The 288,358-nt window shown below is 41.9% G+C and overlaps 5 protein-coding genes, 2 long non-coding RNA genes and 1 pseudogene across 12 annotated transcripts; 2 read left to right on the plus strand and 6 right to left on the minus strand.

Annotated features, from left to right (window-relative positions):
* Positions 1–1,960: 1,960 nt before the first annotated feature.
* Positions 1,961–36,163, minus strand: bptf (bromodomain PHD finger transcription factor). Of its 5 annotated transcripts, none has more exons than XM_076265291.1 (32): positions 35,478–36,163; positions 33,224–34,046; positions 31,488–31,708; positions 28,791–28,982; positions 27,413–27,631; positions 25,922–26,092; positions 25,669–25,808; positions 25,065–25,414; positions 22,589–22,720; positions 22,090–22,219; positions 19,678–19,816; positions 19,254–19,574; positions 17,116–19,078; positions 16,401–16,525; positions 16,104–16,232; positions 15,001–15,151; positions 14,771–14,810; positions 13,508–13,736; positions 12,810–12,977; positions 10,300–10,436; positions 10,012–10,126; positions 8,651–8,910; positions 8,236–8,497; positions 6,725–7,839; positions 6,520–6,602; positions 6,172–6,397; positions 5,192–5,523; positions 4,903–5,076; positions 4,391–4,583; positions 3,859–3,943; positions 3,479–3,665; positions 1,961–2,963 (listed from the first exon to the last, which is right to left on the minus strand). In XM_076265291.1, the coding sequence occupies exons 1-32, from the start codon at positions 35,956–35,958 to the stop codon at positions 2,954–2,956; spliced, it is 9,303 nt and encodes a 3,100-aa protein (XP_076121406.1). In that variant the 5' UTR covers positions 35,959–36,163; the 3' UTR covers positions 1,961–2,953. The 5 variants fall into 5 exon arrangements, with proteins under 5 accessions (XP_076121406.1, XP_076121405.1, XP_076121408.1 ...); XM_076265290.1 differs by having other exon boundaries at positions 14,690–14,810; XM_076265293.1 differs by lacking the exon at positions 27,413–27,631 and having other exon boundaries at positions 14,690–14,810.
* Positions 36,164–46,176: 10,013 nt separating this feature from the next.
* On the minus strand, positions 46,177–76,615 carry grb2b (growth factor receptor-bound protein 2b). Its single transcript, XM_076265295.1, has 6 exons — positions 76,487–76,615; positions 74,248–74,549; positions 55,587–55,684; positions 49,931–50,053; positions 48,893–49,061; positions 46,177–48,536 (listed from the first exon to the last, which is right to left on the minus strand). Exons 2-6 carry the CDS (start codon positions 74,323–74,325, stop codon positions 48,351–48,353), a joined length of 654 nt encoding a protein of 217 aa, XP_076121410.1. The 5' UTR covers positions 74,326–74,549; positions 76,487–76,615; the 3' UTR covers positions 46,177–48,350.
* Positions 76,616–83,257: 6,642 nt separating this feature from the next.
* On the plus strand, positions 83,258–87,508 carry mchr1b (melanin-concentrating hormone receptor 1b). Its single transcript, XM_076266649.1, has 2 exons — positions 83,258–83,324; positions 86,472–87,508. The coding sequence occupies exons 1-2, from the start codon at positions 83,258–83,260 to the stop codon at positions 87,506–87,508; spliced, it is 1,104 nt and encodes a 367-aa protein (XP_076122764.1).
* Positions 87,509–102,568: 15,060 nt separating this feature from the next.
* Positions 102,569–103,591, minus strand: LOC143103052 (uncharacterized). Its single transcript, XR_012982709.1, has 4 exons — positions 103,558–103,591; positions 103,058–103,147; positions 102,867–102,937; positions 102,569–102,740 (listed from the first exon to the last, which is right to left on the minus strand). It is a non-coding gene; the product is annotated as an uncharacterized LOC143103052 (long non-coding RNA).
* LOC143103053 (uncharacterized) lies at positions 103,591–104,233 on the minus strand. Its single transcript, XR_012982710.1, has 3 exons — positions 103,979–104,233; positions 103,736–103,865; positions 103,591–103,621 (listed from the first exon to the last, which is right to left on the minus strand). It is a non-coding gene; the product is annotated as an uncharacterized LOC143103053 (long non-coding RNA).
* A 3,333-nt stretch (positions 104,234–107,566) lies between these two features.
* Positions 107,567–169,050, minus strand: usp43b (ubiquitin specific peptidase 43b). 2 transcript variants are annotated; one of them, XM_076265296.1, is made up of 15 exons: positions 168,239–169,050; positions 160,781–160,930; positions 144,728–144,831; positions 135,241–135,333; positions 132,803–132,938; positions 130,550–130,694; positions 125,045–125,210; positions 120,334–120,445; positions 116,391–116,494; positions 114,418–114,495; positions 114,115–114,244; positions 111,621–111,975; positions 111,123–111,281; positions 109,932–110,042; positions 107,567–109,162 (listed from the first exon to the last, which is right to left on the minus strand). In XM_076265296.1, the coding sequence occupies exons 1-15, from the start codon at positions 168,869–168,871 to the stop codon at positions 107,982–107,984; spliced, it is 3,657 nt and encodes a 1,218-aa protein (XP_076121411.1). In that variant the 5' UTR covers positions 168,872–169,050; the 3' UTR covers positions 107,567–107,981. The 2 variants fall into 2 exon arrangements, with proteins under 2 accessions (XP_076121411.1, XP_076121412.1); XM_076265297.1 differs by lacking the exon at positions 168,239–169,050 and adding an exon at positions 166,606–166,932.
* A 641-nt stretch (positions 169,051–169,691) lies between these two features.
* On the minus strand, positions 169,692–179,039 carry LOC143102836 (cilia- and flagella-associated protein 52-like). Its single transcript, XM_076266651.1, has 14 exons — positions 178,979–179,039; positions 178,126–178,325; positions 175,375–175,511; positions 175,088–175,216; positions 174,893–174,992; positions 174,627–174,743; positions 174,337–174,437; positions 173,918–174,088; positions 172,559–172,707; positions 172,202–172,347; positions 171,701–171,852; positions 171,315–171,417; positions 170,243–170,354; positions 169,692–169,870 (listed from the first exon to the last, which is right to left on the minus strand). The coding sequence occupies exons 1-14, from the start codon at positions 179,037–179,039 to the stop codon at positions 169,692–169,694; spliced, it is 1,857 nt and encodes a 618-aa protein (XP_076122766.1).
* Positions 179,040–181,358: 2,319 nt separating this feature from the next.
* LOC143102837 (dual specificity tyrosine-phosphorylation-regulated kinase 4-like) lies at positions 181,359–190,103 on the plus strand (annotated as a pseudogene).
* Positions 190,104–288,358: the final 98,255 nt, after the last annotated feature.

Here is a 288,358-nt window from a genome sequence, read left to right on the forward strand (position 1 = left end):
TAGATGCATGCATTTCAGATGCATTTCGATCAAATTATTATATGTCGAATCGTTAAAGGGAGCTATAGATATTGGAAAGACTTGTATTATGTGTGCAAAATATGTGCATGTCATTTCAACATTCCGTAGCACAGACGCCTTTAGTTAACACCAACATACTGTACCCTCCAGAATTAGTGGCATCTGCTAAAGCTGACTAAAAAGAGGAATATAAAATCATCTTTTGGAAATTCATCTTAATGCCTTAAGTCAAAAAATGAGGAAATATCCAACCTTTAAGGACACCAATTGTAATAAATGTTCTTCCTTAAAAAATACAGGGGTCATAAGTATTGGCACCCCTATGTTAAATTCCCATAGAGGCAGGCTGATTTTTATTTTTAAAGGCCAGTTATTTCATGGATCCAGGATACTATGCATCCTGATCAAGTTCCCTTGGCCTTTGGAATTAAAATAGCTCCACATCACCACATACCCTTCACCATACCTAGAGATTGCCATGGTTTTATTTCAGTTAGCAATTAGTTGGTTTGATTTGCATTGAGTTAATGAGCATAAAAATTAAACATAAAAATTAAACATTTATTTATTTATGATACATTGTTCATTCACAAAGAAACTGGGGTCCTTAAAGGTTGGATATTGCCTCAATTTGTTACTTAAGACATTAAGATACCTTTCCAAAAGATTATTTTATATTCCTCTTTTTAGTCAACTTTAGCAGAGGTGCCAATAATTCTGGAGGGTACCATAGTAGTCCTAGTCCATTCCAGCCATAAACTCAAAGACTTTTCCTCCGTGGTTCCTCGTGGAATGAGTTGCCCAGTGCTCTCTGTTCCTGCAGTTCTGAGTCTTTAAAGAGGGGTCTAAAGACATACACCTTTAAGTGGTTCTTATGAGGTTTGGTCTGTATATTGTGTATATATGGTATTTGTTTATTTTCATTTGGCTATTGATCATTGATATTGCATCGACATTATTGTTTAATATGGCTATTTTCCTTAATGTAGTCTGACCAACACTTTAAAACTGTTCACTGTTAATTTTGTAACTATTGTTTTGTTTTTATTTGTAAGTGACTTTGGACAAAAGCATCTGCTAAATCATATAACCATATACATAACCATAGTCATATCATGATATAATAGAATTATAGGTAATTTCTGATGGACAAATGTACCAGGTAAATAAAAACATTGTTTTCATCGGTGTAAGAGTTCAAGTCTTCATTTATTATGTTTCATATACACCAATATTTTTTCAGCTGTATTAGAAAAAAGAATATTGAAAAAAATTGACAAGTTTTACAAACAGGCCAAGTTCAACCTCACATTGTGGTTTAAAGCCTCATAGTCTCCCTATGCCCCCCAATCTACAAAGACCACATTTTCTGGAGGAATAAGTCCATACTAGGGTGCATTACCCAAGTACATTTGCTTTTGCATGTTTAGTCAGCTCCAGGTAGAATATGGGGAAATTAAGTCTGAAATCCAGGCATCAAAAATCTTTTCAATGTAGACACATCATTTCAAAAAGACTGAGAAGTTTCATAAGTTAACTTTAACATAAGCTCATTTAGAGAAAATCAATTTCCTGAAGTGGCATTTTTATCTCTCCACAGGGTGTCATCAATCCCAAACCTGTGTTGACAAACAGAAAGGGAGGGATACAGGGCTGGTCACCAGCCTCAGGGGTCAGCCATGCTGCTCAACTTTGGAACGGGATCCAAGACGCGGCAGCCGTGAAAGGAGGCCATAGGCAGGCCGGAGGGTCAGGGAAGAGTGGAGCACCAACGTCACAGGGATCTGGGTCCACCACCAACCAACAGTTCAAGAATCAAATTCTTGCTTTATTACGATTTTTTTAGGGCGTGAAATGGGGTGCAGTGCGTTCTAAGAGGCTGAAGGTTGTAGTTTGTTGTTATGAGACCTAGAGAGCATGGGGGGGAAAAGCAAAGAGCTGAGAAATAATGTCTTTATTGACTTAAAACAGGATTACACAAGAAAGAAGTAGAAGTAAACAAAAAGGATGAAAATAATGGATGGTCTGGGGTCACTTGAGCAGCCATGTTGCTGTAATCCATTGGGAATGCCTTTTTCAGTTATTACAGTGATGTGCAATGATAGGAGGGATCCAAGACATGATGAAGATAAACAAATATTTATTGACCACAAAAGTCCTTTCAAACCTAAAACAATCTTTCCAAAAGGTTTTGAGGTTCTGCATAATCTGTTGTAGAGGCCTATTTACAATTAAAATGCAAAAAATCTAAAATTGTCAAAAAAAAAAAACTAGTCAGCAATGGTATTTATTCAATTAAAACCATGCCTACTTAACATTTATTCATGTAAGATCTGTTATTTTCTTGGTAAGACATAATTCAGTCCAGGGAGGAAGAGCTAAGATGGCAAAACCTATTTGATAATGATCTCACAATAAAATGTACAACTTCAGGTCAGGGTCAATCAGGGTCAACTTAACAAAAACGGAAAAACAAATCAAATGCATTAAATATTAAGTTATGAGTTTCAAAATAAATGTTTCTTCACTGATGAGTTTAAGCAAAGACAAACAAAATATTGTTAACTTTACTGGTACTGTTATTAGAGGTTGACATGAGACACGAAACATAGAAACAAGTCAAAAGCATATCCCTTGATTACATCTGTCTTCCACGTAGCTTAGTCAACATGGCTGCCACACAGTGATTGTCATAGAAGGCATCTTTGGAGTTAGGCTTATTCTTACGAAACAGTATTTTTTTTTTTTTTTTGAAAGAGTGTGATGGGTGACTTTCAGAAATTAAAACAAAACACAAAAGCTGAAATGGTTCTTAAATATGAAATCACAGATATTTCCTCTGTTTATGAAACAAGTCCCATGATTTGAAACTAGAAGTTGACCCCTGGCATCCAGCTCTGAGTCCAGAACATAACGTCATAATGGGCATGACTTATGACAATCTGCAACAGAGAAGAATGGGTGGGGACACATTACATGCAGGTGACACAAATGCAAGGCAGACACAAATGGGGAGAGATGCAAAATGCTTACACACACACACACACACACACACACGCACAAACACACACACAAACAAACAAAACCAATGACGATGCAAAAAGACCACAGCCATGCATTTGTGTTCTTTGTCACATGAGCATGATAGAGAGAGCCAGGAATTGAATCTGAGAAACAGAATGAGATGCAATTATATGAAATTCATTCAGTGTTAAGGGGTAAGAGATGCACAAACAACAAAACTACACTGCTGTACAAACTACATGGGAAGGTGAAAAGAACGATAAAAAGTACAGGTGAAGGAGATGATAAAATGTACACGTGATGCAGACAGAGGAGTGAAGAAGTGATCCCCAAGATCCCCTTTTCTTTATGTATTGCAAAGGTGGCCAAACAGGCCCCCCCAGCTTAGAACGGAATGGTTCTAAGGATGCCACTGAGGAACACTTTGTCTTACCTGCTTGCTTTGAATGCTTTGAGTTTCTGAACAAAGAAGGACTCCAGCACCTCGGCGCACTGGTAAAACGGCGAGTCGTTTGGGTTGTAGTAGCGGCAGTTGTCGAAGATTTTGGTCATGTCCGCTACGAATTCAGTCAGTTTGCTGTAATACCGCCTCTGCAGTCGCTCCTCCATTGTGGACAGATCTGAGACAATACAGTGGATGGTTTTAAGTCTACAACCATCTTCAAGATTTTATACAAACTGGGAATATGTAGCTACATGTGTCTTCTTAAATCTTTCTTTAGGTCCAACAGCAGTCCAATTTACTCTAAGAGGAAAACACCTTTCTGAAAGGACAAGGAAGACAGTAAAGATGGTGGGAAAGAATATCCATACCCATTGGTTCCTTAATGACACCGTAGTAATCAGGAGCATCATTGGGGTCCACTGGCTCCAAGAACGGCCAGCCCATTTTGTGGGCCTAGTTGAAAAAAACAAACATCGCTGATCAATCAACGATACATTGACAGCAAAGACCACTGACTAGTCCAATGGCAGAGATGGTACAAAACCAGTTATATTGATTATGTACCTTTAAACTTTCTTTCTAAATCCGTCAGTTGTTCTACTCTCATTCAACCCTTCTACAGATCAGCACTGAAGTTACCAACCTCCATATATGTATTAAAGGTCAATTAAAATTCTTAGTGTCCTGTATAATCACACAACCATATAAAATTTGATTAAAAAAGACCTGATATTCCACAAAATGACTAAACTAACTGATAAACTGATGAATCTTTTCCTAAAAGCCTTGGTTAAGAAATATGGCACGTTGAAAAACACATTAGCAAAAAAGATTGATGAACACAAATGAGCAATATGGGAGTGCAGATGAGGAGGCATACATGCAGCGGTATGTCTTCACCTGTAAGCAGCGTAATATTCTTTTCAAGCCTTCGTAATCCTTGTCTGTGAGCGGCGTGAGAACGGTCATGGCATCTTCCGTGGACTGGCACTGCGGGCACACATATTCATCAATCTCCGTGGCTTCACTCTGCAGAATGCCCACGCAGCGACCATGGTACCAGTTCTGGCATCGGTCACAGCCAATGTAGAATCTACAAGAAACAAAGTAAAGTTGATAAAAAACACTGGGTTAAAAACATCCAGATGCAAAGTTAGCATTCCAGAGCATCAAAGAGGTTGTATCTTAAGCATCAAATAGGAGAGTTTAAGTTCAGAGTATAGGAGACCACAGCACGGCATAGGCGATCTATAAACCAACTCTAGCTAAACTCTTGGGCCTATAATTACCGTACAAAAAGTCACAAACTTCAATCATCATTCCCCTGGGGATCAATAAAGTATCTATCTATCTATCTATCTATCTATCTATCTATCATTTCTTCACATTTCCCATTTTGCACAAATACTTACTGGGCTTCATCGTACGGTGTCCGACAGATGCAGTACAGCTCCTCAGTACTACCTTCTTGCTGCCTTTTGCAATCACTGCAAACGTAGTCCTCCATTTTTCTGGCCTCCTTTTCAGTGATACCAACACAATTGCCATGAAACCAGTTGGAACAAAGGTCACAGCCAATGTAGAACCTGTGACAAAGAAATGTTTGAGCTGGGCAACTGGCAATTTTGTTCTCAGAACAACTTCCTTAATAATGCTACTGTGGTCTCATTAGGTTGGCTGCGAGTGCACTAGCATGCTTACTTTGCTTGGTCATAGGGTGTTTTGCAGACACAATAAAGCTTGGTGTCCTTCTTGGGATCCTTTGAGGTAGTGGAAATCATCTTCTTCTTCTTGTGTTTGCCGGACGATGGGGACTCCCGCTCGTCGTCACGCTTCCGCTTGTGGCCTGCGGACGGCGAGGTGAACGTAGAGGAGGACGAGGTTGGGGTGGAGGACGAGGAGAGTGCGCTGGCTGCCTGCGTGCTGGCTGCTGCTGCTGCTGCTGCGGCGGCTGCCTGTGCTGCCTGGGCCGAGGCAGCCTGGGCTCGCTCCTTCTCTCGCCGCATCCGGCCCAGGTCTTTGCGTAGCTCGTCCTGATGAATGACAATGGAACAAAATGGATGACGACTTTGTGGGACTGATGATGATCTGTGGCCTAAATAATCAGCCACATGCAATAGTCTTTAAGTCATGAAATGCAGGCATGGTCAGGTCCAGCAATCAACATATCCACTCAGATGAAGTATGTTTGTCAGGCTAGACACATACATGGCCTCAGAAGACATTAAAATGATCACTGAGCCTTTTCATATTATGGTAGTTGTTGATGTGAAATCCAAGGATATAATCATATCAACTTTTACACACAAGTCACCAAGATGTGTTTCAATCTTTCACCACCAACCCACAAAATGTGTACCCATCTTGTTAACATTAAGACAGGCTCTTATTTTGTGTACAAATTATCTGAGCATATAAATTATACAGGTTTTGAAGGTCTACTGAAGGTACAAACATCTAACATCAGAGGGGTAGCGTTATTTCATGAAGACTACCCCTAACGTCCATTAACACATTATAATCAATGTAGTATAGGTACTCCACATTTTCAAGAGTAAATAGTCATAAAGGTAAACGGTAAAGGCTCGAGTGCACACAGGTGAGTGATAATTCGTTCCGCCTGACCACCGACGAGAAGGGGCGTTTGCCGTGACACATAGTGTTGACTACTTGCTCCTTACCTGCACTTCTATCTGCAGGTCCTTGTCTAGCAGGGCTCTCTTCTTGAGGATCTCAGCCTTGAGCTGCTCCTTGTGCTTGTAGAGCAGTGCGGAGAGTTTGGAGGCGTTCTGCTTGCTGCGCTTCTGCTCCACCGACTCCTCCCGCTTCCTCTTCTTAGCTGCCTGCTTCTCGTCCTTGTCAATCTTGTCCAGGATGAACTTCATCACCTGGTTGCACACGATCATCCTGGGGAGACAACCCAAAAAAGTTAGCAGATTGGCTAAATAAACAAATGATGGGTAGACATGGGTAGGCAAATCCAGAGTTGGATAGACTTTAAATTGTGAGGCCATGTGTCCATTATGTACCTCTGGTTTTCCTCTCTCTCCTCAGGGGAAACAGTCTTCTTCTGTTTTAAGTGCTCTATAACTGCATTCTGCTTCATCACCACCTGCAGAACACAAAGGCAATCACGTCACAATCAAGAGCATGAATTCATTCTAGTGCACTCGTGTGTATCTCCACCTCTTTAACCAAAGCCCTTAGTGTGACCCATCCCTGTCCCTGTCCTACCTGCTTCTGGAGGAGGTCTCCCTGGCTGGTGGCCTGCTGGGCCTGCTGCTCCCTCTTGGCCTCCTGCTGCTGCCTCTTCTTCAGCTGCAGCTGCTGCTGCTGGTCCCTCAGCTGCTGCATGCGCTGGAGCTGCTCCTGTACGCTGGCCGCCTGTATGGTGACCACGTTCTGCACCTGGCCCCCGACGCTGACCACTGTCTGTTGCTGCTGCTGCTGCTGTTGATGATGATGATGATGTTGCTGCTGGACAGGGGAAGCGGTGGCGGGCTGCTGCTGGATGGTGATGGGCAGCTGGAGCTTGATCTGCTGGGGGACGCCGCCGCCTTGCTGCTGCAGCTGGGCGGCCACCTGGCTCTGGATCTGGGAGAGCACCTGCTGCTGGATGCCCGGCACGGCGATGAGCTGCTGGTGGAGCTGCAGCGACGGGCGCACCTGCACCTGGACCTGAGCCTGGAGGGGGTGAGCTGTCCCCGCTGTCGCCTGGGGCTGCTGCTGCTGCTGCTGCTGCTGCAAGGAGGAAGCCTGGACCTGCACCTGGGCGTGGACGGGCACAGGGACAGGGGCGGCAGCAGGAGCCGCAGCCAGGACCGGCCGAGGCTGGACCTGAAGCTGGGCCTGGCTGACCACTGTCTGGCCCATCGTCGAGGCGACCGTGAAGGTGCCCAGAGTTTGGGCTGCTGCTGTGGACACCTGCACCTGTGCCAGCTGCTGCTGCTGCTGGGGTTGCAGGGATTGGTGCTGGAACTGGAGCTGTGGCTGGGCCACAAACTGAGGCTGCTGCTGGACAGACACGGGGACAGACACAGGTACAGACACCGGGACAGACACGGGGACAGACACAGGTACAGACACGGGGACAGACACGGGGACAGACACGGGGACAGAGGTGGGAGTCTGGGCGAGAACCTGGGCTGGAGGCAGTGAGGATACTGGAGAAACAGACATGGACATCGAGGAGGGTGTGGGGGCAAGTGCCGGCACAGACGCTGGGATGGGTGTCGGGACAGGGGCCTGGGTGGGGACAGCCATCTGTGGGGGGGGCTGCATTGGGCCGAGGGGAGGGGGTCCAGAGGAGGCAGGTTGAGGCTGCAACACTCTCTGATCAGGCTGAAGACCTGGAGGAGGAGAAAGATCAAAGAATAAATTACCAAATACCAAACCTACTTTCTTCAAATTTCAAATAATTGTATTGACCATTATCTGGAATGCCCACTAATTCCTCCATTGGTAATGTAAGCATCATCTAATCTCAACTACATTTAACACCTTTGCAAATGATGTCAACATTCAAACACACATGTTAAATAAACAAATTCTCTCTATCTCCATGGCCTTAATCAAATAATGAATAAGCTAATGACCGCTTTAAGCTAATGACCGCCAAAATCCAAAATCTCTTCTTTGATGCCACTAATTTCAAATCCAACCATGTGCCAATAATTTCTAGTCCAACCATGTGCCAGTCCTTTGCTTTGGACTCCCGTGTGGTGTTGGGTAAAGTGAGTGCTGACCTGGCACTGCAGCTGTGGAGGTGGCAGGGGCAGCAGGGTTGCTGGTTGCGGGCGTGGGGGTGGCCGCCTGTGTGGAGGATGGGCTGGGCGTGGGTGGCATGGGCGTGAAGAGGAAGCGCTGCACCTGGCCATTGGGCATGGCCGCCTGCATGAGCTGCTGCCCCGGGCTGGGGATGACCGTCACGCCGGCGGGGATGAGCTGCAGTTGACCAGTCGTCTGGCCCTGACCCTGAATCACCACGGTCAGACCCTGATTTCCACCCTGATCGCAAACACACAGACACTTTTAGAAGGAAGCAAACAGAACCATGGAGATGATGACTCAATCAAATAAAATATCAGTTAAGGTTAATAAAACACTGAACAGTAAAACTACCTTAAAACATGGTATTGCCCAGTGGGCGCCTGTTCTCACCTGTGCCCCCTGGGTAAGCTGCGTGAGCTGAGCCAGCGTCAGTTTGACCTGGGCCTGCTGGGGCCTGGGGCCAGGCTGGGCCACTTGGGGCCCCGGAGACTGACCGGGGGAGGCAGGAGTCACAGCACGCGGGGAGGCCATGGCTCCGGCCATCCTTTGCACGCCGCCACCCGCCAGCATGGTACTGGCACTGGAGCTGGTCACAGCAGTGGACACTGGCTGGCCGCGGATGATCTGAGTCACTACCTGCTGCGTCTGACCTGGAGGACACAAGGAGCGGAATATGTTTGCTTCAATCCACTACAAATTACCGCTACAAATAATACATTTACAAGGGTGTGGTACAATTAACAAAATGCACACAATAATGGCTGTAAAATATGGCAACATTACAATATGGTAACATTTCATTTCAGTTTTAGGACTCATGCACATGATAGACAGTGACACAAGAAATGGACAATGCCGTAAGATAAAGGCGAAGATGTATGCTGTTATAGCCTTACCACTATCAAATACTTAAAGGAAAATTCCGGTATTTAGCACTTTGAGTCCCTTTTCTGGTTTGTTTTGGATGAACTAGAGTGGTGGACACCGAAATTTTTACGATTGGTCCCGTCTTGACTTTTCTGACTTGTTTTGAATCGCCTTTACCGCTTCAGAGTGGCTGCCTACAGGCATGCACAAACATGTCCTTAAAACAACCCTTAACGTTTGTTTTCAAAACTGTGCAACTCATCGAGTGGTTAGTGGTGTTCGTTGATTATTAAAATCAAATATATCGGCGCAATGTATGATTTCCAGCCGTCTTATTTGCTATTGTGGAACTATTTTTTCAGACACCTCACAACCGCGTATAAACTTCCGCTCAATATTTGAGCCTGAAGCATAGACGGTGGCGCAGTAATATCAACGTGCAATGAGTCTTCCAACAGAAATCAATGAGATTTTACAAAATGGCAAATAAAACACGACAGAAACTACGTCGCTACGCTACGTTTTTATAAAACGGCTACCACATATAAAACATTAAAAATTGATACAAAATAAACAAATAATCATGAAATTTAAAAGCTATTTCATCTACAAATGTCCATTCTTCTGCGGATACCCCATAGAATAGTTCCACCGCTAGTAGATTCATATCGGAATTGTTGCTCAGCAACTTTGAATTTTAACCGTTATGCATTCTAAGCGCATTAATATAGAACGAAATGCGGTCTCAGTCATGCTATATCAGGAAAATATACAATGGCATCGAACACGATTCAACCAATCATAATCAAGGACCGGAACTATCAGTTTTATAATAAAATAAAAAAACCTCCTTGATATACCGTAGATGGAATACAAAAGTATACCTTGCTGGACAACCAGGGGTGTGCGGATAATGGTTTTGCCCAGCGTGGTGGCCTGTTGCAGGGGTGAGCGGATCACCGTCATACCGGGACGGAGGGGGGTTCCTGTGGTGATCACCTATGTAGAAAAATGAAACTTTTATGTAAATTGACTGGTCATTTGCCTCTTATACTTTAGGACTTGTGTGTGTTCAATATAACTTGTCATTGTTTACATGGCAGCATCATGTTTGAAGTGTGTGTGTGTGTGTGTGTGTGTGTGTGTGTGTGTGTGTGTGTGTGTGTGTCTACCTGCTGTGTGGAGGTGACTGTGTTGGGCTGGATGTTGATGGTGGCTGTGCGGGGCTGGAAAGCGGTGAAGGACTGGGCAGTACCCGGGCTGCTGCTGGGGATGATGCCCACCACCTTCTGCTGCACCTGGACCACACCTGCACAAACAGAGAACAGTGCTGAACCAGCCTGGACCACAGCAGGCCACACACAGTCACAGTCACCAGATTTTCACATTCATCTGACAGAGGCTGTTGGATGGGAGCACTCTGGTGCTTTCTGTTCACCCATGAAAGAAGGAGAAATATGCAGGGATGCTTTCACTAGACAGAGGCTCTCAAGCCTGACTAATGGTCTGGGTGGTTAGCTCAAGACTTTTAGGGATTTTCAGCATAGAATTCTCAGTAGGACCTCTGAGCTATATTTGTCTGAAAACAAAACATTAGCATGCCTTGTTTTACAAAAGCAGTCTTTCACAAATAGACTGCAAAACCAGCAAGCATTCAAAAGCTCCTATTTATGTTCAGAGTAGCGACATTCAAAACCATGTGTGCAAGCACAGGATCCAATATTTGCTCAAACATGGACATAAATACAAATGACAGCAACACAGGGAACATTTTCCATAAAGAAGAAATCAAGGAAAGACATCTGTGCAAGTCTGTCTATTCTCTAAATAAAGATGCAGCATTGACCCAGCAGTAGTGTTGTCACGATACCAAAATTATGACTTCGATTAGATACCTGCCATAAATATCACGATGCTCGATACTGAAACGATACTACGGCGAAATCCTAAGATATCTGGAAAAGAAGGACTCATACCTCCTCCAAGTGTATTGAGTCATTTGTGTTGAATTCGGTGCACTTTTGTAGTGTGCAGGTCAATTCTGGGTTCTAAACTTCCTACATAATTATTATTTTTATAGTCAGTAAAATAGTAGGCCTACTTTGTGTGATTAAGTCCTTTATTTTTTGTTATAGTTCATTACATTGTGTTGTGTTTTGCCAATAAAGTAGCTTTAAATAGCCAAACTAGGTTAGATCAAGGTCAGTGTTGAAATTACTGCATGCAAATCACTGAATGCTATGCAGAGGGGCCTAATCTTTAGGCCATCTGATGTACAGTAAAGGCTTCCGTAGGCCTTCCCGTGTTCATGGGATTTCTTTGACAGTTGCAAAGGGAAAAATGTGAGGATAGTCTTCTTTGCGCCAGTACGACGTTCCAACCATTCAGGTCTTCGTCAGATAGGCACACCATTACCTGTTGCAATATGTCTGTGTGCATTCCTACATTAGCCTACGTCTATTTCTTTGATAACATGATTTGCTACCACGTAACAATAACCCGCTATTATTATTAGGACTCAACACGCTTTGGTGGTATTATATGCTGTGGGCTTTAATTAGCGCATTTCGGGTAGCCTATCCTACATCTGGGCAATACTTATTGAACAAATTGCAATCTACATGCCATGACAAATATTACCAGTAGTACTGACCGAACATGAAATAGATTGTTTACAAGTTATGGTAATGTTATTCTGGCGTGAACATTGCGCTTTCATCACGTTAGTACCGTATGATTACAGCTCGTTATGTCTCGTCAAAATGATTACAGCTCGTTATGTCTCGTCAAAATTAATTGATGAAGGAAGGTTCGCTTTATTCCAGAGAACCATACTCGTTTCACTTAGGCTAGACTAAAACAAAAGAGAAGAACTTGGCACTAACCATGTAGTCGTGTTTTCTATAGCATATTCGTTAACCTGTCGTTCTTTGAACAAAAATGTTGGGATATGTCTGCGAGGTGTTTAGCCAAGTTCCATGCGTAGCCTACTGCTTTTAAATGACTTGGAAACATATTTCACAAACGGGCCTCTGTGTACCTGATGGCTTGCCTTCACTATTCGCGATGTATCCGAAATAGTTGCAGATTTCACTTCACCTTTTGTTTTATCCACAAGGCGGACGGTCGGCAAAGAACTACTGTATGTTGATGTTGGCTGCGCACTCACTCACTCAGAGCTGCCTGCTTGACACGCCCACTTGCCTAGATGCGTACAAGGAGCAGTGAGAGCAGCAGTTCAGGCAGACACAGAACGTTGATTTTAATAAAGTATCGATTCTAAAAACGTCGGAAATCGTATCGTTTTTTGCGTGAAGGCATCGTGATACCTTTTTAGTATCGATACACCGTGCAACACTACCCAGCAGGGCCCTCTATGTATGCGGTCAAGCCTAGTTTAAAGGAACACACCAACTTTTTGAAAAAAAATAACCTTATTTGCCGTCTACCCCAGAGTTACATAAGAGGATACATATCCTCTTCTCTGTGCGTACAATAACCCAGTCTGACATTGTTAGCCTAGCTTAGCATAATTCAATGGAAGAGGGCTAGACCAGTTAGCCTATAGGCTTGTTAAAGGCGGATATATATCCTCTTATCAAACTCTGAGGTAGAAGGCAAATAAACTTCCTTTAAGTAATCTCAAAATGGTGTCCCACTGGTATGTCAGACCGGCCATTACCTCCTTGCGTGGACGGCACATTGACCGTGACTATCTTTCCGCTGGTTGGCAAGGGCAGAGTGGCAGTGATCACTTTGCCGGCCATGGACACCGGTGCGGTTGCCACCTGGAACGCTTGCCCAGAGGTGGTCACGCTGCCCACTACTGTAGCGACAGGGCTGGTGGACGCTGAAAGATACACGTCACACACCCACTGTCACACCTGAATATGACAACGGTTTGAGACGAAGCTATAGAGGCAGTGGTGTCCACTACCATTTACAATGGGGACTGATGGATTTTTGAATGGGGATTTCCATTTGAGGTTTTATTCCAGTGGATGCTTGGACTATGCCGATCTATTTGTCTGTTTGTGGTTGCTTTAAAGTCTGTCTTAGGAAAAGAGTGGCCTCATTTGGGACTCCAGAGTGGACACCACTGGATTCTAATGTCGCCAAGCAAGTGTCCTAAGCTTTCACTGGGCACGACGACGACCACAAAACTGTAAACAAATTTAAGCAGCGAAAATGACAGCCAGACTGACCAATCAGAAAAAAAAAATAAACACGAAAACCACACCATCACAAGCAAATGAAAGAAACAATAATAAAGGAAGGCAGACAAACAGAATTATGCTCACGGTGAAGTCTTTCTACAACCCTGTAAGGACACTTATTCACAAACACACCCCCCGAACGTTAACAGCAACATGAACTGACCTTGACTAGTCTGCCCCTGCTTGACCCAGGTGGCAAACGATTGCTGGAAGTTCTTGTTCTGCTGGAATGTCACAGGTGTGCCCATCTTAGTGGCCAGAACCACTTTGGTCCCGGGGGTGACTGTGCCCGTGAGGGAGCCCACAGTGATCTTCTGGGGGGTGCCAGTGGTGGGTGTGGAGGGGGCGGCGGTGGTGCCAACTGCCCCTGGCTTCTGCTGTTCCAGGCGCTTCTGCAATCACAACCAAAGGGTTTATATGGCCACTGCTGTGGAGACTTGCAGAGTGGTGCAAAAAAGGACAGGTAGTAGTGCAAAGACATATAATGCGTATATAACATATATTTTTGAATTTCCAAAACATCACTGCAACACAGAATTTAGCTACATATGTTTTTCAGAAGCCAAAATCATAATTGAAATGAATACTCTGTTAATTGCACAGCCCTAGTTAACAGATTACGCTTTAGCCCAGAGGTTCTCAATCGCTTTGGTTCCAAGGACCCCCTGTGGGGGAGAAATTTTGGAGAAAATTTGTCATCGTAAAAATGAAGCATGTGCCATTTGTATTCTCTGAAGTTGTAGCCAGGTTCACCATGTGTTTTCTGGCAACTTGTTCTGTCTTTTGACAACTTTAGATTTGGCATTACTTGTCAACATGGTCCGACAAACATTTCTCTACATTCATCAGTTAGCTAGTTAGCAATTAAACCATGTAAGCAGCAAGGGGAATGGTTTCTTTGTTAACAGATTCAAAATAAATTTAAATTTGGCTGGGAACAAATATACACAATTTACTTGTTTTATTGGTGAAAAGGGTCATCATCTGTACATATGAATTTTTAAAGTGATAAACCACAACTTCATAATTTAAAGTAAATTCTTTCGCGGACCCCCTTGGCAATGGGTTGAGGACCCCTAGGGATCCCCAGACCCCACTTTGAGAACCACTGCTTTAGACCATGAAAACTATAGCAGCAAACCCATGAACAAAAGCAGTTCATGCAAATGACAAGGTCACATTCATGCCCCCGTTTCCAATAAATGACCAATACGAACAAAAGGCCCATTGGAAAGTTGCCCCAGACAGCCATGGTTAGAGGCATTCTCCCCACACCCCAATTTGGTGAAGGGGGGGAGCTTCCAGTCCACACAGATACGCGGGGGAAACAGTCTGATTTTCCCACCTGCTGGGCGGCCAATCTCTGGTGCTTTAGCTGAGCTTCCAATTGGGCCTTGCACTCTTCTGCTTTCTTCAACACACTAACCTTAGCCTGTTCAGACGACTGCACCTTTTCCCGTTCCACCCTGCCACAGGAAAATAAAGTGAGATTAAGATTAGGGCTGCTCAAGTACAGTTCAACTGATACAGTATTTGTGCAATTCTACTACATGATTTCATTGTTTCAATTCCACACTGTACCAAATCTAAAGGTAACCACTTCACTTCATTCTCTCTTTTCATAAATACAACTGAGGCAGACTCCGGCCATTTTACCTTTCAGCAAATGCTCTGATCTCCCAGAGCTCCAGGTCCTCCTCAGCCACCCAGGTCTCCACCACCACCGGGCCCGTCTGCTTGGTCGGCTCCGGCTTCTTGGGTCGCAGAGCACTGGAGCGAAGGCCCTTCCTCTGGGGTGTAGGAGACTCTGTGGGAGGGAGAGAGCCTCACCTGGGTTAAATGTTGCTTTCTCGAAGAAGAAACTGACAATTCCCAAATATGATTATACATGATCTGATAACATACGTTTTGTTAACTCATTGAGTGCCAAAAACGTAATATTACGTTTTTAGCTTTTTTTTTTTAAATTACGAACTAGACACTCTAATACACCTTATATGTGATTTTGGGAACTCTGTGATTAATGGAAATGAAATATATGACGATCGAAAACTCATGAAAACGCACAATCTGGACATTTTATATGGACATTTTATCATAACTCGGTTGCCGCTTTGGGTCGAATCAGTGACACATGCACGTCAGGTCAAAACCAGGCCATTTTCGTGGGTCTATCACAGGTGGCAGTCTCACCAGGTCTCGCTGATCACTTTCCGGAAAGTTTACACAAGTAAGTAACAGGCAACACTTCATATTTCATGAAAGACATTATATCTCCATTTCTAGAAAAAAACAGCGATTTTGATAGAAAACTAGCCACTGTTTAGCTTGTGATTTCTCAGAAACAGAGGCGTGTAGAAATACACGGTTTGCACCCACCGAGACCTTAAAGTCTCACCTTTTAAACGAGCCATTGTATGTGTTCATAGCTATAACACAGAATATGCTGTGGCTGTACAAAAATCATCAACAATGGTCTAGATTGCTGGCACTCTAGGACAAAGCTCCTGAAAACAGCTTGGCATTCAATGAGTTAATATTGTCTCCATGGGTGGCATTTTATAGCATTTACACTGGTTTACACTGATGTACACGCTAAGTGCAAACAATACAACCATGCAGCTTATAAGATGTGACTTAATCTGCCAAGTCTGCCTGTGCTGATGCAGGAAAAAACTTTTTTTATTAATAATAATAATAATAATAATAATAATAATAATAATAATAATAATAACAACACATCCTTTCTTTCATGCTACCTTTAGGTGTGTCTGGGACCCCGATGGGACAAATGATCTTGCGGATGCAGTACTCTGAGCGGATGCCATAAGGCCCCACATCTCTACGCTTGATGATCTCTGTTGTGGTGATCTCAGTGTCTGAAGTCTCTGTGAAGTAAAGTGAAGTAAAGGAAGGAAATAAGCAGTTTCCCCATTTGTCTTCGGTCTCCTCCCTTCTAAATATAGCCATAGTAGGCCTGTGTGAATTCAATACCACAGCAATATTAACACATCAACACATTATCACCACCACCACAGACTGATGAATGCACTCACCCGTGCGGGTGGTGCCCACAGCAGGGGCTGGCTTTACCCCCATGTCGTCCCACCTCAGACAAGCCCACAGCAGCCTTAGCATGAGGCTGACCCCTGCAAGGGACCTCACTGTCTGCAAGCGATACCTGTGGCAAACACTCTACATTAGCAGTTGTACTTCTTATTAAATTCATGCTACTGTATGGTCAAACAGCACTACATGACATAGATTGTGTTGAAACAGATCAATTTTGCATTAAGCCAGTTGCATAACTCCGGTCAGTGACTTTGCCATAAACAACATTATTTCACCTACAGCAAACAATAGACTAGAACAATAGTGTTATGCCTTTAGCAGCACATGGTAAAATACAAATACAAATTGTTAAGCCTTCACCAGGCAGCTGAACAAAGAGCAACAGTGTTGAACAAACAGTCCTGAGTCGTACAAACACAGACGAATGTTTGTTAACGTTTGCAAACCGTGAGTTCTCGGCAAACCTTTGCAAACACTCACAAACAGTTGTAGGAATTAGTTCTACGTGAATATATAGGGAAGCTGGAATAAGGGTTACCATGGAAATAGAATGTATACGCAAAATTATTCAAATTGAACTTTTCAGAGAAGACATGCTCGCCTAGAACATTTGCCACAGTTTGCCAAATTTGAATACACCCTTGGCCTTTTTAACTAAGCAGAACCAAAGTGTGTATGGTATGTGCATTTCATACTAACCTCCAGGTAATGCTAAATGTAGGCCTGGGAGAAGGGTAAGGCCAGATATCTAGGGCAGGCTTGGCATTGTAGTTGAAGATGGGCACCTCGCGAATACCTCCTCGCCTAGCCATTTTTCTCAGATCATCATTGGGCAAAACAAAAATGCTCTTCTTGCTACTCTTGGTAATAAACTTGCGGTACGAAGGTAAGGCTGTTCCCGAACGAGACTTCTTTGAGCGCGAGAACTTGAGTAGCCTTACTCGGTCCCTGGTGGAATACTCTTTGCTCACAGTCATGGAGGTCGTAGATGAGCCTGAGGGACCAGACTTGGTGTTTGTGACGGTCACAGAGACAACGGCTTTCTTCTGATCTGTGACTACTGTTCCGGAGGCTGGGTTTGTGACTTTGGTAACAGTGGTGGTGGTGGTGAGAGTGGATGTGGTGCTGCTGGCCTCGACCTTCGGCTCAGATACCGGCGGTACACTGCTACTACTGGTGACCTCGTCGATCTGCACCGTGGACACCGTTGTGGTGCTGGAGGTGGTGGTTGTTGTGGTGACCTGTGTAAGCGTTGTTTTGCGTTCCGCCGAGTTGCTGCTGCCACTGCTGTTGCCGCCACCATTCTCTGCAGCATCACTGCTGAGGCTGGACTCCTCCATGGAAGTCACCGGAGAGGGTGCCAGTTGTTTTAGCTTGGTGACGTCTACCTCCATCTTGGTCGTATCTGGAGTTTCTGTGCGACCTTCAAGACCAGAAGATGTTACAGTAGAGTCGGCAGATGCCTCATCCACATTATTCTCCAGACGAGATACCTTCTGAGGAATCGGGCAGTCAGAGGCCAATTCAGTGGCCGTCCTCTCGGCTTTGTTTTCCAGGCTGTTAGTGTTCTCTTTCCGTGAGTCCAGAGTTACTGCATCTCCATTTGTTAGAGGCTTTAGGGGGTCCTTTGCATTATTCCCCCCTCCCAAAGTGGTGGGCTCTTCGTTAGAAGTCACATTGCTAGCTAGGTCCATCAGAGTTGATGCTTTGTTGTGAAATACAGGAGCCTCATTCCCGTTGACCTGCAAAAGCCCCGAGTTCTCAGTTCTAACATAATCTCTTTCATGCACATCCATACTTTCTCCTTCATCTTTCACCACACAGCGCTCATTACCTTCACCCGTGTGCTCATTACCATTTTCTCCCAACACCATCTGCGCGGTCCCTTCAGACTTAACGCTTGGTGCCTCCATAAGGGAGTTTGGTGTAACATTCTGGCTGGGAGATGGGTTGAGGGCTTCTTGGGAGCCCCCATTAAGTTCACTGGGCCTCTCTGATCTCCCATTGCTCTGATCATTGCTCCCATGACCATCAGAAGCTGTGGAGGCTATCGAAACATTGTCATTTACACACCCAGAGTTCATTTGTGTCTGACTTGTTTCTGATGGGGTCTGAATTTCCCCAGTAGTAGCCGGAGTACTCTCACTGTCTTTCTGTTCTGCTGCTACTCCAGATTTTACCTTCACCTCTTCTTGGTCAAATTCTAGCCTTTGGACCACAGGATCCTTCTCCTTCTCTACATTCAAAGATTCCTTCTCCTCCACCTGAATTGGCAGGGATTTCTCTTGCTCTTTGGTGTTGACTGCTTCTTCTGCCTTTATGGAATCACCTGATGACACCCTAACGTTTGCCTGACTGCTTAACGTTTCCTTCACAGATTTGTTTCCAGCGAGTTCGCTCATCTTAAGGCGTTCAAGTCTCTGCTTCTCCTCCAGGGTGAACTGCCGAACACGTCTCTCCAGCAGCCCGTCCAGTTTGGAGGTCTTCACCTTCTTCTTGTAGGCGGTCCGCAACTGGAATCCTTCACTGACGTTCACCACGTCATGGTTGAAGGGTAACGAGGGTCCCACTCTGCTGGGATTGGGCACTTCCTCCCCCTCTGGCTCCTCCTTCACGGCATGCTCTTCACCTGGAGCCGGTGAGCCTGTCCTGCTTATCTTGTCTGTAAGAACAGGATAAAAGATTGTTACTACCAGAACCATAGACATAAACAACATAACACTACATATAATGCTATCCCTATATTTATAGTTATGGAAAGACACCAGTTCATCGACTGAAAATTAGTCTAGTGATCTAGAGGATTATTTTTTTTTAACCATCACCAGATTCAATACCTTTCTCTTTGTTACTGCAGGAGTCAGGTGTACTGGGGTCCACGTCCATCTTCTCTGCTTCCTCTTCTTTTGCATGGCCGTTGGCCTTCTCCCCAGTCTCTTCCTGTACTTCTGTTCGATCCTTGGTCTGTGGCTCCCCTTCGTTGTTCTCTTTTCTTGTCTGTTCCTCTACTGAAGAATCTTCTGCAGGGGATTTAGGGGTAGGTTTTTGGTCCTCATCCTTCTCCGCTGCACTCTCAGGGGAGACTTCTGTCTTCTGGACTTCGGAGTCCGTGTTTGAGGCTGCCAAGTCTTTCTCTTCTTTCTGCTTGTCTTTATTATCTAACAAAAAACACATCAATTATTATCCTAGTCATAAGCTATGACTAACATTGAGAATATAAAACAAATTGTTCTTTTTAAATTATTTTAAATGATCACATACCACTGGGGAAATTTTTGCGATAATTGACATTTGTGTTGCCAGGAAACTTGGGCACAAATCGATGGACGTGCGTCTTGCTGATCCAGCTCCAGCCTCCATAGCCAGTTACTCTGTACTCCTCCCCTTTCTGCTTCCATACCTGAAGGGGGACGTTAGGAAGAGAGGAGCAGCCTAAGCAGTGAAGCAGAGACTAAGCAGTCTAGGCTGTCTAAGGTGGCCTTGATTTAATGCGAGATACTATTTGCATTCATTGAGACAAAGGAGAAGCATAGATTAGTATCTCCCTGCTTATATTTTACTTCTCCTGGGATTTCCAAAACAGCCAGACCCACATACCCACTAGAGATGTAAATCACAAGTTTCATCACAATTCATTATTGAATTCTTTAAGACAACAATTCTATTTATTTCAATACTTCATAATTAGCTGTGCTTTGATTCAATTCAAAGCTTCGGTCTGTTGTCGATATGAAATGATAAGATTCATCCTCACACAATCTGGTGCATTTCCATGAATTAAAAAATATAGGTTATAATTTGAACATTATATTAGTGTCAAATACTGAAGTCATACTGTACACAATGAAGAAACACTGACTGTGGAATTAGGTAGGCTACACAAACTTAGCTAGTATGTTGTCTTTTTTTCTCCCCTAAAACCTTCTGTCTTTAGCTAGATGCATTTTAGAATTTAACACGGTTTAAATTCATGTGGCAGTAGAAGTGACATTTCTGTTACACATTCTGTAACAGGGATGTCCAGTTAGTAGGCTTGGTTATAAGTAGCCTACCAGTATTTGGAATATTCCCTACTGTTGCTTATAAACCACAATCAATATGGCTTTAGATAATGGCAGTTAGATGGCAGTGTCAGCTGAATCTAAGCTATTTACACAGCAATCAAGTCCCCAGCAGTGTGTTAAAATCAAAAACTTCCATCTGAAGTAGTTCTATTGCGGTGGTAAGCTAAGTAAATAATGCTAACTGAGAGAATTGCCCCAAAATCATTCCACACCAATGATAGGCCCACCAACGGGAGAGTGAGTGCAGGTATTCTTAGCCATCAGAGCTATAGGCTACCTCTACTGCTTTGGCTGCTACCAAAGTCCTGCTACAACTAAGGATAGCAATAACTTGTAGATTGAAGCTGTAAATAGAGGCAGATGTGTAAACACTAGCATGCTAGGTGGACTGCAACAAGCCTGCATGTCGCCATCTACAGCTTAGTACAAGAGAGAAATTTCATGCTGAGAAAAATTTGGAACTGGTGCGAAAATAAACATGCATGCCTCAATGTTTATGAGTCACGTCTATGCAACCACACAGTGTGCTGTGAAGTCCACACATTGATACAGACTAGTGCAGTGCCCGTTCAAACATGCCATTCCTAAAGAAAACCCGTAGCTCAATTACATGCCCACAGGTATGCCTGCTTTAAAAAATAGGATGATAGGGAAACATCATTCCAGCTAAGCATTCAATAATGAATACTGAATATTATAATATATTAGCCTATAATTAATGTGGCCTCTAATAAATTTAGGCATGGCTGCATGTGACATTTCTACAGATCAGAATGACATAATGACAACTGTTTTGAGTTAAGGCTAAATGTGTATAGCTTACTGAATAACTTCCTAATGCTATTCGAAGCTTGCACATACTTTTATTTTGAGTGGTCACTACATACCCGTGTTTGATGGCGTAATAAGTGGCGTCGCTCAGTCTGCAACTTGTCTAACGTTAGCTATGTGGCATTAGCCTATCACTCGTTTCAATTTGGGACCTTGCAGTCGGAATTGTCGTTTTAGTCAAAGTCTCTTGAAAGTCCAAAGTAGCCTGGGCTATTCGAGTGGTCACTACATACCCGTGTTTGTTGTCGTGTTTTTGCAAGTAATCATCTTATGCAAGCAAACTGCATACAGGTAGTCTTTATTGTTGAGGTGAGACATGAGAATCATCTTGCATCTTAACCCACAAGCGGTTCCCGAGTAATCCGTTTAAATTGCGACTGACTATCATCAAAGTGAGACCTAGCAGAGCCCGTTCTCTGGACCTAGCTACTGTCAGTACACGATCCATGGGGTGGAGCTCCCCTGAAACTGGTCCCCTTGGAAACAGTGCAGTGCAGCGATAAACGTCCTAAGTAAATAAGCATATTTTGTAATATGCATTCAAAAATCTTCAAAATCGAGAGTGCACACCTTTGTGCCACGCGCGAGCCACATACGAAATCTTAGGTCAGTCTGACAAACGGTCAGCGAGATATGCATGCCACAGACACACACACACACACGGACACACAGATGCTTCTTGCTTTATAGATAGATTAATGGAATATTATACCCCTAATAACCCATTTCACATGAATAGCCAATTTCCTCCTCAGAGAAAAACCCAAGGTTTGTGTACCTGATGCTTGATGGGAAATGTGTACTTGACCCAGGTGGCCTGTTGTAAGGTCTCCTCATCCTCCAGTTTCTTCTCCTTCTTCTTCATTTTCTCTTTCTCCTCACGCTCCATGGAGGTCATGCGATGTAGCCTGAGGAAAGGAAATAGATTTTAAATACAGGACACAAATTTACCTGCAGGTGTATGATAAAAAGAGCAAAGTGACTCTTTGGGTTGTACAATCAGCGTTTAAATGGTTTTGGCTTTGAGGCCCTGGGGGAACAGCAGGAGTCTGAGTGTGATAGCATCCAATTCATTACCCTTGACCTTCCTTCACACCAGCCAATCACAATTCTACTTTTAGAAAGTACATGTCCTTCCATGTTGTTACCTCTGCATGAACTGAGCGAAATGATGATTATTGCCCCAGGGAATATTTTTACTACCTTGATGTCCTATCTCAGTTTTAAGAGTTAATTCAATGATTACAAATCAATGTTGCCGAGCTACATTTTCTCACCGTGTGTGGCCCAATGCATCCTTCCACACTGGCAGCATGACAACTGGTTTGATGGCACACTCCAGGATGGCCAGCGCCAGAGCAAACTCCCTGGCCTTGCTGCACATCTGGACTGCTTTAGTCCAGTTTGTCCTATGGATTTCAAATGCATAGGTCAACAAATAAAGCTGTGGAACAACCTTCTCAGTCTACAGTTCTGAACCACTTAACTTCTCATTCCAAGGCGGCTCTGAACAAAATATACACTAAATACTGTACACCAAAAATCACCAAATAAAAATGTGCATTTTAAAACGGCATAAAACGTTCATTAAGGCCCCAATCACATTAGGCGGCGGCAAACGTAACGCAGCGCTCAGACCATAATAAGTTTTGTCTCGTTCCTAAGCAACACAAACGGTTTGTCAATTGAATACGCTCGCGTTGCGCTTTGAAAGTTGAACCAAGTTCAACGCTCAGCTTGTTCAACGCTAGCGTTACGCCAGCGTTGCCACCGTTCCGCTGCCGAACCACAGAGAACAACAGTAAACCTGCCGCTTGCCGCTGGCTAATGTGATCCCCGCCCAGTCGAACAGTCAGGGATTAAGCCTAGTCTTAGACTAAAAGCTTTTTACAATGGGAATCTCTATTGAAGTTCTGTTTAGTGCTGCCACTAACGACTAATTTTCTAACGACTAATCTTTCGATTAGTCGACTAATCTAAACGACTAATTTTTTTAAAAATCAAGTGTTTGTTATTTTGTTGTGTGCGTTTTATTTTGAACTCAACTAAAGGGAAAACGTAAAATATATATCACCCTTTTGTTAGAAGCTGTATTACTTTAATACTAAAATTATGTATTAAAAAAAACACCCCATTTAAAATGCTACCTTCAGATCTAATGTCAGACCTTTGATAGACTTTATTTGTCTATGACCTAAGGCCCGGTCATGGCATACTTTGGGGTCATAGGGCCCACCTACATGAACCCACCTCCCATCAAATTATCATTATATCACATCACAATTATTATTGTTATGCTATATTGTTATACATGCACTTCAAAGCAGCCAGTGTTTAAAGTGGTAACATTGTTCACAAAAAGTTTGTGAAAACATGCACATCAGAGGACTGCTTTACTAATGTAAAATATAATTACAATAGTTCCATTGCTTTTGCATGGTTGCATGATAAATACTTCACAAAACAACAGCAATTATATTGGTGTAATCGTTTGGGATGTTTCCCTCATGCAAGCATCATACACTGGTAGGCAAATGGAAAGAATATTGACATATTTAATTATGCCACAAGCTTTTGGCCACGTTATTCAATTCTATAATACACTATCTCTAGATAGTGTATTATAGTCTGTGCTCTGTTTGCATAAATCCACATGCATAAATAAATCCACATTGTTCTATTAAATGTAGTTTCATAATTAAATAGCCTTCCAATAGGTTGAATTGGAGCTTTGCTACCAACGTTATCAAGTGGTTTCAGTTTCTCTCGCGCATTGAATGAACGCTCATACCACCATTTAATTGTATGCCTCTATGTTTGATGACACCAAATTAGCAAGTATTTCCTACTGATTGCAGAAACGTTTTTTTCTTTTTCTGTCGGTCCGCGGTTCCTTGATCAATTGCGCAGCAAATTATCAGATGAAGCCCCGGGAATTCTCTCTGCGGCTTCGGACCAGCAGTGTCCACGTTACGGGCGGTGCTGGTCCGCGCGGCCCATAGTTTGAGAAACGGTGGACTTTGAAAGGTGACAGGAGTTGAGGACTTTGCAAATGAGCCTAACATCAGCATGTCTAAAGCAAGTAGGCTACAGGCACTTTGTGCGTCTTACCACATAGGTTACCTCACTTTATCAGTTGGCTTGAACGCTAAAAAAATATGCGTCGTGACTTATTGACCATGGGAAATGACGCGCACCTTGATTGTTGATATCACGGGAGGCAGCATGTTCGTTTTAACGTTTTTTTGTATGAATGAATTACAGTAATGACGTTGTCAACGTGAGACTTCATTTATTTCAATTTCCACAATACTATATTAGTCAGAGTCTGGACTAGCGTAACCTACTAGCTTAGCTCCCCCCACTTAGCTCTGCCTAATAATGAATTGCGCTGAAAGCAGGCAGGCACGCAGCTTTGCTGCTGGCGTTAACAGTTTGCGTGCATAGCGGGGTTTAAAACATGACTGCCAAAGTCTTAGTAGCCTGTTTAACATCCAAAGACAGTCATTGTACTTTTCAAGAGTTAATAACATAGAGTTAAAGAGTTTTTGGTTTGAGACCAAAAATAAATAGGCGGTCAATAGTAAAACGACTTTTCGACTAAAAAAATTGCCGTCGACTAATTTTCATGGTCGATTAGGTCGACTAATCGCGGCAGCACTAGTTCTGTTTTAGTCCAGGGCTAGGCTTAATCCATATACGGGAAACTAGCTCATGAGGAATACAAGGGGAAGCCATGGGCTCCACCTTTACCTGTGCGAGGCCCAGTTTGGGTGTAGGAAGGGTGCAGGGATGTTGGTTTCCAGCTGGATGATAGTAAGGCGCAGTGTGGAGACGGTCAGCACCCTGGAGCCATGAACTGAGCCGTTCCACTTGAACTCGCCGGCGGGCGTCATGCAGAACTTGTGTGATAAGTGCCGCCGCTTGTCGTGGTCCTCACGGTGCTGGTGCTTATTGAGAGCTACGGTGTTGGTGCTGTACTGGTTCTGGTAGACACGGTACTTGCCCTCCTGACCCAGCTTGAAGAAGGTGTTGAGGTTGCCCTTTGGCATCAAGTCTTTTCTGACACTGCCAAAACGAGATCCCTCTCCGAATGCAGGAAACTGAGGGGAGAAAACACAATCTCACTTGTGGATGCAGTCCTTAGTTTGATTCAGTCTTTAGATTGACAGAGGAACCTCTGACAATTTCACACGCAGATTGTTCTGCTTTTTATGTGTTCCATACGGCATCCTCTTCAGCCAGTCATATTATTGATATAAATGAGTTGAGCGATGGCCAATCAAAGATGGTGCTTCACTAGTAAGATAATTAAAATACTGTGAAAGTACTTCTTTCTACAGGCTGCATTACCCACCTCTTTGGATGTTTTGGTGCCGTCTGTAGGGCCCAGTTGACTCTTGAGCTGGCTCAGCTTACTGTCAGGGTTCCGCAGGCGGGTCACTATGCGTGTGGCAGAGCCACCCTTCCCAGACTCTCCATTCGCCTTGCCTTCTCCTGGGACAATGGACAGTTCACATCAGTCTCTGCACATCGATCTCAGAAGTAAGTGGTACCAAAGGGCCAGATGATGGTTCAAGGCTAACTTCAGTCTATGTAAATAAAGTTACCTTGGTCGTCAAGGCTGGTGAAGGAGGAGCGAGAGGAGCGGTCAGCCAGGTCAGGTTCTTCTGGCCCCCTGGGAGGGTCTGAAGCAGACACATGGCTGCTGCAGCTATTCTCATCAACAGACTGCAGGGCGGCACTCTCCTCCCCAAGAGATGCTTTCTCTGAGGACTTATCTGAAAGAGACACAGAGTGGTGATTTACTGAAATCAGATTCACATCAGTGACCCCACAGGAGGACAAAAATTACCAACAATCTACAAAAACATGCAAGAAAGACCATTTTCCTCAATGAAGAAAATTAAATGTAATACAGGAAGTTCAGGATCATTGAAATTCTTAACTCAAAATGAAATCGAGCTGTGTTAACAACAATAAGAGACAAATTACTACCGGCAATTCATTGTAATCAGCCAAAAAAAAAAAAGACAATAACTTGCAATGGAATATGGCATTCATTCCCCAAGATGAACAAGGCTTTATTTCTGCTAAACCAAACGCAAGCTTACTGCAGTAAGATCTTCTATTGTGCCAGACATGCTCTCAATGGCAAAACACAAGAACAGAGAGGCTGCTGTTCCCCGAAGCACAGGAGGAGAAGAGCTCAGCCATGACAGACTGAGAGGGAGGGGTGGAGAGAGCCAGGGACTGCTGGCAGCAAAGCGAGTGTCACTACTTTTGTGCCAGATTTTTAAAGTGTGAATGTGAGTTGAGTCTACATGTTAGTATGTGTGTTTGAATTTACATTAAAACATGATGGTGGCTGTGGTTGAAAATTATTTGGAAAGACTATAGATACAGGATATATTTAGCTTTATTTAAAAAGGTCTTTTTATATTTAGCTTTAAAAAGTGTGTGTACGGTCACATGGCTTTAATACACTGTATGGAGATGTTTTGTGTTAGCAGTGAGGAGAATGCTGAAACATAGAATCCTTGGTTGTGCTACACAACTGTGAGGAATGTTGATATAGAGTTCAGGATGCAAAGTTATATTCTTAAAAAGAGTTTCCATGTCTGTGACAAAGAAAAGCAGCCTCTAACTAACTGAGTGCCCCAATAATTAATTAATATAGATAGAGATAGAGATAGAGATAGAGAGAGATACTTTATTGTCTATATGACTGCATGCGAAGCACTGCTGGTTCTAAAACAGAAAATGCTGTCTGATCAAATATATAAACTGCAAACTGAAAAGGCCCCAGCCAAGGTGAACAATGCAAAAAAGAAACCTGGTTGTGCTCATTTCTTAGAAGCATGAAGCCAAAAGAGCATCTCTGCCAAAAACACAAGATGGCCAACAGAGCAATGGCAAATGAACACTGTAGCAGCAGGAGTTGCCCAATGCAGACGCACAACCTCACCCACATCTGCCTTCATGGGGTGGGGGGTGGGATAAAGGAAGATATGAGAGGGGTGGGGGTGCAGACATGCATGGTCACACCATCACTGGCAGGACAAAAGATGGCCATGGCAGGAGGGGGCTGTCAGCTGTACCTGCCGGTTCCTTGTCTGCGTCTGTACTGGCCGACCCATCGTTGCCAGTCTCCTCTGCCTGAGAGGGGACATCTTGTGCCCCTTTTTCAGGACCGGTGGAAACGGATTTGGTGGAGGTGGAGGTGGAGTTCGGAGCCACTGGAGAAGTGGGTTTAGGCTGGTCAAAAGCACTACTAGCGCTGGGACTGCTATCATCCACTCCAGTAGAGGGAGCTTCAGCTACAGCACAAGGCATAAGAGGCACCTTAGCGCACACACACACGGCAGTGATCACACACTCTGCTGTTTCAGCCCTTAACTAAAATAATTATGTTCAACACCATTCATTCTGAAGGGCTTTTTAGTCCTAACTCTGCACTGAGAGGCATTGATTTCAAGATCTAAGGCCAGAGAGTACCTGCAACTGGAAAATTCTTATTAATGACCCAAATTTCAAGCTCTAAATGTTGCGGAATCTTCATCTAATGACATAGTCTGATTATTAAATAATTAAATTAAATAATTGGGTGGTGGTAGTGTAGTGGTTAAGGAGCTGAGATAGCGTGCAGTAGCCTGAAGTTGTGGGTTCAATTCCCGGCTTCCACCGTTGTGCCCTTGAGCAAGGCACTTAACCCCAAGTTGCTCCGGGGACAATGTATAATCCCTTGTATTGTAATATAGTTGACATATGTAAGTCACGTTGGACAACAGTGTCTGCTAAATGAATAAATGTAAATGTAATGTAATTAAATAATGCATACATTCACCAGTATAGAAACATATACTTAGAATGGTATTAAAGGGACACCAGGCAAGCCTGATGCTTTTTCTCTACGAAGCTCCCCCTAGCGTCTGTACGTGTCGATACGTGTGCGAACCCTCGCTCGCTCTGAAGCTCTTTTCCTTTTCTTTGCATCTTCCATCAAGGGTTTTCGCTGCTTCCTCGCCGGCTCTGCCATTATACACATGTTTGCAACAATTGCTAGTGTTTTGTTATCCTGCCTCTGTGCTGGGGATGCAGGATGTAAACTGATCCTGCTTCTCACGATGTCTGAGACTTTGTGAGACTGAAGGTCGGCAGATAGGATACACCAAACTTGCAAGCGGGATATTCTTCCTACAGGCTGTAGGGGCGGGCGAGAGAGTCTTCATTCGCCCTGTAATGAGTCATTTAACCATATACCGACTTACGAAGATTAATTAACACGAAAACGTTGCCTGGTGTCCCTTTAATATTATTGATAGATGTTAAATCAAGACCTCTTTAAATTATTTTAATTGGTCACATTTGCTGTGACAGTTTTCTGAGGAGTAATTTTCAAACTGATGTGGCCTTTTTTCAGCCCCCAAATACCTGAGAGCTATTCTAAGATCTACACATACTGTAATGTAGTCTTACCAGAGGTGGGCTCTCCAGAGGTCTCCTGGTCCATGCCACAAACAGTCTTGTCCTGTTCCCTGTCTGCACCATCAGCGGAGGCGTCCCCGACCTCTGACCCCTGCCGAGCCTTCTCAGCCTCCTCGGTCGCACAACGCTTCACCTCCTCCAGCTCTGCTTCCTCCTTGGTCTTCCGACGCTCCATGATCTCGTCTGTAGATGGAGAAGGGAAAAGGACGGGGTCTTAACAAGAATTCCCTAAAGGCTGTTTAAACCCAACCGTATTTACACAGTACACTTATTTACCATCAATTATAGTCATTCATTAGCAGTACAGCCACACTGTTGTGATTTAACCAAACCAAGATGATCAGATCTTCAGAAGACAGACAAACAAACTGTAAACCATTTACCACATAGCAATGTGGGATAAACACATTTAAGATGGGATTCCTACAGCTTTCTTTCTGGAAAAAAGTTCAGACCACAATTCCCAAACACATTCCATTTTCAAGTCTCACAAAAGTATGACGCGAAAGTCAAGAAGGAATCCTCGCAGGGCTGGACAATTTGGAGAAAATATCAATTTGCTACAGATATGCAATTGTGATTTTAAATCAAGCTTCAGTTCAAGACTTATAATACATATAAAACACGTAATAATGCATTACCCATTAAGATAGAATATTAACTGCTTTATCTACTAATCCAAAGATGAAAATGAAAACAGGGCTCCAGACTAACTTTTTGCAATGGTTGCACTGGTGCGCCTAACTTTTTTTCTTAGGTGCACCAGCACAAAAGTTAGGTGCACCCAAATTTTCAACCACATCGCATTTAACACCGCAGCAGGTTCACTTTTTTCCTTAATTACTGTCCTATATAGGTTGTCCTATGACTTATGATTTACAATTCTACAAGAAAAGTAACTTAATGAAGTGTTGGTGCTTTAAGTGCTTCACTGAGCTGAAATTTAAACTTAAAACATCTCAAGATGAATTAAATAAAAATAACAGTGAGTAAATTAACAGTGCACGTCTTCAAGGGCTTCAAACTGCACATCTCATGGCTCAATGTCTTACATACTATCCTTCATGATCTTTAGGCCTTGGCTAAACCAGCTTGCCATGCTAGCATCTTCCATAGAAATGTATTTGAGCACAATTTAAAGAGATGTTCCAAGTAGCCTGGGGGATTTTTATGTGATTTTGCAATGATGATTGCAATAATCATTTGACAGTCCCACAATGCAATTTACTTTTTAATTTTAGTATTTTTAAATTTTCAATAAGAACATCACTATGGTTAATGCAGTAACGAAATGGTAGGCCTATTATTATAGGCTATTGCAATGACTTGCCATGCTCGATCTAAATGTGTCCATTCAATTCACCGTACACAATGACCAGTTATACATTAAATTGATTGATGCCCTCAGAATGAGTTTACATAACTCGCGCGCAAAACGAATATTGCTGTTGAAAACCGGGTTACTCCCTGCATGTAACTGCGGTCAATGACGCACTCCCTTTCTGCGATATCTGTATCTCTGTCGTTCGCGAAGGCGTTTGCATTGTTCGCAATTTTAAGACGTCTTTTTATCTGCAATGACTCCTATAAATATGGCGTAAGTGGCATTCCTGTACGTCAGGTTTACGTTCAAACTATTTTTCTGGTGAATAATTATTTCGGACTGAACTTGGTGAAGGGAAGTTTCACTAGGCCTATCATAGGCAACGATAAACTTCATCATCATCTCGGGCTCGTCTGATCGGTTTGCTGCTGCCAGCCGCTGAAAGGCAGTGGGGAGAGGGGACATTTATCTCGGCCTATGTTACCACACTGTAATGCAACTACATCCACTCTGTTTATCTGACGGGTCTCTGACTTCTCTCTCTCTCTCTCTCTCTCTGCAACACACGCATTTTCAAATTTACACACAGGCACTGGGCCACGGCCAATCAGAGGGGAGGTCCCGCCCTTCACTATCTTTGATTTGTTTAAACCACGACATTGGCCAAATATGTGTCTGTTATTGAACCAAAGGTAGAGTTTCAATGCGGACACTTTTTCCTCTCTCGAAAAGCTGGTCGCACCGGTGCAACCTCCGATTTTTTTTAGTCGCACAAATTGGTCGCACTCTGGAGCCCTGGAAAATAAACAAATGACTTCCAAATAACTAGGACCACATCAAATTAGTTAGCAGCATGCAAAGCACAGTGACTCGGATTGATAAGCATGACTGTCACACAAGAACATGAATTCAACAAGCATAAGTGATATCATGGACCCAAACTAATTGCAGTCTTTGCAATTTGCTGATTGCTTTAAATTGAGTTCAAATTGCGATTACTCTTTCAACCCTAAATCCACCTTTGCAAAATTGACACCTTATCTTACAGTATCTCAAAAGGAAAATGTGTAGGTTAATAGCTCGTGCAGACACCCACACTACTTGGAATAAGAGACCAAGCTAGTAAAATATAATTATGGCCAAGTACCTCTACATGAAAGAATCAAAAGAAAGGGATGGCCACACGAGTCAGACCAGATTCATCAGACACTTGACCTGTGAACTACGAAATTGAATTTAAGAGGTTATCTTGCCATTGCAGAACATCCTGCTTGTCTATATCAAGGCTTTTTAAGGTTTGTCAAGTAGCACCACATTTCTTAAACAAAATCGCACACACTCCATCCCAGCGAGCAGACACTCACCGTTGGCAGCCTCCAGGTAGGAGCGGTTGTTGTTCCGGGCCTTGTTGGTGAGCTCCTCTGTGATAGCCATGTGGCTGTGGATCTCCTCCCTCAGCTCGTCTAGCACGGAGCACAGGTCGCTCTCCCAGTACTCTCTGTCCAGCACGTCGATGAGTTCGGCCAGCTGGACCTTTGTGGTGTAGTACCAGATCTTTTTGTCGTCATGTTCTCCGTCTTCCTCACTGAAGTATGAAAAGGAAGGCTGCTATTATTGCACTGTTTTTAGTCAGTGTAGTAGCCAAACATTTTCCACACCTAAGATATTTGTTTCAAGAGAAAACCATCTCTAATTTGTGTTGTGTTAGTAACATGGCAATAGTATTGGCATCTGTTAGTATTTGTATGTTTATGTAGGGTAGTTAGGCACATCTACATTTACTGGCATTCATATACTATTTAAAATACACCAGCTATTGCAGTGTTAGGCTAAAGCCGCAGAGAGACATGGGGTTACAGAGGAAATCCTGGCATGTGTTCTGCTCCAACCGACACATGCGGTCATCATGCCACATAGCTGAGAATCAAAACCAGAATCAACTAGAAAGCAACAGCTCACAGCACCAGCGCCTCCACTGTAATCTACATCCGGTCCATTTCAACTGGGCATAGTCCCTCATCAACATAAAACATCAGCTGAGATAAACCCCTCACACAAACACCCACCACACACATGGCTAAATCTTTCCCAAACAGCCATTTCTAATAAGAAAGTGTCAGGGTTAAGCAACCAGCGAATTTAACAGTCTCTTGTACCACATCATAGGCCTTATCTGCAGACTTACTTCAAAGCACAAACAAAAAGCGTGTGACACTAACATTTAGTCTTTTTAATGAGAGAGATTAAAGGTGGGTCTGGTGGCCAAAAACAGTGACTGCAAACTGCTACTGCACTGACAGACTCAGGGGCCGTTTATACGAGAACGATTGCGAAGGAAGACGACAAAATATTTTATCATAAGTGCCTTTCATTTACACTGCGACCCCGCCATCGGGGCTTGAAGACGCAAAAATCTGAAGACTCCTTCCAGAGTGTAGAGTTTTGAAGAAGACCAGGGTTGCGTCTCCGTCTAAACGGCTAAACTGTCAAATTATAATGTCTGCGCATGACGCCGAACCCTATATATTATGTCACACCCATGCACGAGCCTGTAAAAGTAAACAAACATGTCTGACTATATCGATCCCACAGATCTTCAAACTGCTCTAATGTCCGAATTTTTTGTTTGGCATGACTCCCACTCGACTCCTTGATGCAGCTTATTAGTTTTGTATGTCAGCGTTGAATGGAGGAGTAGTTCGACCTCCTCGTCAGCCCACACAAAGTTTTTCTTCAGAGCCGCCATGGTTGTTGTGTTGACATGGGAAACAGGAAATGACATTTACGCGCATGCTCGCGGACATACCGGGGTTCTATCACACCACCACCCAGCGGTCTGGAATGCATATCCAATCGGATATCACATACTCTTGCGTCTTCATATAAACAAAGATTTCCCCCTGAGAATGCTCGTCTAAACGCGAATAAAAAAATGAAGACGAGACGCCACTTCTGCGTCTTCACTTTTCATCGCATCGTATAAACGTAGCCTCAGTTTCCTGTGGCAGGTGTTCATGCGAAAGAAACAATGAATACACAGAAATCAATGGCAGGGCAAAAGAGTGGTGAAAGAGAGAGACTTCGTCCGAGATATACTCACACAATGATCCTGCGGTTGAGGAACCAGTATTTCCTACTGTGCCGGTCGTAGCCAATGGGCTCCTGGCGAATGTACGGCCGGCTATTCTGCACCTCGGTGATGCAGTCGCTGACGCCGGGCACCTTGTGCGCCACGCACACCTCGCACTGCCACTCGTCCTCGGGCACCTCCTCCAGCGGCGGCTTGACGCACTCCAGGTGGTAGACGGCCGAGCAGGTCTCGCAGCAGAGCAGGTCGCCCAGCCGGTGGCACACGCGGCAGTGGTCATCGTACTGCACCGTGCCCTCCGACAATAGCTCCTCGCGCGCCAGGTTGGTGGTCAGGAACTGGTCCACCAGGAACTGGAGCACCTTCACCTTGGACTCGAGCGGCTCGAAGGGGTAGCCCTCGGCCTGCTGGTAGCGCAGCGCCGGCCGGTACTCAGGGTCGCTCTCACAGTAGGCGCGCACCACTTCGGGCCACGTCATGCCGTCAATGAAGTAGAGCGTGGAGTTGACACTGTCCTTGAGGTCGGCCGGGCCAAAGGTGGTGTTGGACGAGTCCTCCTCGCGCAGGATGGCCTTGAGCAGGGAGACGTGCGTCTCGGCAACAAGCGTGCACTGCTCCTGGCCGGCCAGCGCGGCGCAGAAGTCCTCGAAGCGGAATGGCGAGAGGCGCAGCACGGTGCTGAAGTTGCGCAGCACCTCGTAGATGGCCGCCGCATTGAGCAGCTGCTCGGCTGGGATGAGGAGGTCCTCCGAGGATCTGGGCAGCTCCAAAGCAGGGATCTCCACTTCCTCGAAGACGGGAGAGCGAGGGCGCACCACCCGCGTCTTCCTACGGCCTGAGAGAAGGAGCGAGTCAGTGAGATAGGAAGACATCCACAACAACAACACCCATAGAGAGTAACTCTAGGCTATATCATACCTCTCATCTGATGCTATATTCCTAAATGTACACACAGAAACGCATCTTCATGTCCACAATATTCCTATTTTCCTTGGAATTAATTTAACTGTGGACTGTGAACTGTGGAAGATTATTTGTAAATAAAGGTGATAAAGCATTAAGCCAGAACAAATATGTTCCACAAAAAAAGCTCATTCAAATTTCTCATGCTCAAGGAATGTGATAGTCATTATAATGAAAGATTATATTATTTATTAAGGAGAAGTTATTTATTCTCACACATTGATGTATTACACATTGATGTAACCTATTCTAAGAAAACCAACAAATGTCTTAATGTAAACTGAATCTTTAACAAACTATTTGCAAATCATTATAATGATCACCAACCAATAACTTTGCAACATAGTAACATAGTTAAGTAACTTTGTAACATAGCCTGGCCATTTTTTTCTGCAACACTACTACTGACGCTCACTTTCAAAACAATGAGCCACATGGTCTGCTGTCACTTCTTGGGCTTTGCTAATGAAGTAGCTAGCACAGCGCCTCATCTACGACCATGTGACTATTGTGTGAGGAGATGTCTTTCATATTCAAAGCAGCATTTATACATTACAAACTATTAAATGACCATCACCCGAAAGTGTTAGTATGTTTACTTTTAGTGAATAAAATGCATGCCAAGGTTCCATTGCTGGCCAGAACATGTTCAGACCACAAACTTCTGATCCCCAGCTACACTACCAGATATTGACAGTAGCTGACCACGTAGCTACAACTGTAGTTCAGCTGTTCTGCAGGTCAAGGTGGGTCAGTCTACCTTGCTCATAAATAATAATGAGTACTAGAAAGATTGAAGGAAATTGTGCTTAAATAAAGAGCTAAAATAATTCATGAAAAAGAAATGGCTAGCCAGGGTGATCATGTTATCACAGATCTCGAGTGAGCTAACAAGATGGCTAGTTGGCCGATTCGATGTTATCAAATATTAGCGGTAGCTAGCTACAATAGCAACACATAACAATAAAAGTGCATTAGCAAGCATCCTACATGTGTTAAATATGACAATGGGATGGATGTGAAAGGGTTTTCAGTATAGGAATACGATTAACTATAGCTGTGAACGACCACACGACTATGCATACAATTGCCAGCCGCTTGCCTCACCACCAGCTAACAAGCATTCGAGGCCTGTTCTTTACTGCATACTCCATTTTGAGAGTAGCTTCCTGCATATTCTTACAAATACCAAGGACAGTTCATTCACGTAAATTATCCAGACTATAGGAGAGAGGTCAGGCACTGCTCCAGAGAGCCACCTGGGTCATGTTGCTGGTGAGTTTAATTTGGCAAGTTGTTTTACCTTGTGCACTACCGTGGCTGCTGCTTTCGGTACAGTAGCTAGCATCATCATCGTCCTCCTCGGGTATTTCCTCAGGGTAGTCCGACTCATCATCGATGGCCTCCTCTTCTTCGTCTGTTATAGGCTCTTCGTCGACGTATTCTTCTTCATCTGATCTCAGACTTTCGGCATCTTCATCGTCACTTTCATGGTCATCATACACTATCAGACTACTAGCAGCAGATCGCTTACCTCTCCCTCTTCCCCTGCCTCTGCCACCACCTCTGCCCCTTCCTCTACCCCTCGATACCGTGGTTGATCCCACTCTCCTCCTGCCCCTGGTTGAATGGTAATTTCCTCTCTTGGGAATCTCAAAATCGACCTCATCAGTACCTCTACCCTTTGCCCTTAACCCACGTCTGGGTCTGAGACCCCGCACAGGTCCAGAGGAGGGCTCCTGCATCAGTTGGGTTTTGGGCGGCCTGCCTCTTCTCCCCCTCATTATATATAAAATCTATTATTTTCTAGATCCGTTTTTGCGTGCAATTATCTCAGACGAAACCCCGGATTTTGGGCACTGCCAGAAAGCTGAAGTTCAGTATAATCCGTAGCAAAAGTCCCACTGAGCCGCGGACTCAGGTAACGGCAAAAAGCTCAGAACGAACGGCCGGCGTCCCGCTTCGGGTCGCTCATGGCCGCCATGTTGCTTCCTCTCTCTCCGTCTACTGAAAACAGACAGCAGGCCTAGGGTTGATGTCACGTGGTCTCGCTTGTACAAAGTTAAGTGTTTCTTTTACTGTGATTCTCGCTTGCTAAGGCGCTCGTGGGACATTTGGAAGTTCTAATCCTGGGAATCAGCTTGAACTGTAACATGGTACAAATACATATATATATGGTAGCAATGTTTAAAATGGTGGATTTCAACAGTTTTTCTAATCAGATGTTTGTTATTTGATATGGTTCTTATCACATAACACTAAAATTAGCAGTTAAAAGAAAAAAAGTCAGACAGCCTAAATGTAAATGACAGAAAAAATAGAGAAGGCTCAGATGTGGTCTTTCAGTCTCCTGGTCATTAGGCTGTGTAGGCTACACCTACAATAAACCATTGGGTAGCCTACTGTTCACACCTCTACAGAAAAACTATATTTTAATTTGTGAGATTTTGATTTAATTTACTTCAACTCAATACCATCCCTACACAATATCCCTCAGTAGTCACTACATGTCATCTAAATGTATTATCCACCCCAGATACCAACATGTCATTGCAATACATGATCATTATGTCACCATGACAAAATGCTATTGTTTTCACATGTGTATGTGTGTGTGTGTGTGTACATGGGTGAGGGAGAGAGAGGGGGGGGGGGGGCATGCATGTTTATTTCCTTAATACATATACTACCTTTATGTAGCTATTTCTATCATAGAATTTCTATATAACCCAATCCACATCAGCAATTTTGTTCAATGTCTCACTGAAATGTTAATATTCATTTATTTGCCTTTTACACAGCTTGTCCATTAGGAATTTCACACAATTCCTATATCGTTGCATTGATCTCTTCTCCATCATCTATCTTGATGTTGCCCGTGATGTTTTCATGCAGTCATGTCATACAGCACTACTCACCACAGCTGCCGCTAAACCTTCACACCAAATATGGGGCAGTATCAGTGCAACAGGCAACAGTGTTTCCCACAGAATTGAATTCCATTTGTGGTGGTTGGTTTGCAGAATTAACTTGAATACAACAGTTTTTAACAAATTAGCACAGCGTGGTTATGATGCTAACCAGATTTAAGCACAATTTAGTACAACCTGGAAAATCATTGTGTGGTGGTCAATGTTGATATTGTGGTGGGCCGCCACAAATAAGTCAATGTATGGGAAACACTGGGCAATGTCCTTGCTTCAGATGGAGAAATGTGGTTGTTCAGGAACTGTTCAGGACCAGGGTGCATCTCAATTCTCTATTTGTCCATCCTCCCTTCCTTCCTTCCACCTGTCCTAACCCCTCCTAATTCATTTTGTGAAGGAAACAAGGATGGAATGTAAGGAGGATGGAGGAATCAAGGAGAGACAGATATGACTGAGAAATGAGATGCCCTGCCCACTCACGCATCACTTTTAAGAGACGTCAATTACTGATGATGCGGTGAAACGTCACTTCTAGGCTACAATAAACAGACCATTGTTACACACAAATTGCAGAGATTGAACTTACCAAAGCCTTAAAATATCATATGAACATGGAGTATTTTCACTTATTGACCCTGATAATAAAGTAATGTTTGATAGTTCTTGAAACATTAATGAATACTTAAATAACGAATGAACAAAACAGGCATCAACTTTTTTTTATAGTTTGCATGGTAGGCTAGTTGATGATAATTCCAGCATATAAAAATATTTTCTTGGTCCATCTACTCATTTATTGTTGCTTTTCACCTGGGCAGCTTGCACCAATAGACCTCTGAAGTTCGCCTACAAAAAAGCTGCCATCTTTGACATCCGGTATCTGGCGATTTTTCCTATGGGAAAATAACATGGGGATTTTGAATAATCGCACCTGTTAAAGTCTCGTGGGGATGAAAAAGTCTGAAATGCAGACGTTTTCCTGAACACACTTTTGTCCTCTGCCTTCGAGTGGATACTGTTATCTCCGGTAAGTGAAGGCGGCACACTTAGATTGTTGCTACTCCAGAGCTAACTTGCAATGCAATTTGCCATAGGTAGTTAGCTTCAATTAACAACCGGATCTCCTTATATGGGCAAAGATGGCCGTTTTGGATCTTTTTTGTAGGCGAACTTCAGAGGTCTATGATCGCACAATTCTGACCAAAAACGCTTCCGCATATGATGCTCTTGTGTTTCCTTGCGTATCGGCCCTTCCACGTCTCTCCTCTCTCCTCGTTCTCACCTCCGCTGGTTGCAATTAGACAAATCAGTTTGAACGATTTCCGGGGCACGAGCGGGAGGGCCGAGGAAAGAGGCCGCATGCAAATAGACATTTCAGATTCAGCCCAGGTGTGGCTTCTAAGAATACTGAAATAAATGCACTGACTTGTCTGCACTCATTCTTCGGCAGATACATCTCAGACATAAATATATGTAGAGATGTTTTTATTTTTTTGTTTTGTGGCTGAAATTATGCAAATGCACAAAGCAGGTAGCCTAGAAATCTAGACGCACCCTAGCAGCAGCAAATGTAATTTGCAGCCAGGGTAGTCTAGCAACTCTCCGTTGGCTTGCGAGCTGGAAAAACCAAACTTCAGTCAGGCCAATCACATCATGCAGAGTTGGTGGATGGGCTTAACCTAATGACGGCAGAGTTGCGATGGTGCCACGTGAATTCCCTACTTGAAAACAAAGAAGATGGATGCTGCTGCTGGCGAACAGCGCGACTCGAGTTAAGCTTTTTGTAAGTTGACAAAAGTTTGAACAACTAGCCAACTAGCTCCGCTGGTGGGAAAACACATGAGACTCATGACTTGTAGCGCTATTCTATTGTGTGCCGAGGAAATTTGAAAGACAACCGTTTATCCCGCCCCTCGGATTGAGCACTGCCAATGGTGAGTTCCCAGACCCTACATCTTGGTGTGGGTCTGGGTTGTCAGGCTACAGTAGGTGAGTAGAATCTCTGGTGTTCTGTAGATGAAATGATCCAGGCCAATCAGCAAGAAAAATAGCATAGAATCTGCCACACCCCACACAAACCTCTGCACCTTGGCACGCATCATCTGTACCCCGGACGACTTCACCAGACTGCGGTGGTACTTTGTGGACAACATGGCATTGCCACTAACCGCCAAAGAGGCCACAAGGCGCTGTGACATGTACACGTTGTCGTAGATCAAGCCTGTGAGGTAGCCAATCAGGTACATGGAGGAGTTGGCGAACACGTTCACCACCAGGGCTGTACTGGTCAGCTTCTGCAGCACAGAGGAGGCAAAGTGGAGCAAGTCATGTACTGTAATTCGACCTTCATGTTGTGGGTCATGTTGGAGATCTCATGCCAGATGCTGAGGACATCAATTTTCTGTATCAGGACGAGGCGGCTCTTGCCGCTGCTGCCGGGCATTTTGGCTGTCCATTCGTTGATGCCACTCAGGACCTGGCCTGTCATTTGGCTGGAATTGAGCACGTCGTTGATTAGGCTGTGGGACGAGCATCTGATCAGGAATGCCACCCAGTTGACATTACACACCTTGTTGGGAACACAAGTAGCACCTTGGAGATCAGAATCTTGCGTCCCTATTGGGTGTCTAGCGATGGGATGAGGATGCTCAGAGTGCAGCGTAGTGGGTGAACCATTGTCAGGAGCAGCACCATCAGAAACATGCACGCCCGTACTAAGATGGCTATGGCGGTAAGGTAATAGGTCACACTGAAAATCATCCATACCAACAGTAAGGCAGCCATCAACACAGAGACCAGAAGGCAGAGGAGGAAGAGGATGAGGAGCTCAAAAGCATTTAGGCTTAGAGTTGACATAGAAACCTCAGCAACCTGGAAACTTGCGACTGAGATGATCTGAGAGAGAGAAATTTATCAGGGAGATTGTGGTCAAGAAGGTACAGTATGTAGTCATGTGATCACATGAGCATTGTAACTTCATGTGATATATTGATAGAATTGTTAATATTGAGACATATGCATTTCATGGAAAAAGTAATGTGTGAATATTTGTCAGCATGCACTACTCATGAAAGCACACACAGAAGCACACGTGTCCATACATATGTGCAGTATCTGCTAAAGGACTAACAACTGTACTCTCGTTTGGTCCAAGCCATCTCCCACTGCCATGCTTGATTGCAGGCTTTAGAAACATGAAGGAGTAACATCTGTATGCAAACATAATATAGAGTTTTACAGTATATTTAGTAGTTTCAATATTATATTCAACATAAAGTTTTTCAGATAGATACTTTATTGATCCCCAGGGGAAATTCAAGGTCTCAGTAGCATACAGATAACACACACACATTTTTCAAATGCATTTTAAATCAGGAGCACCCTTTATTTCTGTTTTGTTCTTAAATGTTTTAAAGCACAAAGGAAATAATAAAACATACAACAATACAAGGGAACCAGACTGATGGTTCCCTGAAATGGAAAATTATCACCAGAAAAAAAACTAAATATCAAATGGTTAAATCATGTACAAAAATATTTGTTGACTTTATCTTTTCAACAACAGTGACAAACAGGCTTAATGGACAATCTGTTCAACAAACTAGGGGTGGATCTGAGTTTTACGTGTTTGTGTAAGAGAGAGAGAGAGAGAGAGTCACTGAATGAGTGTGAGAGAGAGATGGTTGGAACTGTTGTTCTTAGTTCCTCATAGTGGCCCAACCCCAATGAATCTCTCTCTCTCTCTCTCTCTCTCTCTCTTTCTCTGTCTATCTCTCTCTCTCTCTCTCACACACACACACGCGCATAAGTGATATGGCAGAGTTCCCGTGCACTGCCATGCACACCCCACACACACACACTTCAAACACCTGAGAGCTGCCCCACCCTGATAAAGAGCTGAAAAGGGCATGCAGTGATACCTCTATGTCAGACATATTGGCGATCTCTTGCAAGACAATGAAAACATTAACTTCCAATTTCAGAAGATGACTTTAGCACAAGGGCGAACAAAGGCCATGAAGAAGCCATATACCTAACACTGCCATAACACTGAGGAAATATTGATATAATATGCTGTGGAAAGGGCAAAATGCTCCTTCTATAAACTCATCTGCAATCTGAACATGAATGCATGCCTTCTGATGGTCTTTTCATGCACCCTGCCAGAAATAAATATGTGGGGAAAAAATAATTGTTGAATTACTCAGACCCTCTCTGTCTGTGTTTAGATGTTTTACTTCCATGTTCTATTAGGAAATGCACTTCTATTTTATAGGCTATATATTGTCATAAAACCTAATTGTTGAGTTTTAAATAATTAAATACAAAACAGGACATTGTTTCCCAAAAGAAATCTTTTATGAGTATCAAAAGAGTGTATGTGTGTGTCTGATCATTTGACCTAGGCCTACTGTCTCATCAATTAGCGGAAACACAACGCGCAAGTGATGTTGGGTAACGTCACTTCTGTTTACGTTCAAACCAAACAGAGAGCTAGCTCGTTACTCCCTCCCTCCCCCTCCTTCACGTGCTGGAACAGTTTGTTATGTTTTTATGGTACAGGTTGGACCAGGTTGTTTTTGTTGCTGTTTTTAGAGCCTGGGCTGTCCACAGTGAGCACATTTTTTACAGTGTATTCAGGGCACAGGCAGCTAGCGGATGGTGAGGTGATGTTTGCTGTATGTGACAGAAACCACGTCACATCGCTTAGAGCGCCTTTAACCAACATTCCTATTTGACTGTATGTTTTATGCTGATAAGAATTGTCTTTTAGTTGGTTTTAAAGTTGTCTATTATATATTATATTATATTATATTAATCGATTATAATAATCTATTAATGTATATTATATATTATATTATGTTAATCTATTAGGCCTATATACATTTGGGCAGCCGTGGCCTACTGGTTAGCACTTCGGACCTGTAACCGGAGGGTTGCTGGTTCGAACCCTGACCAGTAGGCACGGTTGAAGTGCCCTTGAGCAAGGCACCTAACCCCTCACTGCTCCCCGAGCGCCGCTGTTGATGCAGGCAGCTCACTGCGGCGGGATTAGTGTGTGCTTCACCTCACTGTGTGTACACTGTGTGCTGTGTGTGTTTCACTAATTCACGGATTGGGATAAATGCAGAGACCAAATTTCCCTCACGGGATCAAAAGAGTATATATACTTATACTTATGTGTATTCTTTCATGACCACCTGAAGGCATGATTGCATCAGTGAAATTCTGCAATTCTGCAAAAACCAAATTCATTTGAGCAATTTGATCGTATATATTGTATATCTTCACAGCACAGTTAGTTTCGTACACAGTTTTGGCATAGGTCCAGGACTCACACATCACTCTAATGGAGACTATCCTTCCCCATGGAGACTATCCCCATGGAGACTATCCACATCACTCTAATGGAGACTATCCTTCCCCATGCAGAAAAAGCAGAATGCACAGGGCAGCTGATGACATATGCCTGCCTCATAAAATTCACGTTACTAAGTACGATGCAACTCAACCATTGACCTGGATAATGGGTTACATATGGTGCATACAGTACAGACAATTTTACACAAGCTCTACTAACCCAATACTGTTACATATCACAGGTGTCCAGAGTTGCTCAATGCACATTAATGCAAAGTCATGTGCAATATGATGCAGAAAAAAAAAGTTATGGAAAGAAGGCAGAGACGGGAGAGTTTGTGCCAGTACTACATTGAAGGACCGCTAAATAATATGTGTGTGTGTGTGTGTGTGTGTGTGTGTGTGTGTGTGTGTGTGTGTGCGTGTAGACTTTGGCATGACAAAGCACAAATCAGGTTACTCACCACAAGTGGTTCGTTTGGAAATATGCTGTGAGATCTACAGTTTGCTGTCATCATGCTCTGTTACAGTGTTCCATCTACACCACTGTCTACACAACTGTTGATGCATTATGGATTGTGACCCATGTTCTAATCTGGCATGGTCTGAACTGATACATTGGGGTTGAACAATGGGATAACCTTGATCAGACCCTGGTGGTGTGAAAGGGTGCAGAGCAAAAACAAAACATGGCCTACTGTGGAGAGTGAGAGGTCTCATGGAGGGTAAAGTGATACTGGCACAAGCAAACTTTTTAAGTAATGACTTTAGGTGGTTTAAACATCAACAAAACTGACCAGGAGGAGAAAACTTGTTGAAGATGTGACCACTGGGAAAGAAGTTGAATTTAGTTAACCAGTGATTTGTGCTATATGGTCCTTGAGCCTGAAAGGTTTATCTAATACTGCAGGTGAACTTGAAAAGGCTTGCTTAATTAGCATGCATAGAAGTTGTAATTTATGGTTTAGCAATTCCACAATGCTGGCACAGGTCTTAAGCAATTAGAGAAGAAAATGCATTCTCTCTGGTTGACTTCACACACTCTGCCCTCTCTATAGTTACTGATAATGGGAATTTTCATTAATTTTTTTCCGCAGAGAAAGCATTTCCTGTTATTTGGATGATTTATATTGCACATTGATTTAATGGTATTTACATCTTTAGTGAACCTTTGCTCTGCTATTGTATTCTCTTCTGTTTATTTACAGGAACTTTTGCTCTTTTTAATAATGCAGCACAGCAAGATGACAAAAACACACCCACATGAAGCATTAAATAGGATGCCACCTGCAGAAAGGGAACAATCATGCACTCTTAAAACGAATGTGTTGTCCCTATTTGGACACAGAGATCTGTTAAAAACAACGCAAGTCGTGTTGTTTTCAACACATTCGTTTTAAGTGTTGAGTGTGGTGGGAACTGATTTGAAAAAGAACAGAAAAATAATTGAAGTAGCCTAAACAAGGAATGGCTATCAAGGAAGCACAGGTTGGCCATGCCTATAGAACAGTGACAAATGGCAGGCTACTTAGGCATAACGGCTTGCATAAAGAAGGTATGCCTAAATGTTTTAAATAAGAGTGTAAAAATTGTTTGGCGAACGTAGGCCTAGGCCTATTCACTCATCCTTGACAACGGGTAAAATTGAGAATTATGCTAAAAACTCATTGCCATGTTTTGTCTTGAGAATTTTCAAACAGGTTTGGCTCAGGAAGGAAGTGGATTGAAATGTAATTACACTGATAATCCTACAGGAGGCAATCTGCGCCAGCCTATGGAGGCCAATGTCGCAGCCGCAGTGTAGGCAGCGAGCCTAGAAGGACTTGGAGCCTGGACAATTTGCAACCTTCCAGATGCGAATAGCCTACTTGGGCTACTTTTTGTTCGATCATGATGTAATTGTAGCAACTTATGGTCATCTTGAGACAAACTTGCAAAACGAATAATTATATAATTAGCATATAGGCTACTTTGTTTTACAATAGGCTAATATTTTTGGGTTGCCTCTATCGTGCGCAACTGTGTTTTTAAAGCAACACGTTTAATTGTGAATGACTACGCCTGTAGCAGTAGCCTAGCCTAGAGCCTATATTGATGTTGGCGCATCTGACTTCGTGTGATATAATAATATAAACACACTTTAAGCTCTGGATGTGAATTTGGTTACCTTAGTCGACCTGTAGGACCAGCTGTCACATGTGACATTACATGGCAACGATCTCATCCCAGATGTGACATCACATTACCAGGCATGAGGCCTCAGATAAACAGAATATTTCACCGTTGTCTCTGTGCGTTACATAAAAGGGCTATCTAATTTGCTTAAAAGGCAAGGTGTTCAAAAGAGCACCGGCACCAGTATCTGATCTAAGCAGTAAAGCGCCTTTGGGGCTGTGTTGTTGCACATTCATTCAAACATCCCATTTGAATTAGTGGCCTACTATTGTTATGGGACATTCAGCTAAATATGTTCTTTTCATTTTCAAATGAATGAATTTTCAGCCCTCACACATATATTAATGTTCAACTTCTGATTCATATTTAGATATAATATAGCAAGCAATATCATAAAAACCCTGACATATGGATAGCCTAAAGAATCCGCATCAGAAAGTCTGAAGCCATAAGGTGTTGTTGAGGAGATGAGATAAAAAAAAGTGAAATTCAAAGAAGAAATCCTTCCTATTCTGCAGCAATCCACCACTTTTCCAAGCTTTGAAATACATGTTGATCCTCTTTGCAAAATTCCTAAACTGGTAGTAGGGTTTTACTTAAGCTGCATGCGGCAGGGCTAATGCCATTTGGCAGCTGTGGCACAGGCAGAGAAAATGACCCGAGTCTGACCCGCTCCAAGGGCTAAATGGTGGAGGTCAGACACAGACTGGCAAGGAGCATGGCCCAGGGGATGTGTCGCGTGGCCCTGATATTTTTCGCTCTTTAATCCTTTGGGCCTGGTTTTGTAATTGTGGATTTCATTCTAGACTCGATTGTCTGCCGGATGACATTTTTTTTTTACAAAAGCTAAAGCACCATCTGTAAGAATGAGGCACACATGGAGAAATCCTTTTAATACATTGCTTCTCTCTGTCTCCTCAGACACAAATACCAGCGTGGAGTGATCTTGAAACACCAGAGACCTTCTGTGGTGTTAGCTAGGGACAGAAGCGCGCAGGAGTTACCAGACTGTAGCTAATGCAATGTTGGAGATCTCAGTGAGCAGTAAGACATCACTGAGCATGGCCAGGACCTGGGGCAGCGCCCGGCTCCCCTCGTACCACATCCATCTCACCACCCAACCCCCCACGTCTGAGGACTGGGGACAGCTAGACTACCGAGATGGCTGGGTGGGGGTGGCCATTCATTCCTTCTTTGGCCCCAGGACGGGGAGGAAGATGCTTAAATGATGTTACTTGATGATGCTATAGAAATTCCCTTTCATGTCAAAACTACAGTTGGATTGTTCACAACACTAGTCAGAGAACATTTTAAACAGAACAATGCATCTCTAAAGGCATGAAGCATTTTGCACTGCAATATGTTATGGCATTTCTTTGCTAAAGAAGTTAAAAGTTTATCTTTTAATACTTTAAAGAAATCATGAGGGAAAATCTGTCTAAAACCACACAAAACATGTTTTAGATATTTTCTATATATGCATGTTTGAACAGCCAACACACGGAACCCCAACACATGGAAAGTTTTTTTTTTTTTTTTTTTTTTTTAATAATTTCCATTTTATTAATTGAAAACAAAAACAAGAAGGCAAATAAAAAAAGAGCATAAAGATGAGACAAACAGAGAAGACAAAAAGTGAAGGGAAACAGTAAAACAAACACTGAGTATCATCATTATCAGTCATGGGGGAAAGACAAGGCCTGACACTTTGACAGGAAGGGGGACTTGCACACTGTGGGGTTTGGGGTGGGAGTAGGAGCTCAAGCAGCAGGTCGGACAACTGACACGCCAGAGAAAAGGCACTATCCAGAGAGAACAGAATGAAACAAAACAAAACAAAACAAAAACTCATCATCATAATCATCAACACAACAAAAACAAACAGAACAAAGAGAACACGCAACACTACAAATCAAAATGGCTAACATCGAAAGTGCTCAACCACACACAGAAGACTGAGAAAGACTTTACACTCATAGCGCTGATGTCAACTCATCAGGAAAAAAACAAACAAACAAAAACAATTTAATTCTCAATGCTTTCTTTACATTATTATTATCATCATCATCATTGTTGTAATATATATTTTCTGCAGTGCCTGTCAACTGGCTATTACATTACACAACAATATGGATCTCATCTGTGGGGACTGCATCCCCGGTGTGAAGTAGTGAGTTTTCTGCGCGAGCGTGTCTCATAGGTTTCATACCCACCTATGAATTTCATCCTGTCTGTGCTGTTTAATACAAAAAAGTTACACCTCAACTGGGCTCATGCTTGAAGTGACGCATATTTATTTATTTAAAGCCCTCTGACCGCTCTTCCCTCATGACGGTGTCTGCCGACAGGGCAGCTACATTCTCGGCAACGAGAAGACGATGGCTGCAATAAATATGTTGGCATTTAAAAAAACAATCTGGCCACCGGTCCAATTTCACATTAAAATGACCAACCACAGTATGCTCCCAACACCATCACAACTGTTCTCCATCCACTTTTACTTTTGGAAATAATAATAAAAAAAAAAAGCACTTTCGCGCCCAGGTACAGAAAAAAAAAACATATAAGCAGGAAGAATGATTTAAAAAAAAAAAAAAATGGAATCATTGATGATAAAATATGCCATTTTTTATCTCTTTGTTTCTTTATCTGACCCTCTCAGATAATGCACAAAAATGATACTGACGCTATAGCACGTCCCAGAGCTGCTAGATTCTCATCCACAAACATAATTTATACTTTAGAAAGAAAAAAAGAATCTTTAAAAAAAAGTTGCAAGGTGAAACAGACAAAACACATACAAATATATATAATATATATTCTTTAAAAAAATGGATTCTCTCAATAAGTGATTTCTTCACATAGCCCACAGCTGATGTCCAATGCTCTTGCAGACATGATCCTGTGTCTGGTAACTTTTACTGCATTCACAGGACGGGTGGTACTCTCTATTTTTGTTGTTTTTTTTTTTTCTTAATTATAATTTTTCTATCTTTACATGTAATATATATATATTTTTTGAAATTATTTAACTTAAAACAGCGTTAGGATTTTATTGGTAATCCATTAAAGTGATTAAAACATGCAGTAAGAAAAAGAAGAGAGCCCAGAAGAAAAAGCAAAAGAAATAAGGTAAAATACAAAAAAGAAAGAAAAAAAGAGCAGAGGACAAACAGACAGCGGAGGGAATCTAAGCCACAGGTCTGGCATTCCACTGTGATAGGACACCAGTTGTGATGCTCCTTTGAAGCTGATTTCTGTTCGTTCTGGAACCTTCTCCAGCTGAAGACAGACGTTTTAAGTGGAGCAGTTATGACTAAGCTTTCATTGAAGTTGTCAGAAAAAGAAATAGAAAGAAACAAATGAAAAAAAAAAAAAAACATTCTCAGGATTTTTTTTTAAGTTGCTGTTTTTGTGTGTGTGTGTGCATTTTGCTTTTTCTCTGGAGAGGCTACGCCTTGGTCTCCTCCACTCCTAATTTTTGTCATTCTTCATCCTTTCTTTCCATCTAAGATTTCTGTTCTTCTGCCCATTTCTTCTCTCCAGATGTGCAGGCATGAGTGTTAGTGTGTGTGTCCATGTGTATGTGTATATGTGTGTGATAGTGTGTGGAGGCAGGGGGACAAAAAAAGGATCTGGGGTTGGTTCTGTGGGTGGGATCGTTTTTTTTGTTGTTGTTGTTGTTGTTGTTGTTGTCTTGTTTTCTGTGTTATTTACATGTTCCGGTTCACAGGTGTGACGTAGTTGCGCGGGAACATGCCTGTCTGACCGTGGCAGGCGCCTTTCCACCAGTTGGGGTCAGAGTTGTCCAGCACCTGGATAAAGTCGCCGCGACGGAAACCGAGCTCGCCCTCCTCCTGGGGGTCGAAGTCGAAGAGCGCCTGCACATACGATGGATGCTGTGGAAGAGTGATGTGGAGACAGACAGGGGGAAAGATAACAAGAGAGATTAGGCTACTTTCCTGAGAATACACAACACAAGAGTACAGCACTAGCACAATACTGTCAAACATACCCAAAGAAATTAAACTCCAAGGTCAGCTGACCCATGGTCTCTGGTATATTCACATATATGCTTAACTGTGACTAATTCAGTAATTCAGATGTGCAAATCAGTATGCATGTGCAAATCAGTATGTACGTATGTTTGAGTGTGTGTGTATTTGTCTGTTAGTATGAGACGTGTTACGATATACCTGCTGTGGTGAGTTCTGCTGTGCGGACATGTACATAAGCAGTGCATATTTCCCCTTACCTGAGGGACCTGTTCGATGTCCCGTAAGAAGATCTGCTGGTTCCGTGACACTGAGGTAGAGCGGTGGTAGTCCACCAGCTCATTCAGAGAGTTAAACTTCACCACCCACAGGAAATACTTCCCTGCCCCGTCACGCAACACTTTGAAGTGTTGGACATCATTTCCAAACCTAGAGAGAGAGAGAGAGAGAGAGAGAGAGAGAGAGAGAGAGAGGGAGAGAGAGAGAGAGGGAGGAAGGAGGAACCCTTGTCAGTTGTCCATCGGAAACATGATGAGCTCTTCTGAAGGCCTTTGAAGACCTCATTTTCAAAAAGCCAGGTCATGTCAGGGCAGGGCAGGCAGATGAAAGTCATGTAAGAGAGTGTGAGTGTGTGTGTGGTGACAGAACTGGGGTCATTATCTTTGATGATGCCCTCCACCCTATGGTGGGGTGAGCCCAGGTGATGCTCCCACGCCACATGCCTCTCGAGGCCCCCCCCCTCCCCCCAGACGCCAGCCTAAGGGCTTATCCTCAGTGACTGGCACAGGTGGGGGGGAGGGGGGCGGGGGCACGCCCTTATGGCTGATCGCCGTGCTTGGATGAGTAGGCGATCAAACGGCCAATTAGGTAGATGCCTATCGGCCAGGCGTTTGCATATGGGACCCAGCACAAAGGGCCGGACAAGGGAGTTTGTGACCGTGTGTGTTTAAAACAGTGACTCAGTTCGGGGGGCAGACAGGAGACACGCTGCGGTGGAAGAGGAAATGCTTGTGCCTGCGTCAATGTTGTGTAAGAGGCTGGGATAGAAAGAGGAAGCTGAGGGCTTAAGATGCTGCAGGTGGAATGACTGGTGTGAAAGTGGACGCTGACCACCAGGAGGCGGGTGCCAAACAGACACAAACTTCCAGCTATCACAATCAAATGGTCACATGTGGTCATTTCTAACGAGAAAAATGACGAACACGCTGTTATTTTGGGCCTAAATATTTCCAGGAAAGGTGAAGGCATCTTCAACAGTGTGTAACGCGTGTGACTGTGTTGGTCAGTAGTGGTCTTACTTGACGGAAAGGGAGAAGTCTCCTGGCGCGCTCTCGCTCTCTCGGATGAGGAAGGCCCCGTCGTGTCTCTGTTTGTTGAGCATCTCCTCCGCCCGAGCCCGAGGGATCTTGCCAAAGAACCACCTGGCACGGCAAAGACAGCACAGAGACTCAGATGGCATCACACATACCAGTACACAGAGCACAGCAGTCAAACAGAAACAGCACCGGTGCCCTCAAAACAAACCAACACCTGCTCCAGAAGGAGGCTGCAGGTAATGCTTTGATTTAGAGGCTTCAAAAGGGAATGATTTTATTTTGCATTTAGACATTTACTCAATTGGCACACACTTTTAGAGGAGTGACATAAAAAAGTGAAATAGAGCACAATTTAGACAAACACTGGCCACTGGAAAAAACACCACAAACGTAGTGACTGAGGTAGATTGGAGGCTCATAGGAAAACGGGACATGAAGGAAATAAAGCGGGCAAGTGCTGTCAAAAAAATAAAAAATAAAATAAAAACACCTTCCTTCCTGTAATGGATCACCTTTTTACAAGTAAATCCAGCACTTAAGTGTGAGGGAGAAGAGGCTGATTTTCAGTGGTGGTGGGGGAGCCTTTTTCAAAAAATTATACTGCATTAACTACGTGACCAGAAAGAGGGGACAGGAAAGTAAGAAAAAAGAGTGCAATTATAGGCCAGGGAGGGAGAAAAAGATGGACAGAGAAAAAGGAAAGCAGCAGGAGTGCTTCAATAATTGAAAAGGCCTGGTTGGAGTAGAGTGGTGTGGGCAAATGAGTGGTGGTGCAGCCAGCAGCACTGGCATGTCGGAGTGGAGTACGGGTGTTTGCATGCGCGTTTCATGTGGGCAGAACATGGCCAGCCTTGGGGACAGTTCCTTCTGATAAAAGAGCCGGTGGAGCAATTAACCTGGACACGGAAAGGCGTACAGACTGTCACGTTGGGACTGGAACTTGAACGCGCACACGCACGCACACACACACACACACACACACACACACACACACACACACACACACACACACACACACACACACACACACACACACACACACACACACACACACACACACACACACACACACACACACACACACACACACACACACACACACACACACACACACACACACACACACACACACACACCATCATACACACACACAGCCCTTAGGCAGTGTTCCTCTCTAGGCTGTTAATATTGTTGAAATTAACAGTGTCATTTCAAGGTTATTTCCTTGATCCCGTAAGTAAACATAAACAGTTCCCGGTTGGTAGCCTGAACCAGGGCAAAGTCTAAGCATAGCACACAGGTAAAAGGGACTGACCAGTGGGTAGACTGTGCCTCAGATACACCAGCCCCAACACTGCCTAACGATTCCTCTTCACTGGACATTTTCTTTCAACCAATACAATTAACATGAATGAGTCCGAATTTTTAGTATGATTAACTATTATTAATGATTAGGTAGGGGAGTAGTGGAGAATGTACTGGGGCAGTAAATTCTACTTTGTAACACAAACCACGACAGTGTCTGCCACACAGCCATGAATGTGTCTCCTACTTCTCCAAGGCTGTTCTTTCTTATTACCGATATATTTCCCTTTGGACTGTTCTTATTGCTTACATATTTCCATCAACCAAATTATCTGATGTACAAAGCACGCAATCTTTCGAAGTGTTGAACAGTCTGCCACGGCTACTAATTTATTTCCTCAAATATAGGGGAATGAAAGGATGCATTCCAGCTCAGACAAGGCCTGCATAAACAAGGGATATATCTCCAGGCAGATGGGCTAGTCAGATTAAACTAAATAGATTACGGTGGCTAAAGAAGACATTTATCTTGTTAGTGACTGGCAAGTTTGCTAACAAACCTCTTATAAATCGCAAGCTACAAACCCCCTCTCGCAATCTACTATCTTTTTCTCTCTGGGCTGGCTCATTGTTTTGCTTGTCCAGCGATGCGGGCAGCTATCGCCACGCGGCAGGGTGGACGCAGACCGGAGGTTCAGCGTGCCTGGAGCCGCCTGGTGTCACTGGGGGGCGAGACGCCTCCACCGCCACCACACCCCAACCAGTGTCACATGGCGGTCATTAGGTCCTGTGACATGGCAATACTGACCGTGGTTCACACTTACACTGGGTACTTCCAGAGACAGACACACACACGCACACATATAATGTTGTGCCAGAGCTGGCATGGCTAAAGGGGGGTGGTGACGGATGGGGTGCCTTGTTAACAGACCACACATGGGTCATATAGGCTGCATCAGAACACCGAAATGAACACGTGCACAGAAAGTAAAGGTGGATGTGTGTGTTTGTGCACTTCTGACAAGCCTCAAGCATCACAGAACTCGATGCTGAGTAAAAGAGAGAGAGAGAGAGGGACAATTCCAACAAGGAAGTAGTATAGCAGCCCTTCAGGGCAAACTCCACCTAATTACATACCACATCCACTCCTTAACACTGTAACATGGACACACACACACCTTTGTACACACTAACACATAAAAAGCACCTGTTTAACAGTGCCATCTAGATCAGATTGCCATTACTAGAGTACCAAATAACCAATCAGGGCTAATTGATAACCATCATTCATAAACCACATGTTCATAAACCACAAGTGTAATGTACACACACGCACGGACACACACACAAAGAAGAAGGAGCACTGAACCCAGAGCTAGCATTGTTATCAATGCATAAAACGGCTTCAGTGGTAACTGGGGAGAGTAAGACTGAATCAGGGCCGGGGTGGGTAATCGGGAGAATTCCCGGTGGGCCGCTTCACTTTTGGGCCGGTCGAGGAAACAAATATTGACATTTGTCACGTTAGTCTATCTTTTCTTAAAGTAGGACACGTTCCGCATTCTGTGCATGACACCAATGCAATGTCTCTGCATGGGTTGTAGCCTACATGAGGGAGTTCTCCCCTCCCAAAGAGTTGGTTGGGTCCATATAGCCCGTCTTTTCCAAAAAGTTTTCTCAGATACGGATAGCCAAGCCGGCTTTACAGTAGTAGACACAAGCGTCAGGAAGGATGGAGGGTAGAAAGAGGCCAGGAGAGACTGAGCAGCAGATCAACCAGTCGACCACTGAAAATTATGAGCCCGAAATTAGTGATGAGGAAGCCATGACTACAGGGACAAGTAGAGAGGATAAATTAAAGTTATTTAATGTAAGAAAGAGCAATTACCCTACATGATAAACCTATATGCCTTGTTTGCTCAGAAGAGGGTGTAGTAAAGGAGTAGGCTAAATCACCAAACAACAATAAAGCCTACCCATGCAAAAAACATGTAGCCTAAACATTAGTTCAATATGCCTCTTTGTGGAAGCATGAGATGGGCTACATTTCAAAGGCTTTCTTTCTTTCTTTCTGTTTTGGTAACTTGTGGAATAGTGGAATATTTTTTGTTAACTTCTCAGTTGAAGTGAATTATTATATAACCTTTTCACATTTGTTGAACCATGGTACTAATAAAAACTACAGGATAGTAAAAGCTGAAATGTTGCTTAATTTATCAAACCACCACTATGGTCGGTCTTGGGCCTGAAACTCCCGGGCACTGAATTCTGGCAACTTTGAAAACCAGCTTCTTTTGAAGATGAACAGACACCTTTTCAGTTTCAACTAATGACTGGCATATTAGTAGCTGCTGGACATAGGGGGCCTGTGTGTGTGTGTGTGTGTGTGAGTGACGGTGACCTGGGGAGTAAGCCCTAGAAATGCTCATGCCATATGACCAAAATGTTCTCCCTACAAGCAGGTCATTTTTTTTTTTGTGAAAGAAATAAGTTATTTATTTTTCATTTCAGAGAATTGTGCCTAAAAAGTCCTAGAAAAGAATGTGATTTGATTTGATGAGTGAGATTAAGAAGATATGGAAAACCTGAATATGCTTTATGCTTTACTATAAGAAAGCCAAAATAAAGTTTACAATAAAAGTTCAAAATAAAACCGCTTGCTTTTTACTTTTACTTCAAATACTTAAGTACATTAAATATATCAGAAAATTACTTTTGATACTTAAGTACAGTATATATCAGATACTTTAAGACTTTTATTTAAGTAATATTCTAAAAGGCAACTTTCACTTCTACCAAAGTCTTTTTCTAGTACGATACTTGTACTTTTACTCAAGTATTGCTTTCTAGTACTTTATACAACACTGGCCATTACTACCACTAGTGCCGCATGTGGAGAGGACTGTCCCCGTGTCTCAGACACATGCTGGGAGGCGCTGGCACAACCAACACCCCAATCCTGAGCCTGGCCAGCCCATCTGCCTGGCAAAACCCGTCTGCTGGCAGTGACGCAACACAGTCAATATTCAATTAAGTCTGTAAAAAGGCCCCCAGCACTTTTATACTAGAGAGGGGGAGAGAGAGCGAGAATGACTAAATGACTAAAATTAATCGGTTGTGCGCCGCGAGAGGCAGGCCTCCGAAGTTTCCGCTGGCAGTGCGCCTGACGCGTGACCTTAACCGCATTGTGATGCTCAGACATCCTGGGTGAACTGCTGTTCCACACGAGAGGTCAAGCAACCTACACCCAGGCCGGCCTTTTTCCGACGGCACTAAACGTGCCTGTTTCATTTGAATGGGAACAGGCCGATGCGTCAGCTGCTCCCCCGTGAATTCACGAGCCTGTCTGTCTCCCGTGTTGGCCCCTCTGTCTGCCCTTTGGGTACATGACGACACCGGTAACCTTCCTGGATGGTTCCAAGTACAATCCATCCCATTCTTCTCGTATTTTGAATAAACACTGCTAAGTAGCCCTTTACCACACATGGACTGACTGTCCTGTGTTTGCAAAACCAGTCCACCTGTAACCACTATTAAATAATATGCAAAATCAGAAAGCCACAGATAAGAGAGCCTGGGCAGATCTTTCGCTTCTGTACGTAACGTTCAAACAGACGCGTCGTTAAAAGGCCTGCGGTCATCGAGTGTACTAGTATGAGTACACCTGAAGTCCTGGACTAGTTCTAGCCAGAGGTGTGTGTGTGTGTGTGTGTGTGGCAAAGGGACCAGGAGAGGAGCTTCATAAGTTCATAGGCTTGATGTGCCTTAAGCATGGCAACTACAGCGTGATTAAAGCGTGGTACCCAATTAATAACTTGCACCATTACCTACCAAGGGCTCTCGACTGGGGCCACCGCCTACTGCTTCAAATGATCTTTTCTCCATCTCTTAGTCACTATATCTGTCTCACTCCCTCCCACACTCTCTCTCTCTCTCTCTCTCTGTCTGGCAAATGTAATTATGGATCAAAGGTCAGTAGAGTTCAATCACAAGAACAAACAGAACCTGTTTAAAACTGCCTTGTCGTAGATAGGCAACTACAATTACGTCAGTCCAAAAGCTTTTGCTATAAATGAAATACACCACCCACCCTGATGAAAAACTAATGAAAAATCAATTACGTTCTTAAATGATGGGAGGAGGAGCACAGCAACATGGCCAGACATGGCCAACATGGTAGCCTGAGACTTGAGAGCTGTATGTGTGTTGTGGGCATGGGAGCCCTTCCTAAAGAGGGACACCGACATGGGGCTGGTGGTGTGTGTGTGTGTGTGTGTGTGTGTACCTCGTTGGACTCAGATTCTAGAGAGTTGTAGAGTGTTGCTGTACTCACGGATGTGCCTTCATCTCAATGTAGTTCTTGGGGATAAAGCCATCTTTGCCGTTCAGCTCTGCCTTGTACCAATTCTGGTCACATTCTTCGTTTAATACCTGAAAAAGACGGGACGTGATGAAAAATGGTTGTCAATTGCACAGCTGTGAAGGGTCAGCAGACAAAACAACTATCAAGTCAGGGCAAACATCAGACATCATCATCAAACATTAACTATCACCTCAGACATCCAACATGTAAACCATGACAACACGGGTGATTCTTAAGATGTGCATCCCTAAACGCAGCATGCAGCACCATGACGCACGTGTGAGCGGAAGAGGGGGCTAAAAATAATCCCAGCGAAAAATAATCTGGGGGATGAATATAAACAGGGCCAGCTGAGCGAGCACAGAGGTGATGACAGCAGGAGTGTGTGTGTGTGAGTAGCAACATGTGTCTTTGTGTGTGTGTGTGTGTATGTATAAGTGTATTATGTCACTTCAGTAGCAACATGTGTCTTTGTGAGTGCGCGTGCATGTCAAAACTAAGAATTATCATACTTTGAGAACACCATGGGAAAGAGACACCCCTTTATACAAAAAATAAACAAACAAATAAATCAATAAAAATACAGGTCCTAATTTCACAAACCTTCAGGGTTACCAAGGTCACCTCCTCCACTCCCCAATACGCAGGGGTAGAGTGTGTGTTTGTGTGTTTGTAGGTGTGTATGTGGGGGACCAAAGATCTAAAAAAAAAACAGTTAGGCTACATAATCAAATCCACCTTTAAAATATGAACAAATTATAGAGAAACCCAACTGAAAGACGAGGTGGGGAGTGTGGAGGAGGAAATGACAGAGCGCAACATCCTTCCTGTGCACAACCCAAAGGGTCTACACCACACACACACACACACACACACACACACACACACACCTTAGCAAGTGTGAGGCACAACTGACAGGCAGCCTGGAGCTGGTTTCAGGGTATGTATGGAATGACTGACAAACATCAGATCCAGGCACACAGATCTATGTGCGGAGCATTGTGCCGGCACAGCAGAGCAGAAACAGAGAAAAACAGTTGAGCTTGGGCTCACAGCCTACCCTGCCCAGAGAGGAGCACTGTGTGGGAGCCGTCAGCAAAGAATCACCGAGCAGAATGGCAGCCTGGTGATCATTACGCTCTCCCTAAAGAAAATGCTGAGCCTGTGTGAGAGAAAAAGAACTTCTGTTCCGCGCCACCAAAACTTTTGCAATCTGGCATGAGGTGGGCCGCACAGACACTTTGTCAGGCAGGCGGGCGGGCGGTTGCTGGCTCCTACCCAGTAGGTGTGGAATCTCAGGAGGTGCACGGAGCCTGCTGTGCTGCAGAGCTCTGAGCAAACACACAGCAACAGCAGCAGAGCACAGCAGAGGGTGAGCACTGTGGCAACCAGGATACCTTACAGCATACTGAGCACTAACAAACCTTAAAGGTCTGAATAATGTGCACAACATGAGGCTACATTAGACCCTATTCACTTCATTTACAGACCATCAGACCAGTGACGTGGATGGAGGAGCCCTGGTACGATAGAGCAGGGAGGAGTTTGGCTGCTCATTTGTACTGGAGCATCAACGACATAATTCAAGATGCTGCAGGCAGACAGTCCAGAGGAGAGGCGCCGCGACATGCCCTTTCCAGTTGATTGCACAAATTGATTTGACTGACATTAATGACTAACTTACGTTCTTTACCTGACATGTGATAGGACACAATACCTCACCAAAGATCACAGTACTGTCCTTCATGACTTCTCAGCCCATGACTAATAAAAGAGGTGATAGGCTATTTTGAGTTCTGTCAAACTGTCTATCAAACCAAGTTCTCTTCAAACTAAATATTACAGGAAATGAGTGCATGCTCTGCAACAATTTCATTCAACCACACACAACCCTCCTACCTACGCTAAGGAACACAACAGCAGAGTATCACCACATATGGTCTGCCCACATCACCTGCGCAGAACAGCCTGGCAGCCACTGCTGCAAAAGACGTTGCTGCTCTACTAACTCTTCCCTCACATGGCAGTCACCACGACAAAACTGTGGACTGAAAGGTGGCTAATAATATTCTTGGGGAGGACATTTTGACAACAAGCTGTTGCTGAGCGAAAGCTTCTCTCGCTGAAGTGGCTCCTCAGTATGCACCCTGCGGTCAGTTTGTACCTCAACCGCCCCGCTGAGGGAAAGATGACAGTGGAGGCCTGGGGTCAGCAGCAAGCGCTTTGTTTTTTATGTGCTGTATTCGAATGAGTTGACGCTTATATTCAAAATTAAGAGACCACTGCAAATTTGAATATGACCGTCAGCTCATTCGAATGTTACTCAGCAACCGTAGGATGACATCAGAAAAATGATGGGGGGGGGGCAGAAAAATGAGAAAGGAGAAGGGCGCGCCGCTCCTAACTAAAGCTCAGATACTAATGACGTTTCACCATTAGTACACTAAGTTCGAAGCTGGATTGAGTTGACCAGAGCTGAGATGGAGTTCTTTGCCTCAGCTGACATAGGCCTAGCAGATGGTAGAGCAACGAGCCAGCCCCACTAATGGAAGCACACATCCTGATGAAAATGTGCTGCGCTTTACATCGCTAAAATGATCCGCTAGATGTATCCGTGTGAGTGTGTATATTTGCAAATGCATCTGCAGTGGGCATTCCACAGGCGAGATTTCAGGCCGAGATAACGGTGTGGAGTACAACCTGAAAAGCCTGTACATATCTGGGGCAGGCACTTGGGAGAGACACAGACTGTCTGTATCGTACGGTTTCAGCCTGCCCACTACTAGGGGACAAAATGTATGAGGGCGCAGTACTCGACCTGGCTGGATCCACGCCAGGCTCCCTGATCGGCTTGATCTTCCACCGTCGTGCAGGCAACAATACTGTTGCCAAGACAGACTGTACCATTTCTGCATCTGCACAAACCTCCATATTCAATGATTCGGCTGAGCGTGTTCAATCTCTCTCCCCCATTCCACATTTCCATCCAAGCAGAAATAAGCTGCCATGGAAGACGTAGATAAAATGCCATGCTTTCTATCCCATGCTCTTTTGGATCACCTACAGTCCTGTGTGCATTTAAAGGGGTCAATTTGAGGATTGCAACTTTTTTAAGAGAGGGTCATGGCCTACCTACTGCTGAAAAAAGTATGCCGTGTCTTAATAAACGTAGACGGATAGGAAAACAGCAGTAACTAACTCATCAACATGGAAAATCACGCTATTTTCTGTGACTGCCCTTTTCTGCTTAAACAGAAGTGCAATGTGGGCCCAAAAAATTACGAAATTAAAAACATTTTAAGCAAACTATAACTTACCTAAGTGTAGCTGACACTTACTTAACCAAATCAAACCAGCAATAGCCTCAAAGCCAAGCCTATAGCAACCCATATTCATGGGTCCCTGGATGGATAAGCATCCCTCCATCGAGAGACTGATGCCTATTCACCTCCAACCGCAGCTCAGAGCGAAGACTGCTTTCAGTAGGGGGGAAGGGGGTCACACAAGAAGAAAGGCAGTTCTGTTGCAGGAGCCAACTTTCTGGCTTCGATCCTTTATCACATTAGGTGGTTAGCGGCCAAGCAGCGCAGACGTTAGCTGCAGAGGGAGATAACGGCCCTCACTGATGCTCCAGCAGAGCGGTTTACTGACAACACACACACCTTTCTGAGAAATCTCCCAAGTGCAAAACATAGGGAGGAACGCATTAGAGTGGGGCCCAAACAATAACAGGATGTATGCTTTTTGCATGCACTGAGCAGGGGTGCATTTCCAGAAAGTACCACAGTACTTTCTGGTAACGGTGGAGAGAACACACATCCAACTACTCTTCAAGAAAAAAACAGACCACTTTGAGCTCTCCATGACAACTACTCTCATTCCTCTCATCCCTCGGTCTCCCCCAGTCATTCTCTGGTTGAACAGAAAACACAGAGGGCAACAGCTGACTGCTTACGGCCTACAATTGGAAAGAAATCTTTTTTTCTCCCTCTCTCCTTTCTGTGAGCACACACACACACAAGCACAGCATTGTTCTCTCTCGCTCTTCCATTGTACTGGTTGGCTTCTGTGGGTTCTTGCTGGATTGTCTTGTCAGTTGGTCAGCTTTTTTAATTTATTTTTTATTCCTCGTCTTTTAATCAAGCGGTTGACGTCTGAACGATAATCTCCCTCCCAGCTGCCGCACTGCACAAGGAAGCACTGAGCGGAGAAGTGCAGAATGCAGATCATGCACGGACAGCTCAGTGGTGTAAATCACACTTCCGCACAAGTGCTTTGGGTCCCGGCAGGCATCCCGCGGCGGTGCTGCAAATGTCGGGTCTCCGGCACAAACTGAGGAGCGACAGTTAAGACAATGATTTTTTAGCGATTTTGATTGGCAGCTTTAAGGCTGCTGAGGGTGGCAGGCAGGAGGTACCACTCATACACAGTGGGCGAAAGTAACCAATACAGACAAGAAGCGAAAGCACAAGAAAGAAGAGGGTAGGAAAAGCAAGATGGCTCATTATCCATATGCAATAAAGGAGGCTGATGGTGTAGGCTATGGGTAAGATGGTCACACACAGGGAGAGAGGAGGAGAAAGACTGATGAAGAGGGAGGCACTCGGGCTGCATGCAGAGAGCCATGCTGCGTGGTGTAGTAGTGGGGGTGGGGTAAAGGGCGGGCCCACGTGTCGGCAGGGCGGCTCAATCCTGCGAGGGATTCAGCAGGAGCACAGCTGCAGCCGGATTACGGGAGAGCATGAATTAATCTGCTAGGGTCGCATACAAAAGCTTTTTTCTCTCCTTTTCTGCCCGTTATTATCTCTATCCCCCCCCCCCCCTCAACAGCTCCCTTAAATGTCCGAGCCTGTTATTCCTGATAGGAGACCTCCAGCATGCTGTTATGCCTCTGTAAAGATACACACAAAACTGGCACACAGAGAGAGAATGAGAAAGAGATAGAGAAAGAGAGAGAGAGAGAGAGAGAGAACGAGAGAGAGAGAGAGATAGAGAGATTCAGAAAGACATTTGCGCATCATCAATGCATTAGGTAGGCCACAGTCTAAGCCTCAGGCCGGCCTGCTCTCACTGCCCCCTCCCCACCCTCTGGAGCAAATTCAGGGGTTACCAGAGGTCAGAATCAGAACAGACATGCGGATGGAGGCCAAAGCTTTTATGTTGAAACAAAGAATATGCACATGCATGGTCCCAAATAGGCCTCTGTTTAAACATACAGAAGGCCTGTGTGTGTGTGTGTGTGTGTGTGTGTGTGTGTGTGTGTGTGTGTGTGTGTGTGTATGTGTGTATGTGTGTGTGTGTGTGGTGAGCATAGTGGGACTGGTACTAATGCTCTAGGTCCACTGTGCATGGAGTTGACAGCTGGGCATTGCCATGGACCAAGAGACAGAAGCAAACAAAAGATGGATGGGTCCCAAATAGGCCCGACACAAAGGAAGAGGAGAGCACAAAAAAAGGATTGTGACACACAGAAAGAGGTGTACAAACACAAGTGTGAGGGTTCTGTAAAAGACACGTGCTGGGCAGTGTGCTGGGTGGGGGTGGGGGGTTTGGGTACAGTAGGACATCTCAGCAGGGGTGGATAGCCAGGGAGTGTGTCTCTAAGTTTGCCATTTTGTGCATGTGTGGTTGTGATTTTGTGTGTGAGGGTGTGTGAGATTGGGATTTTGTGTGTGGTGTGTGTGTGTGTGTGTAGCAGGGCACTCTGGAGATAAGCTCTGGCATGATCCCCAGCACAGTCGGCCTGCCTTCACTGACACTAATGAAGTACTCCAGCTCAGCGGTAATTAACACACGCTTTAAGAGTCTCTCACACACACACACACACACACACACACACACACACAAACACTCTAACAGGAGGGGAGGAGGGGTAGGACCCTTCTACTGAAATGGCCCCATCTGCCCGCTCTGCATTCTCTCCCTCTCTCACCCTCACCTCCGTCTCTGCCAACCCAAAAAACGAGCGGCTGAGGCCCAGTACACGGGGGGAAGGGGCCTCCCCTCTGACCCCCACGCCAGAACTGGGCCCAGGGGAGAGGGGTGAGAGTGAGCACCAGAACCACTTTTGGACACAGAACTGACTTAACTGGGGGGGGGGGCAGAGATAGAGATAAATGGCGCCAGGAGAAAAAAAAAAAAAGAAAACACCATTAACGGCATCACATGACTTAAACACACAATGCTGCAAGATAAGCATGACTAGATGATACTGACAAGTTCAAGTTCTGCTTTCTTTGTAAACGCTTCATCAGAATAAGATTTAGACCACAATGCTCTAAAAAACTGCTTTGAAAAAACTGCTTTGAGTCTCTGGTGTGAAAGCTTGACTATCTGGATACACAAGACAGAAATAACACTACCTAGAAGTGGTGTAGGAGTCAAAAGAACAAAGCTGATTGGTTAAAGGACAATTCCGGCGCAAAATGAACCTAGGGGTTAATAACACTAAACTATCTAGTTTCTAAACTATCATTTAATAAACTGTCTGTACACTAACAAAGTTCTAAATGCTTCGGTTTACATGTAGGGCCCCTCATTATGTTACCGTGGAAGTGTGGTGCTATTTTGAGCCTTGTTAGTGGTATAGAAATAGCGATTTCTTTTTACTTTGCGTGTGCCCCGAAGACCAGCGTTAAACGATTATTAGCGGTTTGTGGTAAAACTGGTCACGTTCGATTAGCATGAAAACATATCCCAGAGAACGGACTAACTCGGTACACATGTGTTATTAACTCTTAGGTTCATTTTGCGCCGGAATTGTCCTTTAATTGGTCAGAGGACAACAGAAATGGTGCGGTCTTTGCTCTACTGCTTGGATTCCTGTCAGGCTTTGAAATGGTGTGCTGTATATCATGACTTATCCTGCACTTCTCTCTCTATGATGGCGGCACATGAAGAGGGTGTCTGCAGGGACAATAGAGGGGTTTGTGTCTGAACTGAGGAGGGACTTGCAGACGTATGGAAAACGCTTCCCTCAACCTACACCAAGAATCCTCGTTTGTCATTCTACTGTTCAGATAGCCTTCTTAGCAGTGGTGTAGTCTACGTGATGGGCAAGACTACGCAGTATACCCACTTAAAAAGCATCATCTCAGTATACCCACTTAAATAGGCAAGGATATGTATTAACATTTGGGGTTGATCACACACAGTTTACCCACGACAGCTAACTAGACCACATCACAGTATACCCACTACAGCTAACTAGACTACGCCACTGCTTCTTAGCCGTGTCAAGGACAAAGTGATGACATGGTTTGGCTGCTGAGTTTCGAAGTAGCAACATTGTTGCAATGGAGTGTGTGATGCTGTGGCTGTGTGTTGTAACCATGAGTCAGGGGAGGCAGGACTACCTCGAATCCGGACTTCCGTGGAACGTGTGAGCCGTTATGAGTCTGTTCACGACATAGTTTAATCATCCGAGTTCGCATGAACTCCCAGTTAAACCACAGACACAGAAACACGCACACCTACACACACACACACACAACCTAGGACTGTAGTGCCTTGAGTAGGAGGCTGTGTGTGTGAGAGAGATGCCAGAGTATGTAGGTGGGTACTCAGAAGTGGTGTCTGCAGTCAGAGAGTCTTGGGCCTCCCCTGTCAAGCTGTGCTTTACTAAGCTTAGCTGGTGGAACACGCACCAGTTCAGCGCGTCAGATCCAACTGCGCTGCATTCTCGTCTTGCACACCCCCTATCCCCCCCCACCACACGACACACACCCTCTCTGTGTCCTTTTCCCCAACTCTCGAGCTCTCCATGTGACTCTCTCAGCGTGTCAGCGAGCGAGTGTGCGGGCGGTCGTGCGTACGCACTGTGCAGAGCAGAGCAGTGCAGTGCACACACGGTGCCTTCCAGCAGCAGCAGCAGCAGCAGCAGCAGACACTCCTGCCAGCTCTGTGATAACGCCACGATGAAGAGGAGGATGAGGATGATGAGATCCCGGCAGCTCACCCGCAGCTTAGCTGGAGGGAGGTGAATGATCTCATCAGTCCAACCAGTCACTCAATTACAGCGGCGAGGGAACACGTCACACACAAGATTAGAGAGTCAGGCCTACTAAAAGAGGAATAGGGAGGGAGGAAAAAGAAAGACAGAAAAGGAGGATGTGATACTGGAAAGAGTGAAGAAGCCCTATTCTGTCACTAGGCACAAGAAAAGCAAGATGAGAAGGCAGAAATCACCCTTAGGAGAGAGCACTAAGCCTGTGTGTGTGTGTGTGTATGTGGCCGGGCTCAGCACTGGCCAGCACAGCCTGTCTCTTATCACACACACACACACACACACACACACACACACACACACACACACACACACACACACACAGACACAGACACAGACACAGACACACACACACACACACACACACACACACACAGTGCACTCACACACACACACAACGCCTTCCACAGAAGAGAAGAGACAGCGGTGACCTGCTTGTGTCCATCACACACGCCAACAAGGGGGCCTTGGGGCAGATTGCACTGCCTGCTTGACTGAGCAGAGAGACAGCAGAGAAGCAAAGATGCTCTCTTCCATACAAAAGACCAGTGACTGAACACGGTCATGCTCCTTTGTCATCAACCCCAGTCAGTGAGTGTGAATGTGCATGTGTCGGAGTGATCCAGTCAGAAGCCCGGTCAGGCTGCTCTGGCTGTCACAGTTAGAAGCTACTATGTGCAGCTGACAACTGACACACACACACACACAGAGCTGTACTTATTAGACCATCAACCCATTGTACTAGGAGTCCATTTCACTCCATTACTGTGATACAGGCTAATATTTACAGCACGACTGTTCTTTTCCCTTGGATGGATCCAGGAACAGGAAGCTGCTGTTTGCACTGCGGTCTAGAAGGCCGTCTGGCTGGCAGCTGATGGCGCTGATCAGTGACCGGTGCGGCGGCAGCAGCGCTACACTTACTTACTTTAGGCTAAAGCCACTGGTGCAGCAGCACCCAGAATCACTAAGAGGAACCGGACAGAGGCTAAATACAGTGACTGGAGCAGGGGGAGGGAGATGCTATTGTTTTTTTTTCTGCCATGAAAAGTTTAATCTGATTCTTATCTCTCCAAAAACATGCTTCACTCTACTTCTCTACTTATAGCACTGTGCACTCTTAAAACGAATGTGTTAAAAAAAACAGAACTTGTGTTGTTTTTTTGACACATCTCTGTGTCCAGATAGGGAAAACACATCCATTTTAAGAGTGTGGATGAGACTAGCAGAGAGCACATTTAGAAAGTAGATCATTCTGACCTATTTACAAAGGCCTCTGCACATTTCTATCTGAGCTTCTAAAGTAGAACTTCCTAAACTACTAGAGCTTCCATCGACCGTAGCTTAGTGTTCTTCACATCAGCCAGTACGACTGTAAAGAGGAATATGATTACTTCCAAATTAAGCTAAATTGTTACAATATGAGAAAAACACCACACACCTCTGACTGCTGCATCTAATGTAAGATTAGCCGCCATGTGAATGAATCATGACTATCAAATAACAAAACAAACACACACACACACACTCACAGCAGAAAGTACCAAACTAGACCAAAGACAAAACCTCTCTAACACAATCTAGTTCCATGGGTTTCATGCATCCCTCAGGACAATTTATCCAGGCTGCCCTCCAAAGCCGGGGTTTAAGTGAAAAGCTTACGACTGAAAGGCAGAGAGATGGAGACCTTGGAAGGATCGAACTCTCCGGAGAACTAATCAATGGCTCCGTAGTGGGGAAGAGATGCTCATTAGTGCCAAGGAGCACAATCAAGCCATTGGAGGGCAACAGAGACCAAAGCCAGCTTTCTGTATAACAATTGTGAATAATCCCTTTTCCAGGAAGCTTTAGCCAAAGTATCCACATGTTCATGCATCTATAGATTTAAAAAAAAGGCAAAACCACATTGGCAAATGTGTACATCATAACCTACACAATAAGGGTTTGACTCGGTCCTGTGTTTTTTTTGTGGTCGGTTCTGCTGCGAGTTGATTTACCTGCGCTGCAGTCTTGCTCTCAGCTTTAATACACTGCTCAGACTGCTATGCTGTAATACCACTTTTGTTTCTCAGAGGGTAAGAGAACATGATATACTGTGTTCTTCTACATGCAACATAGTACTACACTCATGACTGTACTTTGCTGTGCTTCTGCATTGTGCGGTTTTCTTTTGTACACTTTTCTGTGCTAGCCTATGCTATGCTATGCTATGCAGTGAGGTTCTCTGTTCCCCTATGCTTCGCTAGGCTAGGCTACGTTGTCTCTGCTACTCTGTTTCACCAGTGGATGCCTTCTGGGACGTGGGGGACAGGAAGTTACGGGGGGTTGGTGGAAGAGGCAAAGAACAGGAAGTGAGAACAGAATGGTGCAGGAGAGCACAAAAAGGAGGAAGAGGAGAAGCGCACTCCACTACCCCCGTGTAGTTTCTCTTTTCCCAAAACAGCCAGGCCGACTCGACTTCTGCTCCACTCTCGCCGGGGTGCTTGTGAGGGAACGCTCGACAGATTACGTAACAGCACTCTGAAATAATGTTCAGCCTCCAGGGGGTTGAGCTCAGAGCAAGCCCCAGCAGACGTGCCCGCCCGGCCGGCCTCGACTGTGTTTTAGATGGTCTGTACACGTCCGCCTGCCTGCCAGCTGTGAGCAGTGCTGCCGCTACATACACGCATGCAGAATAGCGCACAGCACACTGGGCCAATGCAGGGAGCTGACAGAGTCCAGTCAAGGGTTAAAGTGCTGAACGCCTGATGCAAACAGCCAATCAAACATAGTACTAGGAAGGGCAACAAGAGGGAACACGGAGTGTGTGTGTGTGTGTGTGTGTGTGTGTGTGAAATCACTCTCTGTCTGCACAGGAACAGTTCAAAAAGAGTTTGACGTGCCAGCAAACGCAGACCGCCTCTGTATATGTGTGTGTGTATGCATGAAACCTGTGAAAGGCACACAACACGTGGCTCTGCTCTTCTGCACAAACTACTGTGCGTATGCACGTATGTGTGTGACGTGTGAAATCAGTGAGCTGTGATTCTACTGTTCTGCTGACTAGGTTTTTACAAAAATCTCACACAAATCACAGCCTCACTGTCGACAAAACTCGACACATTCTGCATTCTGGTGGTCAAGCATAGCAACCAAGATTTCCAGTTGGGCAAAACATGCTGGGTATGTCCTCCTCAGAAACGGAGTGTGATCGCAGAGGACAGCTAGGCTGTCTTGGGTCTTGCGTGTTGTACTGAGGAGCCCCCGCTCCCCACTCCGTTTGCATCCAGTATGATCTGCCTGCCTGCGGCTTGTGAATTATAGAGAGCCGGAGCGCCGACTCAGCATGAGGCCTGAGGGCTCCTGAGGTCTCCTGAGGTCAGCGCTGGCACTGAGAGAGAGATGGGGACAAACAGACAGGATGGAAGTCGGTCATCCCATTTTTCACCCCAGAGTGGGTGTGTGGGTGTCTGCGGTGACACCACTGTGGGGTTGAGGGTGGAACGCACGGGAGGCTGGGTGCTAGGCTAGCCGGGGAGAAAGAGAGAGCTGAGCCCAGGCAGGCGTGTCTGTTAGCGTGGGCATCCTTTCGTGGGCATCCTTGCGTGGCCCTTCTGCTTTTCCTCCGCGCTTTGATGTGAAGTCACGAGATGCGTGCACTTCCCACTGGGCCTTTTCACCCTGGAGTTTCCACTCTGCAGTTTCCACAAGTGATAACTAAACTTGGCAGCAGATTTCAGACTTCCATTAGACCACTGAAGCATCAAACAAGGTTGTAAATAAACAGTGCTGTATAAAAAGGAAACTTCATAATTTGAGATTTGTAGTGGAACTTGTAGAGACGTGCAATACAAATGTAAAACCTTGGAGGAAACGCAACCATCACACCACTTGTCCAGACAGCAGGCTACATCACCAGCAACACCATTATGGTTGGGGCAGCCTCTAAAGTTAACGTTTTAACTCAGGAACACATTGCACCTGGAGTGGACAATTTTGTTTACACACACACACACACACACACACAAAACAGAGAGAGCGAGAGAGAGAGCGAGAGAGAGAGAGAACCAGACCAGGACAAATTACAACACTCTGTGGTCAAGATCAAAGTAGGACTACACACACACAGAGACAGACAGACAGACAAATAGACACAAACACACACTCACACTCAAACCGCCCTCTATTTCAGAACCCATTAAGAGCTAAGATAAAAAAAAAAACTTCCCCCAAACGATCATCTCCTGTTACAATAGTCCAAAAGCATGTAGCATACGGATTGAGACCCGCACAAGCAAGCGGCATGTTTATGTCATGACAGCAGATGAGGCTTTAGCCAGACTTGAGGCCCACCCCATCATAGCGATGTGTTTTAAGAGGCTCTTCATAAAGATCTTTAATGCAACGCGCCCATTTGGCTGACGGGATTATAAAAGCCCTTTCTATTCTTGGATATAAAATCCACTGACACGAGTACAAGAGTCAACAAAAGGCTTAGGCCTATGAGCCAGTATTATGAAACAAAAGAGGGTGGCCTGCAGTGACACCCCTCATCACCACACACCACATCGCTTACATAGAGCCCTCTCCGATGGACTCGATGGAACGGGTGTGGTTCAAAGATGCTAACGTGCCAAAAAAAGGAAGGAAGAATATCAGACATTACTGATAAGTTTCAGATTTTGGCATGGGCTCTTGAAAACCAATGCATATCAGCTTGATCTTATCTCATAAAATGAAAAGTTATGACAACAGCACAACTGTAACTGCCATGTGTTAATGGTTTAAACAAAATAAACGATAGGCCCTTTAGTTAGGACCACAGCTCTCGCACTGGGGTTTTAACAGACAAAGTTCCTAGCAAATAGCTACAGGGAGGGTGTTCACCTCTGGTGTGGGTGATATCTGACAGAAACATCTAAATACTCAGAAAACAATGTCACATTAATTCAAGAAAAAAATAGCAAAATGTAAAGGGACCAAGGACTAAAACAAGCATCCATAAATGCAAACAAACGCAAAAAAGCTTTTAAGAGGATGGCCAGAGTGAAGTTCAGCAAAGCTAGCATAAATTGTCCGTCTGGCCTACAGACAAACGTGTTAAGCCAAACGGGTGTCATTTGAAATGTCAGCCAGCATGCCGGCCGAGCTGGCGCTCGCCCCTGAGTGACTCGTCAGAGACGAGCAGTGCCACAGGACCTCAGATCCGACACCCGCATCCGCCAGACATCATCAGCCCCATCATCTCTGCTTTTCTCTTTGACCTTTTGCCCCACCAGAGACTTCAAGTTGAATCAGATAAGAAACAACCAGTAACGTATCAGAATTAGTGTCTCCCTAACTTGTGTGTGAGGGGGAGAGAGGGGGGGTGGGGGGGGGTTGGGAGAGGTTTGCTTGCATAATGATGGGGACCCAGAGAAGTACTGAAAAACCATCCTCTTTTTCTAGCCTGCAGGGCTCAGCGCAGACATGCTCCACTGACGTCACCACCTGCACACTGATTCACTCTTGCACCTCTCCATAACTCCCGTTCATTCGGTAAAATATTTAGGATGATTCCGTTACGAGAATCCGGCCCCATTAGGAGTATGCGGCCAGCCATTAATAGTTCAAAGGGAGAAAAAAAATCCTCTCGCCCAAGTAAAATTCTGAGCCGTGGGACACCATTTCTCTATCCCCCTCTGCTTCCCTCAACCCTCGTTCCCCTCGCTGACGTGGCACCGTGATTTTATTAGAGGACTGATGATCTTCTCCGAGGATCTGTCGGCAGATCCCCATTTGGGCACGTATTGGATTGTGAAGGCTAAATCAGATTGGCCGTTAGTGCCCGCCATCCATTCTGAGGAGAACTGGCTTCCTAATCCTCTGGCCGTGCTCCTCAAATGCGGCAATCAAACACACATAAGCCGCTGGTAATCTTCCCTGGGGAAGAAATCAGTTAGGAGGGGGCAAATTGCATTAATTCTGTGAAATCAGTCAGCATTCTAAGTCTTCTAGGTAGAGTGCGGAGAAAAAGCATACTGTATGTGGCCCCTCTCCCCCACCCAGTCCTTACTCAGAAAGACGGATCATTAAGGGTTAACTGAAGGGCATGTTTATAAAAAAGAATGGACAAATCGGTTTGCTTTGTGTGTGACGTGTGTACTGGTTCGAGCCTTTTCTTTCCGTTTTCAATTACGCCACGAACAAACAATAAGCTCATCATGTGACACGGGTGATAAAAGTCAGGAAAACCTAAACTCTAAATAGAACAAAGTATGGGAGTGCAAGTATGCTGAGGCTACTGTCTCGAGTCTATGATCCATGCTGCAACAAACACCTGATTCTGTGACCAATGACCAAAAATAACATCAATACCAATGACAGAGAGTGATGTAATACTGTTATGATAGGACAGCACTTCCAGAAGTGAACAGAATCAAACAGACTGATCTCTGGGAGACGATGACAAACACCAGAAGAGAGTAAAGTCATTTGGTCCTCAGCTGTAATTTACTCACAGTAACTCAAGGAAGGAACGGTCATCGTTCCTAGAGTCAGGGTTTGCTCACAGTTCCTCTGAACTCTGGGGGAAATTCCTGATGGTGAGGCTACGCGCATTGGTAGATACAACGCTACCGCAGCCTGGTCCTGTCTTGACACGAGCACGGTCTTGGAGCTTACGCAAGCCTGTCTCCCTGCCACGCCCCCCCACCACTACCACCCCTCTAGTGGGCTGCTGACAGGGCACGGGCTCCAGTCAGGCGCGACTCTCCACTCCTCTCTGCAAAAGCCAGGCGACCTGCCCAAGTTCACTTCCATGAATCTGGACCTGGCTTAAGTGCCGCACAAAAAGGGCCTGTTTGTAAGGAGGGGAAGGGGTGATGCTGAAAATGTTAAAGGCCAAAGACCTATATTGAAGGCAAGGCATCTTCTTGGGATGCTTCTTAAGGCAGAAGTTCAAGAGCTGCTATGTCTCTCTCCCTCTCTCACTCAGTCTCTTGTACATGAAAGAGCAGGGAGATGGATGTGACTCAGCAAGCAGCCAGGCTGTCTGATATTTAAGCTTAGGGGTAAAGAGCCGTTTACACCAGGAACGACAACTATAAAGATAACTAACATAGCGTCCTCATTGACCCACAATAAGGAAAGTCTCTCCTCGTGTTGATGATTGTGAGGTCTATAATTTGATGGACTCAGATTAGCTGTCAGCTATTCATCGCTCTCTGAAAGTGATTCCCAACAATATTATTCTTCATGCCTTTATCGTTACGGTTTATGTGTGGACGTTGCAAGTGATACTTATTTGCTGTTACCGTTATAGTTATCGTTCTGGGTGTGAACGACCCTAGGGGTCGAAAGAGCAGAGTCCCTGTACAAGCAGATATTAGACATGTTCACACAAGACCAACTTATGGTTCTATGTTTTCATGGTCAAACTCTTACCACTGAGCATGAGATTTTGAGTTTGAGTACAGCCTACAAAATAAAACCACAGTGGGTAGGTTGATTTTTTTATGTTACGTGCAGTGCACTCCACCAGTTTATGAAAGTGCCTGAAGGAAGGATGACTTTGTACAGGCAATTACGCCATCGCAGCACTTTATAACCACAAGAAGCCTGTGCAAGGGTGCTGGGTTGCTAAGCATACCAGATAAGAGTCAGATCCTCTCCAAACTTCCTGTCAATTCTCATTGACTCCAGCTGTTCATATCCCTGTAACTGAAGACTGCAATTAGTTCACTCGTTTGCTAAGATGCATGTTATTTCCTTTCGCTTTTCTTCTCAACATTGCAGACAGACCAAGGACTATGGAGCTTGTGGCTTCTTAGCTCACCAAAAAAGGTATATTTCTTGCCTCTGTTATTCTTAAGATCACAGTTGAGGAGAAACTCCTTCTTGGATTATCTTCTTTATGCTTAGTGCAGGCAAGGCAATGTAAATAATCAGCCAATCAAACAAGGAGAACCCATACATCCTCAAACAATGCGTTTCTTCAAAAACCAAAACCTACAACAGTGGCCCCAAGAACTCAATAGTAGAGCAAACTGAGAGGTCATGTGTGGAGCACAAGTAGCCTACCACGTTTAAAACACGGCCTCACATTGACTACTCACACCCGGCGTTCCTCTTGTCATATTAGTGACATTGAGGAGCTTCCCAACAGTGACAGCATATGCTACAGTTTACACATGCCGCTGCCGTCAGCAGGACTCGGTGGCAGCACGCGAGTTCTTCGTCCCGCTGCACAAGACCAAAACAAACAAACGTGCCATCCAAACACATCTGCTTAAATATGCATGGGCCGTTTGCCGCAGGAGTCAGATGACACGGCAGGAAAGCTGACAGGTGAGAGGAGATTGAGTGACAGCGACGGAAAGAGCATACAGCTGGGTAGACTTCAACTTTACTCTGAGCCATATTTGGCCTTTTCTTTATCAATCTAATAGCTTTATACGACTGGCCATCTTATGCTTTGCAACAGATGCGCAAGCTTCTGCCCTCTGCCTTCATACCAATCGGCCTTAACAGCTCGATTAAAATGAGGTGGGCTTCAAGCACTTCTTGAGGGCGAGGTGGCCTATGAAGCCAACCTGCAGCACTGTGACATTAGTTCTTGGAAAAATAAGGGGGAGCGACAACGTCACCCGGCTTAAGCCTTCAGGGAGTCTTCTTAAGAAAAAGAAAAGAAAAAGAATAAAGCAAAGAAAAATAGATGTAAAGCAGAGACGGCAGCTGTCTGAGATGCTTCTCTGTTAACACTTACTTCCTCTGTGTGCGGTTAGCATGCAACAGCAGAGGTTTGCTGAGGCAGAGGCCTTAGTGTTCTGGGGTCCATGCAACAGTATCAAAGGGTCCCAGTTGTTGTTCTCATCCCAAAGGTACTGAGGTGCAACAGCAACTGAGGTGCATCATGACATTTCTGTACAACAAACACTTTAGAAAACCTCATCTGTCTTTTGCAGTAACGCAATATTCCATCTGAAACCTCTCAATGAGTGTGCTTCCATTTTTAATGACTTTTAATTACCTAATTTCATTTCTTGTGTAGCATGAAAAACACGACAAATGGCAACAAAGTGCTTGAGAGACTCAGAATTAATATGATAAGGAGGCAGTCATGACTTTTGTAAACCTGCTGGTTTGAAGTGGTATGTTACATAATCCCTGCAATTTTAAACCATCAAGAAAAGAGTAAAGACAGATTACACTAATGTATTGCTCCTCAAAGTGAAAAGGCTTATTCGGTCCTGTAATACACTGAACCTGCATGACATAGTGCACTTGTCAAAAATCGCATTGCCCTGTTTTGACAAAAGCAGTGAGACAGGGCAGAATAACTGTGGCAGAGGTCACTTCTTCTGTGAGCCCCTTCTTGGTGTAAAATATAAATAACATGCCCATCTTTAGCATTTCAAATGACTCTACAAAAATTATATTTACACACACACACAAAAAAATATCCAACTATCTCTTACGATATGTATTTCAAATTCAGACCGACCTGTAATAAACTAAAAAGCTATCATGTAAGTAATTTTTAAAAGAGCTGAATAGCAACAAAGAAAACATTCTCAACAAAACAGTGATGATGTGTGAACTATCTGTGCTGTCAAATTATATTCAAGCATCCCACAATAAATGGTGTGCTTTCTTTAATTGATCTGAACTTGTAATCTTGGTATGACAGCATGATCCCATGTTCATCTGAGGAGATTATCACAACTAAGATGATTGAACCTAAATGCTGTAGAGCAGGAGGGAAAATTCTGCCTTCCTGGTTTCTGTGATCTCATCTGGTCAAAAAATGAGACTATGAACTCTTTTCCCTTGTTCTTCTCATGAAAAAGGGAGTGACACTCAAGTTAGAGTCTGAAGGTCCAAAGGTATTTATAATATAAAATGCTGTAAGGGTATATGCAGGTACTACAGACAGTAAGGGGAAGGCAAGCCATTCTCTTACATCTGTACACAGACCATCAAGTTATGTTACTCAGGATTAATGGCAAAACCAGCTCCACTGTAATCCAGCATCCAACAAATGGTTCATGGTTTAAATATCAGAAGCTGTGGACCAGATGGAAGGAAAGTTGCACCATCGAACACAGCATCTTTTATTTAGGTGTAGCACTGCACTCACATGGTAGCATCGCCAATGTCTTGATGGAGACAACAAATGCTAAACTTTTTCTTGGGAATATATTACTGTCAAGTCCAACAAACCTACAATATGATGTATTAACAATAAAATGAAACTAATAAACACATACACACACACCCCATTCCGGTGTGTGCATAAGTAAAAGTCATTCTACATCAGATGTGTTTCATCATGAACACCTATGTTTATGGGATGATAATTTTTGGCAACATTTGACATAATTTCTGGATTCTGGCAAACAAATGGTTCAAAAATATATCCCTGCATATAGGCTATCAGAGCCCATAAGTGTAGCAGATTGATCTAACTGTAGTAGACACTATGCTTTGGGTGAAAGGCTATTTTAAGAGCATATAACATGGTTAGAAATGCAACATTCGTGAGCTTCCCTTCCTGATTGTATACCGCACCAAATGAAAGGCGAGCAAGGGAAAGCCTCAACTTAGTTAGGCCTACCATCTCAACATACAACACGTGTAAAATAGCAGCAAAACAGCATTGTTTACCTTCAGGACCTCCCCCCGTTTGAAACTTAGCTCGTCGTCAGCAGTTGCTTTGAAATCGTACTTAGCAATCGCTTCCATTGTTTGGTGAATTCAACGTTGAGCACAGCCTGATTTTGCAGATAGTTGACCGCGTTTGTCTCAGTTCCTGGGTGATTATTCCCTATCTTCGGGGAATGGACACAAAGACTCCGAATAAAAGCTTCGCTATCAGGATCCTGCGGCCGGTCGCTCCGAGTCTCTCCTCCCGTCTGTGACCCGTTCCCTTTGGGCTAAATCCTCACATAAAGGTCAGAGCGGGGAACCTACGAATAATGAAAGAATTAATCATTAATCTTCACCGCAGTACCTTAAAGGGAGAAAAAAAGACGCAATCGATGTCTAGAAGCTAACGTTTGAAGCTTGCTTCTAGTTTAACACAGTTCTTGGACCGCGCCCCGCAACACGACTGGCGTTTAACAGCGAAAGCTCTTCAAAAAGAGGAAGGAAACCGTATGGTTGACGTTTCATGTAACCAACTACCCTCTGCGTTTGTTAGGGACTGTCCAATCAGACAGCACACTGGGACAGAATATATCCAATAAGAGAACTCAAAATCGACATAAAAACCAATAGGATCTAAACGTCTCGATGCTCAGCATTATGAAAGATAAGCAAGGCAGCCTAGGATAACGTCATCGCCGACAGGATATGCAGTGAATAAAAATGGTATAAGGAGAATGTTCGATATAGGCTATCCATCTCACCCAAATGACAGCTAATCTGACAAAAAACACAGATGTATCACAACTGGATATGTGGGAACACATTAACACATCCAGTAGCCTAGTTACAGTTTTTGCAACAGCTGGTGTTATCAACACTTGTAAATAAAGTACGGTAGGCCAAATGTTCTCACTAACAAAATGCTCTGGAATCTGTTTGATAACTATTTGCAGTGACATCTCCCACTCAAACCAGAGTTAAAGGACACATAACCAAGACAATACGATCTATTACTACGTTACTAAAAGAGCATCAATGTTGCTTGTTGGTATGAAGGTATGGTCTAAAATGAAATAGCCTGCAACACAACCACTGCGGTTACAGCCACAGTCGGCTGTAGGCTACGGCTTGTTTTTTCAATCGGCATTGCCTCAAAACTAACGTTATTTCCAAGGTGGGTCACCAAGGTATATTATTCATTGCTCATTTCAGCAGTGCCCAAATATCAAATGTCAAAATAAACTATCATTATTTATTTTGCTTATGACTGAAGTGAGGTTGTCGGAGGGGTAAACAGGAGTCAGCCCGCCCTCCACACTGCAAGTCCCAGTCTAGCAAGCGCAAACAGAGTCTGTCTAGATTTTTCTCTACACCGTAGCCTAGCCAACAAACTGGAAAATAGGAACATTACAGTGCTACCCAAATTACCACTTCCTCTAAAACAGCACATCGCACTGGTTTGCTAACATCAAGTTTTGATTTAACAGTAAAAACAGTAACGTTACGAAAAATAATGTCTGTAAAAAAAAAAACTATTACAATTTTTCACTGACAGCTAACGCAACACGGGACGTCCAAAACGATGTGACATAGGCTATCTTCAAACCATGCTGAAACCTAACGCAAGCGGACCCAGATGTTAGTGGTCTGTCTGATCTAGTTAATAAGTTATTCTCGAACAGATTAATCATAATCATAACTTTGAAAACACAGTAACGTTACAATAATTTAACATTAATTGGTGGAGCGGCGCCAACACTGTTCTGATTGACATCTTATTTTGTTCCATAATCAATTTCCTTAGCGTTCCTTCAACAAATCTACAGCCTGACTGGTTAACTGGTGTGGATTTTAGCTAGATCTGGATATACTGGTGTTTCTTTGCAGAATGTATCTTCGATATAATCAAGAGGGGAAATATTTTAAAATCAGGCCAAACGTTAACGTTGACGTTACTTTAGCACCAAGCACTGGTTGACTCAAAAATCCACATGTTCATATGCAGGAAAGTTAGCCCTAGACACCCATCTATCGATATCTAATTTTAATTTGAATTATGCTGATAATTTCTAACGAAAGCATACTACTTTCAACATTCTTTCTAACGCTAACTCGTTCATGGACAACTATTCTAAATCATGCTGTGTGGTGTTATGAGACTGGCTAGCTAGCTAACTTGAACTTTGCTAACGTTAATGGAAAAATAACAATACATGCTTTAACTGTCTATGGACATTGAATTCATACTGACACTTACCTCTCCTAAGAAACAGCGTATAACTACACGCGATCTTATGAGAACAAATACACTTATAATATGTATTTTCGTGAGCAAAACACTCTAGATAAATGTGTTCACCGTTCCGCCAGTAATTGGCAACTACTGCGAAACTAGCATAGCATAAAGTGGGTTACGCAAAAATACTAACGCTAGTGGGGTCGCGTAAATTACGGTGTCCGTCATAATAAAAGTCCTCGAGTTGAAATTGTAAAACACACATTAGCCTACAAACATGCACATGGCATACAGACAATAAGATCAATACGTCGGAAATGTGTCATGTAGGGCTACAACTTTTTACAACTAATTTCTATGCACCACGATTAGGCTACTACTAAACTATACACTGTCGAACCATTTAAACCGGTGCGTTGAGAGTTTTAATTTGACACAACAAACAAGTCAAAGCAAGAGCAAAGTGAGGCAGATGCACGGACGGACAGATGCATTTTCAATTTCCGCTTCCTTGCAGATGTTAAGTAAAACATTTTAAAAAATCCGTTACGGTTACAGTCACTGGCAAAGCTTTTAGCTACACCACCATAAAAGGCGCTTTAGATTCGCTCTGTATCAAATATTTTGATGAGTCTTGATTGTCTAGGCGCCCTAACTTAGGCCTACATGGTCATGATGACGCCAACCTGATCAAAACACCGAACAGCACTTTTTTTGTCGACCGTAAGGTACAGCTGGCACTTACTGCTACAAATGTAAACCCCAAGCCATTTCCAAACTTCTTTATATTCAGCATAAGGGAAATGCATGTTCGAACGGGCCTTTTCATTTGTAAGATAGGAAAGGGCGACATCATCTGGAATAAAACAGCCATGAACCTGGGGAGTTTTAAATGTTTAGGTCTATAAACTGAGGCCAAATTAGCTACACAGACTTGATAAGAGCCTACAAAGAAATGTATAATGCTCATTAAAGCTTTTAAAGGAGGTTGACATATGGGTTGGTTGCCAGTAATCAGATCTCGCTAAAGGATAGCTAACTGTTAAAACAATTGGCACATAAATGTTCAGAATTTGAGTTCACCTACAATGACTTTCCAGGCGTAGGCAGGCTTTAAATTGAGAGGAAATTACTTTTTTCACGTGAAAATGGACAGATCAAGTAGCTTACTTCATTGTTTGTCCTCTCCTGTTTGTACACCGTGGGTTTATAGTCTACTAAAAACAATTTTACCATTAAAAGTATAAAGGGAGCGCTATAGATATGTAGATACCCAACATGCGATGGTTGGCATTGCCTTCAACAAAAAAAAAGCTCAATACAAAAAAGCTTGATACATTGTCTTCAGGGTTGGCTGTCACATGAACCATTATGTATTAAAATGAAAATAAGTAAGACTTAGAAAAGTTTTTATTCAAAGCAATACGTTCCCAGACTCTAACCCAGTATTTCTCAGGCATTGGTGCTACTGCTGGTCCACCCCCAGCTAGATTGACATATGAAAGATGTATTGGTCTAAACTATTATGAGATTATCTACAACCTGAAATCCAAAAAAGTTAGGACACTTTGTAAAATGTGAAAAAAAGAATGCTATGACTTACTAATCATGTCAACCATTGAGAATAGTTCAAAGAGAGGAGAGATATTGGACTATTTCATGGAAAATATAAGCACATTTTGAATTTGATGCAACATGTCTCAAAAAAGTTGTTTAGTGATAAAGACAACAAAAGGAGGAACATTTCACAACTAGTTAGGTGAACTGGAACCATGAATGGGGATAAAAACAGAGCATCCCAGAGAGACAGTCTCTCAGAAGTAAAAATGTGGAGATATTCATCACTCTGTGTAAACCTGTGTGGGTAAATGATGAAACAATATAAGAATAATGTTTCTGAACATTAAATGCCAAATGCGAAGGATTTGAGGATTTCATCGTGTACACATCATTAAAATATTCTGATAATCCAAAGAAACAAGGTACAGGGCTGAAAAAAAGTTGATAGATAGATAGATAGATACATTCATCCCAAGGGAAATTGTAGGCATCCAGTAGGCTAGCTTAGACAACCATAACACAACAAACACACATACATCTCACATGCATAAACATCACTCATAGAAATGTAAAGAGTTAACAAATTGTGAAGTGATTACAAAGTGATTGATTACAAAGGTCTGATATGGACTGACCTAGTGATGCAATGACCATGATAAGGTGATATGGTAGTGTGCAATGGTGGTAAAAAAGTGAACAGTGCAGAGATTGAACAGTGCAATAGCAGAGACGGTTGATAAAGCTTAACTATAGAATTTTTGGCAATAGCTTGCTTATTATTAAATATTAACTATGACTATGAAAAGACAAGAATGTAAATATAATAAAATCCAATAAAAACAAGAAAAGAAAAAATATATACTTTAAGAAGAATATATAGAGGAAATAAGTTATAAGATGTAGATGTTATGACCACAGTCCAGATTGTGTAGGAGGGCTATAGCCTATAATACAGTCAGGTGTACAGCAGACAAAGTGACATAATGGTAGGGGCTGAGAGAGACAGGCTTCAGTTTCCATTTCTCCCCTCCCCTTTTGTGTGGTATTGAAGAGTTGGATGGCCCTGGGGACAAAGGACCAACTTAACCTGTCTATTGAGCATGGCAGTGAAGTCTGCCACTGAACATGCTCCTCTGTTTACAGTAATGAACATGCTGTGTAGTGGGTGGCGGTCATTGTCCATGATCACCAGCATCCTACTCATGGTCCGTTTCTCTGCAGTTGTTGTAAGTGACTCTAGCTCAATGTCAACAACAGAGCCAGCTTTCCTTACCAGCCTGTTCAGACGCTCAGCATCTTTCTTCTTAAGTATAGTATACTCTTGATCCTGTGAGGGAAATTTGGTCTCTGCATTTATCCCAATCCGTGAATTAGTGAAACACACTCAGCACACAGTGAACACACAGTGAGGTGAAGCACACACTAATCCCGACGCAGTAAGCTGCCTTCTACAGCGGCGCTCGGGGAGCAGTGAGGGGTTAGGTGCCTTGCTCAAGGGCACTTCAGCCGTGGATGTGGGCATGGGAGAGCAGTGCTCAACCACTTCCCCTGCCTACATTTTTGCTACTGGTTGGGGATCGAACCAGCAACCCTTCGGTTTCAAGCCGAAGCCCTAACCAGTAGGCCATGGCTGCCCCTCAGAAGTGTACAGGGTGAACAGGAACGATAAAATCACAGTCCCCTGAGGCACTCCGGTGCTGCTGATCACAGTCTCTAAGAAGCAGTCCTTCAGCCTGACGAACTGCGGTCTCTCTGTCAGATAGTCTGTTATCCTGGATACCAGGTGAGCATCAACCCCCATCTGCACAAGTTTATCTCTCAATTTGACAGGCTGAATGGTGTTAAAGGCTAGAGAAATCAAAGAAACATGATTCTCACAGCACTTTTCCCCTTGTCCAGATGAGATTGCACTCTGTGCAGTAGGTATATGAAGGCATCTTCAATGCCCACCTTCTCCTGGTATGCAAACTGGAGACGGTCGAGTGAGTGGCTGACCTGGGGTCTGAGGATGTGAAGAAGCAGTCGCTCCATCATTTTCATCATGTGTGATGTTAGAGCGACTGGCCTAAAGTCATTTAGCTCACTGGGGCGTGGCTTAGGAACTGGGATGAGACATGATGTCTTCCACAGTGCTGGTACCTTCCCGAGTCGGAGGCTAAGGTTGTTCCACAGCACAGGCTTTGAGCAGTCTGGGACACACTTGGTCTGGGCCGGCTGCTTTCCTAGGGCGAAGTCTACTCCTCCTCTAACTTGATACGCTGATGGGAGGAAGTATTGGATGGCCATGGTCTTTTAGATTTCAGATGCCACTGCATTAAAACCAGACCATTTTCTGTAAAGAAAATCATTGTATGTGCTCAGAAAAACTTCTGATAACTATTGTCTGGACCGCAGTTTAATGCTTCATTCACAAATGCTAGTAAACTCTATGATAAAGAAATCTTATCTGACCCTGAGCACATTAAATGTAAAATGGACTGAGGGCTCCACTGGGCTAAAGAGGAGAGGGACTATTCAACTATCCAACGTATCCAACCTGTTATAGTGGTCAGTTCAAAACCCAGCATCCATGATGGTGTGGAGGTGCATTATGTGGATGGGCATTTTGCACATCTGGCAAGGCACAATCAATTCTGAATGATGTACACAGGTTTTGAATAACTTGACAACAAAACAAAACAAAATTAACTAACCAGTTTGCAATGTAAAAAGTTCTTACACAACCTCACAACAAGCTATCGCATCAAAAATGCACTCTCCTAGACTTCTCCCTCACACAAGACTTCCACTCTTTAGCCTTTTCTCTCTTTTCCTAAGCAAAAAGTACAGGCTTTAAATAAAGCCATCCAGTTAACTAAGAGCCATACCATTATGACTTGGGGGCAATACATACATTACATAGACAATACATACATTGACAATTGTAGACAGACATTGGAACATCAAATGTAACAGACAGGTCCCTACTAATTACATTACACACCCCCACACAATCACACACAGTTCAATTTCCCAATCAGGAAACAAGTTACCAAATTACAGGGATTTGAAAATGTGTGTGTGAGGGTTTTTCAGTGTTTGTGTGTGTAGGAGAAATCTAGTCACTTTACATGTTGCGGGAAGGGTCAGGCAGATTGGGAAAAAAGAGGACTACCTTTTCACAACAACATACTGTCATCCAGACAATGTCTTTTCAGGGAAGGCCTTGAATATTTCAGGTAAACAATGGCAAAATTAATTCTGCCCATATTTAAACAGGATTTCTCCATAGGGGAAAAGTCCAAGTGGCTAAAATGGCCTGTCTGCAGTCCAGACCTGTGAAATTGGGTGCGTCATGGAATGAAAAACATGATTATGAAGACCCCAGACTGTTGAGCAAATCCTATATCAGGCAGGAATGGGACCACTCTAGCACTGGTCTCAATTCCTAAACATTTACAGAATGTTGTTAAAGGAAGAGGTCCCAACTTTTTTGAGATGTGTAGCTGGGATTTAATTAAAAATGAACATATTTTTCCAAAATACAATAAAATGTATCTCCTTCAACAGTTGATATGTTGTCTTTGAACTATTCTCAATTAAATATAGAGTTGACATGATTTGAAAATCATAGCATTCTTTTTTTGTTCACATTTTACAAACCATCCCAACTTTTTCAGAGTTTGGGTTGTATTAATCTATTAATTTATTCATTAAATATATATTAAATATATGGCTAAAAATGCACATTATTTAATATATATATATATATATATATATATAGATAGATAGATAGATAGATAGATAGATAGATAGATAGACAGACAGACAGACAGATAGACAGATAGATGACTTTATTAATCTCTGAAGGGAAATGATGGTGTTAGAGCTGCAATTGATAATATTAATAATTCTCACACAAACACACACAAGTCAAAATATATAGAATTTAGGATCATGTCTATGTGGAATTGAATGTAAACCTGTGCATTATTTCTCAGCATATCATTTTCTCACAGGCATAGAGTATGAGAAGCCTCCAGCTGAATACACTCTACTGTCTGGCCAGTAGTTTGTGCAGTGGATGTGAGATAGTACTGAGCTGTTTGTGCATCCTTCTCTCAACAACAACATAGAGCCTGCACTTGTGTACGACATATGCAACATTTTGCACAAACTGAACGACCTGAGCTTCCCCAAGAGTCTGCTCTGTCCTTTCCTGCCACTGGTTGTCAAGGTGTACATCCAAGCTATCTGTAGTTTTCTACTCCACCTCTTCTTCCATGATGGAAATAGTGTTCAACTTAATCTTAGCCCATAGTCCACTATCTCCTTCGGCCACATTTAAAAGGAGGTGGTTGTTTCTTCACCATGCCACAAAGCTGTCCACCAGTTCCCTGTACTCAGTCCCCTCTCCCAGGATTTCTGAAGATGACAGGTTGCAGAGTTGTGCTGGAAGTCTGAGGTGTATAGTGTAAAGAGGAAAGGTAAGAGTACAGTCCCCTGTGGTGCTCCCCTGCTGACCATCTCCTTAGACACACATCCTCTCAGCTGTACAAACTGTGGTCTGTCCGTCAGGTAGTCAATATTGCATTCAGGTTATGGAGGAGGAGTATTGGTTGTATTGTGTGTTGAAGGCACTGGAGAAGGCAACAAAAACTGTGTGGGAGAATGATAAAACAATATAAGAATGTTTCTGAACATTATGCCAATTGCGAAGGATTTGAGGATTTCATCATTTAGGCCTACATAATATTTCTAAAAAATTCAGATAATCCAGAGAAACAGGGCTAGATCTCAGATGGCACTGCATTAAAGTCAGACCTTTTTCTGTAGAGAAAATTATTGTATGTGCAGAAAAGCTTCTGATAACTATTGTCTTGAGCACAGTTTAATGCGCCCCCCCCCCCCCCCCCACCCATTATCCATTATTCTCAATGTGCAGCAAGCTTCGTCCAAGTGCTCATGACGGCATCCTCAACAACACCAACCAAACAGAACAGTTTCGTGGGACATTGACTGTTCTTATGCCACACAGGGTTTTCATTTGTGAAAACAGAACCATACGAAACACGAATCACGATCATTTTTTATCACACCTTTTGAGGAATGTCGGTATAGCGTCACTAGATGTCACTAACTTTCCATATACCTATAGAAAAGAAAGACCGTCAACGTGGCTTTGCATTCGCTCGAAAGCTTAAGGAGCGTCTCTCGCTGAAAGGAGACTCCATCTCTCCAAAGTCAGTAATCATGGATTTGGACATGTACGCGATCAGCTCACACGGCATAGACAATGGAACCGATGACGCAAAGTCAGGTAAGAATACCCTTGAACTTGCCATGTTGCTGTAATTTTGGAAATTAGCGAACCTTATAGAACATTATTAAGCTGCATGAAAAATCTACCATTAACCTATAAAATATTGTTTGGCTCTAGGCTATAGCCTACCTATACCACCACCACCACTGCTACTCAATCCTTTGTCCGAGTCCTTTTATAAACATATTATAACCAGCAGTTCAATATTTGAAAGGCATTATTTGCCATCCACCCTGTAAATAACAAGCTATTCAATACCTGCCACTGTTGTGCCCTTGAGCAAACCACTAACCCTAAATTGCTCCAGGGAGATTCCCTCATACTTGACATCGCTTTAAACTTGACATCGCTTTAAATTAAAAAAGCGTCAGCCAAATTATTAAGTAATAAAAAGATAACAATGCATCCTAAAGTAAAAGTTAATAAGACCCACTAGTAGTCATATTGTTGCATGATTTGATATTTGCTCAGTATATTCTCCATCACCCTCCCCTATTCTCATATTGTTGCTGTAGCTCAAATAGAAAAAAAAAACAATGGCATGTGCCGTTTTGTCCTGCAGAACTGAATAGAGACGACAATCACTACGAAACACAAAACCCCTTAATTTCACCCTTTATAAATGCCTATACATTTGACCTTAAAACCCTTCTATAATTAAGTCGGTTTTAAGTAGAAATGTGCATAGATTAAGGTCGATTTAAGGAGAAAACAGAAAAGCCTACTGAAATGCCCCCTTTTCGATTTCCCCTTAATTCCCCGTAATCAAGGAATCCCTGAATTAACACCAGAAATAAAATTAAGATAGACTTAAATTCACCCCTTAATCCCAACAAATAAAGGGAACCCCTGATTTGACACCTTAAATGTAGATTAAGGGGTTACACCTCATGGCAAAATGGCATTGTAAGGTAAAATTAAGGCTCTGTTTTACAAATTAAGGGCCACTTTAATTAATTAATTAAGTTTAATTAATTTAATTAAGTGGTTTTGGTATGTTTTCAGGGGTAATTTAAGATAAATTTGAGTACATCATGTTTTAGTGAATAGGCTACTGATTTGTGCATTTCAATATTGGTAACTAATCTATGAACACGTGAAGCTATATACGTAGAACTACAGTCACACTGCACTAGTTTTTGAAAGTGCTTTTGTATGTGGCAAGTTTTACACTGTTATACAGTGTTATACTGTATAATATTATTCTTCAGCCAAATCACAGCTGTGGGTATATCCTTACCAACCCCACTCTCACTTGTGCCGTATTGCTTAAGTTAGCCCTTAGGTGTAAAATAAGGTGGGTAAATTAATTTGCTGATCACGGTAAGGTGGACTGCGCCATGCAGGGCTGGACTGGGACCAAAAAATGGCCCGGGCATTTTTGGCCATGGCGGCCCACCATGATTATTTATACGATATGCTGAGGCACACGACATACCAGAGGATATATGCGCACATTTATCATCCATTTCGGGAAAGCAATGTTTCACTAATATTACATAATAATAATAACTGTAAGCTATAACACCTGCAAACTATAACTTTATGGCAATCTAAAATAACACTGTAAGTTGGACTGAGTGCGTGCGTGTGTAGCCTAGGCCTAGCAAAGTGATAGGTTTGCTTGTTGTACTGCGTCAAGATTGACAACAATTTCGACCAATCATGACTGACTTCAGATCTTAAAAAGTTGAGTGCGTTCTGAGGCCGACCACCCGTTGATTTGTTGTGGATAACTTATTTAATTTTTCTCCTCTCCGCGTCGACGACAATCGAATAGCGCAATGTAAAATGCAGATGGCTTCTTTGCTACTGATGCATGTTGCAGAGAAACGCTTAAATGCATGTCAATCGAAAGCGGAGGAGCAGGTGGACACCCACCCAGCCTTCCACACACACACACACACACACACACAACAGCCCTCCCTCCATGAAACGTCCCTCTTCATTCTGCTAACCAGTAGCTATTCTGACCTCTTCCTCAATTTGTCCCTGCTGAGTAACGTCTCCTCCTCCGTAACGTCTCTGTCCACCTCCTCCGAATCCACCGGTACTTCTCCTTCCTCTGTCACTACACTGCACATCAAACGTAACGTCTCTCTCCTCCTCCTCCGAATCCACCTGTACTTCGCCTTCCTCTGTGTTAATACACTACACATCAAAGCTGTGTTCCACTCCTTCAGCCTGTGCACTCGATGTCGACGGCCCTGCACCTGCTGTAACAGTCGACCTTGGGGTGAACATTTCTGTGATTTTGACACATTTTGCTGCGTCCACTTCTAGGCTTTTTAGCCTTTTGTCTCGCAGCTTCTGTGCGCCCCCCTTGCGCTTTTGTGGTTTATTAGGCCTACTATCCATTTTCACAATTTCACAGACGGAAACTCACTTCTCTCCGCGGTCAGACAGCTCAAATGGCAAAACGTTATAACCCTGGGAGGGGAGGGGGAGGGCTGAGAGATGTCATAGGACTAGCCCAATGTCCGTCAAGAAAATCAACCAATGGGCCGCGTTTCGTGTCTCAAATACCGTCGCGGTAAATATTTTTATTATTATTATTAAACCATGACAGCCCCGGCCCAAAAATGTGCGTCGGCATTGCCCGGTAGGCGCGATGGCCAGTCCATGCCTGGCGCCATGCGGTATCGGATTTTTAAAAAAGGCATTCAGAACATGTTTTATGGTGGTGGAAAGTATTGTCCAATGTTTATAACAATACCAGTGGTATTAAATGGTTCCTAGAGTGGGGATGAGTGTACATATTTTGAATGTGGAAATACAGTGTGGTTTTTGAATGTTAAAAGTTGCAATTGGTGAATAAACTCTTTTGAGAGGTGGATAAACTGTAATAAGAGGTGGATAAACTCTATTTCTGAAATTTCAGAGGTGGATAAACTGTGTTTACTTGCGTTTACCATCCATTACACCCCTGCCCTTAGGATAATGATAATGATTCTGTTTTCCATTTTCCATAGGGGTCTCCAAATGATGAACTCATGTTTGAGTTAATGTCAAGTTAACACAAAAGTCTAGTTCAGTGTTGACTTTCATTGTTGTTTGGGAAACATACACCTGAACAGAGAGCAAAGGCAAATCTTGGTGGAAGATCTTGTTTCATGTAGAGCTTTTTTTATTCCTTGCATGCAGATACAGACAGGAGTTACCACAGTGCCCTAATGCCCAGCCTCTTCGGCGCCATTTGTCTGGTTGGCATTGTTGGAAACTGCATCGTGATCTACACCATCGTGAAGAGAAGCAAGTTCCGTGCACAGCAGACCGTGCCAGATATCTTTATCTTCAGCTTGTCAGTGGTGGACCTGCTCTTCCTCTTGGGCATGCCTTTTCTCATTCACCAGCTGCTGGGCAATGGCTCCTGGTGTTTCGGGGCCACCATGTGCACCGTCATCACAGCGCTGGACTCCAACAGCCAGATCGTCAGCACCTACATCCTCACGGTCATGACGCTGGACCGCTACCTGGCCACTGTGCACCCCATCCGCTTCAACCATGTCCGCACGCCCCGTGTGGCAGTGGCGGTGGTGCTGCTTGTGTGGATCCTTTCCATGCTGTCCATCACTCCCGTGTGGATGTACGCGGGCCTCATGCCCCTGCGGGACGGCTCAGTGGGCTGCGCGCTGCTCCTGCCCGACCCGGCCCGAGACACCTACTGGTACACGCTGTACCAGTTTGTGCTGGCCTTCGCCCTGCCACTGGTCATCATCTGCGTGGTCTTCTTCAAGATCCTCCAGAGCGTGGCGTCCACCGTGGCGCCACTGCCCCAGCGCAGCCTGCGCGTCCGCACCCGCAAGGTGACCCGCATGGCCGTGGCCATCTGCCTGGCCTTCTTCCTGTGCTGGGCGCCGTACTACATCCTGCAGCTGGCCCACCTGGGCGTCCAGCGGCCCAGCTTCGCCTTCCTCTGCACCTACAACGTGGCCATCAGCCTGGGCTACGCCAACAGCTGCATCAACCCGTTCCTCTACATCGTCCTGAGCGAGACCTTTAAGCGGCAGCTCCTGGGAGCCCTGCGCCTGCCCCAGCGCAGTCTGAGGGTGGAGCCGGGCATCGGTGATGGCAGCCTCAACATGCGCCTAATGCCTGACACGGGCGCCCAGGAGCGGGGGCATTTCTTTAGGGATCAGTTGCTCAACCACATGTCGCCAGTGACAGCTGCGGTGCACTGAAGAGCCAAGATGTCAGTCAAAATGACTGTGGTGGACATCAGGGAACAAACTTGCCTGACGAGCCAGACCCACATTAAAATGTAGGGTCTGGGCACTCACCGTTCGCAGTACTCAGTCCGAGGGGCGGGATAATCGGTTGTCTTTCAAATTCCCTCTGCACGCAATATGACAGCGCTGAGTCCCATGCGTTTTCCCACCAGCGGAGCTAGTTGGCTAGTTCAAACTTTTGCCAACTTAAAACAAGCTTAACTCGTGTCACACTGTTGGCCAACAGCAACATCCATCTTTTTTGTTTTCAAGTAGCAGGGAATTCAAGCCAAACCAAGCCAAACCGTTGCCATCAATCATTATGTTAAGCCCGCCTAACGACTCTATACACGATTGATTGGCCTGATAGAAGTTTAATTTTTCGAGCTCACAAGCCAACGGAGAGTTAGCCCTGGAAGCAAATGTAATTTGCTGTCGCTAGGGTGCGTCTAGATTTCTATAGGAACAAACCATACGCATGGTAAATAGTATCCCATAGTAACCATTTATGCCTATATATGCATACATATTACTGTATACCATATTGACCATGTAGGCCTATGGTTTGTATACATTATGTATTATATTATAAATATGCATGATAAACATTATACTTTCATAGTGCCTCTTTCTATGAGGGGCTACATACTGTAGGTTAACACAAGGTTCTGGTTAGAATATTATACTGTCAAACACTGCTGCTCTGCATAAAAAAAGCAAACACAGTCAAAGAAAGCTGTCATCACAGATTAATTTGTCCTTGCATAGCAAGCCCAGCTGAAGTCCTAACACCAATGACCATACATGCAACCTCATCATTCACTGATTTTGTATTTTTGTAGTACAATTTTCAGGACAATGGTGTTGGTGATAATTTAAGACATACTGTACATGCATTACACATGTAGGCCTACATATGCACATTAAAACTATTTTAATCATATTTAAAGCATACACTGCTCAGTATCTTTACATTCTTGAAATGCACACTTTCAATTATGAAATAAAGTCAGATTTTTAAATAACTAGATGTACCGCATAGCGGTACAAAATATGACTGCCGCTCAGTCCTCTACATCCGTTCCGCAAAAATGAATCACACTAATCAATTTGTCTCCATCTTCTACTCCATCCCCCACTCTTGAAACTTTTGTGTATGCTTGTTTGGCATGCCTGTGTGTGTGTGCGGGCTGCACGGAAAGTAGCCTACTGGCGCTGCAAAGGTGAATAGATTTGTAGCACTAGCCAAAAAATGTGTAGCATTGTTATAAAACCTTTTAAATCTCTAAACAATCACAAGTAGGGCAGTTCATCACAGTTCATCCATTGCAACTGGACTGATGAAAGGTCATGTACACCTGCAGGCTACATTGTATTTGGGAAAAGCAGAAGGTATCAGCATAATGTTTTATTTTTTATTTATTTATTTATTATAATAAACAAAACAATCCCTGTCAGTTCCATGCAGTTTTCAACAGCTATCAAGAAGAGAGGTCATGCCATGGATTTTTGTGAATGTTTCTTCTTCTACGTATGCAAGATTTTAGTCATCTTTAGTTCATATGATATTCAACTTTATTGTCAATGCACAAATTAAGTACCAGTAGTCTAAAACAAAATGCAGTTTTACATCTAACCAGTGGTGCAAATAACTGACATGTCCAAAAGTAGGCACACATATTACACAACATAAATTGTCACTAGGCTATGCCGGCATGGCGATCCAAATAAAATCTCCTTTGGGAACCAATGGCTTACAGTAGCCTATCAAGCGGACTTAAGCTGCCACCTCGTGATGAAAAGTTGTAATACATTTCACACAGCTGCGTGAATCACAGAAAAGCGCGAATGAGGTGGCCACTTCTAAATGGGACCCATAGGCTACAGTGGCTGAAGGTCTGTGGCTAAAGCAGCCATAATGAAAGTGTTATCATTGTTTGGGTACTTCACACACACATGCTTTTTAATCACTTCAAACAAACACACAGGCGTCTCAGTCTCACGCATGTATAGCCATAGGCAAAACTGTATCGGACGGGTGTAACGTTGGTAGGCTATATCATCCATCGCACAGAATTATTTTTGTACCATGTGCAACAAATATATGTAGCCTACCTACAGCCCTGCCCTGGATACATCTATAGAGTTACATTTGTCTCAATAATATTTGTATAATAGGGGGATCCACAAATATTTCTTGATTTGCATGTGTGTTTTGATACCTACAAATAAAAAAATCATATTTGTAACTCGTATATTGATTTTTACAAATATAGATGTGCATTTGTAAAAAAAATGCCATTTGTAAAACCGAAAATTTCAGCACACGCATTTTTCGCTTTCCAAAGTTACATGTTTTTGAGACGTTCTGAAAGTCGCACAAATCCACACATGAAAAAATCATATTTGCAGCTTGTAAATTCGTTTTCACAATTGTAGATGTGTAGGCCTATAAATGAAATGGCATTTGTAAAAACTGAAAATTGCCTTTGTGCCTTGTTGCCTTTTCTAATTTTGCATTTGTGGATCACCAGCACACGCAGTTTTCGTTTTCGCATTTGTGGATCAGCACACATGTTTTTGAGACCATCTTTGCGCAGAGGAGCCACCCAGGGGGTCGTTTCCAGAAAGCATCGTTTGCTAACTTGTGTCGCAACCTTGGTAGTACGCTCCATCGTTCTTGGATTTGGTGTTTCTAGAAAGGGTAGTTCGAACTCTCAATCGCAAACAAGGACGCAAAGTTTGGTCGTTTGAACTACTGCCCCTAGGCAGTCGCACTTGTGTCGTTCCTTGGTAGTTCCTGTTGGTGTCCGGAGCGCCTAACCAAAAATCACAACCGCCTAACCAAAATTTGCGAAGTGGATGTTTATCTCGTGACTCAATGATTGATCTATCCTGTAGCTTAATTTTGATTAAGACACTGACTCCCCTACTTGGCTCATTCTTGCTATTTATGTTAATTCAAGTATTGCCTTGCTTTTAGTATTATAATCTTCACAGACCCTGCATCAGCAGTGACAAATGGTGTAGTGGCTAAAGCAGATGACTTATTATCCCAACGTTGTAGGTTCGATTTTCTGATGTGAGATTTTCCTCTTGCTTCTCGCTACCTGCAGGTGAACTAGTGTACATGTGACACGTAGATTCAATTGTTTTTGACTGATGTATTGTACCTATGGTCTCTCGATGTAGAGTAACTATATACATAAATATGTATGGTCAAAACCTATTGTTGTGTCTCGTAGGCCTACTCTTACTCAGAGATGAAAAGAAGAGATAGGATGCGAACTCTGGCCGAGCGCGCAGTGCACCAACGCGCTGCTGTTAAGCCACGAGACAGCTGATAACCTATGGGATAGGCCTACCCAGATATTTGTCCAGGCTATATATCTTTTCCAACACAGATATTTAACACAAATAATGACTATGATATTGGTCTGCTTAAGTTAACTGTTTTATATGCTTGCAATAGGTTTAGGTTTTGGCTGATGGCAATGACATACCAGCATTAATCACCCGGTTTAGATTAGAAACATGTCGACATAGGCCGTGACAGAACATTTCTAGGGGGTGGGGTATTACACGTTGCCACTGTTTCCACCAATGATATGTATCGCTGCTTCATCAACAACGTTGTTGGAACTATGGTGTTCGAACGTCGGAGGTAGCGAATTGCGACACAGGTACGATGCTTTCTGGAAACAGGTGTAACAGTGTCGTTGTTTGGTCGCAAGTTGCGTCGTACCATGGTGGTTGAGCAATGTCGTTGCTAATTTTTTTAGAAACGACCCCCAGATCCACAAATAGCCTACCTCTATTTCGCCTGCTGACAGACTTTCTATTCCAGTAGATGGCAGTGTTGTTCTATAGGACTCATAACACACAGAGCTAACCTAGTTCTTAAATGTAACAAGTTATGCTTTTACAACAAGCTTTTTGATGGAAAAGTGGTGTTTAATTTCCTTAATCTTTGTTTAGTGTTTTTGTAAGCGAAATCAAGAATTACGATCTTTGGCTACATACACACCAAATTTCATGTGCCCCGGTGTTTTTTTTTTACATTTCATTAAGACAAGCTGAATTCTTAGTGACATTTTTAATCAAGGATACCAATGGTTGATCATTTTGTATAGGTCTACTTTCTTTACTTTACCTGTGATTCAGCTGAACATAGGCAAGTAAGCAATGAGTTAAACTACCTCAAAATATAATTGTGTTTAAATTCCAGTCACTGAGCAGTAGCCCACTATTACAATACTTTATTAGGATTTGTAATATAATGTGATGTGGATTGAACTTCTTTGATGGAAATAATTTTGATGGTTTCAGACCAAAGTTTTTCAGCTTCAGCATTACAAAAGGTGATACAGATGAGTATGTGTTTGTGTGTGAGTGTGCATGTGTGTTTGAGTGTGTGTATGTGTGTGTGTGTGTGTGCCTGCCTTCAACAATGCATAGTGTTATTGTGCAGTAGTGCTATATCCACATTATAAAATGTAAAAGTAGCCTATATATTGCACTGGAGATCTTTTAAGGCCCGACCTCAGCTTTACTTTAAATATAAAATAAGCACATTCACTTTTTTCATCTTTTTGTGTACAACCTCAGCTGTAATTATATAGTAATGTTTATTCATGTACTGATCCATTAATGAATGATGATTATTGTGTTAGAAATAAATTGCTATCATAATGATTTGTTGTCAAAGAGCTTTTCTTGTGCCCCCACACTTTTTTAGTCAGGCAGGATGGTGTAAATGTTATCGAAAACGTTGACATGTCACTGGGTAGCCTCCTTCAAGTATGACTTGAGTATGATGAGTATGAAAAGAACATAAGCAAGATATAACGATTATGTATACTCTTTTACAGCGATGCCCTTGATTTGTTATAAATCCAGTGCAGCCCCTTGCTTTACAGTGGTTGGTTAACGGTTGTATACAGAATATTTTTTACATATTTTTTTTATCTGTTCTTCAGATTTATTTCTGAAAGTTTAGTTTGAAAGTTTAGATAATGGATTATGCTTCCAATATCATATGAGTAATTGTGTTAAAGGTGCAGTCAGCGATCATTTTTTTTTGTCACATTCAGCAATTATCTACTCACAATACGCTGTCCATTCTGTGAGTACACTGTAAAACACAGCCCAGGCTCTAACTGGAAACAAACAAAGTGGGGGCAGCCTGCCCCTCAAACAAAAATGAAACCCTATGTGGTTTCTCTGGGAATACTGAAGGGAGGGGTGAATTATCTCTCTGGTGTGTTTTGGTTGGTCCTTATAGTTAAAATATAATGTACATTGTTTTGGACAAGTGTCTGCTAATCAATTTAAATTTAAACATAAACAAATGCAACTTCCTTATGAATCACTGACTGCACCTTTAAACGATCATGGTCTCAATATTTTTTTTTTTTGCCTTTTTTATTTGGACAGGACAGTGAAGAGTGACAGGAAGTAAGTTGGAGAGAAAGCTGTGGTGGGAATCGGGAAATGACTGCAGGTTAGATTCAAACCTGGGTCCCCGTGGGCGCTCGGACCAAAAAAAATAATGATTATGATTTTTACGATTGTCAAGCTGCCTGTCTCTTTGTCAATGTTTTTACCAATTTAACAACTGAATGACTCAAAAATAATTCTGCTGAACAAGGCAAATAATTATATTTGGTAAAAATGAGGAAGAATTTCTGCAAACATATATTACATTTATATCCTCTAAACATACAATTGAAGAGGAATATGCATTCATAGACATGTGTCTATTACAAGTAAAGCGTCTTATTGCTTTACAATGGAAGAACATAAAAGCACCAAGTATAGGTAACTGGTGCTTAAAGGTACAGTCAGCAATTGTATGCGATTTCGAGCCCATTACATTTTTTTCACATTCAGTGAACATCTCTACACTAGAAAAAACAGTCTAGGCAGCTCAGGCTTGCCCCTGTTTATGGCATGCGATAGAAATAAACTGGCTTCTCCTTGCCTTGCCTATGTATTAGAAATGTATTAGAACACTTTCTACATTGGCATTTGATGCAATTCTTGGATAATACTTGTACGTATACACTGAAAGCTTTGCATCTGCCATACCACCAAGTCACTGGCATGGCACCCATTTTGTCCGACTCCTCTTTTTCAGTAACACAGGATCCGCCACTGAGGCTGAGGATTAAAACATACATTTGATGGTGTGCATGTTCTTCTTGTCACGCTCCCCAGGATCCACGTCAGTATATGGAGTAGTGCTTAGGATTAGACACACTGAGCATACAGATGTACACATTTACAGCCATTGTAATTGCTGGCAGAAAACCTATTTTGCACAGTCAAAGGAACGCAGCACAGTAATTATGTTGGTTTATTAAAGAGCACACTTTCTTTATTCATCTATCAAGAGATATGCTTCAAAAAACACAGTGCATTGTAGTTGCCCTTAATGGTGAAGTATGTCCCTATAGATGGCCTTCAGTCAAAGGATTATGAGTGAAGCATGTGACAGGACTGTTGGTCACCCTATATGGTAGTGACAGACATGCATTAAATATGAAATTAGACTGAGAGCTAGGTAGCTTTGGCCCAGGGTTAAGCCTGGTCTCTATGTCTGCCATATAATGAGCTCTTCCCCAGTGAACAGCCGGGACTAAGAAACAAATCACTATAGGAGCACTGATCTATGGACACTGTTGCGGTAATAGGCACAAACTGCATTGTTTTGGATTTAAAAAGCAACACAACTTTATAATTTTCCTGACAAAGTACTGAGTGTCCATATCCATGCAGAAAGTCCTCCCTCATATAGTATGTTCATAAGTTTTACATGTTAATTGTTCATTAAAACCCACCTGTATTTCTATTGATTGTATATTTATGTACTTATCTAGTAGTTCTATTTCCCATGGTGCCAGTTTAATTAAATTCTTTTATCCCATAAATCCTCCAATTGTGTAAAAAAAAATAGTGATAAAAATAAATATCAGTGTTTTGCACTAAAAAAACCAGCCACCATTACAATTAAGTAGAATAAAATCCTTAGTCTTCTGAAATACAAAGGCACAGGATAACCAGTAAGCCAGGAGAAAGGATTAAAAAGCCTTTATTAACATAAGCTTAAAGTTTATTCCATTCCACCCATGCCATTTTATTCCTAGGTGTTGTGTGGAGAAATGTTGGCTTGAAGTCAAACAATCTCAGCAAAGCAACAACGCATAACTTCACACTTTGGGAGGGGTGAACAGATTAACAGAATTTTTTTGTATTTTGTAAAAATGCCTTTGCTTTGTTATTTGCGGGGACACATGGTTCTGTAATTGTATGTGGAGCACTATTCCCTTTCTGGGCAAGTATGTGACATGCAAAATATGAACCCACATAGCAACACGTGTGTTGCCACAGAAACAGTATGGAACTGAGTATGAGCACAGTGCAACTGCTCTGCACTCTATCTGGTAAGGTTGACCTCATTATTTTGTTAGAGTTCCTTGTGGGAAGGATGCAGACCAAAGCGCCCTAAGTTCACAAATTCACATTGGTGGCTGAGTACACCCTTGACAGGACTGTTTACAGTGTGTATGGTGATCTCTGAATACACTAATTTCAGTAACATAATGGATGCACTGCATACTCTGGTAGCCTGGCAACACGATGCATACATGGCCATATTGCATTGTCAGGATTCTGCTTGGGGGGGTGACCACAGTTGGGTGTGTGTGACTGTTATCTATAGTGTTGTAGAAAAGTACATGAGATGTGTAAATCTGCTTCCACACAGAACAAAATACAAATCAATCTTGAGCTTTACAACATCATCTTCATCTCTATTACATTATCTCTTAAGGCATTTTAACAGATGAAAAAGAGTAAAAACTAGATGTACTGCAAAGCAGTACAAAATATGACTGCTGCTCAGTCCTGCACATTCTCTCTGCAACATTAAATCACGCTTGTTAAATAGTCTCCATTTCCTAATCCATTCCCTACTCTTGCAACTTTTGTGTATATAAATGAGTGTGTGCATAGTATGTGTTTGCTTTTGTGTATAGGGGAGAGTGGGGTGAGTTGTGCCAGTTTTTACTTAAAGTGACTTTAAAGGGAGGCCATGATAGTAATGCTTCCAACTACAATATGAACATATATTTCAGGATGTGGTGCATCTCTGGGAACAATCACTTTCAATCTGAAATATAGTACTTAAGAGATATAGCTTTCTGAAAAAAAGTGGTCTTGTGGCACAACTTGCCCCCGGTGCGGGGTAAGTTGTGCCTTTGAAGAGAATGAATTGGGGTAAATTGTGCCATTGATTATTTAAGTAAAACAGTATATTTTGATCTCAGACACTGTATGCTTTATAAAAGCTAGACAAATTCAATACAAAATTACTCGTTTAAGGTTTATTTAAAGTTATTTTACAACATCAAAGGCCAATTTTCTACAAGCCTATTGCGCCACACGAGCACATCAAAGGTCATTTTCCATTGTCACACCAGTTTCATCCATGTTGTAGATCTTGTGTGAAGGGAAGTCATACCTGAAATGAGATTAAAGTTTTGTTGATCAGAGAAGTTTACAGCAGATTTAGGTGGTTGGATGTGGTTGTGAAGATGTCAACTCTGCCACTGCTACTACCTAGAGATGATGTTCCCCCTCTCCTTCCCAGGCTTCCTGGTCAGTGTGTGTGTGTGAAGTTTACAGCATTTCATGGACTTAGACCGTGAAACATTACTGCTAGTGCCTTTATATGTTCTGCCAGCTCCTTCTCCATACAGTACTGTATGCCCTGCCTGTCTTCCTCTTATAACTCTGTGGCATGATGGTATATTTCTATTTTTGGTCTAAAATAAAGAATGTCACATAGTTTTAGTAATAAAATTTAAGAATAAAATGCACAATTACAATAAAATAATATGTTTAAAACATTATTTATAAGTGGGGGTGAGTATAAGTGGAGGTGCCACTGGCACAACTTAACCCAGGGCCTTAGGCACAAATCACCCCAACCCCACCATTTTGGAAAAAATGTATCATCCATCAGATTTGAGCTAACATCATGCTACCTGTATAGACTCATAATGTAGCTTACCAAAGCACTAAAACATGTGTGAAATGTTTCAAACTTGTCTATAACTGTTTTGACACAACAATAAAAAAAAACATGATCATAGAAATTTTACTTTGAAAGGCAAAAAACAGTTCTTTTAACTTAAATGTGCTTACCTCTCATGCAATGAAGCTCTCTTCTCTGCAGGATGATTGAAATGGCTGAGTCTTCAAAAATGTGTGGTCACATGACCAATTTCTTAGAAATAGGGGGTGGCACAACTTCCCCACTGGCACAAATCACCCCACTCTCCCCTATGTGCTTCTCTGTGTGCGTGTTCACTTGTGAGTGTGTGGAGGTAATGGTGTGTGTGTGTATGTGTGTTTATCTGTGTAGGTGCGCCTGTATGTGTGTTTTTTTAAGTGTGTGTGTGTGCGTGCCTGTATGTGCGAGTGTGTGCATGCCTGTGTGTATGCATGTGCGTGTGTTTATGTGTGTGTCTTTTTGTGTGTGTCTTTTTGTGTGTATGTGTGTCTTTTTGTGTGTATGTTTAAGTGTGCGTCTCTATGTGTGTGTGTGTTTATGTGTGTGCATGCATGTGTGTCTGTGTGTACCTGTGTGTAGCTGATATGGCCCCCCATGAATGGAATTCCACGAAACTTGGCATGCATTCAGAGGGTGTCATAATGATACATTTCAAATTCTGTGCAGTTTTGAACCTGTCAGCCAAAGATACCTGCCATTACAATGCCTCATTTTCCCCTTTTCATTTTTAGCTAGGTGGCGCTATACCTCAGATGAGTGGATATGGGAAGGGTTGACATGGCCCCTTGAGACCAAGATAGAAAAAAATTGGTCATCCTAGGCCGTATGGTTCTCGAGATATTCACAGAAAACCGTGTCCGGCCATCTAGGCCAGTTGGTGTACAGTCACTAAATGTACACCAGAGACGGTTGATAAAGCTTAATTGATAAGGCTTAGACACATCTGAAATGCGTAGGCATGGGCATGTTTAGGTAGAAAATATATTTTTTTACATGCATCCTTCTTGAGTGCCTCGGATTTCTCTTTTCTCACTTAATCTGGAATCCCTGCACGGAAGCGCACCAAAAAAGGATCTGACTTAACTCATGAAGCCTGATGATGTTCTTGTTGCTTTGGTTCTTCGGTTGGGCCTTCTAGCCTAGGACCACTTTTGCAAAGGTGAATTTCTGGTGGGTAAACCAATTATATCACATAATTTTGGCATACTGAATATTTTGTTTACTAAGCTGAATTTGAGTTTTAAGCCTGCTAGTTAGCATAATAACATAGGCATCCGTAGACAAAATATTACAGGTGAATAGGGTAAAATATTTAACTAACAGATGACCATGAAACTAGTTGATAATCAAATGGACAATGAGGATCATAAAAGTATACAGTAATACTGTTTACGTGATGTCTAAAAGGCATGTGATACCTTCCAGCTAATGAGGGAAAATCTCATCTCCCAGTTGAGCTTTGCTTGCATGTGGATAAACTGACTGATTGTATTGATCCATGAGTAAAGTTTACAAGGTGGCTTGAAAAATCCATGGATGTTCCTCCACAGCAAAACATCACCGTGTGGAAAAGAAACCTGGGGGCCCACATACTGACACATCCAAGAGTAGTTAACTCAATAGGGCCAATAAAATGTCTAGGGGAAACCTTGTTGAACAACAGAATTTTACCTTTGAATTTTGTAGAGAAATAAATTAAGAGCACCTGCATGTGGCATTCAACTGAGTTCAATGAAAGGGGCAGAACAGGGGCTTCACCTCTGGAGTAGGCTACTATTCTGGGTTTACATAGCCTCAATGACAATCATGCATCTAAAGGTTAAGGTTTTGGGCAGTGTTGCTGGGCAACCACATAAAATGTTTCATGTTCAACGGTTCCCTGTGTTCTGATTGGATGATCACAATAATTTGCCCACTGATTATTGAAATTATCAAGGGAAACATTTTTGCCCAATATCAATTGTAGCCTAGCTTGAATGTTATTCCTCATTTTGTAAGTCACTTTGGATGAAAGCGTCTGTTAAATGAATAAACGTTAATGTACCAGAACAACAATAATCAACAGCAAATGCCCAGCAATATTATGTAAAAAGTTGCCTTGTGTATCATCAGCTAAAGATGTCAGTGTCATGACATATGACAAGAGCACTGTCATCATGACTACCTATGTCCTATGGTAACAATAGCCTTTACAAAACAATACACCAGAGCTACAAGAGTGCCGATTCATGACAGAGACAACACAGACAACATGCACAGAAAGGAGCTGTAAGAAACAATGATTTATTACATATCGTCTACGCTCACTCTTTACCTATAGCCCAGAACTGACCACCAGACGCCCCCCCCCCCATCACTGCACACATCTGCTCACTTCATTACAAAGAGGTTAGAAAATGTAGAGTACAAAAATGTCTTCTATTATAAGATTCTACGTGGGTCCAGGAGGACATTCAGAGTCTTCTTGAACCAAAGTGCTCAAACAAAGAATATGATTAAAAAAAACAAAAACTTAACAGTGAATCTGTTTGACTTATATTAAATTAACCTGGCATACATGTGGTACACAACGTGCATTGCAATTGGAACACACAAAGCAAACACATGACGCTGAGTCTCTTTATGGACTCAGTAACAAAATGAAATAATTACATAAAACAAGTGTAACCAAGCTGAAGAAACACAATTAAGAATTTGGATGGTTGCAGTGAACATATGCAGTTATGAATTCAGGCAACATTTCCATTTTCAAAGTAGGTCCTATCAGTATCCAGTATTCATTCCAAAACCAAGTAGGCCTACAACAATTAAACTAACTAAACAATAGACATGTAATGCCAACAATGTATGACGTATGGAAATGGTTACAGAATTCAAAACATAATACAGAAAACAATTTGCCTTTTTCAAAAGAACATGTGCTGTTTTAATAAAAAGCAGGTTCCAAACATTCAAGATGGTCAAGAAAGTCAGAAAATAAGCAACAGAAGTCATTTGATCAGGACTACTGTCAGGATCATATTCCTCTAAAGTAAACATTAGATCCTGAACAGCAGTATTTACAAAGGCAGTTTGCAGTGTCATTTCATGGTTATAATAGCACATTCTATATTTTATTTATATGTTTAACCATTGCCAGTGTGTACTGAAAAGAAAAATATATAAAAGACAAACAAACCAATCCAACATACAAGCGAAATAAAAAATGTGTTGAATGTCTTGTAGTGTCGTTTCACACACACACACACACACACACACACACATATATATATATATATATATATATATATATATATATATATATATATACACCAATTGAATCAGAGATGTATTTGTTTTTAATACCAAATATGCAGACATGGTGACTTATTATAATAACGTAATACACACACACACACACACACTTCAAGTGACCTTGACCATGGAGACCTTCAATGATATGCAAGTGCATGCATGGAACAGGTGAAGCCTGCCATTCAATCCGGAAGGCACTTACAGTACAGCACTCTATACAATGAGTTGCATAAGTATTCACCGCCATGCTTAAGTTGACTAAAAAGAGGAATAAAAAATCATCTTTTGGAAATTGATCTTAATGCCTTAATTAAAAAAAAATTAGGAAAACTCTAAACTTTAACACTTTGAATGCTGCGCTGTTTTCGGAAGCTTTGGCCCAGCAATCTAGATCATTGTTGACGATTTTTGTAGAGCCACAGCGTATTCTATGTTATAGCTATGGACACATGCTATGGCTCGTTTGAAAGGTGAGACTTTAAGCTCTCAGTGGGCTTAATGAGCAAACCAGCTAATAGGCTAACGGAAATATACACCATGCCAATCTCTAGGTATGGTAAAGGGTATGTGATGATGTGGGGCTATTTGAATTCTAAAGGCCAAGGGAACATTGAAGAACATTTATTTATTTACGAATCTTACGATACATTATTCATTCACAAAGAAAATTGGTGTCCTTAAAGGTTGGAGTTTTCCTCATTTTTTTAAGGCATTAAGATCAATTTCCAAAAGAGAATTTTTTATTCCTCTTTTTAGTCAACTTTAGCATGGGGGTGAATACTTATGCAACCCACTGTATATGAATATGAACTGAATTGCATGGGCATTGTTAGCCTAGAAATCTAGACGCACTTAATTTGCTGCCCGGGCTAATCTAGCAACTCTCCGTTGGCTTGCCAGCTGGAAAAATTAAACTTCGATAGGGCCAATCACATTGTGTATAGAGTCTTTAGCTTAACATAATGATTGATGGCAGAGTTGCAACGGTTCGGTGTGAATTCCCTGCTACTTGAAAACAAAGAAGATGGATGTTGCTTTTGGCGAACAGTGTGACACGAGTTAAGGTTTTTTTAAGTTGGCAAAAGTTCGAACTAGCCAACTAGCTCCGCTGGGAAAACGCATGGGACTCATGAGTTGTAGCGCTATCCTATGCATGCAGAGGGAATTTGAAAGACAACCAATTATCCCGACCCTCGGACTGAGCACTGCGAACGGTGAGTCCCCAGACCCTACATTTTAATGTGGGTCTGGCTCGTCAGGCTAGGGCATTGTATGAAACCACTTGAAAACTGTAGCTTGCATCCACAACATCTGCATCTGCAGACCTATGAGAGCCTGGAGCCTCAACTGTTCTCCTTCTTATGCTTGGAAACTGTGATCAAAAATCAGCAAAAGCAACATTGCCATCAGGGGAATAGCCATATGGGGAATAGGGATGGCACGGTTTTTGAAAAATGCTCCGAACCGTGCGGATGGCATGTCACGGTTCGGAGTGTGTGTTCGTCGTACGGTCCTACGGTTCAGGCTAGTTATGCCATGCGCAATTGATTCCCATGTGACAATGTGTTTACCTTTCGCGCGAGAGTAAGAGTATAGTTTTGAGTGCTGCGCGCGACTGGAGTCTTTAGAAATGGCAAGTGCGAGACACAAAGACTGCCCGGAGTTGCAGGATGCGCCAGCCTCTTATAGGTCTGGTGTGTCGTGTGTGGGAACATTTCGGATTTGAGGTTACCTATGATGATAGAGGAGTTAAGACGACAGAAAAGACTGCTACTGTGTGCAAACATTGTGCAACACGTGTTCAGTATGCTCTTGGCAACACTTCGAACATGCTAGGTCATCTGAAAAGACGTCACCCCAATGTGTCTGTAGACAGTTTAAGGAAGAAAGAGCCGCAGGCTACCCACACAGCAAAAGGACTCCGCGGCGGATCCGCCGCGGATGTATGACGACATCCGGAACGGACCCGCGAAACGGACCCGTATCGGAGTCCAGATGCTCTCAGGAACGGATCCGCTACGAAGGCGGATCGCGGACCCGCCGTGGCTCCGCGCTGCATCCGCCCCGCATCCGCGATTAAAACCTTACCTCCGCGGCGGGTCCGTTTGGGACCCGTAAATTGATACATGCATCCGCCGCGGACCCGCAACGGACTCATAAAGGCTCATCTGGCCCGGGTCCGTTTCGGACCCGTTTATCTCATTTTCAAAATTTCTTCTGTTCTTGCTGTAGGATTAAATAGGATAAACTATAGGATAAAAGTAAAACTATCACTAGGCCTAGCCTAGGCTACTACAGCAAGATAGGCCTACGATTAGCATCGCCTCGTATTTTTAACTTAACAATACTGTCAATAAACCTAACAGAAAAGGTTTAAGTCAAGACATCAATTTACTGTACAAACGTGATCACTACTCAATGGAAATATAAAATGGACATTTATGGAAAGTTACAGGTTATAAGCTATTCTGTTTTTGTTAAGTAGCCTACGTTGCCTAGGCTACTCTACATTAATTTTGAGGTCAAAACCTAATTTAGTGCTTTATCAGCCTAGGTCAGTGCAGACATGAAATATTTTATCTAATAGGCTACAACTTCAATGAAATGCTGCGCTATGCACATCTAAAATATCAGAAAATGAATAACTGGTGAATGACAAGTTAAATAAAAAGATTGTTTAATGCTTATTTCTCCTATTAATCCATTTGTGTGGATGGAGGCGGAACATGTCTCCTCGTTGCCCGATCCACCGCCAGTTGAAACACCTAATTGCGTGCTTGGTGACCTCAGCGTCCGTGGCCTACCGTGTCACCATGTTTTTCCTCACAGCACCTGTAATCAAACAGACAGATATGTTTATGTTTATGGTATGTAGCATCCAAAGCCAAGTATGCTTACACAATACAATATATGAGATAGGTATTAAGGAGATTAAATTTAAAAAGAAACATGACTTACAAAGCTCCTCTGTTCGCTGCACGTTGAGGGCTGGTGTGGGGGTGGAGGGAGTTGAGGAGGGACTGCCATTCCTGGCCCATAGTGAGGTGGGCGGTGTGCGAGAGGGGGAAAAAATGTATTAAATGGTAGTCATCATTGATAATACACATGGGGCCTTTCTATTCACTAATATTTCAGAGATCAGTCCCTACCTTGAGTAACTCTCCGTATGTTAAATGCGGGTGCAGGTGCAGGGAGTTGAGGTGGTGAAGAGTGTTGCGGTCCTGCCCCATGGTGAGGTGCTAAGGGAGATAAATGGTTGTGATCTGTTAACCATGGTAGGCTGAGAGCTACAGGGCCAAACAATGGCAAACAAAAACAAATCTCTGGTCATACTGGACATGAATTTGTATGTTTCAACATTTTGGTATGCACTATCTATATCAACTCCATGGATGGATTAACATTGAAATCAATGTGTTTCAATACAATCTGATAATAATGAATTAACTTTTCAGGCAATATTGCATGAATGCAGATGTTTTAACTGACAAAATATTTGGCTGAGATTTTGAAAGTAATGTATGAAGTATGCAGAAAATCTGAGATGGTAATGCAGATGCAATCTGTTGATTTGAAATAGAGTGACTACTGCTGTGTTAATATAGATGGGGCCACTGTATTCAATTTTATTTCAGAGATCAGTCTTTACCTTAACAGTTTTCTCCAGGTTGAGGGGTAGTGACGGCTGCCTGGCACTCGGCAAGATGGTGGAGCTGGAGGAATAGATACAAGGAGAGGGGAATGTCTTTAGCACTAAGAATGTTAACCATATCTCTAATATTAATATAATGATTTAGTTATTTCAATGTTAAGAGATTATTACTTACTTTGCCAGTGCAATTGGCTTGGGCTTGAGGCTTCAACTGATATACCAGGCGAGTTGGAAGGTACCTCAGAGATGCAAAGTCACCATTTACTGGCTCTTCTTCACTCTCATCAGAGTCCCCGAAACGATGGCTGTTAAATAACCATATCATTATGGTTATTGCAATCCCAAAATTTCCAAATATACATATAGTACAAGCATCTCTGGTCTATTTTGGAATGCTATTGGAATGTGTTCACATTACATTTTAACAACCCAGAAAGTATCTTCATCAAGCGAACCCAACAGAGGCAATCATAACGTTAGATAAAAGTTGACGCTGCAGAACAAACAAAATAGAAGATGGGGACCAAGTTCCATACAGTTAAGTTACGTTAGCATAATAAATCACAAACAGACGCCAATACCCATTAGTTGTCTGAACCGACTTAAACAGTGATTAAAATGCCGAGGCTTTCATTACAAAGATGGCAGAAGGACACTAAAGTTACGTATGAGACCAAACGTGGCAAAATGCAAACGTTAATGCACAGCTAGCTAGAAGCTAGGGCTAAACCATTATCAGTGAGTCAACATGCTAAAGTTGTAGGTAGCTTTCATAGCAGACGAGTGCTTCACTGACTTCATTGACTGAAATACCAGTGCCAATGTATCAGCTTAATCAAGGATTGCATCGCAAACGTGATCTCAAACATATATATGTATAATAGACATTAGCAATAACTTATGCAATTGCGCTTAGCAGCATGCTAGCTATCGATAGCAGCTGTATGCCGCTAGCATAGTAGCACTATGGACTATGGACAACAGCAACACATTAACAGACAAGACCAGACTAACGTTAAATAACAATGTGTGTTTTTTAAATCACACTACCATAACATATTCTGCCGAAATTGCTAACCCATTTTAAATCAAATAGGCTACAGACTCATATGAGCATCACAGCTAACAATAACGTTAACTTAACGTTAGCCTGTTGCTCAAAATTACAAACGTCTGCACTAATATCAAACAACGTCATTACAATCAATAAACATGATAAGTATAAAACAACAAAGGCCAATGTTTAGCTATTGTGAATGTCGCAATATATTAATAAATATCACTTACTCGAGAGGGTTCAGCGCAACCGTGTCCCAGCAAAGAAAATATCCACTAGTATGACTCTTCTCGGCTCTTGGTGTACAGTCATATTCAACCGTTACAGTACAGGCGCGTCCGCGCCCGCGGATCCGACATGGGTCCACTCAGGACCCACTGTTTGACAGTAGAATTTACGGAGCCGCCTGGAGGCGGAGCTGATCCTCTGTGCGGCACCAAAACGAATGCGACAGTCACGCGGGTTTGGCGACTTGAAGGCGGATCCGCCTAGGAGTCTACTGCTGTGTGGGTACCCAACAACTTCTGTTCTCAGCATTTAAGCAGCCTCTCAGTGATAACTCGGCCAGGGCAATGGCCATAACGAAAGCAATCGGGATGTTTATTGCAAAAGATATGATGCCATATAGTGTGATTGAGGGTGAAGGATTTCGTCAGTTGATGAAAATACTCGAGCCCCGCTATAACATTCCCTCCCGCCGACACTTCGGCACCTCTGTAGTTCCAAAACTATACGACGAGACACGAGAAAAACTTGTCAAAGAATTGTCCGACATGGACCACGTAGCTCTCACCACCGATGGATGGACCTCCAGGGCCACTGAAAGTTACCTCACAGTGACTGCTCATTATATTACTCCGCAGTGGGAAATGAGAAGCTGCGTTCTGCAAACCCGCCCCGTTTATGAAAGCCATACGGGTGAGCATCTCTCTGAAATATTGACAGACGCTGTGGCGGAATGGAAACTGGAGAGGGCGAACGGCACAATTCCTGTCACGACAGATAATGCTAAAAATATAGTGAATGCTATCAATTTAGCAGCAGGACTTGGGCCACAGATAGGGTGCTTCGCGCACACAGTAAATCTTGCAGCCAAGAGCGCAATCTCGCTCAACCCCGTATCCCGACTCCTAGGTAAGGTTAGGAAGGTGGTTAGCTTCTTTCACCGAAGCACGACAGCTGCCCATGTCCTAAAAACCAAGCAGGATATGCTGGAATTGCCTGTTCACAATCTAATACATGACGTAGCAACTCGTTGGAACTCCACACATGACATGTTAGAGCGTTGTGGAGCAACAGGCTGCAATCTATTCTACCCTGATGGACAAAGACGTGAAGAAAAAAGTTACAGACATGTCCGTGTTAAATGACAGTGAGACAAGACTGGCAGAGGGTCTCATTAACATTCTTAAACCCCTGAAGAATGTAACCACCCTCATGAGCACAGAGACATCCCCCTCTATTTCGATGATTATCCCAATGCAGAAGATGATCTTGAAATCCACGACACCAAGTGCAGAAGACCGTGACAGTACCACAATCAAAGAAGCTAAGGCAGCAATCACTAAAGACCTTGAAGGCAGATACAATGACCCTAGTCTTCAGGATTATCTGCATAGAGCCACTGCACTGGATCCAAGATTTAAGTCAATGCCTTACCTGGAAGAAGCCTGTGTAAAGAAAATCTATGATGAACTCACCATGGACATTGTGGACATTGAAAAGCAGGTACTGTGTTTTTATTTTGTATATCTAAAGTAAATGTAATATATCATCAATTATCCTAGTGATAATGGCTGTTTTTTTAGACTTAGCCAATCATATTTCATCTATGTGCCTTACAATAAAACATGTGCCTGTTTGTTGCCATTAGCTATTTATTGTCATTAACATTTCCTAAATTGCTATTTTGTCATAAATTCTTCAGGGTCAACACAGTGAAGCTCAAGTGGCCAGTTCATCCACGGGAGCAGAGCCAGGGCCATCAGAGACCTCTCCTCCCCAGAAAAAATCTGCCATGGCAATGGTATTTGCAGATTTGTTTGCAACAGAGGACAGAAGCACAAAGCATTTGTCAGACATCATTTATGAAGAGGTCACCTCATACAAGGCCACAGGCTGCATCTCTGTGGATGAAGATCCACTTGCATGGTGGAAGAACAATGAGCATAAGTATCCTCACATTGCTAAGTTGGCACAGCGTAACCTCGCTGTCCCAGGTACATCTGTTCCAAGTGAACGTGTTTTTTCAACGGCAGGGGATATAGTTACTGCAAGTAGGTCTCGCCTCCTGGCAGACAATGTGGACAAACTCATTTTCTTGCAGAAGAATATGAAAATATGAGTAGTTAGTAGTTTAGTAGTTTCTAAATGCAGTTCTTAGTGCAGTGTTTGATCAATGTTTGTTTATGCAACATTTATTGATAGCCACTAGCCAGCATGTTTTTTAATATTTAAAATATTACAGTGGCACTTTTACTTTAGATAAGAACTTTATGTTTCCAAATACTGCACTTTAATTTAAGAATTTAATTTAAGCTGCAAGAGTTACACTTTCTTTCTTTGTGTGCCAAAAAGGGGCATACGTTTCTGCAGATGGCAATAGTACACATTTTGCCTTTTATGCCAAATAAATGAAAAGATTGTTGAAATCATCAATGTCTTCCCTCTTGCTGTATCAAAATCTCAACTGTAGCTTAAAGTTTCCTCAGACAATAATGTGCTTTATGTGAAGTCAAATTCAGTTTGTGCATTATTACATGATAACTATTCTTTAAATACTCTAGCCTAATTGTGGATGATTAAGCTATATGCTGAAATATGTTTCTGGAGTGTTAAAGATTAAAAGAAAAAATAACAACAAGAACCGTACCGAACCGAAAACCGTGACCCCAAACCGTGATACGAACCGAACCGTAGATTTTGTGAACCGTGCCACCCCTAATGGGGAATAATTATTAAAATTGTGTCCAACAATATTGTGTTGTGGTCCATACTGAATCAAAATTGGAGAGGAACTTCCATTATGGCGCAAGCCTCAATGACAATAATGATAGTCCTGTAGTCTATACATGAGATTTACGCCTCATCTTAGTTTAGTGACTGCTGCCCTTTTTCTATTTCTTTTAAGTAGGGGATATTCAATAAGAGAATGGTGGAAATGAAATGTGCTGCTTCGAGGGTTTAACAACTCCCTAGTAGAATCAATCAGTAAGAGAAATCAAAAGGTGAAAAATAACAAAGTGTATCAAGATCATCAATACCCAATGACTCACAATGCTCATATCCATGGGACTCGGAAACTGGCCCCAGATTATTACTTAGTTGCTCGGTGTGCAGTACAACTAGCTAGCTCCTTTTTATTTTAGAAGCATGATTCCGGCACTCTCCGGGGCCTGCCCAGGGAGGTGGTGCTGTAGCGGGTCCGTTGTAACGTGGCGTAGGACGGCCTGTCCATTACCAAGGCGTGGGGCAGCGCTGGCGGGCCAAGCTGGCCGTTCCTCTGAAGCGACGCTGTCCTGCGCAGGCTGCCGTCCAGCTTCGCCTGAAGACTCGAGGAGCTGTGAGCTCGCTTTATGTCTGCGTTGATGGCGGCAGCAGCAGTGGCGGCAGTGCTGCTTTGGCACTTCCTGCTGTTGGGCGTCGCTGCTGCTTTGCCATGCCGCGCACAGTGCCCTCGGAAGGGCAGAGCCGAGCCATTGGTGCGCTTGTCCTCTAGGGCGGCGCCAGTCAGGGAGCCGTTGGAGATTAGGGGCCTGACGGACAAACTCACGTTGGGGAGCTTCTCCTCGTGCTCTCTGGGCCTGTGTGGAACTTGGTCTCTCTTCTTATGGAGCAGGGACACAGAGCTTTTCAGCTGGGCCCCTACCTCCCCGCTCTTCGTCCCCGTCCGGTGATCTGCTGTCTGGGCTGGTGCCTCGGCCGGCGACCCGGTCCTGCTGAACCCCTGAGGGCCCTGCTGGGCCTTGGCCCGCCTCAGAGTGGAGTCCCTGTTGGACGGAGCCGTGCTGGTGGTGGTGGGGAGGTTAGGATGGGCCTGGCTGGGTTGGGGCCCAGCCGAGGAGGCTCTGGGTGGGGGCTGAGGGTCCTGAGCACCCCTGGTCCCAGCCCTCCTGGAGCTCCTCCTTCCCAGAGAGCTGTCGTCCCTGCTGCTCAGGCAGACCTGCTCTGGGCCGCTGGGCAGCCTCCGGCTCTGGCCCTCCGGCACCCGTGGAGACTCGGCTCCCCTGCCCGGGCTACTCCTGCTGGGGGAACCGCTGGATTCTGGCTTCCGACGGAGTGTCTGGGCCTTGCCTGTGGGTGGGCTGGCTACGAGAGGAACGATGGGCTCTTTGGTGCACCGGGGCCGTCTCCCAGACTCCAGGTACTCCACCAGCTCTCCAGGCATGATTCCGGGGGCGGCAGGTTTCTGGCGGTCCCTGGAGCCGAAGGACCAGCGCAGGGGCAGCATGCGGCCCAGGCCGTCTCTGCTTGGACGGGTGGGTGACCGCATGCTCACGCTCCGGCCTTGAGTCCCACGCATCAACGGCTTGCTTTCAAAACCCTCTGGGAGTAGGAGAAATCAATCAGAACCTAAAGATGGATCTCTGGTCTTGTTCTGCTTTTTGTCAATACAGAATTTTTCAAATAGTCTTCCATAATTTCAATCTAAATTAAATGTTGCACAATCCACAGCATTAGTTATGACAGTGGTCCTATCTAACCTGACTCTCGCCAGATGAATTTTGTTCCGCCTAGCTCCACTCATCCATCTGGGACCAATCCATTGGAGTGTTGCTTCAGAAGGCTGGGCCTAATCAAAAAATGCTTGCATATGATTGAATAAGCCACTTGTCCGTCATCTATTGACGTGCTACTTCAACCACTCACATCGAAGCCAACCCGTGACGCTGATAACAGTCTCACAGTCGCTTCTACGCTATGTCACATCTATGAAACTCCCGCCCTGCGTCCTGATTGGCTGTACCATAAAATCGGGTGCTGAAATCACTCTCAATGGAAGAGGTCCCAGATGGATGTGAGTGAAGCTAGGCGGAGCTAAGCGGAACGAAATTCATCTGGCGAGAGTCAGGTTAGGTCCTATCTACTTTGAGTGAGAATTGACTTAGTTAAGAAATATAAACATTACATATATCTTTAAGTGATCTTTACATTAAAGCTAGGACCTTCTTTTAGCAACTAGAAGCTACATCTAAACATTACTGTTTCAGTTGCTGATACTATATGTCCAAAAAAAATACCAACTTTTGTACTGCCTCGTTTTGGGATATCACACCTTAACAGAAGGCTTAAATGGACGGAGAGTGAAACTCACCTGTGTCTGTGTTTGCCGACTGCTCCAGAAAGACTGGAGAATCAGGAGCGGGGGGACTGTCCCCTGCCAGGCGGATGAGCCAGTGGTCCGAGGAGCTGGAGTTGCTGGAGCCTGGACAGGGATGGGTGAGTGATGGTGACGTGAAGACAGGAGCAAGAAAAAGATCACACAAGAGGGAAAGAAGAATTGAGTGAGTGAGGGAAATAGAAGAAAAGATTGTGAGTGGAATTTTTTTTAATTCAGTCAGTCAAATTTCTAAGCTTAAGCGCCAAACACACAGCAGCAGCAGCAGCAGCCGCGTCATCATCTGCGATGCTAGAGTGAACATTCTTAGCTCTGACAGGTGAATGACAACAGCACTTAAAGTGCCTAGAAAAAGTATTCAGCACCATACTAAAGTTGACTAAAAAGAGGAATAAAAAAAATTATCTTTTGGAAATGGATCTTAATGGATCTAAAAACCTAACCTTAAAGGACACCAATTTTCCTTGTGAATGAATAATGTATCGCAAATAAATAAATGTTCTTCATTAAAATACAGGGTGCATAAGTATTCATACCCCTGTGTTGAATTCCCATAGAGGCAGACAGATTTTTATTTTTAAAGGCCAGTTATTTAATGGATCCAGGATACTTTGCATCCTGATAAAGTTCCCTTGGCCTTTGGAATTAAAATAGCCCCACATTATCACATACCCTTCACCATACCTAGAGATTGGCATGGTGTGTATTTCAGTTAGCCTATTAGCTGGTTTGATTTGCATTGAGCTCAATGAGCATTAAACCAGCTAATAGGCTAACTGAAAATACACACCATGGCATACGGACCTGCAGAAGATCAAACCATCAAATGGAGAATCAAATCCCGGTCACCCGACTGTCAGGCAGCAATGTTAGCGCTGCTGCCACAACAGTTAACACTATAAGTTTGTGATGAAAGGGCATTTCTCCTCCCCTCGGTGATGAGACGGGATGCAGGTGACGACTACAACTATGATGGGTTAATTGCTGCATTCACCATGTGACTGATAACCGCAGTATCCAAAGGCCTACACTGATTGGCCTTATTGGAGTATAATTGAATATAAAACAAACTTCTTGGCACTTGGAACAAACAAACAAAAAAAGCTGAAGGAAATCCTTTAAAGCATGACCCTATTGGGTGATCACCTGACGCTGACTCATGCTGACCTCTGAGTGAAGATCTGGCTGACCAGGGGGGGATGGTGTTGCGGCGCTGGTAGAAGAGGATGTAGGCCCCTCGCGTGCACACCTCCCCATCAGGTACCGTCTCCACACTGCTGTCATCGTAGCTGTACCACTGGCCGTCCACCGAGTTCCTGCAGTAAGCTGGATTTACATGGGCGTGTGAAAAAACACACACAAGCATACACATACAAACATAAAAACACACAGGGAGATGTACGCTTGAATGGTGGATGAAGAGGCAAATGTGTGTACACCAAACACACTGCAAATGTTTCTGACCTTTAAATAATGACATGAACAGCACAGATGCTACCATCTTTAGACTGATATTGAATAGCTCCAAAGGGGCCACATTTCATAGGACTCTAGGTCAAATACATTCTCATCAGGCCAAATCTTTATAATGTTTCTTTTTTTTCTCTGTCATACTATTTGTAATGTAATTTGCAAATGATGGATGGATCCTCAGCGTCAGCAAACCTGTGTAGTGGCCCCCATGCATGCCTCCATGGTGGTTGCACACGGCGTACAGATCGTACAGGAAGTCCTGGGGCTGCTGTTGATGCTGCTGCTGGGGGTTTCGCGGGTGCTGCTGGCTCTGGTGGTGGTGTGGGGGTGCCGCTCCCTGCTGCCTCTTCACCACGTGGGGGGCCATGTCCAGGCCGGTCAAGGGGAAGCGCACCAGCGTGGAAAGCTTGTTGCGCCTGTCGCCCACCTGCCGGAAACGCTTGAGGTGCAGGATGAGGATGTCCGGGAGCGTCCACAGGCTCATCTGCACTGTGCCCTGCTGCAGCTGCTGGCAGTGCGGGCACTTCCACGCGTCGTCTGGTGCCAGCTGCCACCACACACACGTAAGATCAATCAATATCGATCAATAACTATGAATTCATCAAACAAAAATGCATATGGAGCTAGAGAATTCTATTCTTAACCAGTGTCAAGTTTATTACCAGTGTCAGATTCTTTACCAGTGTCAATTTCTTTACCAGTGGTCGCCACCTCATGACTTTTTTGCTGTGTTACTTTTTGATTACATACAAGAGACACAGATGGGGATGATAAGGTTTGATGCTGCAGAGTGCACAGCCATGCTATGACTACACATAGCCAGGTCTATAAAAAACTGGGAAATGCTCCAACTCATCACCTGTTGCCAAGAGACCAGTGGTCCATGCTAACCCTATTAGAGTACGAGGACTCACCATCCAAGTAGAATTCTTTAGAAATTCTCATTCCTGAGAATAATGGATCTCACATTTGCAAGCATACATATCTTTAATTATGGTGGGAAAGCAGGATAATATAGGGCTGATTTAATCCAACGACACATATGCACGCCCAACACCACACACTTGAACAAGTTCAAAACTTGCTAAATTCCATTTCATTATTATGACCGCCGTGCAGTGAACCTTAAATTTCCCCTTAAAGTATCTATCTATCTATATAGGTTTAGTCAGAGTTTTTTTCTTCCGTTTTTTTTCTTTTTCGCATGTGTAATTTTCCGTCAAGGATTTTTGGGACACTGAAAGACCGGGGTGCACGAAACTTGGTGGGCATGTAGCCCCACAAGGATAGCATGGAACCATTGTTTTTCGTTTTGATCCATCGCCACCCCCACCGGACTGGACCCCCTAAAAAGGAGGGTAGGGCAGACACAGTTTTCTGTGAATATCTCGAGAATTGTAGGGCCTAGGAGGACCACCTTTTTTTTGTATGTTGGTCTTAAGGGGCCATGTCAACCCATCCCATAACCACTCATTTCATGTATAGCGCCATCTAGTTACAAAAGAAAAAGCAAAAATGAGATGTAATCACAGGTATCTGTGACCTGACATGGCAAAACTGCACGAAATTGGAAGTGTAGGATCATTATGACACCCTCTGAATGCACGCCAATGGACACTACCCAGCCCCCCCCCCAAATAAATAAATAAATAAATAAATAAATAAATAAAGTATGATGTGTGCCTTAACTTTGTATGATGCATTACCTACTGATGCATATGCAGTAAAACATTTAGTCAAAACCCAAAATCTGAGCAACAACCTGGCCGGGGTTCCTCTCTGTCACTTTATAAATAAAATATTGATGTCATGAGCAGTGACATAGCACGACTCAAATCTCGAAGAAGACCAGTAGTATTCACTAGGTCTATAACTAGCCTATAACTAGCAAACACTAAAAAAACACCATGTCCTTATTCAAGTTCACCTGCTGCTGTGAGTGACCCTGCCACACCACCGCTGTCTGATAAAGGGAGCGGCTGTGTTGCTTTTTCTGTCATCTGACAAAGTAACAAATCGATCGCCATTAAGACACGTTTTAAATAGGAAAATTGCCGTAAATCTTAGTCACTTTTAAATATGATGCTAGCAGGCGAGAAGCTAATTGTCTAATCAGATTCAATGATCTATGCTAGGCTGGAGCTAAAACTGGTATCGCCAGATTTAGAGAACGGCTGGATGAACTGGAGAAAGGTAAAAATCAATTGTTTAACTCAAGGGGAGGTGGAAAATGAGTGTAATTCCCCAAATGGTGGAATATCCCTTTAAGGCTGTTAAGCTACCATTTAGAGGAGTGGCCTTGGAACACTGGAACAGGAACGAAAAAATAACGTTTTTTGCTCAGAACGAACTGAAATGAAAATCATTCTGTTTTTAGTCCCTGCTGAGGACCGAAGTGCTGCTCTGACTGATTTTAAGGCTTCTGTCGCAGACAACAAAGCCGTTTTAAACCTATCTGATTAGGATGAAGGAGATCGTTCCGTGAGCGGAATTATTTGATTTGTTTGGAAGCCGCCCTTTCATACAACTTGTTTCACAGACTTATCTATTCTACTATGGTATAGTGAAGCTTTCACTATAAGCTCTAGGGGTTGACTTTAATGAAGGACTTAAGAACTGCATAAATAGGATAAGGCAAGCCGAAGTGCTTTGTGTCCTGCTGTGGGCTCTGGGCTGCGGGCCCTACCTGCTCCTCTTTGGTGTAGAGCTGGAAGCACTCGTCCAGGGTGCAGCTGTACTGCTGCACATGCTGATGCTGTTGCGAGCGCACGCTCTCCGCATCTTTCACCACCTCCTCCTGGATGTTCCCAAACAGGCTGCAGGGAGACACAGAGAGAATTCACAGACACAGACGTACACACATACACACACACACACACACACACACACACACACACACACACACACACACACACACACGCACAAAGTGTTATATATCGGACTACACACAAAAAAATGGGTTTTTACTAACTAATACAGGGAGGCTCACCAGTCTTTGATGTGATGCTCCCATTCCACAACCAGCTTCACATGGCGCGGTCCGCCAGAGCCACACAGCTTCAGTGCTCTGTACACACACACACACACACACACACACACACACACACACACACACACACACACACACACACACACACACACACAAACACAACACATAAGTTTACAGGTGTATATGTTCTGAAATTCTGCCCTAAAACACAAGTTATCTGACACCTGAAATGACTGGGTGATTGGCTACATTGTGCTCTGATTTGTAATACTGGACAGATGGTCACATACGATGAACCAAACGATGCCCTGAGAATTTTCACATAATTGTGGTTTGTGGCAGACTGAACCAAATCAACACTGTATTCTACACACAGGAAGAACTGGATGAGGGCAATGCTAACTCTCAGCCACAAGGGGTCAGTCTGTCCCAATACCGAGTTTGGACTTAGTTGATTTTTCATATACCCTGGGACATGTTAAAAGAAAACAAATGGATGGCTCCTAATTAAAACTTTACTTGGACGGTCCACCTTAAGATACTAGATGGTTTGTTGAAATTCATGTTTAGTTTTTTAAATTGTTCAATTACTAAACATTACAAGATTCAACCCCTAACCCTAACCATATTTTTGTTTTTGTTAACAGTCTCAGCAGAAAGTTTGATAACAATCTGAGCATAATCTTTATATAGTCTATAAGAGACCATCCAAGAAAAATATAACAACATCCTGAAGCTGGAGCTTAATGGAAGCACAGATGTTTTTACAGCCATCACAGCTTTAGTAAGAAATTCAATATAAACTCAGTTTTCATGGGATTACTACTTCATCTTTTCATTCTCTAACATTCTGTAAATTTAAAGGTGACGCATTTGCCCTAGGCAGTAATCTCAAGAAATTCAATTACCTTTCACTACAGACAATTATGAGCTCTTTGTTCTGTCCCGGCTAACAATTATTCAAGGTTACTGGTGTGGTCTGGTTTGTAAAATGATGACTTCGATCGAGCTTGTGTGTGGGTGAATGAAGGCTGTCCGATGGCTGTGGAGAACGTTTCCAACTCACAAAGTTGTCCCTGAGTACTGGGGTCAGAGATGCAGGAGCCCAAGAGCCATTCATTGAAGGAAGTGAATGGGCTTTTCTGTTTGCGGGTGCTTGCAGCATGTGTGTGTGTGTGTGTGTGCGTGTGTGCGCGTGCACACTGTGCAGGAAGGAGACAAGGCTGTGTGTGTTTGTGTGTGTGTAGGAAGGAGGGAGGGAGCTTAAGCTCTTTGAGTTCCACAGCTTCACTATTGCACAGAATGCCAATTAGCTGTTTTGAAAGCTGTAGACCCCCTAATTACCTTCCTATTAACAGATCTCAACCTGCTCGTTTGGCAAAGGATCAGGTGGCTTCAGTTCCCTCCACATTAGAATCCATTCATTCACACACACACCTTTCAATAAAATTCAGTATAAATTCAGTATAAATGGCAACAAAAGGAGGAGAATACTTAATTGGGACTTGCTTTAGACGCAAAGACACTTTAGAGAGGGCTTCTGTGCTCTGGGTTAGGCTTATTATGAGGTCTGCAGTCTCACTATTATGGCTGCATTTAGAAACCGGGTTCCTCTGTTTCTGCAGCGTATCTACCAACCATCTGTCTGAATGGATGCCAAATTGTGCATCATTTTAGCCTCTGCATATAACAGTAACTTCCATGGAAGAAGAATTCTAGTGAATAATTCACATTGTAAAAACTTTGTGTGCATCATTGCATTGCAACATGTATTGTTTCTGTGGGTGAGTATGTAATATAGTCAAGACAAAGGTCATGACACATGACACAGGGCTATGGCTGCAAATGCCAGTGGTGCCCTTTATGACCTCTGGAGGGTGAAGTTTACATAAGGGCAGTGAGTGTGTGTGTGTGTGTGTGTGTGTGTGTGAGCGCACACAGGTTTATGTGTGGGTGCATGAGCAAGGTTGTACCGATCCACAGCTGGATGACAGAGTGGCCTTCCGTCTTGAGGGCAGAGGTAGCTGTAGGAAGCTGATCCCCCAACCACACGAATCCTGAACAGCACCCTGGAGCTCTGCAGGCCACAAGACATACGACACACATTTACTCTCAGCCACAAATGACTGGCACACACACATACACACACACTCATGCACACACACACACACACAGCATGTACAGTTTAGTATGAGCCATAAGGCATAGAGGTCAAAACACTGGTAATGATACGTGACAGGGCTATCGAAAAAAATAAAATAAGGATCAAGTCAGCATAAGGGCTGCTGAGGAGGGCCAATCCATTTGCTGCAGGTTGTGACTTCCCCCCCACAGCTCCGCTCATAATCACCAGAAATGTACGGCCTTAGGCATGAGCTACACCAGGCGCGTAACTGAAGCGATCCGTTCGCGTTGCGTCTGCTGCAACAATTAGATTCCATTATAATCAATGGAAGTAGCTACACCAGACGTGACAGTGGGGCGTACGTTCGGAAAAAATAGACCAATTATCTAAAATGGATTTTACGCGTTGCGAACGGAACAAGGATTTGTCTGGTGCGAGGGGCTGTGAGGGGAGCCTGACGGACAGAGAGGAGGAGCTGAGGAGGCGCGCTCCGCTTCTGGCTCACGGGACACCGCTGTTAGGGACGGATTGCAGCGATGGGCCAGATATTGCCTCAGACAACACAGTCGCTCGTTTGATAATGGCACACTCAGCAAACGTCTGTGCGCTTACACACACACGGGCGCATGCACACACACACCCACGTACACACACAAATGAGGCTGATATATAGTACCAAGCACCATTAATGAGAGAACTTAATTATTAAGGTAATTATTTTACCACAATATGACTACATTATATATACAAATGTATACTACAATATGATTGAAATACATTAATAGGAATGACATAATACAAATCCAACACCTTAGAAATGCCTGCATTACTAAAAATTACCACATAGAGGCACCAGCTGACTACAAAACCTCAGGAGACAAGAGTTTGCCTTGATCTACAGGAAATCTATCTATAGGGAAGTCTATAGGATACTACATGATGGAAATGAGGGCAAAGACCAAGAGAAAGCCAAAAATAGCATGAATGTGAGTGAGTATGAGCGATGATGGGGATGCAATCAGAGAGGAAGAATGAGGAAGAGTGAGCGTGAGACAGAAGGCAATAACCCAGAAAGAATTAAGGAGAGGAAGGACAACGAGGACAACATGAGTGACTGAGGAGTGCTATATGCAGGAGCGGTGCAGGTGGTAAATAACTGGACTTTAGTCTGGAGTCTCGTTTCACACGATCACATATTCTCTAACAGATGGGCCGGATTTAGCTGAGCATTCAGGTGAGATTTCCTGGGATAGCTGGGGAATGTTTTCCCCGTTTCAATAAAAAAAAAAAAAAAATGAAACTAAGGCATCCCAGGTGAGGGATATTGCTCTTTTACAAAGTTGACAAGAGAAATGAGGAAATCTACAAGCAAACTTCTCTTGGCACTTTATGGATATCCTCTGCTAAGAAAATAACTAGGCCTATTTATGCATTAGTTTTTCCATGAAATAAATGATTTAAAGGGTTATTTTTGACAACCAAACGATATTCAGAGCACAAATAAAGACAATTCAATTTCAAAGCATTAGAAAAAGCCAAATAATAACAATTAAATCATTGCTTATTTATAACCCTGGTTTCCAGGTGTGTTAAAGTACTTTCTATTTACAACAATGCTAATTAGCCATCCAGGCTATCCTAGTTGAACATCATGAACAGGTTCAGCAAGGTTCCCCATACACACTGGACTCTTCAGGTTTACTAACTCACTCGTTCTTATACATGTTCAAATATGGATTTCACACACAGGCAAAGCTGAGACAGAACCCTCATCTTTGGCCTTGGCAGCATGTTAAGCCTAGCCTAGAAATCTAGACGCACCCTAGCGGCAGCAAATTACATTTGCTGTCAGGGCTAGTCTAGCAACTCTCCGTTGGCTTGTGAACTCGAAAAAACTTCTATCAGGCCAATCAAATCGTGTATAGAGTTGTTAGGCGGGCTTAACATAATGATTGATGGCAGAGTTGCAACGGTTTGGCTTGAAATCCCTGCTACTAGAAAACAAATAAGATAATGTTGCTGTTGGCGAACAGTGTGACACGAGTTAAGCTTTTATTAAGTTGGCAAAAGTTTGAACTAGCCAACTAGCTCCGCTGGTGGGAAACCATGGGACTTATAGCGCTGTCCTATTGCGTGCAGAGGAAATTTGAAAGACAACCGATTATCCCGCCCCTCGGACTGAGCACTGCGAACGGTGAGTGCCCAGACCCTACATTTTAATGTGGGTCTGGCTCATCAGGCTATGTTAAGCCCACATTGTGGACACACACCACACAAACCCTGTCCTCTCTTCTTAGACAAACAAGCAGTAGACTGGTAAAGACCAAATCCACCTGTGCCATTCCATACACTGCACTCAGGGTCATTAAACCCCATTCCGAGAGCAGGGCAGGCAGTGGGAGGTAAGAGCCATTTCCTGTATAAATAGAATTCTATTAGGGACCACTGTTTGTCACACAGCAGTACCTAGAACTCTCCTTGCCTCTAAACATAAAAACTCAAAAAAGAAAATGTGCGTGTGTGTGTGTGTGACGTTTTATCAAATGAAGCATCTCACATTGTTATTTTTCATAGATCTCTAGCATTCTCGTCCCTAGCATGTGTCCCAATCCCCTGCAGGCTGCACATGCATGCGGCGTGCGGATCGGCTGCACACACGCATACCCTCACACCTCAGTAGGCTGTGGATGAGAACGCATGGAGGCGACACCCTGTCGTTAATCATGCCCCAACTCCATGCTTTTCAACACGGACTTCCACGGGCTGTTGTCATGATTCAACTCTCATGAGAGTTCTGTCATAATCATATCTGAGACGCTATCCCTTCAACACTGTATATAAAGGGAGAAGGAATTGAAAAGAGGGCCGTCATGGCTGCTAATGAGACTCTTGACATGAAAAATCAAAACAAAAAAACCCCATTAAAAATGGGAGATTTCCAAGATGTGTCCTTGCTGGCTCTCTTTGCGATGGCTGCTGAACACACAGTGCAGTTTAATTACATGGACATCTAGGACATTGGATAAGGGACAAAAAGAAATTCTGCCCCAAGGGCAATCTTGATGTCATCATGTCTTATTCTCTATGTAGTGAGCCTTGTTCTAGGTTAAGAAGGCTTCCTCACACACACACACACACACACACTTTCCATATATACCATCAACACACCCACACCCACCTACCCACCCAAACACCAACACAAACACACATCCAAACACCAACACAAACACACACCCAAATACATACACACACACTCTTCGCCACTTACATACAAACACACCCACCCACCCACCCAAACACACACACATTCTCAAATCTCAGTCATTAATTTCTCTTACCCACCTCTTACTCTGTTTGAGTAAAGCCCCGTACCTGACCCTAAATGATGTGCTGTTAGCTGGGCGGGACCGTGGCTGTGTCACTACGACAGATGAGATGCTCCAATTGGAATGTGACTGTGCTTTTTGCCAGCAATCAGGAAGCACATGGGGCCAGCACTGAGGTAAATCATTGATTTGATGGAGATACACAGCTGGGAGTATTTACATCTCTGTTTGTTTGTCTGTCTGTCTGTCTGTCTGTCTGTCTCTCTCTCTGTTTGTATGTGCTTCTGAGTTGCAATGTCATATTTGCCAAGCTTGGCTTAATTCATCTGGTTTGTTTGGGGGGCCATGAACTGACCCAGTGCCCTGAACCCTCTCAGCCATGCAAGTGGCCACATCTGTTAAACACACACACGCATACACACACACACACAGCAGAGCAGAGCAGAACCAGCCCACATCCAGTACCTGGGCCTGGGCTCCGTTGATCATAAGGTAGTAGAGCTTGCTGAGGATGCTCTGCTGCAGCTGGTCCCACGACACAGACCTGTCCTCGCGCATCAGGAACGGCGGTCCAAACCTGAGGACCAAGAGGCAGGAGGAAAAGAGCCAAACATGAGAGGAGAAAGACTACCAATAATGACACTCAGAGAGCACAGACTTAATGGCAAAGATTACTCATAATCAGTCGGCATGACAGTACATGGTGTCTGCACGACTTGTGTGGCTGATGTGAGTGGGTCACTGTTCGAACCAAGTGGATGATGCCGCGTGTGAGTCAGTATGCGTCTGCTGATGATCATGATGGCGCACACTCATCAATTCTGATGCCAATGTCCTTTTAAATGTCACACTGCAGATCAGAATCTGGCCTGGTTTTTCCCCCTTCCCTCAGATCAACGACTGCGCCCTGGCCAGGAATCAGCACTGATGGTGGGTTCATATGTACTGCATGGCCTCAAGGAATCAACCCAGTCATTACATTATTATGGCAACCATGATATCAAATGAACGGGGATTAGCCCAGGCATTACGCTGTGGTGTAATCACTATTATCATTAGATTCCATGTGGCTACGCTTCCTGCTGTGGGATACCCATTTCCAGGCTTCAAGCATCATTCCTCTTTGCATCTGCGGCACAGCCACCAGACTATCCACAGGAGGCAGAGGGGGACAAACATAATGCAATTACCAAATGGACATTCAATTAGAATGGAAATATACTGGCTAAAACAGAGCTAAAGCCATGCTTAAGTTTTCCATTTGAGGACCCTATATTACTGTGGATTCACAGTGCAGCTCACGTTCTCTGGTAGTGATTTGTGAACTCGGTTCTTTAGGGTAATATGGAAATATCTGCCTATGTGTTCTCACCGACCCCTCCTCCTTTATCTTTTCTTAGTCCCTTCCCTCTCTCTCTTTCTTTTGGAAATCCTCCTGTCTCAATTCTTCCTCCCTTCGGCCTGTTCCACTGTGTCTGGATGGCTAAAGGTTACCGACTTCCAGGTGGTCATCACACAGTGAAATTCCATGTTGTCAGTCAAACAACTTCCTCTACATGCAAGCGTGGAACACCACCTGAAGCTGTAGAACTCTTGAATCATGGGAACAAAAACAAAGCCTGAAAATCCCAGGAGACACAAATAGAATGTGATTAATGTGAATAAAGTATACACACAGAAGGCTAAACAGCTAGTGAGTGGCACTGTCAGGGCTCTACACTAAAAAAATTTTTCAGGAGCACTTGTGCGCCCAAGTTAAAAAATTTAGGAGCACAGACAAAAATTTGAGCGCACAGTCAGTTCTGTACTTAACTTACACATAATCTAACATTATACTGCAGCTAACAGTTAAACATGCCAGTGAACCAATTGCGAATATTAAGAATGACTGACAACATTTAGGCTACAGGAAGGATTTTAAAGATCAGTGCCTAGGCTACTTTATTTTCAGTCTGTTCTATTTTCCTACATTTTGTTAATGTAAAATAATATAATACATTGCCATATTTGCATTTAGCCTGTATATCAAGTATCCTGCCAAATGTAGGCTAATTTATTTATGTGTGAATCCATCTATAGCTAATCCAAATATGCCCATGGTGACCTATCTGACTGCATACTGCCTAATACTACTACTAAAACAGTCTATTTTCTCTTCCACAAAACCCAGCATAGGCTAATCAAGGATATATGTTTTATACTTTTAGTTTTTATTTGAAATATCTGCATTGATGGGGGCAGTAGGCAAACGTTAGGCCTACTTTCGTTTTGCACTTCAGCTTGTATTCGGTGTAAACAAACAAGCATGCGTGGAAGCCTGGAGTTGTCAGTAGCGTTCTACCTTTGAATAAAATGGGAGTATTACGGGAGGCTACTTTTGTGCCGGTTCACTACAGCTATATTTTGCATATTGCAGCCAATACGTCAACTGGGCTAAAAGGCATGTTAGGTTACCTTTCCTTCTCTCACTGCATTCTCAGAATATCATCCTGTTCCTCCTATATCCAATGAATTCTGTGGATAGAAGAACTCATTTCTTCAATCTTTGCATCTTGGCTGGCTAGTCTAACTTTCCGCTTTTTCTGCGCGCTCTTGGATTTGATAAAAGCGACTACTAGCGAGTCACAACGCGAAACTGCTAACGTTGATGGGAGGTGTAGTTTTTATGCTGCATTCGCGAAGTGATTCTATGGTTTGCACCAGTAATGTTTCTCGATGTTGCGGTGTATTTTGTAGACAAATATTGACATGGTTAGAAATCATTCGCACCAGTGCGCCCAAATATTTTTTTGCACTCGCACGGCATCATTTTTACTCGCATGTGCGAGTGAAATGGGCGCACTGTAGAGCCCTGACTGTATTGTGGTAAATACTAGGGAAATATCTCCCTCCCACCTCCCTCTAGCCAGAGACTTTGTCTGCATCACCAGAACCCCATTAGAGACAGTGCCTTCAAGTCAGTGAAGGAAAGAATATCAAACGTAGGCCCAGGGAGTCTCCCGAGAGATGCAGTGACAAATAACACAAGGTCTAGTTCCTAGCCCCTAATTTCATGCTTGTGGAAATTTCCCTGTGTCAGATAAATTGGCCAAAAAGTTGCAGAGCAGATAGGAGAAAGATAGTGAAAAATGAAGGGGAAAGGAGGTGAGAGCGAGTAGGAAAAGGGGAAACCTGTCATGCATCTTCATGGCATGTTAACTCATTAATAGGAGACAAGGCGATAAGATCATCCCGTGGAAACTAATAAAGGCATCTCACACACTCACACACACACACACACACACACACCATCCTCTGCATCTCATCTCTGCAGCCCATCTGTCTGCCCATGTGGAAAGAGGAGCTAGCATAAAACTAGGCCAGTCAAATCTGTTTGTCACTGGGAAGAAGAGGAAGAGAGAGAGGGATGGAGAAAGAGGTGAGAGAGTGTGTGTGTATGAGAGAGAGAGAGAGAGAAAGGGAGAGAGAGAAATAGAGAGGGAGAGTGGGGTGCCTAACGATGATATCACTGAAACTGAGATATATCTCCTGCTGACTCACAAGCAATAAGCTGGAGGAGTCAAAATTAGTTTTCATGTGTTTCTGAGGGGGGTTGCAATGCAATCAGAGCACAATGATGTTTGCTTTGTGCCCAAATGTGCTCTGTCACTGTGATGCCAGCACACCATATTCCGTTCAGTGTTTAGAACCTTGAACCTCTGCTTATAGACCCTTTCAACAATAAAAACAAAAACAACGCTTGAACGTTCTATTTGGCCCCCAATCTACTTCCTCTGCATTAAGATAACATATGGAATGTTAAAAAGGAAGTCTTGTGGGGCCAACTATGATGCTGATAATGGAACTCTCTTGAAAGGGTCTATACTCAAAGGTTTTGGTTCTCATAGTTCTGAACAGACCTAGGATGGCCTCGATCCATAGCAAATGTCAGATCGCCTAACAAAAAAAATGTAATTCAATTTAATTCATTTTCACTTAATAAATGTGCAGAGAGCGTTCTCATTTCTCCAGTGTAGCAATCGGCCTGGCCAATCCAGCACATCTCTTACTCTCTCTCTGTCTCTCTCTCGCCGTTGAGGCAGTGATGGGATTGTCACAGTCCTGTCCTCGGAGAGATGGGAAGAGGCGGCCAATCAATACCTCCCTGTCCTCCCTTTCCATCGCCAACCTGCCTCAGCTGGGAGTTTCTTTCATAAGAGCACAAGTGAAGTCCAAGGAGGGAAGACTGGACCAAACAGACACAGACACTACAGGCAGACTCTGTGAGGCAGTCTCTCTCCCGCCTGTTCTGGGTGGCTCATGTCGAACGCCTGGAATTCTCATCTTTCTCCTCTGAGATGAGCTTTTCACTCATGACTAATTCCTATCAGTAGTCTTGTCAGTCCTGGAATAGACATTTGGACCTTGCACTTAATACTTAAAAAAATTATAGAATTACTAAAAAAATCCACACATTTTACTCCCCATTTAGTAGATAAAACTACCATACCCTTGTGTTTTTCTGTGTGAAAATTTACACATCTGATTACACTTAAAGTACACTGCCACATATAGCACATTAAGGATGTGAGAACACTGTGAGAAGAGACATGGAAGCACTGCATCTTTAGGCATTCTGCAGTGTGCTTTTCCATTTTAACTACCTACATTATGTAACCCTAGGGAAATGTCAGACGTTTCTGCTCATGACCATCAATGAGATTACATTAGTTAACGTCTTTCACTGTAATGTGCCACTTCACCATAACCTCCTTAGTAACTCTACAGGAAAACTTAGGTGAAGATTGTTATCCTCACAGTCTTCCCGCTGGGCTTTAGCAACAGATCCTCTGTCGTCAGAGCCAAGGCATATGCCTGCTAACTGCCCTCTTGCTTTATGAGAGTGGAGAGAGTAATTAGGGCTAATTACTGGATTTAAGACATCAGACATCTTTATTCGCTGCAATTTATGTCCTTACTGCAGGGCTTCGGAGAACACTGATGAAGGATGAAAAGAGACTTAAAGGAATGTAACAAGTCAAATCCATATACAGAATAAAGGGCATTTGTTTTTCATTATGTAGCATGTATCTCTGTTATTCTTTTAAATCAATATGGAAATGCCTGTGTATAGGCTGCACCCTCTTCTTATTAATTGAAAGTCATGTATCAGAATGCCCTTGTAAGCTTTAGTCACCTGACAGTTTGTTGGCCCGACCCTGCCGCATTGCAGACCAGCAGTAGCACCTTCCCAGGGATGCCCTGGTTGAGGAACTCAGACGACAGCGCCCCCGAGGCAGGTAACCTCTGACCTTCGGGCCCTGAGGTGGAGTAGGGGGAGGAGGGGAGACTGTGGTGGTACCCTAGGACAGGGAAGAGAGAGAGAGAGAATGAGGGAGAAGGAGAGAGAGAGAATATCATGGGGATGACATATCTGAGAGCACACTGGGTTAAACTCTACTCCAATGGTGATGATATATGGGGCAATTTTTTGAGCAATGTTGCTGGGCAACCACATAACCAGTTCCAGGTGTTCAGATGACCACGATAACTTGATTTGATGATTAATGTTCTTCAGTTTTTTTTCCCGCTGAACATCAACAATCAATCAAAGAATGTGCCACAGCAATTCTCAGGAACATTGCCCAGAATTTTTTTTCAAAAAGTCTTGCATATCATCAGCCTATTACACCACAGAGCTGACACAAACGCACAGGAACATATCTAGAATGTGACTTGAGTCTCTCTCCTTTCGGACTTTTGCATGATTCTCCTGATCATATCATGGGCAGTTTGTGAGTTTTGGGAAACTGGCATGAGAAAACATGTGCGGAGAGATGAGCAAGAAGAGTAGGGATAAAGGGGGGAAAGCTTCTTCTTTAAGACCAGTCCAGAAGCGTGAGGGTGGGCAGCAGATGGAGATGAGTCCTGTGGACGAGCGAGCGGCAGACTCTCCCAGTGGGGCGTCTTGTCTGACTAGAGACTCGCGCTGGCAGACTGGCTGGTAGGGTGCCGGCCCTCTCTCACTCTCTCTCCGCTCTCTTCTTCATTTCCTTCTCCCTCCACCGTTCTGTCGTGACTAGACCAAACACCGGAACTCGTCTCGGCCCCAGACATCTCTGACGTCACCCGCAGCGAGCTCTGTCAAACAGGCCGGGAGGATTTAGAGGGGGCTGGGCGGCAGGGGAGCGGGGGCGACATGGAACGTGACACGGCCGCACCTCATTCCCTATGGGTGGGCACGGTGACAAATCACCCCCCTGGGATGCCAGACGGGGGGCAGGTGGTGGGCAAGAGATGGGCATGTATCGATCCCTCTGTGGCAGAGCTACTCCTCTCTCGGGCAAAGTCTCTCCGCTTCATTACACTCTGACGCCTGTGTCCCTGGCATCATTTATCACCACCAGCAGCCTGGTGTCAACAGCGCTCTGCTAACTTTCGACTGCCCAAACATTAGGACCTGCGGTTTCTACAATAATGTCTAGCACTGAGAGTGAAGGGCAGAGACTGACTTCAGAACAGCAGTACAGACAGGGTTGGTCTGGACTCTGAAGGTTGGCAATATACATCAGCACACAATGGACAGGGCTTGTTTTTACTTGGTGTTATATAGATATTATAACACATACAGAAGTATGTTGACAGCTTGATGTTATAGACATATTAGCATACACTGCACTGAATATGCATTTTTGTTGCATTAATCATCATCATCATGCAGAGCTGTCACTCAAATGCTTTGAAAATGAACCCTACTATTAAAATGAGCCCTTTTAGAGACATTCATAACTTTGAAGGGAAAAACACATGATAATGAGCCATAAAACATATTCATAAAGCAGCAGTAAAATAGCGTAAAGGTCACCTCATGGCTCGTATGTCTGATTGATGCTGTGGCAGAGAGGAGGAGGGCAGTTAAATCAAAAGAGGGGTTTTATTGGCAAACACCGGGACTGCAGGGTTTCCAGGCTTCTCTTGCCAAATGTCCTTCACGTCTCTTAAATTACAACCGGTTTCCTGACACAAAGCTGAAATCCAATCTTGAAAATGGGACAGGGAAAAGGCATCAAGATGACCCCATGCAGCCAATCTGTGTTATGTGCATTAAAGGGAAAACCCATGCATACATGCATCCTCAAGCGTCCACCTCCACATACAAACATCTCTTACACACACACACCTGATTCAATCTGTTATGTTATCTGTTGACCCTCATCGCTTTCGATAAATCACATCTATTTCCATGAGTGTTAATGAAAGACCACCAGGTAATCAATGGGATGGTGGGGGAGCTACTGTATCACTCTCCAGTATTACAAAGCTCTCTCACATCAATGTAACACAACAAAGCATGAACAAACCCATAAGACAAAGGGAATACTGTTCTTCCTCTATCTTTAATATAGAGTTTTAAGTTACATTTTAAAAAATTCTAATGAAACAGACTGGAGACCCAAAGATTGAACATGACGAAAACAAGTATGCCTCTTTCACTGGTCAATCAACACCACTTGCATAACAAACTCACTATCCTAACTAAAAAGATGTGTGTGTTAAATACGCAGCACCAAAAGCTTCCAAAACAAATGTGTTTGGTGGAAGACGATATTCTTCTTCTATAGGAACTAGGGCTCGGACAACGCGTCGACGTAATCGATGACGTTGACGCAAAAAATACGTCGACGCAAAATATGCGCGTCGATTCATCAAGCATAATGGGTGCCACCAAATATTTGTAATTTTACACCTTCAGTGTTTCTCATACGTTGACTAATCTGTGGTGGGGCGCCACAAAATCAAAACCGGCCTATTTAAATTAAAGATAAGATGAAATCCTTTCATTGAGCTGTGCTTTTTACGCACACATCCATTCCTTTCCCTGCCTGCTCTCTCTCATAACGAGCCCGCTGCCCCTCCTCTGTATGTGCATTTAAAAAAATTGTTGAAGGATTGTTGTTGCCACATGCCACATAGAAGCATTGCATAGAACACAGCGGGCTAAATTGCTATGAAATCCGCTTAGCCTCGTAACCATGCTGCGCAAATTTGTTCAAAAAGTTAACTCTGCTAAGGGCTTATCACAACATACACTGAGGGGACTAAACTAACTTAAGTTATGCAATCAAGCAGTATCTCAAAGCTAACGTTACATACTTACAGCTGCTTGTCAATTTCGTTACTCATGCAGGGCTCATTTTATTGTCTCTGACATTGAATGTTTGCAAAATCCCGATGTAAATGGAAAAGTGTTTTCCAAGACTCAAAAGTGCTTGTCCCAAGGAGTAGGCTACGAACCGTTATTTGAACTAACTACGTTATGAATTGCATCCACACATCAGCAGCCTTTCAACTGTGTTAGCTTAGTGCAAGGGTTCCCTCACGAACGTCTTAAAGTGACAGGCACTCAATTAGACCTATACACTACTGAACTTTATTGAATGCTACCTCTGACTAAGAATGCATTACTTTGCACTTGTATAGTCTTTTATTTTGGAATTTTAAAGGAACCGTATGTAGGATTGTGGCCAAAACTGGTACTACAATAACTTTCAAAATACTGTAGAGCGCTGTACACCTCAGATGTGGTAACTAGAGCAGAGCTGGCAACCCAGATGCCGAAACACTACTGACTTTGTGATTACTAGATAGGTGGAGGGTGGCGGTTCAGGCTAAAACACAAATATGTAAACATCAACATCAGTTGAGGGCTGCAACTTCACTTTTTTAAATGACGATATCCTGGCCGGACTACTGTTGTCAGTGATATAAGTATTTGAAATTAGCATGATTTCCTAATGTCTAGTGACAAATCAGGGCCATTTTATGATTAATTGAATTACATTTCTTACATACGGTTCCTTTAAGAGCAATAAACATATATTGCAATGTTAAGGAATTCATGTTTTTTCATTTAGATATGTAAATCAACATGTATAAATTGCTATTAGTCAATTAATGGGGAGATAATCGATAATCGAATCGAAATCGAATCGCACTGAAAAAATGAATCGTTAGATTAATCGATGCATCGAAAAAATAATCGCTAGATTAATCGTTTAAAAAATAATCGTCATTGGAATGGTTATATGACTTATTTTTTACTTATGTCTATGTGTTATATGTTAATATTATCAATTGCTGCTGTAACTCCATAATTTCCCTTTGGGTATAAATAAAATCTATCAATCTGTCAATTCATTAATCTATCAATTAATCAACCAAACAATCAATCAATTTATATCTATCTATCGATCTAGATACCAGACACCTATTAATATGGACACTAGCACTACATAAACATTAGCATAATGGGTAGGTTTACACATACATAATACAAGATTTAAACATATGATCTCTACTGGGGCAGGTGACTTTCAAACTTTAGGAGCAGGTAAACAACCTCTCACTCAGGTACTGTGTGTCTGTGTGCATCAGGCCAACTTGTCATGCGGTGATGCTGACATCAGCTCCCGAGGTCAAATACACATGACAAAACACAAACAGTGTAGCCCCTCCAGCTACTGGCAGTCTGCCTGACTGCAGCACCCCTTTTCCAGATATGCTAATAAAATCAAAATAAATTCACACAAAATCCTCCCCTGGCTACCCCCTGCTGTCGAATAGTTGATGTATTACATACATTATGTATAATAACTCCGGCGTCGTTGAAAATCAATTAATATAAGTGATGTTAGTGGGGGTCTCTGAAATACTCCCAGCTTTTAAATCCTCTGATTTCTCAGAAGGGGCAAGTAATTAAGGCCTATTAGTGGATTCAATAAAAAATATGTGTCACATTTTATTTATTTGAAATCTTCATCCATGCTCCATAGATGGTGATACATTTAGCTAAGGCAAATAATGTAATGGATTTAAAACTGAAGAATAAATGTGACTGAAAGATATCTGGTGGAGCAACAGACCATCCTTTGTTGAAGGAGATGCTTTCTTTCTATTGTCTTAAAAGAATTGGACATCACACTAGTGTCTACTCGGTCTGGAATGAAGCTTGATGCTAAAATACTCTTCTACATTCCTTGCGGCTGTATAATAACAACCCATTTAATATGCATGAATTTATGGCTACTTATATATAACAACTTACGGCTACTTGACTCTGTTCTATTTATATTTCCACATGCCCCCCAAATCTCTCTTCCTCTCTAAAAACATTCAGCTTCAAGAGCCATAGTCCAGCTCTACTGTGATGTCATATAGTGCCATACATAAGGTTTGTATAATTCGGTGCCAAATTCAACTGAAAAACATAATTTTTAAAACCACTGCATTGCGTGTGTGTGTGTGTGTGTGTAAAAGCACAGAGGCAATCATCAGGACCTCACAGGACAGGAGGAATCACATGAACCCTATCCAGCAACTGGGCCATAATACTGAGAGAGCTCAAGGGACGAGCTCCCAGTGGACTTAGCCTATCCTTAGACTTCTGACTTATCCTCAGTCTGAAAAAAAGCCATGCGTGACAAACAAGTCGGCCACACTTTCTTGACAGCCGATTCGAATAACACGTCTCAGTGGCACACTGTCACTGATCACTGTGGTGCAGTGATCACTAGTCAAATAAGGGCAGTGCTTTGTGTTACGATTACAGATTACAGAGACTTGCAGTAGTGCTTCTTCAGAAGTGAGTAGCATCATGTGAAGGTCCTGTGCCAAACTTGGCCGGGCAGGCCCATGTTCTGACCTGAGATTCGCGCGGAGCCTCCCCGGATGAACAGGGGGGAGGCCTGGAAGGCATAGATAATGTCGTTCTCAGCGACACTGGTCAGGTCATCCTCATCAAAGAAGGAGCGCTGAAAGCCAGTGGAGTAGATCTCAGCTAGGATCACCTGCAGAGGGATGCACAGGGAGGGAGAGAGAGAGAGAGACAGAGAGAGAAAGAGAGAGAGAGATCATAAGGGAAGTGATACCAGGCAAAAAGACAGGTAACTTGGGATAGATGGATACAGATAGACATAATAAGGGCCCGTCCCAATACCTCCCCTACCCCTAGATTTTTGCCCTAACCCTCGTTTTTGCGCGTGCACGTGTAGGGCTAGGGTGTCCCATTACTATAGGGAGCAAGGGGAAGTGCTATTTTGCCCTTAAAATCAACCCTCAAAACATAGCCAGGACCGATGCAGGCTTAAAACGAAGTGGGAGATGAAATTACCCTGGATACCGTGCGAGCTCAGCGAGCCGGCCAAATAAGCATATTAAAGCATATTAAAATTTCGGAATATGTTGGAATATGTTAGCTGGATGCACATCTGATGGACTGTTGAGTTTTGAACACTAATGTTAGAAAATATCTCACGAAGCTATTTGACGATGTTCATGATATCTGCTGAGTGCTTTGAGAGAGTCTGCCCATCAAATAACGTTATATATCTGATCTGGGTAGTTTCGTCAATATTTAAGGTGGGTGTTCTGGCGTTCACATGAACACGAATATCTTTGTTGATTAACTAGACGTAGATAAACCAGCACAGCCCACACAACAACGACCGCTGGAATGGGCATGTTCCTGAATGAAAATAGTAGCAGGCTACTACCGGTAGACACGTCGGCGCTGCGCGTGACGTAGGTGAGCACGTTCGCTACGCTAATTTGCATTTAGTGGTGTCCCAATTTATAGGGAAAGATCTTCACCTCCACTTCCCTTGTCGAGGGGGCTTTAATGTTGAGGGCAATCAAAACGAAGTGTAAGTTTTAAGGGGGGAGAAATGGGACGGGCCCTAAGATGCACAGTGAGATAAGGAGTGCTGGACTGGTAGATCACTGAAAGTGCTGTATGTGACACGTGAACGCTATGAGTGATATGTGATAGCACTGCTGTCCTCAGAGGTTTACCTGATGGCACTAAGTTAGTACTTATCATTGAAGTAGCAGTACCTGAACTTTAAAAACTAGCACAGGGAAAGAAAGAGAGAGCGAGAGAGAGAGAGAGAGAGAGAGAGAGAGGGAGAGAGAGAGAAAATCTATGCCACCAATGCTCTGTGGGACAATATGTTGGACCAAAAATACACATTGAAGCGAGGGAGGTGTTTCTAAAATAAGACCTCCTAATTTTTACACTTGCTAGAAGGTTCGCTACGCCTCGCAAGACATGGTATTTAATTTGTCTAACAAGAAGTCACAGGCCGTTGTCTGTGACCCCAATGACTTAACATCTTTTTCTGAAAGTCTAAAGCACTTCCTGAGGGTTGGAGTCCAATATTAAAGGAAATGGTGTACAGTAACATCCATGTTAGAGAAAATGCCATTGACTGGGGACAGTCACTTGGGACAGATTTCCTAGATAAATTTGAATTTGAATGCTATGCAGCCTACTATGTTTAATACACCATAGCAGTTCATGGGAATGTTTACCACCAAGGCATAGAATGCAATTAAATCTGTGTTCTTGTACCTTGCCATCCATCCATTTGTGGAATATTCAAATATGTTTGTGCACTACAGGCTGGGGCATAAAACACTACACAACAACATCTCACAATCATTATCTCACCCCCTTCTGTGCCCTACATACAGAACACCGCAGCAGGTGCTAATGCCGCAACAGTCCCATCTGGAGTTGCACTGCAGGACAAGTTGGGTTTCAGGTACGTGCTTTTGTGCTGCCAACTTGCTCTGGCAAGTTTTAAAGCACCGAGTTGCTTATTCTTCTCTTCCTGCAGTGGTGGAAAACTCTGGCTTAAGAAAGTAAAAGTCTTACCAATGTACGTGTTCTACCTGTGCACTTAACACTAATTAGCTGATGTCATTTCACTCAGTAGCAGATTTGTCGAGCTGGCTGACGTGATATGCTAATTAGAATCAGGTGGTTTAGTGAAGAGTTGGACTGCATATCTGGCAGAACATTCACTTTCTGAAACCCGAGTTTTCCACTTCTGTGCCTTGTGAGAGATGGTCTGGGAGCTGGGCTCAGAGAGTGCACGAGAGTGCTAAGAGGCACCTGGTCTGGAGAGATCTTCCCCTCGTCAGCCACCATCCTGCGCAGGCAGGCCAGGGAGCCGAACAGTGGCATGGCCAGCCCCACACGCAGGTACCGCTGGCCTTTAGTGCTGAACACCAGAGTCACATACACAGGCCTGAGCATGGGGGACCAACAGGAAAGAGATTAACATAACTAATAGTGACAACTTAATATATAGTCATGATAAAAAATTTAATTCAAGCTGATGATATGATGTTCAACGATTGCAACAGATGATGTGATGTTTGAAGATTGCAACACATGATGTGATGTTTGAAGATTGCAACATATTTCATGTCATTTTCTCATGTTTTGGGTGAAATGGTGACAGCATACAGACATCAAAGGCTTACTGCTGTTAGTTTATATGGGGGAGAAAAGAAAAGGTCATGAACTCTATCATTCATGCCACTCCTCGTAGTGGTTCAAGAGGGACATACGATTTTCATGAATAAATCAATATGTTTAGCATCAATAATAAATCATTAACTCACTTTTTTCATGCAACAGAAATAATGGAATCTATACTTTCATGCATCTTTAATAGCAGCGTGCCTGGATGCAAACCGTTCACCTCTGACATGTTCACTGACAGAGACTGGGAAACAGGAGGGTAATAGCCTTAGCTGGCAGTATAACCAGTTCTCATATAGACCTGAGAGTAAACTGTGTGACGGGTGAGGAGGCGGAAGTGCCTTGAATTAGAAATGGCTGCCCTTGGAATGACCTGATGATGTGCCACTACCATGTGATATGAACATGGTCTTTATTCTATAGGTGTGACAAGGGAGAGGGGAGGAGAAGAGAAGGAGAGAAAGAGAGAGAAAGAGAGAGAGAGAGGTAATATAGTGCTCTAGAGGAGAATACAGGTCCATCTGGCTGAGGGATTTCTCTTGTGATCAGTTGAGGCACAAAAGAGAGATGGTGCTGGGGTCTTTAGGTTGGTATGTAACTCAGTATTGGTATCCGTATTGGGATATAATAACTGCCCTCCTGAATCACATAAGGGCAGTGTTAACACAGAAGGGTTGCTATTGCTATAATGACTCTGGAGAAAAATAAGCCTCCCCGAAAAATCCAGGACATAACGGTGTGCAGCATTACACTGTGAGCTGACATGGGGATTCCAAATAAAGCTATTCCATGGCATGATGCAGTGTCAGTAGGCTACAGATTGGATTACAAAAATCTCTACACAATCACCACAGTTCTCCACTTAACCTTTTGCATTCCATTCTTGCAAACATTACTAAAGAAAAAAGAATCCGGTCATAATAGGTCCAGAATAGGCTGAATCACCATCTGTGAAGCCCATGCATATGCACTGTAATGTTTACATTCCCAATGAATAGCCTCCTGGTATATTTCATTGTATATCAAGAGGGTTAACTTTCCTTTTGGATCTAAATACACCAGAAATAGTGGGCTAACTTCAACAATTTAATATTTACCATAAAAAATGAAGCAAATACTCCAAATTCTATTTACATGGTAAGCAACAGTAATGGAAAAAATGGATAGGATAAGAAGTTTTTTGAAAACCCTTCTGGAAAACAAGGGAAGTCTGATAATGAAAAAACAGTGGAAGACCATTCAACAAAAAACAATAGTGGGGGGAGAGGAGGCAGAGGCACTGTAGTCCATGGCCATACACCATGGCCTGTGTGTCCATTTAGGGGCAATTTGAGTTCCTGCAGGGAGAATTGGTGTCTTGTGTGTGTGTGTGTGTGTGTGTGTGTGTGTGTGTGTGTGTGTGTGTGTGTGTGAGGGGGTTGCTGGTGCAAGGCCCACCCTAGTACGGACACGAGCAAGTGGGTGGAGACAGATGCACATCCCTCAGCCAAGAATCCACAGGGGTGGTGGGAGACGGAGGCACTAAATCACTACCTCGCCCCTCTAATCTCGGAGGCAGCCTGGAACAATGCTAATGTGCAGCGCTGAGCACTCATGTACAAGCAGCATGCCCCCGGCCTCGTGTTTCAGAGCGTTCAACAGGAAGGGTTCGACTGCGTGCGTGACCCACCTCCACGGTCAGTGTTGGAGCCCCTGGCATTGTCCCGTCCACACAAAGAGACATGACTGGGTGTGACTGGGTGCGCTACAGAGCTTTCCCCTCAGCTGAAGTGAACCCGAGGGAGGCCGTGGCATTAGATTGTAACATTGTCTCATTGAGTCTGAGGTGGGGTTTCCACTTTGTGTCGGAACAGAAGCATATGGGTTTGATTGTTTTTGCAGTTTGCTGGAGATCTCTATCCTTCTCCCTTGAGAGGCCTGCGGCCACTGAGTAATATATCTCTATTGTTTAGTCAGCTGTTAAGCTTGTGCAGGTACACATGTCACCGTAAATGGAAACACTTTGTAAATCTTTTGTCATGTTGCCTGTAAACTGCTCTTGAGGGGTCAAAGAGGTCACTCACCTGGTCTGTCGTAGTGGGATGGGAAGTGAGATGCAGAGGAAAGGGTCAAAGGTGTTGCTCTGTTTAAGGCAATGAGGGCATGTCAGCGACGACCTTTGGAAAATGGGAATATAAAAACAAAAGCAGAAGGTGAACAACTAAAGAATGAGGCATAATCTACCCTGCCTCTAACCCAGTTAACTATGGGAAACAATCGCCTGCCAGTTTCCAATTTCTTACATCATGCTGTCTGTATGGATGGGTTGTGCTGGATGTGGTTCACTGGGTATTCCTCTAAGCCAATTTCCTGATTTACACTCTAATCCCAGGTTAGCGAAAGGGAGGGAAAGTCTGTTTCATTTAAAGACAAAGAGTGTAGGAGAAAGCCCTGGAGAGCTTTAAGTTTCAGTGGTCAAATGGGCATTCTCAGCTTCTTAGCTTTGCACTTTTTATATACAATGGCCTTTAAAAAGCAGATAAATTCTCTGCCAAGGAGTGGAGAGGACAGGAACGTCCATTCATCATTCAGAATGGCTTGGCCATGCACATTCTGACAGCTAGGCTGCCCCATGTTACATGGCTGAGATCTGCAATGTGCCGGAATATATTTCACTCATATCTGTTTCTTCTCCCAGAGGCTTTGGAACATGAACACCTACTAGACTAGCTAACAGTGCACACGTGCTCACAAAGGCAGATTTTCTATAGTAAGGCATTACCAATTACCAGTGACCAATGTTTAGTTGTCTCCTCTCCACATAAATCCTGTTTGAAAAAGATGTACTGAAAAATGCAAAAGATACGCTGAAAAACGCATGTCACACACATCATACAGCCACCGCTACACTAGTCCTTCTATCTGCCCCCCAAGGCAGACTTTCTATAGTGAGGTGCTCAATGCTACCAATGGCTTTTTTTTTTTCTTTTTAATTAAGAAAACAGAAAAGCCTGGGTGTCTCTCCTTCATACATACTATTCATGGGTTTCATCAGGTCCCTTTCCACAGGTGTATAAAATCAAGCACCTTGATTATCAATGCAGACTGCATGGTGCTTGATTAATACACCTGTGGAAAGGGACCTGATGAAACCCATCAATATATATATACAGCGGGGAAAATAAGTATTGAACACGTCAACATTTTTTTTCAGTAAGTGTACTTCCAGTGAGGCTATTTGCATGAAATTTTCACCAGACATTAGTATTAATTTAGGTAATCCACACATAAAAAAATCCAAACATTAATGTCCATAAGTAGAGTTATGAGTAAAAAAGTGGAATGCCACAGGTAAAAAGTACTGAACACGCCTACTGAAATTTCTTAAATACTTTGTGGAAAAGCCATTATTTGTAATGAGAGCTTCAACACATTTCCTGTATGACTAAACTAATCAGTTGCAGTATTCAGGTGTGATTTTGGCCCATTCTTTTAAACAGATAGTCTTTTAATATTGAAGATTTCAGAGGTCCCTCTTGTAAATCCTGATCTTTAGGTAACTTCCAAAATTGTTCAATTGGATTAAAGTCAGGGCCTTGATTTCCTTTCTCTGAAACCAATTGAGAGTTTCCTTTGCTGAATGCTTTGGATCATTGTCCTGCTGGAAGGTCTAGGCACGTCTCATACTCATCGTCCTGGTGGATGGCCCAGGAAAAATCGCTCCTTCAACCGTGTCAAACTCAAGTCTGCCAGTACTATGAGATGAAAAACAGCCCCACACCTTGATGCCTCCACCTCCAAAACTCATTGTTGGTATGGTATTTTTAGGGTGATGCACAGTGCCATTTCTCCTCCAAATATGGTGTGTAGTATGACATCCAAAAAGTTTAAATTTTCTCTCGCCTGACCAGAATACATTCTCTCAGTATTTAATAGGCTTGTTCAAATGTTGTGTAGCAAACTTTCAATGAGTTTCGACATGTTTTTCTTCAGTAATAGTCATGCGGGGTGAGCGTGCATAGAGGCCATGGCGGTGGAGTGCATTACCTATGATTTTCTCTGTAACAATTGAACCTGCTGACTCCAAGTCTTTCTGGAGCTTTCTCCAAGTGGTCCTTGGCTCTTCTGACTTCTGACTATCCTTCTGACTTCCTGGTCAGAAATCTTGTGAGGAGATCTTGTGCATGGCCGATTGATGATGCAGTGATGTTCCTTCCACTTGCAGATAATGGCTCCAATACTGCTTACTGGATGATTCTTAAGTTTTGAAATGCATCTGTAACCAGTTCCATTGATATGTTTTGCAACAATAATGTTGCAAAGGTCTTGGAAGAGCTCTTTGCTTTTACCCATTATGAAATGTTTCTTGTGTGACACCTTGGTAATAAAAAAAACCTTTGTATAGCTCATTAATATGTACTAATCCAATTTATATTAATTTGCACAGATATGAGGGATAACTAGATGTACCGCAGAGCGGTACAAAATATGACCGCCGCCCAGTCCAGCACATGTTTTCCACAAAAATAAGTCACGCTGAAAGGCATATATGATTCTAACTGTCTCACTGAATTACATTATGCACACTCAATTCTCACTGGTATCTGCTAGACAAGTACCAAAACATGATTAGTTCATAGATTTCACATGTAATATACATTTTATACAACCCCACCCCCATCTTGCCTGTTCATAATTCTGAGAAATTCTATAATTGTGTGCATGTGTGTGTGTACATGTTTATGTTTATGTGTGTGTGGGTGTGTGTGTGTGCGTGCATGTGTGTGTTTGCCTGTTTATGTGCCTGTGTGTGTGCATGTGCATGCATGCGTATATGTCTACTGTGTGAGTATGTGTCATACGTAGGATTACTGTGAATGTATGTGTGTGTATCTGTTTATGCACATGTGTGCATATGGAATGGGTTTACATGACCCCTGGAGGCAAACACACAAAAAAATGGGTCATCCTAGGCCCTACGGTTCTCAAGATATTCACAGAAAACTGTGTCTGCCCTACCCTCCTTTCAGGGGGTCCAGTCCAGCGGGGGGGGGCTACAGATCAAAACGAAAAGCGATGGTTCCATGCTATCCATGTGGGGTTACATGCCCACCAAGTTTCGTGTACCCCGGTCTTTCAGTGTCCCGGGAATCCTTGTTGGTGTACGGTCACTAAATGTACACATAAATTATTTTATTGTAAGGCCCCCCCATGAACGAAAGTCCACGAAACTTAGCATGCATTCGGAGGGTGTCATAATGATCCTACACTTTCAATTTCGTGCAGTTTTGACCATGTCAGCCAGAGATATTGTGATGAAAACACCTAATGTTTTGCTTTTTAATTTTTAACTAGGCGGCGCTATACATGAAATAAGTGGTAATGGGATAGGTTGACATGCCCCCTTAAGACCAACATACAAAAAAAAAGGTGGACCTCCTAGGCCCTACGGTTCTCGAGATATTCACAGAAAACTGTCTCCGGCCACCTACAGGCCAGTTGGTGTATAGTAACATAAATGAATTTATTGTGTGGCTCCCTATGAACGGAATTCCACGAAACTTGACGTGCATTCAGAGGGTGTCATAATGATCCTACACTTTCAATTTCGTGCAGTTTTGACTATGTTAGGTCACAGATACCTGCGATTACAACACCTCATTTTAACTTTTTTGTGTTTAACTAGGCGGTGCTATACATGAAATGAGTGGTTATGGAATGGGTTGACATGGCCCTTTGAGATCAACATACAAAAAAAAAAATGGCCCTCCTAAACCCTACGGTTCTCGAGATATTCACAGAAAACTGTGTCTGCCCTACCCTCCTTTCGGGGGGTCCAGTCCAGCGGGGGGGCTACAGATCAAAACGAAAACAGGAGGTTCCATGCTATCTATGTGGGGTTACATGCCCACCAAGTTTCGTGTACCCCGGTCTTACAGTGTCCCGGGAATCCTTGACGGAAATTTGGACATGCGAAAAAAAAAAAATATATATAATTACTCTCTAACTACGTATAGATTCCAGCTCGTTCCTGGCCATTCCTTGCCTTTGTGTACTGCTTTTTCTTAGCGTGTTCAATACTTTTTTCCTGTGCCATTCCACTTTTTTACTCATAACTCTACTTATGGACATTAATGTTTGGATTTTTTTTATGTGTGGATTACCTAGGTTAATACTAATGTCTGGTGAAAATTTCATGCAAATAGCCTCACTGGAAGTACATTTACTGAAAAAAAATGTTGACGTGTTCAATACTTATTTTCCCCGCTGTATATATATTTAGATGTCCGAAATTTTAGCACACTCTTATTCACATTCTTTTCTGAGAGCCGAGAATGAATTGAAGCCAACAACAGCTTGCAGTCCAATTTACATTCAAGACCAAATGGGCATTATCAGCATGTTAGCACAATAATATCTGACAGCAACAACACACATCTGCCAGAACAGCCAAATGACTCACGGTCTGGGCAATCAACAATGAACTGTACAGATGGTGCACAAGTGCAACAGTGAAAGCCCATGCTATACATGACAACTTCCACTGGCCCAAAGCTTTGACAGATGGACTGGTTTTCAAAAAAGCATAAGGTGTACCAGGCTCACACTTAATATCAAATACATTTGGGTTGGTTAGCTAGAGCAGAGGTTCTCAATCTTCAAAAGGCACACCAAAGATCAAACCAAAACGCCAAAACACTATTATTATAAAACCGACCAGTAGGCACAGCTGAAGTGCCCTTGAGCAAGGCACCTAACCCCTCACTGCTCCCCGAGCGCCGCTGTTGTTGGATTAGTGTGTGCTTCCCCTCACTGTGTGTTCACTGTGTGAATGAGTGTGTTTCACTAATTCACGGATTGGGATAAATGCAGAGACCAAATTTCCCTCACGGGATCAAAAGAGTATATATACTTATACTTATACATGATGTTGATTGAGCTTTTTAATCAAAAAGCTGTGTCACTGATGCATTTCAAAATAGCTCTATACCCTATTTCATGAACCTATATAAAAAGCACATATATAAAAAGGCCCACCTCATATTGGCTCACGGCACACCGGTCGAGAACCACAGTGCTAGAGAACATAATCATGTTTGAGATACTAATGATAAGGTGTTAACGGAGCGTGTGAACATATTATTGGAAGTCAAACAAACCTTATCACATGCACTTACATTTGTAACTGTGACCTAATCATTTTAACATGCACTTACATTTATAACTGTGACCTAATAATTTCATTCTTTCTCCCATTGTGATAATATCAATGATGGAAGAAGGACAGGTTATGAAATGATCAGAAAACACGCTAAACACGCTAATAAGAACAACGACACACCAATGGAGAGATAATCTAAGGTAATTCTGGTATTCCTCCATTCATTCATTAAGATGTAGCAAGGCACCTGCAGCTCTCAGCCAATGACTGCATTCCCTGGAGAATGGTTACCCCACCTGGAAAACAGCACTGACCCTGTAGGTCAAGAAGGATCACCTTGAGGAGATGACCCTCCCCAAATGCTACAAAAAACAGACATGCTGACTGCACAGAGAGCTAGTACTGAGATGGCAGGGCTCTCCAGGGTATCACTATCAGGTAACACAGTGCTCAGTATCTGACGGCATTTTGCCTGGCAATAGATTCCTGCCACAGTTAATGAGAAAAGCCCTGAAGAGTACACACTGCTTCACTGTCAAATGGATGAAAATATGATGAACTCAACTACAGACCATAGACTGTAAAAAATACACACAATAAAGAAGATATTGCAAAATAGTAGAGATAACAGAGGAGGTACAGATATAATGATAGAGATTTAAAAAATCTGTACAGCTGTATAACATTTCAATGCTTCTAGAAGAGGTAGAAGAGAGGGATCTGGTAAAATAAATAAATAAATAAAATACAGGGTTTTCAACATAATTCCCTTAGAATAAGGGAAAAGCAACCAGATGGCAACTCAAGAACTGAACATACTTTTGAAGCAAGATGAGTACAAGTGGCAGAGACAGTGCCTCCCTTCAAAGTCTTTTTTTGCCAGAAAAATCCTAAGCATTTCTCCTTAGAAACACGGTTTCATACCATGTCAGAATCTGAAAATGTAACGACTGAGAAAAGGTACTTTCATTCGTGGTTACATAGTCGTTATGTAACCTGATTGGTTGTACTTTAAGGAGTATAGCCTGAGCTCAAGAAGTTGGCATGCTGACAGTCGAGACGGAGCCATTATACGGATGATTCTTTGTCCTGTCAGCTGTGGTCAGCAGCACACTGTGGTTGATGACCTGGAGTAGAGCCTGCGCTCAGCACTCCACTCCTGGAGGGCCAACAGGACTGAGAAACTGCAACTCCGTCAGTCTGAGCAGGGGATGAATTTAATGAGATACTTTGGAAATGTCTTTATGCTTCTGTCTGAACACACACTAGTGGCGACATATGTGAACAACCCATTTTCATGTCCACATGCTGTAATGTCAGCTCGCCCTCCTCACAAAACTCCTGAAAAACAAGGAAATGGAAATGTGATTCTGCAATCACAACATGCAAAGCGGGGACCATTGTGCAGGCAGTGCGGAAGGGGAGAAAGAGAGAGGAAGATAGAGAGAGAGAGACAGACATTAAGATTCTGGGCAGGAAGGGTCCCCTGACAGCAGAACCATGAATCACACGCTTTCCCACAACATCTTAGCTCACCACTGGTGCGGTGACTGGGCCTTTTCAACAGCACTCTCGCACCCGAGTATCGGGGATCACGGAAGACTACATAAAAACTGTGGTACACAGTCTCAGGCACATTTTAAATAGTGTCTCTAGGCCTACAAACAACACCAACAATCCTACACCATACTAAATATGTAATGAGGAATGTGTTGAACACAACTTTAAAATACGAGAAGCCTGGTACTCTTTTTTTATTGATCTCAATAGAAGTAAAAACTAATCTCACCGCTGAGAGAAATCATTTAAATTCAGGTTGTCAAATGCTGAATCCAGAGAGAGTCTAACGCAGCCTAAAGGGAAAGACAATAAGCTCTGGCAGCCTAGACTGCTACCTAAACAGGCATAAAGAACAAATAATTTGTCTGCTGTTTGGGAGGCAATTAGCTGGGCTTGTTTGATGTATTTCTGGCAAGATGCTCAGCTGCCAATGTCTGAACGACCTCAGCAGATGGGGCAACATATCTGCAGTTGGAAAACCACTTCACAACTTGGGAAGTGCCGTGGTTAGAGAATGTTATCTACATGCATGAATACGGTAACTGCTGGAGACAAGAAACCGGCCAGAGATTTGATCACAGACATTTACAAACAGCTGTTTGTAGACACTGAGAAGGACAGGTAACTTCAGAGGACATGTGCATTGCAGTTCAGCATTTTGCTTGGTCATGTTTTCCCCTTGCAAAATGTACATTCAGACCATATGCTCTATTCATGTTTTTCTTTTTTTTTTCAATCAGAAAACACACTTTTTGCCCTCACTGAATAAAGCATATTGTCAACAATGCTGACAGAATGCAAACAAAAAACCCTGTAGATGAACACTTTTCTACAGCGAGGACATTTATCAGAACAAAAATGCTCAATTATGTCTTTGAACAAGGATGTGAGGTATGAACTGTAGTCCAGCTGTCAGATGTCTCCATTTTGGGTGCCACCAGGAAGTACTTCAGTCTCTGGCTCCGTCGTTCAGTTTGCCATTGGCAGGGGGCTGAGTTTTAGCAAGCTTCAGAGCTTAATAGCGTCACATGCTGAAAGGAACCACAGCAGGCAAAAGATTCCCTTTATCTCATTTGGAGGGACCCAGGCCTAACATACATTGGGTCTGAGCAGGAACACAAAGCTAGCAGTTTGCCCAAGCAACATGCACACTGGACACTGTTCCAAATGCAAATTAGAGGGTGGGGGGTGGCTTCATTCCTGTTCTGAAAATACCTTCCTATTTACTCTAGGGTTTTTTTTTCATTCCAAGCTCATATTTTTCTCCCACTCTAACTGGGAAAACCTTTTCAATTGAAAAAAAAATCACTGCATATTTAAAAATTATTTAAATAATTTCAGGTGAACTTCACCAGGCATCTCTCTGCTCCATCTTTGAGTGTTTTAATGCAGTGAGCTACATTTCCTGCAATTTCCTTACAGAGCGCTCACTTATGGCTAGTGAATGCTTAGTACTGTAGCAGAAATGTGTGAACATTGTCAGCCTCAGTGAAAGTGAAAGCACCTTAGATTGTGTACTCTTATGATTGATGTTCCTGGGAGATTATTACTCATGAGGCAGTGGAAAACTGATGAAGCCACATGCGAATTGTAATCTCAGGGGGCCGCCGCACACAGGACCAAATACGCTGTCTCAGCTCTCGCTGAGGTGTCATATTATGCAATTAAAATCTGATTGAACTGATGAAAGTCACTGTTAAGGCAATGCCAATTTTAGACACATTTAAATGAGGGGGGTGGGGGCTTTCAGAGATTAGCCTGAGTCATTTGAATCGGGACTTTATTATCTCATGCAGAGAAGCTGGACGGCTCTACTGTACCTCTGTATGCTGGGATATCCTCAAAGGGGACTGAACTGTCAGTTAAGGATAAACTGAAGAGATACCACCTCAACAATAACGGTTGGGCTATTCAGTACCAGCATGACTTAAGGTGGAACAAGAATAAGCAACTGGATGAGAAGTTTAATAAAGATCACACCAGGGTACCTTTAGCTACGTTCTACCCTGAACAGTTACCAGTGGTCATCATTCTTCACCCTTTGCTCTGACCATTAGCTTGTTAAGACAAGGCCCAGCTCCTGAAAGGAACAGTATCAACTTCACTTTATTTTAACTATTTCAAGGAAAGTACTGCCCCTTGGTCCTCCACCACAAAAACAGCAGCAGTTCAATATAAGAGAGAAAGCTGTTTCCATATGACCAGGTTATGAGCTTATGAATAAACATGCCATTTTTCAGCATTCAAGAAAATCACCAATGGTTAATTGCTTTTTTCATGTTATCTCCAGAAACATGACATCACAAGGGAGGCAACAGGGGAAATGCCAACTTTGATTGACAAAGACAGCCTCATGGGAGAGGGGCTTACTGTGTCAGTACTGATGAATACACATAATTAACTTTTCAGCGCCACACAGGAATGGCTGGCACATTATGCCATCAATTAAGCTAAAATCACTGGTCACAGGAAACCTGCGACCTTCTGTGTCTATCGTCAAGAGCCGACTCCAAGCCAGAGGTGCGTTATCCATCTTAAGAAAGCTAATAGCGTAGGACATGTTAACAGTCAGAAGGACAGGTCAGGGGCCGAGAGAAACAGATCCAATGTACTGAATGACCCCTCACTTACCATTAAGACACTAGACATGTGATCTGATGTAGATTAAGACTTAGACATGTAATGTGATCTAGGCCTATCATTGGTGACATGCACACTTTTTTTCAAGCCCACGCTTCATTTAAAGGTTCAGAAAAACCAAAGAAGATGTAAAATAGCTGAGCTATACCTCTCTCTGAAGACTGGATTAGTATCAACATACAAAAACTTTGTATGTGCCTGGAACTCACTTGTACTGTGCCTGGAAGTGTTCCTGCACAAAGCTGTGGCGCTCTCCAGGCTGCTGAGGGACCAGTGTATCCCCTGTCAGCGCCCCCTCTGGTCCTGCCAGGCCCTGCAACAACAGACACACACATCAGTGAAACACCTCCAAAACACTCAAAGCCATTTCTATAGACACATTAGAGTTGACAGAGACATTCTGTCCCCTTCACAACCCAAGCATAATGTCAGTATTAACAACTGGCTGAATGTGAATCCTATGAGGCTGTTATAGAGTATAGGCATGCACTATGACAAAGATGGTCCAGACCATTACTCAGGTTTCTGTGGCCAAGGCTGCAGGCTAAACTGACCTTTCTATTCCACTCTGTCCTTGGTAAATATGAGGGTGTATCTGTGTTATATTATAGCACTACATCCTGCAAGTACTCTTATAATTGCTCAACCAGTAATGGCACCAGAGACTTACAGGCTGCACCACTGAAACAATTCACTTAAATTATGTCTAGACAGGCCATGGAAACAGACTAAAGTGCTGCGACATAGAAACTGACCACAGCCATATCTCAAGGTCAAAAAACAAGTGTGATGACGAAGGTACACCACAGGGGTGACTCACAAAGGACACCAATGCTGCACATTCCCGTGGCCATCAATTTTCTCTGGACACGTGTAATCACCAAAGCCAGGGACACCAGGACACAAACAACAACTTCCATACAATAGCTCTCTCAGTGTCCTTCTCCTATCAGTCAACCATGCCCTCAGGTTAATCATGTACCCTAATAGCTAATATCAACAAAGAGCAACTTCACACAATTTCCTTTTCTTTTAGTAAGCCAGACGCACAAAGATCACCAGCAACAGTCTTCAGGCAAAACACACAACAGCAAGTGCTGGATGGCAGTAGCCAGACACAGATGCAGACAAAACAAACAACCAAAATAGATCCGTGGTTACTGGTGTGTCTTGGAACACTGATGTTAATAACTGCCATTATACATGAGAGCATTACTAGTTACCATCGCAAACATATTCAAGCCTACTTTTTCTCCCTAAATGTTACAACACATACAATTCCACAAAACAGTGCAGCATACCTCCATCAACCCTTTACACCACCCCTCTGTAAAACTCTGTAAGTGGGACTAATTATCCAACACATGCAATCAAAACTAACCTACGTTCGCAGTAAGAAAGTAATTAATATGTATGGTGTATTCATCATGCACTGGTTACAATAATATAATTCATACGCAGGATTACGCGCACACATGCAAAGGCGGACTGTGCAACTTCCCTTTAAATACAACACTAGTGATTAACAGAATGTAGACTTTATTGCTAGGGATTAAATCAAGTTAATTACATATCGATTTCTAATGTGCAGAAAGGTACCAACAGAAATTGTATACTAAATCAGCACATTTTATGTTCCACTGAGAGGGTTCCAATGCACAATGCAGACATGAATAAAGGAACTACAGTATAATTACAAGAACAAGGGAATATGACATGACATTTATTGGTACATGTACATTTGAAAAATTGATCAGTGATTTGGGCACATATGCCAGCATATTTATTATTCTTGACTTTATTGAGTAGACACAGCGTGAAACTGATAAGCGTGAAACTGATAAAGAATATATTTTTGGCAAACTGTGGCTGTTCAAAGTGAGCATCCATTTTCATCAAGGCCGCAGATTTTAGCTGACAGCACATAAAATACATGATCGACCCTTGAACCCTAGTTGGAATAGGATTCCTAGTCATGCCTGTGTCACCGTGTTCACACTGAACATTGCTACACACGTTACAGGATGTTCTTCCTTCGTCTACCGTTGCTGCTGCTCTCCCCGACTGCAGTTCCCAGGCTGGCTGCTGAGGCATGACCTCTCCTCCAGAGCGCCAGTAAAATTAAGGTTTTCGGTTTCCACGGAGAAAGGGAAGAAAAGTGAGAGTGGTCTCCAAAATGACAGGAATGCTGCGCTCCTGCTCTGATTGGGCGAGAGGCTGCCTCCTGTACAGATGCCTGGTTGGGAGCACGGGAGCCGGAGTGGGACCGAAACATAACCCTCTCCACACACAGCACAAGGGTCTAAGCAGGAGAAGAGAATGCCTTCACTTTCTTTGTCTTTTCTTCACGCTCTACCCAATTTTCACTCTCACATTTCTACCTCCCCCTTTTACCATCTTCTAGAATTGTCCATACCTGTTCCTTTCTCCTTCTCTAAGTCTTACATGTTTCATAATGAGAGGTTTGAATTTCATGTAGGTTCTTTTTTTTGCACACGTAGCTTTGCACAAAGGTTGTGTTTGTGAGAGAACACATTATTTCGCTCACAGAAGCTGTGAATCAAACGCAGGGAGAATCTGAGTGCTAGCAAACAAATGTAATAACTGTGTTGTTGGCTGTGTGGTCTGCAGAGGCTACCATTAGTCTGTTCAGTCTGGAGGAGGGACCAGAGCTACAGAGAGGAGACATTCTTCTGTTATCTCCTGTGTCCTGTGGTGGTCAGAGAACTGTATGACCGTTACACTTATGAACAGCTTATCACCTGTCAAAATTCCTGGTCAGACTGAGCTAAATCAGCCTGGTAGTCTGAATGTCCTCCAGCTCATGGGTAACTTCATGAAACATATAACTAAGATACTGTCAATGGTGCTCCCTTGCAAGGTTAGGTTATGGGTAAGGGGTGGGGTGAGGCTCAAAATGCCGTGGCTACATAAAGACGTGCTCATGCTCAGTGTGTAAACATAATACTAGCTCTGGGAGGAAAGACGAAAAATAAACCACGTTTCACATCTTTTGGAGATAAAGCTTGGATAAAACAGGACCACATATAGTGTGGAACTGCTTTAGTGCTAGCACTGCGACCTGGATTCTTGAGTTTATTTATAGATCCTACTTAAGAGGCGGCAACTTAAAAAAAGGAACACTGATATATTTAGACACACAGGTCAATTTAGTGATACCATAACTGAAGTCAGTAAGTGTGTGTGGCTCTCTTCCTTTCTGTTTGGTGCAAGCTGAATTTTTCACCCACCAGCCAACTTGTCAAAGTAAAGCAGAATTAAAAAAGACTAAACCAATAGAAAACAAGTGTTGGCTTTGTGATAAAACCTTTCCTGTGTTTAACGTTGGATATCGTAAGTAGAGAGAGATAAATCGAGATAGACATGCTAATAACAGGAAAGTGGCCAAACAAGTCTCTCTACTCCACTTGACAACAAAAGCATCCCTGTTGCCTTGCAAATCCTCAAATCTAATCAAGCCCTGTGATGTTCCCACCTCCAGTCTCTGTGATGTCTGTCTGCACTCCGGAATAATGCCTCCGAGAGTTGGGCAGACAATGGACTCACATGGGCAGACACTTCAGAATTTAACATGAGGGATTGAGAGAGAGGGACGCAGAGAGAGAGAGAGAGAGAGAGAGAGAGAGAGAGAGATGGAGGGGGTGGACAGACACAGAAAGAGAGAAAGAGGGTGAGCGATGAGGTGAGGAGAGAGTGAGAGACAGAGACATAGAGAGAGAGACAGAGGGGAAGGGGTTGAGAGAGTGGGGAGAGAACGAGAATTCTTCACTGTTGTCTCCTCTGCGCTGTGCTCCCTGAGCTGTGTGTGTGTGTGTGGGCAGCAGGTCCACTCAAAGGGCAGGGAGGAAACCTGTGATGTCCAGCCAGAGACCCCGCACAGAGACACAACGCTCCCTACGGGGACATTCTCTAACACAAATCATGTCGCTATACTTGGTGTAGAAGCCTGGAACATATCTTGGCCGATAAATCACTCCAGGAATTGGGGGTAAATGCTCCAATGATTGTTTTGACATTTCTCTTCGTACAGCACATGAACAATGTACATCCACAAGCGTATGGCGATAAAGGTGATCTGTCATCTGGAGGGTGCCTGTCAGTGCTCACAGGGGTCTGTTACTACATCTATACATTACGGCAGAGAAAGCATAGGTGGAAGAATGTAATGGAGAAAGTAGACTAAACTCAGGCATTATATAAAGTAAAGAAATAAAGCTTATCTGTTCATCCGAATAAACAAAACGCAGCCACGGACATTCATTAATGTAACACACTGGACTAAGAAAGCCTTTCCCACAGTCAAACTCTTTAGTCAATATTTAAGACATGGTATCAGCCAAACGTTAATGTGGTTGTACCCATATTCCTTATCATCAGCACTGTGCAATTGTATGGGAGGAAGCAAGCAGCCCCACACAAACACTGTGAAACACACTGAGGTTATAAGCGTGAGAGTGACTATCTTCACCACAGCCAGCCCAGACCTCATCAACTTGAAAGCTAACGTGAATTAATGTTGAATAGCTGGGGTATTCTCTAGCTTCTGGAAGTGTCAACAACAAGTAATGAAAATACTTGGAGTGCCAAGAGAGAATACACTGTTTGGCCTTAGAATGAACTGAGAGACAACCTCCAATCCTTCAGCTTGGCACCTTTCAATGGCCTAATTGAATTTCAGGGATTTAGATAAATTACATAGATTGCATGCTGAATTAAGCAGGATAGAGACTACAGGAGCTATGGTCTATTTGTGGGGATGATAACAAGGTTTGTGTGCTTATATTAAAGCAACATTATGTAACAATTTGCAACTTTTTGGGACACCAGGCAACGTTTTTGTGTTAATTAATCATCTTCGTCTGTCGGTATATGGTTAAATGACTCATTACAGGGCGAATGAAGACTCTCTTGCTCTCCCCTACTGCCTGTAGAAAGATATGTCCCGCTTGCAAGTTCGGTGTATCCTACCCGCGACCTTCAGTCTCACAAAGTCTCAGACATCACGAGAAGCAGGATCAGTCTACATCCTGCATCCCCAGCACAGAGGCAGGCTAATGAAACCCGGCTAGCGATTGTTGCAAACGTGTGTATAATGGCAGAGCGAAGAAGCAGCGAAAACCCTTGATGGAAGATGCAAAGAAAAGGAAAAGAGCTTCAGACTGAGCGAGGGCTCGCACACGTATCGACGCGTACAGACGCTAGGGGGAGCTTCATAGAGAAAAAGCACTCAGGCTTGCCTGGTGTCCCTTTAATGCCCAACTACTTTTGGTATCATTTTCAAATGAAAACTGTTTGGAGATCACTTGGTATTATGCCGAAGCCCAACTTCAGGGAAGACTTTCAATGATCCACCGAAAAGATTTTTTAGTTGATGCCTGTCGCTAACCCAGCTAGTTGCTATTCCATGCAACACAACCACTGTGACAGAACACAAATGCCTTGAACTAGTAGACCTATATCTAAAACACCCTCACTTATACTGTATGTCATTACAAATGAATTGCTAGTCCCTCTATATACATTTCACAAGACAGTGCTGAACACAAGACCACTCTGTACTCATCTCTTATTTAATTCCATTATTAATCATCCAGCCCCCCCTGGGTGGCAAGCACACTGATTAGACATTTTGAACATGGCACCAGTGATTTAGACCAAGCCAGCCTTGTTGTGTGTGTGTGGGAAAACCTCCAGGGTGAAATCAGTAATGCCTAATTCTGGAGTCGCCAGCATCGATTGTACACCCAATCTGTAGTGGGATTGGGAAGTTAATCTCTCTTGGACACGCACTAGAACTTGGAGGAGGGAGAAAAAAGGGAGTAATCCCGTAAATTATCCCGGTGCATATACCGGTGGTAACATCATCAGGTCGAAGGGGGTGCTGTATGCGGGTTCCAGCACTGTCATGGCAACAGTCCACAGTAAATAATTCAGCTGTTTGTAAGAGAGGTCACCTGGAGTTCTCTAGAGAGCACTCTCCCCAGTTGAGGAAGGCATCTCAAAAAAGTGTGGGGACAGAAAGAGTGATAGGGAAGGAGAGAAGAGACAGAGGGAGAAATAGAGGGGCAGAGGGAGAGAAAGAAAGAGCTATAGTGCAGCCGCACTCAGGGCACTGTAGAATAATGGACTCGCTCCACGGAGGTATGGAGGCTGTGCTAAAAATAGCTGTTTGGTAGAGGAGACAAAACCCCTCACACAGATAACACCCTAGAGACTTTCAGCAGATTTTTCAAAGACTAATATTCAGCAGAAAGTTTCTGATTAAACTTAAGAAGCAGTGATCTACTATTATAATAAGGAGCACTAATCATGGAGAGGCCATGGAGCAGACCAGAAAATCTTTCATTTTAATGCTTCTGCATTATGACAGATCTTTTCCATCACTGTGTATCTCTCTCTCTCTCTCTTTCTCTCTCTCTCTCTATCTCTCTCAGCCGAGGCACTGAGCAATCCCAGTCAAATGGTCGCTCCTTGAGCACATTCAGTATTACTGTCCAAATCTTTGCTGCATGGCTGCCCACGGGGTGGTGGGTGGGGGAAGCCCCAGGACCCTGGGGGGCTGGGGGGTGGGGGGGGTAATGTTGTACCCGGGTCAGGGAGCCATGGTCGTCAAAACAACAAGCAGGATTTTGGCGGGTGGTCAACACCGCACCTGGAGGTCGGTTGGGGGGACGTGACAAAACAATGTTGATAGGTTTGCTCAGCCGTGCTGCTGCGTCTGCCGTGTCTCCTGTCCTCACTTGTCTCCCTGCTCTTCGGTCTCTGTCTGTAATACGGCCCTGTTATACTCCCGCCACTCTGGAGCTGGAGTGGATGGGAGAGAGAACACCGGGACACTATAAGCCAATCCACTCCACACTGATATACCCTGTCCCAGTGAAGGCATGATGATAATGTCTGGCCTAACATGACTGACCAATTGCTGTCTGACATTATTAAGCTTACTCAGATGTGTCTGCACAATGGTATGAGTACAAGACTGAAAAACAAAACATAGAAAGGTACCTGGTCCATCTGAGAGGTAAAAAGCTAAAAGGCTGTAGGGCAATTTATAATTTTGCTGTATATCTATATATCTGCCCATCAGTTCACTTGATGTTAATAGACTTGATAGTAACATAAAAACAAGACATGCAATTACTAAAAGTAAATAGTATATGAATGGTGAAAGTGAGAGATGAATTTATGATCTGTTTTAAATAATTTTTTTTAGTCCCTAAATAACAGCAGACTGGTGTATCAAGGAAAGAAAACAACAGTCTCTCTTTTGAAAGTGGCTGATTTGAATGATTTTGAAGAACAGCCATTTTTATGGAAAACAACACAATTGCAATAATAACTGGCCCTAAACAGAAGCAAACTAGTGAGACTGAGAGAAAAATATCCTATCTGTGGATGAATATATTTCACAAAATCTCAGAACCAAAAAAAAACAGCAGTGCATCATCCCATCTCAGTGTTGCTGCTATCTGTCAAAACAGATCGCTTGAGTTAAAATAATTGTCTCCTAAACACAGACACAGCTCAGGCAGAAATGAAAACGAATATTAATGCCAGCTATTATTAGTGGCAAAAAAGAGAAAAAAGGAAGACACTCCCATATTCAGAAAATAACAGCAACTTTTCCCCCCAAACTGGAGGTGATTGAATCTCTAATATTGGGTGCATATTAAAACTTTGAATGATACTTATCTCCACATAATCACCACTGAACTGCTGAATGCAGATTTGTAAAAGCGAAAACTCCCCCGATTCATTTGACCACAATTTTCACATCAGCTATACAGTATCTGTCCACCACTCGCTGGCTCTCTAAACAGCCTGGGAAGGTTGAAGAATGCATCTGAATAAGTGATGAAAGGACGGAGCCACAAGTGCTGTGCACTGCTTGACCCTGGCCAGCCCCATAAAAGGGGGGATGCATGAAAGTGGCTGAGGCACTAGACAGTCGGAGCTTAATTGTCTTGCCGCGAGCAAAGTATGCCAGCAGACTGCTGAAAAAATTAAAAGGGCTTTTTCAAGAACAAAGCTCCGGCGTAAAAGGTGATGAACTGACACTAACCATAGCAGTGGTAAACAGTGACCGATATCAAACAATATCAGACACATGCACTTATAGAAAGACAAAGGCAAACAGCATGCCCTGATGTGTCCTGTCTTTCAGCTTTTAGCATCTAAGGGGAGAGGTGCTAATGCTTGCAATTAATGGCAAGTCCTTCCGATGACGGTGCATCGGATGAGGGGTCAAGTCAGTGCACATTCACACACACTCACACACACACACAAACACATACACAAAAACACACTTCCCTGGACACGTGTTCTTACAGGCTGCTTTCTCTGCTCGGGTGGCCCCAAGCCACAGGAAACCATTTGCATCCTGCAGGGCAGGCGGAATCAAAAGAGGGGAAGAGGAAACACAAAAACAATAGGCCTGCCCTCTGCCCTCGGTGTCACACCGCACAGTCGGCCTAGAGGCTGTCGCCTGGGCTGTGTTGGGGATGAGGATGTAATCACATGGTTCCCGTAGTACACAGATTTATGAGCGCAGGCCATTCCGATCCTCCTATTTGCTCTTTACTAACATTCCAGGCTTGTGGGGGCCAAATAGTCCATTAAATTTTGACTGCTAAACCCTGAGTTAGATTTCAAAAGTGTAGTTTGGAACAGTACAGTGAGGCCAAAAAATGAAATATGAAAATGCCTGTATGACATTTCTGGTATTATGGTCGAATGCTGCATACTGGATCTTATGAACAGTCTCAGATGAAGCTTTGCTGATTTTCATGGGATTATTCAGACCTTGGCCTCCCCTAAGAGTATTCTATTCAGCCTTTGCTGTACAATGATGAGCTGAATTCCAGGGACAATTTTACCCCATGTGTATGCCTTGCCCCAAAGATGAACCCAAGTTGTGTGAAAACAAGCACACACACACACACACACACACAAACACAAACACATTCTTGAGTCTTGGCTGCCTTTCCCTCCACAGGAGAGCCTGGCAGGGGTTCCTTTTCAGAGCCTAAATCCCATTTTTTCAGGTGGGATTTGACTCCCCTCCCGATTCTGTAGATGATGCAGTTCCTCGGCCGACCCCTGACCTATGGCCCTCTGTGTTGTGTCCTCACTGATGATGACAAACTCTCTCAGCACTGACTGGCTCAGGTTCAGCCTAATTCATTCCACTGTGACCCTACATCCACACATCAAAGTCAGCCATTACTAGATTCATTACACATTATGTGTGGAGCGGTTTCATTACCTCAGTGCTTAAATTTGCACAGGAAAACCCAACAGAAATAGCACTTTTACGGTGCCTTTCCACGGCACTGATGAGTGTGGAGAGAGGTTGAATGATATTCATTTTGGGGGGGAGAAACTGCACAGTCAGCCTCATATCCAACCCTACATAAAAACGGATATATTTTTAAAAAATGGTCAGTTCCGCATCTATTTATTGATGCTGACTCTTGAATTTTTCAGGAGCATTGGCTGTGGAAGAGTTACTACAGGGTGGGTGTGTATTAACACAGCCCCTCCGTGGAGAAGGTGCCTTAAAACAGGATGTGGCTCCCTGCTGTATACCTGCTGTGCCACCCTGTGATAATGACAGTAAGCGCTTTCAGACATACGTGTAAGACCGGAGGTTCTGCCGATGTTAAACGGTGGGGCCGTATATCTGAACGACATAACCGGTCATATGGAAGTCCGAATTCACCCGGTGTTTATACTACCCCCGACCTAGTATTTCCTCCGGACATTATGTAAATGTGCTGTGTCTGAACGAGGAGTAGAACATTCGGTTAAAATCACACCTAGTGAGAGGGCGTGTTGGTGACGTTTCCTTCATGCGTCCATGTGGTTAGATCTGACTTAAATGCCAGTGTTATGATGGAGTGGCATAGTGCTGTCCAGAAAATCTCCAACCTGGAAAGATGCAGACATCACGGAGCTACTGTCCATGAGGGCATACAACATTTTGATAGAACACCTGAAGGGAACGTTAGAGACACGTTAGGCTACAACTGCATGGCAAGGAGAAACGAATTCAGAAGACTGAATCATCATAAGCAGAAGGCGCTGAAAAGGCAGTAGCCTATAGCGACGTCGTTGACGACAATAACAGGAGTATTTAATAAATTGTTAGCCAACACGGTTTTCTGTTCATTGATAGCCTTCATGACCTGCTGAGCTCGCTGATATTTGCTGAGCATATATGCCTAGAGAAAATGAAAACGAAGAAAACCCAACTTTGTTCCAAGCTCCTTACGTAAATGCTACACATGGGGAGAGGATGCTTTTGGAAAAAATAAACCATGAAAAAACTTCACTGTTATTAATGTTAGTATTTTGTTTGTTGCTTAAAAACGTTGTATGATCTTGAAGTCTTGAGTTAGCCTACTGAATTGGCTGGTAGCCTACCATAAAGTTTGTGCATGCTCTCTCTCTCCAACGCAAACCAGATTTGGGGTTCTATAGCCTAGCTAATTCTGGTACATAACGTTGAAAACAGATAAATGTGTTTATTTGAAGCACACATACAAATACTGTAGGCTAGGTCAATTTCAAGTGCCCACTTACGTGACTACTTCAAGTATTAGCCTTTGCACAATAGATTTCTTCTTCTTTAGCCTACATAATCATAGGCTATATTTTGTAAACAAGAAGCAGCTGTGACAGGCAGCGGCCGCATATAATCTGCGTCATGTCTCAGCATCTTGTGAACTCTACAAGCCCCCACCCCTCACTCGACAACCACACGGAGATTCTGTAATGTGCGTGTATGTCGTTCACACATACGTCCGTGTAAGGTCAGTATTAGGTCCGCAGTTTAGCATCATATCTGAATCATCCGAAGGGTAGGACCTCCGTTTGACAAACCTCCTCATATACTCCGGAGGTTATATCTGAAAGCGCTTAATACTGATTTCAACGAGTCATTTTCTTTTTTCTCACTATTTCTCCTAGGATGCCATTTCTTTTCATTGAAAAGACACAAACTATCCCATTACAGTGCCACTTCTATGTCATCATCCTTGGAACCAACAATTCTGTCAGTCTGTGTAGGAGAGGATCAGGTATTTGGTTCTTTTGATAAGCATAAAGTCAGACATTTTCTCACAGTTTCTCTGCCACTGAAATACAGCTGCAACGTCACTCTTCCAGTAACTCAGATACACTCAGTAGAGCATAACGTTGTTAGCACAAGGTCATGAGGTTTGATACTATAAGATAATATGTACTGATAAAAGATATACATGCACGTGGTGGTGAATAAGAAGACTGACATTGCTGTGTGTCGTCTTCAGATCTGTTGTGGTTCCTGACATGCCACAGTGGTCAACAACTGAGACACATTTACTCACTCCTTAAAATACTATTGTGAAATATTAGCATAATATTCGCTGAAAAACAGAATGATGAAAATAGGAAGACATTTTCAGCTGACACATTTGCTCTAGTGCCATGTCAAAACTCCTTATTGGGCTAGTAGCACGCTGATGATGGTGACACATTTGTGACAGGACTAATAAACATGGGGTGATTCCTGCCAGGATGTCAGAACCCAACAGAGATGTGAAGCTCGACACTGACAGCTTTGGTCAGAGGCGTTCAGGCAGATACGGGGTTACTGTACCGGTAACTCTTCCCTTCTTATCGCATTCCATCCTGCTCTGGGCTGTGCGGAACTGCCGATGCGCTTCTCACCTCTCCTCCCTCGCGCCTAGCTGTGCAGAACAAGCACCTCTTTCTTCGCCCGGCTCACAAAAGCCCTCATTCATCACACAGCAAAGATGGCACTTCTGCTGCTCTGTCTCTACAGCGATGCATGGTCAACAAATGGGGGGAGAAATCAGAGGCCCCTGAGTCTGGGTGTGGGTACGTGTACATGTGTGAGCGTGTGTGTGTGTGCCTGTGTGTCTGTAGTAAATAAGGAGAGAGATACATAAATACCTAATATAATATAATATAAATAAATAGATCTAGAAAAAGTCTGTGTAGGCTATGTGTTTGTGTGTGTGTGTGTGTGTTTGTGTGTGTGTGTGAGAGAGAGAGGTTTCCTATCATGAAGCACTACATCACTGTATCATGTGTGTCCTTGAAGTGTTTTGACTCCATTGAAAACTTCTAATTCCTCTTCATTCCCGAAATCAAAGCAAACAGAATAAACTAACAATCATTAAGAATTCTCATCTGGGTGGGCCAAGTGTGTGGAGCAGTGGTATTCCTCCTCATCCTCCCAGCAGGATGCTGTGCCTTGCTCCCGGACTGACTCTTCTAACAGTGGCACTGACAGCCCCAGAATCCCTGGGTCTCTCCGGAAGCTTCCCTGCCTCGCTCCAGGGACGTGTGCGGACTCACAACTCCAGCCTCCTCGCACACTGTTTGCCCCCGTTGTGACCTGGACTGACTCTTTCAAGGGAATCACTGCAATGTCTCTTATTCAGGCACTGATTGTTTGTGCTGTGTGGATTTTCTATTCCAAACAGTCCAATTGTACTAAAGCAATCTTTCTGAAATAATACTTGATATGAAAAGAGCAGAACTTTTTCAACATTTGTGTACAAACAAAGCCATCAAAGGCAACAAAGCCATTACTCTGAGTCTATTGAAAACTGTGAGAGAACAGAGCTTACAGTTACTCTATGAGTGGTCCTAAGACACAAAATATTTGTTAGAACAGTCAGGGAGTTCAGAACATCATGTGGGTCGGACAACTGCCAAGTCCTATTTCATCTGCCTACTTTCCTCAAGCCTCTATTGTGTACTGGAAGACACAATCAATAATGTTAAACAGTAGCAAAAGAAAACCATCAAGACAACAATTAAGTCTCTGAGACCCTAACACTGTGGCTTAATAGTTTAAATGGGATCCACGGCAACAACTCTATCGAAACCCATCAGAAGCACTTTAGCCAAACTTCAACTACATTATAATTGTGTTCCACGGAGTAATTATGAATATTTTACTGCTATGTGAAAGGAGCAACGTGACCCCAGAATGAACCCCAATTCTCTTTAAGAGTCTTTCTTTAAAAGCAGACGGCAAACTGCTCCACTTGCCGCTAAAGGCACAACTATAGGAACTGTATCTGTCAGAGGCACATCTGTGTGAGCTCAGCTTGTGCAAGGAGGGTTTCAGAAGGCCTTTATCTTGGTTAGTGCCACGTTTCTGAGAATGTAGCAATCAGACTCGTTCTGTAGCAATCAGACTCTTTCATTCTGAGAGTGAAAGTCTGACTGTTTGGAACCCTGTGTGAATATTTAGTCACAGTGTGACTGTGTGTATGAGATTAACTACTGAGGTGGTCAAAAAGAATGTAAAACCTCAGGATGTCATGATGACCACAACCTACAGCACCCCATCTTTGGGACGCAAATGACATAGCACACACCCATAGGCTCACAGTCTCCAAACCCACACAAGAGTTCCACAGGAGCTTTTTCTGAGTCTCTTCCCTTATCTGCCTATCTTTCTCCTCACTGCAATGCTGCACAAAGAATGTGGCAAAGGCTCCTCAGAAGAGGATGGAGTGAATCAAAGACACTACAACATAGACGGGGCCTTACGAAAGATTTGACCGCCTCTCCCTCAGAGGCAAATCCCATTAGATGGGACAGAAGGTGAGAAGCTGAGCTATTTTTCTTAGGGCTTCCAAGGCAGTGGACCATCAGGCCGCGTGTTTTCATGCTGATAAAAATAATATCCATGGCAACACTTGTGTCGGCAGAGCCCTCAGTGGCGGTTTCACAGGGGAGCTGGCCACACATTAGAGACAACTGTCAAAAACGATTTTCTGTCCTACACAAGGGTACCACAGCGACTGTGTGTTTACCACATAAATGTCATTTTCAATCCCAAGTTATAAGGAGAGTCATTTTTGTCACTTCCTCTGTTGACCAGTCAACTGAACTGGCCCCATCAGATTTTCACATGTGACCTTGGACTGGGTCACACAATCCTGATAGTTCTCTCCTTCCCCATATCCTTCCGGTTGGATATATCTTCAGCCAGTCTCATTCATAACAGAACCATATTTATGCTTTTCCTATGAAGGCACATCCATCACACCCAGAAAAAGGTTGCTGGCAGATGCATGGCAGAGTGGAAGCTCACAGCCCTGCAGAAGGATATCAGCGGTCTCAGTGACGTGTTGTGTCTTTTCACACCAGCAGCACTGACGTGATGTTTCCTCCGAGAAACACCGGGCCTCTTCAGACCCCACTCGCACCAGAGTGATATGAGGTTTTTTCCTGGTCGCAGGCCAAAGCCGTGGCTCACAATGGGGACAGCTTTCCGAGGATTCTCACTATGTGCCCCAGCTGCGGGGAAGTGGGAATGTTGACGTTGGTTTTTGCGCTTCATTCATTTATTTACACAGCCAGAGCGGAGCTATCACTCGGGAAGAGGGACTCAGAATCGGTGGATTCCAGGGTCAGGTCCAAAACCATAGCAGGAGCAGTTACGCTTCATCTCATTATAATTGTCTTTAAGCCTATCAACAAAAACATACCATAACAAAATACAGACCAGCTAATTACTATTCATGCTCTTCCAGGAAAAAAAGAACAGATAATCCTGGTTTTATAACACAACAAGGGGAACAGGAAAACAAAATTTGAGATGTAACAAATAAACTAAAATCATAACTCACAACTGTGAAAGACAGACTGAGAAAATAAGTCAGTCCTGACTAAACTTTTTTTTAGCTGAAACCCATCTGAGAGGATTTGCTTCAGGATTCAATCCAAGTATCTTTGGAAAATATGCGACCTTTTGCCTCTCCCATGACTGTGTCACCAGGTCATACTGACAGTCCTTATCTCAGGATGACAAACTCCAGACCCTGTGCTTCTCCTCATCCTTCTGGTGAGACCAGACAAGGCGTCGTGACACCTTTTCTGGGTTACATTATCTCTTTCCATCTGCACGATCTGAAAGAAAGTTAGAACTGCCCCATGGAAAAATGCATGGTCATAAAACCATGTTATAAAACAATTACTTGAAACATAACAGGTCATCAACTAGTACTTAACTGCTTACATACAACAGCCATGTGTTCCTTCAACAATGTTGTGATGGTGTTGGTGTTCGTTATGGCTGATATGGTATAACTTAGTAGTCAATTCAAAAGAACAGTGTTAATGATGCAGAGGGTCTTTTTTAAATGCACATCCAGAAATGTGCATGCACTCACATACACACACACACACACACACCATCACACACACATTCAAACACATAACATGCAAATTTTAATACAATTTCTACAGGAATAGCGACAATAGCACAGATCAAAGCACTACCCAGGGGGCTTCAGGCTTCAGAGTAAGCCGTGGGTGTTCCTGAAGGTGCATGAACAGAACACAGCCATCTACTAATGGCTCCATGCTTTTTACTGTAAATCCCTGACAAAAGAAACAACCACGGCACAAAATGGCTTGCTAATCACTTGTTTTGCCACTTTTTAACAGCACAGTAGTAAAACCTGTGACCAACTGCCTGTCATATGGTTTAGGATATTTAAGTCAGTGAGAACCTCAGGTTTAGTAGCCAGAGGAATTATCCAGTCAAAACAAAACATACCTCTAGATTCTCTAGGATCAGGGAATATGACTGACTCAGGGCCTTAAATTCTTCCTCTGGTGCAAACAACCAGTCAAACGAGAACACCAATGAGAAATTCCTCAAGACAAGCAATTTAAAAACAACATTAACCCCTTCCACTTACATTTAGAGTCAGAGGTAGCCTGGAGATTTCAGACCCTGGTAATCTAGAAAGATTAAGGGTCTGGCCACGAATAATGTAATGGCCCAACTCGAGGGGCGGCACCAAGCGTGCATTTGAAAATCTCACTGCAATTGGATCCCTGTGATACAAGTGGCAAAAGTAACGTGCATCAATACTCATTGCCAGAGTGTCTTGCAGAGACAATTCAAATTGTGCTCTTGCGAGAACTCTGGATTTTCCAGGGTAAGTCAAAGGGCAAATATACACCATATCATAAAGTTACATCAAGCTCACACATCTTAAAAGACTTGTAATACTGAAACATTTTGTTTGTACTTTCATAAAACAATTATCATTCTCTTCATACATGACAGTTATATCTGAATGTTAAACCAGTTGATGTTAGATGATGGAAAAGAACCAAGTAATTAAGTTAGTTCACATAACACAACTTGGCTCACTTATCAATGTTAGTACTGAAGTATAGTATAACTTTGAAGTGACCTTTCCAGAAGTTTTGCACTTGTTGTGGTTGTTTGTGCAGGAGGAGGGATTGACGTCCTCATGAACACGGTCCAGGAGCCAGAGAAGAAATTCCAGGGCATCATGCTGGGAGTTTCCCCGGAACTGAGAGCCATATTTGGACACGATACTCTAGATGGAAGAAATAAATAAAAAGGAAGATGGTCATCTGAGCCATTTAATGATGTTTTTTTATTTTTGCAGGTAAGATTTCTTAAAATATCACCACAATGCTTCTGTGCACAGAAGTGAGAGGGGCCCAATGGAAATTGAAAAATAAATGCACAACCCGCACCGAATGATTTGGATCATTGGCACTGACATCATACTAGGATGGGCACTAGCAATCAGTAGCAGCTGGAACATGGGAATCACTCTGTGGTTTTTAAGACTGTGTTCACTCGATGCTTATCACAGTCACAGCAGGCTGTAGACCACAGCGTGAAATTCAGCGGATTTGTGCACATTCACCACAGCACCTGTGATCACTCATTCATTCACACACATACACAGTCCACATACACACACACATCCTCCCCCTCCCACACACACACACACACACAAACACACACACAGTGGCATTACTTTATCCAAAGTGACCACTATGATTCCCAGTTCCTTCACTTGCATCAGTCAGATGGCTGTGGCACAGTGCTATGCTTGAATTGCAAATTGGGCTTAAGCTCCTCACACAAAACCATTCTGCTGCCACCACAGACACACATGCCAATAGCCTGTGCCTTTTCAACCCTTACAGCAAATCACAGCAGTCTAGTTATGGACCACCTTAGGTGATTGACTGTCATTTCAGAGGTATTTTATTCCACTCTAGGAACGATGCCAATACTTTGTTTTAAAAAAAATAGCATCTATTTATTTGACCTACTATTGCAGAACAACAAGAAATCAGGTACAACGACACCTGCATAAATATCTTTTAATGTCCTAGGACCACTCCTGCTCTGATACACTGTGTTAAATCTTTGCTTTAGTACACTTTGATGTATTACTGTTGGCACATGGTCCAGTTACAGTCGTGGTACTTTACCCTGCTCCTGAGGATGCGTTCTCCTTCTGAGCTGAACTGCTACTCTAATTTACATTAGCTGATTCAGCTTTAATTATGCTCCCTCTTTAACACTGAGGATTCGGGCAAGGTGAATTAGATCAGTTCACGATCTGCAGGAGAAGTCTATCTACGAGTTTCACCTAATCCAGATCACAATGCAGAACTCAAACATACACACCGACTGGCAATGCGTGGTCGGCACTCCTTTTGCCACCCTGGGTGTCGGCATATTAGAAATACTCACCTTTCCCAGTACTCTACTTTTCTCTGTTCTCTCATGTGGCAGTCAAACACTTGATGTTCACTAGATAACCAAGGATAAACATTTGGAACAGTGCTTGGGAAGTCTAAGAAGTCACCCGCAGAGTTCTAAGTGGACTTTGAGCAGAAAAGCAGACCATCTGTCAACGTTCTGTGTAGTAACCATTTCCTGAGACACTCTAAAGTATTCCTGATTTTGAGCTCGGAGGAATGGTTTCATGGTATATACAGCATAAAGGATGTGTACCAGAAATGACACATTATACAAATTATCATTACATAAAGAGAGTGCCCCAGATGCTTACAGTACAGTAACTGCCTGAGAGGTGAGCCACCTTAAGGAAGAGATACGCCCCTTACAGGCTGCTATGGAGTGGCCCTTCGAGACACATCTTCAAAGACCAATCACTGCACTGGACCATGTCCAAGACCAAACTCTCATCCATATAGCTTGGGCTAATTACGGCACTTGAAAGAACTTGTCGTTTCATCACACCGTTTCAAAGAGTGCAGGCTGGCAGGAGTCTCCAGCAGCAACACGGCACTGTGGGTGTCCTGTTTATGCAAGACTACATCCAATGCTACTTCATAGTCGCATGTATATCCCCCGCACACCACCAAAACATGTACTGAAGCCTTTCTTCTGCCTAGACACTTTACAGTGTAGATTATCTGTGCACATATAGGGGAATGCCAGATAGGAATGATTCCACAACAGACCAAAAAGACCTGACGTGCCCTCAGTTGGTTTGAGTGTGGAAATTCAGAGGACAAAAGAGAAGGATGTGTGTGCAGTGAAGAGTGACCTGACCTTGAAAATCAACCAAGTTTAACACTCATTTGAGATAATTATACATGCTTTGCAGTAAGGCTGACAGAGGGCAATGAACCTGATCAAAAGATCACAACTGAAAGAAACTGAAATTAAAAAGGAAAGAATATTAACGGTCTAGACATGGATAAAGACTTTATTTTATTTTCAACTACCCCTTATTTACTGGATTGAAGTCTGAATTACACTTGATTCTGTATCTCACCATCACATTGGGCCTAATTCATACTTTAAAAATAAAGTGATTGATGCCTGGCCTATTTTTTATGGGGAAACATTTACTTGCTGTCAGACTCAACAGTTGAGCTACCGAACAGTTCTGTAACTGAATCTGGCCAGACAGAGCTGCCAATGTGATCTCACAACTTCTCAAATGTGTTCTTTGAACAAATTGTGGAAGTAAGATAAAACAGACTGCTGAAGAGTAGATACTCTCCTTCTTAAAGAAAAAAATCATCCCTATTCAGCCCACATGCAGCTCTGGAGGGCCTTTGAACGGATTTCGCTGATAAAACAAGTACAATGAAGTTACAGTGAACGCCGCCAGAATACTTTAAAAAAACACAACAACTGCACCCTTCAGTGAATGTTTATTGTAAAAACCTTGGTGGGGCAGACCACATGGGGTGATCAACACATATCTGTAAGCCCAGCTTTCATAACAACATCGCTACGATGCTGCTGTTACCATGAACTGAAACCAGACTCTGATCTGATGACACCCCACCGAGAGACATTCCTCACAACTCACTACAGCATAAATAAATAGATTTCACCCACCTCGGGACAACCCAAGTTCATTTCTGACCGGGTTCCCAGAAATAACTGCTCATGTGCTTAGACAATACAGCTACCTTCTTAAAGATTTGAGGATTGATAAAGCCATTTATGATCTCTTTGAATGAGTGAGGCTTGTAGAAACAATCTGATTGCTCAGATAAAACATTAAGGCTATGTAAAACCGGGCAGCCAGCTTGCAATTGCCTATATGGATCAAACACTTGCTTCAGATGTTCCTTTATCAAAGTACACTATCTATGAATCTTCACTAAACCAGATTTACAGAGAATATCACTGCAACACTACAAATGGACAGACAATCTTGAAAATATTCAAAATCTTAATGCTATTTCTCCTCGAAAAACTTTCATGGGAAAGAGCAATGGCTAATGACCCATGTCCAGTGGATAAGTGTTTATGCTAAGCACTGTATGCAGAGCCACAGATGTATATTGATCTGGGGGAATGTTTTGACCCAGAGTGGGCAGACAGTATCTCCCAGTTGCCGCAACCCCAAATATTGACACATTCCTTAACTCTGGTTTTGGTGTGCCTGCTATGAAGCTGTCATGCGCGCGCGCGCGAAAACACACACACACACACACACACACACACGCACACACACACACACAGTCAATAATTAACTTGGACCCAGGTGGCTGTGAAAATCACCGTAATCCAGTTAACTACTATATGCTGCATGCATGGCAACTTTTTCCCACAACAAAAGCCTATGACTACAATGAAAGCATTTTTATTCTGTGCTATACTGCCCTTGTATAGGGCACATCCTTTATACTCATCAATGTAGTTAATGTCTGATCAGTTTTGCCAGAAATGAACCGTCTGACATTAAACCTACAACGTCATGCAACTGATAAAAGAAGGGGACACTTCTGTTGTGTCACTATATGGAACTAGAAGAAAATAAAAAAATATATCTATTCTCTTGAATTTTCTCAACCCATTTCTATGTGGTGTTTCAATGCTCTCTGAGGACTGGAAGTTAATTTGCCATAACTAGGGACAATTCCATTTATTCAAGGTTGTGCTAGTGTCACGCCTTAAGCCTGATGAGACTTGCTCTGATAATTGCTAACTTCACAAAAGGCCCATTACTCTCAGTGGTCTTGATTAAAGTATAGGTCTACAGTCCTCAACTGTTTATGGGTGGAATCTGCTGTCAGATTTGAGGGAAACACTGGGTCTACCACACAAAAGGCAGTCACTGTGAGTGCTTGAAGATCCCTTTAAATGGCCTGGGCATTGACTCAACATGGCACCATATCACAAGACCTGCAGACCAGACACAACAGAAGGGCTCTGTTTTGAACAGGAAGTCTTCTTTAACATAAAGGGAAACGTAAAGCATATCATTAAGTCCACTCAATTGTAACTTAAGTCTATATTAAGTTACATTAAGTCCACTTAATTGTAACCTCAAGTATATACTAAGTTACATTGTGCTCTCACCAGAGTGAAGAGATGCTGCATGTGTAGACAGTGTGTCATGGTGATCTAGATTTACACCACCATATAACTCTTAAACCTTCAAACACACACGGTCTGTCACAGTGATTAGGTACACCTACTTTAGTAAAGTTGCATTATCTTGTCAATAGTCTCCATGTGCCGTCCTATAATGCAGATAACTTAGATAGTATTTGGCTGTGGTAAGTCAGGGTCAGGGAAATGAAGAAAATTGAATAACGGCAACTCATCTAAATTACCATAGTGGTTAACCACAATGCCAACATGTGATCTAAACATTCACTAATCATGACCACCCAACCAATGATTGATCTTTGACAACGGGACAGATCCATGATGATTTAGACATTTTAAAAAATATATAATTCCTGATACAAGAGAATAACTACATCAATAAGGTTCCAAGTTGTGAACAACGCAAGGTGTTCTCACGCAAACAAAAGCCTCGGATGTCCACTTCTTCCAGAGTGATTACCATTTCCAGGAATAACATAACACACTTTCTCCCCCTTTGCCCACATCATCCTTCTCTCTCTGCTCTTACCTTGAGATATGAAGCTTAGCTACAATCCAGAGCTTAGCGCCTCAGGCAACGGAGCAGGGTGATTCATTCTCTCTGCTCCTCAGAATATGTGGGCAGTGTGGAGCTGGAGGGTTTGGGGAGTGGTGGAGGGAGCTAATACTGTCACATGCTCCACAAATATTTTTTTCAGTGGGCCTCAGGAGTATGTAATCTGTCTCTATATACAACATCCAGATGCCAAGAGCCTTTTTAGTTTATGTATGGATTATGGCTGAGTTCGGAACACTATTGTTCATTCTTCTCTAGACTCAGGAGATACAAGCTGAGACCCTGGTCAGGAAGACACATGAACCAGCCACTTTCAAGGCAGAAAATAAGGCCTTGATTTTAACAACCATGGTCAATTGATTGTCTGTCCACAGGGATCTTAATTCTGCAAGAACTACATGATAGAATGTGTCCACCAATATCAAAGGATATGAATGGGCATAGTGTGGATGGAAGTAACATGCATGTTTTATATAAATTTGTCAAATGCCTGACTTGTATAAAGTGTAATGATTTTTGCTAACTAAGTGTTAGGCCTATGTTTTGGTTGGGTGGAGGACCTTTCTAGCCTGGAAAAATCCAAACTCATTCACAAAGTGAATAGAGTCTTGTGACTCCTGATTAGGAAACGTTTACAACACTTGCATCACAATGGGCACCAACTTAGAAATCCTTGGTCCAGCCTTACCAATTACTCACATTGATCAGAGATTCCTAATGTTACTTCCTATTTTGCCTAAACTTTACAAACTGACAATAAACAGCATCAACAGTCAGGAAAACAATGTACAGTATGTGTCTACCTTTGCTGTAAATAAATTTCTGCATTTTTCCAACTGCATTTTTTGACGTTTGCAGGTGTTGCTGCTTCTGTTTATCACAATAAGTTTCGGTTTCGTCTTCCCATCTCGTTGCTGATTGGCCTGACATTTTTCTTGTTTGAGAGAAACAGTTATGAACTATGGTGATCCAGGCTAGGTCTTTTCTGCCTAGCTGCATGCTTGCCTAATATAGCCATACCCAAATTCACTTTCTGAATAGAGGTGGCAAGACTATTTATGCATCCACAAATCACTTTCAACTATGCATGTAAATTAACTTAATATAACAACTGAATAAATCAAATTTAACTGTGCATTTGATGTATGAATAAGATCCCTGCCAACATTACTGCACATTAACATGTATATCACCTTCGATAACTGCTGGGAGCTGTTCACAAACAAATTACTCCCAGTGGCTTATTGTGTGGCAGCTTAAATACCGCTGGTCTTTCATCCTCAAGTCACGGCTGAAATCACAATCGCGATAAGACCACAAAAGCCATGAGACGCCGAAATATGAGACAGATCTGCACTCCCAAAGCAGACTCCCGGGGGTAGCGTGAGACGTCACTCTGACTAATTTTGGCTGACCAGAGTTGCGCAGCATTCTATTGTTGAAGCTCAGAGTACTTCTTAGATGGCTTTGTGATGTTGCTGGGCTCAGAAGAGACTGCCAGCTCAGCACTTCGGCCCAGACACCTGGTGACCCCTGTGGCCCTGGGCTCTGTGGCACACTACTGCCGGCCGCCTGCAGCATCAGCATTCAGGGAGCAGCACTCAATAGGCCTTGTCCTCAGGGGAGGACTTTGTGTTGAGTCCTGCTGATAAGCTGCATAAACAGCCCTGTCGGTAAGTGCCCCTCAAGTTTTGGATGAAAACACTTCCTTATAAAAAATTACCCCTTTTTCACCAGATTTTGACTGAAAACAACAGATAGTAATTAAAGACTATATGATGGACTTTTATAATGTCAAATTCAGACAATATGGACAGTTGAATAATATTCCACTAATTATCTTGCCCTCTGTAATGAAGGGCATGAAATGTTTGGCTCACTTGTCTGGACCAGCAGAAGTGTTTTTGTTTTGTTTTTTTCTTCACTGCCTTGTCCAGAGGCATGGATAGTTTTCAAGTGTTCAAGAAATTCAGAGCAGTTGCTTCTGCATGATGAATCTCTGATGGGAGGTTATTTAATCGTTTTCTAATGAGATGCACTGGTGTGAAACCAACAGCTATTCAAATTTCAGTATAAGTGATGTTATCAAAACATGGGGATTTCATAATTTATGTCTAATGATTCCTTAGCAGCAAACCATAGGGAAAGTTATCAGAGCCACAAGGAAACCCCGCGCACTTTAACGAAAAAAAAAACACCAGTCAATAGGCCTACAGAGCTACATCAACGACTTTCCAGAGGGGTTATTTTGTAAGAACCCAACTGGACGCTTCCCACTTGTATTCTGTACATCGCTTCTATTACCACATTACACAGCCCTACAATAGCCTACCAAATAGGCTATGTCTCGCAAGTAGTCAGTTAAACACTGAGGTTATATTTTTACCGGCGACTGAATTCAAATGATTTAGAGTGCCACAGTTAACGTAGCTTTACCTTAAATTCCACGGATAACTGAGGAGTGTATTCCAAAGTCCATAGCGCCCTGACAAGAGACGCTAACTGCTCGGTCACCTCTCCCTGGGCAGACTGCATGTCCTCAGTCTTTACAATTCCATTGACTCTCCTTTCACTGAAATCCAACTTGTACCGTTCAAGGCAAAGATATTCCGCCAGCAAGTCGGTATTACTTAAGCACTGTACTACTGCATTCATGAAGCAAGTGTTTCCGTGATTTTTCAGACCCAGGACACCTGGAGTTTTGTCTCCATAAGACAAGGACAATCTATCTTTAAGAGAGTTTACGTGACGGGATGAAAGCGTCAAACTTTTTTTCGTCAAGCGCTCAGACGTGACCTGGGTGTCCTCTTTCATATATCCTGAGTTCGCGCTGAGCGTGCAAGGTGTACCGTCCCGAAATCCCCCGTCATCATCTTCTCCATCCACCGGTTCAGCGTCCCCGACATGAGCCCATGTGCCCAAAGTTTTCAGAATTTTATTCATAAGACTTCCCACTGACTTAAATGATTTCTTTCGAAATAACTTCGCTGCCGTTTGTTTCTTCTCTTTGCTCTTGGCGGTCTTGGTTTTCATTGATTCGTCTTTTGACTTGGTCTCTCTCGTATCCATGACTATCCTGAGAGCTATCACTAGTCACAGAGAGAAAAAACGGGAGACAGCTCCGGTGAAAGCTTCTCCACCTGTCCGCATTTAAGGTCTTTCAACCCCAAAGCAGGACAGCTCGGATAGAGGTTGAACTACAGTGGCACAAACAAGCGGTGCCAAGGCACAGGGAAAAACAGCCATGAACATGTCCACGTCTCGAGCATTCCGACAGTTCAGACTCGCGTGAGCTGTCATTCTCCGTCAGAGGGACGCCGCGCCCAGTGTTTACACGTAGTGATCCTCCCGCTGATCACGCTCTCAGTTGGCGGTTTTTGTAAAGCGCGCTGAACTGACAGTGGGCTTCACCTACATTTCACCTCAGGTCAAGCACGAAAACACCCACCCCCTCTACTTAACATTTAACCATTTAAAGGCACTAACTTGATTATGCCCTATATCATGCTGCAAATATTTGATGTTCGTGGTCTACTGAACTGATATTATTTTAACGTTAAGCTACAAATGTTGCATTTGGAAAGGAGTTTTTACCAGTTGTACAATGAGCCCTCTGCTGTTGTATGATAGTAGGCTATACGATTCTCCTACAGCTAAAATGTTAGCAGATTAATTGTGCAATGTGTAAAAAGTGCAATGAAACACCTTATAGAAAATAATATTGAATCCTTTATAGAGATGATATAAAAACACAAAAGCGTCTCAAGAAGTCATCTAAATCTCAGTTTTGGTACAAAAATATAATATAAAATTAATATTTATTTGAAACGTTAGGCCTATAAGTAATGAATTCATGAATCCCCTTCTGGATTCAGTTTATGGGCAGAACTCAGTGAACAGGTTGAGGGTACCTCCACCGCAGCACTCCTCCATCCTTACTGGTGCTGATAATAAACTTGCTGTTGGGGCAGATTTTAAGACTGGTGATGCTGCCGCTGTGCCCGATGCCTACATGTGTCATCTCTCCATTTTCATATGCCCACAACTTCACCAGCTTGTCATCTCCCCCTGCATGAAGAATAATATAACACCTCATCACTTTTCCTCTACCCATAGGCATGGTAAGCAGGGTAGGATTATTTAATTATTTATTTAACTTTAAAACAAAGTAATCTGTTTAAATTCCTTTAAAGGTAAAGGTTACTGAAAAATACAAACTAACAGGAGTGAGTCTGGAGTTTGGGTTATAAACTGCAGAATGAACTGAAATAATAATAATAAAAAAACGACAATGCGACACAGAGTCTTCCTCCGCTGTAAGAATTTCAAACATCACAAAACGAAGTCTGCATACCAAGTCTGCTTTGGGAGTTGACATTTTCAATGGGTGCAATGAGTCAGCATGTTCTGAATATAAAAAAAATAACAAATGCCCCATACCTGTCACAAAATGCTTTCCATCAAGGGTGATATGCATGCCATTGATGGCACCTGAGAGAGATCCCTCCAACATCCGGATGGCAGACCCATCATAGACTTCCCAATAAGCAATCTACCAAGAGACACAGCATACAACAGTCACAAATACATACAAACTTAAAATTGCATGTTTCTGTATCACACTCTCTGTAGCACTGTCCAGTATAAACTACTACAATGCCGAGTAATGTTTTATAGTTGAATGTCAGTCATTTCCCTTTAACTGATATGCAGATCCACTCCGGAGGTGTAGGTGCATGTGAATGCTAATCATTGGTCTGTTTTGTTAATGCCAATTTACTTTTCAGTGTTTCCTCTATTTGAAATAAGGGGATATATGGTGTGTGTCATTTAACAGCAAGAGAGAACCTATTTTTGGACTGCAAACGGCAACCATCAGTTTGTCCTAATGAGTTCTCCAAATGCATATGAAAGCCGGATGTGTCTGTCAAACAAAACATGATACAGCGCTTAAGAACATGTTTATGCCTGTGAACACACCCGTGATTGTCTCATGGGCTGGCAGCTGTCTCATTCTGACGCTGGCCTCCTATCACAATTGTTATTTGAAGTTATTTTTAGACAAAACCCAACTTGCATTTAAAACACAGGTCCTGTATCTTAGTTGGCGGCTATCTTTGTAATTACGAGCACAAAATATGTGGGACATGGAGTTTCAGTCTTACTTGCTTAATGACACAGCGGCTTTCCCATCCACATAGGCATAATAAAGCCACAACAGCTTTGCTAAAAGCAAAGAATAGGTTTTGCCTTTCTTATTAGAAAAGAGTGTGAGGAGCAGCAGACACTTGAGCTGCTTCAGCTTTTCTCTGCATCACCTGAGGTTTTGTGAAGCATCAGCAGGAGGAGACCTAAACCTGATTGGCCAATTTTGCTATGCTGTTTGTGTGATTGCTATTGGGACATTGACCTTATGTTTATCTATAATGTTATTATAGATATTAATTTTGAGGTTACATAAACAGGGTGAGTATTGAGGACGGGGACATTAGCACACATGACTGTCATCTACCTTCCTGTCTGTGCCACTGGTGATGATCTGATACTCTTCAGGATGGTAGCAGACTGTTTTGAACAAAGTGTTGGCCAGCACCATTTGATTTCTGACAAAACGCCTGCAGGGACAGAAATTATATCAATTATGAGACACAATCAGCATAGAGTATACTGAATCTATGATTTTACCTCAGCAGTTCAACTACAATACACGTGAATGGTACCAGCACCAAGATCACAGGTTCAGTTACTACAAAACTGCTTTAATCTTCCACACAGCTTGACATGACATGATCGTGGAAGAATTTGTAAATTAATTGCACTGTACAACACTAGTATGTACTTATGATATCAATTTGTCCAAGTTATCAAATTCCTTTTTACACCTGTCATTCCACTCACACTAGATCCCAGATGACACAGGCACCATCGGAGCTGGCGGTGACACACTCCTTGTCATTGCTCTTGATCTTAATACAATTGATTGAAGCTTTATGCTCCTTCATGGTCTCCAGCAGTGAGTGCGAATCTGCCAGAATCTCCCACACTCGAACCTCAAAAAGACAAAGACAAAAGAGACAGAGACACCCATTAATCAGTTTAGACTATGCACTTTAATACAATATGTTGTTTACATTATCACATAATTGTGAGGGTCAATCACAATGAAACAATCTAAAAAGATCAAAGATTTTCAAAAACAGTCCACAAACAATTGCAATGAGGTACTGTACTAGCCTAGTATGCAGATAAAGTAGGAGTTATGCATAACGTCATAATACTTCAGAGCCTTCAGTAGCATTTCAAAGCTAAACAGACTGCACTTACAGAGTGCAAAACTCATTAACACAATGGCATCACATTTTCAATAAAATCGTAACATCTGGCCGCAGACAGCCTCACCTGTCCTTCGCCACCCCCACTGACGATCCTGCTATTGTCCCTGGTGATAGCAATGGCAGTTACCCCGATTGTGTGGGCGTTGTGCACTGTCAACTTCAGCTGCCCAGTTTCAGGTGTGAAGCCGCGAATCTTGCCATCACTCCAGGCTAGAGGGTAATATTCCACCATGTAACTCACCAGCATGTAAGTATTTGTTTGTTCAACACAGGTATTGTCAGACACTAGACTAAACTGGACATGAATTGACATTCTAACCAACAAATATTCTCATATTCATATGCTTCTTATGGCAATAACTGGAAGTGACAGACATAACTCTAGCTGACTGCTGAAAGGCCTTGGGGATAAGGAACCTACCACTCATAATGCTTTTGCCATCTGGTGTGAAACTGATGGCATTGCAAGTCATGTTGGGTACAGAGATCCGCAGCATCTCTTTGGAAGTCTCGGTGTGCCACACTCTGATGTTGTTCTCTGAGCAGGTGGCAAAGAGCTCAGAGGAGCCACTAAGAAATATGTAGCAGTTTACCCCATAATTAGTCATTACTTTCACAACTACTTCTGCATTGCATGGCAGTATTGGTATCACCCAGCCTGGGTGAACCCAGACAAATCTGTGAGTGCATTTCAATTAGCTCGTCCATCAATTCCTCAATTCACAGCGATTTCCATATCACCAAAAACCCAGGAACCTATCAAGCACTTATCTGGTGTGGGATTTATCTGATAACAACCAAAGGGGTAGGGTTACAGGCTCTTTGAACACTACCAATGGCTCCACTAATGGCAACAGTGTTACACAGACATATATGCTTTGGAAATGAGTAAAATAACTGCATTAAAAAACCTTTGTTTATAAGAGATGTATGCTATACTTGAAAAGATGGTAAGAGTTTAATGTACCATGTTAAGTTTCATTTCACTTCTGGTTACACCCCTTAGAAATCAGAAGTGAACAAAGCGTTCCTAGACTCTTTACTTGTGCCATTTCCCTGAGGGATTGACCAAAGACGATGAGTATCTCTTAAAAATTCTGTTGGCTGCAGGGAAAAAGGCTATCACTAAATACTGGCTTCAGAAAGACGCTCCTACCGCGGGTACCTTTGTTGGTATTGTGAAACATTTACACCTCCTTGAGCAGATGACATATTCCATAAGGCTCCAAAGAGAGATTGGAGAAAATAGATGGGGGAAATGGTCCATTTACGTAAATGACCTACAACTGTGAATGTAGGCTAATTAACCATGCCTGACTGACTACCACTTGTATACTTTATCTTTATGACCTCATGTTGCTATATTTTCTGTTTTTTTTTCTTGTTTCTTTTTTGTAGCTCTGTATGCCTGTTTCTTTTTCTTTCCTTCATTTAACCCTCTACTGTTATTGTGAAAAAGCATCATAAAAAAAGACAAATTCTCTATCTCAACTGAGATTTGAGAATCAGTCTGGTGCCAGCCAGGCTAGGAATCCCCATCACCATAGCACAAACATGGCATATTGCCTTATCAAAGATACAAACCCAACCCAAGCATCCCAGGCTAACTCCCCTGGCTCCCCAACTATATCTTGCAATGAAAACCGCTTCTACCTGCACCTGTGGGTATGTCGATATTCTGTCCCACAGCACCCTCTTGTGGTAAAAAAGGCTTTATTTTAGAAAACAGCCTAGACATCACCAATTGAATACGTCAAACAATAATGCAAAAGACACTCACTAGGGGAAAGCAACATCCCACACAGCACTGCTGTGGCTGGTAACAATGAGCTTTTCCTTGAAGTCCACATAGTTGAAGCGGTAAATCTGAGAGGCCTCGGTGCCCACAAAGAACTGCTGGCCCTCACCCCGCAGGGTGACAGAGGTCACCCCTCCTTCCAGCTGCACCTGTCTGAAAGAGGTGGGCAAGTCAGGCCACACACTTTTCTATTCAGATATATATGATGAGCTCAATGAATGACCACTTAACTCTGCAGTTCTGAATAGTACTTCATGACCTAAGTCAGAAAATGCAGGTGACATTAACTATGAAAAAGACTGATAGGTCCTGAGCATAAAAGGGCAACTATTCTAGTGCAATATAGGCTATAGTCAAATGCCTTGATAACGGCGGTCATGATCCAATGACCTAGTACTTACTTCAATGTTTTAAAGTTGGATTCAGAGCACAGGGTTAATATGCCATCTCCTGACCCAACCAACAAGTCACCTGTTTTCAGTACTTTCATAGCAATCACTCCCTATGAATGAATGAATGAATGAATGAATGAATGAATGAATAACCGACTGAATGAATGATGGATTGAACAAAGGAATGAATGAATAAATGACACAAAGTACTAGCTCATAAAAATTCAATACAGATGAATAACATCAATACGGGTAAAAATCTGTCTGAAATCCTATCATAAATCTTCCAATCATCTTACTTTGATGAATTTTTGTTTTACAGGTCCAAAGCTATTGAGAAGTCTGGTCTTCATATTAACTTTTAGTATGTCACCACTGGTTGTGCCACAGTAGAAATAGGCGTCATCATGTTGAATCTGAAAGTGAATTGTTTAAACAGACAAATGGTTACTGTAGTTGGCAGCAGAGGATGCTGTTCTACTGCTTAATGCAATTCAATCAAAATCCTTAAGACAATCTGGGGGAAAATGATGTACTCACATCAATGGCACCTCATTGATCTCACCTCAATACACTTGACAATCCTTTTCAATTGGCCAGTCTGACACTCTGTTGCACGGATTTTTCTGTTGGCAAGATCTAGTTCCCAAACTCGAATAGTCCCACTAATTGAGGAGGAAATAACACATTTCGTTGGATGAAGATAACATTGTCTTGAAACCCAATACTTCTGTTTCTCACAACCTGACACATGTCTTACCAGCCAGCAGACGCAAACACATCATCTGTGTTGTTGCAGAACTGCACAGTCAGACAATGGCCTGCACTGTGGGCAGATGCAGGGCTGCCACAGATGGCCTCTTTGGTCTCCACATTCCACACAACCACACTGCAATGACATGTATTTAATTAGTCTATATTGCCCTTAGTAATACTATTTTCTGTTTTCAGTAGCTTTGCAGTATTGCAACGACTTTGCAAAGGTCATAGCACAGTCTTTCTAAATGTAACAACTAACATTAAACTGTGAACAGTCTCCAGGCTTACGTGCTGTCATCTTGGCCTCCAAGAGTTACTAGGTACTTATCACGCGGAGAAAATGCTATTGCTTCAACTTTGGCCTTGTGCAATTGAAGACGAGCATGAATACATTTCTTTGAAAAGTCCCAGATAATGACATCTGCCTAGAGAACAGAAAAAAACGACATCAACTAAATCAACATTTATAGAGGGAGAGCAGATAGCTAACAAACGTTCAGAAAAAGTCCTGTTGGCAAATTTGAGGAAAAGTTGGTCAACTGGCTATTTCACACAATTTGAGGGTGCTGAATTCAAATATTTTGTTTACCATGCTCAATTTTGAGTTTTAAGCTTGCTAATTAGCATAATTCACATACTTTTTGGTTTTGCCATCAGATATCATAGGAATTTCAAAAAATAAGGCATTAATATACTTTTTATGTTGTAGGACAGGACAGGAATTACCCCAATGACCCTCATTGCTTATGAAAATAAGCTAAAATTAAAATATTAATTAAAATAATAGCTAAAATTCAGTATGACGTTTAGAAGGCAGCCGTGGCCTACTGGTTAGCACTTCGGACCTATAACCAGAGGGCTGCCAGTTCGAACCCCGACCAGTAGGCACGGCTGAAGTGCCCTTGAGCAAGGCACCTAACCCTTCACTGCTCCCCGAGCGCCGCTGTTGTTGCAGGCAGCTTACTGCGCCGGGATTAGTGTGTGTTCACTGTGTGCTGAGTGTGTTTCACTAATTCACGGATTGGGATAAATGAAGAGACCAAATTTCCCTCACGGGATCAAAAGAGTATATACTTATACTAGAAACAAAATAGATTCCTTGATAATATCGATAGAATAGTAGGTGACTGCTCATTCTTCTGTAGAAAGTCCTTTGTCACTAACTATTATGAACAGTTGTCAGTCTTTACAGAGGATTTACACTGTATTTTTTTTACTGTAAAGGCGACTGTGCTTGCCTAGTTAAAACATCTCACTGGTGCTCTTTCCTATCATTCAAATTCCAGCCATGCAGAAAAATGGAAGAATGTGCATGTTTGAGGAGTGCTGAAGAGTGCTATGGAGATTGCATTATTTGCGAAAAATTTAGACCAGATATCCTTTATAGTGCAACAAAAAGAAACATTCTCCAGTGCATCATTACTGCATATGATGCTGAAAGGGAAGTGGACCTAGGACAAATCCTCAGCTATGAACTGATTAATGTCCCTGTACTGTAGCTATTGCAGATAGCGATGGTTATTTGTGAAGTGGAAATAAGTCTATCCTCACTCAAGTGCTGTCTAGCAATGTGGAATGTCCAGTAGTGATCACTGCAAAAACTGCTCATTCAACACTGGTAATAGATGCTCAAGATCGATCTAGTTATGTCTTTAGGACACCCATCTGACTGCAGCACATTTAAGAAGTATGCAGGAAAGTTTGTAAGAAACTTTTGTATTGTTATTTGGTATTTTTTATGTGGTAGCAAATTATGTTAACATTCAAAGAAATATAATATAGGAATGCACACAGATATTGCAACAGATAATGGTGTAGGCCTATCTGATTAAGACCTGAGTGGTTGAAACGTACTTATTAAATTACACTGGGATCAAAGAAGACTATCTTCACTTTTTTCCCCTTTGCAACTTTCAAAGAAATCCTATAAACACGGGAAGGCCTAGGGTAGTCTACATCAGATGGCCTAAAGATTAGGCTCTTCTGCATAGCATTAGGTGATTTGCATGCAGTAATTTGAACACTGACCTTGATCAAGTCTACTTTGGCTATTTAAAGGTAATTTATTGCCAAAACACCACACATTATAAATGAGCTATAACAAACAATAAAGGACTTAATCACACACAAACTACTATTTTACTGACTACAAAAATAATAATTATGTAGGAAGTTGAATTGACCAAAAGTGCACCAAATTCAACACAAATGACAATACACTTAGAGGAGGCCTGCATCCTTTCTTTTCCAGATATTTTAGGATTTGGATATCGTTTCAGTATCGAGTATCAAGATATTAATGGCAGGTATTGTATCGAAGTCATCATTTTGGTATCGTGACAACACTATGCCAGAGCCACTCTGTTTTCTAGATGTTGAGGATCGGAGGCTCTACCACCAATAAGTGATGCTGCTCAATGGCATATTAAAAGAGCACATTATCAAGCTTTCGTATGGAGGCAAGCACACATACCAAATCCAGTGTTACTAGAAGTGAAATGTTTTTTACTTGTCGGTTGTTGCTGACGGTAGATGCAGTTCTGCATTAGGCTTATTCCCGCTATCTAAGTTCATTTGTACTGTAGGATATATTCTGAGTTGAAGGTTATTTGTGCAACTTGTTATTGTGATGAAATGCATTAAACACCACATAAGTGACTCACTATGTTAGCAATAAAAATATGATTGTGTTTTGATTAGAATTTCCGAGTTTATTACATGTTAACAGTAATCATGTTCCCACTAAATACATTAATAAACTATAGTATGGCTTCTTTAATAATGTTCAAACATGTATTTAGAGAACACTTTTATTTCGTTTTAGTGATTACTTTTGAAATCAACCCAATTTAGGGAAAAATAAGCAAAAACATCGCTATTTTATGTTAAAATGCTGATTATGCGGCTTAGAACTTAGAATTGAGCTTGGTAAACAAAATATTCAGAATCAGCACCCTCAAATTAGGTAAGTAGGGTGGTTTACCAAATTTTCCCTTTGCTCTCCCTCTATTACAGCCAAGAGACCCACGGTTAACATACCTTAAATCCCATGAAAGTGACCTGTCCAGATGCCACATATCGCCCACTTTTTGATACAGTGACACAAGAAACATTGTTGGTGTGGCCGTAAAGAATATCCTGCTTATTGGTGAGAAGGCTTTTTATGATGACATTGCACCCAAGGCAGTAAATTAGATGCTCCCTGTCCGGATGTGCAACCATTCCAGAAAATACATGGCCTGGAATGAAGAACAGAGGTAAATTTGGCCTATAGCCATTAGTGCTAGCTACTTCAAAACTGTGCAACTCACCGAGTGGTTAGTGGTGTTCGTTGATGTTCCAAAACAAGTAGCGTAGCGAAATACAGTTTCTGTCGTCTTTTATTTGGCATTTTGTAAAATCCCATTGATTTCTGTTGGAAGACTCGTTGCACGTTGCGCCACCGTCTAGCTTCTATGCTTCAGGTTCAAATACGAATCATACATTGCGCCGATATATTTGCTTTTAATAGTCAACGAACTCCACTAACCACTCGGTGAGTTGCACAGTTTTGAAAACGAATGTTAAGGGTTGTTTTAGGACATGTTTGAGTAGCCTACTACAGTATGCCCATTGCCAGCCCCCTGAGAAGTGAAAAGGCGATTCAAAACGAGTCAGAAAAGTCGAGACAGGACCAATAGTCAAAATTTCGGTGTCCACCACTCTAGTTCATCCAAAACAAACCAGAAAAGGGCCTTAAAGTGCTAAAAACCGGAATTTTCCTTTAACTTCTAGTTAGAGGAAACAGCTAAGTTAACCCTACTTAAAGTTAGTTAAGTTAGTTAACGTTAACTTAGCATAACATTAACGTAATGGAAGTTTAAGAATTGCAAAAATAAATTTGATATTTTACCATTAAATCCAATAACAACTTCAAGTTCAAGTTGCGGACAGTCCTCTGTATCTCCAGACATGGTTAATTAGGCAAATATTAATATTTATATTATAGCTATTTGTTTATAATGCTAATCTGATGGAGGACGTTAGATAACAGTTCGCTAATGTTAGCTGGGTTAAAATATTATTTGGAGTAAGTAACCATAGCAACAGTGCTGAATCACGTTTTCGGAAGGTCTAGAACAGCATCACTTGCTGCTTCCACCAAAGATTCTAGAGCGGAGCGTAGCGCTCTAGAATCTTTGCTTCCACAGACAGGCTTGTTCGAGATGAACTGCGTCTAACTTTGTCTGGCCATAGACTGTAGTTCTATACAGTCTGGCTTTCTACGTCAACGTGATCTTCAGAGGCTAGCCGGGAGCAGAGTGATAGAGAAATGACTCTAGTTGACATCAAAGAGTGTCGCAACTCTTTCTCTCTATGGCTCTGGCCTGGAGGAGCTACAACAGAGGGCACCACCTAGCCTGGCGAGCCAGACCCACATTATAATGTAGGGTCTGGGCACTCACCGTTCGCAGTGCTCAGTCCGAGGGTCGGGATAATCAGTTGTCTTTCAAATTCCCTCTGCACGCAATAGGACGCAATAGGATATTTGTTTTCAAGTAGCAGGGAATTCAAGCCAAACCGTTGCAACTCTGCCATCAATCATTATGTTAAGCCCAACAAACGACTCTATACACGATTTCAATGCCAGATTTAGTTTCGATTTCTAGAGCTCACAAGTCAACGGAGAGTTGCTAGACTAGCCCTGGCAGTAATTTGCTGCCGCTAGGGGCGCGTCTAGATTTCTAGGCTAGGCACCACCCTGAACATGGGCAAAATGCACCATTGAGATCAATTGTGTTACTCCATACAACCACAGGTGGCACTGTGGTAACTCTGTATAAAACATATTGATCTCAATAGTGCATTTTGACCATGTTCAGGTTGGAAAAGAAAAAAGAAAGATTTGCATAAGACAGGTCAAATTGGTGTTATTAAAAAGAAGGGATCATGGAGAATAAAGAAAATAATATAAAAAAAATCTTTGTATATTCCCACAAGGTGTTTGGGTGCTCTGAAAATGAGAACCAAAAGGATTTTTCAGACTTGTGAGGTCTGCTGTTAAGACCATGAAGGAATTTATTTTCTGTTCATTGCTTTTTGTGAGAGTGTTTCTATCTCAATAAGGAAAATAAATCAAGAGCCGATGTTAAATACACCTGAAGGCCTAAACATAAACAGAGCCCAGTCAAAAACTCCAATAAAATATTGATCAACTTTGAGGGACAGCTATGACCATGCAGGATCATCCAGACCAAACATGACGATTTTGCTACATACTATTCCTATTTATGTACCAGCATGCAAAATTTGAGCCTCCTACATGGTTTAGTTCTTGCGCTATGGGCTTGTGAACTTTGACAAAAAAAAGAGGCCGAACAAAATCGACACCCCCCTCTCCCCGTAAAACTGTCTGTATCTTGGAAAGTATTGATCTTACATAAAAGTATTTTTACAGTGTGTCTCCTGGGTAACATAGGTACACCTGGTAATTTTTTCAGAATTTTTTGAGACCTAAGTGCGTGGGCTCTGGTTGAATTGACGTGGAATGACCCAGTGACTAGTCCATAGCAACCAGTTTATGTGTTGAATTTGTTATTGTGCTTTTGTTGAATGGTCTTAATGTTTTATTTCATGTGAATACTAGTTTACTAGAGGAGTAACTTAGCATTTGAAGTAATGCAGAAAGTGTGCATTTAGTTTCCATGCTTATTGTGTTTCCACAACAGTGTTAATGAGTTAATCTACTGAAATGGCCACCATCTTGGTGGAGTGTGATGTGTAAGATGAGAAAGCAGAGGTTAAATCATGTGTGTCATTATTGTAAAAAAACATGGCTATCTGTATATCTGCCAAGTGCAGATCAGTACAGAAGGCATCAAAAAATAGTTGGGGAGGGTCATGCTTTTCCCCCCAATTCTTTTGGAGGGTTATAGAAATATTATTGCTGGCGAAGGGAGGGTCAAGTATTATATGACTAAAGATACCAAAGCTCCTCTGGAAAGCACTTAAATAAAAAACGACCAGTCCCTTATTGGCCGGGGTTGAATATTTAGAGGTGAGGACAGTGCTGAAAGTCTGTGTTTTAGGAAAGTGATGATGTGAAAATCGTTTTTTTACAGCCGGATGAGTGTCCTCCGGGTCCCAAACCCCACGCTGGGACTTCAGGGACTGGCTTGCATGTGACATCTGGGGAACGGCTTCGATCGAGCAAACCCCAGAAATCTGGTATACGCATGGTATCTGGTAGACCCTTCCAGCAGGAATTTACCTGAGAACTGGTGTCTCTGCCCATGACCCAACCAAACCCAGTAACCCACCCCTTACCACCATACACACACACACACACACAAATACAGATAACGGCACCTGTCAGTGCTGGACCTCTATGCCTTTGTCCCGATCCCTTTCTCACTCCAGGTAACCCTACCTGCCTTTCACCTGGGCACCAGTCAACTGGATAAGCAGACTAGATGCTTCAAACCCTCCTTTGTCTTGCCACTCTGTTCCCTGCGCCTGTACACCACAGGAGCGTTCACAGGCACACATGACAAAATGGCTTAACTTTAACAGAGTAATTGCTGTAGCTGTGCAGCCAGATGATATAATCAAGGGTGACGTCCAGGCTTCCACGAAAAATAGGATTTTATTAGTAATTAGTAGGATGACAATTTTATTAAAGGTTACTCTGAATAGCGGAATTTTTATTTTATTTTACTGTCTATAGAGAAAAACGAGCGGCTCTGAAAGCCGTTGGACCCGGAAAGAGAATTATCAGCCTATTATTGCATCATAACCGAATACTGAAGTGTGCATTGTCATGAAATATTTTTTTTTCTTTATGGATATTCAAGGTTTTGCATGACCACCTTCAATACCGCTATGAAGTTCTGGAGGTAATTGGAAAGGGATTGTAGCACCCCTCTGCTCTGCTTAATAATAAATTGTACTTTAAAGTAAAAAGGAGGTGCTTCTATGGGTTACGGTTAGGTGTAGGCCAGTTCTAGGTTCGGCATTAAGGGAGTAAATTGACAAGGACACCAGTATGTAAAATGGTATAAATAAATAATGCAGGTTTATTAAATGCAAGAATATCTTTTCTCTAAGAGAAAAGAAGAGGAAATATTAGTAAAAAAAAATAGTAAGTAAATGCAAAACCCTATAAAATAATAAAAGAGCTCTTAAAAAATGTAAAGTATCAAATCAATAGTTAAAAACTCAAATGTCCAAAAGAAAAGAAATACCCGGGTAAGGTGGTGTCAGTGTACAACGTCAGTGTATGTGTGAAGGCTTATCTGTATCCAGGGAACAGATTCAAGGGGTCGAGTTCAAGGGGTTGGTTATTCAGTATGGAAGGGCAGTTCAAGGGGTTGGTTATCCAGTATGAAAGGGTTCAATCGATCCAAGGGGACTGACTCGCCATCCAGTGTTCCAGTGTACATAAAAAAAACAATCGGAGTTCGAGATTCAAACAACACAGGTCTTCAACAATCCGTAGAAAAATAGGTATAAGGAAAGGTAAGATGATTCAATACGATAGATAGATTTAGAAAAAGTTAGATTAGAGTTAGATAAAGTTAGTATTATTTTTCTTAAAAAGATTATCAGTAACGTCTAATCAATTTCATTCAAGTGGAGTCTCGAGAGTGAAAAAACAAACACTGTCACCTAGGAGACTATACCACAATAAAAGTCTTTTAGAATACGCACTTTAAGTATAAGTATAAGTATATATACTCTTTTGATCCCGTGAGGGGAATTTGGTCTCTGCATTTATCCCAATCCGTGAATTAGTGAAACCGGCAACCCTCTGGTTACAAGTCCGAAGCACTAACCAGTAGGCTACGGCTGCCCAACAAGCAGACCAAAAATAAATACATATAATCATGTAAACTCAAATTTTTGCTATTTATTTATATTTATTCTATTTATTCATATTTATATATTAAAATAGGTATGTGAATGGGCTTGCGGTACCCTGGGTGCGGGTGAGGCAAGGCTGGACACTTGGAGGTGGAAGGAGGCTCACGAGGCCAAATGTACAAGAATAGGCTGTGGTTTATTCTTGAAAAAGGTGCAGTTCCATGAAGGCCCACACGGGGTGAAATGCCAAATGTACTCCCAAAATTACATGAAAATTCCAAAATAATCCAAAAATAACCAAAGATCCAAATTAAGTAAATGTCCAACAAAAATACTTGGCTATTAGCTATTAGCTTGTAGCTTCCGGTTTGGCACAAGCAAAAACAACCATATCTTCTAGCCAGTCAAAACACAAGTCAGCAGAGCATTTGCAATTACAGCACATCAGCATTTAGCTCTTACCCCATCGCTCTCCCGAACAGAAATGAGGCTCCCTTTTAACAAGGAAACCCCTCCCTTCCAAATTGATACCAATCAGAGCCAAGTGGCTCACCCCATTTCCCCTGTACAGGTAAGTATATCACACAAAAGTATTTACACAAACAATAAATCCCTCTAAATGAAAATATACATAATCGCGATTATCCACCACCAATATACATTCATAACAACATAACAACAAGGCAATAAACATTCATATCATGGCTAAATGCACGCCATCCCCCCCCAATGTTCACAATGCACGCTCCCACAGCTCCGAGGCTGGAGAGAAAACCCTCCTCTCCCAGCGCGCTTCGCATGGGCAGTTGAGCTGGAAGTGGCAGACAGGTAAGTTGGGTATGCTTGTGTTCGCAGCTATGGGGAAATTAACGGTGGAAAATGTGTGGAAAATGAGACATGGCAGTTAGTGGGGGGCCTTAAGCACATTTTCGCGCAAATTCATCTAAAAGCGCTAAATTTGGTACAAATGTAGCTTAGGTCATACTGAAATGATTTAGCTAGGGCGCCGGAGTCAGCGACCCTTGGGGCCAAGATGGCGGCCAAATCCAATATGGCCGCTGCGCGAAAAGGGTTCCAGCTATAACTTTTGAACTACATGAGTTACAAATACAAACTTGATATCTTTTTCAGCTTAATTGATCATGGGGAATACATAGGAATGTTAATATTTATGACCCGGTGCATCTGGACCCCTTATTCCTCCAATTCTAATATGGCCGCTGTCCAAAAAAGCAGTTTTGGCTGCAGTATGGGGCCTTACACCCCATTGTTTGTGCAAATTAATCTACAAGCACCAAATTTGGCACGGATGCAGCTGAGGGCATAATGAAATGATTTAGCCAGGCCGCCCGAGCCAGTGGTCCCTGAGACCAACATGGCAGCCAAATCCAATATGGTTGTCGCCTGAAAGGGATTCGGCTATAGCTTTGGAGCCAGATGAGATACAAATGCAAACTTGATGTCTATTTTACCTTTTTTGATGATTGGAAACCCATAGGAATACTTATATTTATGATTGGGTATATCAGGACCCGCCAAATTCCCTAAATTCAATATGGCTGTCCGAAAAAGGGTTTTGGCTTCAAATTTTGAACCAAATGCGCTACAAATGAGGATGTTGTGTTTATTTTTAGTTTATTGACCACAGGAAGTCCATTGGCATATTTATATGTATGCTTGTGTCAGTCTGGAACCTGTATTCTTTTCAAGACTTTGGTTGAAAATCTTTTTTTACCACAGCTTTGAAGGTTATTATCAATGTGGATTAATTTCCTTATAAAAGTGAAATGCTTTCAGTGTACCACAGGTGAATACATTTCGAAATGTAATCATATAAGAAAGAATAAGATACAATTATTATTGCAAGGCAATATTTATAGTATGTCAAATTGTTAAAAGAATAAGAGAATAGAATAGACTATCTAAGAGAATAATAGATAGTCAATTTGTCCAAAACTTTTCAAAGGTTTGCTTAGCATATAAAAAAAAACCAGCAATAACATAAAACAACAACAGAATTCTCATGGTCTCTCTCATGAATTTTTGCCTGAAGAAGACCCAGCAGGGTCGAAACGTTGCCTGTTGTGCATTAAATATATGGGAGTCAAAAGCAGTGTTGCGGACATTATATTTTTTCAATTGAGTACATTTTAATTTGTCCTGCACCTGCCAGAAGGTGGGATGTGCACACAATAACTGTTTGCTCTTTCATGAATTCTCATTCTCATGATCTCTCTCACAATTGTAGTCATAAGAACAAAACACTTATGGAAAAAAGTACACCTGGTTTGGAAGGAAGTTGGTAGGAAAGGAAGTAGTTGGCTAAACACTGTTGTTGGTCATCTTCTGAGACCACAGGTGACTACTACCGTCCAGAGGTGGGTGTGGAGGATGCCTTAATCTACCTGCTTCATAGAACACACTCTCACCTTGACAGGGGCTGGCAGTATTGTGAGGATCATGTTCTTTGATTTCTCAAGTGCTTTTAACACCATACAGACTATGCTGCTACGTGACAAGCTTTGAAGGATGCAAGTAGACACCTCCACAACTTCATGGATTACTTATTACCTGACTGACAGACCACAGGTTGTGAGAATGAAAGGGTGTGTGTCTGAACAGGTAGTCAGTCACATAGGAGCACCAAAAGGGACTGTGTTGTCTCCTTTTCTTTTCACACTGTACACCTCAGACTTCCAGTACAACTCTGAGTCATGTCACCTGCAGAAGTTCTCAGACAGTTCACAGACTGCAGTTGTGGGGTGTGTCAGTGATGGTAAGGAGACGGAGTACAGGCAACTGGTGGACCACTTTGTGACATAGTGCAGAAACAACCACCTTGTCTTGAATGTGGCTAATACAAGGGAAATTGTGGTGGACTTTCGTAGGGCCAGGCCTGAGCTAAATACCATTTCATTACTGGGTGAGGAAGTTGTTGAGAACTACAAATATGTGCGGGTTCTTATAGACAATAAACTGGATTGGAGGTACAACACTTAGGCTGTATACATAAGTATATATACTCTTTTGATCCCGTGAGGGAAATTTGACTCTGCATTTAACCCAATCCGTGAATTAGGGAAACACACTCAGCACAAAGTGAACACACAATGAGGTGAAGCACACACTAATCCCGACGCAGTGAGCTGCCTGCTACAGCGGCGCTCGAGGAGCAGTGAGGGGTAAGGTGCCTTGCTCAAGGGCACTTCAGTTGTTCCTACTGGTCGGTGTTCGTACCGGCAACCCTCCGGTTACAAGTCCGAAACGCTAACCAGTAGGCCACGGCTGCTCCAAAGAAGGGTCAGAGCAGACTCTATTTTTTGAGAAAGCTTAGGTCATTTAATGTGTGGTCATGGTAAAAAAAATAGTTTTCATCTGTAGCTTATTCGGTTCAAAAGTTGTAGTCAAAATCCTTTTTCGGACAGTCACCAGATTGCATTTGGGGACTTTGAGGGTCCACATATACCCAATCATAAATATTTTGTGTTTCCCATAGCCAGAAAAGGTGAAATATTTTTTTAATTTTACATTTGTATCTCATCTGGTTCAAAATATGCAGCCTACAGTAATCCCTTTTCAGGTGGCGGCCATATTGGATTTGGCAGCCATCTTGGTCCCAGGGGCCACTGGCTCTGGCATCCTCACTAAATCATTTCAGTATGCCCTCAGCTGCATCCATGCCAAATTTTGTGCTTGTAGATAAATTGGCGAAAACAATGGGGTGTAAGGCCATATTGGAATTGGAGGATTAAAGGGTCCAGATATACTGGGTCATAAAGATGAACATTTATATGTGTTTCCCATGATCAATTAAGCTGAAAAAGACATCAAGTTTGTATTTGCAGCTCATGTGGTTCAAAAGTTATAGTCGGAACACTTTTTGGGCAGCGGCCATATTGGATTTGGCTGCCATCTTGGCCCCAAGGGTCGCTGGCTGTGGCGCCCTAGCTAAATCATTTCAGTATGACCTGAGCTACATCTGTGCCAAATTTGGTGCTTGTAGATAAATTGGCGCAAACAATGGGGTATAACTACAGTCAAAACTGATTTTTTGGACAGGGGCCATATTGGAATTGGAGGATTAAGCTGTCCAGATATACTGGGTCATAAATATAAACATTCCTATGTGTTTCCCATGATCAATTAAGTTGAAAAAGACATCAAGTTTGTTTTTGTAGCTCATGTGGTTAAAAATCTAGTCGGAACCCTTTTCGGGGAGCAGCCATATTGGATTGGCTGCCATCTTGACCCTGAGGGTCTCTGGCTCCGGCGCCCTAGCTAAATCATTTCAGTATAACTTGAGCTACATCTGTGTCAAATTTGGCGCTTTTAGAAGAAATTGCGCGAAACAACCTATTTATGTGCTTAAGGCCCCCCACTAAGTAGGGCCCTCACTACGTGTCAAAGATGGTATGTAAATTACTCTGTGGCAGAAGGGAGAAATGATAAATGAGTGCGTTTTAATGTCGCGTTTTACTGTCGCGGTTGCAATGGCGCCGCCCGGACAAACATTCCCCCGCTTCCCCCCTACAAGTCCACAAACTTTTCCCCAGTCCTGGCATGTTGCCCAAGTTCCCAGCAAACATACAAACATTGTCCACAAGCATTACAATGTCCATCAAAGTCCGTACGTGTATGTGTGTGAGTGTATGCGAGTGTGCGTAATTATGAATGTGAATACGAAATCCCCGTTGCGCTTTGCTTGCGCAACGTAACAAGGGTACCTGCTGTGAGTAACCTCGCAAAACGCTACTCTATCAAGAGTTCACAGCGTGGCAGTGAGGAGGGGGAAGATCACCTCCTCACAATGTATTGTACTCAAACCATTCTAAAGCTAAAGTTATGGTCTTAGTAACCAAACTTTAAGGTGGGTTACAGGATCATTTGGCCAAGTCCTGAAATGTAGACCAAAAGAGACCAAAGAACTGGTTGCTCTTAAGATTCTTCGCAACAAAAGAAGGTAAAAAAGACTCCATGAATGTATATACTTATACACATTTCTATAAATACATATTCATATAAATACATATTTCTATTATGTTATTAATTCATGTGCTTTGGGCACAGATTCAAGCAACAAGGCCTGGTGGAGCTCAAGATCTTGGATCTGTTGCGCAAGAAAGATCGGAACAACCACTTCAATGTCATCCACATGAAGGAGTACTTTATGTTCCGTGATCACCTATGCATCACCTTTGAGCTCCAGGGGTAAGGCTAGTGGACGGCTGGGAAATTAATCTAAGAAAACTCATTAGTTTACCACATGTTAGAAAGATGGTGACCGAAGATGATTAAGCTTCCAGAATAAGGTCAAAATAATCAACGGCAAAATGTATGCCAGATTTGGTACTTGATTACTGTAATGTAATGCGACATTTTTAAAAAATTCACTTAGCTTTAGTGGTCTAGAGGAAAAACAAAATACATTGGCTAAATGGATATTGATGATGTGTTATTGTTGTTTTATTAGAGCACTTAGCACATGTGATGTGACTATATACTGTACATCTAAAGAGTCACTTGTTTTTTTTCATGATTTCAGAGATAACCTCCATGAGACTATGAAGAAGAACCGCTATAAGGGCTTCAGCCAAGCCACAGTGCATCGCTTCACTCACTCCATCCTTAAGTGCCTGCAGATGCTTCTTCATGAGAAGATAATCCACTGTGACCTAAAGCCAGTATGCTATCATTGCTTCCCATCCATCTGCTTGAAAAAAATGTTTGCATGATGCAGAATGTCCTGCCATTACTGTTCATGATCTCAATGCTGAATTGATGGGTGTTTGTTGCAGGAGAACATCGTTGTCACCCAGAACGGCTCGCAGAACATCAAAGTGATCGATTTTGGATCTAGTTGCTTCAATCATGAGAGAGGTGTGTGAGACACAGCCCTTCCCTGTTCGTCCTCTTCATCATCCCCACAGTCTAGTCTCCCTCTCATCTCACCACTTACCTCTGGGCCTTTTTGTCCGCAGTGTACTCTTACATCCAGAGCCGCTTCTACCGCTCCCCTGAGATCATCCTGGGCTGCAGCTATGGCATAGAGATTGATATGTGGAGCCTTGGCTGCATCATTGCGGAGCTGTGCCACTCTTTCCTGGCGAGAATGAGAAGGACCAGCTTGCCCTCATCATGGAGGTACTGTCTAACAGCAATTGTAATGTGTATCTAACACAGGTTCTCCATTTTGTGAATGAGTGCTGCAGTTGCATGTCATGATCTTTGAGGTGTGTTTGTGCCTCAGGTGCTGGGAGTGCCTCCGGAGGAGATGCTTCAGACTGCGCCTAGGACGAAAAAGTTTTTTGGTGAGTTCCTGATATCAGGTGCAGTCATGTTACAGGACATGACCTAAGGAGAAGATGGCCCTGTGAGAGTTTGTCCCCATGTAAACTATGAGCCTTTTCTCCTCCAGAGCCAAATGGCAAACCAAGGCCTTACACCAATAGCAAGGGTAACACCAGAAAAACTGCCTCCAAAGATCTGGCCAGCATTCTGAAGACCTCTGATCCACTATTTCTGGACTTCATCAGAGGCTGCCTTGCATATGTATCAGTGCAGTACAAAACATAGAATCCAAAATGAGACGGTAAACATAGGGCAACAGAGGGCAACACAGAGTAGACTGAGAGGGATATGGTGGCATTTTATTGTTTCTAATTATGCTCACATATGGATTCTTTGACACATCACTACCTTATGTAGCTGGGACCCAACTAAGCGTATGACTCCGGATGAGGCCCTTCAGCATGATTGGTTTACGGAGGCCCAAAACAGGTGCTGCACAGGGATCCGTACCTCCAGGAAGCCAGTTGAGGCACACCCCTCCCCAGTCCCCCAAGCAGGCGACCGAGAAATCTATCCCTCTGGTGGCCAAGAAGTCCATCAATCAGGTGGCCGAGAGGTCTCACCGTCTCTACTCTGCTAAGTCCTACAAGCAGGGCCAAGCAGGAAAGACCAATAAGCAGAGCCCCGGAAGAGACAAGCTGGCTTCTCTGGACCACCAATCTGTATCAGGTGCGTCGGTCTGGAAGTATGCAGCGGAGGCAGCAATCAAGGTCCCCAGCAGTGTTGGCAGCAGGTGCGAGGTGGCCAAACCAAAGTCAGCCCAAATTATCATCCCCTCCCCAATGGATGTCACCTCAACTGAGAGGCAACAACTAGGGCTGTTTTGAGGGTGGTAAGGTGGTATTGATTTGCTCATCCTTCTCGTGTGTATCCTTACATTCTTGACGCTAAGGGCCCGGATCCACCCACTGGAGGTATCCCACCTAAGTTACCCCTTGCCCTCAAACTGAAGCCGTTCATTAGGCCTACTGGCTATAGTACAGCTGCAGGGGTTGTCAAACATTCACAAACAAGTTGTTTTAGACGGATTTGAAGTCGCATTTCATATCTATCCCATGATCATTACACTACAACCACTCGTACAAAATACATGTAAAATAAAGGCTATGATTTTCCACACTTTATAGCATTAAACTGGATTCGAACCTGCAATAAATACGCACACCTATGAACCAGACTGACCTATTTAGCACATTATCTCTTTGAGCTACTCCAATTCTCTAAACACAGTCATCAAATCACCTCACAAATCACCACGCAAGCAACACCGTGGCAACATTTTGTCTTGCATTAGGTGACACAAATGGTATTGCCTTTATCTTATCTGAGCGACTACCCAGCTAACAATTTATGGTTCCCAGAACCATAAATACCAGGCCTATGGTTTTGAAAAGTCAAATGTTCCCTGACAAAGACATTCGAAAATTAAGAATGTTTATTGACTTGAAAAATACGCTACTTTTTGCAAACTCCATTCAACCCTTGAAGACATCGCGGTCTGGTGCGCTATGTAGATCGTATCTTCTCTCGTACCATTTAATTTCTCAGAATTTAGGTCTACTAGGCCTACAATAACGTCATCACCAAATACATCTTTTATTTTTAGTTGATCAACCACAAAGAGTAGCATAGGCCTACTGTGCACAGTGCACTGACGACCGTAGCAGCCCAAGGTAACCAGTTGTTTTAGATCAGTGGTCCCCAAACTACGGCCCGCCACCTCATTTTGGGTGGCCCCACAAAACATGTCCGTGGTATATAGCATCTGGCCCGCACGGGAGTACGACATCGTCAAACTATAAACTCCGTAATTTCCCCCATTCATTCTCTATGGCGAGTGTTAACAGTACACATGTAATACTCTTTTTGTCCACCGGTGGTTGTTTTGGCGCTGTTTCGCGTTTGCCATTGAAAACGGAATGAAATGTAGGCCTACCTGCAATCAATATAAGAGGCCTATGCTGACTGCATCAGTGCTCAAAGTATCCTAGAAGTTTATCAATTAATTGTTAATAACTAACTAACTTCTATTCAAGTCATATTTCTGGGACTTACTGGGATAATTATTTCTATTTTTATTCACTCGTTCCAAAGTTCTCATCAGGTGAGTGAAAGTTAGAATGGTGGTCATTTCAGATGTTTTTGCCAGCACTTCACAAAACTCTCATAGTTTGAGAACTTTAAATTATTTGTAGGATATTGCTTGTTCACAACTTGAGCTGTGTATGCAAAGACACAGAGTTCAGAGTTCACATTTTTGAATAAAATATTGGGACTCCCTGCTAATACTTTTGGGAATGCTTTTGGGAAAAGTCTTTTTACAGTTTTTTTCAACTGCTTACACACTAAATCTTTTCTTGTCACACAATTCTCTAAACATGTCCTCTAAACATCATAACCCGACACCAAATCTGCAAAACCATACACTAATTCTCAGTGTTTGACTCAGTTTTCAATTGACTAAAACACATTTTGCAAAACACCACACACAATTTTCTACCTAACACACAAAAATCAAACAGGAAGTAACTTGATTTCGTTCTTCAAACACAACCCATTAAAATGCCACACTAAATCACCAGTGCTTCACTCTTTCTCTTCACATGTGCAAACACTCTTTACTTTACTGAACACCATCCAATCATTGCCTTAGTATAGGTCTATGAATAGATATACTCTCTATATAGGTATAGAACCTTTCAATCTGCTCCTAGAGGATTTCTGGTTGAAATATTCAGAACCAATGCAGATACTTTGAAAATTACAGTAATCGGACTTTAGCTTACAGTAATGTTCTACAAAGTTGACTTTATGTAAAATTTGTCTTTTTACTCTATTTTTGTTTGTCCCCATGTTACAGTATACCATTAGCTCAATACATGTTTCTGTGCCTCCAGAAATGCCTTAGGAACACTTACTGTAGAATTGTTTGTTTCTGCAGTTGAAAGGGTCTATAGGCCTATGAATACATACTGTACACGACCCCCCCCCCCCCCCAACACACACACACACACTTGTCTTTAGAAAAAAACAAAATCAGTGTTTTCAAAACTCCATGTACATCTGGTGGTCACTGTATTCTTCTTTGCTTTTTTTCTTGTTTGCTGTACTGTATTCACAACAGCAAATTATTTGGGAAAAATCACTATTTTTGGTTTCAATATTGCTTGCATTTTTACTGTGTATTTCAACTTCTCTTTGTTGATACCGTAACTTTCACTCCTGTATGGAAATACATATAGAAAGCCTAAGACAGAAGAGCTTTAGGTTTTGAGCAACAGTGTGTACATGATGTATCCAAAATGTCATATTATGACAAAAGTGTTTGTAATGTGAGGCGAATGTTTGCTTTAAACATGTGTTTTTGACATTTTGAATGTTGTGTGTCATTTTGCTGGAGATTTGGGGCATTTTGCATTTTGTGTGAGCAGTTGTGGGTTTTGTGTGTGGAGTTTTGAAAAATAGACACAGAGTTTTGAAAACGTGTGTAAACAATTGTAAAAAACTGTATTAATATTATTTCATTTGAGCTACATTTTACACTAGATATGACCAGTGATACCAGTAACGCGTTACTTAGTAACGCCAGAGCCCGTCTACGGATTATTTACTATCTACTTATTAGACATTCTCTGGTAACGCGTAACCACTTTTTTCGGTAACGAGTAATCTAACGCGCTACTATTTACAAACCAGTAATCAGATTAAAGTTACTTATCTAAATCACTGTGCGTTACTATTTTTGTAATTTTCCTTAGTAAAAATATATATTCTTTGCTTTCTTCTTGTCTCGGGGATTAAAGTCATGTAGGCTATGCCAACCTTTTCAGCATGAGGACAACTCACGTGTAAAACCACGCAGTGACACAAACGTAAACAACAATGGAGGGAGGAAAGAGATGCACGTTTTATCTATACAGTCATTATTTTGAGTTTGTGTCAGCTAAACATGACAACATTAAGGTACGTTGTACATTCTTTGCTGGCGACAACGTGCTGTCTAGCTAGACATCCCAAGTCTCCCGAAGTTTAGGGAGTCTCTCACATATTGATATCCTGACGCCCGCAAATTACATAAAATCTCCCGGATTCTAGAGCTAACAAAGCACGCAAGCCAGACCGGTGTTCCAGTTTAGATGGTGAGCAGTTTAACTGGTGATATTTGCATAAAATCAGTGAATATTCAACAAGACCCTGCCTACTTCTTAATCTGCTCTGCCTCCGATAGTGCAGGTTTATATTAGGCTACATTTTCACGAAGTGTTTGCAAGTGAGACATTATAACGGATATCGCTGAAAACATCACCAGTGTATGTCTAATACATGTCCGTTTAAGCATTATCCACAAATATGACACATACTGAATGAATGGAAAAAAATAAAACTAGCGATCTAGCTGGGATTCGAACCACGCATGGACAAGAAAGTTGATTGGATTAGCTTCTACATCGTCTATACCACTACACTACGAGCCGCTGAAACTGATGCCAGATTTCTATGTATATATTGAACTGTTAGTCAAAGTTAACACAGGTTAACATAAGTGAAAAATATACGCCCATGTTACAGTTTTTTACAATTGTTTACACACGTTTTCAAAACTCTGTGTCTATTTTTCAAAACTCCACACACAAAACCCACAACTGCTCACACAAAATGCAAAATGCCTCAAATCTCCAGCAAAATGAAACACAACATTCAAAATGTCAAAAACACATGTTTAAAGCAAACATTCGCCTCACATTACAAACACTTTTGTCATAATATGACATTTTGGATACATCATATACACACTGTTGCTCAAAACCTAAAGCTCTTCTGTCTTAGGCTTTCTATATGTATTTCCATACAAGAGTGAAAGTTACGGTATCAACATTTTTACTGTGTTTTTCAAAGAAGTTGAAATACACAGTAAAAATGCAAGCAATATTGAAACCAAAAATAGTGATTTTTCCCAAATAATTTGCTGAAGAATACAGTCACCACCAGATGTACATAGAGTTTTGAAAACACTGATTTTGTTTTTTTCTAAAGACAAGTGTGTGTGTGTGTGTGTGTGTGTGGGTGGGTGTGGGAGGGGGGGGGGTGTCGTGTACAGTATGTATTCATAGGCCTATAGACCCTTTCAACTGCAGAAACAAACAATTCTACAGCGTTCCTAAGGCATTTCTTGAGGCACAGAAAAATGTATTGAGCTAATGGTACTGTAACATGGGGACAAACAAAAATAGAGTAAAAAGACACATTTTACATACAGTAAAGTCAACTTTTTGTAGAACATTACTGTAAGCTAAAGTCCGATTACTGTAATTTTCAAGTATCTGCATTGGTTCTGAATATTTCAACCGGAAATCCTCTAGGAGCAGATTGAAAGGGTCTATACCTATATAGAGAGTATATCTATTCATAGACCTATACTAAGGCAATGATTGGATGGTGTTCAGTAAAGTAAAGAGTGTTTGCACATGTGAAGAGAAAGAGTGAAGCACTGGTGATTTAGTGTGGCATTTTGATGGGTTGTGTTTGAAGAACGAAATCAAGTTACTTCCTGTTAGATTTTTGTGTGTTAGGTAGAAAATTGTGTGTGGTGTTTTGCAAAATGTGTTGTAGTCAATTGAAAACTGAGTCAAACACTGAGAATTAGTGTATGGTTTTGCAGATTTGGTGTCGGGTTATGATGTTTGGAGGACATGTTTAGAAAATTGTGTGACAAGCAAAGATTTAGTGTGTAAGCAGTTGAAAAAAACTGTAAACATGTGTTTTTGACATTTTGAATGTTGTGTGTCATTTTGCTGGAGATTTGAGGCATTTTGCATTTTGTGTGAGCAGTTGTGGGTTTTGTGTGTGGAGTTTTGAAAAATAGACACAGAGTTTTGAAAACGTGTGTAAACAATTGTAAAAAACTGTAACACTTACAAGCTGCATGTTAACAGTTAGTTACAGTTTTTTACAATTGTTTACACACGTTTTCAAAACTCTGTGTCTATTTTTCAAAACTCCACACACAAAACCCACAATTGCTCACACAAAATGCAAAATGCCTCAAATCTCCAGCAAAATGACACACAACATTCAAAATGTCAAAAACACATCTTTAAAGCAAACATTCGCCTCACATTACAAACACTTTTGTCATAATATGACATTTTGGATACATCATGTACACACTGTTGCTCAAAACCTAAAGCTCTTCTGTCTTAGGCTTTCTATATGTATTTCCATACAAGAGTTACGGTATCAACAAAGAGAAGTTGAAATACACAGTAAAAATGCAAGCAATATTGAAACCAAAAATAGTGATTTTTCCCAAATAATTTGCTGTTGCGAATACAGTATTTTACAGCAAACAAGAAAAAAAGCAAAGAAGAATACAGTGACCACCAGATGTACATGGAGTTTTGAAAACACTGATTTTGTTTTTTTCCAAAGACAAGTGTGTGTGTGTGTGTGTGGGGGGGGGGGGTCAAACAAAAATAGAGTAAAAAAGTCAACTTTTTGTAGAACATTACTGTAAGCTAAAGTCCGATTGCTGTAATTTTCAAAGTATCTGCATTGGTTCTGAATATTTCAACCGGAAATCCTCTAGGAGCAGATTGAAAGGGTACAGTACATACAGAGAGTATATCTATTCATAGACCTATACTAAGGCAATGATTGGATGGTGTTCAGTAAAGTAAAGAGTGTTTACACATGTGAAGAGAAAGAGTGAAGCACTGGTAATTTAGTGTGGCATTTTGATGGGTTGTGTTTGAAGAACGAAATCAAGTTACTTCCTGTTAGATTTTGTGTGACAAGCAAAGATTTAGTGTGTAAGCAGTTGAAAAAAACTGTAACTGCCATCACAATTTAACTGGCATGTCCCACTAAAACTTTATTCCGTTTTGGGGGTTAATAATATGAAATACGTCAGTCATGTGCAAAAATTATCATAACTTAGTGTCATGTCTCGGTGAAGTTATGCAGTGAGCTGTCTAATGATTTGAAGTGAACACATGAAACTTATTTTCTCCGAGTTAAATATTATTTAATTTGTTGGTCCTAATTTGACGACACAAAATGGTTATCATGGTAGCATATATTACAAAACTTTGATGAGAGAGTTTTATGACAGATGTTGCTGTTTCAGATTCCCACGTAGCCTAAATTAGAAAATAGTTTAGCCTACTTACTGCTCGTTCAGCAGCCTGTTGCAAAACATTCACTTAGCCCAGATGTTTGCTATAATGAATATCTTGATCGATTGACAAATAAGCTGTCACAAGACAACATAGACCTACATTCATTTAATAGGAACACCATGCTATTGCATAGATACAAAATAACCAGTGGTGCAATTGGTTAGCAGGGTGGACTATTGCTGCTAGCTTGCTATTTTAGTGAGCAGTTCGAGGCCTAAGTGATCTTCATAATTTTTGCTTTCTGCACAAAAAACGAGCAACGTCTGATAGGGTCATTTGTTACTGTTTGTGATGCAAAATTACTGAGGCAAAATTAATCTGCATTATTCAAGGCATGCATTCGCTGTGTTTGCTCATGTTATAGGCTATCACCAGTTAACATGGACATCAGGATAGTTAGTAAGCTAGTAGACTAGTCTAATAGACTAACAACAAGTGTTGCTCTCTGTGGCATAGTGGTGATAGTGCTTACTGCTTAGAACATTTTGCCTCAGTGAGACTCATGTTCGAAACCCAACAAAACCTTCGCTGATTTACTTTGACACATTTCCTGTTTGCACAACATTTTGTGTGGATGCTTAAGCAGACATGCATTATACATAGCGATTCCCACATGTTTTCGGCAAGATCTTGCTTCATATTCTGACGCACTGTAGGCTTGTGAAAATGTGAATCTCCAGCACTGGAAGGGCGGAGGCAGAGCAAAGTGTTGTTAACAAGTAGGCAGGGTCTTGTTGAATATTCACGGATTTTATGCAAATATCACAAGTTAACCTGCTCACCATCTAAACTGGAACACCGGACTTCAAATCGCGTGTGGATCTAAGTTTAACGCGCACACAATGGAGAGGGAGAGAGAGAGTGGCGCTTGTGTGCCTGCAAGCGTATCCAAGACAGAGCATCCTGGTCTGTTTTGCTAAATCAACCAATCCGTTTTCAGTGTAGGTGGGCCTATGATTTAATGTAATGGAATATTCAACTTAGGTACACTGCTGTTGTTCACAGCACTAAGCTATTTATGGTTACTTCGAGTCTCTGGCCCTCTCTTAGAGCCAGGCATAGTGAGCTGGCCCTCGGAAGAAAAAGTTTGGGGACCACTGTTTTAGATGAAGGGCAACCACTTGTTTCAGATAGCCTGGCCAACATGTTACCTGGGTGTTGCCTACGTTAAGTGATGGTAGCCTAGTAAGCCTACAATAGTTAATTGTATCGCGTAACAGCCAGGTATTAGTTGGCTCAAGGAATAGGGAATCAGGCTGGAGAGAGTCATGCATGTGTTGCTTTTGCGGGATCGAATCCAGTTTAATGCAAATTCAATTTTCAATTCAAATTTAATTCAAAAACATATTTTTTACATGTCTTTTGCCCGAGTGGCTGTAATGTAGCGCTCATGGCGTATGAAAAGCGACTTCAAACCGCCTAAAACAACTTGTGAATGTCTGACAACTGCTGCAGCGCATGCACGCGCAAGGAAACCAGTAGGTGGAGAAACCAGAAGGCACACAACACCGGCTTCCAACTGTGGGTCGCCAGTCGAACTGACAGGCTTATCATATATTCGCATTTATTTCAATTTGGCTATAGGCTACGATTAAAGTTCCTAAACGTTCCTATGGTTCACAACTACTCGCAATAGGCTATGATATTGACACTATAGTTAACCACAATGTTGGTCATGTTAAGCGTTGCTTGCAACATAGGCTAACGTGAAACTAAAATCTAAGATTAGAAAATGATGTTTAAAGATAAACAAACAGACAAAATGCACAAAACACAAATCCTCCGGAGAGGTAGACTACAATTTTGTTGTTGCATGATAAAGCAATGAACGTGCTGGTAGGCGTTTGACATGACGTTTGATGGATCCACCGGTTGGTAGGAAGGGAGTTTTTTTGGCATCATTCCCGCGCTTTAGGTTTACAGTGTGTAGAAGAATCTTTGTTACTGGCACAGACAGCATTCACTGCAGAGACAACCCATCTTAATTTGCTGGTAAGTTTGACCTGCTAACGTGAAGTTCGTGTGTCTCTTAATGTCATGTCTGACACCTTATAATGATATATTCTGCAAGGTACTATCCGGGTAAACTAATGTGAACGGTTGACAAGTTAATACAACGAATGAAAGGAGTTGTGTTTGAAACTTGTAGATGCTAGGTTAAAGAAGCTAACGTTAACGTTAGCTGTGTGACCCACCCCCCTTTACAGTAAGTTAGTTTCAAGTTAACGTAGAGACCAACTCACTACTGACAAAAAAATATATTTGCCTTTATTTAAGTGATAATGTCACTCATCTGTATACTCATTTTTATTATTCGTAATGTAGTTATCCTATGTAGTGTTAGACATGACCCTGTGACATTGAATATGCTCTGCAGCGGCCATTTCATTCGTAAACGTGCTAATGCCATCCATTTCGTTCGAAAATTCTAAAACAACAATGTTTTTTAATACTTCAAAATAACATTGGCTAAATTAACCTTACATTTTTCAGTAGCCATAGGTGTGTAGATTTGAACAAAATCTAGTTTGGTTCTTACCGGGGCTTTTACTGCCTGAAATATCCGATTTTGTTTACCACGCTCGGAGTTTAGTGCTGGGCTGGTGGGTGCTTATTCCCAACCTTTCTCACGGCACATCAATGGTTAGCCCGAGAATTCTCGTCAGCAATTCATAATTCCACTGGAGCTCCAAGTGGATTTGTACACGCAGCCTTACACTGTTTACAGCACTTCGAGTCACGATAAAATCAGAGCCCTTCTAAGGAGAGCCTGCCCACTCTCTATTACTGTAATCCCATACAAACCGAATTTGGCTGCAGTTCACCAGAGTTCACCTAGATGGCGATCGCGGGCGAGTCCAAAATACATGGGGTCCTATGGAGCTACATGGCTACATTTGTTGTTTTCACCTATTTAACAACTGAAACCCTCAGATTTTATTTTATTTTTCGCAAAATGGATATGGATTTTCAATCAAAAGTGAAATAATCCGGGAGTCATGTCCTTTCGTTTTCTTACAGGTTGGATCGTTGTTGCCCATAACACGCTAGCATTGATGCTATGCTATGCTATGATCACGCTAATGAATGACGTCATTGGCACGTTTGAAAGGCTTTTTAGAACAATTAAGTGACTTTAAAAAATATAATACTCAACCAAGTGTATTGTCTTTGCCTCCCCTTTCGAATACAATATTCAAATTACTTGAAAAAAAATTATATCCCGAGAAAAGTGGATTTTGAGGGGTACAGCTCCATAGACCTCCATTCATTCTGGACTCGCCCGTGAGCGCCCCTAGATGCAGTACCACACCGGAAGAGTTCCGAGAGTGAAGGTTCTCCCCTTATTAGACATTCTCTGATAAAATGTATGTTTTGGTACATAGCTAATGGTTACACGCAGGTTTAATGTTTATTTTGTGTAGCGAGATCAAGACGTAGCCTACAAGGGATTTTGTGCAGCTACTTCTGTTCACGTAGCATTGATGAGACAGTCCTTTTTTCTTACATGGTATTATATGGAGAGAAAACATTTGCCTTTGAATATTTTAGTAGTCAGTTGTAAACAAAGAACTCTTCTCATGTAACCCTTTTGTAAATGGACTAAAGTTCGCTCTAAATATCTACGTGTATCGATTATGCTAACCGTTAGCATCTCTATGGGATTTCTCATATACATTAGCCATAAGCTAACGCATTAGTTTCTATTCTGTAACTTGGAATGCTAGCTACATGATTTCTCTTAAACAAAAACACTACAACCAACCCAAGCAAACCCAAACCTAAAAACGCAGAATTGCCCCCCTTGATCAAATTGAAAAACAAAAAATTTAATTGTTAAGAGATGTCTGCTGCTATTCTTAAGCCTGCCTTAGACAGCGATGACATGTTTGGCAAACAGGGGGATATTCCATCAACCTCGCTAATGAAGGCGGCGCTTAACAGAAATAGCCTGGCTTGAACTAGCGTAGACTTCCACTTGGGGCTGAAGCCGTTCCATTAACTCAAGTTAGCGGCATCTTGGTCTCGTTTATTCAAGCGAGGTTAAAGTCAGCTTCATCTCTGCTCGTGCACGACCAAAACAGTAGATTGACGAAAAGAGGATATATGTCGTAAAATTAAGACAATACTAGACGATTTCTGTTCCATTTGGCAAGTGCCATCTACAGGATTTTCATCGAAAGTCATCAAATTTAACATCGAGAGAAAAAAATAGATTGCCTACAGAAATGGGAGAATAATGAAAGCATACATTTAAAACAACAATGCTAATGGTTTTGAAATCAATTGCAAGTTTGATTGGCTTCACTCTTGAACACATAGGTCTACAGTCTATGCTTGAACAAAACGAGTGCATGAATAAATAGTATAAACTCAAAAACAACTTATGGATATGCATATAGATATTCAAAACTATCTATAGCCTAGCTTACGTTCTTAGATTAACCCTTAAAGGTGTAGGTTTTTGAACGTTCTAAGTTCCGCAACAATTGAAGGTTCTAAAATTCTATGTTGAATTCAATGAACCCAGATATTCTTTAGAACGTTCATTTCTCAACATACTCCTTTAAGGGTTAAAAGAGTTCATTCACTCCAAATTATTGTCTAGGTGTAGGTGGTCATAAAATAAATTAGTATCAAAATAATAGGCTATTGTCTCCCATAAGTCCCAAAGTGTTTTGAAATAAAATTATCTGAAATGCAATGGCTTTCAATTCAATTTATGCCTAATATTTAATCTGTGTAGCACACAGTTGATCTGACATTCATGAACAATCGTCGACACATGAAGCAGTTTTAATTATTAGCTGCCTAGGCTACAGAATAATTATCCTTTGGCTTGCATCAGATATAATAGGCTATAGCCCACTGGCAAAGCTGTCACTGAACAGCCTACCAAATGTGCATGACCCTTTATCAGCAGTAGACATATGTCTTTCATCAAAGATTATAACTAAAAATTCCATTATCAAGGTGATAAACAATGTAGCCTTAATACTTCGTATGGGAAGCGAACCTGCGAACACGCAAGAATGTAAATCCTATCCTATGCCGTCTCGCTGCACGTTACACCACCACCGAACGTAAATGACGCGGAGTAACACGATTCCTAGAACCACACGCATGTGAAGTTAAAACATTTTTAATCGTATAATCTTCATACATTCTTTGGAGCTAGTGAATGTGTAAATCCATGCTTGGTGCACTGTCGAGAAAAAAACATTTCTATAGGCCTACTTCTATTTTTGAAGTTGTAGGCTACAGGTGACGAGAGCACAGGTTGACGGAACCATCTTTTTGGACTCGTTTTCCGACTGATTGTTTTTTTTTGCAACACAGCTTAATTTAGCTTGAAAGTTAACCTGCTACGGAGCAGGTTAGTTCTGTGGCATAAATTCCCATGGTTACCAAGCTGGGATTCACATTAACCTCGTTAATGGAATGGAATTCTCACTAAAATTAGCGAGACTTATCGAAATAAGCCAGGTTTGGCCTTTAGCGAGGTTGATGGAATACCCCCCAGGTGGCAGAACAACTGAAGCTCATTAAAAATCCAATGATCAAAACACGACTGAAAAGAAAACTAATGAATGACATTTATGAGGCCCAAGAGTGTGATCAGGCAGTCACAAGCTCGTATTTGCCACCACCTATGTATCCCCCTCCCTCACCTTTGCACACACCCTTACCTCATCAGCAGCAGCCCACCCCACACATGTCTGAGCACCACACTCAAAACCACCCTGGTAACTACTCGCACATGTAAGACAATTGTTGTGAACCATAAACACATACTGATATGAAAATATTTTATTTTATATGTTATTTATTGCATTCAAATGATATTAAACTTTATTAAACCAATGGACTGGTTGGATAAATGTCATCTTGTTTATGAAGACACTGTGCAGAACACAAACAGTGGAATAACAATAACAATAAAAAATTGTAATGATAAAAATATATAGTCGTCAAGTCAAGTCATTTTATTTGAATAGCACATTTAAACGAACGACAGTTGACCCAAAGTGCTTTACAGGTTAGAACAGGGAAGGCAGAAACAAAGTGCCTTGAAGATACAAAGACAGGTGTGCAAGACTCTATGAATATAGTTAAATAATGTAAAATAGAATAAAACAGATTAAAAGATAAAGTTTAAAAAGGTAAAGCAAAGCATAAACATAAATTAAAAGAATATAGAGTATACAAACCAAATGAAAAATACCTGATAGTCTTAATAATCTTGACAAAACTGATTAATGACAATTAATAATTTAGGCCTAAATTTTGTCTTCCTGCCATGACACCAGGCCAGCAGGTGACATGAAGTATTGTTTCAGGATGTCTCTTTGTTGCTTAGCTGTGAGGGTGGGGTTCCATGCCCTTTTCAGCTGGCAAGCTCTGCATAGCCCCAAGTCCTTCCCTCCATGTTCCTTCGTGGACAGTGTGGTCTGCATCCACCCAGTCTGCTAACCCTGGTGGCAAGTAGGTCTCAGAGCGAAGCTCACGCAGGAAGTTGTGCAGGCACGCCGCAGCCAATGTTATGATGGTAACACTGTCTGGGTGAAGGAGGATTGTGGAGCGAAATACCCTAAACCTATTGGCTAGAATACCAAAGACATTTTCTACTACTCTCCGCGCATGTGAAAGGCAGTAGTTGTACGTTGATCATGATCTAGCTGCCTGAATGGATAGGGCTTCATTTGGTCGTGTCTAAGAGGGTAAGCCTCATCTCCTACAAACATGTACGGCAGGGTGACATTACTGTTTGGTAGCTTTTCTGCTGGTGGAATGTTAAGGACACCCAGGTCCAATGCCATTTTGAGGTCAGAATGGGCAAAAAGCCCGCCATCTGACACTCTACCCTGAGTACCGACATTAAGATAAATACATTTGTAATTTGCATCTACTACCGCCATCATCAGAACCGAAAACCTGTTCTTATAATTATGCCATGTGCTACCACTGTGTGCCGGGGGCTGGATGTGTATGTGCTTCCCATCAATGGCACCAAGGCAATGCGGGATATGACAGTTGTCCAGAAAGCCTTTGACTATTGCTTTCCATTCCTCTTCAGAACTTGGTGTCTAAAAAAATGTAGATGCACAATATAAGTAAAATATTTTTGTATAAGTAAAAGTATTGTATTGTATGTCATAATGTCTATGGTTGTGATGATATTGATCTAGAAATAGATCATAGCTAACCGTAAGAAACTCCTCTCAACACTTGATGCAAGGCCTTGCATATACACAAAACAATATTTGACACCGTAGTGGCCCCAATTCTGTACTGAAAAGACAGTGAATTGAAGGATTCACCTAAAAAAGAGGGAAAAGTCAACATTACAACAAAAGCAAAAGACAGTTTGTAAATCCCTAAAAACACATCTTTTCAGACTTCATTTTAACAGCCATTGAGTCTGTAGTAGGCCTACAATGGATGTGATGCTACTTGTATTTATGTCTGTATGTTTAGGCTATATGTCTGTCTACTTTTGTTTTGGTTTGTGTTTGGAGGTTTCGGGTGTAGTCGTGTTGGGATCATCTTTTAAACTCTGTCTTTATTTTAACTGTGAAGTACTTTGGAAGGAAATGTGCTATACAAATTAAAGTAACTTAGGCCTGCCTACTTACCTGTAGCCAAGAACCTTAGGGTCAGGGAAAGCCTCTCGCTGGCAGTAATAGCCCGCCTCATCTTTGTGTCTTTTTTTGTGATGAGTGGTCCCACTCTTGTCAGCAGCATTTCAAATTCGTGTGGGGTCAATCGAAGCAGCCCCCTGAATCCTGACGGGTCCTCTATCTAACAGAAAAAGACACGAGTTTAGCCTATTATGAACTGTGATTTGTTTCTAACGTTAGTCTATTTGATGCTTCTATTTTTTGTTATCGGGAATAATACAGTAACCTATCTATCTTGCAAGCATATTTAATACGAAAAGAAACGATAGAAGTCTGTGATGAATCTGGCATTTCACTTTTAAGGTTCCAAGCGAAAGTTAAAGTTAGCCGAAAATGTTACTTGTTGGTTAGCCTAACGTTACATTGTTGCTGTAACGTTATTTGCTGGTTACCTCTTAGCACACATTCTAGACAGCTAGCTTGACATAACAGTTAATATTACTAACACGGGTTAGATGTGGTACCTACCTCCAGATCCCTATGAAGGCAATACAATCCTAATCGTCCTCTTCGTGACACCCACGAACGAGTCCACCATTGATTTGTAATTTAAGACTGCATGGTTTCAATTTTTCTATGTCTATATTTTTCTAAAAAAAGCTGCCAGATTTGTCAACCACAGAACATAAATCAGCAGAGGAAAATACCGTGGTGTCAGATGTTTCTGTTCTAAACGACATCAACGTTAAAAGGTATAAAAACATATCTCTCAAAGTTTTAAAAGCTCTCCTTCAGGTAGCGCAGCACTCTCATATCGCTGTGATGCGTGTGTCCCACTGAGTGAGACAGACCAGACGCACACACAAACTTCTGTTTGGTGGCTGACGAAAACTCAACCACCATTGAACTGGACTGATAATGATAACGTTAGCAAACGGCTCTAAATACAAGTAAGGCATACACGGTACACTTATGTCTGGTACATGATAAACATTAACACAAATTAATATTCAACTACGTATAACACGTCTCTCATTATTAAAGCTCTGATATCACTGCGATGGCAACTCCGCCCAACTCGAAGGGATTGGGGGAGGGAGAAACACACCACACGCGTCCAAAACTCAGCCAGGTGATCACTGAATAAAACTCCCACAAATACCACGGAACAACGTTGGCATTACTTAATCATATGATTGACCAGTGTTCGTAACAGCTGCCGCTACCGCATGCATACGGATAGCCTACAACTTAGCTATTTGCAGCTCCCTAAAAACAATGGCAAGCAGTTTTATAGACGAGGCATTCAGGGAGGGAGACAAACACACACACACACCACACGCGTCCAAAACTCAGCCAGGTGGTCGCTGAATAAAACTGCCACAAATACCACGGAACAACGTTGGCATTACTTAATCATATGACCAGTGTTCGTAACAGCTACTGCTACCGCATGCATGGATAGCCTACAACTTAGCTATTTGCAGCTCCCTAAATACAATGGCAAGCAGTTTTATAGATGAGGCATTCAGCATTAAATAAAGTATCTATCTATCTATCATTCGTGTTTCCATTTGGACCCACAAACTTGCTTCTACTTTTAAAGTGTATGGCAATATTTTAGCTAAGTCAAACAGTTAAAAGATGCTTTGAAAGTTTACTGTTATCTTGAAGAGCAGGCTTCCAGCACTCTGCTAGTGGGGGAGGGGCAGTCTGCACGTGCATTGCAGCATCTCCAGCAACACAGAGCTGCCTGTGGACGCCTGTCTGTAAATAATGTCAGGGAAAATACTATCGGCAAACGCAGCCACTTATCGGCCGATGCCGATACACGTAAAAAACGCAAATATCGGCCGGCCGATATATCGGTCGATCCCTAGTTAAAGCCAGCTGAAGTGCCTGGTGTTTTGGCATAAGAATGACAATTTTAACGTTAGTATATATAACTGTCACTGATGAAGACACATTTCAAATCGCATTGTTAAGGCCCATTCACACGAAGAACAATAACAAATATAGCCGCAAGCGGCAATGGCGTGCCCGAGCACCTGCGGGCCGCAACCCGTGACATGTCGGAATCCAACAAAGCACCGACGTGGTGCATTTGTGAAATGTACATATTTGATGCGTGTGCTACTTGTTTTTGTATTTTATTTTCTGCCACATGTACTTGCTTGGCCAGGTGGGGGCGCAATGCAAGGCAGGCCCATTGGGTGTCATCATAATCATAGTATATATTAACCTGAGAAATTTCAGACCATTCATTTTAAGCAAAGAACATTTCTGATACACTTTTTGGTTGGCCAGATGGTGGCGATATGTTAGGCATGCAAATTACACATGTGAATATCATCACAATAATGATATCCAATTTTTTGGTAAACTTTCAGATCAATCACTTAAGGCATTGTCCATTTTCTGCCACATTTCCTGCTTGACCAGGTGGTGGCGCTATGCCAGGCCGGCCCATTGGGTGTCTGGATATCATCATAATTATAATATCTATTAACATTAGAAGTTTCAGACCATTTATTCAAAGCATAGAGCATTTCTGGCACATTTCCTGCTTGGCCAGAAGGTGGCGCTATGCTAGGCCTGTGAATTACGCATGTGAATATCATCACAATAATGATATCCAATATTTTATAACGTTTCAGATCAATCACTTAAGGCATTGTCCATTTCTGGCACATTTCCTGCTTGGCCAGGTGGTGGCGCTATGCCAGGCAGGCCCATTGGGTGTCTGGATATCATCATAATCATGATATCTATTAACCTGAGAAGTTTCAGACCATTCATTCAATGCACTGTGATTTATGACACATTTCCTGTTTATGTGGTGAGATATTAAAATCATATCAAATATATTACAACATTCAAAAATCCATTCACAATTTAACATCAGCGACATCTTGGCATAATGTTTGCCAAATTTCAAATGAATCTGACAAACCGTCTAGGAAGAGTATGTTCAAATTGATCATGTGACATCAGTATAATTGTCATTCTTTCTGTTGCCAGTTGGTGGCGCTATGCCAAACATGCATTATGGGCATGTGAATATTATCATTAACATGGTCTTCAATGACCTGTGAAATTTAAAACACTTCAAGCCATGCATGGTGAATTATGACACATTTATTGTTTATGTGGAAGGGTATTAAAATTAATAATTTCGCCATTTCGTCAAATTACAACATATCAAAAAAAAACTTCACAATTTATAATCAGGAACATCTCGGCATCATGTATACCAACTTTGACATGAATCGGATCAACCGTCTAGGAGGAGTACGTTAAAATTGATCATGTCCACAACGCACAAAATCTCAATTACCTCACTTCCTGTGGGCGTGGCTAATGGCATGTTAATACAAAAGTTGTTTGTTTTTGGGAGTTACATACACCCACCAAATTTGGTGTGTGTATCTAAAACTATATGCCAACCACAAGTCACTGTGACGTAAGGGGGCGCTATGGAGTTCCTGGGCAACGCCCGGTGCCAAGCTTTTATCCCTGTCTATTCACTGTACCACTTGATGTGTGTGCTAAATTTCATGCGTTTTCGACTATGTTAACCACCTCAAAATATTTGCCAACCACGAGATCAGTCACCTAAGGAGGCGCTAGCGAGTCCCTGGGCCACGCCCGGGGTCAAGCTCTTGTACCTAACTGCGATGCATGACACCTGACGTGTGTGCCAAATTTCAAGAGGTTTCGACCATGTTAACCACCTCAAAAACAGGAAAGCAAAAAAGTGAAATAACAATAATAATAATAAATATAACCGCAAGCGGTGATTTACGGGGTCCGAGCAAAACGAACATGAGGTAGCATAGCTTTTTAGTTTTACATATGCTTTGATTGTTTGGGCACAATTGTTCAAAAGAAATGTGATCGGATTTCGGTTATCGGATTTCAGTTACCGGATTTCGGCTATCGGATTGGATCAAATCTTGAAAATGGGTTGTTCAAAAGGAGACAAGGATCCTGAAATTGGATTAGATCACATAATCTATTCTTGGTTTTGATCTGGATAAAACCTTTGTGTTGTTCAAAACTTTTGAGTTAGATTGGAATAAATTTGATCCATAAAATTAGGATTACCCTGTGCTGTAACGTTATAGTGTGCTAACCTCCACAACCCAACAGTATTCTAACAATACTTGATTCTACAGGACTATTTATTTGTTGTGGATAAGATGAAGGGTTTGATAATGGAAGGCAGTGTTTCCCACAGAATTGAATTGCATTTGTGGTGGTGGGTTCTGTGTCGGAGTCAATAAGATAAACAGCCTATAATTATACAGTTATACTTGCCTTGCACTACAAGTCCATATTGACAAGTAGCTGTAATGCTGTAATGTTATAGTGTGCTAACCTCCACAACATTCTATTCTAGTATGCTAACCTCCACAACCCAACAGTATTTGAACACTAATGCTTCAGGTGGGATTTGAACTCTCAACCTTAGGATGACCAGTACAAGGCATTATCCCACTAAGCCACTGTCAATCCTACATCTTTGCCAGTCACATTCACATGGTGAAAATGTGTATTGGTAAACACACAAGAAAAACTCCAAGTATACATTTGACAACAAAATGAAGGGCTTTCCTGAAAGAGAACACCTGAAAACGTTTGGAAATTCTGGGACAATTAGACATTTGTAGAGAACAGTAATGGATGAAATATAAATATGATAGACTTAATGATGAAGGAAAAATAGTAAACAAAGAAGTTCCCCTATATGTCTTCGAGTGTGTCGGCATTCTGATTCTTGGCAACTAATGAGTGTGAATGTTGATTGCCTGATGTCATTCAGGTGCTGTTCAGTGGTGTGAATCTTCAATAACCAATAGCATGTGCATCTTGAGCCTAAAGCTCTAGCAGGATTCGAACTCTCAACCTAACAAACACCAGCACTAGGCATTATCCCTCTGAGCCACTAACAATCCGACATATTAGGCAGTCACATTCACATGGTGAAAATGTGTGTTGGTAAACACACAAGAAAAACTCCAAGTATACATTTGACAATAAAATGAAGGGCTTTCCTGAAAGAGTACACCTGAAAACTTTTGGATATTCTGGGGCAATTAGACATTTATAGAGAAGAACAGTAATGGATGAAATATAAATATGATAGACTTAATGATGAAGGAAAAATAGTAAACAAAGAAGTTCCCCTATATGTCATAGAGTGTGTCGGCATTCTGATTCTTGGCAACTAATGAGTGTGAATGTTAATTGCCTGATGTCATTCAGGTGCTGTTCAATGGTGTCAATCTTCAATAACCAATAGCATGTGCATCTTGAGCCTAAAGCTCTAGCAGGATTCGAACTCTCAACCTAACAAACACCAGCACTAGGCATTATCCCACTCTGCCACTGACAATCATACACATTCAGCAGTCACATTCAAATGGTGAAAATGTGTGTTGGTAAACACACAAGAAAAACTCCAAGTATACATTTGACAATAAAATGAAGGGCTTTCCTGAAAGAGTACACCTGAAAACTTTTGGATATTCTGGGGCAATTAGACATTTATAGAGAAGAACAGTAATGGATGAAATATAAATATGATAGACTTAATGATGAAGGAAAAATAGTAAACAAAGAAGTTCCCCTATATGTCATAGAGTGTGTCGGCATTCTGATTCTTGGCAACTAATGAGTGTGAATGTTAATTGTCTGATGTCATTCAGGTGCTGTTCAATAGTGTGAATCTTCAATAACCAATAGCATGTGCATCTTGAGCCTAAAGCTCTAGCAGGATTCGAACTCTCAACCTAACAAACACCAGCACTAGGCATTATCCCACTCAGCCACTGACAATCATACACATTGAGCAGTCACATTCAAATGGTGAAAATGTGTGTTGGCAAACACACAACAAAAATTCCTAGCATACATTTGACAATAGAATTAAGGGCTTTATAAAAAAGAGTACATATCTGAAAATGTGCACTGTTAATGGTATCCACCTAATGATGGTTGTATGGTTGTTATCCAAGAATTTTTTTTTACTCATATAGGAATATAGGTGATATAGGAGAAATGGGCTGAGTGGTCGAACTTTATTGGCCTATATCTCTGAAATGGAACAACGTATCCAAATTATTTTGATAACTTTTGTGAGGCTTTGTCTAAACATTGTCTGTGAGAATTTTGGTGAAGATTTGATAATTTTTGAAGCCTGTGAAACTTTTTATGATGTTTGGCTTTTCTCTGAAATTGTGGCAAAAGTAAACATTTTTAGAGCATAAGACCAGGGTGAAAAAGATGCATCTGAATGTAGAGATTAATATGATGAAAGAATTTTGAGTCTAGGTGAATCTGGTAAGGAGAAATAAGCGTTTTTGACAAGAGCGCCACCTTTGGGTGCAGTACCCCAAATTTGGGTTATGGGTAGTGGGGGGTACTGGTAACAATACTTGAAAATGTCAAGTTTCTAGGACTTACGGTTTATAGGAATATAGGTGATCTAGAAAAAAAGGCCTAAGTGGTCTAACTTTATTGGCCTATATCTCTGAAATGGAACAAAATATCAAAATTCTGAGCGATAACTTTTGTGAGGCTTGGTCTAAACATTGTCTGTGAGAATTTTGGTGAAGATTCGATTATTTTTGAAGAGTGTGAAACTTTTTATAATGTTTGGCTTTTCCATGAAATTGTGGAAAAAGTAAACATGTGTAGACCATAAGACCAGGGCCAAAAATATGCATCTGAATTTAGAGATTAATATTCTGAAAGAATTTTGAGTCTAGGTGAATCTGGTAAGGATAAATAAGCATAATTAACTTTTTTTTTCAATAGCGCCACCTTTGGGTGCAGTACCCCAAATATTGGGTTATGGGTAGAGGGGGGTACTGGTAACCATACCTGAAAATTTCAAGAGTTTTGGAGTTACGGTTTAGGCTGCAGTATGACTTTTACAGAATTTTGGCCAAAAAATTAACGGTACAGAAACAATAGGGTTCCTGCAGCTACGCTGCTCGGACCCCTAATAATAAGAAAACATAGAAACACAATGGGTGCCTTCGCAGCTTCGCTGCTTGGCCCCCAAATATAACCGCAAGCGGTGATTTACGGGGTCCGAGCAAAACGAACATGATGGCATAGCTTTTTAGTTTTACATATGCTTTGATTGTTTGGGCACAATTGTTCAAAAGAAACGTGATCGGATTTCGGTTATCGGATTTCAGTTACCGGATTTCAGCTATCGGATTGGATCAAATCTTGAAAATGGGTTGTTCAAAGGGAAACAAGGATCCTGAAATTGGTCATATATATATGAGTGTGAATGTATATATCTATATGTCATAGAGTGTGTCGGCATTCTGATTCTTGGCAACTAATTCAGGTGCTGTTCAATGGTGTCAATCTTCAATAACCAATAGCATGTGCATCTTGAGCTTCAAGCTCTAGCAGGATTCGAACTCTCAACCTAACAAACACCAGCAGTGTGTAATGAGTGTGAATGTTAATTGCCTGATGTCATTCAGGTGCTGTTCAATGGTGTGACTCAGAAGGCTCAATGGTATGGAGTGATGACACGGAGATGGCAGGTTTCGGTGCAACACAAGTTAACTTTATTTGAGTTTCAATTCATCTGTTCTTTTGTTCTTTACTTGTATGTGTGCTGCATCAAAGAGGAAACAAACAGAAAATGGAGTAATCAGTGAAATGGGGTAAATCAGTACAGATCCCAACTCACAAACAAACCAATTGACATTTGAACAATAAACTGAAATCATATGGCTATATAAGGTACAACTAAACAATACTTGACATCCCAAGTCAACCAACATCACCTAATCATCTCTCACATGGGACTCCAACACACCAAACCAACAAACAAAGACCTTAACTTTACACATGATGGCAGAGCTACTCTACAAACTGATAAACATCACAAAAGTCATAGTGAGGGTGATTAAAGTGATGACTTACGTTAACTCAAAGACGCACACAGAGCAGGACACGCTGGAGTGCTGGGTTGAGATGAACAAAAGAGCGAACTGAGGGCGAGCAAACAATTTATCCTGGTCTGAGCCCCTGCTCCGGAGCTACAGGGTTTCCCAGCGGGTAAACTTTGGAAAGATTTGCAAAGATTTGGAAAAGATTTTTGAAAGACTACAGTCTCAGACCCTCTCACATCTAAAGACAAGTAGTAGAGTTTTAAGTCACAGACTATGATTTTGCAATGACTAGGGATCTTGCAGGGTCACTATTTACAAGACTGCAACATGATTCCTTTAAATTATTACCCATTGTGCAATAGATAAACAGGAACTGAAAATTATAGCCTACTAAACTCAAAGTCGTATTTTCATGTTTCTGCAGCATTGTTTCATGCGTGACATCCTTAACCGAAATAGAGTTGTTCTGTCAAGTGGAAGAGCCGACTAAATATGTATAAGAAATGACAAATATTATAAGAATAACAAATAATTATAGGCTACAGCTTATAATTATACAGTAATACTTGCCTTGCACTACAAGTCCATATTGACAAGTAGCTGTAATGTTATAGTGTGTTATCCTCCACAACCCAACAGCATTCTATTGGAGTATGCTAACATCCACAACTCACTAATGCTTCAAGTGGGATTTGAACTCTCAACCTAAGGATCACCAGTACAAGGAATTATCCCACTGAGCCACTGTCAATCCTACATGTTGGCCAGTCACATTCACATGGTGAAAATGTGTATTGGTAAACACACAAGAAAAACTCCAAGCATGGAGGGGCGATTAGACATTTGTAGAGATGAACACTAATAGATTAAATATAAATATGATAGACTTAATGATGAAGGAAAAATAGTAAACAAAGAAGTTCCCCTGAATGTCATAGAGTGTCTCGGCATTCTGATTCTTGGCAACTGATGAGTGTGAATGTTGATTGCCTGATGTCATTCAGGTGCTGTTCAATGGTGTAAATCTTCAATAACCAATAGTATTCGAGCTAGAGCCTAAAGCACTACCAGGGATTCGAACCCTCAACCTAACAAACACCAGCACTAGGCATTATCCCACTGAGCCACTGACAATCATACATATTGGGTAGTCACATTCACATGGTGAAAATGTGTGTTGGTAAACACACAAGAAAAACTCCAAGTATATATTTGACAATAAAATGAAGGGCTTTCCTGAAAAAATACACCTGAAAACTTTTGGATATTCTGGGGCAATTAGACATTTATAGAGAAAAACAGTAATGGATGAAATATAAATATGATAGACTTAATGATGAAGGAAAAATAGTAAACAAAGAAGTTCCCCTATATGTCATAGAGTGTGTCGGCATTCTGATCCTTGGCAACTAATGAGTGTGAATGTTAATTGTCTGATGTCATTCAGGTGCTGTTCAATAGTGTGAATCTTCAATAACCAATAGCATGTGCATCTTGAGCCTAAAGCTCTAGCAGGATTCGAACTCTCAACCTAACAAACACCAGCACTAGACATTATCCCACTCTGCCACTGACAATCATACACATTCAGCAGTCACATTCAAATGGTGAAAATGTGTGTTGGTAAACACACAAGAAAAACTCCAAGTATACATTTGACAATAAAATGAAGGGCTTTCCTGAAAGAGTACACCTGAAAACTTTTGGATATTCTGGGGCAATTAGACATTTATAGAGAAGAACAGTAATGGATGAAATATAAATATGATAGACTTAATGATGAAGGAAAAATAGTAAACAAAGAAGTTCCCCTATATGTCATAGAGTGTGTCGGCATTCTGATTCTTGGCAACTAATGAGTGTGAATGTTAATTGTCTGATGTCATTCAGGTGCTGTTCAATAGTGTGAATCTTCAATAACCAATAGCATGTGCATCTTGAGCCTAAAGCTCTAGCAGGATTCGAACTCTCAACCTAACAAACACCAGCACTAGACATTATCCCACTCTGCCACTGACAATCATACACATTCAGCAGTCACATTCAAATGGTGAAAATGTGTGTTGGTAAACACACAAGAAAAACTCCAAGTATACATTTGACAATAAAATGAAGGGCTTTCCTGAAAGAGTACACCTGAAAACTTTTGGATATTCTGGGGCAATTAGACATTTATAGAGAAGAACAGTAATGGATGAAATATAAATATGATAGACTTAATGATGAAGGAAAAATAGTAAACAAAGAAGTTCCCCTATATGTCATAGAGTGTGTCGGCATTCTGATTCTTGGCAACTAATGAGTGTGAATGTTAATTGTCTGATGTCATTCAGGTGCTGTTCAATAGTGTGAATCTTCAATAACCAATAGCATGTGCATCTTGAGCCTAAAGCTCTAGCAGGATTCGAACTCTCAACCTAACAAACACCAGCACTAGGCATTATCCCACTCTGCCACTGACAATCATACACATTCAGCAGTCACATTCAAATGGTGAAAATGTGTGTTGGTAAACACACAAGAAAAACTCCAAGTATACATTTGACAATAAAATGAAGGGCTTTCCTGAAAGAGTACACCTGAAAACTTTTGGATATTCTGGGGCAATTAGACATTTATAGAGAAGAACAGTAATGGATGAAATATAAATATGATAGACTTAATGATGAAGGAAAAATAGTAAACAAAGAAGTTCCCCTAAATGTCAGAGTGTCTCGGCATTCTGATTCTTGGCAACTAATGACTGTGTATGTTGATTGCCTGATGTCATTCAGGTGCTGTTCAATGGTGTGAATCTTCAATAACCAATAGTATTCGAGCTAGAGCCTAAAGCATTACCGGGGATTCGAACTCTCAACCTAACAAACACCAGCACTAGGCATTACACCACTGAGCCACTGACAATCCTAAATAATAAGCAGTCACATTCACATGGTGAAAATGTGTGTTGGTAAACACACAAGAAAAACTCCAAGCATACATTTGACAATAAAATGAAGGGCTTTCTTGAAAGTACACCTGAAAACTTTTTGAAATTCTGGGGCAATTAGACATTTGTAAAGAAGAACACTAATAGATGACATATAAATATGATAGACTTAATGATGAAGGAAAAATCGCAAACAAAGAAGTTCCCCTCAATGTCAGAGTGTCTTAGCATTCTGATTCTTGGCAACTAATGACTGTGTATGTTGATTGCCTGATGTCATTCAGGTGCTGTTCAATGGTGTGACTCTTCAATAACCAATAGAATTCGAGCTAGAGCCTAAAGCACTACCAGGGATTCGAACTCTCAACCTAACAAACATCAGCACTAGGCATTATCCCACTGAGCCACTGCCAATCATAAATAATGGGTAGTCACATTCACATGGTGAAAATGTGTGTTGGCAAACACACATCATCAAGTAAATTCCTAGCATACATTTGACAATAGAATTAAGGGCTTTATAAAAAAGAGTAAAGATCTGAAAATGTGCACTGTTAATGGTATCCACCTAATGATGGTCGTATGTTTGTTATCCAAGAAAAAAAATACTCATATAGGAATAAAGGTGATATAGGAAAAATGGGCTGAGTGCTCGAACTTTATTGGCCTATATCTCTGAAATGGAACAACATATAAAAATTCTTTTGATAACTTGTGTGAGGCTTGGTCTAAACATTGTCTGTGAGAATTTTGGTGAAGATTTGATAATTTTTGAAGACTGTGAAACTTTTTATGATGTTTGGCTTTTCTCTGAAATTGTGGCAAAACTAAACATTTTTAGAGCATAAGACCAGGGTGAAAAAGATGCATCTGAATGTAGAGATTAATATGATGAAAGAATTTTGAGTCTAGGTGAATCTGGTAAGGAGAAATAAGCGTTTTTGACAAGAGCGCCACCTTTGGGTGCAGTACCCCAAATTTGGGTTATGGGTAGTTGGGGGTACTGGTAACAATACTTGAAAATGTCAAGTTTCTAGGACTTACGGTTTATAGGAATATAGGTGATCTAGGAAAAAAGGCCTAAGTGGTCCAACTTTATTGGCCTATATCTCTGAAATGGAACAAAATATCAAAATTCTGAGCGATAACTTTTGTGAGGCTTGGTCTAAACATTGTCTGTGAGAATTTTGGTGAAGATTTGATTATTTTTGAAGAGTGTGAAACTTTTTATAATGTTTGGCTTTTCCATGAAATTTTGGAAAAAGTAAACATTTGTAGACCATAAGACCAGGGCCAAAAATATGCATCTGAGTTTAGAGATTAATATTCTGAAAGAATTTTGAGTCTAGGTGAATCTGGTAAGGAGAAATAAGCATAATTAACTTTTTTTTTCAATAGCGCCACCTTTGGGTGCAGTACCCCAAATGTTGGGTTATGGGTAGAGGGGGGTACTGGTAACCATACCTGAAAATTTCAAGAGTTTTGGAGTTACGGTTTAGGCTGCAGTATGACTTTTACAGAATTTTGGCAAAAAAATGAACGGTACAGAAACAATAGGGTTCCTGCAGCTACGCTGCTCGGACCCCTAATAATAATCCTTACAAAAACAATAGGGCCTTGCGCCCTTCGGGTGCTCGGGCCCTAATAAAGGCCCATTCACACCAAGAACGATAACTATAAATAAATATCGTTCTCGTTACTGTACGTACACACTGCCGCCGACTTGAGCTTCCAAAGAGTCAGGAAGTCATTCATTTTCGATGGAAGCCGGCTTCTCTCAGCTGCAAGAAGCGGCAAATCCGCCTGCGTCACGTTTTGGGCGACTTGAGCGTCAAGCAGAAAGTTGAAAGTCAGTCCACTTTATGGTAATGAGCTGTGACGCGGTTCAGCGACCGCTCAAGACGCCCGAAACGCGACACCGACGGATTTGCCGCTTCTTGCAGTGAGAGAAGCCGAAAAATTAAATGAAAATGAATGACTTCCTGAATCTTTGGAAGCTCAAGTCGGCGGCGGTGTGTACGTACAGTTAAATAGATAGAGATTGGGATGGTTTTATTTCAGTTAGCCTAATAGCTGGTTTAATTTGCATTGAGAGATGATTTAATGGAAAGTACCCCATGCCAATCGTGAGATATGGTAAAGGGTATGTGATGATGTGGGGTTATTTTAATTCCAAAGGCCAAGGGAACTTTATCAGTCCGTTTGAGTCCGTTTGAGATCCAGACCTAATTGCACGGACATTGTCCAAAGGTCATGTCTGTAAACAGCTAGACATACTCAAGATACAGCTGTAGTCTGAGGAGTTGCAGCTTTATTCAATGACCAGCAGTTAAAACTATTAGGGATGCACGATATATCGGCGGCCGATATATTATTAGCCGATAAGGGAAAAAATGAAAATATTATTATCGGTCCGATAACAAAATTCTGGCCGATAATTTGCGCCGATATTTTTTAAAGTCCTAATTTAGGCCTACGTAAGGTCCGTCCTGCTACACTGAGCTACTTGAGCTTGGTTGGCTATACTTTTTCCTCAATATAATGTTAGCGGTGTGAATGTATTTCACCACTCTAACAAAATCTGTGGATATGCGTTCATTTGGGAATCTGTGCATCTCAAAATCCTCTCGTGAATGATCCGCCATTTTACCTTAACAGAGCGGAGCTCAGCCCTATCTAGAGCCGTGTTGTGCTGGTGTGTTTGCACTTTACCGCGCTCGGAGAAACAAATAAACAAACTCGTTAGTGGGACGAGTACATAAGTAGGCCTAGTTCTAAGTTGTGTTTTAGTATTATATTTGTATTACTTTAGCTTGGGTTTTGTATTACCTAGAAATATGCTAACCATTCGTGCTTCAGTTCCAGACAGGTCATCATAATAAGTTATTAAAACCTTCGGGGCTAACGCCTTTCATTTCTGCTGCAACAGGTTGTGCGCAACAGAGTAGACATAAGATACAGTCTGAGGAGTTGCAGCTTTATTCAGTTATCCGCAGTTGAAACTAAACCTAAGTTTCCCTCACAAACTCTGATTTGGTCGCTATACTGTAGCTTATTCCAAGCTGAGCCATTTATGAGCGTTTAGTCCTAAATGAAAACGATTCAAACTCTCTAGCCACTCACTCGCAATTCACTGACGTCAGGTTCACTTAAAGGAGCCACACATACTGTAGGGCTAGGCTACTGTTATGTTGTTGACTGCCGTACTATTGAGGACTATTATGAGTTCTGTCCATCATTTGGTGGTAGGTAAAATTACTGCAATAAAATTATGCTTATTAAATGCTTTCCCCAAATCACTTTTCACATTTTTTTTTCAAGAGTAATATTATCGGTTATCGTATCGGTATCGTCCACAACAAACCAATAAATATCGGTTGTCGTTATCGGCCCTAAAATTCCATACAATTCTAAAAACTATGCATATCCAAAGTCTTCTTGAACTCTAACTTGGGTCACCAGCTTTTTTCTAGCTTCTCGCCATCTGCGTTTACTCTTTTGCTGGCCCACCACTATTTTGTTGACTAGTTTTGCTGCTGTACCATTGAGGACAGACCTATTGTGATGCTGTTAGTAAATAAAGCTAACATTAGCTCTGTGACCAAAGTGTGTGACTTTAGATCATCTTTTTGACTGTTTTATTTCAGGCAAATTCAAACATGCCAGTTGTCCTCTTCAGGTAGATTTTTCCAGCGAGGACACCAGAAGTAAGTTTTTGCTCAGTTGTATTGTTTATTTATCTCGATGATTACTTAAGATGTACATTTCTTTGGCCTACTTAACCTGTTTCTATTTGTCACCAGAAATGCATTTCAGCCTAGTACTGCCAATTTTGAGCCTAATGTTTGGGGCGACAAAGGTGGATGCTTGTGTGTGGGCTGTGAAGTTGTGTGAACTGGGGGACCCACTTACATCTCTGTATGTGTGCAATATAAACTTGGACCACATGGGCTCTGGTGGCATGGAGAAGCAGAAACTTAGCCTCAAAGTGAACCCAGTCATCAAGTCTCTTACTCACCAGCCTGTTGACACAGAACACGTTGTGAGAAAGAAATACAATATGAACAGACACATAATTTCAATTGATGTAATGACTATAATTTGATATGGTCAAAGCATTAAGTGTTTAGCATATGAAATTGCATAAATAATCTCTCTCTTCTACAGACTTACTATGGATTCCCCTACTATGTAAGGATAAACTTAGACTGCGGGGACGAAGTAAGAAAAAAAGAACTTGGTAGCTCAAAGTAACTCACAGGTTTTGAAGAATTTGAAAAATAACCCCTTAAACGATGACTTCTGGCATGTTTTGTGGACAGATTGAGACATACAAATATGACATAAACATCAACAGATTCAAGGCATTTGCTGTGAAAAGCTGGGCTGGTCACAAACAGAAACCTTCATTTTATAATTGGGATTATTCATGTGTTTATTTTGTGTTAATTTATAACTTTCATTTACATCATTGGTTGAAATGGCACAACCCAGAAATGATTATGTACAACTTATTGACAATTATATCAATTATATCTAATTGAATAGGCCACATCTTGTCTGCAAGCACTGAACTTTACTGGGCTTTTGATAGAAATGCTGTAAGGCTCCTTGATAAGATGAAGTTTATGCAATATCTAAGCCAAGTAGGCTAACTCCTTTAGCCATAACTGTTTTATGCCTAGTTTCTCACAAAACGTGGATTTGATATAGGCTAAATATATAAATTATTATGAAACCTAAGATATTACCATTTTAATTGTCATTAACCTAAGCCCACGAATGATGGACAAAAATCACAACAGGTCTGTCCTCCATGGTACAGGAGGAAAAACTCAACAAGTCAGCAAAATAACACAGATAACACAGCATTGGCCTATGCAGATTACACAATTTGTTTGTCTTCCACGATGGTCTTTTATGATTGACCATGTCAGACTAGGCTGTCATAGACCCAGTTTACACATACATGGTTATTTTGAAAAACGGAGACATATCCCTTTGTTTGTGCCCTTCGTTTACACGCAAACAGAGAATTGAGCTCTAAAATAGATTCTAGAAATAGAGTTTTAGGCAGCCAACGTCACAGTATGCGCCAGAACTTGCACCTGCGCCAAAAGTGCGACCTATATTTATATTTTGTTTATATTTATATTTTGTATATATGTTTATATTTTCATTTAGTTATGGTGATCATGGATGCATTCAGAGTAGCAGTCGCATTTATGTTGGTGAAACAACAGTTCAAAAGAGAAAGAGGAAGTGATTCGTTGCTGTTGTTGCTTTTTTCGGGATTCTGATTGGCTAACGTAGGCTTGAGCTTTCGTCACACTGCCACCTACAGATTTGGCATGCTCTTGACGGCACATATCAGGGCTCTACAGTGCGCCCATTTCACTCGCACATGCGAGTAAAAATGATGCCGTGCGAGTGCAAAAAAATATTTAGGCGCACTGGTGCGAATGACTTCTAACCATGTCAATGTTTGTCTACAAAATACACAGCAACATCGAGAAACATTACTGGTGCAAACCATAGAATCACGTCGCGAATGCAGCATAAAAACTACACCTCCCATCAACGTTAGCAGTTTCGCGTTGTGACTCGCTAGTAGTCGCTTCTATCAAATCCAAGAGTACGCAGAAAAAGGGGAAAGTTAGACTAGCCAGCCAAGATGCAAAGATTGAAGAAATTAGTTCTTCTATCCAACGAATTCATTGGATATAAGAGGAACAGGATGAGATTCTGAGAATGCAGTGAGAGAAGGAAAGGTAACCTAACATGCCTTTTAGCCCAGTTGAGGTATTGGCTGCAATATGCAAAATATAGCTGTAGCGAACGAACCGGCACAAAAGTACCCTCTCGTAATACTCCCATTTTATTCAAAGGTAGAACGCTACTGACAACTCCAGGCTTCCACGCATGTATGTTTGTTTACACCGAATACAAGCTGAAGTGCAAAACGAAAGTAGGCCTAACGTTTGCCTACTGCCCCCATCAATGCAGATATTTCAAATAAAAACTAAAAGTATAAAACATATATCCTTGATTAGCCTATTTTGGGTTTTGTGGAAGAGAAAATGGACTATTTTAGTAGTAGTAGTCTTATTAGGCAGTATGCAGTCAGATAGGTCACCATGGGCATATTTGGATTAGCTAGATGGATTCACAAATAAATAAATTAGCCTACATTTGGCAGGATACTTGATATACAGGCTAAATGCAAATATGGCAATGTATTATATTATTTTACATTAACAAAATGTAGGAAAATAGAACAGACTGAAAATAAAGTAGGCACTGATCTTTAAAATCCTGTTTCCTGTAGCCTAAATGTTGTCAGTCATTCTTAATATTCGCAATTGGTGCACTGGCATGTTTAACTGTTAGCTGCAGTATAATGTTAGATTATGTGTAAGTTAAGTACAGAACTGACTGTGCTCCCAAATTTTTGTCTGTGCTCCTACATTTTTTAACTTGGGCTCACAAGTGCTCCTGAAAAAAAATGTTAGTGTAGAGCCCTGCATATACACGGGTTAGTGGAAACGAAAACTTTTCTGAAAACTGACAGGTGTGCACAATATTATTTTTGAAAGCGGAGAGGGTGAAATGTCCGTTTATGAAAATAGCCAGCCACGTGTAAACGTAGCCATAGAAACATAAACTCTTACCGTGTCTTGGTCGGGAGATTTGCCACATTAAAAGATCATGTTGCCTATCTATCGTAGCCTACTCGTCGCGTGTCATCATAGTGTCAGTGTCGTAGGAGATTCCCCCAACATTCTAACATGCTAGACTTTTGGTCGTGGAGTCGTGGAACATCGCAACACATCTATCTATAAAGCAAGAAGCGTCTGTGTGTGTCTGTGTGTCTGTGGCACGCATATCTCGCTGACCGTTTGTCAGACTGATTTCAGTAAGCGCAGTGCCAAATTTGACGTTGTTTGAATAAGAAATGCAAAAGATATCGTTAAATATATCAGTAAAAGAAGCACGCATTGGCTTTCGCCGCTGCCACTCCCCCTCCCACAGCACTGTACTGTAAGCTACCAGTAAGGATAGGCTTTGGCAGAACTGGATCAGTGTACGTTACACGGGTAAAAAGTTAAGCGAGTGCAACATGTGTTAACATGTCTGACCTCAACAAAAAAAGACCCCCTGTATGCGCATAAAATGACATGCCAAAATAAACAGGTATGCAGTACCCAGTGGCTCTTCAAAATGATGTAAAAAAGGATGTGCAATAAACGGACACTTCAAATAGACCAGGCTACTTTGGACTGTCTTTAGACTTTGAGTAAGCAAACGACAATTCCAACTGCAAGGTCCTAAATTGAAACGAGCGATAATGGTCCCGAATTAAAGAACGTCTCAGAATGCCACACATGCAAAGCATAGCGAAACAGAAATAGGCCTAGTCTACATACTGTTTCAAAGTGGTAACAAAGACCACCATAGTAATAAATTGCAAAATGCAAACAGAAATATATTTTAGGCTAAGCCTATCTATGGTGTTTCATTGTATTATCAATGTGTAAACAAAGACATTGACCATTATATTCACAATTGTACTACTAGAATGAACATCTTCCATGGGTGAGTCTCTGGTTTCAGTCATGTTTTGAAGAGGTGTGCCATGACAGGGGCGACAAGAGACACTGTTGGATTGGCCTCTTCAGACATTAAAGTAGTTGCATCCTTCATTGCTTTTAACACTCTGAGGTCCCGGGCCTTTCCTAGGGACAGTTTGAGGCAGTCTGCTACACCTTAACATTTTTAAGTATTTCATCTACCGTATTTTCCGGACTATAAGACGCACTTTTTTTCATAGTTTGGCTGGTCCTGCGACTTATAATCAGGTGCGACTTATATATGAAAAAAATTATATAATTGAACATGTTTTTAAATGTTAATTTATATTAACTGACATGAACCCTACATGAAACATTATCGTCTACAGCCTTGAGAGAGCGCTCTCAAATGCACAAGTCGTGAAACACACGTGCAAACTTAAATCCTCAAATTACTGCCGGGATTGTATTTATAGCTGGGCCTCAGATTCGGACAAATAAAAGCCAGTATAATTTTGTTTCAATTTAACTCATAAAATAGCAATAATTTATATTGTTGGTTGGTTTAATATTGTTGCCAACGATGTCATTGTCCCCAACACATTGCTCTCAAGCTACCAGTAGCACGCAGCCCCAGGTTAACCTACATTTAAACACAATTGTTGCTGCCAGGCATCAGCCTATGAATATTATAAAAAAGTAAATCATGCATAATTTAAAAAAGAACTAAATTTAGGCTATCTTAGACCTCTTTGGCTATACGGAATAAGGTTTCCCTTGCAGCACAGCACACGTTCCATGAATGAATGAATTAATGAAAGCGGATGCCTTATCTCGCAATAAGCGGATGGACATCCCGACACTCTTTCATACATGAAACTTAATAGTGACCCAATGCCATTGATAGCCTACCGGTATGCTGCTCCAAACGAAAAGTATAGGCCTATGTCTCACAGTAAAACGCAAGAAATGAAGGCCTATAGCTGACTCGAATAGGCTACAAGCCATGGTCGAAATAAAGGTGCTGTGCTTTGCCCAGCCATAAATTCAGGATTCACGATAGTCTGTCCCCTAAACATTCCTCACCCGTTATCTGGACATGCATGAAAACATTTGAAAACAAAACTCACTGCCATGTAATATTTGATCGCTGTTTTGCTGCTAATTATCTTTCACGTGAATACGCACAGAAAGTAAAAGTAGGCCTACTATGCGCTCCTAGCTGTCTGTTCACGTCCGCAATCGATTATAACGTTCCTCAAATGGAGAACACATCCATGTTCTCTCGCGTTATATTATAGGCTGTCATGCTTCTGTGTTTGCGGTTCCTGATCGCTAAACGTTTGTTTTCCTTTCCTGTCGATAGCGGTTGATGTAGAAGCATGTAATAGGCTATAATAATTTGACTTTAGCGGTGACAAATCCTGCTGAGAGAGAGTGAGAGCAAAGAGAGAGAGGCACCCCCAAAGTGGTCCTGCGCGCGCGTGTGTGTCTCTGCATGGGGTTCAATTGAAGTCAGAGTTGGTCCGCTTTCAGGCCGCTCCATTATTAGATTAACGTCAGACAGCGCTGTAAAATGTGTGGGAATTTCATGTAGCACATCAGCATTTTTGTTCAGTGAATCTTTTGTAAATTGCTTTACAATAGCGTCGGGCACTTGTCAGTAGCCTTCGGCTTGCCTCTTGCCACTATTCACTCCTTCGTCTTCAAGATTCCCTGTAGAATTCTCAATATTTTTGGCCTCAATGTGTTCAGTTACATAGTCTGTCTGTTCTTAGTCTTGGATTTTGTGAAATAAATTTCTAAATATCACCTGCTTGCTGCAGCCTCGGTCGGCACGTCCTTTTAAAACCGCATCTTTTTCTCTCTCGTGGGCATTTAATCTGCTGCCGGCTTGTCACTCCACATCGCCCAAAATGCTTAATTGCATTGCATTCTCCACATTTTTAGCTAAATTTTCATGTACCACATCAACATTTTTGTTTAGTGAATCTTTTGTAAATTGCTTTACAATTACTGTCGGGCCTATAGATCTATGCCTGGCTTGCTTCGGTCACGTCTTTTTAAAACCATCTTTTTCTCTCTCGTGAGCATTTAATCTGCTGCCAGCTATTGACTCCACATTGCCCAAAATGCTTGATTGCATTGCATTCTCCACATTTTTAGCTAAATTTTCATGTACCATATCATCATTTTCGTTCAGTGAATCTTTTGTAAATTGCTTTACAATTAACTTCGGGCCTATAGATCTATGCCTGGCTTGCTTCGGTCACGTCTTTTTAAAACCATCTTTTTCTCTCAGGGCTCCAGACTAACTTTTTGCACTGGTTGCACTGGTGCGCCTAACTTTTTTTCTTAGGTGCACCAGCACAAAAGTTAGATGCACCCAAATTTTCAACCACATCACATTTAACACCGCAGCAGGTTCACTTTTTTTCCTTAATTACTGTGCTATATAGGTTGTCCTATGACTTATGATTTACAATTCTACAAGAAAAGTAACTTAATGAAGTGTTGGTGCTTTAAGTGCTTCAATGAGCTAAAATTTAAACTTAAAACATCTCAAGATGTATTAAATAAAAATAACAGTGAGTAAATTAACAGTGCATGTCTTTAAGGGCTTCAAACTGCACATCTCATGGCTCAATGTTTTACATACTATCCTTCATAATCTTTAGGCCTTGGCTAAACCAGCTCGCCATGCTAGCATCTTCCATAGAAATGTATTTGAGCACAATTTAAAGAGATGTTCCAAGTAGCCTGGGGGATTTTTATGTGATTTTGCAATGATGATTGCAATAATCATTTGACAGCCCCACAATGCAATTTACTTTTTAATTTTAGTATTTTTAAATTTTCAATAAGAATATGGTTAATGCAGTAACGAAATGGTAGGCCTATTATTATAGGCTATTGCAATGACTTGTCATGCTCGATCTAAATGTGTCCATTCAATTCACCGTACACAATGACCACTGTATACATGCATGGAATATTCGGGCTTTAAATGTAGCAGCGATGTTCGGTTTGTGCCAAATACCGGATTAAATTGATTGATGCCATCAGAATGAGTTTACACAACTCTCGCGCAAAACGAATATTGCTGTTGAAAACCGGGTTACTCCCTGCATGTAACTGCGGTCAATGACGCACTCCTTTTCGGCGATATCTGTATCTTTGTCGTTCGCGAAGGCCTTGTATGCATTGTTCGCAATTTTAAGACGTCTTTTCATCTGCAACGACTCCTATAAATTTGGCGCAAGTGGCATTCATGTACGTCGGGTTTACGTTCAAACTATATTTCTGGTGAATAATTATTTCGGACTGAACTTGGTGAAGGGAAGTTTCACTAGGCCTATCGTAGGCAACGATAAACTTGATCATCATCTCGGGCTCGTCTGATCGGTTTGCTGCTGCCAGCTGCTGAAAGGCAGTGGGGAGAGGGGACATTTATCTCGGCCTATGTGACCACCAGGGTAGGAATTTCACGGCGGCCACGACGGCTATCGCCGTCGTAGCCCCTTGCGTTGGCCGTGAGGCCCCTTTGAAAATCAGAGGTTTACAGGCCACGGTGGCCTTGGTGCCCCCTTCTTTGCGTCCTACTAATAGCGATATATATTTAGCCTATGGCCTGTCAAAACAATCTTAGCATTCACAGCGCAAATTACGCAGTGGAGAAAGTTAGCGCAAGAAAGAAAGTGCGTCCAAATTCACCCATTCTTCTCAGTTGAACTACTCGCGTAGTAGCCTACTCATCACAGACATCACAAGTATCACATGAAAGAGCTTTTTCTCAGCTTTTAAACGATGTCAGCCGCTAATTGCTGTGGTGAACGGTTCGCGAGAAAAGTAAATAATATCATTCAATTTAATCATAAATTCTACTGAAGGTTTTGCGTCCATCTTCCTACCCATTCATCTCGGCGGAATACTTCACGAACCCCTCGTTTAACACATGACAAACCATATATCAGAATAAACAGCAGACCTTACCGAACAGAAAGGTGTAAAGCAGTCCCCTGTACAGTTAGCCGTTCCAGAGTAATCCCGTTTTGAATTTGCAGTAAATTTCAACATACATGGATGTCTCCAATTTTGGGCTTTAAGTTTTACACTGTGTTTACCGTAAATTGTTCCACATTATTTCATAACGGGCCAAATACAAAATAAATATTACAAATGTCGCCTAGATATCGGTAAATCAGAGGACAGCTGACTAAGAGTTGGTGAAAGTTGCCTTAATGATCACAAAATGCTAAGCATGCATCTAGGCTATTTGACTTTCTTAAAAGCTGAGCTGTGCTTAAATTGTTCAATACATGATTTCATAACAGGCCAAATATCAAATAAATGTTAAATATAGCCTAGATATCTGCAAATATTAGATGATCAGATGATTTAAAGTTAATATGTCATGTTTCATGTTTTTGTAATGTTTCATACAGTGATGCAGGTCTACTGCAGTGAATAGGCTAAATACAACTTTGATAATTTTTATAGCCTACTACTGTATAGTTAACGTTGGCCTTAGTGCCCTGACATGTGGCCTTTGTGCCCCCCACCAAATATGCCCAACTGAAGGCCAAGTGGCCTTGCCCCCAGAATGTTGAAATTCCAAGCCTGGTGACCACACTGTAATGCAACTACATCCTCTGTTTATCTGACGGGTCTCTGACCTCCCTCTCTCTCTCTCTCTGCAGAACACGCATTTTCAAATTTACACACAGGCACTGGGCCACGGCCAATCAGAGGGGAGGTCCCGCCCTTCACTATCTGTGATTTGTTTAAATCACGATATTGGCCAAATATGTGTCTGTTATTGAACCAAAGGTAGAGTTTCAATGCGGACACTTATTCCTCTCTTGAATAGCTGGTTGCACCGGTGCGACCTCCGATTTTTTTTAGTCGCACTTTTGAAAAATTAGGTCGCATATGCGACCAAATTGGTCGCACTCTGGAGCCCTGTCTCTCTTGTGAGCATTTAATCTGCTGCCAGCTTGTGACTCCACATTGCCCAAAATGCTTGATTGCATTGTATTCTCCACATTTTAGCTAAATTTTGGTGTACCACATGGCATTTTCTTTCAGTGAATCTTTTGCTTTACAATTAGGCCTATCCGGCCCTCTTCTTGGCTGCCTTCACTCCTTCATTAACATTAATCTTTTTGGCTTCAATACTCCAGTTACATAGTCTCTGTTTTTGGATTTTGTGAAATACATTTCTAAATAAATGCGACTTATAGTCCAGTGCGACTTATATATGTTTTTTTCCTGTTCATGACGCATTTTTTGACTAATGCGACTTATACTCCGGAGCGACTTATAGTCCGGAAAATACGGTATGTATTTTTTAGTGCTGTCAAACGATTAAAAATTTGAATCACGATTAATCGCTGAATTCCTATAGTTAATCACGATTAATCACATATTTTATCGCATGATTAAAATTCTATTATTTTGCATTTCTAAACTTTCCAGGAGTCCATGTTAACAATATAAAGCAATTATTGTATATCTTGATCAGGATTCAAATGAAAGCAAAGCAAGTTACTTCATTAACTTAACTTTAAGACGTAGGTCTATTTGATTATTTCAAATCAAATTTCAAAAGATGTGCAGCAGACCTGAGACAACACAATATATTCTTCAGAAATATAGCTAATAAAGGGCATAACAAACATAAAATACTATATTCATTATCTTTGAGTTCAGTTGAGAATAAGGAACTTTTGGAGAATAAGGAACGACATGAGTGCACTGCCATTTTATAGGCCTACAGTCTATGGTGCACTGTCACTTGCCACACACATCAGCGCCGAAGTTTTTAACACGCAAACACTGGATGAACAATGGATTTTATGGAGCGGCGTCGACCAAATATAACTGAATCGTGATTTACACGGCGGCAAAGTGCGATGCTGGTGTGCAGAGTTGTATTGAAAAGAATGGAATCTAATGTACAGTAAATTAATGTCGAAAGCAGTGCATCGCACTCATCCACAGCAATTTAAAACACCATTCAGCTGACCGGGAGTTCAGAACTGCGTTGGTGTTTATTGTACGAATCTACTCTTTGGCCGGCTCGTAAACCCAAACAAGTGTGTGCAGCATGCCTTTACATAGCCTACTAAAGGCGCATCATCAGTTAGGCTACATTTAATCTGCATCACGCCCCATTGATTCTAATGGGAAAGACAGATAGCCTAATCACACCTTGTCGTTACATTAATTTACCGGCCATTCAATAATTTTACTAACACGGCAGTTATAAAGAATTATGTGTATGTAACTTACTCATGTCGAAACGATGTAGGCTACATTACAACCCATTCAGCACATACTAGCCACACTTATATCCCATGTAAAACGGTTAGCTTGCTAGCTAGCTAACTGTGGAAGTTAAGTATAACAGGCATAGCCAATTATCTCAGCTAGTTGTAGGAAAAAGGCTATGTTTATATTACAAGTGATAGAATGAATGTGTGACTTATGTTTAGTTGATTTTATGACATGTAAAGTTAAGCTTGCCGAACTTAATTAAAGTCAGCCATGGACATTTTGACTGTGCCTACATTTGTGACACTCCTGTTAGTAGGCTGGAAAGAGCTGGAAAGAGCTAGTAAACTGGAAAGAGCAAAAAATAGGAACATAATGGTCACATTAATCCCATAAACACACAGATAACTCTTACACCAACCTTATTTTGTGCCTTGTCATTCATGTTTGTTTCAAGATTTAGTAAGTATAACCCCTTTTCGCTCCCCACTTCTATGCAGCATAGGTTTCCATTATCCAAACAGCTCCCTTTCCCCTAAAAGGGGGCATGTAGGCTACATGCAGCACGGTCTAGGTAGATCCAGTGTGGTGTTGTAGTTGTTGTAACAGCTTGTGAAAAAACTACAAAGTTTGTTACACCAAAAAGAACGTTAATCTCGCGATAAAAAATTTGACGCCGTTAAAATAGGTTTACGTTAACGCCGTTAATAACGCGTTTAACTGACAGCACTAGTATTTTTTACATCAGATCATTCTACACCATATAATGAATAGGCTGTGAAAATGTCTCCATGATATACCTAATATTGACTGAGTTAGGCCATTTCAAAGATTTGGAGAATTCCGAGCTCTGAATTTTAGGGTTTTGAGAAATTCCAATTTGAAAATAAGTGAGCAGTGGCGCTGCATACGGTCAGACAGTGTCTCCTGAAATGTTCGTTGTGATACAAAGCAATTCATTGAGAAATCCATATCCGGCTTAAGTTGCAACTTTCCTACCATACATACGGAAGCAGTGGCGTCAGTCAGTGTCTAAACACCGAATTTTTAGGTAGCATGCATGACACGTCCTTAAAATAGGTTAGTTAGATTTACAACAAGTTAATCTTCAATAAAAAAAATCAGTTCACCTGAAATGTCCGTTGTGATACGAAGCAATCCATTGAGAAATCCATACCCGGCTTAAGTCGAAACTTTCCTGCCATACCGAAAACAGAGCTAGGTGACGGTACTGCGCATTGATATTATGGTCTGTATTAACTTTCTAATGGGAAAGAAGAAGTTCCTGAACCAAATGACACTCAAATTATAGGGTGTTTATCCACCAACATTAAACTCACAGCCAATTGAAAATGTGACATTGTGGAACGTCAATAAAACGTCAATAAAAGTGTTTATTTTTATCGTGTCAGAAAAGATAATTTAAACACTACATTTCGAAACATTAGTATCTAAGCTATCATCTAAGCTACAAGTATAAACAAATATCCCATATTTTTGTCATTTTTTATGACTAGGACCACTTAACGCTCATTATCTCATGGGTTCTCATGGGCAGGGTCACATATTTATTGATATCTTGGTACCTGTCTGTTCCTGTGGCTTGTGTGTGTGTTTATGATTGTGTGTCTCTATGTGTATGTTTACAACTGTGTGTGTGTGTGTGTGTGTGTGTGTGTGTGTGTGTGTGTGCGTGCGCGTGTGCCCGCCCACGGGTTTAGCAAGAATCTGTAAAAGCCATGCAGAAGGCCTTGTTTATTGGTCTGAACCCGTCTGCGATCCTGTCTGTTGTGGAGCCAGTGCATCCAACCCTCCTGAAGCCACAAAGGTTGAACATCATCATGACCTCAGCACCTCTGCATGATGACGGTATGTCTTTGGTGTCATCCACAAGCACAGTTATACACAGTTAATTACTTTCACTATTGACTGACATTGGGTAACCATCCAAAACATAGCCTGAAAAAAGCAACACTTACCCCAATAATGTTTGAATGAAAGTTGCTGATACATCTCGTGACAGTGCGTGTGCCTTTCGCTATAGAACAGGTTTTTCTTAGTTGGTGTAATGTTTTTTAAATGGTGTATAACAATTTTTAGATAATGTGCCAGACAACACCTTAGGTCGTTAATTGCCACACCCCTGGGCGCATCGTGTAATAAAAAAGAAGGGCATGGCGAAAAACTTGTGTAAGATAGGAATACGCTTTGCGTCGTGATAAGAATACGCTATGTGCTGGGTTTTTGATCGCCAAGATAGGGCCCCAAATGTTCACCATACATGTAGGTCCCAAATTAGTGCATTACTAATTACTACCGGTACCGGTATATATTTTCTTGTATAGGGGCAATCCTATTCAAACTAGGTACACATTATCATTATTAACAACATTCTTCGGATGCACACTGAATTTCGTGGAATTCCATTCACACGTGAACATTTCATTATGGTTCTGTTGACTATATCTTCTCTTGTAAAGGTTTGATCTTATTCAAACTTGGTACACACAAACCATGTGACATTCTTTGGACCCACACTGAATTCCATGACATTCTGTCCATAGGGGGCACTACAGCCATCACATGTCGTATGTCATGAACCGTTTGACATAAAAAATTGACTTAGCACACTTACACCTGCAAGCAACACTGTAGTGTTTTACCTCAAATCTAGAGATACACTTCAGTTATTTTTCATTAGAGGCCCTCATATCGCTGCAGCAGACAATGTTTTTTTCAATGAAAAAATGAGATAAAGCCCACCCTCAGAAACAACTGATAAGTAGGTCTGCAAAAATGGCATATAGAGAGGTCAGTCACTATGCTTTGCCTGTCATTCTCTCTCACTATCTTGTCACTTTCTCACTCTGGCATAAAATCTGATTAACAAAGTGTAAGATACTCTGAAAAGCTCTCGCAGGCCACATCAAATTATATTTTTTAGTTTTAGGATATAGCCAAATGTCAATTCACAATGTTTATGCAGTTACAGAGTTACTTTGTGTTCACTGTATTTAATAAACTGCATTGTTGCATTGTATCTTGCTTGTGTTTTATTGTTGTTTAAATGGGTAAGCAATTATATGGTAGCCTAGAAATCTAGACGCATCCTAGCGACAGCAAATGTAATTTACAGCCAGGATAGTCTAGCAACTCTCCGTTGGCTTGCGAGCTTAAAAAATTAAACTTTGATTAGGCCAATCACATCGTATATAGATTCGGTGGGCGTGCTTAACATAATGATGGCAGAGTTGCCATGTATTAAGCCCTCCTTACACTAGCAGACTTTGGAAAGATTTGGAAAAGATTTTTAAAAGACTAGTCTCAGACCCTCTCACATCTAAAGACAAGTAGTAGAGTTTTAAGTCACTGACTATGATTTTGCAATGACTAGGGATCTTGCAGGGTCACTATTTACAAGACTGCAACTAGATTCCTTTAAATTATTACCCATCGTGCAATAGATAAACAAACTGAAATGATAGCCTACTGAACTCAAAGTCGTATTTTCGTGTTTCTGCAGCATTGTTTCTTGCGTGACATCCCTAACCGATATAGAGTTGTTCTGTCACGTGGAAGAGCCGACTAAATATGTATAAGAAATTACAAATATTATAAGAATAACAAATAATCATATAGGCTACTTTGCCCCTTTCCTGTTTGGTGTTGGAGAGAGGTCACTATTGGTTTTTATAGTTCACGTCACTATTTGCATGAGCCACGACTAGAAAGACTTGCGATAATATCAAACATGTTACTAAACCCTATCATTTTTATGCATTTACAGGTATTGTTTAGATGACTGCTACTGACTGGCATGCTTGAGAAATGTGTTGTTGATATATACAGCTCTATCAAGAGACATGTGGAAAATTAATGAACCCTATAAGTTAGGGAAAGTTAGTCATTGTTTTCGCCAATCTGCAAAGAACATTTTTACCAATAGCTTTTTTTACTATGTGTTCCTTCTAGGTGTTACTAGAAAATAGTAAAAAAAGCTATTGGTAAGATTTTTTTTTGCAGATTAGCGGAAATAAAGCCTAACTTTCTCTAACTACTAATTGATGTGTGTATGTGTTTGCCCACTTCCCACCCTGAGTTGTGTGCCTGTATGTTTTTGCAGTGCCATGTGATAGCGAACTCTGTCAATTTGGTTGGTATGTTCCCATGCCCATCGTAAATGGCTCAGTGGTCTACAGGATGAAAGTAATGTCCAATGGTCAGGGCTTTCATGTTCCTGAGAAAAGGTAAAAAAAGTGTAATTGTTTTTTACTTTCACTTAGTCGTCACATGACTGGATTTTGAATTTTAGAACAGTATTCTTTGTAATTGAGTAATTTTTCCTGGATAGCCCTGGCCCATGAGATGTCTCCTCTCCCTCAGCATTTGTCACCATGAACTGTCACTCATATGCCTACCTATCCACTGACACTTGGTGACTGATCACTTTGTGTGATTTGTGTCTGTACAGCTTTGCTCTAAACGTTAATGGCTTAATTCAAACACAGATAGAAAGAAGTCAACAGGTTTCTTTTGGCACGCAGGTGAGCTATGTATCTTGTAGAAGTAAGAGGTGTACATTCTTATACTGTATTTTGTGTAGACACCCCACATTGCAGTGAATCAATTAAATTCAATCCCATAGTTACTTATTATATGCATGCCAGACTTTTCATATGATTTCTTATCCGGCTCGAAGAAAGCGATGCTCTTGAATTTCCCCTTGGGGATCAATAAAGTATCTATCTATCTATATGACCATGAAAACACACGCACGCGCGCACACACACATACACACACACACACACACACACATATACAGTTTCAGAGCTATTCTAAATGCAAAAATGCACAGAGGGAGTTATGACAAAATATAGCTTTCCTAAGCTATTTAAGGTATAAACTAGGCCTATTACACAACATAAATTGTCACTAGGCTATGCTGGCGACCCAAATAAAATCTCCTGCGACCCAGTCTTTGAGAACCAATGTACTAGGCTATAAGCCTAATGCAAAACCATTTTCTGATATTTTGTATAGATTGGCTATAAGAAGATATCAATAGGCATAAACAGGGCGCCCAATGAGTGAGACACATAAAGACACAAATAGATCAACCTATTCTGTTCTTGCTGTTTGTCTCAATATACAGCCTGTACTGAAACTATAGAAAGCCCCAGACGAATAGGCAAGATGTTTTGTGGTGCGTCGGAAAATAAGATTCCCCATGTGGGGTAGTGTCAAGCAGTGAAGTGATAGCCTATTGCAGGTACGCAATGTTCAGACAGAAGACAGGCACTGCTTTCTCTGTTGGAATTTCTGTCCCTCCGAAAACTGCGTTAAGAAAAATCCCTGGACCCCCGCTTACATCAAACGCACCCCCTCTCAGAAAATACTTCCAACGTCCCTGTCGTGACCTCATGAGCTAAGCCATTAATGAAAGCAAAACAAACATAAACAAAACAGCCAGATGCCTTTTCATAAAATAACAGACACCTTCATAAACAATAACAAGTTTTATCGTGAGATTGCGTGTCGTTTGGAGCAGCGTATCGGTAGGCTATATTAAAAGCAGAAGACTTTCAGTTTGCTTCGGGATTTAGGTCTAATTAACTTTTGGATTGTTTGATTATAGTGCTAAATGTTCAGGAGACGTACTGTAGGCCTATCAGAAATCGAAATGAAAGCTCATCAGGGGGAAGAATAAACATTGGGTAGGCTAAATATATGGTCCATACTAGGGGTGTGAATCTCTCATGTAAAAGACGATACGATTCACATCTAGATACATTCGATACGATTCGATACAAGAAAAGATACATGTTCATAAAAAAACGATTCAGTACGATTCGATGGGATGCAGTTCAAGAATGGAAAGCATTCTGAAAGATTTATCATTTGCTCAAGGTGCACATTAATGTTATCAATTATCATGGTCATGGTTGTCAATTAGGCAAAAAAAACATTGACTATCTTTATCAATTGAATATGATTATCTAAACTGAGGTTTGTATCATATACTGTATTGAAATGAAAAAAATAATAGTCTACATTTCATTCAAACACAGCAGCCAAACATAAAAATACATTTTTATAGACATTATAGATTGTATAGAGTTATATCTGATTGTTTTCAAGGAGCTGTAGCCTATTGTTATGGTAAGACAATACCGAAATAAAATAAAACAGTGCTTAAGACACTGTTGGCATTTTCTCATAGCCTACAAGAATAAAATAGGCCTACATATCAATGAACTCTCTGGGCTTATTTTGTTCCAATGGTAGACCTAATATGCAGAAACCAGAAACTCAGTGCCACAAGTCTGAGTGAATATGAACAAAATAATAATAATTTGTGCATCATTTTAGCAGGAGGGCCAAATTATTCTTTAACATTAAGGAAATCCCTTCATCAAACGTAAGGCTACTCAGCCTATCGTTTTCGCGCTGGATTTTGAAAAACAAGAGTAAAAACGACTATCTCCCTTTCTCCTAACGACGAGTGCGAGTTGTCACGTGCTTAAGTTGCAGTAGATGTATGGGTAATGAGGTCCTTTGACAACTTTGGGCAATGAATGTAGCCCAAAACAAACTGCATTACCCACAAATCCGTGCCACGTGTAGTTTCAAAACCGGAAGTGGGATGAACGCGCTGCTTGCAACGTACATGAGAGTCTGAGCGAGGAGAAAAGGTTGTGAACCGATTCGTAACAAGTACATCGATATAACGACCGGTTTATTTCAGTTTTATTCCGATACGGGGCTTCACATATCGATGCAGTGTTAAAAACGGATACCGATACGTATCGGTTAATCTTTACACCCCTAGTCCATACTGTAGCATACTGGCGCGCATAGACTCAAAGCGGAAAAAGCTGACGTTCCTAACCCTGCTCACAAGTGCCACCCGGTGGTTTTTTGGGTCATTGCAGCTTCACTAGGAAATATAAATAAAAGACGTGATTCACGTGTAAGGTCACGTGAGAATCACGCGTGAAGCCGGACAATTCGAAGTACACTGTACATCTACTCTATAAAAATGATAAAGCAAAGATGATGATTATAGCATTACCGTATCTGCTGGTAACATGGATCATGAAATATGTAGTGATTTGAGTACAAGCTCATCTTTATTGTAGGTTTGGTAATCCAGTTTGTGCTAACAAGCACACACTGACAATAACGCAGGTTTTGTTAAGTTTGTCCTAGCACTAGTTGGTTGGTGTGAAGCTGGGTGAATGTATGACACATCTGACCGTATACTGTTAGTACACACAGCAGAGTCCTGCACGGGTCCATTTTTTTTGACCCGCCCCCGCCCGCACCCGAGAAGTTCAGCACCAGATCCGACCCGTCACCCGTGGTGATATTAAATTTAAATCCGCACCCGCCCGGACCCGTTAATATTTTGCCTGTTGCCCGACCCTTTTTTTTTTTACATTTTGCATCAGGGATAAACCTAACAACAACGAAACATAGCCCAAACCTTGCTGCATCAGAACATTATTCTACCTAAAATGGACCTGTTAATGAAACAAAGAGAACAAGAAAAAAACAACCTGAGCCTGCCACTAGCCAACTTTACGTTGACTTCATCCATTGTAGCCTACTCTCTTGCGCTCCAACTACGAGACGGTTATATTGTTTAATGTTTTCACACATAGATGCATCAAACAAATAATTCAAAAGTCGCAGTACTGATGTGATGGGTCAAGTGTCGTATCGTTGACTAAAACACATATTTGCGATGTGGTAATGGTAATTTAGATATAGGCTACAAATATTTCACATATTTTTCAATGATGTTTTATTTCTATACTGTTTTGGTTCTCATCGTATCTGCCCACAAGTAGTTCTTTTCTCGCCCGCATACCCGCCCGTACATTTTAGGGACGTCATAATTTACCCGTTTTAGCAACTTTTCTGCGGGTACCCATCAACACACAACACAGTTACAAGTCACAAGTCACAATGACCACCAATCCGCTTCTTGGCACCAAGGGGGCCATCTGTATGCCATCTGAGGGTTTTAAAGGTTGCCCAATTAGCCCGATCAGGAACCCCCACCCCCAAGCAGTCAGGAGTTGGAGGGACCTGGACACAAAGGAGAGCAGAACAGCAGAACACCCAAACACACTACAGCTGTAACACCCCCTACCATAAGAGAGAGTGTGTAGTTTGTTATTTTTCTATTATTATTATTATATATTTTTTTTTTTATTTAAAATCTAAAAAAATATCAATTCACAAATATGTGTATGATAACTATCCAGTATGGAGTAGCTGAATTCTCAAAATACTAAGAGACTAAAACAGCCCCACCTCACCCATAGGACTTTGAGTCAGTCATAACATTGCTTGATACCCTCCAGGAGCGATACTGAGGAGAGAAGTTGACTGATTGACACCACTCAAAACAGTGTAGAACACCCTATGCTGTAGACAGCTGTTGAATAATCCGTCAGCGGCGTCCATGAAGTGGTCCATGAACTCCTGGTAGATGCAATCAGACACACAAACATCTGTAGTATCACATGACTTCTCCACAACCAGTTTCCACTCTCGGATCTGCACAGAACCACAGAAATAGCCAACATTCAAACATTACAACCAAAAGAGCCAGGCGGATGCACATGCTCAGCTTGCCACTGACATGACCCTAAGGTGCTGGTTCAACCTGAGGGTCTGGATCCCGTGCTGCTCCCCTGCTCCCTCTGCTGACGTTATTCAACTAGCCAAGGTAGACTTGGTTTTAAATTCTATCACCCCTTTAACTCCCCTTTGGTGTCTGTATTCAACATTCCTCTCACTACATGATTGCTTTGATGTCACTCTGCCCAGTGTTGTGCAGAAATGTGATAAAAATAAAAAGTAATGATTGAATGGGAAAATATCTGGGGGTTCCTGATTGGGGCAGCCATGGCCTACTAGTTAGCGCTTCAGACTTGTTACCGGAGGGTTGCCGGTTCGAACCCCGATCAGTAGGCACGGCAAGGCACCTAACCCCTCACTGCTCCGCTGTTGTTGCAGGCAGCTCACTGCGCCGGGATTAGTGTGTGCTTCACCTCACTGTGTGCTGAGTGTGTTTCACTAATTCACGGATTGGGATAAATGCAGAGACCAAATTTCCCTCAAGGGATCAAAAGAGTGTATATATACTTATACTTATACTATCTTTAACAAATGTGAACTTGAGCATCATTCAAAATTCTGAATCTTTGGTACAAAAATCGCAAGAATGTTTTATTTTTTTTAACTGTGCTTGTGAATTTGTTTATTTTAATCTGTGAGAAGTGAACTTTGAGCTAGTTCATTTAAAGTGGAAACTTGCACAACACTGCTTCTGCCTGTGCTTCATAGTGGTCATCATTTGAAGTATTTGCCGGAAGTCCTTCCCGTCCCATGTGGTCAACAGCCGACAACGCTCCGGTGATGGTGCTTGCGGCAATCCCCAATTACAAGGGCGTCCTCATTACATCATCCGAGTTTGATCACAGCACTCTCATTGAGGTAACTGGTGACCCAAGACAAAATGATTGTACAACAAACATTTCAGAATATTACTAAAATGATCTACTAACTAAAGCTATGTACTTGTGGTAATTTACAGTTGCTTACCACTCTACACATTTAAACAGTACAAGCTTAAGCAGACACTTTTTTTACCAGCATTGTGTTTATGTAATTGAATAAGACTTGCTACCCTGCTACTTAAAGTAACTCACTATTACTGGTGGCATTTTAGGACGTTTTGCATAATGCACAGTCTAACTAAGGAAGACTAAGTTAAAATGGGCCTATATTTGACTCCTTGGAGAGAGCCACATTATTACTTTTTAAGGAAAGATTAGGTATATATATATATATATATACACAGTACCCTCCAGAATTATTGTCACCTGCAAAAGTTGACTAAAAACCGGTATAAAAAAATAATCTGTTGGTGATTTTTTGTAATCTCACTATTTAAAAAAAATGAGGAAAAATCCAACCTTAAAGGTTAAGCAAATTTATTTTGAGAAAAAGGAAAATCTCATAAAGCAATAAATATTTTTAACTAAAACACGTTGCTCACAATTTTAGCGCCCCTGAAAAATCTTACAAAACCTAACAGAAGCATTTTCCTATCTAATTTCAATTTACTTAAGTTAATCAGAGTGTCTGTGAACTTTCAGAAGTAGTTCATGACTTTCTTTTTCACTAAGGTATGAAAATAAGTGACAGGCTAAATCCTCTAGTCATTTTTCAACATCCGAAAGACGAGAATACACTAAATTTAAATAAAAAGAAAGTGTGTTGACATTTGTAAGTCAGGGAATGTCTATACAAACTAGGTACTTTGTTGAAAATGCCTATATTTACAGTTAAAACAATGATTTAAATGGTTCTAATCAACTGAAAATGTGACAAACATGCTTGGACAAAGACCCAAGGTTATCTTGCCCCCACGTACAGTATGGAGAATGGTAAGATTCCAAAAAAATCCATAAGAACCACTATTGGAGAGTTACAGACAAAATTGTCATCTTGGGGTCACCAAGTCCCCCAAAAAATCTTCAAAAGTGACCTCATTGCTAATAGCTTATTTAGAGGGCACGCTAGATAACAGCCTGTCCAGTCATTTAATTACCAAGGCAAGAGTTACTAAATGGTACAGTGACTTTGTCTGGAAGTGTGGTATATTGTCAGATGAAATGAAAATTGCGCTCTTTGGCTAGAAACACGTTAGGTGTGTTTGGCATACTGTATAGAAAAATGACCATACTGAAAAGAATCCCATACCTAATGAGAATTATGGTGAAGGCGCTGTGCTATTGTGGGGATGTTTTTATTCGGCCTTGGGAATCTAATTAAGGTGCATGGTATCCTGAACAACAAGAAAAACCTGAACATTCTCAAAGGAAATCTGTCAAACTCTGACAAGACACTAAAAGTTAGTCATGATTGGATCATTCATCAAGTCAATGAACCAAAACAAGATCCAGATCAAAACAAATAGGGTTTACTGAACACAAAATCAAGCTTGTTATCTCAGTCCCCTGATCTAAACTCCATAGAAAAATAGTGGGCTGGGTCAAAGAGGAGAATGCACAAGTGTGGACCTAGGAATCTGGACGATCTGGGGAGACTTTGTAAAGACGGACGGTCTTAAATCTCGTGCATTGTATTCTCCAACTTTATGGGGTGTCATCGGTGAATATTACAAGCTGTTTTATTGGCAAAGGGAGGCTTAAGAAGGTATTATAAGCAGGGGTGCCAAAAATTGTGAGCAATGTGTTTTTGTTAAAAATATTTAACAAAAACACATTGGACGGGAAGGACTTTATGAGATTTTCCTTTTTCGCAAAATAAATTTGCTTCCCTGAGGTTAGATTTTTGTTTTTCATTGTGAGATTACAATAAATCACCAACAGATAATTTTTTATACCCGTTTTTAATCAACTTTAGCAGAGGTGCCAATAATTAAATAAATAAATATATATATATAGTCCAGTGACTTTAATTTATGTCTCTAAGCTCTCAACAGCAGTTTTTGTGTCATGGACCTTTTAAGAATGCAGTAATATAAAAAAAGTGACACACTTATAAAGTACTATAAACCTAAAATCAGCCTTTCGCAATTGCTTATTTCGGTTTCAGGTGGCCATTGAAAGTTGCTGGGTCGGCTCGATGAGATGCCCCCAGGCGGAGTTTGCATTAATGATCCAGGAGGCCATCGCCTTTGAGAGCACCGTCTTTATCAGACAAAACCAACTGCTGCATCAATTTGTTGGAAACTACTCTCTGCTCGCGCTTCAAGCCAGCTCCTCAGGTAACTACCTCAACCATCCAACCTGCACATATTTTGCGTACCAGGCACACATTTTCCTATCAAAGTAGGCAGATATGATTTGTTACTTAAAAGGAACTTAATGGACAAATAGCGTAAAGTTAGCATTATATTTCCCATGTCACTTATAGTTAAAAATGAAGTTGAAAAGTTTTCATAACTGAAAGGTGCTCAGGGAGCACAGACCTTTACCAAGGCCAGATTTATCCATTTCAGTCTGAAAGTGGACTTTGGCTAAACATTTTGAGCGGCCCAGTGATGGGTGTTCATTTATTTTTGTTTTGTAGCATACAAGGATTAAAGTTCTCCGTCGTACGACGGATTTCCGTCAAATTGATTTTAGAAATGGCATATTTGAGATCGATGCAGATCTGATGAGAAAAAAAAAGGGTCTATCACCTTTTCTTTTCCTTTTCTTAAGGCAACTACAAATATTAGGTCCGATGAATTAATGTGATGTTAAATGTTTAAAGACCTAATAGTGTTATTGAGAACTTTCTGTGTCTCAATCAGTGACCGCGCAAGAAGATACGTCAGCCATGAGTTTTGCTTTGTGTTGTAGCTACACGTTTGTCTCATTAGCCTGGGGCGTTTGGTTAAAAAAAACACGTCTGGAGTAGTGTTGCACGGTGTATCGATACTAAAAAGGTATCACGATGCCTTCACGCAAAAAACGATACGATTTCCGACGTTTTTAGAATCGATACTTTATTAAAATTAACGTTCTGTGTCTGCGTGAACTGCTGCTCTCACTGCTCCTTGCACGCATCTAGGCAAGTGGGCGTGTCAAGCAGGCAGCTCTGAGTGAGTGAGTGCGCAGCCAACGTCAACATACAGTAGTTCTTTGCAGACCGTCCTCGGCCTTGTGGATAAAACAAAAGGTGAAGTGAAATCTGCAACTATTTCGGATACATCGCGAGGCCCGTTTGTGAAATATGTTTCAAAGTCATTTAAAAGCAGTAGGCTACGCATGGAACTTGGCTAAACACCTCGCAGACATATCCCAACATTTTTGTTCAAAGAACGACAGGTTAACGAATATGCTATAGAAAACACGACTACATGGTTAGTGCCAAGTTCTTCTCTTCTGTTTTAGTCTAGCCTAAGTGAAACGAGTATGGTTCTCTGGGATAAAGCGAACCTTCCTTCATCAATGAATTTTGATGAGACATAACGAGCTGTAATCATAGGGTGGTAACATGATGAAAGCGCAATGTTCACGCCAGAATAACATTACCATAACTTGTAAACAATCTATTTCATGTTCGGTCAGTACTACTGGTAATATTTGTCATGGCATGTAGACTGCAATTTGTTCAGTAAGTATTGCCCTGATGTAGGATAGGCTACCCGAAATGCGCTAATTAAAGCCAACAGCATATAATACCACCAAAGCGTGTTGAGTCCTAATAATAATAGCGTCTTATTGTTACGTGGTAGCAAATCATGTTATCAAAGAAATAGACGTAGGCTAATGTAAGAATGCACACAGACATATTGCAACAGGTAATGGTGTAGGCCTATCTGATGAAGACCTGAGTGGTTGGAACGTCGTACTTGTACACTGGGCGCAAAGAAGACTATCCTCACATTTTTCCCTTTGCAACTGTAAAAGAAATCCCATGAACACGGGAAGGCCTAGGGAAGCCTATATGATGGCCTAAAGACGAGGCCCCTCTGTCCACGGGAAGGCCTAGGGAAGACATCAGATGGCCTAAAGATGAGGCCCCTCTGCATAGCATTCAGTGATTTGCATGCAGTAATTTCAACACTGACCTTGATCTAGCCTAGTTTGGCTATTTAAAGTTATTTTATTGGCAAAACACAACACAATGTAAATGAACTATAACAAAAAATAAAGGACTTAATCACACAAAGTAGGCCTACTATTTTACTGACTATAAAAATAATAATTATGTAGGAAGTTTAGAACCCAGAATTGACCTGCACACTACAAAAGTGCACCGAATTCAACACAAATGACTCAATACACTTGGAGGAGGTATGAGTCCTTTCTTTTCCAGATATCTTAGGATTTCGCCATAGTATCGTTTCAGTATCGAGCATCGTGATATTTATGGCAGGTATCGTATCGAAGTCATAATTTTGGTATCATGACAACACTAGTCTGGAGGATTAACGGTCTAAAAATTGGATTATAGTGACACAATCGAGACAGCTGATAAGGTTGGCCAATCCGTTTAACTTTTTTGGATATGATACATTGTGAGCTTTATCTGCGAAGGAGATAAGAAGCGTAGGCTGTTATTTCCATGCATTAATGTAGACAATTTCTTACTATCGCAAACTCTTGTCAGGGGAGGTCATTCATTTGGATGCCACCTATGACTTGAACAGATAGCCTGCTATGCCACCCGATGTAGCCTATTATTGTTAGGCCCTACAGTTTTTAATCAATGCAACTAACATTATGTGTAAAGCAACGCAATATTAATTGTAGCCTATGCAATTTATTATCCCGTCTGTTATGACATGTCCAATCTTTCACAATTTGGGACAGAAGGTTTTGACTGAGCGTGTTAACATAAAATAATACGGTTATAATACAATCACTGTCATCATCGCTGTTGTGTAAGGGGGTCAATTGTGTTTGTGACGCACAGACAGCCTTATAGCCTATTTTGCTAATGCCTACACTTTTAAAGCAACACCAAAGAGTTTTCTGTACCTTAAAATAATGTTTCCAAAATTGTTTCCGTGGTTCATCAACTCGTAACAGGGTGAACAGCACTTCTGCATTCGCTTCGCGGCCCTCTATCGGCTATAAGCGCACTATGTAAGTTTGCCAGATCGGGTAGCGGATCTGTAGTTCGATGGAATGAGACATAAGAAACTACAAATTTGACTTGCATGATGTCGCAATACATCGTACTTTCATAAAATCATGCAACATATTCTACCTTGTCTATGGACATCGTTATTTGCAAAGCCGTTGCTGGATAAACAAATAGCGTGCGTGCGACAGAGGAAAAGTTCTTTGGTGTTGCTTTAACAACAGTAGGTTATGAGTGTATGTTGACAAAAAATAACCATGCAATTAAAATAGTCAACTTAAAACTTTGCCATAAAATATTATTATTATTATTATTTATAGCACAAAACCATAACCAGTAGGCCTACTAGAACCTTGCATATTAGCGTCATGATTTGTGTGCGTCTATTTGGCAAGGCCACTAGCTCTCAAGAATGCGTTGTTGCTAAAGGAAGGCACAGGTGTCTGAGATAGACAAAACAGTAATGGAGTAAATGGAGATGGGCTTGGCTGTTGGAAACGGGGGAGAACTGCAAGCCATGGTGTAAAGAAATGCAATAGGAAACAGTTTTAGCATGCCACCAATCAGAAGACCGCCATAAGGTTAACGATTGTGCTTGCGCTCAGAAAGTATGCATGTTCTTTCATAGCGCAACACGACCTGTCCCTCACCATATCGCAACCTCTTGTCAACCTTATACGATCTGTTGCTGAAGACAAAAGCGCCCTCTCCAGATTGTCATTATTAAATGCGCAGTTTTCCTGCATGAGCACACACAGTATTGCTGCTCATTGGAAAACTGAGTTGTCTGTAAAACTCAAAACTACCATGTTTTCATTAAATGCTGATGAGGCAACAAATGGAAATATGGACAAGATCTCCAATGTTCTGATTCGTTACTTTGATGAGGAAATGGGAAGTCTTGCAAACTTGATTTTATAGATTTTACTTGGTGTTGAATTGCATATTAACAAGAAAAAAAATCTCCCATTTAAACATTTTTGGCCTAAAGTAATTAAATAAGTGTAAGTTAAAGTCTTTCTACAATATTGCTGCAGTAGAAAATAACAGCAATGGCTAGTCAGCAATGGTCAGGGATGGTACTGAAATATTGTTTTGTTCATCAGGAAAACTCAATCTCAATCAAGAACACTCGCAATTCGCCTTATTCACACGGCGGCCATTGGCGGCTAAAACGAGGCTACAGGGTACACAAACCATAGGATTGTTATGTTCTATGCATTCACCTGTAGGTGGCATTGTAATTATATAGTGTACCCTGTAGCCTCATTTTGGTTCAAACAATGACCACCGTGTGAATAAGGCAAATACTCCCTTTACTTTGCTGTTTGCATCTTTTTGTACAATAAAAACCAATAGGTCGGGACCGCAAAAGGGGTGCCATCTCTATAGGTAGATATGAACAACGTATGACTTATGGCCTAAAAAAAGTTCAGTCAAACGATTTTTTTTTCTTTTCACTTTAATCCCTAGATAAATCAGGGGGAGTATATCACATTTTACCTTGGTGTTAGGGTAGCCTACTCTGCACATGTCATTGACAGTGAGTGGTAACTTCAGTCATTTGCAATTATCATGCTAAAAATCCGACACCAGCCACTACGCTGATGCCTGAGCCAAAGGGAAAATTATAATAAAAGAGAGAGACGTTGAACTTTAAAGTCTATAATGTGCCAAATCTGCCAAAATTGTTTTAAAAATATGTCCATAGCAAAAATTTATGTATGCGATCAATTTAGATTAATTAATCACAGAGTATGTATTTAATTAGATTACATTTTTTAATCGATTGACAGCCCTAGTTTTTACAGAGTAATATTAGTGGTGGGTGGTTATCATGTGCTTATCATCCACCATATACAGTATGTCTATAATATTGCTAATATTTTTATGGTGTTTACAAAAACATGTTAGATACAATGTTATCATAAACATGTTAGATAGGGATGTGATCAATAAGAAAGAAACAATAAAAGCATCTTGAGATAGTTTCCCATATCTAGCAAAAGACTCAATGTTCAGATTCAAGAATTTAAATGTTTTTGAAGTCAAAATGTACGTTACTGGTAGAATGTCCTACTTCATATTACTTGATAACTGAGTTATCGGTGTAATTGTCTTATGTCAACACATAAGTATAACATAATGTACAAACAACATAGCTAATGGCGGCCTTACATTGTACGATTTTGGTCTGTTTTCACAGTCGGCGACTACATTTCCAAAGTCGGACAGATATCATGGGAGTTGTACTGGAATCGCGGCGCGCTCCCGTCAACTAGATTGTTAAGTGTAAGGTGCCAATCTTAGCGGTTTTAAGTCAGTCGAAGTCAGTCCTTTTCTAGTTTTGCCGTTACGACAATATCAAACATGTTTGATATTATCGCAAGTCTTTCTAGTCGTGGCTCATGTAAATAGTGACATGAACTATAAAAACCAATAGTGACCTCTCCAACACCAATCAGGAAGGGGCAAAGTAGGCGACAGTTGTAGCCTATATGATTATTTGTTATTCTTATAATATTTGTAATTTCTTATACATATTTAGTCGGCTCTTCCACGTGACAGAACAACTCTATATCGGTTAGGGATGTCACGCATGAAACAATGCTGCAGAAACACGAAAATACGACTTTGAGTTCAGTAGGCTATCATTTCAGTTCCTGTTTCTATTGCACGATGGGTAATAATTTAAAGGAATCTAGTTGCAGTTTTGTATAGTGACCCTGCAAGATCCCGAGTCATTGCAAAATCTTAGTCTATGACTTAAAACTCTACTACTTGTCTTTAGATGTGAGAGGGTTTCAGACTGTAGTCTTTCAAAAATGTTTTCCAAATCTTTCCAAAGTCTGTCAGTGTAAGGAGGGCTTTAGAGATTATTTATTTATTTTAATAATTAAAGGCGCTTGTTGGGTAACGTCACTTCTATTAACGTTGAAACAAAACAGATAGCTAGCTCGCTACTCCCTCCCCCTCCCTCCTGTGCAATCGAAACTCTCCTAAACACGCATCTCGTTGGTGATTCGCTGGAACAGTTTACCGTATTTTCCGGACTATAAGTCGCATCAGTCAAAAAATGCATCATGAGCAGGAAAAAACATATATAGGTCGCACCGGACTATAAGTCGCATTTATTTAGAAATGTATTTCACAAAATCCAAAACCAAAAACAGAGACTATGTAACTGGATTATTGAGGCCAAAAAGATGCATGTTAATGAAGACGAAGGAGTGAAGGCAGCCAAAAGGAGGGCAGGAAGGTAATTGCAAAGCAAAAGATCCACTGAAAGAAAATGCCATGTGGTAGACCAAAATGTATCTAAAATGTGGAGAATACAACGCAATCAAGCATTTTGGGCGATGTGGAGTCACAAGCTGGCAGCAGATTAAATGCTCACGAGACAAAAAGATGCAGTTTTAAAAGGACGTGACCGAAGCAAGCAGGCGATAGGCCTATAGGCCCGACGGTAATTGTAAAGCAATTTACAAAAGATTCACTGAACAAAAATGCTGATGTGGTACATGAAAATTTAACTAAAAATGTGGACAATGCAATGCAATCAAGCATTTTGGACGATGTGGAGAGACAAGCCGGCAGCAGATTAAATGCTGGAGAGAGAAAAAGATGCGGTTTTAAAAGGAAGTGCAGACCGAAGCTGCTGCAAGCAGGTGATATTTAGAAATATTTCACAAAATCCAAGACCAAGAACAGACAGACTATGTAACTGGACACATTGAGGCCAAAAATATTGAGAATTCTACAGGGAATGTTACTGAAGACGAATGAGTGAATATGGCAAGAGGCAAGCTGAAGGCTGCTGACAAGGGCCCAACGCTAATTGTAAAGCAATTTACAAAACAATCACTGAACAAAAATGCTGATGTGGTACATGAAAATTTAGGAGAATGCAATGCAATCAAGCATTTTGGACAATATATTGGCACAGGCTGGCAGCAGAACAATTGCTTTGCTGGCCACCTCCGAGAGAGCGAGAGAAAAAAAGATGCACATTTAAAACCAGGGTCTAAATTCAGGCGCGGGATTGCGGGTATTGTGAATAAATTATTACTTAGTATTGAGCATAATAATAAAAGTCCCGCAAATCTAGCCATCATAATGCGAGAAATTCCACACATTTTACAGCGCTGTCTGACGTTAATATAATAATAGAGCGGCCTGAATGCGGGACTATTGACGGACCAACTCTGACTTCAATTGAACCCCATGCAGAGACACACACATGCACGCGCAGGACCACTTTGGGGGTGCCTCTCTCTCGTTGCTCTCTCTCTCTCAGCAGGATTGTTCACTGCTGAAGTCAAATTATAGCCTAGGTGCTTCAACATCAACCGCTATCGTCAGGAAAGGAAAACAAACGTTTAGCGATCAGGAACCGTCAGGAATTTTGCAAATACAGAAGCATGACCGCCTATAACGCGAGAGAATATGGATGACTTCTCCATTTGACAGTATAATCGATTGCGGACGTGAACAGACAAAGACACGGAGCGCACAGTAGGCCTATACTTTCACTTTCTGTGCGTATTCATTACGTGAAAGATAATTATTATTTTTTTTTATATATATTTTTTTTTTGGCCTTTTATGCCTTTAATTTACAGGACAGTAGAGAATGACAGGAAGCGAGTGGGAGAGAGAGTCGGAGGAATGTTTAGGAGACTCGTAAATCCTCAAATTTAGGCTGCGCAAAGCACAGCACCTTTATTTGGCTATGGCTTGTATTCGAGTCAGCTATATAGTCCTTTATTTCTTGCGTTTTATTGTGAGACATAGGCCTACTTTTTGTTTGGAGTGGCATGGGTAGGCTATCAAAGCAGATGTTCAATTTGAGATTTAAGTTGTTATGTTGATCTTATTAAGTTAAGTTAAGTTGATCTTATTGCCTTAAATGCAAAAATGAGGAAAAATCCAACATTTCAGGACACCAATTTTCTTTGTGAATGAATAATGTATCGTACATGAATAAATGTTCTTTCTTAAAATACAGGGGGCATAAGTATACACAAGTATGTTAAATTCCCATAGAAGCAGGCACATTTTTATTTTTAAAGGCCAGTTATTTTATTTTTCATGGCACTGTATTTCATACTGCATGACACACCAAGGAATTACATAGTTTAATAACAAATATTTGTCAATAGCCTGCCTTTCTGTCCCTATACCCTCCAGATGCATGGGAGCAAGTGTTGCGCTCATTTTGTGTGGAAAAGCTGGTACCTGTGCCCACATCCAATGCGGGGAATGAATTTTTCTACATTCTTGGTGGAGGTGCTGATATGGGGACTCTGTATCGAGCTGACATTCACGGTCAGGTTTCACCAGCTGAAATCACGCGCACACACACACATTGTTTTTTTTTGTTGTTTTAAAAAAAATAAAAAATATTTCAAGTACAGTTTTACACTGCTCTTTAAGTATCATTGTGTATTTTGCTGTCTAGATGGTGACGCTACATTTACAGAGTTGCGAGACACTAATGGTCGAACAATCTGTGAATATATGGTTTACAGCTTGGGAGTATGTGAGTATTTACTTTGTTCACTACAGTACCCCTAATGTATACCACTGGAAAGTTAATTTGTAAGCATGTTGGTGTGCATTTAACTTAATTCCATTTAATTTCTATAGTCTCACAACATGTAAGGGCTTTTTTTAAAAATCTACTAGCCTCCAAGTTCACTCTGCTAAGGTCTTATCACAACGTAGTCAATTATGGAGACCAAACTGTTCAATTAAGTTATGCACAAACATGTAAGAAGCCGTATCCCTAAGCTAACGTTAGAATACTGTTGGGTTAGAGAGGTTAACACTAGGGATGCACCGAATCTTAATTTTTAAGGTTCGGCCGAATACTGGATCCATTATTTAAAGCCCTCCTGTGTAAGAATTTCTCCCATCGAGTGGTAGTATTACTATTTTCTTTTAGTAAACTGTGTGTACACAAACAATGTTCTCAATGCTGGAGTTAATGTGTAGAGACCCTAGTGATACTTCGATCAAGGTTTCATGTTGTGTCGAGCCGTCTTAGTGTTTTAAAAATAGCGATTTTGATGTAATGCATCAAAATAGTAGTGCCCCTAGCAATCCCATTCAAAAGGCCATTTGACCCGAAAACAACAATATGGTCAAGCTTAAAAGTGGCGCTTCCAACGTAATTATGCTTTTAAACGAAAGTTTGACTCGGGTACATTCACAAAAATACCCTAGGTTGCATTTTGGCGAGAGTTACGCTTTAAGATTTGGCCGCATCCTGAACCGAATACCGAATCCCAGTCATTTCTGTGATGAATGCATAAAATGCAGTAAACACCGGCAAAAACTGAAACTGGAAAAAAAAGGTGTCATGAACAAAGCATGAAATGCCATTAACAAAGCACTCTTTGTCCTTTTTCATTCACAGTATTGGTAGAAATTGATATGAAACAAAACAAAAATGACAGAAAATTATTGTTCACAATTCATTGAAAATGAAAGCTTAATGTCATAGGCCAGGGGTCCCCACCTTTTATGTACCATGGACCGGTTTGATTCCTATTTTTTTTTTCACGGACCGGCGGGGGGTGGTTCGGGGGTTCCATGTTCCATATGTGTTGTGCATGCATTACTTGAAAAGAACTAGCTTTAGTTATGTATGAACAGTGAAGGTAACGATCTCTTGTGAAAAACGTGAACTTGAAGAAGTGAAAATTGAACAATATGAACTATGAATATTGAACAACTTGAAGCTACATCTATAAGTGTGAACATGCTTAACAAAACATGGGAACTAAACGTGCATTACGAATATAATCAGTGGGAGCCCTGCTTGTTTCCCTACAACAAGAAGCTTCCATCTGGGGGTGATGGAAGACAGTGACACCCTCAGTGTGTTTGAAATGTCCAGTCGATTGCGCAATTTGGTCTTCATTTCACTTCATTCATAATGTTTTCTATGTCATTAGTTAAAATAAAGGTTGAAAAACCGAACAACTAATAGCGGCCTTACATTGTACGATTTTGGTCTGTTTTCACAGTCGGCGACTACATTTCCAAAGTCGGACAGATATCATGGGAGTTGTACTGGAATCGCGGCGCTCCCGTCAACTAGATCGTTAAGTGTAAGGTGCCAATCTTAGCGGTTTTAAGTCAGTCGAAGTCAGTCCTTTTCTAGTTTTGCCGTTACGACAATATCAAACATGTTTGATATTATCGCAAGTCTTTCTTGTCGTGGCTCATGCAAATAGTGACGTGAACTATAAAAACCAATAGTGACCTCTCTCCAACACCAAACAGGAAGGGGCAAAGTAGGCGACAAGCTGTAGCCTATATGATTATTTGTTATTCTTATAATATTTGTAATTTCTTATACATATTTAGTTGGCTCTTCCACGTGACAGAACAACTCTATATCGGTTAGGGATGTCACGCATGAAACAATGCTGCAGAAACACGAAAATACGACTTTGAGTTTAGTAGGCTATCATTTCAGTTCCTGTTTATCTATTGCACAATGGGTAATAATTGTAAATAGTGACCCTGCAAGATCCCTAGTCATTGCAAAATCTTAGTCTGTGACTTAAAACTCTACTACTTGTTTTTAGATGTGAGAGGGTTTGAGACTGTAGTCTTTCAAAAATCTTTTCCAAATCTTTGGAGATAAGTGTCTTACAATGATCATCTCTATATAATTTTGTTGAGCACTACATGAATGACAAGCAGACATGACGTGTGTTGAATAGTTAGCTAGAAGGAGCTATCTCAAATGGTTGTGTAGCCCATTACTCAAATGCCATTAATCCCAGCAGTAGCCTAATTTCACAGCCTAGGTAGGTTAGTGACATAGGCTTGAGTGATGCAAGCCAGTAGATCAGTTAACCTACTGAATGAATAGTGTATCGTAAACAGGGAATCAAAAAAAAGTGTTTTTATCTTTTTAAAATTTTTTATAAAAAATTGCGTGTTCAAAATTATTCATACCCTTTTTAAACAATCACTGGAAACATCTTTATTTACCACCACAGCTCTCAAAATGGTTCATATAATACCCACCAAGCCTCTTCATGTCTCTACAATGATTGTAGACTGCACCTTTTTAGCAGCAATTTGGGTTTTGAGGCAGGAACGATTATTTGCCATCACTTTGGCCTTGTGCTCACATTTTTGACGGATTGAGGTCCGCTCTAAAATGTTGATATTGTTCTCTGTATATAAGTATATATACTCTTTTGATCCCGTGAGGGAAATTTGGTCTCTGCGTTTATCCCAATCCGTGAATTAGTGAAACACACTCAGCACACAGTGAACACACAGTGAGGTGAAGCACACACTATTCCCGGTGCAGTGAGCTGCCTGCTATAACAGCGGTGCTCGGGGAGCAGTGAGGGGTTAGGTGCCTTGCTCAAGGGCACTTCAGCCGTTCCTACTGGTCGGGGTCCGAACCGGCAACCCTCCTACAAGTTCGAAGTGCTAACCAGTAGGCCACAGCTGCCCCTGTTAACCATTTCTTGCCTTGTTTGGCTGTATGTTTTGGATCATTGTGTGGTTTAATGTTCAAATGCTGCCTTTTGGGGCAGCCATGGTCTACTGGTTAGGGCTTCGGCCTTTGGGCTTGCCGGTTCGACTTCACTAATTCACGGACTGAATGCAGAGACCAAATGTCCCTCACGGGATCAAAAGATATACTTACTAACTTACATAGGCTACTATTGGGGCAGGTCTCTCGGCACACTGCCTGATCTTTTCCTCCTAATCTTAATGTAGCCTCTTGTTTTAGTGTTACCGTTTACTTTGAGAAAGTCACCAGGTCCCCCTTCCTCTTCCTCTTCTCGAAGATTTTTTCACAGTCGTGCTCGGCTGAGGCTGTCACAGGTGCTGCGGCGCACTGAGGAGCACTCTTTGCTGTCACAGGGGTGACAAGTTCCTGTGCAAGGTCCTCCTGCCACTCTTTGTAGCCACCCTTGTAGGCTCCAGCACTCCTTGCAGCAATGTAAGAGTTGTAGCAGCTGACCGACAGGAAAAAGAAAAAGAGCCTCCGCCACCATTTTTTGGACCGATGGAACTGATAGTAGCTTACCATCTGATCCAGTAGATCGACACCTTTCATGTTCTTCTGGTAGTCAGAATGGCACTGTGACCTCTGTCTGGATGTCTCCCTGTCTTCTCCTGACAGTTCCTTCTGCCATTGGCTCATGGTAATTTGACAGTACCAAAACAACCTTTGTATCCTGCCAAGCACAGAAGGTTAGGTCATCCTTCTGAGACACTTGGTACTGATGCTTATCCATGGCAGGGGGTTTTGGGGGGATTCCCTTTCTGTTTGATCGAACGGTGCCACACGCATACAGACCATGAGCTTTCAAATCTTCAAAAAGCGGCACCCCAGAATAAAAGTTATCCATAAAAATGGAGAGATGGGACCCAAAGTATGGTCTAGCCAGATCCATCAAAACACGGTGTGCAAGGCCCTTCTCACTACTCCCTCCTTCACGTCCGGTGTAGACTTGGAAGTTTGATACATACCCAGTGGAGCTCACAGCCATGACCCACACCTTGATGCCCCACTTGGTGGGTTTGAGAGGAAGATATTGGCGGAAAGCGAGTCTCCCCTTGAATTTCACTATACTTTCATTGACACTCACAAACCCATCCACTTTATACAGTTCCTGGAATCGATCTTTCAGGTAGTCGAGGTACCATCTGACTTTCCAGAGCTTGTCAGCGCGGTTCACATCATTGCTGTGGTTGTCTTGCAAGTGAAGATACCTGAAAATGCAACAAGTTGGACAGTAAATTACACATTATTTTTTGTTGTTATTATTATCATGAGCTTTCATTGTCATGTGTTTGAATAATTACACTTTCAGTCATCATAATTATTATGACCGCCGCTAGCGAAGCTAGCGAAGCGGTCATATAGGGATTGTCAAAGTTTTTTTTTTTTTTTTTTTTTTTTTTCCCGTCATCTACTTCCTGAAATTTTGGTCAACGATACCCGGGGCACCGAAACACTGGGGCACATGAAATTTGGTGGGTATGTAGCCCCACTAGACTTTTACGGAAAAATTTCGTTTGGTCCCCGGGGGCCACTCCCCCTCCGCGCTGGGCCCCCCGAAACCCAAAAAATGCAGTTTTTCCTAAATAACTACCTGAACCGTGGCACCGAGGATGAAGAAATTTTTATGGTATGTTGGTCTCAAGGGCCCACATCAACTTAGCCCATAATCACTCATTTGTGATTTGCACCCCCCCGGTAAAAAATGAAAATGCAATATCATTCTGCTTTAATCGCCCCTCTCTTCAGTAAAGACGTTCAGAACTGCACCAAATTTTATGTGTATGATTAACCTGACATTCTCTGGGGGTATGCCAAGTTTCGTAGAATTTCATCCATGGGGGGGTCTAAAAAATTAAGTTATGTGTACATTTAGTGACTCTACACTCATTGGCCTGTAGATGGTGGTGCACACATATACACATGCACACACACACACAGGCACCCACATACTATCGGTATTAGAACGGCTGATACATAATTACAAATTCAGTAGGATTAAAAGAAAGCCAAAATAAATATTCATCATCATCATCATGGCTGCATTTCCAGTATTGGCGATAAGTAGTCGTTTGTCCACTAGATGGCGCATCGTTGCAGTGAGACGTAATTTTGTTGGAAGTTAATCTAAAGTGGGTTAGAAAGACACTATGCTTCCTACAAGGACAAGACTGTAGGCTACAGTAGTTTACCGCAGAGAACGTCTAAGGGTAGGATGATTTCTGCATGGAATGTAATTCCCATTTCCTCTTGAAGCCTAAATAATACTGAGAATGTTTATCGGACATGCTTGTTTTTTACTGCAGGTAGGCTACGTTAATCCTATCAATAGCAGAACGTAGGTAAAATAATGTTACCGTTAGCATGGTTGAGTGATGGAGGCCAATTTGATTATTGATGTATTTGTAGAAAACCATAAATGCGTTTATAGGCTACCAAGCAAATCGATAACAGCACTAATTGTATCTTTCGACTGTCATCTCATTTGCTTATGACCATAACCTAGGCTACTAACAGGAGCTAAGTGAGTTAGCCACAACACGTTCGCTACGTGATGGTTTTTTAATGGAAAATATATAGGCCTAGGCTACCTGAAAGATAACCTGTCTATGATCCCGTGATGATCTACATCTCCATTTAAACCAGATGTTTTAGAGCGCACGTTGAGATGTATTCAGGGCAGGGCTGTACCTACACATATTTGTTGCACGTGCTACAAAAATCATTCTTTGCGATGGATGATTTAGTACCAACGTTACACCGGTCAGATACAGTTTTGCCTATGGCTATTCCGTGAGACTGAGGCGCTTTTTGTTTGTTCGAAGTGCGTGTTTAGGGTGTGAGAGGGGAGTCGATGTGCTTTGATTCCAGCTTGGTAGTTGTAGTCTATGCGATTAAAAAACACGTGTGTGTGAAGTATCCAAACAATGATAACGCTTTCATTATGGCTGCTTTAGCCACAGACCTTGAGTTACTGTACAGTGGGTTGGGTTCCATTTAGAAGTGTCCACTTCATTCGCCCTTTCCGTGATTCACAGCTACGTGAAATGTATTACTACTGATATGCAAAACTATTAACTTTTCGCCAAGAGGTGGCAGCTTGATACTGTAAGGTGTAAGCCATTGGTTCCAACGGAGATTTTATTTGGGTCGCCAGCATAGCCTGGTGACAATTTGTGTTGTGTAATAGGCCTAGCATAGGGCCTACCTTATATAGCTTATAGTTTGTTAACAGTCACGGTTTTGTCATGCAATGTCTATGCATTTTTGCATTTAGAATAGCTCTAAAACCGGGGGGCGAACACGTCGCAGGGGGGGCGCCAGTGCGTGGATATCTCAATCGCAAAATTAAACAATATTTCTATCGGGCGCCTACCATGGACTAGGCTGGGTGAAAATCAAAAGATTGCGTCAAAAGATTGAGCTTAACCATGGACCTCATGGTTGCAAAATGCAAGGGAACATGAATCAGCATATTATTTGCACAAACAATAACGGAGAGTAGCTCTTCAACTTTGCCCGTTAAAATGTGTATGAACAGTCTCGCAACGCATTTCATGAAGGCCCTTTTGGACATGTCAGTTATTTGCACCACTGGGTAAAACGGCATTTTGTTTTAGACTACTGGTATTTAATTTGTGCATTGACAATAAAGCTGAATATAATTTGAACTAGATGACTAAACCTATGCATATGTAGAAGAAGAAACATTCACAAAAATCCATGACATGACCTCTCTTCTTGATAGCTGTTGAAAACTGCATGGAACTGACAGGGATTGTTTTAGTTTAATAATAAATAAATAAATACATTATGCTGCTACCTTCTGCTTTTCCCAAATACAATGTAGCCTACAGGTGTACCTTTCATCAGTCCAGTTGCAATGGATGGACTATGATGAACTGCCCTACTTGTGATTGTTTAGAGATTTTAAAGGTTTTATAACAATGTTACAGATTTTTTGGCCCAGAAACAAATCTATTCACCTTTGCAGCGCCAGTAGGCTACTTTGTGTGCGGAATGTGTGCAAACACACATTCGAAACAAGCATACACAAAAGTTTCAAGAGTGGGGGATGGAGTAGAAGATGGAGACAAATTCATTAATATGATTTATTTTCGCGGAATGGATGTGCAGGACTGAGCGGCGGTCATATTTTGTACCGCTACGCGGTACATCTAGTTACTGTCATCTATCATGAGCTACCATTTTCATTTGTACTTATGTATGTTTTATGTATTATCATTCATCAGACACCATAATTATCATTATCCATCATAAGCTAGCAGTGTCTATTGCATCATATTTATTTATATATTGAATATTTATTGTTGTTATCCATAATCATGAATTATTATCAATCATCATCTTTAGACATTTAGGCTATTTATTGTCATTAGTATTAGCATCAAATCATTATTACCATTGTCATCGTTGTATTTCATATCATGTGACATCCCCATTATCATCATTACAAAAAGCTAGTTGGCTAGCTATCTCCACAATCAGTATAAAAAATATTATTGTCATTGGTATTATTTATTATTATTAGCCTACCTCCAGATGATGGCAAATCTGTCCCTTGAAATGACTTGGGGGATGGTCGTTCGAAAAAGCCACTTTTTCTGACGCCAGAAATCTCTACGTGATGGCAGTTCAAGAATGCCCATGGCAAGACACAGTCCAACGAAGGTCTTCATTTCTACAACTGTGACGGGTACCCACTTGCTGTTTGATGGAGTTGCGCTCCGTGTTTGTTCAGCATACAGATTCGTTTCTGTTACAAGTCGCATCCACAACTCTTCCATGAAAATATGAGAGAATACCTGTATTGGTGTAACAACATCTGGAAGTTCTATCTTGACACCTGGTTCGCGATTGTATGGGATCTTCTCACGTGAGTGAAAGTTGTCAGTCTTCCATTCTTCTTGAAAGCCAACGAAATCGCGCTATTCCTCCTCTCCCTCTTGAAACATCGCCAATATCCACTGCTCTCTAACTACGCGATCGGCTGGTACATCGACATCTAAATCATCTGGAATATCATTTAAATCCGGTCCTGTGTCATCCTCCATAATTTCATTAAAATTCGGATCTACTACTTCGTCAATATCACTTCCTTCACTTGAGTCAGCCATGACGGATCGCTACGGTGTTTAAAATTTTCACCAAAACATACTCCACGTGTAGGCTTATTTCGACTAATCACAAAGCATGTTATTAGTTTTTAAAAAACCCCGAAACATCTCCGTCACTCACCCCAAGGATATTTCAGCCAATCACAGTACATATAATTGGCCATGTGCCTCGAAAAAGACGACAACGCTCAAAATGACACAGACGTGTTTGCCGGCCTTAATGGTAACTACGCATAGATGCGTGATCCGGTCTTAAAGGTAAACACGCACAGATGCGTGATCCGGTCTGAATGGGTTAAAGGGATATTCCACCATTTGGGGAATTACTAATTTTTTTACCTCCCCTTGAGTTAAACAATTGATTTTTACCTTTCTCCAGTTCATCCAGCCGTTCTCTGAGTCTGGCGATACCACTTTTAGCTGCAGCCTAGCATAGATCATTGAATCCGATTAGACCATTAGCATCTCGCCTGCTAGCATCACGTTTAAAAGTGAATACGATTTCCGGTAATTTTCCTATTTAAATCTTGTCTCCTCTCAAGTTAGAAAGTGTAATAAGACCAACGGAAAATGAAACGTGGCGATTTTCTAGGCTGATTTGACATGGAACTATACTCTCATTCAGGCGTAATAATCCAGTCAATAACCAATCCATCTGCTGCAGCTCAACCTTGTTGCTGGAAGTTAGCCTACGGGGACTATTTTCAGGTGCTGCATGATATCATTGTGCTGCTGCGCCCATGGTGTTCCTTGATTATTACTATTATTAAAAGCCTAACTTTTGCGACTGTGCACACATTCTAACAGCGACAGAAACACTGTAGGATTCAGTTTGGTTGATAAAACAGGGTTCGGCAGAATCCGAACCCTATCAAAGAGCTCAATATCGACCACTCATGCAGGGCAAGTATATAGGTTAGGGATGCACCGAATCCAGGATTCGGTTTCGGATTCGGCCGAATATTGGATTTTTTGACGGGGTTCGGTTTCTGCCGAACCTTAGAATTTTTCCCCGCCGAACCGAACCCTACGCTTACACTATGCGCGCTACACTGGTCGACGTCATGACGCCGCCTTTGATTATAGGAAGGTGTTTACGTAGGTGGCCCGTTCGAATGCAGTAGCTCAGGCTGTGTGAGTGAGAAAGTGAAAATGGAACTCGTGAGCAGAAAAAGTGTTGTTTGGCAGTACTTTCAGTCCAAAGAAGGTGATTCTAGTCGAGCTACATGTTCAATTTGCAGTTAAAATAAAATAAAATTAAATATACACTGCTGTGGATGTTATTTACTTCATAAATGTGTTTACTGTGTTAATGGACTGAGGATGGAGTAGGATTCGGTATTCGGTTTCGGATTCGGCAGAATCTTAACCAGTGGATTCGGTATTCGGCCGAACCCCAAAAATCTGGATTCGGTGCATCCCTAATATAGGTCACTATTAATTTTATTGACTCTTGACACTGGATGTTTGCTCAATCCTGATGCAAATGGAAAAGTATTTTCCCAGACTCAAAATGGCCTGTCTCAAGGAGAAAAGTATTAGTCTGAAACTTAAACACATGCAGGGAAAATGAACAGTCCAACCAGTAGCCTACAGTGGGCATCGCTTTCAAATGGCCCCTTATGGCGGCCTTACATTGTACGATTTTGGTCTGTTTTCACAGTCGCCGACTAAATTTCCAAAGTCGGACAGAAATCATGGGAGTTGTACTGGAATCGCGGCGCGCTCCCGTCAACTAGATCGTTTAGTGTAAGGTGCCAATCTTAGCGGTTTTAAGTCAGTCCTTTTCTAGTTTTGCCGTTACGACAATATTAAACATGTTTGATATTATCGCAAGTCTTTCTAGTCGTGGCTCATGCAAATACTGACGTGAACTATAAAAACCAATAGTGACCTCTCTTCAGCACCAAACAGGAAGGGGCAAAGTAGGCGACAGCTGTAGCCTATATGATTATTTGTTATTCTTATAATATTTGTCATTTCTTATACATATTTAGTCGGCTCTTCCACATGACAGAACAACTCTATATCGGTTAGGGATGTCACGCATGAAACAATGCTGCAGAAACACGAAAATATGGCTTTGAATTTAGTAGGCTATCATTTCAGTTCCTGTTGATATCTATTGCACGATGGGTAATAATTTAAAGGAATCTAGTTGCAGTCTTGTAAATAGTGACCCTGCAAGATCCCCAGTCATTGCAAAATCATAGTCTGTGACTTAAAACTCTTTTACTTGTCTTTAGATGTGAGAGGGTCTGAGACTGTAGTCTTTCAAAAATCTTTTCCAAATCTTTGCAAATCTTTCCAAAGTCTGTCAGTGTAAGGAGGGCTTTAGTCGCGCATTACGAGGCGTGAAGCTGCGTGAAGCTTTTGTACCACTTTCAGCCACTGTTCGTCGCTCTGCCACTGTACATCGCTCTGCTTGCCGCCCCTTCTGAAAAAGCTCGATTTACCTCGATTTAGGCTACTTGGGTATGGCTTAAGGCTTGACTACACAGTGGTAACGAAAATCGAAATCGAAATTTGCTGTCTACATTATTGTCAGTGTTGGGGTAACGCAACTACGCAAATCAAAACAGTGGTGTGATAATTGAGCCAGTAGAGAAATAACTGTTCAGAATTAATCTGTAGCCTTGGGTAGGCTTCTGCGACGTTTTTAACAGGCTACGCTATAGAGGCTTAGACAACTACAGTATGACCCACGTTTTGGTTTCGTAAATTAATTTGCCCTACTTCTTGACTGCAATGTAGTCAATTGACTGCTTGACAGGTTATTTTTATTTTTCTGTACAATAAACAAATACATCTGCTTTATGCCGCAGAATTACGCACTTGGCCAGCCTATAGAACGGGCACATTTTGAAGAGAATAGAGAATGTACGCACGCAAGAATCTGTAGGCTATTTGTGGCTGGTTACCAGCAAACAATGTTTAATGCATTAACTCAAGACGTCAAACATTTTCTAAACAATACAAACAGAAAGGATGCAGCAGGCAGCAAATTTAGAAGAGTAATTTCCAGTGGAAGAACAAAATGCTGAATGAAGCCCAAAGATATGAAGGCATATCTGGCAAGTTGTTATTTTTTGAAGACGTAAATGTTTGGGCTATAGGCCTAGTTTGCAAAAAGGAGACATAAAGCGTGAGCATGCCACACTATCAACAGCTGTGGTAGCGGGGGTAGGAGGATTACTAGCGCAGGATTTATATAAAATTCTTCAACAGAAGGCCTGCCTCGAATGCAGGCTTGCCCAAAAAAAAGGCCTGTGGTTTGCGCATCCTACAGTGAGTAGGTCTTAATGAGTTAGGAGTCCTCTAGACTTCTTTTAAGCTGTCTCAGAGGAGGAAAGTTGCGTTCGTTGGGGGCAGGGCCGGATTAACAATTCATAGACCCTTGGGAACAAATGTCTGATGGCCCCCCCTGCCCCCCAGCCAACGTGAATTGGGCGGTTAGTTAATAGGCCCATTTAAGGCACGAGCGCATCTGTGAGGCCAAGCCTCACCAAGTAGCCCGTTTGTTTACAACTAACATTACATTTAATTAAACTGCTTATAGGCTATGCCGAAATAGTTTCAACATTTTGAATATCAGTGTCGGGTGAATTAGGAAATGCCTTATGGCTGAAAGCTGCTTGGGATCTCCCCTGTCAAGCAATAACCATACTATGTTTTGAAAACTAGCATTAAACTGAATTCGATCCCGCAAAAGCAACACACGCGTGACTCTCTCCATCCTGATTCCCTACTCTTTGAGCCAACTAATATGTTACGCGATCTGAAACAAGGGGTTGCCTCTCATCTACAACAACTGGTTACCTTGGGCTGCTACAGTCGTCAGTGCACTGTGCACAGTAGGCCTATGCTACTCTTTGTGGTTGATCAACTAAAAATAAAAGATGTATTTGGTGATGACGTTATTGTAGGCCTAGTAGACCTAAATTCTGAGAAATTAAATGGTACGAGAAACGATCTACATAGCGCAACAGACCGCGATGTCTTCAAGGGTTGAATGAAGGGAGTTTGCAAAAATTTGTGTATTTTTCAAGTCAATAAACATTCTTAATTTTCGAATGTCTTTGTCAGGGAACATCTGACTTTTAAAAACCATAGGCCTGGTAGTCGCTCAGACAAGGAGTTATAAGATAAAGACAATACCATTTGTGTCACCTAATGCAGTTCAGTGAATTAGCAAGATACCATCAGAAGCCAACAATCATAAAGCACCTGTGCGCGCACGCTCTCTCCCCTGCGCATGAAGCTGTCTGCGTGTTGTAGGCTAGATTTTCGTGTGTTCTTTCTATCTGCTTTACTTTTGTGAGTTGCGACCACCTAGGCTATGTTATAGACGTTCTATGAGGTACCAGTGTTTAGCTGTGTCACAAAACGATAAGCTTTGTCATACTAAATGATATTCAGGGCTATATACATTTTAAACATTCGGGGCTGAAGACCCGACAAAGCCTTGCGTTAATTCTTCAGGTGGGAAGTGTCAAGGAATTTTCATACGAGAAACGCTCTTATTGGTGGTTAGTATATGGAGTAGGGAATTGACAGCAACATATCCAATCACATTATGAGAGATGCTGAATTTAACATAAACTGCGATGTTTGATTTTAAATTAATGTAAATTTAGCCGGGACTGTAAGCTGGCACACGTGGGTGCTCGATGGTTTCAGTGGGTGCCCGAGAGACGGAGCACCCACGGTATCGGCGCCTATGACAAGCGTATCTCGCGGTTGCATCCATTACAAACAAACATGCAATGTGAACGTCTGGGATTGGGGAGAGCACTAAATGCTCTTCTGAATAAGCACGAAGTCAAGCCTTTAAATGAAAAACACTCTTTAATAATCAAAAAAATAAACGCTAATGAAGTAAACTTGTTACCATCAAAAATCGTTTATCGCCTGTAACTCCGTGATAACAGGACGTAACAGGAAGGCATTTGGCTGAGCAACGGAGGTTAATATGCTCTATATTTTGTCCAAATGATGTCTGTCTATCATCGTTGCACTCGGAGAAAACCAGAATGTTTCATTTGTCCTGCGTTTCTTCTACGGCTGCAAACGGGATTCACTCGCCGTTAACCAAATATTTCTTTATTAGGGCAGGGCAGGCATATTTCTGGCTATTAAATTATTTCTAAACCAGTCTGCTAAAGTCTGTAGTGAAGTCTGTAGGGTTTTCCAGCTCCATTTCTTTTTACGAGACACACTGCTCACTTGAGACCTCTGCCGGTTGTTGCAGCGACGTTGCAGCGTCACTGGAAAAATACAAATTAAAGTTGCGTGATGCCGCGTGATCCCGCGCGCGGACCGCGAGGGAAGCTGGCCAAGTCGAAGCACTGCCCACTGTACTTTGTTTGCAATATTTCCAGACTGCAACCAGTGATGCTGACAGCTGAAGCCGCCAGAGACAGAGGGCTGTATTTTGGGCTCCAGCGCATGGCGTAAAGCTCGTTATTCACCCGCGCAAAGCTTAATTCGGTATTTTGCACGTTTATTTTTTAAACATTGTGACCAGGGGTGTGGCAATTAACAACCTAGAGAGGGTCCTGGCGCGTTGTCTAAAAATCACTATCATACACCACCTAAACCTGGTCAGAAGTCAATGGCGAGTTGTTCATATGCTATTTTAAGAGCGCATGTCAGCAGTCATATTGGCAGGTGCACGCACCATCCTTCTATCATTCATGAACTCACACCAGCGCACATCCATGCAAAGCATTACAAATTGCACGATTACAATGGGAAACATCTCATGATGAGTAGTTATAATTGGTAATGACGGTTAAAAGTGATTAGGGGAGAGGCGAGAGACACACATATGGAGCACAGCTGAAGACGCACTGTCACGAGATATAAGCAGCTCCTCTGCAGGATAAATGTTGTTTTATTCAGTCATTTGAGCAATATTAGGGTAAGTGTTGCTTTTTCCAGCCTATGTTTTCGGTGGTAACCCATTGTCAGTCAATAGTGAAAGTAACTGCATATAACTGTCTTGTCGTTGACTGACTCCTTGGTGAAGTTAGTTTCACTTTGCCAATGAGTTCAAATAATAGACGAGTGCAAATGCGTGAAGGCTATGCTAGGTTTTAGTAAAGCATGGTTTAAGAATGACTATTCCATACGGTCTCGCAAGCAGCCCCCTTCAAATGCGCCGTTGAATGCCAAAATACAGATGCATTTATTTGACATATCGCGCTTTGCGCCGTTAAAGGGAATGACAGATGTCATTCTCATTGGTTTAAAATGATGTTACGCCCCAAACACACCTATATGACTGATTAAAAAACCTAGGAACACCTTGTTGCGCCATGCACGCCACGTTTGATAACGAAACCCCTCCCAATGTGAACTGGACATCCTACTAAATTTGAATAGACTTTTGACGAGTGACGATGCACTTTAGAATGTCATGATAGGGCCCAGAAAGTGGTATGTCAGTGTGCATGAATTGTGGTAAAATAAACTTGCCTGGTTTTGCTTTTTACAGATGAAATATGTCTGATAAGATGGGTGACACATCGGGCAGACGAAGATGGGACCAGCATTGTTCTGGCGAAGTTCTATTACAACCGATCACACTGGACTTACCACGTTGTCTTGCATGGTAATGATGCACAGTACACAGAAATAGCATAACATTTACCAAACAAAATTCAAATGGGCGATAACTAGGGATGTCACGATTTCGATTTTATATCGAAATTACATCTCAATCTCGAACTTCGAACTCAAAAGTAGAATCGACGATGCAGCCACACCCCCAATGTAACGTCCAGCATGTATGCCAAGACGCACAAACGCACAGGCATGTGCTGAACTGCGGCGTCAACACTCGCACATTTTTGGCTGCAGTCAGTTAAAATATACACATCAACCTACTGAATTCGAAGTCCCTCTTGCTACTCTGAAATCACCGGTGTGGAAGTATTTTGTCGTTCATTCACGTCAATTAACAATAACTTAGCAAGTGAAACGATGATCTAGTTACAGTCCAAAATTACTTTAAGGCTTAACCCTTTGCAGACTGTGCCGAACATTCCATTTTTTCATACTTGATGGCCTTATGGCACAAAAAGGCTTATTGTATGATTATGCTACATGACAGAGATACAATATACCCACCATTGTAATCAGGAGAAATAACCCTTTCAAATGGTATAACATATAATTAATAAGTTTGAGGAGAACATACATCATTTTTAAAAAGTATCTTTAAAATTCAACCCAAAAAAATACGAAAATATCAGTTTGTCAAGATCAATCTAATTTTTCTCCCAATTTCTATTCTAGACACAATTGTAGAGTACAATTTTATCCTCTACTCATTGATAAAAACAGAATCAATGTGTCACCTTTTGTTCAAAAGTTATGATAAATGTATTAGACCTTTGCAGACGGCACAAAACATTCCGTTTTTTTCATACTTGATGCCCTTGTGAGACAAAAAGGCTTATTGTGTGGCCATGCTACATGACAGAGATATACCGACCATTGTAATCAGGAGAACTAGCCCTTTAAAATGGTACACGTCATAGTTAACGTCATAGTGTACCACACATTGTTTTTAAACAAAACCTTAAAAATTCAACATCAAAAAACGCGAAAATATCAATTTGTCAAGATGAATCTTTCTTTTCACCTAATGTCTGTTGTAGATATAGTGTGCAAAGGATAGCCAGTGTTGTGTTCTCCTCAGTGAAAAAAAACAGAATCAATTTATCACCTTTGGTTCAGAAGTTATGATTAATTTACTCATAACAGTAACAAGTAGAATTTTTAAAGAGTAGAATGTTTTCATTTCCCGGTTTGGCATCTGACCTAAAAATACAGATATAATGGGCATGTAAAAAAATAAGATGTTTTACCATCAAAACAAGATGCAGTGTTTCCCACAGAATTGAATTCTATTTGTGGTGGTAGGTTTGCAGAATTAACTTGAATGCAACAGTTTTTAACAAATTAGTGCAGCCCGGTTATGATTCTAAACAGATTTAAGCACAATTTAGTACAATCATTGTGTGGTGGTCAATGTTGATATTGTGGTGGGCTGCCACAAATAAGTCAATGTATGGGAAACACTGAGATGCATAGCTCAATATGGGATGTCTTACTGTACTCTGAGGAGGCTAAATCAAATGTGGGGAGGACAGATAAAGGCTGAAAGACAGACTAGCTGATTGTAACTGCTTCTCCGTGTGCTTCATTCTACTATGAAAACAAGAATATAGAGACACTGGCACATGTGTTAGGTTTACGAAAGGGGAAATAAATAATTTTATTTAGAAAAGTCTTAAACAATTTGATTAAATAACCAGGAACAACAACTTCAGGTAAATAACATAAACATATGTTTACAAACAAGTGGTATCTATTAGAACTACAAGAATGACAAGACAACAGTATAACAAAGATCAACAAATCTTACATGGTGAACAAAACATCAATTCATACTAAGACCCCGTTTACACAAGCATGTGTATTTTTATAAACAAAGACATTTCCCTACGTTTGAGCCTTTCATTTAGACGCAAACGGAGAATTCGCCCCGTAAAACGGTTATACAAAAAAACTCCGGCCAAAGTGATTTTTTTGGAAAACTTCGTTTATGCGTTTGGTTGTAAACTGTGGTAATTGGAGTTTTGGGCAGCCAACGTCACAGTATGCGACAGAAGTACACCAAATGTGCGACCAATGTTTACATTTACATGTTCTCACGTGCGACTTTTCAGGGTTCTGATTGGTTAATGTGAGCTTGAGCTTATCGTTGACTGCCACTGTGGTTTGGCGTGCTCATGACAGCATGTATGTACACGGGTTCGTGTAAACACATTTTTTTTAAAAACGGTCTCGTGTAAATGCAGTTTTATTTGCAAATGTAGATGGCCAGATATTCGTTTAGGAAAATACCCTGCTTCGTGTAAACGTAGTCTAACATTCACACACATATATATATCAACAATTAAATGTTAGAAGAAATTGAATACATTTAACAACCATACAGCATATAATTCGATACAATATATAATTATCGATATCATTTGCCCTACACATAAGTTGATACACTAAGGCCACATTCACACCAGATCTGTGGTATGTGCATTGTCACAGCTGTGGCATGGTTGTGTGTGTGTGTGTGTGTGTGTGTGTGTGTGTGCGTGCGTGCGTGTGTGTCCATCTAAGCCTAGCAGATGATGGGGTGTAAATGCTATTGGAGTTGGTGTCTCTGCCTGTGTTGGAAGGATAGGCAAAGTGTATGCTTTCTACCTGACATGGGAAACTCAAAACAAAGAAATTGTCAGATAAGAAAAGTAGAAATTGAATTACAAATCTAACCAAACTATTAGCACTATAATCCCTGTCATTGTTGTTATAAGCAACACTCTTAACACAACCAGAAATGTGCTTGCGCCCAGTTGGGCGCACACACACACACAAACATGCTTACCCAGCTGAGGATGATTGGAGATTACTCTCCTCCTGTAGCACATCATTGTCTTCTTCTTCATCCAGAAGCTATACCCATCCATGTCCCATGTCCATGCCATCGTGGTCCTTGGGGTCATGTTTGCTATCAGCAGTCGACTGCTTTCACCCCAGTTGCATGTACTTCTCTCCCTCCATCTAAAATAACAAAAAACAGATCTGATAGTGAATAGGTTGTTTAGTTTTATTTTACATTACTTCCACATAATCTTAATCACCACCAACCATGACTCTTTTCACTAAAAGTATTGTCACTGGAGGACTTTCATATTGCTTGGAGAGGTAACATTAGTCTCAGAGCTCACTACTAAGTGTTATTGCCTTGGCTAAACCATACATAGCATACCAGCTTACAAGCAAACATTGATTCATAAACATGAGTCAGGAGATATGACAGAAAACATCTAGACAGCGTATGCATACACATACACACCGTGCATTTTGCTGCAGTTGCGTAAAGACTATTAGAAAATAATGTGTAGACGAGTAGGCTTGGGTGTGAGCTCCCATCATAGTTAGCCATCCAAAAACCTCATAACCTTAGCAGCCAACCTGACAGCCTGAAAGCTAAACAATACTTATACACATTTATAACAAATCTTCAGTCATGCATTCATGAAAACAGCAGTCAATGAATAAAATCCTTACGGTACACCATCGGTGATCAAAGACGTCAACTCTTGATTTTTCCTTCACGTAGTAAAAGAAATTTGCGCCACAAATCTCTTAACCAATCATATCGCCAGAAAGCCTATGATGTGACGTTTTTGAGGAAGTCTTCATTGATAAAATTGGTTGGGGTATGGCGGAGTTATTAGACTGAACGTCATCGGTACTGGGGTACCGAAATTAGAATGGGCCGTCTGCAAAGGGTTAAAATGCACATTGATAAGTACATATTCCATGAACACTAATCTTGGGTGCTGAAACAATCAAATTATCATTCTGTGTTGTTTCATTTCACTATGTTCACGTCTCATTACAACCTCGCGGTTGGAACGGTTTCAAAATAAAAAGCGGTTTCAAAATAAAAGTCCCCCGAAACAGAAAAGGAAAAGGCCAAAAAAGTAAATAACATACAAGGAATGCATTAATAGTAATATTTTAAAAAAGATCGAAAATCGAATTGTGACTTTAAAATCGAAAATTAAATCGAATCGAGGATTTGGAGAATCGTGACACCCCTACGATTACCTCTTTCACTTGTTGAATCAGTCAAATCATTCAAACATTTCAATATATGGGGGATTTGCATTCCTGAGGGTCTAAGCTTTCAGAAAATATGTGGTTTATATAGTTTAATCAGTTTTCTCTAGAGATGCACCGATAATGGAATTTTAGGGCCGATAATGATAACCGATATTTATTGGTTTGTTGTGGCCGATACCGATATGATAATCGATAATATTGCTCTTGAAAAAAAATTGTGAAAAGTGATTTGGAAACAGCATTTAATAAGCATCATTTAATTCACCCTTCGCTAAGCCACACCCGAAAACCGCCACAGGCCAATCGTGGCTTAGCAACCAGTCACTAGGCACGGGAGGTCTGACAAGCTTTTCGAGTTTGCCATGTTAACCTGTGGAGACTGCGGCCTGTGGGTCATGAAGGGCACTTATTTGGATGTATGGTGCCCTAACCCACGTAAAGACACAGTAAAATAACATGTTACACTATAGAAACGTGATGTAATTGGGAACAAATGTTGTTCTAACTATAAAAAATGGCATATTGCATGATATTTCCATAACCTCGAGATACACGCTTCACGATGACGGCAAGAAGTTGTTAACAGACGTTCACCAAGATGTATAGCCCATCAGCAATCTATTTAAAATAACACCTATTTTAAGTACCATTCCTGATATGTCAAATATTGAAGTTGTGGGAAGTACATAGCTTAAATGGTATGTTTCTTTCATCCCCCATGCCTGTTCCATTCATTCTGGCCAGGAGAGTCAAATGAAACAAAACGCACATTCGACTTCTGCTTAAATAACTCATGAACGGTTTTGTTCAGAGCTGAAATTCAGAACTGAAATTCCTGTATTTGACAGAGGACAGATGTAGGTTGCTAGTGCAGTGTTTCCGCTAGATTTTTTTTTAACAGTGGCGGCAGCAGCACCACCCAGCCCCCCCCCCCCCGAAGAAAGAAAAAAGGTAGTATGAAAAAACTGGGGGTCGAGTGTCACTCCCGGGATGTTTTTTTTAATTCTAGTTGCTAATCACACCATTTAGCCGTGACTTGAGAGGGACAGGATTCAGGAACTAAAGACCCATCTTCTGTCTGACTCACGTCACGTTAACCCATGCATTAAACCATTAAACATGTCACTTGAACGCTTGAACATACCGGTAGTTCACGTTGACAATGGAGAAACGCTTACTTCGTTTATGACAGAAATGAAGTTTTTTGCCAACATGTTGTAAAAACACAACCCACAACACTGCCTTTATTTGGTGCAAATCTCCTTTACTTTAGGCCATCCTTAAAAATATTTTCGTTTGCCGTAACCCGACCGACCCTGTCAATTTAGAACCGACCCAAATATTTATTTTTTTCCCCTTTTAGTCTGACCGACTTGCCGGTTGTAAACTTGCGTTAATACCGACCGATTGTTTTTTTCACTCTAAACAACCAATAGAAATGCAATGAAATAATATCTCTTTTAGTAGGCCCAAGTATTGTGAATATAAATTGCCTACATGCAAACGTGGCTCACTTAAATAAAACCCCGTTGCGTCATCTCTACACCATTAGTTTTACGCATCTCACACTATGGCCTACGCTTCGTTTCATTCACACAAACTGATAATGCTTTTACTTGGCACGAAGTTCTGGAAGAACTGTGGCCAGATCTTTTCTCATCCCTTCTCCCCCCTAGTCTAACGGTGACCGTGTCGGAGTATTGAAATTGGTTGTGGTCTATTCAGCATTTCTCAACATATGGGTCCGCAACATGGAGACTGCTGGTCCGCGGAGTCGTGGAGTGAAATTAGGCCCGGTGCTTCATCTGATAATTTGCTGCGCAGTTGATCAAGAAACCGCGGATCGACGAAAAAAGAAAACAAACGTTTCTGCTATCGATGTCATTAAACATGGAGCTCTACAATTAAGTGGTGAGCACTCATTCAATGCGCGTCTGCGTGAGAGAAACTGAAACTAATCGATAACGTTGGTATCAAAGCTCCGCTTCAACCTGTTGGAAGGCTATTTATTTATTTAACGAAACTTAATAGAACGACGTTGTTTTTTGGAAATTTTGGTCAAATTTCAATATAACGTGGCCAAGAGCTAGTAGCCTTCTTTCTGGGTACATGTACATGAGCCCTATGACCCCAAAGTCTGCCATGACCGGGCCTCAGGTCAAAGAAGTTTGAGAAAGGCTGGTCTATATAACCTGCATCAGAATGAGATTTGCAATGGTGCGCCTGAAGGCACGGGTTGAAGACCCAGTCAGTTACGTCACGATATGCACATTTGTGTAAATTCATTCCTACGTAATCACCATGACCAAAATTGAAAAAAAAATATTGACCTACCTACCGACCCATTTTTTTTTTTTTTTGGCTGTTACTGCAAACAAAAATATTTTTAAGGATGGCCTTATAGTCCGCGATTCACATTAGGCCTACTAGGCCATCACCGCAAGTGCATACAAAATGTTTTTGCCCAAGTTTTGCAATTTACCTTCGTTACTACCAGTCGTTGCTTTTTTACTGCGTCGATTCGCGATTGAGTGTGCATCTAATGTAACAGCGGTGTCTTCGCGGAGACATCCACTCCCTAGTTTCATTTTTGTTGTGGTTGCGTGCTAATAGGCTACTATATGGGAAATACTTTCAATATGATCAGCTTCAGAAATGAATGGGTTTTCCTTAGCCTGTGCTACACCTTTCCACCAAGTTGTGCGAACATTAGTTTTTGCGATGTTGACAAACAAACATGCGTAGCACATGGAAGCTCTTGATAGCGCATGCCACATAACGTCTGTAAACAATATATTTATGGAATAAAACTAGACAGGTACCTCGGATTAGCATTGCTGTTTATTGTTAAACTACAATTTTCAGCGGCCAGCGGAGGGTATTTAGCCTACTATGCTTCCGGACAATATTTTGCGTCTCCCCTAATTCTGAAGCAGTGGCTACGCTAAATGAAGAGGAAACACTGGGAAGAAAGTTAATGTTTGAAATAGGCTACATCAATAAAATATATAATATGTAAAGTGAAACTGGATGGGCCATAATAACCTCTGACTAGTTTTAGGCTACTTGTTGTTAAATTGCAATGTGAGTGGCAGCCAGCAGGGGAGGATATGTCAGCAGGATTATTTAAAAAGCAACTGCAACTACATTGTGCGTCTGCCCTGATTCTGATTCCATGGCGGTATTAATTAAACCGTGGGGGGCCGCCATGCTGAAATAAACGTAGAGGAAACACTGTAGTGACAAAATATTAGCTTTCAGTGTGGTACAATGTCTTTGTAAATGACATTTTATTGAAAAGTCCCGGTTCTCCCCCCATGTAATATTACATTACATTTAGCAGACACTTCATGACCAAAGTGACTTACATATGTCAGCTATATTACAAGGGATCACATTGTCCCCGGAGCAACTTGGGGTTAAGTGCCTTGCTCAAGGGCACAACGGTGGAAGCCGGGAATTGAACCGACAACTTTCACGCTACTGCACGCTAGCCCAGCTCCTTAACCACTACACTACCACCGCCCCATAATAGACGTGCAGGGTGCTAAAGCTTGCCAAGCATAGCAATAGTAACTAAGGAGGGCGGGGCTTAGCGAAATGAGGAGTTAGCCCTGATGGTTTTTATGATGACCTGTCTGGAACTGAAGCAGGAATGGTTAGCATATTTTCTAGGTAATATTACAAAACCCAAGCTAACGAAATGCAAATATATAATATATATAATATATATAATATATATAATATATAATATATATATATATATATATATATATATATATATATAATATTATATATATAATCAAATATATAAAATACAACTAGGCCTTCATATGTACTCGTCCCACTGAGGAGTTTGTTTATTTGTTTCCCCGACTAGCACGGTAAAGTGCAAACACACCAGCACAAGACGGCTCTGGGTAGGGCTGAGCTCCGCTCTGCTAAGGTTAAACGGAGGATCATTCACGAGAGGATTTTGGGATGCACAGATTCAACGCAGATCCACAGATCTTGTTAGAATGTTGAAATACATTCATACCGCTGACATTATATTGAGGAAGAAGTATAGCCAACCAAGCTCAAGTAGCTCAGTGTAGCGCGATGGGCCTTGCATATGCCTAGTCCGGAAATTGGGGCTTTAAAAAATATCGGCGCAAATTATCAGCCGAAATTCTGTTATCGGATCGATAATAATATTTTCATTTTTTCACTTATCCAATATATCGTGCATCCCTAGTTTTCTCTTTTTCTATTTGTTAGGAGAGAGTAAAACCAATGTAAAGGTGATGAACTAACTTGCATATTAGTACGTTTCTGAACCAGCAGTTTAGGACAAACAGTGTCAAAAGCCGAACTGAAATCAGCGAATAGAATCCATGCATACGCCTTTGGATTAATTAAGTGCTTATTAATTAAGTGGGACACACAGATTACCACATCCTCTGTACTGCGCCTCCCTGTACGCAAACTGGAGTGGGTCAAGACACTAACTATGATTCTCTCAAAACATTTCATGACTACACATGTTAATGCTATGGGCCTAAAGTCTTTGTTTGCTACTGGACATGAAACCTTATGTACAGGAATGATAGTGGACTTTTTCCATAGAGTTGGAACAGGGTTACTATCAAGAGACAGCTGGAAGATAGGGCACCAAGCCTCACCAAGTTAACTCAACCGAGCATTTTTTTTTTAGCAAAAGTGCCGGCAAGCCATCTGGGCCTACATATTTCTTGTTGCAGACTTTACTAAAGATAGATTGTACCTGTGGGTTCAATTTTCATGCACGCTACTGAGTCATTCAATGTGGGCTTTCCTAAATTAGCATCAGTTGCCCTGGTGGAATCATTATGTGTGTTAAATCTCAAGAAAAAGTCAATGGGCCAATCTCAATTCTCAATTTTACCCCTTCCCCTTCCCCCTTCCCCTTAGTTTTGCGCGTGCACGTGAGACGAATGGCTATCTCAATTCTCATTTCGATCGAGGGGTAGGGATAAGGGCAAGGGGTAGATACCCCTTAAAACCAAGTAAGATCGGGAGCTTACTTGAAACCGAGGGGTAAGAGAAATACCCAACATACAACGCTCACACCGGAAAAATAAGCACACCGAGAGATTCATTGACATGAAATGTTGGCATTAATAAGGATTATAAAATTAAAATGGTAATTGTTTTATGTTGCATTCAATCTTGTGACCATATATTGAAGGTCCTGTTCTTCACGAGGAAGTTTTCAAAAATCGCTGTTTTGTGAATGTTAACAGCATATCATTATTTGCGCGAATGTCTCGCATTTTACTTATTTCCATGTCTACCCCGCGAATTTGCAGCATACCATGTCAGAAATGTAAAGTCCAACAGCAGCTAAATTCGCTGAACTTTTTTACCGCTCGTCTGATATGAATGCTGCATAGGCCTACTGCTGCCGACTCCTCACATAGACTATTACAGGTGGCGATTGCTTCTTATGTCAAGTAACGACCATTTGGATATTATTGTAAAATATCGAAGGAGTTGTGGGATGTTTACATAGCAAACTGCATGTTTATTTTGTCCCCCATCCCTGTTTCATTCACCCGGACCAGAAGGTAGGCTGCGAAAGAAAATAGGCACGTTCTGCTGTTGTTGAAATAATTCCTGAACGGTTTTATTCCGAGCTGAAAATGCAATGAGCCTATTTGACAGAAGACAGGTTGCTAGAAAACACAACACTTCTGCTGCTCTTACATAACTTGCACCACTATGCCACTTTATTTCTTACTTAGGTCAAACAGAACTACCTCAGCCTTTTATTGGCCTGACTTTGCACTAGTATTTTATTTTATTGACTGTCTATGCACAATTTCAACCAAATTTTGCTGCTCTTATTTTTTCATTATATGTGCCCTCTTATTTACTTATTTACTTACTTTTTTGTTTACTTGAATGTTATGTTTGTCTGTGGACTTAAAATTGGTAAAATATGTCTTGTCTCCACCGTGGGATAGTGAGAAACGTAATTTCGATCTCTTTGTATGTCTGGAACATGTGAAGAAATTGACAATAAAGCTGACTTTGACTTTGACTTTGACTTTGACTAGTGACAAAATATTAGCTTTCAGTGTGGTACGATCTCTGTAAATTACGTTAATTCAAGTGTTTCAATCATTTAGCTCTCCCTTATGGTTGGCTAGTGGTATCTCATTTCCAAGGGGAATATTCTTCACCCCTATGTCTTGCCACTCGGTTTCGGATTTTCACCCAGCCTAGTCCATGGTAGGCGCCCAATAGAAATATTGTTTAATTTTGCGATTGAGATATCCACGCACTGGCGCCCCCCCTGCGACGTGTTCGCCCCCCGGTTTTAGAGCTATTTTAAATGCAAAAATGCATAGAGGGAGTTATGACAAAACCGTGACTGTTAGGTAGGCCCTATGCTAGGCCTATTACACAACACAAATTGTCACTAGGCTATGCTGGCGACCCAAATAAAATCTCCTTTGGAACCAATTGCTTACACCTTACAGTATCAAGCTGCCACCTCTTGGCGAAAAGTTAATAGTTTTGCATATCAGTAGTAATACATTTCATGTAGCTGTGTGAATCACGGAAAGGGCGAATGAAGTGGACACTTAAATGGAACCCAACCCACTGTACAGTAGCTCAATGTCTGTGGCTAAAGCAGCCATAATGAAAGTGTTATCATTGTTTGGATACTTCACACACACGTGTTTTTTAATCGCATTGACTACAACTACCAAGCTGGAATCAAAGCACGACTCCCCTCTCACACCCTAAACACGCACTTCGAACAAACAAAAAGCGCCTCAGTCTCACGGAATAGCCATAGGCAAAACTGTATCTGACCGGTGTAACGTTGGTACTAAATCATCCATCGCAAAGAATAATTTTTGTAGCACGTGCAACAAATATGTGTAGGTACAGCCCTGCCCTGAATACATCTCAACGTGCGCTCTAAAACATTTAAATGTACCAGCATGCACAATTTGAGCCTCCTACATGGTTTAGTTCTTGCTCTGTGGGCTTGTGAACTTTGACAAAAAAAAGAGCCCGACCAAAATCGACACCCCCTCCCCCTGTAAAACTGGCTGTATCTTGGAAAGTATTGATCTTACATAAGAGTAATTTTACAGTGTGTCTCCTGGGTAACATAGGTACACCTGGTAATTTTTTCAGAATTTTTTGAGACCTAAGTGTGTGGGCCCTGGTTGAACTGACGTGGAATGACCCAGATGCTTTTTGAGACCTTGAGCAGAAATGTCCCAGCCCGGTGTTTAGGATGCATCATAGACAGGTTATCTTTCAGGTAGCCTATATATTTTCCATTAAAAAACCATCACGTAGCGAACGTGTTGTGGCTAACTCACTTAGTTCCTAGTAGCCTAGGTTATGGTCATAAGCAAATGAGATGACAGTCGAAAGATACAATTAGTGCTGTTATCGATTTGCTTGGTAGCCTATAAACGCATTTATGGTTTTCTACAAATACATCAATAATCAAATTGGCCTCCATCACTCAACCATGCTAACGGTAACATTATTTTACCTACGTTCTGCTATTGATAGGATTAATGTAGCCTACCTGCAGTAAAAAACAAGCATGTCCGATAAACATTCTCAGATTTATTTCGGCTTCAAGAGGAAATGGGAATTACATGTCATGCAGAAATCATCCTACCCTTAGACGTTCTCTGCGGTAAACTACTGTAGCCTACAGTCTTGTCCTTGTAGGAAGCGTAGTGTCTTTCCAACCCACTTTAGATTAACTTCCAACAAAATTACGTCTCACTGCAACGATGCGCCATCTAGTGGACAAACGACTACTTATCGCCAATACTGGAAATGCAGCCATGAAGATGATGATGAATATTTATTTTGGCTTTCTTTTAATCTTTGTGTGTGTGCATGTGTATATGTGTGCACCACCATCTACAGGCCAATGAGTGTACAGTCACTAAATGTACACATAACTTAATTTTTTAGACCCCCCCATGGATTTATTTAGGAAAAACTGCATTTTTTGGGTTTCGGGGGCCCAGCGCGGAGGGGGAGTGGCCCCCGGAGACCAAACGAAATTTTTCCGTAAAAGTCTAGTGGGGCTACATACCCACCAAATTTCATGTGCCCCGGTGTTTCTGTGCCCCGGGTATCGTTGACCAAAATTTCAGGAAGTAGATGACGGAAAAAAAAAAAAAAAACTTTGACAATCCCTATATGACCGCTTCGCTAGCGGCGGTCATAATAAGTATAAGTATATATACTTTTTTGATCCCTTGAGGGAAATTTGGTCTCTGCATTTAACCCAATCGGTGAATTAGTGAAACACAAACAGCACACAGTGAACACACAGTGAGGTGAAGCACACACTAATCCCGGCGCAGTGAGCTGCCTGCTTCAACGGTGGCGCTCGGGGAGCAGTGAGGGGTTAGGTGCCTTGCTCAAGGGCACTTCAGCTGCAGCCCACTGGTCGGGGCTCGAACCGGCAACCCTCCGGTTACAAGTCCAGAGTGCTAACCAGTGGGCCACGGCTGCCCACCAAATGCGAGACATTCGCGCAAATAATGATGTGCTGTTAACATTCACAAAACAGCGATTTTTGAAAACTTCCTCATGAAGAACAGGACCTTCAATATATGGTCACAAGATTGAATGCAACATAAAACAATTACCATTTTAATTTTATAATCCTTATTAATGGCAACATTTCATGTCAATAAACCTCTCGGTGTGCTTGTTTTTCCGGTGTGAGCGGTGTATGTTGGGTATTTCTCTTACCCCTCGGTTTCAAGTAAGCTCCCGATCTTGCTTGGTTTTAAGGGGTATCTACCCCTTGCCCTTATCCCTACCCCTCGATCGAAATGAGAATTGAGATAGCCCTTCGTCTCACGTGCACTAGGGGTGGGCGATATGGACAAAAAATAATATCTCGATATTTTTTGTGATTTTGACGATAACGATAATTAGTCGATATACTTTTAAAAAATTTTTTTTATTAAAGTCTGAGTTACAGCTCATTATTTATGAATAGCATCATTACAATAATAACCAATAACCTAACCTGTGACTTTTTAACCAAATCAACCAATGCATTGTCACTCTATGACACATTTCCAATTCTGCCCCCACTTGTGTGTGTGGCAATGACATGGTCTAGCCAGCTACATTAGAGAAGATGAATAGGCCTAACAGTTTCCCAAGAGAAAGTCTGAAGCTGAAGTTCCTTTCAAACCTTTACATAGGATTCACTGTAAAACTAAGAGCAGACCAACAGAGTAGCCTACATCTCAGTTATTTCCTTATATGTTTTGTTTTAGAGCAATCACGTAGGTTAGCATTCCAAGTTACAGAATAGAAACTAATGCGTTAGCTTATGGCTAATGTATATGAGAAATCCCATAGAGATGCTAACGGTTAGCATAATCGGTAAACGTAGATATTTAGAGCGAACTTCAGTTCATTTACAAAAGAGTTACATGAGAATAGTTATTTGTTTACAACTGACTATTAAAATAATCAAAGGCTAATGTTTTCTCTCCATATAATACCGTTTAGGACAAAACGTGACTGTCTCATCAATGCTACTTGAACAGAAGTAGCCGCATAAAATACCAAGTAGGCTACTCTTGCTGCACAAAATAAACATTAGGCGTGCGTGGGACAACGTTGTGACCCACTAGTGATCACGTGACACTTGGTCTGCTGCACTTCTCCCGCATAGCCTACCTCCTGGGAATGTATGAGTCTTCAGTGCGTGATTTCGAGTGTTTTTTCCCCATAAGTAATTTAAATACTCGATAATGTCAGTTTGCACATCGTTAAAACAACAATCACGATATTATCGCAGACGATATATATCGCCCACCCCTAACGTGCACGCGCAAAACTAAGGGGAAGGGGGAAAATAGAGAATTGAGATTGGCCCAGATCATTTGCCCTTTCCCCATCGTTCATTGTAACTAACTGTTTTTTCTTAGTGTTCATATTTGTGTCCCTGTCATGGAGTCCCAGAGGTTTTTTTATTGTTCATATGGCTGAAGAACTCTGTTGAGTTCTTTTTGAGCTGTTGCCACACTCGCCCGGTCCTTATTTCTAAATGCCAGCTTCTTTTTATTTATGCAGGCTTTAACATCCTTGTTAGTATGAGGCTTATTATTGGAAAAGAGAGGGACCTCCTTTTTTGGTATTATGCAGTCCACACAGAATTTGATGTACTCTGTAATGCTTTCATTAGCTTCATTAAGCTCCAAACTGTGAAAGATGTTCCAGTCTGTGCACATAAAACAGCCTCTCAGGATCTCAACGCTATTCTCAGTCCACTGTAACACCGTTTTTTGTGGAGGCTTGGGTGACTTGAGCACTGATTTGTAAGTGGGCAATAGATGTACCCGTCACATGGTCTGAGTTTGATAGCAGAGGAAGTGCTTTAGCTTAAAGCAACGCCAAAGAGTTTTTTGTACCTTAAAAGAATGTTTCCAAAATTATTTCCGTGGTTCATCAACTCGTAACAGGGTGAACGGCACTTCTGCATTCGTTTGCGGTCCTCCATCGGCTATAACCGCACTATGTAAGTTTGCCAGATCTGTAGTTCGATGGAATGAGACATAAGAAACTACAAATTTGACTTGCATGTAGTCGCAATACATCGTAGCCTACTTTCATAAAATCATGCAACATATTCTACCTTGTCTGTGGACATCGTTATTTACAAAGCCGTTGGATAAACAAATTGTGTGCGTGCGACAGAGGAAAAGTTCTTTGGTGTTGCTTTAAGCACCTTTTATGTTCCCGTAGCATTTATCCAATGTTTATTTTAACGTGTGCCGCATTTAACGTACTGGTAGAATCCGGGTAGCTCGAGGCGACTTTGGTTGAAATACAAGCCTGGGTAATACTTGCCTACCATTAGGGCTATCAGTCCACGAGCACTAGAAAACATTGTTTCAGTTTTACTCAATGGAATAAGAGCTCTTCTTAATATTTTATATTGTTGGTTGATTTAACACTGTTGCCAGTGAAGTCGTCGTCCTACCATGGGTCTCCAACACGTCGCTGTCAAGCTCAGTCGCTTGCCGCCCCCTTCTGAACTTGCCAGAAGCTGAAGTAGTACTACATTTAAACACAATTGTTGCTGCGACTTTTTGTAAATAAATCATGCATAATTAAAAAATAACTCAATTTAGGCTACTTGGCTACGCAATAAGGTTTCCATTACAGCACAGCACACGTTCAATGAATGAATGAGCGATAATGCTCCCGAATTAAAGAACGTCTCAGAATGCCACACATGCAAAGGATAACCAGCGACAAGCAATGAGTGGCAGACAGAGTGTGATGTCACTTATAGGCCACCAGAGACTGTTTTTGAGTCACACCGTTGCAAATTCCATATGATGCATCATTCCACAAAATGGTTTGTTTTCTCTATCGTCAAGTTATTCAGTAGGCTAAGCATATAGCCTTGACTCAAAACAGCTGTTAGGATTATGACATTTTGATTTGTAAAAAATGTCACATGCAGCCATGCTTAAATTCTGCTCACTTCACATTTATTATATTATTATATTATCTGTAGGCCTATTCATTATTGAATGCTTACCTGGAATTATGTTTTTCCCTATCATCCTATCCCAGCAGGCCTACCTGCAGGCATGTACAGTGGGCATCGCTTTCAAATGTCCACTTCAGTCGCGCATTACGCGGCGTGAAGCTGCGTAAAACTTTAGTACCACTTTCAGCCACTGGGCATCGCTCTGCCACTGTACATTGCTCTGTCAGTAGCCTGCCTGCCGCCCCTTCTGAAAAAGCAGGAGGCTACCTTTAAACATAATTGTTGCCGAGAGGAATCCCAGCCTACGAATTCAATAACAAAATAAATCATGCATAATTCACCCTTCGCTAAGTCGCGCCCTCCTTAGTTACTGTTGCTATGTCTGACAAGCTTTAGCAGCCTGCACGTCTATTACATAGGGGGAGAACCGTGACTTTTCAATAAAATGTAATTTACAAAGACATCGTACCACACTGACAGCTAATATTTTGTCACTAACAACCTACATCTGTCCTCTGTCAAATACAGTTGGAATTTCATCTCTGAACAAAACCGTTCATGAGTTATTTAAGCAAAAGTCGAATGTGCGTTTTGTTGTGGTAGGCGGTGGTAGTGTAGTGGTTAAGGAGCTGGGCTAGCGTGCAGTAGCCTGAAAGTTTGTCGGTTCAATTCCCGGCTTCCACCGTTGTGCCCTTGAGCAAGGCACTTAACCCCAAGTTGCTCCGGGGACAATGTGATCCCTTGTAATATGGCTGACATATGTAAGTCACTTTGGTCAAGAAGTGTCTGCTAAATGTAATGTAATGTAATGTAATGTAATGTTTCATTCGACTCTCCTGGCCAGAATGAATGGAACAGGCATGGGGGACGAAAGAAAGCTATGTACTTCCCACAACTTCAATATTTGACAACATATCATGAATGGTACTTCAAATAGGTGCGTGTGGTGTGTCTGTGTGTCTCCCTCCCTTAATGCTCCTCTTCTATAAAACTGCTTGCCATTGTATTTAGGGAGCTGCAAATAGCTAAGTTGTAGGCTATCCGTATGCATGGGGTAGCGGTAGCTGTTACGAACACTGGTCAATCATATGATTAAGTAATACCGACTTTGTTCCGAGATATTTGTGGGAGTTTTATTCAGCGACCACCTGGCTGAGTTTTGGACGCGTGTGGTGTGTGCGTCTCCCTCCCCCTCTCCCTTCGAGCGGGCGGAGTTGCCATGGCAGTGATATCAGAGTTTTAATAATGAGAGACGTGTTATATGTATCAATCCAGTTCAATGGTGGTTCGTCAGCTACCAAACAGAAGTTAATTGTGTGTGCGTCTGGTCTGTCTCACTCAGTGGGACACACGCATCACAGCGATATGAGAGTGCTGCGCTACCCGAAGGAGAGATTTTAAAACTGAGAGATATGTTTTTATACCTTTTGACGTTGATGCCGTTTAGAACAGAAACATTTGACACCACGTTATTGTCCTCTGCTGATTTATGTTCTGTGGTTGACATCTGGCAGCTTTTTTTTAGAAAAATTGAAACCATGCAGTCTTAAATTACAAATCAAGCACTTTATTTCAATAGCTAATTTTCAGGCTTATTGTTTTCTTAAATTATTTAAATTGACAAAGGACATTTTGTGATGACCTGAATTATGTCTTATAATATGTCAGCAAGCAATGCATCATCAAGGCTGTGTTGTAAGATGATGAAAGCATTTTGCACAGTTAACCTAAAAATAAAAGCAGTATCGGCTCCAAATGTCGGCTCAAGAAAATCGGCAGCCTGTATCGGTCATCGGCTTAGGCTGATGGAAAAAAATCGGTATCGGCACTAAAAAATCCATATCGGTCGATCCCTAGTAGGCACGGCTGAAGTGCCCTTGAGCAAGGCACCTAACCCCTCACTGCTCCCCAAGCGCCGCTGTTGATGCAGGCAGCTCACAGATTAGTGTGTGCTTCACCTCACTGTGTGGGCGCGGTGTAGTCTACACAACTTTGTTCAAAATTGATGCATTCAAGTTAACTTTGCAAAGTTAGTGTTATAGCCTACTTATCACAATGTTGTCAATCGCAAACGCTAATTTATTCTAACGTCTCTATACGGAACTACCTGCTTCATTTGCTGAGGACGAAGAGAAAACACCTTTTTGATAATTAAGCCAGTAGAGAAATAGCTGTTCAGAATTAATCTGTAGCCTAGGGTAGGCTTCTGCAGAAAACAATGTTGTTGGCGATTTAAAGCAACACCAAAGAATTGTCCCTCTGTCACACGCATGCTATTTGTTTATCCAGCACAGGCTTTGCAAATAACGATGTCCACAGACAAGGTAGAATATTTTGCATGACTTATAAAAGTACGATGTATTGCGACATCAGATGCAAGTCAAATTTGTAGTTTCTTATGTCTCATTCCATCGAACTACAGATCCGCTACCCGATCTGGCAAACTTACATAGTGCGGTTATAGCCGATAGAGGGCCGCGAAGCGAATGCAGAATTGCCGTTCACCCTGTTACGAGTTGATGAACCACTGAAACGATTTTGGAAACATTATTTTAAGGTATAAGAAACTCTTTGGTGTTGCTTTAATACTATCTAGCGACGTTTTTAACAGGCTATGCAATAGAGCAGGGGTGGGCAAACTGCGGGCTGCATCCGGCACGCCGAGCATTTTCATCCGGCCCGCCGAGCATTTCATTTGGTTATCAGGCTGCTCGCTATTTTTTTCCTGCGATAGAGACGACGTTGGTTAGCCTTACTGCAAACTGTCCTTAGAGAACGTTTGCAATGTCAATGTCAAAACATCATTTAAATAGAGATAACATCATGTTAAACTAAGTTAACTCTTAGTTATCTCCTTTGCAGCAGATCTAACGTGAACATTATGCAATCCATTTAATTGGGAACAGAGCCATATAAAGGTACCTTTATATGGCTCTGATTGGGAATGCGTCTGCACTCACGAGAGGGAGAGAGAGCCGTAGGTTCCAGCTGGCTTGTCATTGTTGATAATTGATATCTCCTTATAAGAAACTTTTGAAAGGAAATCATGAAGGCAACAGTAGTTCCCACTACTGACCATTTAAAAACTGTGAGAGGGCCCAGCCGTAGGTACAGCACTAGCCATAGCGGAGCAGGCAGAAGATCATTGAGAAATAAACGTGAATTAAAGCGACTGTCTTAAAGCGACAGTGCACAATTTATACATTTGTTAAACAGCATAAAATTAGCAGTATTTTTAAGCAATTCATATTTTAAAAGAAATACTTTTCATACTAAATTATAGGCTATATTTTTTTTATAAAAAATGTATGTATGTGTTGTTGGCGGGGGGGGGGGGCGGGGTCGGGGAGGGTGGTTGTTGTGCGGCCCGCCGGCCAATTTTCAAAACCCAATGTGGCACTTGAGCCAAAAAGTTTGCCCACCCCTGCAATAGAGGCTTAGACAACTATGACCCACGTTTAGGTTTCGTAAATTAATTTGCCCTACTTCTTGATTGCAATCTAGTCAATTGACTGCTTGACACGTTATTTTTATTTTTCTGTACAATAAACAAATACATCTGCTTTATGCCGCAGAATTACGCACTTGGCCAGCCTATAGAACGGGCACATTTTGGAGAGAATAGAAAATGTAGGCCTACGCACGCAAGAATCTGTAGGCTATTTGTGGCGGGTTACCAGCAAACAATGTAACTCACGACGTCAAACGTTTTCTAAACAATAAAAACAGAAATGCAGCAGGCAGCAAATGTAGAAGAGTCATTTCCAGTGGAAGAACAAAATGCTGAATGAAGCCCAAAGATATGAAGGCATATCTGGCAAGTTGTTATTTTATGAAGACGTAAAGTTGCGCTATAGGCCTAGTCAAGTTTGCAAGATGAGACATAACGCGTGAGCATGCCACATTATCCACAGCAGTGGTAGTGGGGGTAAGAGGATTACTGTTAGCGCAGGCTTTATATAAAATTCTTCAACAGAAGGCCTGCCTCGAATGCAGGCTTGCCCAAAATAGGCTAAAGGCCTGTGGTTTGCGCAGCCTACAGTAAGTAGGCTAAGGATCTCAATTCTCTGTTTTACCCCTTCCCCTATCCCTTCATCTTACCCCTAGCCCTTGTCCCTCGAAACCGAGTGGCAAGACATAGGGGTGAAAAATATTCCCCTTGGAAATGAGATACCACTAGCCAACCATAAGGGAGAGCGGGATGATTGAAACACTTGAATTAACGTAATTTACAGAGATTGTATGCGGTATGATGATTTTTTACGAGTAAGATGTTTTTGTTGCCCTACGCGCACTGCATGTTCTTAAATAACAATGATCGTCAGTAAAATACGACCATTATTTAGTTTAAATGGGCTATGCATTGGGTTAGACACCAGGGGACATATTCACAAAGCCTTTTATCTTACCAGTAGGAGTAGGCTACTCCTAAATAGCAATAAAAGATTTTAGCTAGGAGTTTCTCTTATTAAGTTATTCACAAAGCCTTTCAGACCTACTCTTAGTAAGGGAAAATGACAACTCCTGAACAGCGCTCTAGTATCTTTGACTAAGAGTGAGTGAGTCTTCGTTGCTATGGATGACGTTATTACTCATGCACAAGCTTGACTGAAGTGACCACCTTGATTGGCTGATGATTGTAACGCGGGAATGATTCCAAACACCTCCCTTACAATGAGTGGCAGGTGACAGGTCTGAGAATGCGTGCGCTACACAAGGACGGAAGATGATGAATAACTGAATAAAAAGGCCTAGCCTAAATGAATCAAGAATAAGGCAAAACAAATAGCCTAGTAGCCTAATGAAACATACGGATTGATGTAGTATCTTTGTAACATTATTAAATTAATCTGTAATTATGCCTATGCCTACGTTTGCAAAAGAGAACATTTTAATTTGATTCACAATAATGTTACATTTAATTTACATGTTGACAATGAGTAGCCTAGTTTTGGTTGTTGTTGGTGGCGTTATTGCATGTTAGTTACGCCTACAATGGAAAGTTGCTTCCTACGATTGGAATCTCCTGTAGCCGCATAGGATTTCAAAACAGGCGAAATGCCACAAAACCGGTTTGTGAATAGGTCTGTGAGTTAGGAGTCGTCTCGACTTTTTTTAAGCTGTCACAGCTGGTGGGAAGGTGTGATTTGTTGGGGGCAGGGCCGGATTAACTGGCCACAAATGTCTGATGGCCCCCCCTGCCCCCCAGTCAATGTGAATCGGGTGATCAGTTAATAGGCCTATATCGTGAAGATTTTTTCTTGCCATCTATGGCACGAGCACATCTGTGAGGCCAAGCCTCATCAAGTAGCCCGTTTGTTTACAACTAACATTACATTTAATTAAACTGCTTATAGGCTATGCCGAAATAGTTTTCAACATTTTGAATATTAGTGTTGGGTGAATTAGGAAATGTTCTCAAAGTAGCCTTATGGCTGAAAGCTGGGATTCCCCCCTGTCAAGCAATATAACCATACAAACGCGCGCACTCATTGTTTCAAAAGGAGTCATTTCGGCTTTGTCAGAACTGAAGAGCTGTGGACGACACGGCACGGCATGCCCAATTGAAAATAAATTAACGCAACGCAACACAACACAGACCCCGCTTCTCTCGCGTCAGTCACTGACATGAACGAAACACAGAACCCGCTTCTCTCACGGTAATCACTGACAGTAGCCTAGAATAAATGCATGGGGAAAAAAACTTCCCCATGACAAAGACATCGTAAAACACTGAAAGTTAATATTTTGTCACTATAACATACATCTGTCCTTTGTCAAATGTGTTATGTTCCAAGTAGCCTAGGGCGTAATTCTGCTTCATAAAGTTGAACAAATACATTTGCTTATTTCACAGAAAAATATAAATAGCCAGTTAGGGTCTACAGTGCAGAGTTGGTAAGTTATGGTAGGCCAACTTGGAGTGAACATACAAACAGGGGAAATTCTTTCTCTAGTAGCTGAGTAGCCTCAGGTGCGCATGTAGACATAAGGCCGAACATGCAAGCGCCAATGAATTGTGCTCTCACGACAATCACGCTGTTAAACTTAAATAGGTAAACATCACTCTAAGTTCGCCTTCAAGCAAGGAAAACGATGATTTGAAGACATCAGTTTCGTTGGAAGGGCAAGGGGTAGCAACAGGGCAACACAGAGACAGGCCCGATGGCAGGGCTGTTATGAGAGTATTAAAATATGGGATATTCTACTGCAGTGGTCCCCAAACTTTTTCTTCCGAGGGCCAGCTCACTATGCCTGGCTCTAAGAGAGGGCCAGAGACTCGAAGTATATCAGTAACCATAAATAGCTTAGTGCTGTGAACAACAGCAGTGTACCTTAGTTGAATATTCCATTACATTTAATCATAGGCTACTGCAATTTAATACCATTGTTAGCTGTGTTTATGTTGCCATCATGTCATATCAGTGTAAAATGTAGCTCAAATGAAATAATATTAATAAAAAGACTTTTCCCAAAAGCATTCCCAAAAGTATTAGCAGGGAGTCCCAAAAGTATTTTATTCAAAAATGTGTGAACTCTGAACTCTGTGTCTTTGCATACACAGCTCAAGTTGTGAACAAGCAATATCCTACAAATAATTTAAAGTTCTCAAACTATGAGAGTTTTATGAAGTGCTGGCAAAAACATCTGAAATGACTACCATTCTAACTTTCACTCACCTGATCAGAACTTTGTGAACGAGTGAATACAAATAGAAATAATTATCCCAGAAAGTCCCAGAAATATGACTTGAATAGAAGTTAGTTAGTTATTAACAATTAATTGATAAACTTCTAGGATACTATGAGCACTGATGCAGTCAGCATAGGCCTCTTATATTGATTGCAGGTAGGCCTACATTTCATTCCGTTTTCAATGGCAAACGCGAAACAGCGCCAAAACAACCACCAGTGGACAAAAAGAGTATTACATGTGTACTGTTAACACTCGCCATAGAGAATGATTGGGGGAAATTACGGAGTTTATAGTTTGACGATGTCGTGCTCCCATGCGGGCCAGATGCTATATACCACGGACATGTTTTGGGGGGCCACCCAAAATAAGGTGGCGGGCCGTAGTTTGGGGACCACTGAATTAGGCCCACAACACCGCCAAATGCCCCAGACTCATCCCCTCCACGCTCGTAATACAAAAAAAATACCAACCAATTCTTCAGTCATTCCTCTTCATTGCTGTGTGAGTTTATGATCCAATCAGCAACATGACCACACAGACCACAAGCCCTTGAAGTGCTTTGTTTCACAAGGCCTAAAAATTAAACCTTCTTGCAATATCAATGAGCATGTATTCATGCCGGGAATAAACCGTTTTGAATCAGTTTATTTCCCAAATTTCGTTTATGTCAATATTCCGTTTAACCTGAAAAATTGAGATAGTCCTACCGCACACTGTTTTGACGTTTCACTTGATTTTATTCAGAGCGAACAACGCGTTTCGCATATAGCGTCCTCAGGTTCGCTCAGGTATGGTCTGAGCTCTCGGGTGTGTCTTTAATTACCTTCTAGTCACATGACCAGTTGTTTGTAACGTCCATTTTAAATGCCAATATCCCATATTCCCATAAACAGATAAATACAATCAACAGACAAAGATATTGAACACGTCCGCAAAGATATACAATATACAATATATACACAATTCTTATCAAATATATACATATATACATAATTATCATCATCAAAAATAGTGTCATCAAAAGTCCAACAAGATCAAAGAGTTTTGCAGAAACAGTACATATAGGTCACAGGTATCATCAATGCATTACCAATGCCACAAATACAGCTAAACCAGTGGGCAATACCCCATTGTCTATACACTTACATTTACAGAAAACAGCTTAAGTCCTGTGATTCATTCATGCCAGCGGGTTCAAGAGTGGACAGTTCATTTATCCAAAAGGCCTCTCTTCTCAAGAGCTGTTTGACTATGTTACCACCTCTAGGGTTTGGTAGTACCCTCTCAATGCCAATAAACCTGAGGGAGGCAACAGAACCATGCTTTTTTTCAATGTAATGTCTAGCAATGGCATAGTCAAGATTATTGTTTCTAATGGCTGCCTTATGTTCTGCTATTCTCAGCTTGAGGTTGCGTTTGGTCTGTCCTACATACATAAGGCCACAAGGGCATATCAGTGCATAAATGACATGGGTAGATAGACAATTTATAAATTCTTTGATCTTGTACTTTCGTCCAGTATGTGAGTGGCTGAATGTTTTAGTGTCAAAAGTGTTGGCGCAATGGGCACATCTACCGCATCTATAATTCCCATAGACTTGCTGAGAAAGCCAGTTAGTCTGTGTGGGTTCCTGGTACACGGAACTAACCACCATGTCTCTAACATTCCTGCCTCTTTTGAAACAGAAACGAGGTTTGGAAGAAGACAAATGGTTGAGATTTGGGTCGCATTGTAGGATTCTCCAGTATTGTATTTATGAACTTTTTGACTTGTCTCGAAGCCGTAGAATATTCTGACACAAACACAATTCTATTTTCTTGATTATGTTGTCTAGGGCGAGGATGTAATAGCTCTCCTCTATCCTTCTGATTGGCCCTTTCTCGAGTTATATCAATAAGAGCCTGACTGTACCCCCTCTGTTTGAATCTTTCTCCCATCTCATTAGCCTTAATGTTGTAGTCCTCTTCCCTGTTGCAGATTCTTCTCAACCTGACGAATTGTCCATAAGGGATGTTATCAATGAGATGGTCTGGATGGAAGCTGGTGGCATGCAATAAGGTGTTTCTATCCGTTTTCTTACGGTAGATGGAGGTGTCTAATTTTCTTTCACCATTCACCGTAATTAATAAGTCTAGAAAGTGGATTGTCTGTTGACTAAATTCCAGAGTAAATCTCAGATTCGGGTAAGTGGCATTAATATAGTCATTGAAAGCCATGAGTTGATCTTCACTGCCAGAGAAACCCAAGAGGATGTCATCAATAAATCTGTGATAAAACAATACATTGACAGCAAAAGGATTGTTGTTAAATATGAAT

The sequence above is a fragment of the Alosa pseudoharengus genome, unplaced genomic scaffold, assembly GCF_046254945.1.
Source record: "Alosa pseudoharengus isolate Yale_2024_CS ecotype anadromous, Long Island Sound unplaced genomic scaffold, YU_APseudo_1.1 YU_APseudo_1.1_scf_4, whole genome shotgun sequence".
Lineage (NCBI taxonomy): Eukaryota > Metazoa > Chordata > Actinopteri > Clupeiformes > Clupeidae > Alosa > Alosa pseudoharengus.

What these genes read in the sequence shown, in the direction of transcription:
- bptf (XM_076265290.1), bottom strand. Translation starts at nt 35,958, where the DNA reads ATGAGGGGGAGAAGAGGCAGGCCGCCCAAAACCCAACTGATGCAGGAG. An exon ending in CGCAGACAAGGAACCGGCAG is followed by an intron (nt 26,093 to 27,412) that starts GTACAGCTGACA and finishes TGTCTCTTTCAG; the next exon opens with ATAAGTCCTCAGAGAAAGCA. An exon ending in AGCTTACCCAGGGGGCACAG is followed by an intron (nt 8,498 to 8,650) that starts GTGAGAACAGGC and finishes GTTTGCGATCAG; the next exon opens with GGTGGAAATCAGGGTCTGAC.
- grb2b (XM_076265295.1), bottom strand. Translation starts at nt 74,325, where the DNA reads ATGGAAGCGATTGCTAAGTACGATTTCAAAGCAACTGCTGACGACGAG. An exon ending in AACGGGGGGAGGTCCTGAAG is followed by an intron (nt 55,685 to 74,247) that starts GTAAACAATGCT and finishes CGTCTTTTTCAG; the next exon opens with GTATTAAACGAAGAATGTGA. An exon ending in ATTGAGATGAAGGCACATCC is followed by an intron (nt 50,054 to 55,586) that starts GTGAGTACAGCA and finishes TTGCCGTGCCAG; the next exon opens with GTGGTTCTTTGGCAAGATCC.
- mchr1b (XM_076266649.1), top strand. Translation starts at nt 83,258, where the DNA reads ATGGATTTGGACATGTACGCGATCAGCTCACACGGCATAGACAATGGA. An exon ending in AACCGATGACGCAAAGTCAG is followed by an intron (nt 83,325 to 86,471) that starts GTAAGAATACCC and finishes CCTTGCATGCAG; the next exon opens with ATACAGACAGGAGTTACCAC.
- usp43b (XM_076265296.1), bottom strand. Translation starts at nt 168,871, where the DNA reads ATGGATACGAGAGAGACCAAGTCAAAAGACGAATCAATGAAAACCAAG. An exon ending in ATCCCACTACGACAGACCAG is followed by an intron (nt 132,939 to 135,240) that starts GTGAGTGACCTC and finishes CCCCATGCTCAG; the next exon opens with GCCTGTGTATGTGACTCTGG. An exon ending in TCTACACCAAAGAGGAGCAG is followed by an intron (nt 111,976 to 114,114) that starts GTAGGGCCCGCA and finishes GTGTGGTGGCAG; the next exon opens with CTGGCACCAGACGACGCGTG.
- LOC143102836 (XM_076266651.1), bottom strand. Translation starts at nt 179,039, where the DNA reads ATGTCTGGAGATACAGAGGACTGTCCGCAACTTGAACTTGAAGTTGTT. An exon ending in TCACTTTCATGGGATTTAAG is followed by an intron (nt 175,512 to 178,125) that starts GTATGTTAACCG and finishes TCTGTTCTCTAG; the next exon opens with GCAGATGTCATTATCTGGGA. An exon ending in TGGGATGTTGCTTTCCCCTA is followed by an intron (nt 172,708 to 173,917) that starts GTGAGTGTCTTT and finishes CATATTTCTTAG; the next exon opens with TGGCTCCTCTGAGCTCTTTG.